The sequence below is a fragment of the Pelodiscus sinensis genome, chromosome 8, assembly GCF_052426305.1.
Source record: "Pelodiscus sinensis isolate ZL-2025 chromosome 8, ASM5242630v1, whole genome shotgun sequence".
NCBI lineage: Eukaryota > Metazoa > Chordata > Testudines > Trionychidae > Pelodiscus > Pelodiscus sinensis.
In genome coordinates, this window is record NC_143059.1 from 28,537,578 (window position 1) to 28,825,935 (window position 288,358).

At 43.6% G+C, this 288,358-nt stretch overlaps 3 protein-coding genes across 5 annotated transcripts; 2 read left to right on the top strand and 1 right to left on the bottom strand.

Annotated features, from left to right (window-relative positions):
- Positions 1-27,954: 27,954 nt before the first annotated feature.
- COL13A1 (collagen type XIII alpha 1 chain) lies at positions 27,955-146,704 on the top strand. The gene is made up of 40 exons (XM_075934944.2): positions 27,955-27,975; positions 35,097-35,132; positions 38,701-38,727; positions 44,961-45,011; positions 48,916-48,951; positions 50,852-50,878; positions 52,018-52,044; positions 53,556-53,582; positions 53,692-53,718; positions 54,676-54,702; positions 60,690-60,755; positions 68,680-68,796; positions 69,237-69,278; positions 72,757-72,783; positions 73,833-73,868; positions 76,199-76,270; positions 77,112-77,138; positions 89,400-89,444; positions 92,088-92,120; positions 94,528-94,590; positions 98,961-99,014; positions 100,931-101,017; positions 101,727-101,780; positions 109,555-109,599; positions 110,984-111,052; positions 112,216-112,269; positions 112,808-112,852; positions 117,107-117,259; positions 117,925-118,023; positions 118,882-118,935; positions 119,349-119,390; positions 120,095-120,121; positions 122,397-122,477; positions 125,532-125,567; positions 129,981-130,034; positions 130,832-130,885; positions 131,635-131,670; positions 137,841-137,918; positions 144,127-144,165; positions 146,567-146,704. The coding sequence occupies exons 4-40, from the start codon at positions 44,982-44,984 to the stop codon at positions 146,567-146,569; spliced, it is 1,893 nt and encodes a 630-aa protein (XP_075791059.1). The 5' UTR covers positions 27,955-27,975; positions 35,097-35,132; positions 38,701-38,727; positions 44,961-44,981; the 3' UTR covers positions 146,570-146,704.
- A 31,516-nt stretch (positions 146,705-178,220) lies between these two features.
- Positions 178,221-223,892, top strand: MACROH2A2 (macroH2A.2 histone). 2 transcript variants are annotated; one of them, XM_075934945.2, is made up of 9 exons: positions 178,221-178,379; positions 191,729-191,965; positions 201,185-201,291; positions 201,977-202,174; positions 206,510-206,620; positions 209,143-209,242; positions 216,143-216,232; positions 218,418-218,592; positions 223,215-223,892. In XM_075934945.2, exons 2-9 carry the CDS (start codon positions 191,794-191,796, stop codon positions 223,378-223,380), a joined length of 1,119 nt encoding a protein of 372 aa, XP_075791060.1. In that variant the 5' UTR covers positions 178,221-178,379; positions 191,729-191,793; the 3' UTR covers positions 223,381-223,892. The 2 variants fall into 2 exon arrangements, with proteins under 2 accessions (XP_075791060.1, XP_075791061.1); XM_075934946.2 differs by lacking the exon at positions 178,221-178,379 and adding an exon at positions 178,776-178,918.
- Positions 223,893-225,531: 1,639 nt separating this feature from the next.
- Positions 225,532-247,419, bottom strand: AIFM2 (AIF family member 2, ferroptosis suppressor). Of its 2 annotated transcripts, none has more exons than XM_006121502.5 (9): positions 247,257-247,419; positions 244,210-244,404; positions 241,965-242,080; positions 238,176-238,295; positions 234,843-234,935; positions 234,308-234,416; positions 230,266-230,418; positions 227,324-227,524; positions 225,532-225,967 (listed from the first exon to the last, which is right to left on the bottom strand). In XM_006121502.5, exons 2-9 carry the CDS (start codon positions 244,382-244,384, stop codon positions 225,813-225,815), a joined length of 1,122 nt encoding a protein of 373 aa, XP_006121564.1. In that variant the 5' UTR covers positions 244,385-244,404; positions 247,257-247,419; the 3' UTR covers positions 225,532-225,812. The 2 variants fall into 2 exon arrangements, with proteins under 2 accessions (XP_006121564.1, XP_006121565.1); XM_006121503.5 differs by having other exon boundaries at positions 247,222-247,359.
- Between the last annotated feature and the right edge of the window lie 40,939 nt (positions 247,420-288,358).

Here is a 288,358-nt window from a genome sequence, read left to right on the forward strand (position 1 = left end):
ATACTGTAAAAACAATTTCATGTGTGCAAGAGAGAAGGTGAAGCCAAGAGGGAATTTTAAAAACCAGCTAAGCAGAAATACTGCAAAAACAAACAGAGAGAGAGAGAGAGAGAGAGAGAGAGAGAGAGAGAGAGAGAGAGAGAGAGAAAATGTGCTTGAAAGTATATGATGTTACCAGCTGCTTCATATTAGCAGACTAATATTTCACAATTTATTATCAGTTAATATGAACTTCCTTGTTCACTTAAATCTGTGTGTAGCAACCTATTGCTCAGAAACAATCTTTGTTGTTATATTGAACATAATGAAGGAGACAGTGAAGAGGTGGGTGTATGGGGTATTCCCTTTCTGACTTCCCATCCCCAATTTTCAAAGTGAATTCTGGATTCTTTTTCCATGCCCTTTGTGTCCATGTACTTAGCTTACTGCCAATCCATCAAGATTTCTTGGTTTCTTGATGAGCTCTGATCTTAATTTTCAGACAATAGTGGGAACTGGTTCTCCATTCTGTTCAGAAGTGAAGCCAACAGTGTCAGACGCCTTAAATGAAGTGTGGTCACAGGCTCTGAGTATTAGGACTGTTCCCTTGTTAGTGTGTGTATTTAACCACAAGCTCTTTTACCACAGGAGTTTCCTCATGCTTTTTCTGCATAGAAATAAAATACCCAACAAATTTCCTCAGATCCTCTACCTCCTTCCCTTTTCCTATTTTTTTTAATGGCTAGTTAGGAATTGGATTTTATTTTCCAGGAAAAAATTTAATGACAGCAAAGAATGTTTATTTTCTGCAAAACTTTTCCACATTTTCATTTTTTAAAATTGTCATCAAAGAATTGGAAATTGAAAAGTTTTCTGCTTTTGTTCATTGAAAATGGAAACATTCAGTTTTCAAATTTCTGAAAAAAATTGGACAAAAATGGAAATTTTCAACAGAAAGTTTCCTTTTGGTCAAAAGGGCATTTTAAATAAAAAATGTTAGCTTATTATTTTTTATCGGCTCTACTTCTCCACTTTTGTCCTCACTTCCATCTGCGCTGTGACTGCATCTGCAGTTATCATACCAAACTGTGGTACCACAACATGGCCTGCAAATAGTGTCTAACAGGTGTGGGAACATCCAGGGCTTGTAGTTGTGACAGCAGATGATGATCTGAGATGTAGTGCTGGATGTCTGGGAACTGCATTAGCATTGAGGAGATGTAGGGTGAAAGGGTGGGGAAAAATATGAAGAGTGGGAGGAAAATAAGAGCAGGGATGTAGGGGACATGGTTGTTTTACATGAAGTACTTCTATATCACCGTCTCACCCTTTTCAGTAGTTATGTTGGTGCTGGTGCATAGTTTATTGTGGTCTAGGGTAGGATGTGAACGAGCAGTTGACTAGTCGATTAACTGATAAACCTAGGTTTCCCCCAGTGTTTGTTCTGTGGTGTCACCTCCTGCCACATGAGGCATGGGAGCCAGGGGAGGCTGCCATGAAGCAGCCTCTGTCCATGGGGGGTGGGGGGGTAAGGGGCAGGGTCCAAGAATGTATGCCAGAATCAGTCTTCCTCTCCTCCCATGAAAGGCTCCTGTCACATATACTCTTCCCATATTCCTCCTATTTTAAAAAGAGCCAATGACTTACTGTCTTCTAGGTGTTTATATGGCCCTCATCACCATAATCTCTGGGCACGTCATAATCAGTAATGGGTTTTTCATCACAGTACACCTGTGAGGAAGGCAAGTACTAACTCTATGTACAAACTGGGATCTGATTAGATTAAGGGACTTGCTCCAAGTTACAGAGAAAGTTTGCTAAGCTGAGAAGTAAACCCAGGTCTTTTGAGTCCTACACCTGTGCCTTATCCATTAGACCACCCTTGCTACCAGCATTCCTAGTTTGGGTTTCAGCTAGTGAGGAAGTGATGTGCTCAGCACAGTCCTCATGTCTTTAAGGATTTTTTTTCACTTTCTTTAACTAGAAAAACAAAAGAACAGTCTTAGAATTTATGTATGACTCCTAATAGAAATGAAATTGCACTGCCATTTAATGTTAGCTACTGCTGCTGTTACCTGCTTGCTGAGGAATGTAGGATGAGTTACTGATTCACCAGCATGTTACCTTTCAAATCTGTAATCCCCTCCCCTTCAATCTGTGCGTTGATTAGATTCTGTTTCTGCCTTCTGCTGGCATCACCAGTTGGACCAGTTCTTCCCACACGTTCTGGGTCCACTACTGAGCCATAAGAATGTTAAAAAAGAGCACGCAGGGCATGTCCAGTGCCCTCACACAGGGAGCATCACCAAGGGTAGGTCTTTGCTACAGCAGAGATAGAAGCTGCCACTGTCGATCTTCCAGGGTTTGAATTAGCAGGTCTAGTGAAGAAACAGCAATTTGAACTCAGAGGGGCTCTCTGGTCGATGCCGGTGGTCCTGCTTCCGCGAGGGGTAAGGGAAGTCGAAGGGAAAGTGTTCTTCCATCACTGTCCTGCAGTGTGGACAGCGCCAAAAGTTGAGTTAAGGTACTTGGACTTCAGCTATGCAATTAACGTATCTTAATTTGACCTTGTCCTGTAGTGTAGCTGCACCCTAGGGGTATGTCTAGACTACATGCCTCTGCTGACAGAGGCATGTAAATTAGACATACCGACATAGTCAATGAAGTGGGGATTTAAATATCCCCCGCTTCATTAGAATAAAATGGCTGCCGCGTTGTGCCGGCTCAGCTGTTTGTCGGCACAAAGCGGCAGTCAAGACGGGGATCGGTTGCCAAGGAAAGCCTTTTTCGACCAATCCCTTATGCCTCATGAATCGAGGTTTAAAGGATCGGTCGACAAAGGCTTTCCTTGTTGACCGATCCCCGTCTTGACTGCCACTTTGTGCCGACAAACAGCTGAGCCGGCACAACGCAGCGGCCATTTTTATTCCAATGAAGCGGGGGATATTTAAATCCCTGCTTCATTGACTATGTCGGTATGTCTAATTTGCATGCCTCTGTCAGCAGAGGCGTGTAGTCTAGACATACCCAATGTGTCCAGCATCTTGTGCAAGACATCACTTGAAAATCTCCTGATTTATCATTTTTATTTGTGCTGTTTCTTAGATTTATTGAACAAATGTGCCCAATGCCCCAATGGTGCATGAGGCAAGGAGTAAGGAATAACCTCTGCACCAAGGGTCTTATCCCCTTATGCCATGTAAAATGTCAGTTAGCCTGCTCAACGTTCATGCTCAGAATAAGGTGCAAAAGTTTGTCTGCGTGCTGGATTATCACTTCCTTTCAGGAGTGCTCCCCCTACCCCCAGTAGAGAAGTGCACAAACATAATAGTACATTTGACACATTTAATACATTTTCCACCCCAAATCTGGAATCTTTGCTAAAGAGCCTATGAGCTAAAAACTAATGTCTCCCCCTATCACCTTTCCAGCTATTGTAGAGCTCTCTATAGAATGTTACACTGTATCATGACAGAGCACTCTCATTTTCTTGGCGAGACACTCCCTTTGTCTCTGTTGTTGTTTTCATTTGTAAAAGCCAGAGGTCTTAGAAGTAAGGTTTAATGGGAATTTTTCATGGCATCCTTTTAGTGTGTGTCTGTTGGGGGATTGCTCAGATTTACACTTATTTTTTTCCTTATGACTTTGGAGAAGTTTTCTTTTAATGTTATTGTCCCTCCCTCTCCTCCTCTGGGAACTCTTACACATTTGTTTTGTTGTGTATGAAATCAGGGGAGTAGCTCTCTGTTTTGATTTTCCCCTAAATTTCCCAAGAAAGAAAGAAAGAAAGAAAGAAAGAAAGAAAGAAAGAAAGAAAGAAAGAAAGAAAGAAAGAAAGAAAGAAAGAAAGAAAGAAAGATCCCTTTTACATCTTCATAGGTCTCTCTTATTTCTTAGATTAACAAGGAACTTCTTGGATCTTAGTTAAAAAATACTCTTTAGCCTGACACAGCCAAGGCCTTGACAGATTTGCCTAGCTTCCTGGCTATTAAGAAAATGGATAAATCTTGAAAACTTTAATGGAGCTTAGCTAATACCATGGATCTGTTCAAAGATGCAACAGTGTGACTGAGGCAAGGAGGAAAGGATGGTGTTTCTCAGGCCTAGTTAAATGTAGAAATGGCTGTTACTTTAATTTTGTTTTTGCCTTTCACTGGGCACATGTGTAACACCTGGAGAGTCTGGTATGGGAGTTGTAGTGTTCAAGCAGAGTATTCAGTGAATGTTCACAGTTTGATCTAGGTAAAGAAAACTACAAATCCCTCTTTTCCACTTGGTCACTTCCAGGGTTTGTTACCGTATGCATAGGCCAGGCCAGGCCAGCAGTTCTTGAATAAAGGACCTGCACAGATGCAGCAAAGACTTGCCAAAGTAACAGGACAACAAAATCCAGAGGTAGAGGTTCAAAACTGATTAATGAATTATTTATGTTTAGAATAATTAAATCAGTACTATGCTCTTCATCTTTCAAATAGTTCGGTAGAACTTGAAAGACTAACAAAACATGTAGATGTTTTGTTAATCTTTAAAGTGCTACCAGACTATTTGTTGTTTTTTAAGTTTGTCTTGTACAGACTAACTCAGCTACCCTCCGAAGCTCTTAATCTTTCAGTCAGATTTGTTAGACAGGCATCCTAAAGTGTCTTCAAGAAACTGAGGCATATGGCCAATAAACGGAGAGAAGGTAAAACGCTTCTGATGAGCAGGGAGCTAGTAGAGACAGGTCAAGGAGGAAACCTAGAAACCATAACAAGTGTAATGATTGTGAGGGACCAGACAGTACTTCTGCCCCAATAGGAAGTCCCAAGATCACATTTTTAAGCTTTTATTGTATACAATGAGGGCCAGAAACCAACTGTTTGAAAATGAAACCTAAGATACTGATTTCATCATGTGATACCAGGAGCTAGCACCTAAGAAATAAGGGAGACCAATGAGGATGTAAAAGAGATCTATCTTCCTTCCTTCCTTCCTTCCTTCCTTCCTTCCAGACTGCAGAGCTTTTCCGAGATACCTCTGGTATCCCGGAAAAGTTCTGTGGCATCCAAGGAATGCATCCGCTTTTCTGAAAAAAATATGTCAGAAAAGTGGACACGTTTTTTCAGCATCCCTGTAAACCTAGTTTTACAAGGAAGAAGAGATGTTCCGAAAGAGGGTTTTTCTTCAAAATTTGGCCCCATCTACGCGGGCCAAATTTCAGAAAAGCCTCTTTCGGAAGTAAATCGGAACCACAAATTGCATTTCTTTTTCTGATTTATCTTTGTAGTGTAGACATAGCCAACGATGGGTTTCTAGGAGATTTCCAGCAGCCAATCTGTGCTGTCCTTTATACAGAGGATGACAAGCAACAGGGATATGTTACTGGTCTTTACTGGACCAGATCTATGACTAAGCTGGAGTCCCAATTCCTCCTATAATTAGAGGAGGTATTAGTCTTCTTGGGGGACTCAGTTAAAGGAAAGACCACTCCATACATTTTAATATGTGAAAGGGGTGTGAGACAGGGTTTGAGAGACAACTGAATAACTAGTGATGTGAGAGGAAAGACTCTAAAAAGACAAGGGAGACACAACTCTCATTTGCTCCTCCCTGACTAGGTGATAAGATCTTCAGTTAGAAAAATAAAATACAAAATATATTGGGAAGGAAGAAAAGAAGGCAGTGTGCAAATTAAAAAGTGAGATAAGAAAGCAACAAGAATTGGAAAAGAAAGTGACTGAAAAATGAACATGTGAAAGTAACTATGTAAAGAGTTACACATTTGTAATTAAGATAATGGAAGACAAAAAAGCAGGACTGAATTTATGTAACTTGGCACGTGAGCAAAAGTTCACTAGAACATTGTAAATTTAGATAATTGGACTTATCATCAGACTTTTTACATAATTATTAACTACAGTAGTCTCTAGCCATCCATTGCACCTGGACAACTGCCCCACAAGAGAAATATATCATAGCTTGCAGCTGTAGAGAAGTATAATTTTTTTTAGTTCAGCTGGCCATAATTTACTTGTGTGTGTTGGGCCAGTTCCCTATAGTTTTTTTTCTGATTCTGTGAAGTTGTGCAATGCACGGCTGGAGGTTAAGGAAATATCCAGATCCCCCAAAGAAACATTTCATGGATTTTCTAAGTAAATGGGCACATGCAGTTCCAGAATTTTGAATGAGCATTAGCTAAATTCCTGAAACAGAATATGCTATGATTAGGGTTGCCAGATGGTTTAACCAAAAATACCAAACATCCTCCCCCCCCCCCCCCAAAAAAAACCCACCAGGGAAAAAATTCTGTTGAGGGGGGAAAAAAGGGGGGGAGACCAAAGTTGTTGAGAAAATAAATACATACATAAATAAAACAGCATGGTCCTTTCAGTGGCATGTCTAGACTGGCATGATTTTCTGGAAATGCTTTTAACGGAAAAGTTTTCCGTTAAAAGCATTTTCGGAACAGAGCGTCTAGACTGGCACAGACGCTTTTCCGCAAAAGCACTTTTTGCGGAAAAGCGTCCGTGCCAATCTAGAAGCGCTTTTCCAAAAAGGTTTTTTAAGGGAAATTTTTCCATTAAAAGCATTTCTGGAAAATCATGCCAGTCTAGACGTAGCCAGCCAGTGAGTGCAGAGTCAGAATAGGGATAGGAACAGGGTAGCAGTTGAGCACTAAGACCCAGGGAAGGCATTACTTCCCCTTGGTCTTTAGGCTTTTTGCCGGTGGCCATTTTGTTTTCTTGATCAAGCCAGAATGCAGCTTCCCTGAGGAACCAAGTAAGCAGGAGGCCTAGGGGGAGGCTGGCTCCGGGGGGGAGGCCGGGGGCTGGGCCCAGTTGCCGAGTGCATTGTAGGGTTGCCACGTGTCTGATATTTTCACCTCCTCACAGGGAAAAATAACAGAAAATCCTGGACATTTTAGGTGTCCAGTATTTTCTGAATTTTTTTACCAGACAGGAGGAGAAAATACCATACTGTCCGGGTCAATACCGGACACCTGGCAACCCTAGCTATGATAGATAAACTACAGTGTGAAGCTTAATAGATACAATCCAACACTATCTGTAGAATCTGCTCCTTTGATAGGTTTCTTGCTTGAACGACAGCTTGTTATTTTATGTTAGGGACAACATAAGAGGAAGTAAAGGATTCAGGCTGGCATTTTCATAGGCCTATGGGAGTTAGGTGCCCAAGTCCCTTTGAAATTCAATATGATTGAGTTTTAAATTCTTTTGAGCCTTCATGAGTATAAATTCTAAATCACCAACTCCTATATTTAACCATTCCTAGTTCACATGTTGGACATTCTGTAAGAACTTGAATAATATTTGTTCAGGTTGCAATTTGTTCATTAATGAAAGCAAGACATTTATGCCTGCGCTTTAAATCTTTTTGTAGTGAATCATCTACCAGTCCAGGCAGGACCAAGTTTGCCGTCAGCATATTTAGCCCCTGCCTGCTCCAAACTTAAAGCACTCCCTTCTTCTGCCACCTTGAGTTTGGGTTTTGGTTTGTTATTTCAGGTAGCCATAACTTGAAGGCACTTAAATAAACACAAGACAAGGCAGAGATTTAAACAGAGCTTTATATGCCAGCAAATATCAACATAGATTTAAGTCAATGGTCTGTAAGTACAAGGAATTACCGCATTCTGGTGTTAGACCTAACGCTGTGCCAGTCATTCAGTTAATATATACAAGGGAGATGTTTGGGGCCTTTCTTTCCTTGGCCTTCTCCCTCCCCAGAGTACAAAAAAGGAGGGTGCCACTCCTGCCCCAGACCACAGAGAGCTGGCAGCATATGGCCCCAGCCTTGGTGGGGCTGTAGCCTAGATAGCCCCAAGACACTGGAATAGCCATGCTGAATGTAGGGGCAGGAATGGAGCGTGGGCGGGGCCAGCCGGGCAGTTTGGCAAGGCACTTCCTTACTCTGCCCTTTATACCCACCACCGATGCACAACTCATTTTTAAGTCTCTCTTATTCAGTAACAAAGATAGTTCAGCAATGTCAGAAGGGAATGGAAGTATAAATGAATACAAGAGTCTTGGGAAAAGGCTGCATCTTCCATGATCAGCAAAAGAAGAAAACAATACTTATTTATTCAATGACTTTCTCCCACCCCACCACAAACACACATTCTCTTATACTAGGTGGAGTCTGAGTCTCTGCTCAGAGCTCAGCAGCGGGAGCTGGACTATGTAGGCACATGACTGCTTTGTGTTGTGAATCTCTTGTGGAAATTGCAAGAGGCTGGGATTGTATGAATGGATCAGCCCTGAAATGAACATATGGGCATCCAGTCTTATAATAACAGTGAAGCCTATTCAAGGAACCTATTGAATCAAGGAGTAAACCAAAACAACTCCACGGAACACATGCAAAAAGCAGATCAAAATGTTGCCTTACATTCCAAACTGAAATCATAGAATGCTAGAATTGGAAGGAACCTCAAGAGGTCATCAAGTCCAGTCCCTTGCCCTCACAGCAGGACAAAGCACAGTCTAGATCATCCCTGATAGATGTCTATCCAACCAACTCTTAAGTATCTCCAATGATGGAGATTCTACAACCTCCCTAGACAATTTTTTCCAGTGATTAACCACCCTGACAGGAAGCTTTTCCTAATAGCCAACCTAAACCTCCCTTGCTGCAATTTAAGCCCATTGCTTCTTGTCCTAGCACCAGAGGTTAAAGAGAACAATTTTTCTCCTTCCTCCTTGTAACACCCCTTTAGATACTTAAAATCACTATCATGTCCCCTCTCAGTCTTCACTTTTCTAAACTAAACAAGCTCAATTCTTTCTGTCTTCCCTCATAGGTCATGTTTTCTAGACCTTTAATAATTTTTGCTGCTCTTCTCTGGACCGTCTCCAATTTCTCCTCATCTTTCTTGAAATGTAGTGCCCAGAACTGGACACAATACTCCAATGGAGGCCTACTCAGTGCAGAGTAGAGTGTAAGAATGACTCCTCATGTCTTGCTAACAACACTGTTCATGCATCCCAGAATCATGTTTGCTTTTTTTGCAAGTGTCACACTGTTGACTCATATTTAGTTTGTGGTCCACTAAGACCCCTATCTAGATCCCTTTCTGCAGTACTTCTTCCTAAACAGTCACTTCCCATTCTGTATGTGTGAAAATGATTGCTCCTACTAAGAGGAGTACCTTGCATTGTACTACTCATTACACTTCATCTTATTTACCTCAGACCATTTCTCTAATTTGTTCAGATCATTTTGAATTTTGACCCTAACTGCCAAAGCACTTGCAACTCCTTGCAGCTTGGTATCATCCGCAAACTTAATAATCGTACTCTCTATGCCATCATCTAAATCACTGATGAAGATATTAAACAGAACCAGTCCCTAAACAGGGTCCTGCGGAACCCCACTTGTTATGCCATTCCAGCATGACTGTGAACTGTTATCCAGCCAGTTATGCACCCATCATATAGTAACCCCATCTAGGCTGTTTTTTCCTAATATATTGCTAAGAAGATCATGAGAGAGCATATCATCAAATGTCTTACTAAAGTGTAGATTTACCACATCCACCCTTTCTCCTTTATTCACAAGGCTTGATATCCTATCAAAGAAAGCTATCAGATTGGTTTGATATGATTTGTTCTTTACAAATCCATGCTGGCTGTTTCCTATCATCATATTATCTTCCAGATGCTTGCAGATGAATTCCTTAATTACTTGCTCCATTATCTTCCCTGGCACAGAAATTAAGCTGACTGGTCTGTTGTTTCCTGGGTTGTTCTTATTTCCCTTTTAATAGATGGGCACTATATTGAAATGTGAACTAGCCACTTCCTTTAACATAGGCCAAACCCAATTGGATCAAAAAATCCCTCAAACTCTGGAGTGTTTGAAATCCAGATATGGATCTGCATTCTGCATATTTAGCCTAGCTTTAATCTAAACTACTCCAAAGCAGCACACAAGCAGCTGCCTGCCATGTTGACTAAGGTCAGCTTTGGGCTGCTGACATTTTAATCAGCATTTCATTACTAATTGCCTTGCCACCGCTATCTTGTTATCAATTAACATAGACATGAATGTCAGGAAGTAATTGTATGTCTCTAACTTGCTAAGGCTGCTTTCTGGGTCTGTGAAATGGCTGGCTTTCCTCACAGGGATGTAGTTACACATTTAGTGCTCTCCTCTGTTTGAAGTGCTCATGAAGGCTGATCCAAAGGTGTGACTATATGTCCTATATGCTACCCATCCCAGCTATGTATTCTGAGTATGCCAAACAAGTCCCGAAAACATTTGAGAAATTTTTTAAAATGTATTCCCTTCCCCCATTTGTTGTGTGTGTGTCAAATAAGGCTAGTTTGCCTTAGTTCAACTCCTCCAGACCTCCGTGGGAGAAAAAAAGCTACAAGTGATTGCAGTTTAGACACTTTTAAGAATTTTCTTTTCTCCATACATCCGTGGGAACTCTTAAAAATTGCACTGGTTTAAAAGACTGTTTAAAAACAGTACAGGTGAACTTTCTAGTTCTAAAAAGAGGGAATATTTTGGTACCAGTAGAATGTTTCAGACCACTGGAATCCACTGTAATAATGCAAGTTTTAAGAACCGATTATCTTGGGATTTGGGGTTTTCCTGGCTAGAAAGAAGTGTGGTACTTGCATATCCTGTTATAAAATTAGGTTTTTTGTTCCCAGTGATGTGAAGCTCCTGTTTCTAGCTCTGATGCATCATAACCAGGCCTGCCAATGCTGGGGGGGAGGCACAGAAACAATTCAAAAGTGGTAGCAGTGGCAGTGGCTGGAACCCTGAGCCCTTTAAATCACTTCTGGAGCCCTGTGTGGCATGCTCCAGGCAGCTCTAAGGGCTGCCTGGGGTGGTGGGCATGGCATGGTCCAGCCTGCACTGAGGGCTGACTGACCCCAGTAATACCCCTTCCACCCGAGGCTCCGCTCCTTCCAGGAATATGGAGCTGCCCCCCACAAAGGGGCCCTGTAATTCGGTCAGTCCCATCTTCATAACATATCAGACCTTTGAGCATTCACTGGGCCAACGTTGACTATTGCCTGTCCTGATGCTGTAATTTTGCTATGAGACATTTTACTTTTTGGGAGGGCAGGAGGAGAAGCCAGAGCCATTTGTCTATTTTATTTAAAAGAGGTTGAGATGCTGTCTTTGAAAGTGCTGAGAATTTTGGAATGTTAGGAGTGGTCTCAGTGGAGACAGATTAGTGAGCACAGAGCAGGACAAGCAGCCAAAGATGCATGAGGAATTTGATATATTTTAAATATCATATGGCACTATATATGTGCATTGCACTGTAGAAAATCAGAACATTTTATGGCATGTTTTCTGCAGTTCAGCACATGGATGTCACCAACACATACAGAGAGAGAGAGAGAGAGAGAGAGAGCTCTTTGTTGAGAGGGGTACAAGCAAGTGGAGCAAGACACAGAAGGTAGCTTAGAAGACCATGGATAACTATAACAGGCTCATACGCAGGGTGGGGTGCGAAGGGTGAAAAAGCCCCCAAGTACCCCAATTAAGCATGCTTCGGCTGACTGTCCTGTCTCTGGAGCAGCATGGAGGGCTGCTGGCCACAGGGAAGTGCCCCTCACCACTACGCACCAAGCCACTCAGGGCTCAAACATCATTATAAAGTGATATTCAAATATAATACAAGCAAAGTATGAAATCATAGAAGGATTAGGGGTTGTAATAATGATAGGGCCCCTGCTATGAAGAGCGGGCAGCACATAAGCGTGGTGGTCCTCATCAGGGAACATTTTGCACTTTATCCTAGCCGGGTTTAATTGCTATTAATGTGGGATTGTCTGTTTGATCTCTCACCTTCACCTCTCACGCCTGCTGCTCGTGGATTTGCTCCTTTTTGCTATTTGTTTATAGGTACTGAATTTGTTTCCTGAAGCACCTTCTCTGGCTTTCACTAATAGCCCACTGTGAAAAATGTGAGATGGAAAAAATGATTGGCTTCATTTGCACCCACAGTGGTTGGAGGGTTTCATTAATGAGAGTTTTGTGCAGTCTGCTGTTGACTTTACTCCTGAAAAATCCAGGCCTACTGAGACATGGTCCATGAAGGAGTAATAGAACTTTTTTTTCTCAGCTAGTGGCTCAGTTACACCGGGACTGCACAAACCTAAAATACTGGTGAGAACACACTATAGATTTATGATCCATGACAAGTGTTATAAGATTGCCCTGATTTCTTAAAAATTCCAAGAAGTGTGCCCCATTGCATCGTATTCGGCTGTTGTGACATGGTAAAGTGGTGCATGTATTTGTCCTGCTAGACAAAGTGTTAATGGTGTCAGTTCTTACTTTGAACCTGTAGGTCATGCTCTCCTTCTCAGAAAACGTAATGAGGCACACTGGTTTCTCTGCCTATATATATTGTAGTTGTCAGTTCCTTACAACACAAAATGTTTTTCCCAGGCTCCTGTCCTCATGCTTTCAATTGATTTGGGCAAGTCTTATGCATCATGTCTAATCACACAAACTCAAACATCCCTGTCCTTCCGTCTGTCCTGAGACCACTCTCCTGTCCTGCCTGTTCTCCAAGGCTCCATCCCCAGCTCACTCCACTCCCTACTCTCACTCTCCTCTGCCAGGCTGGAGCGAGGGATTGGAGTGCAGGGTGGGGTGCAGGATCTGGGAGTGAGTTTGGGTGCAGGAAGGGGTTTGCAGCTAATAGGAACTGTGGCATCAGTGCTTAGGGCACAGGCAGAGTGCAGACACCCCTGGCTGCCTCTGCACCTTGGAGACACAGGGACATTCTGTGGCTTCCAGAAGCCATGCAAAGCCAGAACAGGTAGGGAGCAAGCCTCAGCCCTGCTGTGCCACCCCCACCAACTGGACTATTAAAATCTCCTGGATTGCTTTCAATAGCAAATGGGAGAATAAGACCGATTCCAGGACGGTTGGCAACCCCAATCATAAGTAGTGCAACTTCCTTCTTCACATTTAGATAAAAGAATGGCAGGAGAGAACTTGTCCCCAGAAAATGGCATCCAGTTAAAACCTTCAATGGGGAGAAAACAAACTTTCCAAACTTTTCTTCTTAGCAGCCCGCAGTGCATATCAGAGCGCTGACTGTGTGTGCCCCTCCTCCTCCTTCCCACCCTCAGAACCAGATATCTCTGTGACAGCCAGGCAGGTGACAATGTGGAGGCATGAGGGGGAGGCCCTCACAGTATTTCTAGTGTCCAGCAGAGAATGGCAGCCCTGGTGACAGTAACATGTTTCACTGTGGCCAGACCAATGAGCCTGCCTATGTCCCAACTTTTCAATGAATATCAAGTTAGTTACCTTTCTAAGGACTTGATCCAACAGCCTACAGAGGGCAGACTTGTTGGTGCCACTTAGCTCTGGGCCTGTGCTTTGCCCTGTCTTGAAGCAGCTCTCCTCCATTGCAAGATTCCCACAGAGCAGAGAGCCATCTTCAGGGTGCACCACCTTGCTCTGTAGAGCCTGCACACATGCCAGAAGACATAAAAGGATGCTTCTCCTCAGATTCCTAAGCACAACCCACTGAGCATTAAAGAGGCGGGTGGCAGACATTTTGGGGTAGTTTACTATTCCTGCTCATTGCCAGGACTAAACCCTGATTGCACAGTGTGGAGCAACAGGCTGTGAGGTATAGAACCATATCAACAATTCACCCTGCTGCTGCTCAGTGCATTCCCTTCCACGTCCCTGCTGGGTCAGGCCCCAGGTGATTATCCAGAAATGGCCTCTGTGTCCAGCATAGGTAGAATTTGTGTAGTCCAGCACCCTTGGGACCTGACCGGTACTGAACCAGAGAATTTGCTGGGCCACTGGAAGTTAATAGTGTCTAGCAACATTACCAACACTTCTACTGCTGACTGGGCTTATAGGAGACATTTAGGGGGTAAATTAGAGCTAAATAAGAGCACAGGACACGAAAGCCAGCATGGTGTCTGTAAACGAACTAGGGATGTAATAGTATAGTGGATTAACCAATAAGCAAAAACGTATAGGTTAATGCTATAGACTACACGCACCTCCCCCCCCCCCCCCCACCACCACCTTTGCCAGTAAATTTTTTAGCAGGCTGGCCAGCAGCCCAGCTCAGTCCTGGCTTGCACTGGGTCTGGGACCTACCCCTGCTGCAGCTCTGCATTTAAAGTGTTTTGGGAGCCAGGAGGGCAAGCAGCTCGGCTCAGTTCAGGCTCGTGTCAGATCCAGGAGCTCAGACCCTGCCCTCCCATGGACAGGGACTGTTGCCACCCGCTACTGCTGCCTCTGTATCAGCCTGGGGTGACAGGCAGCCAGTCTGTGAGGGGAGCTGGTTTTTAAACGAGCTCCCCTCACAGACCAGCTCCCACCTGTTACCACACACTGCTGCCTCTGATGCAAAGGCAGCAGTGTGGAGTGGCAGAGGACTAGAGAGCACTGGCTGCCGGCTCCACCCCTAGGGACTACAGAATAGTCGACTAACCGATAAGAATTCATGAGGTTAATCGACTATTCAATTAACTGATATTTAACATCCCTAAAACAAGCCTTATGGGACCACGGGAAACTTGGCCACACCGGTCGGTGGACATCCAGCTAAGTAAAATCATGCTGGACCATGGATATTACCAGACCAGAGAGTGCCAGACAAGAGAGGTTTCAGCCTGTATAGTTTTCATGTGGTTTACAGAGACAAACGCTATCTTTGTTGATAGTGCAAGTTTTTGTACCTCATTGAAGATTTCTTGTAAATGAAATTTTCAACCTGTAACATGGCTCTGCTAAGACAGACACTGCCAAAAACCAAAATGTAACAAACATTATGCAACTTGAAATGATAAATGTCTATGGATCAGGGTGAGTGAGGGCTTAAGGGGGCAGAGAGGTAAAAATAGACATCGAAAAGGGCAAAACAGATTTACCTGCACAAAGTCCTGAACCTGAGCATCAGCTGTAGCAGCAGCAGCGGGAATCACCTCAGGACAGTTTGTGGGGCCATGTTAGGGAACAGCATGAGAGGCGTGGCTGCAGAAATGATTTGAGCAGATCATACAACTGTTGCTGCTTTTTCAGGTGGGAAATTAGTGACGGGGCTAAGTCTGAAGAGGTTACCATGTGTCCAAAAACCTGAGAATTGGAATGTCATATCCATTTGCTTTTTATACTCCCCATGTGTTGCAAACACTTAAAGAAAGGACTGGAAAACATCTTGCTTTGGGTATTTCTGCAGTAGATGCCTCTATACCCTCTGCCAAATGACTGTTTTGCTATAGTAAAATCGTATAGCAGATCAAAATAGATAACCCTGGATTACATGGCTCCCATAGGCACTATTATCTGTTCTTTCTCCAACGGTGGGAGAAGGCAATGTTACAAAAGACTGCTGCATCTGTGGACTCTAGCTTTCTCTTTGCTTATATATAGAGGTCCTGCATTCAGAGCCAAACCCCAGAAGGCTTCCATAAGTAAAGTTATTGCAGGCTTAGCGTATTCTTACAAGAATGCTCAGCTCACTGGTTTATTTATATGTGACCATGTTGCTGCCTTTCTGTGACTTTTAATTTTATAGAAGGAGTATACAGAGGATGGACCTCAGCTAGTCTCCTGTCTTTGATCTGTTTGTGGTGCACGTACTAATGAGCAAAGAGCCACAGGCATTACTGGATTTTTACTGTGTTGTTCAGGATATAACAGCATTGCTGAGCTTATCTCTTGGAGCAGACAAAGGCTTATATATTCTTTCAGTGGAACTGCAAGATCATTGTATGATATCCCAATGTCAAGTCTCAATTGGTCTGGAAATGCAGGAATATTTAACTATTGTTTTAAGAAGTTTTTTTTGTTACAGTTGCAAAATTAAATAAATAATAAGCACATACATCAAAGATTATCCTATGGCTTTTTGATGTGGGAGGCACTAAAGTCTCTATCCCTTTGGCTGAGCTGTTAACTTAATGCAGCACAAGCAAGGTCAGGTGATTTCATCTTATTCAGAAAGGAAAGCCTGGTATTCCAGCACAAAGTTTAAAGATGTTTGGACTGATGTTCATAAGTTTAACTATGGTTTTAAAACATTGAATAGTTTGGAAATTTGTTGGTTAATTCTAGGTGAATGTTCCACTGTTTTTACTGAAACAGGGGGCTTACTGTGTAACATCTCCTTATACAATCTGGTTTCTCTATGACAGAAAGATTGTAGTATGTTGAGATCAGATAGCATCTGGATCCAGATTAGATTTAAGTTGAGGCTGCAGGTTCAAATGGATGGGGTCAAAATTTTGCAAGTTAATTTTTTGAGATGTTGGCTCAATACACTAGAAATCTAAAGAGAATAGCTGATCTTGTGAAATTTCCACTATTTGGAAACTGAATTTCGCAGAAATGTTGCTTTTGCCTTCAAGATTTCAGCTTAATCCGAACTGGAACCATTTTTCCTTCCAGTTTTGGATAAGAGCAGTGACCAAAATGACAGACATCGCTTGGGATTCATGAATGTGAATGGCACCTTCCCCACAAAAAAGCAAAAGAGTTTCTGAATGAAGTTTCTGATTTTGACTCATCTCTAGTTTATAATATCTAATATAATACAGATGCTTATAATGGAGTAAATAACTGGCTCATTGATTTAACTTCCACGTTCCCATTGAGCTAGAATCATGACATACTTGTTCATTATAGGTACTTGAGTACAGACAGGGGGAGAAATCCCATAGCTGAACCTTGATCAAAGGTCACCATAAGGTCAGCAGTCTCTTTTATTGGATTTTAACAGCTGAAGTGCCCCTTTGAGCAACAATCCTGAAAATTGATGCACTCATTCATTCACCGTGGTCTGATGATCACAGGAGAGGAATTAAATTTGACATTGCTATCATAGGTCACCAAAGTTCAAGAGTCAAATGATTTTTTAAAATTATCTTTATTTCTCCCATGAGGTAGCCCTGTTGCGTGTGAGACATGTAGTGTGGAAAAACTGAGATGATCTATGGTCCCCATTTCTAAATACTGGAGTTTACACAAGAACATTTTTTGTAGATGAATAAATACTCTACAATCATCAACAGAGTCACATCCAATACTAACGGGTGAACTTGCTGTCAGCTACTCCATCATATCAGTTAGCCTAGTTTCTGGGCACTTTCCTTGAAAATAAAAAGGCTACAGAATATGGAAAATACAGAAAATATTGACAGTTGTATTGAGTATCCCACTTTCCCCACTGAGAGGAAACCACAAAAAAATGAATCCAAATGTTTCTTTTCACAAGCAATATCCACAGAAGTTTTCAGGAAAATTTGGGAACCTGATGAAATAAACATGTCAGTTTATGCCCCAGATATTTACTAGTATTTAGTCAAAGTTTTATGTACATAGACTCTTCAGTTCTGAAAAATGGCATCTTACAAAGATTTTTCAAAAGAAAAGAAACCAAAGGTATTAAGAGAACATCTTCCTGGAGGATAGATAAGCTTCCGGGGCACAGAGAAAAATAAAATATGGAAATTAGCATATAGTAAAAGAAAAAGGGTACCCAATGTATTTGATAACTGTAATTTCTTCACTACCCGTTCGTTGCTATTTTATTCCCTCCAACAGGAAGGTCTCTGGTGCTCGTAATAAACCCATTATTGTACAAAGTTAGGAGTATTTTGCCACCGTTTATTCTAGTGGAGTATTTAAATGTCTAGAGATTTTACAGGGCATGAGGATTGTTATAAAATATATGTCCTGATCCTCAAACTTCACTTGAATAACTTTACTCACATAAGGAAACCCACTGAATTTAGTGGGGCTGTGTACTTATGTAGAATTACGTCTTAGTGATTAGGATTGGGACTGTGGTCTGTTTCTTTCGTGTATCCATTTGTTATTTAAATTCAGTTTGGTTTCAATACTAAAGACCAGATTTCTCACTCCTTGGCTTCCAGCAGCAATAGTGCTTGGTTGGGTGGAAATCTAATATCTGTGAGCAGGCTAATTTGGGAAGAAAGAGACAAACACAGTAGTTATTGCAATGCAGCAGTTATTATAGCCTCGCTCTTTCTTTACCCACAGCCACCGCTTTTTTTTTTCTGGTTGCTGTAAGCGTCAGCTTTGTCTGCACTGACACTCTCAGCTGCTGTTCTTTAGGAAGGAGGTTAAAGGGCAATTTGAAAGTTATTTTGGTTGAGCACACTCACACCAGGAGCATTTCTGAAGAAAGAGTGGGGGTGTGGAAGGATGTGGGTGCAGCAGAGAAAACAGAAAAGGGATGTTTTTTACATCTCCAAAGTTATGGTTACACCTTTTAAGGTCACCCACCTCATTAGGTAGAGAACATTCCTCATGTCCAACCCCCACAGTTCCCTTCTTTCACTGACTTGGAGAGTGCCACATCTGTCTCTTATTAGGTGGGCTGTTTTCACCAATGGTGTCTTCTCTGTCCCAAACCACTATGTATGTACCCCACACCCTGCAAGTGTCCATTGTTAGGTAGAGAACACCCCAGGATTCCCACCTTGACTTTATTATGAAAAAGTTGTTTCCTGAAATTTCATCCCCAGAGCAAGTTGCCTCCCCACTTCTAGTCAGAGATTTGCCTGACTTTTGCTTTTGTTTGCAGCGTGTATCTCTCTGCTGCTGTGCAGTCTGCCTTCTGTCCTAAGATGTGTAGATAACCTACAACACAACTTGCTGTGTAAAGTTAAACATTTGCTAATACCAACCATACCAAAACATTTTCTTTTGAAAAAGACACTTGAACTTGTTTGCCATATGGTATTGAATGGGTAGGGTGTGTGTATCCGTGTTTGGGGCAATCACTCAGCACAGGATTTATCAACAAAGGCTGTTGAAGTACCAGGTTAAAGGCAGTAGCATGGCAGAAGCCAATTCACCTGTTTGTAAATTAAAACTGTGAATAACAAACAAGTGGCTCCTCCTTAACCAAGCATCCAACTGCAAATTATTGCCCACCATAGAGTAGCGGGCAGTATGGCTTGTCAGATTGGGAAATGCAAGCATAGCATGTTAGTCATTTTGGGTGTGTCTACACTGTGCCGTTATTTTGAGATAATTAGCATAAGTTTGAAATACCAATGTGAGCATCTACACAGCCATTTTGTTATTTCAAAATAACTTTGAAATAACGGATGGCTTATTCCAATATCTGTAAGCCTCATTCTACAAGGAATAATGCCTATTCTGAAATAGCTTTTTCAAAATAAAGCATGTGTAGACACTCCGCTGCTGCTATTTTGAAATAACCCCTTATCAGGGCCATTCTAAGTTATTCCTCTCCAGTGTCTCCTGAGGCTCTAAATCAAGATAGCACATCTACACTAGGGAAGCCTGCCTCAGACTAATTTTGAGGCTTCCCGGCAGTGCAGACGTGCTATTTTGAAATAAGTTAGGGTATGTCTACACTAGCCCCCTAGTTCGAACTAGGGAGGCTAATGTAGGCATTGGAAGTTGCAAATGAAGCCCCGGATTTAAATATCCTGGGCTTCATTTGCATCTTCCCGGGCGCCGCCATTTTTAAATGTCCCTTAGTCCGAACTCCGTGACCGCGGCTACACGCGGCACGGAGTAGGTAGTTCGAATTAGGATCTCTAATCCTTGGGAGTACCGGTAGTTCGAATTAGAGATCCTAATTCGAACTACCTACTCCGTGCCGCCTGTAGCCACGGTCACGGAGTTCGGACTAAGGGACATTTAAAAATGGCGGCGCCCGGGAAGATGCAAATGAAGCCCGGGAAATTTAAATCCTGGGCTTCATTTGCAACTTCGAATGCCTACATTAGCCTCTCTAATGTTCGAACTAGGGGGCTAGTGTAGACATACCCTTATTTCGGAATAACTATTCCAGAATAGCTTATTTTGAAATAGCCATGCAGTATAAACGTACCCTTTGAAGTTTGCTACATACAGCTGAAGGGACTCTGTTGTAGTTTTGCCCCTGTTAATATAGACCTAGGGTGATCTGAAGGTTTGTTGGACCAGTGTAATTACCAAAACTCAATGTGACAATAACTGGTTTGGGCCCCAGTAGTCAAGGCCTTATGTACTCTGCTCAACAAAGGCTCCTTGGTTTCTGTGGCAGCTTCATTTCGAATAACAAGTGGAAGGTTCTGTTACATTACATTGAAAAGGAATGCTACCATTGGCACAGTAGCATTAGGTGGTGTTTATCTTGAAAATTCAGTGTCATTTTGGGGTGCTATACATGTTTACACTGACAACACTTGTAAATGTCGTGAGGAATGCTGAAATTTTGAAAATTAAGTGTGGGGATTTAGAGCTCTCAGGACAAATGAGACAAGGAAGGCAATTTAAGACTGCTTTGTGCTGGGTCTCATGTCATAAAGCAGACATAAGGCAAGCTTAAATGGTTAATGGAGATCTCTATGTCTAAGCAATACCATACCCAGCTGCCAGAATGGCCCCTCAAGGCCTCAACAGCTGTGTGTAAGAGCAGACTTAAGGCTGCTTTACCTTGCACCAAGAAGTAGCTTGGTCTTCAGCTGTCCCCTGTGCCACACGATTTTCATCACTCTGGTGAAACAAAGCAGCTGTAAACCTAGAGGATCTCATCCCCGAGACCTCCCCTGACACTGGGGAGTGTTGGAGAGAAAGAGGGTGTGGCTATGCCCTGATGCCCCAGTAGTTCCTGGCTGTTGCTGAATTAGTCTCTTGTCTCTGCAGACAGCCAAGTACCTGACAGAAGAATCAGAACTTCCTCTTGTGATATGGTCCCTTCCAGATAGAATCAGGGGGAAATAAGTGTGGTTTAAAACCACTTTTAATCCCTTTCTCCAGCTCTATACTGAACTCAGATAGCTTAGAATAAAGGATTGACTGCGTAAAGTGTCACATCCTCTTAAGACATATATTCACTGTGCCAGTTTCTGAAGGGGCATTCCTTATTGTAAGACAGAAAGAGGGAAGCGCCAGTTTTCAGAGCTATATGGCCCCGTGAGCTGTAATAAAAGACGGTGGGATGAAGCAGTGTGGGGGAGGGAATGAGGGAGCTGGTCAGAGTGCATGTTGTGAAATGCTGCTGCTGTTGACAGAGGTCTGGCATGCTTCACTGCAATCTGATCACATCAGCTTCCAAGGTGTCAAGCAGCCCCTGATTTCAGTAAGAGGTGCAGATGGGGTTGCTGAATGGCAGACTAAAATATTCTATGATATCATCCAAATAGTCATGGTAACAAGTGATGACATCAAGTGTACGTCTGTCTCCATTTTACTCACAAAAATAGAAAAGAAAAAAAAACACCAGTAGGTATCTAGGCCACAAACATCTTCAAAATACCAGTGGCTGACCTGAGAAGGAAACTTGAAAGAGAGACTGGATTTTTTCTATTGCATTTTGCAATAAACATACAAATTGCTTATAGTTTGTAGCAGAAATGGGGAGCAGAAATTAGGTGCAATTTCTAGATTGAGGACAGTTGCTATTTGATGGCATTTGCTGTGTGGTTGGATTTTTTTATTATTATTATTTTCTCAAATGCAACATGTTCCCGAAGGTCAGGCTATTGCCCGGAAAGACACAAAACTCATTAAAAGGGGGGTATATGCAGTAGTGAATCAGTGGTCTTAAATTCTGTCTGCCTGACGGTTTGCCCCTGTGGTTGAAAGGGTGCAGATGGTGTAAATTGTACTTAGATGAGGCATCCCACTAGAGTTAATTGCATGAGGGAGGACAAGCAACATGAGTGAGGGCTTCAGGATCAGTTCAATAGCTAAAAGCTGGCACAAGTTTATCATGATTAGCATCAGTAGTTTTTGCTGCTACCATCTATGCTGCAGCCATAATTTTAAAATATGGTATGGATAAGCTTGAGAGTTAGTCTATAGCATGTATTTTGGCAAGCATGCATCTAAATAAAACCCAAGCATCTTTGCAATACAGGATAGGGACAGCATTCAAGCCATAGTGTAAATCTGTAGGGACAAATGCTGCCATAGATTATGAGAGCGATGCTTGAGGACATCATTGGCAGCCGAGTGCATGTAACGAAAGGAAGAATTCAGCCCATATCAGATATACACCTGGAATTTAGGGGTGTGATCTAAGAAAGTTTAATGGGCATTTAAAAGTACATTTGTAATAAACGACAGGCCTTTCTCCATCTTCTCTCATCAGGTGAGATCCTCTCTTCTTAAGGTCACCCATGTATGTCCAATATTCCATGAAAAGGACATTTCTGTAGAGTACCTTGACTTTATCTTTTGATTTTAAACTTGACGGGCTGGACAAAAAGGAAGTATTAAATCTGAAATTCCTCCTTATAAAAGAAATTAAAAGAGACTGACAAGAGAAGACTGATGGCTACGGTGATGCATATTAAACTCATAACATTGAGAATCCCCTAAACCTTCTATTAATGTGCAAGGGACTCTATACAGATGTAATTTAAATGATGAAGACTCAGAAGGCATAGGTTAAAGCAGAAAGGCAGCTATTTTGGCTTACCCTTTCTTATATCTTCTTAAAGCTCTTTCTTGTAGAAGCTAAACAAATTTAGCCTCTCTCACATGTCAGTAGTCTGGGAGTAGGTTCCAAGGAGTTTACTGAGCATAAATTAGTGTGAGTTAGGTCCTCTCACACCACCTAACGTATAACCTCTGGATTTTACCCCCAGCCTGGATTAGTGATCAGCAAAACTAAAAGTAAGGATTATTTATTTAATTATGGTAAAAGCAGATACTGATTGTCTGACCAGAAGAGAGACTGACCAAATACTCTACACTTGCTACACTGCAAAGCTATTTCAGGATACCGCAGATATCCCCAAATAGCTACCCCACATTTACACAAGCTGCTCGTTATTTTGAAATATTTTTCGAAATAACTGGTGTGCTATTTCAGCATCCCGGTAAGCCTCATTCCACGAGGGTTAAGGGTTGTCTCGAAATAGCCTGTTATTTCAAAGTTTGGCGCTGTGTAAACATGCCAAATTTCAAAATAGCTTACTTTGAAATTCAGTGGAAATAAAATATGCAATTTGCATAGCGCAAATTGCATATCTTATTTAGAGTTTAGGATGGTGTGTAGATGCACAATCAGTGGGGTTTAAATCTATCTGTAAATAATGCAGCATCCTGATTTTATTTCATCGTATTTTCCCTTAGTGGGTTTAAAAATCAGATTTCATGAAGTTGTAATTCATTGTTCACTACAGCACATAATTTCAATTACCTGAAATGAAAATGGGTGAGAGACAGGCTGAAACCGGAGAAAAGGAAGGAAAGTTGGGATCTGATTCTGATCTTGTTTTCAGTGTTGTAAATCAGGATGAATTAACTGAAAACAACAGAATTACCTGGGTGCAGAACAAGAGTAAGTAAGATCAGAATCCAGTCCACAGAAAGAACAAAAAATAGCACAATATAAGGAGTGACCATTTACATTTCATCTTCAGGATTTATTATATAGCAACACTAATCACTGTTTATTTTCCTTTTTCTTTCTTTCAGGGCCTCCTGTAAGTACCAAAGCTCCAGTGCATTTACGAAGTGGGCATCTGATGGTAAAGGGGCAAAGGGGGCTTGAGCAGTAACAATTGTCTTCCATATGTTATGTCCAATGTGATACCCAAATTTGGTTTTGAAGTCTCCCAGAATCTCTCAAACAGCAAACATCCTTTGTACTCGGTCAGAGGGCCCAGATCCTTAGTGAGATTGCTCATATGCACCCATATAGGTTTGCACAGTTCTGAAAGCTCACAGGATCAGATTAAGAAAGCTCATAAGGTAGAAACAGTGAATATGAAGGGCTAGAAAAACTCTCAACTATTTTCACATACAAAAATGAGGATAACAGTGTGTAATGTGCATGCATAAGATGCCATATACTGAATTGGATGTATTTTTTTCCAAAATGGGTGCAAATATATGTTGTGTGAATTCCTATGCAACTTATTCTCTGCCACTCAATCAGTTGCCTAGATGTGCGTAATCATCAGTTCTGAAGAAAAACTGTGTAGACAGCTTTCTTTCAAAATGTTATCCAAATGCAAAAACTCAACTCAGACAACTTAGACTTCAGAAAAATGTCCCAGTTACTGCCAGACTGTTTGTCCTGTTACTTCATTATTGCTGCTAAAATACCTTGAAGGGCATCAATCAGAAAAAGCCTTGCAAAGACTGAAGGAATACCCCACAAACACTGCATTTTTTGTTATAACTTAAGCAATAAGGCTTTTACAGGTTTACAACAATTTACAGAAGACATTTTAAGAACTAGTTGCTATGGTACAGATTTGTATTCCCTTTCGGTACGTCTACACTAGCCCCCTAGTTCGACTAGGGAGGCTAATGAGGGCGACCGAAATTGCAAATAAATCCATGGAATGAGGTTTAACTGTTAATTTGAACTAAGGGGTTTATCTCGGAATCGCGCTTCTCTGCCATGTGTAGACGCGGGCAGTTATTCTAGGCTAGTTAGTTTCCAAAATGGTGACCACCCAGGAACATGCTAATGAAGTACAGGCAGTCCCGGGTTACATACAAGATAGGGACTGTAGGTTTGTTCTTAAGTTGAATTTGTGTGTAAGTCGGAACTGGTACATATTGTAGGGGAAACTCTAGCCAAACATTTCTCCAGAGCTCAGTTTTATTCTCCCAAACCTCACTTCCCTCAGTCCTTTATTCTCAAGCTGAGGTGCCTGCTGAGAAAAGCCGCTCCGCGTCTCCCTGATCTGCTGGGGGGGGCGCTAGCTTCGTGTCTCCATGGTCTGCTGGGGGGAAGCAGCTAGTATGGGGTTGCCTCACCCCATTTGTAAGTAGGGACCCGATGTAAGTCGGATCCATGTAACCCGGGGACTGCCTGTATAGGATATTTAAATCCCACGCTTCATTTGCAATTTCGGTCATCCTCATTAGCCTTCCTAGTTTGAACTAAGGGGCTAGTGTAGATGTACCCTTTGAGATATTGATCCTGAAAGCCCTCTAGTACAACACTTTCAGTGATTTCAGTAAGAGTTCTACCCAAAGGTGTGCAGGATTGGGTCCTATCATAAATCTATAAATATATTTAGGGATTAATTCTGGATGCAAAGTTCAGCAGATTTCAGTTCTGTGGTTTTGACTGAAGCCTATCCAGGGCACAATTTTGGGGATGGGTTTGGGTGCTACTGTACTCAAGCTCTGTCTACAAAGCGAGTGCACCTGTAAATTACTGCCAGATTACCCGGAATGAAATGATTAATAGTGCTAATATTGACATTATTATTGTTACACTAGAGCAGGGGTGGGCAATAATTTTTGACAGGGGAGGCACTCCAAGATTTTGGAAAGTGGTCAAGGGCCACACTTTTCCATGATATTAATGGAGATGCGGGGTCTGGGATGGAGGTTGGGTGCAGAAGGGAGCTTGGGGTAAGGGACGGGGGTGCAAGAGGGAGACTGGAATCTGGGAGGGAGTTGGGATGAAGTAGGTGGTTGTGACCTAGGGCAGGGGACTGGAGTGCAGGGGTTTGGGATGTGACCAATGGTAGGAGGGGATTGTGATCTGGGGCAGGAGATTGGGGTGCCAGATCTGGGAGAAGGTATAGGTGTAAGAAGGGGACAGAGGGTTTGGGTATGTTGAGGTGGTGGGGGAGGACCAGAGAGTTGGGGCAGGAAAGGACTGGGGTGCCAAAAGCAAGCTGTGGCCAAGAGATGTACTTGCCAGCTGCCAAACTAGCCTGCCTGCCTGCAGAGCTTAAAATGTTTGCCAGCCTGCCTGGCCATGTGCTTCATGAATAACTGAGCCCAGGAGAAGGGGCGAGATTGTTCGTAGATGCCTGTTATTCCAACAAACAGCTCCCATTGGCCGGTTTCTGCCAGAAATTGGCCAATGGGAATGTGCTAGGGGCAGGGTGGCTCCTAACCTCTCCCCCCCCCCTCCAGTTTTAAATCAGAAAGGGAGCCCTGCAGCGGTGTTTCTGCCCAGAGTGCAAGTCTGCGGGGAGCCTTCCTGGGGCTCCCTGCTGCCTCCACGGGCCAGATCCGGTGGCTTGGCAGGTCGGATCCGGCCCATGGGTTATATTTTGTCCAGGCCTGCACTAGAGTGAAATGAATGGATCAATTCAAAGTTTTCCCAGATTTATTTCTTCAAACAACTCCATTGGTAGACAAAGGCAGAATTGCATCAGTTCACAGTCACATTTTCTTTGCAACAAGAAGGGCAAGAAACTCAATATTTTAATGAAAGCTTAAATCCTGAAAAAACAAATGGGGCCACCAGAAAAGTGATGACACAGTGTGCTACTGTATACCAGCTTATTCTGACCCCTGAACCTGTCTGTATAAATGCAGGAAGTGAGAATTCTGTAGCCCATTGAAATAACAAGATGAAATTAGGTGGACTGAATTTAATTAACCAAAGTGGAACTTTTTGTGGCTAACCATAACCTATTGAATGCTATGGGAATTTAAGAGCCTTTATGTGATAGTAGTTCAAAAATCACAAGCATAAACTTCACTGTTTAATAAGTAAACAAAGCACTCGATGTTTACATGCTGAAGATTTTCCCCAATGTTTTTTTCTGAATAAAACGGATGGGAACTAGTTTATAATCTGTGGACCAGATTCCCACAGTGCTGGTTTCACATGTATCAGTCCAGCTAGCAACTCAGAAATGCTGATGTACCAAAATTCTGTTTATTATACATTTCATAGAACGTAAATGTGAAGTTTCAGCTTCTGAGCTAAACAAAATAGGGCCTACTCTGACCCTGTTTGATTTAGGGCCAGCTGAGGAACTATATTTTTGCAGAACCATTTCTGATACATGACAGTGGTCAACAGGATTGGCAAAGCTGCAGAAATGATGAAAACACTCCCTTGTATACTTGTTCTTGGGCATATACTGTTGAATCAACAGAAGAGATTTAAAACCACAGGTGGATTAGAATGGTCCTGATCTCATTGAATTTCCATTGAAAGAGTCTGTTATTTCTGAAACAATTTTGAGGTAGATATGGTAATCTGAAAGTCAGCAATCTGTAGAGAAAGAAAGAAAGAAAGAAAGAAAGAAAGAAAGAAAGAAAGAAAGAAAGAAAGAAAGAAAGAAAGAAAGAAAGAAAGAAAGAAAGAAAGAAAGAAAGAAAGAAAGAAAGAAAGAAAGAAAGAAAGAAAGGCTGTGTCCAGACTCCATGCCTCCGTCGACGGAGGCATGTAGATTAGCCAGATCGGAAGAGGGAAATGAAGCCGCGATTAAAATAATCGCGGCTTCATTTAAATTTAAATGGCTGCCCCGATCTGCCGATCAGCTGTTTGTCGGCAGATCGGGAGAGTCTGGACGCGATGCCCCGACAAAGAAGCCTTTCTTCATCGACACAGGTAAGCCTCGTGAAACCAGGCTTACCTGTGTCGATGAAGAAAGGCTTCTTTGTCGGGGCATCGCGTCCAGACTCTCCCGATCTGCCGACAAACAGCTGATCGGCAGATCGGGGCAGCCATTTAAATTTAAATGAAGCCGCGATTATTTTAATCGCGGCTTCATTTCCCTCTTCCGATCTGGTTAATCTACATGCCTCCGTCGACGGAGGCATGGAGTCTGGACACAGCCAAAGAAAGAAAGAAAGAAACATGTCGTCTGGAGGCTCTCAAACTTTTTCATAGTGTGAACTGCATCTCAGTTACCTCCCCTCACAGTCTTGATCATACAGTATCTCTATGGCAATTCTAGAAACTCTGTACATGAACAATTATTATTCATCGTCGGATAGGAACAAGGAAGAGACTCAGAATCACAGGACTAGCTAACTCTCCTTGTGCTAGCAGTTCCCAGTTTGGGAATCACTGAAAGACATATCAAATAGAAATAATGCTTTGAAGATGGGTTGGAAAAATGTAACAATAAAATCTGGCTAGTATGAAAGCTGTTCTGATGATTTAGTGGCTCTGTTTTCTCACTGTTTATTTCCTTTTTAATCATTGCTTCTTCTCTCTACCATTCCTCTCCCCCCCCCCCCCCCCCCCCCCCCCCGATTTTGTGCCAACTTTGCCTTTTCTGTGTTTTATTTCAGGGCCCTACAGGAAGACCAGGACTTCCGGTAAAAGCTTTCTATTACCATGTTGTTTCCCTTTTGTTCACTCTCTCTCTGGCACTAGTTTGAAAGGCAGGCCTCAAGGCTGTGTATACAGGGAGGTGGCAATGGTCTCCAGTGGTGGAACTAAATTAGATGAAGAACATGTTGTAAATGAGATATGGATCCCAATAGGATAGGAACAGCAGAACCTTGGCAGGACAGTGTTCCAAGAAACACATTCTTTATAAGACCCTTTTGTGTTTGGGAAACATGTGGCCTTTTAAGATCACCTTTCCAATATGAATCACCTTCCCTGTCTTAGAACCACATTTGTATTGCACTCTCACTGACAGGAATCTGAGCTTCTACAGGCTTTCCAGGAAAGATTGGAGGTTCTATTTCAAGCAGATACCAGGATGGGTTTTGCAGTGGTTTGGATTGTTTATTTTAACTCTGGAGGAGCTTGGAATACAGGAATACAAGAAGCATCTATTTAATCCATGCTGATACAGGAAGTGGAAGTGAGAGGGACATATAGAGGTCAGGCCAGGGTGAAGTGAAATTCAGACACCAAATGGAGCAAGCCATGCTTTTTTGTGGCTGCAGCAGAGCCAGTCACTCCGCTAGTTTCTTGAGAGATTTCTAGAGAAAGAGAAAGTGTGTTACAGTGTCAAACTGGTTTGGAGTTAGACTGAGGGCAACGTGCTTCACCTTTTGCAGGTGTTCTGGTCAGGGATGAGAACTCAAGAGTAGCTTTCCCCTTCTCCGCTTCTGTGCATAACCACACAGGGGCCAGCATTGATGACCTAGCATTTCATTGAGTATAAGGCAGGCAGCCTAGGTAATGTGCCCAGAGATGCTTCTTATTTCCAACTGTGCACAGAGAACATATAGGGTGTTATCCAGTCTTCAGCTCCCCTTTGCCTGCCTGTGGAAGCAGTAGTGCTCAATGGTCACAGCCACCCTCTTTCCTCTCAGCACCCCTGAAACAGAAAATCCAGTCTGCAACCTGACGTTCTCAGTTGGTTCTGTTAGCCCCAGAAGCTTATTTACGTGACTAGTTCCATTCTCACTAGTTTAAATTAAATCAACATGGTGTCTGCCAGCTTCTCAGGGAGTTGTAAATCCATAACTAACTCTAATCCAAATGAACATGAAGCCATGAGCAATGGTCTGTTGCTGAGATCAATCATGAATAAACCATAAGGATTTTAGAGAATAGAGTCAATGCATTTTCTCCACTGTGGCACCCTGAGCCATCTCCCAGGGAGAAATCAATAGATAGATGAAGAGTAGTTGGCTCAACCTCAAACACTGTGAAACAGAAGTATTATTAACGGAAAGAAGAATATAGCCTGTGGAAAGGCAAATACACTAATTTCACCGTCATTTGAGGGCAGCAGGCCTTGTATCGTCAAAGCAGTACAGATCCTTGAGACATGATGGACATCTCACTACTCGTGAGCGTACTAATTACCACAGTGACAAGGAATACCACAGAGGGGTCTGTTTAGTCTGCAGAAGAGAAGAGTGGGGGGGATTTGATAGCAGCCTTCAACTTCCTGAAGGAAGGTTCCAAAGAGGATGGAGAAAGGCTGTTCTCAGTAGTGACAGATGGCAGAACAAGGAGCAATGGTCTCAAGTTGTGGTAGGAGAGGTCCAGGTTGGATATTAGGAAAAACTATTTCACTAGGGCTATGTCTAGACTGCAAGCCTCTTTCGAAAGAGGCTCTTTCGAAAGATACTTTCAAAAGAGCCTCTTTCGAAAGAGAGCGTCTAGACTGCACGTTGAACTTTCGAAAAAGTGGCTTGCTTTTTCGAAAGAAATCATCCAGTGAGTCTGGATGCTCTCTTTCGAAGAAGCCCTATTTACATTGAAGAACGCCTTCTTTCGAAAGAGGAACTTTCGAAAGAAGGCGTTCTTCCTCGTGAAATGAGGTTTACCGCCATCGAAAGAAAAACCGCGTTCTTTCGATTTAATTTCGAAAGAATGTGGCTTGAGTCTGGACGCAGGGGAAGTTTTTTCGGAAAAAGGCTACTTTTCCCGAAAAAACCCCTGAGTCTGGACACAGCCTAGGAGAGTGGTGAAGCACTGGAATGGGTTACCTAGGGAAGTAGTGGAGTTTCCATCACTAGAGGTGTTTAAGTCTCTGCTTGACAAAGCCCTGGCCGGGTTGATTTAGTTGGGATTGGTCCTGCCTAGAGCAGTGGGCTGGACTTGATGACCTTCTGAGGTCTCTTCCAGCTCTATGGTCCTATGATTCTATGAATTCTTTTGTTCCACATTTGGTAGGCCAGGAGACTGTTCTCTCTCCTGTTAGGGTATGGCTACACACTGCAACACTATTTTGAAATAACTAGCGCTATTACAAAACAATTCAGTCCGCATCTACACAGCAGGCACTTATTTCAAAGTAGTGTCAAAATACTGTCAAGCTAGAGGACTTCTTACTCCAACTCCTGTAACTCTCAGGCTACGTCTACACTGGCCCCTTTTCCGGAAGGGGCATGTAAATTTCACCTATCGTAGTAGGGAAATCCGCGGGGGATTTAAATATCCCCCGCGGCATTTAAATAAAAATGTCCGCCGCTTTTTTCCGGCTTTTAAAAAAGCCGGAAAAGAGCGTCTACACTGGCCCCGATCCTCCGGAAAAAGCGCCCTTTTCCGGAGGCTCTTATTCCTACTTTGAAGTGCATAGGAATAAGAGCCTTTGAAGTAGGAATAAGAGCCTCCGGAAAAGGGCGCTTTTTCCGGAGGATCGGGGCCAGTGTAGACGCTCTTTTCCGGCTTTTTTAAAAGCCGGAAAAAAGCGGCGGACATTTTTATTTAAATGCCGCGGGGGATATTTAAATCCCCCGAGGATTTCCCTACTACGATAGGTGAAATTTACATGCCCCTTCCGGAAAAGGGGCCAGTGTAGACGTAGCCTCATTGTATGAGGAGTAAGGGAAGTCAGAGAAAGAGTGCTTTATTTTGAAATAACTGCTGTGTAGATGCTCCTTATTTTGAAATAAGATACTCAATTGATGTAGCTCAATTTGCATAGCTTATTTCAAGTTAAGTCCTTCAGTGTAGACACACCCTTAGACAAGGTTTTGACCCCTGATTTCATTGCCTTCGTGTTGGATTATTCTGTTTATGCTACCTGGGGCTGAATTCAGTGGTCATCTGAAGGGCCACAATGGGTGCAGTACAGTGTCTCACCTCAAAGTAGTAAAAGCTGATGCAAAGTGCTGTGTGAAACTGCTGCCTCCCCCTTCATCTAAGATCCACATTCATGGTTTGGTTCTAATTTACAAGGCTCTTACAATCCAGGCTTAGATTACTTCAGAGTAGAGTTACTGTCAGAGATTCTCCAAGCCAGAGAGGCTCCTGTACTTGAGAGAGACTCAGATTAAGTCTTTCATGTTCAGGGAATAGAACACTCTCAGCAATAGGACCTAGGTATGAAACTCTTTGCCAGAGGAGATCAGACCAAGCCACACTCTGCCCATCACCTGATCCCAACATACGCCACCTTTGGATGAAGTCTCCTCAGCAACGACTTCTGCAAAAAGAAAAAAAAATCCACCCACTGCCTGAGGGAAGGAGAAAGTAAAAAATCTTTTAAGACCACTCAAACCTTCTTCATAACTGTTGTTTGGTGCTTGGATACTAACACGATAGCCACTTCAGAAAAACAACAGGCTGGCAAGCAGTGGAGCTATGAATACAATGCTAGCATACAGTGCAGGACATAACTGTTATCCACGATACAGTGTATTTCCTGGCTTCACATCATAGACAAGTCTTTCTCATAAACATCTGGCATTTATTTGCTATACTACTGAGATGATTTCCCCCCTGCTAGTATTGTTTAGAAGATCCCAAATACTGTGTAGTTAAATACCAGACACAGTGGACTCATACATCATTTCATGATGAGGTACATGTCGTTTTGACATCACATATTGTATCAGTCTCACTGTGCAGACTAACACCAGACACAGCTCAGTCCTATACACTATCAGTCATTGTGTGGTCAAATACCAATCAGAGCACAGCCAGGAAGAGTTTCTCAACAGATCCAAAAATCTGAATCACGCTTTCACTACAGATCATGAGAGTTTGACCCTTGTCATCTTCATAACAAGTTGCCAAGCTCAGCTGTAGAGAAAAGCAATGTTCAAGTTAAAGAACAAGAAAACTCAGCAGTAAGCTCCCAATCAGAAGCCAAGAAATCAAAGACAATGAATTTCCTGTCCCTTATGGAAAAATTCCATTGTTTTCTGAATAAACAACGCACAGCACCTAGACACAGAGATAAAGAGATAGATCAAATAACATGTTGATGGGTGCAGTATAAAAAGCAGAAAGGGATAAAAAAGAATAGATCTTGTCTCCTTTTCCTTTGCAGTCATATACCATCTATGCACATTTAATCGAACTGCCAGTGTAAATCATGTGAAGTACAACTGTGGCCACAGAGATGTGACTTTTTGATTTATCAAAACTTACATGTGAAAGAAGTGCTCCTGGATCACAAAACAGTACTTATCTGTAACTATGGATTTGTTAAACCTCTAAATACTTTTTACCCCATTGCATTTAAATGTTGTGCATAGTGAAGTGTGTGTAGGCCATTAATCTAAAGCGGTGTTTCTGAAAGGGTACCACGAAAACACTTTCAGAAACACTTTAACTGGCTACTCTGGTTTGTTTATGTGCCATGGCTAAGGAGCCTCGTAGCTCCCATTGGCTCTGTTTCATCCTTTGCAGCCAGTGGGAGCCACAGGAAACGGTGGCCTGGCCCACGCTGCTTCCCATGGCTCCCCTTGGCTGCAAAGGATGAAACGGAGTCAATGAGAGCTGCAAGGCTCCGTGGCCACGGCTCCAGTACATGAACAAACTGGAGCAGCCAATTAAAGTGTTTCTGAAAGTGTTCCCACATTACACTTTCTGAAACACTGATCTGAAGCATTACTATGTGCCTCAGACAGGCAGCAAGGACAGGTTACGGAGCAACATTGGCAGCAAAGTGCATTCCTTGAAGGGAGAGATATCAATGGTTCACTCCCCAGATTTCAAGGCAGTTGTCTCCATTTTGCCTTTTTTTGGAACTGCTCTTTGCATCACTGGATAGCAGGGCGTGTAAGCAGGCTACAGAGCAAAGTACAGGTTGAACCTCCCTGGTCTGGTGCCCTTCGGATTTGACCAATCCCAAACCAGGGAATTTGCTAGAGCAGGGGAGGTCAATACTTGCCCCTCTATTCCTGGCTTCCAGCCACCGTGGGGCTCTGCTGCTCTGTCCCCATCAGGCTTTTCTGCTCTGGCCTGCTGGGAAGCAGGAGCTCCACTCTTGGGCTCTGTTCTTCCCTAGTCCACCAACACACCTGACCCTGGCCTGCCAGTTTTTCCCTGTCAATGCTCCAGCCCTCAAGTGCCCATGTGGTTGCCAATGATGTCAGACTAGGGGCATTGACAGAATAGGCTAGTCCAGATTAGAGAGGTTCAACCTGTATTGTTGTATATTCTCATTTGATTACAGACAGTGCTAGGGGAAAAAAGAGCATTTCTGAACATTTACCAACATCAAAGATTATTTTCCTCACCAGAATTCCCTGTCTATTAGTATAGTATATATCCCTAACTCCTACTGATCACTAATGGACACAGCTTTGAGGTTCTGGCCTATTGCCATGATTAAAGGGATAAAGACAGAAGAGGGTCAAATATTTCATGTAGGTGATACAGTTAGGGTTGTTTTCCAGCCTCCTACGTTGTCTATTTTTGTGGGGTGCTGTAGAAAACAGTATTACAGGGGAAAATATATGAGAAGGTACAAAAGAAACATTGATTATTTTTTCATAGTAAAAGCTAGAAAAAAAATCAAACTGATGATCAGAAACAATACTGAAGAGATTTTACAATGTCATTTTTGCAAAATGTGCAGATAAATTCACAAATAGTTAAGTAGATCTATAACTTCACGGCATCAGCATACTGACCTCTAAGTCTTTAGAGAATTCACTTTTTGTGACCAAGAACACAGAGGGTTTTTTTAAAAAATTCTATAGTCAAATTTAAATATACATTAAGACTCAAAACTAATAATATGCCAATTGCCTTGTGTCCATGTGTCTTTGCCATTCGGTTCAAGCATTGTCTCATATATTCTGAGGCATGCACATTCATGAAACCTCACTTAATGATTTTCACACCCTAAAGATGCATTAGGCAGCATTCTCAAAGGGTTAAGGGACATAGAACACAGTCATTAATATACATTATGCTAGACATGACATTTCCTGTGTTAGCTTATTATTCACATTAGTGTAACTTTCTCTTTTCTGAACTACTGGAAAATGTGGACCTGTTCATGGTCTCTGAGGGTGCAGTTACACAGCACCGTAAATCAAAATAAGATATGCAATTTGAGCTACTCAAATTACGTATCTTATTTCGATGCTATTTCAAAATGGCTCATTTTGTCATTTGGCACTGTCTACACAGCGTCAAATTTCAAAATAAAGTGCTACTCTGAAACATCCCTTCCTCCTCGTAGAATGAGGTTTACAGGGATATTGGGAATAGCGAGCCCAAAATAACGGGCTTGCTGTGAAGACGTGGGATAGCTATATCCTGAAATAACATTGCAGTGTAGACATACCCCGAGAGTTCTGTCTTAAGTGATACCAGCTTTGTAAATAAATGGCTACAATTGAAATTTCCTTGGAAAGGAAGAAAAGTGTGGTAATTTTGTACTGAAGTGAGCAGTTTCCCATAAAATGGATGATGGAAAGTGTTAACAAATTGTGATTAGACGAGTAGTTGGATCACAGATTTTTACCTTTTTTTCTTCCTCTCTGACTTGAGTGTGCTTTGTTGGTTCCTTTACCTATATAGCAAAGAGTTATACTGATTGCTAACAGACACATACACACCCACATACTTACACATAAGTCCAAGGATACATACAAACACGTGAGCATGCTTTAAATATATGTTTATGCCATGTGTCAACATATGTGCACCTACCATACCTCTCAGTCAAATAATAATTAAAGGTGCACACATGTCTACATCTGACATCTAATTTGTGTCATTTTGTAGCCTTGTTTATGGTCAGTTTCCAACTGCCGTCTGATTTTGCATTAATTGTTAGGGAGACAAAGGCGCCTTGGGAATCCCTGGAAGACCGGTGAGTTACAACCTCTTGCATCTGCCTGACCTGACTGACACATGTTTTTCCAAAAGCTCGGGTGTCTGTGGATTGTTTAGGGTGATACTTTCATTATTTCAGGAAATGGAGCTCCTTGCTCCATTTTAGGGTTTGGTTTGGGTACAACTAGAGAAGAAGCAGCAGCTTCGCTCATGAATGAAGCTGAGTGAACTGCTACTCAGATCTGCTTCCAGGTTTAGAAATTCTAGGCTGCAGATTCTATCATTTTCAGGCTCCATTCTGAAAATGGAAGCACCAATCATTGGTAAGTCTATTGGGGGATTTTATCTGAGACATTTCCATTCAGAAACCAAATCCCAACAGGACTTCTGAGAAGGAGCCCTGGCTATATTCTGAGAATGCTTCCTGCAGCACCATGCATTTTAGTGGTGCCAAGCAGTGGGCTGCCAGTGGTTTCTTGCTGCCTGCAATGCACTTGCCGTTGTGCCTCAGAAGATAGAGGAGAGACAAGTTCCCCCTTCAGATCTATCTGCTCAAAGTGATTGTAGTTCAAATGACATTGGTAACTTTTTTTCGGCCTATGAATGTACAATGTCTGTTTAGCACATTGGCTCCAATTTGGTCCTCCTGCCATACAGTGCATATTTAAAACAACAGTGAAACTTTGAAGAAGAGCTGGGCAGTGCATGTCAAACAGCATCACATCAGCACCGCAAACACTTTGCTTTTGGTTCCCTGTGCTCTCTCTTCATCGAGTTGTTCTCTTTACTCCCCATACATATTGATGTCTTTCCCAAGAGAGTAACATAACAGCCTTGGGGAGATGACATGTCATTCCACTAAGTTCACACTGAAATTCTTATGCTTTTCTCTGGCTGAGAAACCTGCTGTATGGCAACCCTACATTTCAAAGGGTATGGCTAGACTGTGGGGAGGAGGGGGGAGGGTTGAGGATGCTGAAGGTATCCCGAAAAAGCTCCGCCACGTCCAGGGAATGTATTTGCTCTTCTGCTTTTTTTTGAGTAAGAGCGAACACACTCTTTCGAAAGTCCCTGTATTCCTTGTTCTACAAGGAAGAAGGGGGCTTTTGAAAGAGGGTTTTTTTCTGACATTTGGCCCAATCTAGATGGGCCAAATGTCAGAAAAGCCTCTTCCAACAAAAGAATCGGAAAAAGGTACGCAAAATACAAAGCACATTTTTCATACCTTTTTCCGACAAAAACTTGTAGTTTAGCCATACCCAGCGAGAAAAACTGTTGCCAGCTGCCTTCGCTCCTTGCCAGTTTCCAACAGTTCAGCTGGCCACAGCTAAGTTCTTCTGAGTTCCCGCTTGCATACCTTCTCCCAAACATTTTGCATCTTTAAACATCTTTCAGAGGTCTGTGTGTGGATGAGTGAGACATGTCTGGGTTTGATGCCTGCAACTTCACAGGGAGCTGTAATATAGAGTGGCTAAAGTGATCATAATAAGAGATTACACACCCTGGGCCAAATCTTCCTTTAGGGTAAATCAGTGCAAGTTCATTGAAAGTAATGGAGCTACACCAATTTACACCAGGATCTGACTCACAGTGTTTGTCATGGAAGCTGATTAGCAAGAAGGTTTTCTTTTTACATACAAATACCAGCATGTCTTATTAACAGTTAGCAATTCTTGGCATTAGACGACTCTTTTGAAGCACTTACAAATATTGGTAACATAGTCAGCCACTCACTGCTATCAGCAATGATGGAAACAATATAGAAAAAGTGTTAGTAAATTCTACAGGTAGGGTGAGCAGAACTTTGGGCGGTGTGATTTTTATAAAACTTATGAGGCAGTGTAGTTCAGATTAGAGTCCAGTTAAGCTCACAGTGTGAGAGGGTTTTATGGCTCCATTTTACATGTTATGTGCTACGTTTTAGGGATATCTTTAGGTGACTTTTTCTCTCCAGTATCACAGAGGTCTCCCCCCAATGCCTCATTGATACTGAAGCCTGCTATGCATGAGAGGGATAGTCACTTTCAGTATCATTGTATTACCATACTCAGGATGATTCAAGCAATGCTAGTACTTGTTCATGATGCCCTTCAGGTTTGATAGTGTGTCACTCTGACAACATTATTTGGGAAGTAACTGCTGCTTTCACTAATGTGACACAACAGACTATAACACAGAGTATTACAGTCCATGGTGATAACTGCTTTAGCCACAGATGGAAGGCAGACAGAAATCTATATGGTGTCTTTCTCATTTTCTGCTTATTTATATGTGCTAGAAGAAGAGGACTGAGTAAAACGGCCCTTAGACCCTGCTAGGAGGCCAGAGTAACTGTCACAAATCAGTGAGGCAATCCCTCCTCTCTGAGAGGCGGAGGAAGCTGGCTCTGAAGAAAAACCATAGCACCCAAGGCTGTTATATTTTTCTCTCTGAAGTTAAAGACAAGCTAGTAATCAAACCTCAGACTTTTGGTGGGAACTTATATCACTAACCACAGGACTTCCAGATGAACCCTCTTTAAAGTCTACACTCTCTTTTAATTAAAGACTCGGCTTTTCTGTTCTTATTCTAAGTGAAGCCTTACTTTGTGAGTAGTTGCACTGAAATCAGTGAGACTGCACATGTAATAGGCCAATCCACAGTGTGAATAAGGGTGGGAGAAAAGGGGCCTACCATAAAAAATGCCTGTTTTAATTATAATTAACCTAGGTGGAGCAATTTAATAAATTAAACATATTTGAATATGTAAGACTTAAATTTATCTTGCACATTTAACCTACATATCTCACATAGCCAGATAGAAGAGAAAAAAAATCAATTATAGCTAATTACATCTAATCCCCCTGTTTGAGTCAGATAGAAGAGAAAGAGGAGAGAAAAAAATCAATATTTTACTATTGTTTCAGTAATGAAGACTTTCAATTAAGCGTATTTTCCCTAACCCACCCTCCCATTCAGTGAGATACCTTCTTCCCAGCACATTCATCCATTTATCCTCCTCCGCTCCTCCTTAATGACCCTCCTGTCTCAAACACTGAACGGCTGACCAGGAACTCCAGCCACTTGGCCAGTGTGGATGGACAGTTGGCTAAATCCATCTTCAACTACTCTTCTGACCATGACGGCTAATCCCACGTGGGACTATAATCTCTGGTGGCAGCTGTGCCAGAGTTCCTTGTCAGGTCTGTTCTTGCTGCCTCACTTACTTGTGAGTTGATGTCTCTGAGCTCTGAGCCAGCCTTGCTAACTATGGCGAGCTTACCACTAACACAGCCTCAGTACCCCCACCACTTGTTAAAATCAAGAATTGATTTTCTCACACTGGGTGAAAACCCAATTTCATCTGCCACTTGTCTCAGCTGCCATTCCTCTTAGACATCACCCAGGCAGCTGATCCCAAGGGCAGTGGAAGACTGGGAAACAAAGGTCTTTGTGCTTGTGTGTGAAGCTTAAACAGAGCATGTGTCAGTGTCTGTGACCTGTTTTTTGTTGCATTGTTTTGTGTTTGGATTTAGTGTGCCATTAACACTGATCCTGTGTTTGTGTCTCTTTCTCTCCCCCCTTCACCCTTTTGCATGCGGCTGCGACTGGTGTAAATGACCCAGGGACTAAAGGGGCAACCCGGAGAGAAGGTGAGTCAGTTCTTTCTAGCTCATCATACATACCCTGACCTCCGTCAGCTACCTCTAAAGCCACCTGAAACCCCTTCCCCTCAGATCACAACTGAAGAGCTGTGCCTTTAAAGCGTTCATTGTGTTTGCTCTGAACTGCCCCACCCATCTCCTCTCACAATGTGAACTCATCTCTTGAATTCCTGCCAGCCCGCACAGCCTCTGAGGATGTTGACATTTGTGTTTACTATAATTTACTAACATTGTAAGGGCTGCCTTCCAGGAGTGGATGGGCACACTCATTATTTCCAGCTGGGCCCTCGTGGTTTTTAACCATTAGCTTCTTCACCGCTGATAGCTGAGCCTGGTAAATCCAGGAAGTGTGCATATGAAAATTTGGTAAGATATAACAGTTATGTCCTAATGGTCCATCCAATTCCTATGTGTTCTCCTATTCACCATTCCTCCTATCACACACCGTGGCTCAACACCTCCATTCCAGCGTTAACTGCATAGTGAAAAAACACTCAGGGAAACAGAAGGGAGATTACTATCCCCATCCACCCACACTTTTTTACTTCAATTATATCACCTCCATTTAAAGAAAAATGACCCTGAAGTACTTTGTTTTACTCAGGGCTCAGGTAAATTATATTTATCTAAACAATTTGAAAAGTATTAAATGAGGGCTTTTTGTCCCTACAAAGATCTGGTGGTTTACAAAGCCACTAATATGATATATTGATAACATAACTGTCATGAAACACTTTGTGTCTTCAGATGCCTTTACATCATACACTCAAAAGGGAAAGATAGGGGAGAGACAGAAGTTCCTTGGATTCATTCAGGCAGCATCTAACTAATTGGAAAACTACAGTGAACAGCAAAATGCGCAGAAACTATGAAATGTCTACATGTTCACTCCATTGTTTGAGGAAACATCTGTAAAGAATGCAGTATAGGAAAACCTGTTAAGAACAGTGACATACCAGAAGAAGGGAGGGCAAGGCAAAATGAAAACTTGTTTCTGGTTCTTCTCCTTTTTCTTTGCCTTCTCTCTTTTTTTTCTTCTTCAGGACACTTCCTCTTCTACCCTCTTTGTGTTCTTCTTGTAGCCAACCAGCATTATCAAAACATCCAAGATTCCAAAGTCCCCTTGACAGATGATGTAGTCGTATCACATAATAACACTCTTTCCATTCCACTAGTAGTACCTCAGGAGGACGTTTAACAGAAGCTACAAAAGATTAACATTTTTAAATAAGCAAATCCAGATAACTTCCATCCAAGAGTTGACAAGATCATTGGACCATTAATATTGATTTTTCAATAAGTTTTAGAAGATGGGGTGGGATGGTTGTAGAAGACTGGAAGAAAGCTGATGGTGGGACAATATTTAACAAGAGTAAACGGGACGACCAATGTAATCATAGACCTGTCAATCACACATCAATTCTTGGGAAGATTATGGAGCAGTTGATACAAGACTTGATTAATAAGGGTAATATAATTAGTGCCAATAAGCTTCATGGAAAATAGATCCTGTCAAGCTCTCATTTTAGTGAGATAATAAGTTGGCTGATAAAGGTAGCAGCACTGACATAATATACTTGACTTCTGTAAGGCATTTGATTTGTTACCACATGACATTTTGATTAAAAAACTAGAGCAATATAAAATTAACAGAGCACTCATTAGTATGTTTCAAAATGTAACTGTAAATAGCAAATCATCACTGAATTGATGTATTGATAGTGAGGTCCCGTGGGGATTACTTCTTGGCCCAGACCTATTTAACATTTGTATTAATTAGCTGAAAGAAAACTTCACCTCATCAGTGATAAAGTTTGCAGATAATACATAAATTGGGGAAGTGGTAAACAACCACACTTACATGGTGGGGAACTTTATGCCAGGGAACATTGCTTCTGAAAAAGATTTGGGGGTTGTGCTGAATAATCAATTTAACATGAACTCCCAATGTGATGCAGTGGCTAAAAAAGCTAATCCCAATCTTTGGATGCATATACATGTGAAGCTCAAGTAGGAGTAGAAAGGGTATTTTACCGCTTCATTTTATACTAACACAACAGCAACTGGAAGGCTGTGTCTACCCTGGCAAGTTATTCCAGAACATCAGCTGCTTTTCCGGAAAAACTTGCCAGCTGTCTACACTGGCCGCTTGAATTTCCGGAAAAGCAATGATGATCTAACGTAAAATCATCACTGCTTTTCCGGAAAAACTATGCTGCTCCCATTCAGGCAAAAGTCTTTTTCCAGAAAACTTTTCCGGAAAAGGACCAGTGTAGACAGCACAGTAGTGTTTTCTGCAAAAAAGCCCCGATCGTGAAAATGACGATTGGGGCTTTTTTGCGGAAAAATGCGTCTAGATTGGCCATGGACGCTTTTCCGGAAAAAGTGCTTTTCCGGAAAAGCGTCCTGCCAATTTAGATGCGCTTTTCCGAAAATGCTTTTAACGGAAAACTTTTCCGTTAAAAGCATTTCCAGAAAATCATGCCAGTATAGACGTAGCCGAATAGTGTACCCAGTTCTGGGGTTCACATTTCAAGAAAGATGTTGATCAAATGCAGAGGGTTCAGTTGTAGAGCCATGGGGGTGATTAAAGCATTAGAAAATCTGCCTATCATGATGGACTGAAGGAGATTGACTACTAAGCTTCAAAAAAAGAGGTTATGTGATGATTTGATTGCTGTCTATACATACCCACATGAGGAACAAATATTCAATAATGAGCTCTTCAGTCTAGTTGTGAAAGCTATAACGTTCTAACGTTGAAGCCAGACAAATTAAGACTGGAAATAAGGCATACATTTTTAACAACGAGAAATTAACCATTGGAACAACTAACCAAAGGCCATGAGGGATTCCCCATCTCTAGGTAAATCAAGATTGGACATTTTTCTAAAGCATCTGCTGCAGGAAGTATTTAGGGGAAGTTCTAGGAGTTGTGTTATACAGGAGGTGAGAATAGATAATCACAATGGTCACTTCTGAGCATGGAATCTATCATCTGTACCTATCAATCATGTATTATGTCCTATAAAGCACATTGAGATAGTCTGCCAATCACATGACTTTACCATGAATCTTTGATGGTTTTTATTTTTCCAGGAAGAACTTTACTGTTTTTTTTTTCCTTAATTCAAAATGAATTCCTTTTGTAAATAGCTACAAACAGGGATTTTCCAATCCCTGGTCTCTGGCAGATCATAGATGCCTCTAAACTGCCCAAAGTTCCCTATTTTTTATTCTTGATTTCTTCACTCAGTTTCTCTCATTTTCTTTATGGATTGGTAGTTACAATATTCTTCCCCAAAACACTCAGTTAACCCATTTCTTTTGCTTTTAACTGAGGAAAACTGAGGGGCCTATTCCTGCTTTTGACCACAGAAAGTATCTTGTGTTAAGGAAAAGTTTCCATAGCAGCACATCCTTCATCTGTAGTGAGTGCATTAGAAAGAAGGAAAGGTGAAGATATTTTAAAGGGGTGGGAGTAGGGAAATGACTAGATTGCACAGCATTCCAGTGATCTTTGGCTGGCAGATCTGTCCCAATAGCAGGTGCAAGCTAGAGAAACTCTATGGCAGCTTTAAATTGCACTGGAGGCCAATTCAACTACACACACCTCTTCCCAAGCCAGTGCCAGTACTTAGGGTGTGTCTAGACTACATGCCTCCTTCGACGGAGGCATGTAGATTAGCCAGATCGGAAGAGGGAAATGAAGCCGCGATTAAAATAATCGCGGCTTCATTTAAATTTAAATGGCTGCCCCGATCTGCCGATCAGCTGTTTGTCGGCAGATCGGGGGAGTCTGGACGCGATGCCCCGACAAAGAAGCCTTTCTTCATCGACACAGGTAAGCCTCGTGAAACCAGGCTTACCTGTGTCGATGAAGAAAGGCTTCTTTGTCGGGGCATCGCGTCCAGACTCCCCCGATCTGCCGACAAACAGCTGATCGGCAGATCGGGGCAGCCATTTAAATTTAAATGAAGCCGCGATTATTTTAATCGCGGCTTCATTTCCCTCTTCCGATCTGGCTAATCTACATGCCTCCGTCGAAGGAGGCATGTAGTCTAGACACACCCTTAGAGTCGTGTGTTTTTGGTACAGCACCTGTATCCCTCTGACATTTGTGCAATAGTGCACAAAAATTGTACAATCAAATGATTTGCATGTGCAAGGTTGTGTGCACATAAAATGGAGGCTGGATTCAGACTCCTTTGAGAATTTGACCAAAAGGTGTATCTGCACTGCTATAAAACACCTCCAGTTGGCCTGGGGCCGCTGACCCAGATTTGCAGCGCTCAAGCTGTGGGGCTATAAAATTGCAGTGGAGATATTCAGGTTCACGTTGGAGCCTGGGATCCGAGAGCCCATGAGTGGAGAAGGTCTCAGATCCTGGGCTCCTGGCTGAACCACAAATGTCGATAGTTGCATACAATAAATGATTAAACATAACATTTTGTCTCAGTTCCTAATTATTTTAGAAATCGTGTTTGACCATGACACTTATTTCTGTGCACAGTACATCAAGCACCTTCTACAGGGAATTACCTAGTTTTCTGTGGGCCTAACCTTTCAAATTCCAATCTGGTCACTAAATCTCATTTGATCCATTCATAAAATCAAAGTTTTGAAAAAGACCTTGTGGCTTATGCAGTCTCTCTCTTTCTCCTTGCCCTGCCCAATAATATACAGTATAGTCTCCAATGTATATGCAGAGCTATGTTAACCAGCCAATATTTTAATATTTCCAGTGATGGTGCTTTCCCAACTGACCTCAAGAGACTATTCTTATGTCTGTTACACTGTACCTTTCACTCCAAAGGCTCCCTGAGCTCTTCATAAACTTGATACAGACGTGTTTGGGGGGTATATAGTTGCCATTGAAATGCAGATACATCTGGGGTGAGATGTAAAAGATGTCTAAAAAGCACACAGCAATAGACTGAAAAAGGAAGTGAACATCACTATCCTCAATTCAATTTCACAAAGGAAATTTAAGGAAGCAGAATGTCATGATCTGAATTAGAGTTTACCAAGGATTTCAGGGATAATACCACAGCTCTTACTTAAAGTGTCACAGGATCACAAGAGATCAGCAAGCCACTATATTGTATATTACCCAAAAGTATTTTATATTTTATGTGTCTATAATTTTCCTTGCTGAGCATCACAATGTTCCCTTATACAAATGCATAGTTTTACTCCTGGTTTATGTCTCCTTGAGTCGCTTATGCCTTCAGTCGCTAGACTAGTGCAGGAGATGCTTCAAGCTGAACAAGAGTGATCAAATAGAGGGGAGGCAAATGCATACTTCCAGGGCACGGGGAATATGCAGGAATGAGATGAGGTCTCATATTCCTCTTCCAAAGGTCTCTTAGGGTGTGTCTAAACTACATCCCTTTTCTTGAAAAAGGGATGTAAATTAGACACTTCAAAATTGCAAATGAAGCCGGTATTTAAACTTCCCATACTACATTTGCATAATGGTGGCCGCGGTTTTTTTCGGCGCACAGTTTTTCAATAGAAAAACTGCTGTTTAGACAGGGATGTTTCGAAAATAAAACCGTTTTTTGAAAGATCCTGTAAACCTCATTTTTTGAAGGGTACAGGATCTTTCAAAAAAGGGTTTTATTTTTGAAAGATCCTCGTCTAAACTGCCATTTTTCTATCGAAAAGCCCCATGTCGAAAAAAACCGCGGCCTCCGTTATGCAAATGAAGCACGGGAAATTTAAATCTCGGCTTCATTTGCAATTTTGAAGTGTCGAATTTACATCCCTTTTTCGAGAAAGGGATGTAGTCTAGACACAGCCTTAGCGATACACATAAGGAAGACAGGACTCTTTAAAATGGCCTCTTCTCATAATCAAGAAAGGACACGGATGTTTCTTATCTGGGGCTTTGAGCAATCACAATTTAAATATGTATCTACAGAGAATGTGAATATTGATTATTTTGATCTCCTTTCCTTAACTGTCTTTCTTCCTCCTCCTCATTATCTCATGACTCTTTTCTACCCTCTACTGATTCATTATCCACCCTTGTTCTTGCCTTCCTCTCACTTTTTCCTCTGTCTTTTGTTTTCGCACTAATTCTTACACATCTCTCTCTCTTTCTTTGTCTTCCTCTTTCTCTTTCCTTCTTTTGCTTCTTTGCCTTCCAGTTGTTTTCCTTTTAAACCTGCCTTTTCTCACACCTTTTCTGTCTCTCTCCTTCTCTGTTTCTGCAGGGAGCCCCAGGAGAAGCAGGCATGTCCATCATCGGTCCCCGAGGCCCTCCTGTAAGTGATTTTCTCTCTATTTTTGTATGATGCAGGGTGTGGGTGAATTACCAAAAATGACTCAGGGAGAGGTACCAAGTCAGCAACAGCATTTCCAGAGGAGCAGTAACACTATATGACGTGGTTTTCCTGTTTGGCCAGGCTTGTTTTCATACAAATATTGTTTACTATATATAATGAAATTACAGCCCCTATTGCTAGAACTAATGAGCATCTAGTTCCTAGCAAGGAAACCATGTAGGTTTTTCCAGTCATTTTTTTCTCCTGTGTTTAAAAAGGAAGAGAAATAATTCCACCTCTTAGCAGCAGGACTGCTGCCTTACTGTGAGTACGTCCTGCACTTTGGGCTGAGTGTTCTTTGCAATCCGTCTAATAGGCAGATGACATTGCTCCATCTTTACAGAACAACATGTCTAGGATTAAGGTAGGACAAATCGGGCTGCTGGAGATAACAAAAATGGGCAATTTAGGAACTTGCTTGAAAAATTGAATTTCTTATCCTCAGATCTAAAGTGTTCTGCTCAGCCAGTTCATCAATAACAAGTGTACTACTGTCAATTAACAGAGAGCTGAGGCTTCTCTCTGAAGAGTTCAGAGAACAGATGGCTTGTTTTAATAAAGACTTGTTCTAATTAGGGAGTAGAGAAGAGGCCTTAGAGAGGTATGTTGGGCTGGGGAGTATCAGGTCATGATCCTGCAAAGAGTTGTATGCAGGTGCAGAGTCCATCCACATGAAGTTCCTAGAAGAACCGGGGACTTAGTGTCCTAGAACAAGTCCAGATTTAGAACTTTCATGCATCCCAAATTCTAGGTTAACCTCAAATTGAAGCTCATACTTCTAGCTTTCCCTAGCACCGCAAATGTACAATGTTATCCAAAAAGCTGTCAGTTCTTTGCATCGCTTTAGAAACTCCAGTTTTCCAACAAAAAACAACATGGATCCTCTTTTACCACAAGATTCCTTGTCTCTTTCCTCAAAGCTGGATTGAACTTTATGTAGGGGTAACCCTCAGAAAAATGCATTTCAAAAGGGGGAATGGACTATAAAAGCGAGGGGCAAAAACACATTAGGTTCTCTCCCCCCCCTCCCCCCAGTGATCCATGCCCAATGCTGCAGAGGAAGGTAGCATTTTTGTAACTTGAAGTCTTTAAACCATGGTTTGCAGACCAGTAGCTCAGGCAGAGGTTATGGGTCTATTACAGGAGTGGGTGGGTGAGATTCTGTGGTCTGTAATGTGCAGATCAGACTAGAGAGTCATCATGATGCCTACTGACCTTACAGTTAATAAGTCTATGAGAGAGCCCCTTACTGGTGCAGATTGTACCCCAGAACTTCACAAGCTAGTCTTGGCAAAATTCACTTCTTTCACCCCTGAAGTCTGTTGAAAAGATTATTTCAGGGAGCATTAAGGTATTACCTGAAGCCAAAGATAAATAAGCAAATGCTGGACTTTGAGGCCACTTTGGAAAGAGGTGCAATGACAAATTGTTTCCAGATTTTCTTTTAGAGGAAAGAGGAGGTTCAAGTTTTCACTTCTAGAGTTTTCTGCTGTTTCACTTCTCTTCAGGCATTCTGGCCAGAAAGCAGCATTGTGCTAATAGTGGCAGAAACAGACAATCTCTATGATTTTCCAGTCCCAGAACTATATACTTGATATGAACAATATTTGAATAAGAGAAGGAAAAAAATGTTTCTTGGAATCTTTAGTTGGTCAACTTTTGCTTTGGCCTGTTACCGTGCACACAACACTTTTGCCGAGGAATAAAAAGAAGCAGTTTACAGTGTACATTAAGGATAACCAAGGTCAGGTTGCACCATTTCCGGGTTTCCTCCTTGATTCTTTTCTTAGCACATCTTGTCTACGAGAGTGGTCCAAATGGGAATAAAATTAATGATTTATTAGAGGGATCCTCTCAGTTCTTGCCATTTTGGAAATCAGCATTGGCTGGATCTTTACATTTATAGCATATCTTCTCCCCTGATCACAAGCCAACGGATCCAGGTGGTTTTATATGCATCCTGCAAAACAAGTATGACCAAATTCAACTTAGCAACGCTTAAAAAAACAATGTGAATGAGTCAGTCATGCTAGCATTCTGAATAGCAACATTACTGTTTGGTGCAATTTGAAACATTTTATAGCCAATGCAATACTCTAGGGCTCTGCAAAAAAGATTTTGGACCCAACTCTATATTGTGTCAAGGCCCCATTATGTCACTCCAGAGGTGAAAGGGGCTGTAAAGAGGTGACAGTGTTCTGTGTGGAATACCCCGGGTAAAGGCTCCTTCTACTGCCAAAGGGGCTCGAATCTGGCTCTTTTCCTAGTCCCCAGCACGTCAGGGTGAGCCAAAGGAGGAAAGAGACAAGGCTGGGCACTGAAGTGTTGTGGCTATTCCCTGCTTCCTACAGTCTATAGGGCTTAATTCCACAGTACTGCACAGTGTCTGGTGAGCAAATCCCTTGCTACTACACAAGACTGTTAAATACAGTGGTGGATAAATTCAGAGACCACTCAGGTTCACAGTTTCAGAAGAGCCCCATCAAAATCATGAACTTTCTTTCCCTTATCCAAGACTCCCTGCGCCTCTGCTTTCCCTTTTTCTTCCTACCCTACCAGATCCTTTGCCTGACCTCCCAACTTTTCCCCTCCCATTCTGAACTTTCACCCAGCTCCCAAGTTATTTGTCTCAGCTGCTGAACAGCCCTGAACTTTCACCGATATTCCACTGTGAGGGTCAAAAGTCTGGTCATAATATATATGCAGCCCCAACATATGCTTAGGGACTTCCCCAAGTTAAAACTGCCCCAGAAGGTATTTCCCTTTCCCAACCCACCCATATCAGACCCTTGGGAAGCCCCAGAAAGCACAAGGTCTGAACAGAATAGTTAGCTCAGCAGAGAGAACTAGACCTAGTGACACTGCAAAATGGATTTCAGGGGGTCAGAGAAAAAGAAGGTGTCACAGAATTGACTTCACCCTACTATTTTCACCTATATGGCTTAATTTCAGGGTCAGGCTGAAATTTGTTTTCCTTTCCAAGATGTCCCACACATTGCTAACTAAATCTGGAGTAAGATATCCTTAAATAAATAGGACTCGTAGGAGATCTGTGCTCTGGCACTTAGTGTTTTGCAAACAAGCAGCCATGAGCCTTTCACCCTCTAATTGTCTGCATGTGGTTGAGTCTCTGACAAGTAGTCTGACAGACACGCCATTGTATGCTCTGCCAATACTTGCCGCATTTCGTTTGAATCAGATCTTGCCCTGACAGTCAAAAACTGACTACTGGAAGAAGACAGGGGAAGGGCTTACTTACCTCACCCATTCACTTTACACGGAATTCCTTTTTATTTTGGAGAATCTCTGCTAGAAAATTTTCTTTGTGGGTAAAATTAACGGACTGGAGCCATAGCTTGGAGTTGGTGTTGATGCTGTAGACTTGGTGAGCTGTGAGGGTTTGCACATTGCACTACACATCACTTAGTATTAAACACCTCATTTTATGGCTGTGCATGTGACTATGCGAGGAATTTTCATAAAGAGAGCTTAGACGCTGGAAAATGCTCCAGAAGGCCAGTGTGGGAGCTAGGAACGCCCATTTAATTACTTTAGAAACTTCAGACAAAGTACTCAGAGTCCAAACTGGACCATCTCCAACACTGTCCTGGCTCTGTACAAAATGAAGTTGTGATTGGAGACTTCCTCTGGCTCCCCAGTAGCCTGCTTTCTTAAAACACACCAGAGTCTTGGGTGACCATATTGAGAACTGCAGTGATATTACATAGAGAACAGGTTGGAGAAAATAACAGACCCTGAGGCCCTACTGAGCAATTTTAGGAAGACATGTTGCACTGCTCTCAAATTTCTTTAAACTGCTCTGTCTCCATTTTATTCTTCTCAGGGACAGCCTGGAACGAGAGGTTTTCCTGGATTTCCGGTAAGTGGAACTGTTAATCTATGAGGTACAAGTGTATAATATTGCTAGCTTATGTCACTAAAGCTAAGTGCCTTTTAGCATTTCCATCCCAAACCATGGACCCAATATAATATAATTGGATTTTTTTTCCTGTTTCATTACTATTTTCTTTTCTTTTTAATGATGCCATGAAAACAAAGATAAAGTGGTAAAGGAAATTAAAATTTTAAAAAACCCTAAGTTAAAATATTATGGTTCAAGCCAGGTCCATGCTGTAAAAAAACACCCCAAAACAAGCAAAATAAAGAAAATAAACCCCAGGTAAGTGAAATTCCAGCCTTAATGAACTCCAATATGAGCCCCTGAGATTCAGCCGACCCTGTGCAGCATGGCTCAGCTATAGGCCTTGTTAGACTGGAAGCCCAGGCAATAGGAGGGTAGACAGCAAAAGCATGGCTGGAATTTCTTTTGCAGTGCTGTAAATTACAGATATAGCTGAGGTGAAAACCAGATTTGGAAGATGGAGAAATTCCCATTTTAGCCCATTTGCTGGCAAGTTGGTCCTATAGCACAATCCCCACCATCTATTCTGTTCCAAAACTCAGTATTTGTTGTGCCGTTTCTGTTATTCTCATAACTGAACTACCTTTATCATAACTTTTAAACACAATGAGTAGCACCTTAGGCTATGTCTACATGGCAGCATTATTTCAGAATAACTGATGTCATTCCAAAATAACAAAGAGCATGTCTACACAGCAAGCCATTATTTCAAAATAATGGCGAGCTGGAGGACTTCTTATTCTGACTCCTGTAACCCTCATTTCATGAGGAGTAAGGAAAGTCGAAGGAATGGTGTTCTTCCTTTGACTTCCTGCTGTGTAGACAGCGCCAAAAGCTGAATTAAGCTACTTCAATTTCAGATACACAATTGACATAGCTGAAGTTGCGTCGCTTAACTTGACTTTTGCCCTGCTGTGTAGACGTGCCCTTAGAGACCAATAGAAATACACATATAGTATCATGAGCTTTCGTAGTCAAAACCCACTTCTTCAGATGAGATGACACCTTCCACCAGCCTGCTCAATTCAGCTGAGGGCTTGGTACTTTTCCTTCAAGGATTTGCTGAGTATAAACACAGTTCTGTGGGCAAATACATTGGACAGGGCAGGGGGAACTTGAGGAATCTGCAGTCTCCATGCTCAGTCAGTCCTGAATACTCTGCCCTGTCTCTCTGAAAGATGATCCATGACTTCATACTGCCTTCACTTTAGGAAGGATGAGCATGTCTCTCCACATGATGGCCAAGTGTAAGGAGAGCAAATAAAACCCAAATCAAGTTAAAAAACATGAAACCTGGACCCAGACTCTCTGGGATGTTTTAGTGGGTGACTCACATCTTTCCATTTGATCCTTTCCTTTCCTCTCCTCTCCACGAATTCTCAGTAATCCTGCCAGTGTCGTGAGGTCTCCTCATGTTTCGTACACAGCCACCCCTCCCGCCCCCACACACACACACATACACTTGAGCCCTTGCATTACAGCCAGCATCCTTCCAGCCAACGAGAACTGAAAGGTCCATTCAGAGCCCATTATGATAGATCCTTAATTCCAGAGGCCACTAGTGACAGAGGCAAGAAATTCCTCCATGGAACTGAATGATGGACACATTGGCTCTGCAGCCAGTGAGAGACCTGATAAGAAATCTCTCACATAGCAGCGCTCTACTGGGTCAGTCAATTTGCTTTCTTTCTCCTGTGTTCTGCATCTCCCATCTAACAAAGTTTCTTGTTTATAGTCCCAGCCACATCATTCTGTGTGATCTATCTGCTTCTTATTCAGTCTCCTCCCAGTTTTATGGGACAACTGGATAAACCACCAATGAACTAGTTTCCCATCAGCTCTCCCTTTTTTCTTTCAGGGCCCAATTGGTTTGGACGGGAAACCAGTAAGTAAAACTTTTCCTTCATGGCTTCTCTCTCCCTGTTCCTTGATCTAAAACTTCCCCTGTCCTTTAAGCCCAGCTGCTAATAGGTTAATTTGGATAGAATTATTTTGCAAAGTGTGTGCATGCCCTTAGGCATATGAAAAGTTGTGGGCAGGAGAAGACCATCACCAAATTCATCTGGGTACGCTTCAGAGCATCAGTAAATCATAGAAGGTGCCCTTCCGCTACTGATGTTGATCAATTACCTTATTGGTTCACCTATGAACTAGCACTTATCCCTGAAGCCACCCTTTAAACCTGAGCAACTGACTTCCCACCTCCAGCAGTGACAGTTAAGAGACAAATGGAATGAGTTTCCTAAGCTTCAGATATCTCACTGCAGCAGACTGCCCTTAATTGAACAGTATAGTTTATTCCTCCCCCACATGGCGACAGGTCAGCCAGCACAGCAAATATTCTGAAGGCCCTGGGGGTGCTCAAACCCCTTTTGTGGTGAGCTTTGTTGTAAACAGACAAATATAAATAATGCCCTGCCCCTTTAAAGGGCACACACAGATACTATAGAGTTTCTGCCAGCCAGAGTAAAGAAACAAGGCATGAGTTGTTTCAGGCAAATCCAAAAGAAAAATCTAAATTATAGCTCACTGCAACCAAGTTACAGAAAGGAAGAGAAGTCAAATTTCTCCACCCAGAGCTCCTCTTAGCACAAGACCTCATACTAAGGATCCTATATTTCACTGCCAGAAACATCCCTCAGCAGCTCATAGAACTCTAGTCGGGGGATTAATCAGTCAGAGCACTGCTACCCTTCACACCCCTGCACTGAGGACAGACAGCTGTGCTCTTTCCTCTAGTCAGAGGGAGAGCAGTAACCCCTTCCCACCAAGCTTGAGGGAAAGGTCTAAATACCTCACCACATGTCTATGTCAGTCACCAGCAAAACTTTATTTTCTGTGCTTTACACCTGAATAACCAGGAAGGAGGATCCACTTGCTGTGAGGCTACTGGATACATCCTTATGTCTTCATAGGTACTAAGAACAGGCAAAATGAAAGGATCAGCCATAGCAAGGGGATGTGTGAATGAAGGGCTTAGACCTGATTCTATAGTGACAACACACACTCTTTTTTCCTTTTCAGGGCCATCCAGGACAGAAGGGGGAGATGGTAAAAACTACATGTGTATCTCCAGGGAGCAGTGGGTTGGTTTGAGGCTGTGTTGGTTCTCAGGGGCATTAGCTGAAGTTTGACTCAAACGAAATGAGCTACTCTGTGCATACTAACCACTCAAATTCCTACTAACATTCTAACTTCCTAGCTAATATAGTAAAACCATGATAGCAGAAGCTAGGAGGCTTATCTATAAGTTTTATGACAATGAGTAGCTCTCTAACAAGTCACTATAGCATCTCAGTAGTTATGCATAGGGATGTCATTTTAATTCTTACGCTCTATGTTCAGTTACTAATTATATTCTTTAAAAATACTTGGGGAAATGAAATGTTTCATGGTTGGACTCCTCTCAGAAGTGAATGTTTATGGAAAGTTTTTCATAATCACCCATTTAGCTGATTTGGAGTTTTCTGAAGAACAAAAACCATATTTGTCACCAGTTGGGATGATTTTTCAGAGGCCTTATTTTATTCTTGAATTCTTGGTAAATCCAAAATGACTTAATTGTAATGCTACCATCTTGGCATGTGCTTTATGGAGTCCTAAATGAGGTCTTATGCCTTTGAGTTATCTGAAGAATTTTGGTTGTGAAATCACAATGATAAAGACTTATAAAGCTAATGTACAGAGCATGTGTAGCTGAGGGTACATCTAGACTGCAGAGTTTTTCCAAGGAACACATCTGCTCTTCTGAATTTTTTTTCCAGAACAGCAGACACATTTTTTCGGCATCTCTGTAAACCTCGTTTTATGAGGAAGAAGGGATGTCCTGAAAAAGGGTTTTTTCCTGACATTTGGTCCAGTGTAGATGGGCCAAATGTTGGAAAAGCCTCTTCTGAAAAAAGAAGTGGAAAAAGATACATAAATTGTGATTCACAATTTGCGTATCTTTTTCTGGAAGAACTTTGTAGACTAGACACAGCCTGAGCTAGTTTCCTTCATTTCATCAGAATTTTAACTTTTGAATTTTTTTGGCCAGCTCTAATTTTCAGAGTTTTCACATGGGTCAGAGTGTTCATTATTCACAAGGTTATTCAAATGAGTAATTTAGAAAGCCAGCAATTAGTAATTTCCCTACAGCCAGCATCCTTGCCAGGCAGGTATTTGGACATACTTTGGGTGACTTCGCTTTGACTGTTTGACTGTTTTTGCTCTTACGAAAAATCCATTTGAATATAAGTTGGTTCAGAGCTGGGGCTCTACCAGCTCTGGATTTTTAGCTCCAGGTGTTCCTGCTTCAGTCCCCAGACAGCAGTCATATAGCTACATAATTTTTCACTTTCCTGTAGGTATCTCCCCCTCAGTAAAGCTATAGAACTTGTGCATCTTTGTTTCTGTAGTGTAAGAAACACTAGAAAGGCAACTGAGATCTACCATAGGAATTTTTTGGCTAAAGACTTTTTAAAGGCCACATTTTCACCAAAGTACATGCCATGTGCTATTTAATATTCCTGTCATTGAATATACAAGCATAAATGTAACTCACAACACTGTATTTTTTAAAGGGTGTTGCTGGTCCCAAGGGACAACCGGTAAGTGCTGTACTTCATACACTCTCTTGTAAATCTACCTTCTTTTGGCACTTTCCCCCTAATATGCACAGTTCTCTTTAATTCATTTTTAATTGTTTTTCTTTCTTAGGGACCTCCAGGACAAAAAGGAGAGAAGGTAATTTGGATGGGAGTTGGGTTTATAATGACATTTAAAGGGCAGGGAAATGAATGAGTGCTTCCTTTTAGTACTCCATATTCTTCAGCTATGGCTTTCAGAGCAAATTAGGTCAGTTGACAAAAACTGACAATATTTTTCTAGTTGTGGGTTCATCCTGTGGACATCTGAAAATTAAGCTGTGCTCATCAACTCCTGTCATGACCTATGCTAAAGATTATGGACTGAAAACTCATCTGGAAATGTTGTTATTAATATCGCCTGCTCTTCTATAGCTAGAGAGTCCACAGTATAAACATTTCTTCACTAAATTATGCTGCTATGACTCAGAATATAGATAGGAAGCCAATGTGACCCTAACGTTAATAACAGAAAACTGTGATTCCAAAACTTAGAAGCCAGAAGCATGTCTCCTAAATCCATATGTACAGTCTAAATAAGAGGTCTGATTTTCAAAATCACCGAGTGAGGCTGGTTCAAATTTTTGAAAATCACCATTTATTTAGGTGCCTAAATATGAAGTTAGGACCCTGGTTTTTTGGGGGTTTTTTTGTTTGTTTTTTTTTAATAATTTCCAAACTGTGAAGACCCAGCAGTTACACTGAAAATTGGATGGGCTAAATGTTGAAAACCCCTATAAAATGGTAGTTTGGGCACATTTCAAAATGGGGGAGGGTGGAGAGAGAGAAAAAAAACCTTCTGTTGTGAGATTGTTCTGAAAGAAACTCTCTCTTGCTTTCTGTGCATCTCTGACTAAAAGAAAAATGACATTGGGGAGGAAAGGGATATCAGATAATTTGCAGGATGCTCAGTGGGCCTAAATGGGCATAGCTGATCCACTGAGGTTAGCGTGGCCATGTCAGTATTTACCTGCTGCAGCTCTGACCCTATATGCCTATTTTAGTTCACTACATTCACAATTTAAACTATTTTCTTTTTACTCTCCTCCTTTCACAGGGCCAGTGTGGTGATTACCCACACAGGGTAAGCAGTATTTGTTATTAACTGCAGCATGACTTCCTGCACATTAATCCTAATCTGTTTGGGTGGCTTTTATATGGGAATGTAAGAGCTTTCGTTAGTGAGGTCCTTGCGTGTGTCCCATAAGAGCTCTTTTTCTGACCGACATGTTTTCTTGGAAGGTATTATATAGAATTTTTCAGCTGGGATTTACAACTTTATTTCATTTCCTTTAAATTAGGACAGACCTCTAGATATACACCCTTATCGTCCCCTCACAAAGAACTGCCCAGCATCATGCTGTCAGGAAGTGGGGCTTGCCTCAAAGGGAAAAGGCTATAGGCTACACCCCAAAATTTTGTGGATCCCTGGGGATCTGTAGGAATACAGAGACATTTAGAGGCTTTGTGCCTCCATACCATCTCTGTACCCTTCTTAGTTCCCTCGCTGGCTGTATGACTAGGAATTCTGGAGGCCCTTGGGGGAAAGAACAATGAAGCTATGGCCTCTGTTATCTTTTTCACCCAATTTGTTTAAGGCCAGGTCCAGGGACAATGTGCGTCTCCCATCCTGATTCTGCATTGTCCTGGCCACTTCTCCCTTCCCAGTCCCTGTGCTCTCTATCTTCTCTTCCAGCATGTGGAACGCCTTTCTCTAAAGCCCAAAGGAAGGGAGGGAACTGCAGAGTTGGCTGAGCTAAAGCTGGGCAAAACTTGCATGGGTGGCCCCCTCCACATACAGATCCAAAGGGCACAATCTAGCCCATACAGGGTTGCAGAAAAATAGGCTTCATGAGCAAACCAGTAAAAGATGGTGGGTAATACCGGCAATGTGCCTTGAAAGCCTATGTATTTATAGTTAGAACACTTAAACTCCATGTATTCACTGAGGGACGGGAAGTTTTTTGAGGGAGGAGGGGTAAAAATTCTTCACCCAGCAAATAATGCCTATGGTCTACATTTACAGTATCCAGTTCTGTCACAGTTCCCAATGAATTCCCTGTAATCTTGTAGATGCCACCTGGCTTTTTGCACACCACTGTCTGGAAGAGGGAAGGGACACTTTTATTTATTTGAATAATAATTTCATTAAGCCCAGGAAATAGCCCCACTTGTTTCCCCATCCTGCCCTGTCCGGCATGTACCCCTGTCAAGAGAGAAGGGAGTATATCATGGTGTTTAGAGGATTATAGGGATAGAATTTAACCAGGCATAAACAAAACTAAAAACAACTGTGGCTCTGAAAAGCCATTGGAAATGCACTGGAAGGACATCATATGAGAGGATTGAAACTTGTAACCACTGTACACAGGGAGACAGGCTTAAAAGCTTTCTATTTATTTTTTGAAAAGTCTCTGGACAATTAAATCGGGCTCTGGCCTCAGGCCCAGAGAGAAGTAGGGATGAGGTGGTCCAAGACTCTGGTATGAAGGCTGCATGTACATAGCAGACCTGTCAGTGGCATCTGGATGCTGGGGGGAGAAGGATGGTCGTGTGTTCCGGCCCCGATACAATAATAGAAGGTCAGCTGTGTTTATTTAGATAAGCTGTCTCACTAGATTGTTATGTTAGAAAAAAAAAAAAGCTAACAACAGCGTTCACTTAAGCAGTGTCCTGGGTTCCATTACAGCCCTTGGCTCCAGACTGCCCACATCGTTCAAGGTGAAAAGCAGGGGCTGGGACCCAACAAAATTAGGAAATGCAGAAATTGATTACCTCACTTAATACCTGTCTGAGGTCACAAGTTGTCTCAGTTTATAGTTATTGCTGGATGTTGGTCCACATTTCAGTACTACCACCACCCAATCAATAGCTGGCAGACTTCATTTCAAAAAGGTTCAGGCCTGTAACACAGGAGGTGCTGCAGGTTAGGGTTATGGTGTACAGTGTGAATCTCTGCCTTGCTTGGCTCTAACTAAGTCTAGAAGAGCACCATATCCAGTCTTTAAGAAAGCGGTGTGGAGGTATTTAAGCTGCAGTCAGAGCTTCCAATGTGACAACTTCCCAAAGCCCAGTTTCCTGTGCTGAATATATCTGTGAGCCAGAAAGATCTAGGGGAAAGGGAATAGTAAATATGCACTAGCCTATGCACGGATATCCTTCTTTTCCTCATTATAAGAAAAAAAAGGAGGGAACATTAAGAAAAGTCCCTTTTTAAATAGTGTTGTGCACTTTTTTAGTTAACTTACAATTTGTCTTTCTTGGGAGACCTGGTTCATACAAGCAGCAGTGATTATCCTCAGATGCCATGGGTAAGACAATGAATTTCAAATATGATAAAAACAGGGAAAGATTTTTTTTAAGAGAGGAAATTTAAGGTCAGGGATCCTTCTTTGCTTTGGCCCTCTTAAAAGCATCAGTCTATTGTGTAACCCATGAGCAAACAGGACATATGTTCCAATGGGTAAAGAGATCACACTAGCAGGTTATATGGTTTACTGCTTAAGGACAGACTGGGTTGTCAGAGCATGGTACAAAATCACAATGGCAAGTGGAGGGTTGGAAATGGAAGCTGGTCTGAGAAGAGTCAAGCTGGTAAAGTTCTTTCTTCTCCTGATGATGTGGAATATCTAACTGATCGAGTTCTGTGTCACTGTATCTTCACTATCCCCTAGGAATACCTAAGTACAACACTTGCAGCCCTGCGCTCTAATCAGATTCTTACACTGAAGGTTTGTGGGTAATGGTTTAACAAGACCCAGTTCTGATGCAAAAGGAACCAGGATGTAAATCCAATATTGCATGCTGCATGTTGCAAAGAACTTGCCATTGGAACATTGGGAATGCAATTCTGGGGACAGGAGAAGGAGGCTTGAAATGCATTTTTCACACACTTTTCATATTCTTACTCTCTGTGTACTTGAATTCACAGCCAGGTCCCTGCCCACACATACTCAGTTTTGAAGAAGAGAAACTAAATAAGCTGCTGATGTTCAATGCCATTTTTCTCCCCACCCATTTTGAATAGCCCCTCCCACTCCCTTCCTACATGCCAGTACATTGCAGCCATACTCCCTCCAGAGAGTCAGATTACACAAATTACTGCATGGTTCCTCCCACAGATCCCCTCTTGGTGGCTCCCAGATCATTCACCTGAGTTACCACAAGTAGAAGCTAAATGCACTCTTTGCCCAAGCAGAAGATAACAGTTTTCCCAGCTCCCAGAATGCCCCACTGAACCACCAGGCTGGCCTCTTATATTACTTTGCTTTCTAATCTTCTCTTGCTAATTTCCAATAGGAAATAACCATTCATCAAACCAAGCTGAAGATAATTCTAGAATATCTCTGTATTTTCCAGTCTCAGAGGGAAATACAAATATCTCTGTATTTTTCAGTCTCAGAGTTACAGACTATGTTAGTCTGTAACTAAAAAAACATTAAAAACTACAGGACCATTCATTGGGGGAGGGCGGGTGTTTCTGTATTTTCCAGCCATTTAGATATTGCATTGGCCATATTCCGTACAACGTACGCATGGCACTAAACACCCTAATTAATACCATGAGAGTTCTGGTCAAAATCCTCCTGCCCTACCCCAGGCCTTCCTTTCTCTATTCCTCACCCCACTCTTCACAAAAGTTTGCTTTTTGGCAGAGGAGAACCTGTTCCTGTCAAAGGTGGCCTGGTTGAGTTTCAAATGCCATTTTGCATTTCTTGATAGCTTATGAGTTCCTGTGTTAGATTAGAGAACAGGATAACCTTAAAAATTATGTGAAATCTTAAGGCAGTCAACACAGACAGCCACTTAGAGATTGACTGGACTTCAGAGCCTTGACAACATGGCTGCTTCCTCCCTCCCAGATGCCACGTATACTGATAGCATGGGTGCTGCAAGTCTTCAAATGCTCTGTTGACCATATAGCGTGACCTAAAAAGATGAAATGATCATGTTTATTTCTTCTGAGGTTCAGTGCAGACTGCACCCTAATGTGGTCTGTGAATCTGCTTTTAATTGTGGCGCTTTGCGTCAGAGTTTCTCTCCACTGGTTTACCTCAAATATGCATTTACTGTTTATATAAGGGCTGTAAGGCTGCAATATTGTGATGACATTTCATTTTGCAACAAGACTGGGTCTGAGCTTTCAGTAAAACACAAACACCCGTGTTTGGGGGAGCAGAACGTGCTGCTTAAATGCACATCATCACTGTCATGGGAGACCTGCAGGCAACACCTCTCAGCCTCAGCTACACCACTAACACAAGGTAAACCCACGGAGAGGAGTGCTGAGTGTGCACACGGAGGACCCTTTTCTCCCTTCACTCACACTGCTGTAAATCAACAGTGCCTTCAGTGGAGTTAGGAAAACTGAGTTAGTGTGAAACTGAGGTAAACAGGAAAGTTAATTAGGCCTAATACGAATATTCCTAGAGTTTGAATTGGTGCTGTCAACACCAGTGTTCTGTGGTTTTGAGCAGCCTCTTGAGTGCACAGGAACATGTTGGGAAGTGGAAATTAGATCCAGCAGAAAGATGAACAGAAGACTCTGAGCTTTAGTATGTGGTTTTGATTTGTGAGGGTCAGCTTTGTGATGTTGAGAGGATTGCTGTCCAAAATGGGTCACAAGCCATGGTTACTTTTAAACCAGAAAACGCTAAGCACACACTCAGCATATTGTGAGGCAGAAGTTTATCTTCTGGGCTAGGTCTACACTGCAAAGAAAAGTTGGAAAAAGATACGCAAATTGCAAACTGCAATTTGCGTTTCTTTTTCCACTTTTTTTCCAAAAGAGACTTTTCTGAAATTTGGCCGGTATATACGGGGCCAAATTTCAGAAAATCCTCCTATTTTGGCACATCCCTTATTCCTCAACAATGAGGAATATAGGGATGGTGAAAGAATGCATCTGCTTTTTTGGAAACTGTTCCAAAAAAGCAGACGCGTTCCTTGGACACAGCATTGCTTTTCCGGGATGCCTCCGGTATCCCAGAAAAGTTCTGCAGTGTAGACATAGCCCTGGTGATCAGCAGACATCTAAGTTCTTTCTGGAATTGGGTCATGGTGATAGTGAGCATCTCAGCAAAGCAAAAAAAATTAAGAGTCTTGAACAAGTGAGGCAGCCCCTGGTAGAACTCTGCTTACCTTTGCAATCTGGTCCAGTTCTCTCACTGCTGTCCCTGGCAGGAAATGGGAGGTTAATGAATATATGATGAACTTTGCTTCTGCTTGGGAGGAACTTCTTCACTGTTGTGCACTGACCCTTCCAACTAGTTAAATGGTGGAATCCCACAATACCTTGAAAGAGCAGATCTAACAAAGAGGAAAAATGGCAGAATCATTAGGAAGTTTAAAGAGACATGGGGAACAATCTTGGAGTAAGAGAAAAAAGGGGATAACTGTAAGCTGTATCCTCTTTGTAATTTGTAGAGAACTGATAGCAGAATAATTTACTCACAAGATGACTGCCAGAGAAAAAAATATTTCTTTAATGAGGGGCACAGAAATAGGGAGCTGCCATTGTCAGAGAGCTCAGGTGACAAAAGGAGCTTTAAAACCAGAGAGCAAACTTCTATCTTAATAACTGAGAGAAACAACTGAGAGAACAGCAGTGTCCCCAGGAAACTCTGGGAATTGGGCAGAAGAATATTTATTTTTGTTTCAATAAAGATGATCTGAAGAGCGCAGTATAAGCTGGCATAAATCCCTTGGTAAGTTTTCTTTCTGGGGACAGGCTGAAAGCAAGAAAGAACTGATAGATTGGGTGGCTGTGAAAAACCAAGGGGGAGCAAAATTTGTACCCCTTGCCAGAAAAACCTGTGCCTCCATTCTTTCCTGTGGTTAGAGTACAATACAGCAGAGCTCAGAGGTTTGCCAGGCAGTACCCGTTGACAAGTATCCCGCCATGTGCCATTCCTAACTATTTCTCAGCTGTGGTTTATTCTCATTACCGTCTTTCTTTTTCCCTATCTTTTCATTTTCTTTATTGGCTGCTCTCTGACTCTTGATGCCCTACTGACTCCTTTGCCTTGTGACCTTTGCCCTGTGACCTTTGGGTTCGGTCTTCTTCTTCAGCTGTTGCCTCTCCTCAATTCAGTGCGGCTGGCTCCACCCCCGGTCATAAAGAGACGCACTTTCCAGGTAGACACTTTTTTTTCTCCTTGCCTGCTTTAAGCCAACTCTGAATTGTAAGATTAATCTGCTTCTTTCCTTCATTTGAGAAGGGGTTTCAAAAACACTCTGGTGGAACCAGGGGTCTCTCTTTAGAGTGGAGCATATATTTTGTGAGAAAATCTGTCTAAACAGAAACAGAGCAAATCCGGATATTTTAAATTAAAAAAATGGAATATGAAACATAATTCCTGAAGGATAATGTGGTTTAAAAAAAGGCATGGATAAGCCTGACATCTACCTTAAACCAGATCTACACTGGCAGAGAAAATTGATATGAATTGCATATAGCTGGAGTCAACATACCTTGCATTGATTTTCTGGGGCAGCCCCATAGCGGGAGGTCAACAAGAGAAACTCTCCTGTTGACTTCCCTTAACAGTGACAGCAAGAAATACCGTGGTTTACATGGGCACCCTCAGCTTTCGATTTAGTGGGTCTCTTTATTAGACCCTCTAAATCAAACCCGGAAGATCGATCACCAGAGCATCGATCCTCCAGTCAGTGGAGACATGGCCTTAAGAAGCAAGTTTCTGCATGCACAACAACATCAGTAACTGATCAGAGGGTTTTTTTTAATTTTAGTAAGTACTGTAAAATTGGTGCTAGATGCCATGCTTACTAGGCAAATCCTTGTCTTAAAATATATTTATCTACCTCACATTACCAGCTGATTTTTGTCATTCCCTTGTTTAGTCACTTCAAACAGTTTTCATTGTGTATGAGATGTAGAAAGCAGGATCACTCAAGAGATGTGTAATCCCTATAGAGCTTTTCACCTGTAGGCTACTGATCCATGCCCAGGACAGTTTACTGCTTACCTAAAGTTATCTTTACCCAGGTGAAATGAACTGATGATCCCAGTCCATTTTTTACTGGACAGGTGTTTACATCATACAAACCACTAAAGCTGGCATTGGCTGCCCCCTAGTTGGTAGTCTCAAGAGAGAAAAAAAGGACTGCACAGATAGAAAGATTTTTAAAGCCAACATTTATTTCCAGGGCCAGGTAGGGAAGCTTGCACTGCTACTCTCCATTCTATACCTGTTCTGTGAGCATCATTCTCCAGGACTGTAAATCTCATAAGCATTTAAAAAAATCATGTGAATTTGAAGTACAGTAAAACTCCATTAGTCCGGCATCCAATGCTCCGGGACTCCTGATGGTCCGGCACCATCAGGAACCCGGAAGTGCTGGGGCAGCCGGACAGGCTTCCCCCATTCAGCTGCTGCTGAAACTGACCAGCAGCTGAATTGGGGAAGCCGGGAGCAGAGCAGCTAGGGTGCTGCCAGGTTGGTCTCGTAGCGCTGTCCCTCGGGGCTATGGGACCAACCCGGCAGCACCCCAGCTGCTTTGCCCCAGGCATCGGGATTCAGCCGGCAGCACTCCAGCTGCTCTGCCCCAGGCGTCCCCAAGAGCAGCTGGGGTGCTTCCAGGTTGGTCCCGCAGCCCCGAGGGGCAGTGCTACGGGACCAACCGGGCAGTACCCTAGCTGCTCTGTCCCAGGTGTCCCCAAGATTAGCTGGAGTGCTGCTGGGTTGGTGCTGTAGCGCTGCCCCTCGGCGCTGCGGGACCAACCCGGCAGCACCCCAGCTGCTCTATTGTAGGCTTCCCCGATTCAGCTGCTGCTGAAACTGACCAGCAGCGGCTGAATCAGGGACGCCTGGGGCACAGCCAGACTATCATAAGGGGGGCTATGAGGGGTCTGGGGTGGCATCCCCTCCCACCCCACTCCAGACCCCTCATAGCCCCCCCTTCTGATAGTCCGGCATATCTGATAATCTGGAACCCCCTGGGTCCTAAAGGTGCCGGATTATCGGAAGTTTACTGTATATGATTCATTTAGCAAGTGTGACATTCACTCCTCAAGCAGCAGAAAATATAAGCCCACCCTGACAAATCCTGCTTCCCCACAGCAGAACAGTAAGTCCTATGAACCCTTGGAGCCAAATGTTTGGAATGCTAGAAAGAGCTGAAGCTGTAAAACAAATCTGACCGTTAGTAGTTGAAAATAAAAATGCTACTGCTTTACACTATGCCAACAAGAGTGCTATAACAGAGAACTTGTTGGAGGGAACAGTGAGTTAGCCATGAGCTTTGTTAGAGGGAGAATAGAACATTTAATCCACAAGAAATATCTAGGCAACTAATTGGTGTTTAACAAAACTGAAAAATAGCACCAATTAATGGCTAAAAATATTAAATGACATCTGATAAGTATGATATCTGATCTCCAACTTACCCCATCTACCGAGTTACATTCCAGTTAAATCCTATAATTATGTAGTAACTAAGCTTTATATGTCTAGGAGTCTAGCTATATGAAGCTCATGCTTACACAAAGTATACTCAGTCCACTGCAAAAAAGCAAGGACACCACAGTGACAGCGTATGGTTTTTGCAGGTCTTCTACCAAAAAAGGTTGCCTGGGTCTTGCTGAACGCTTGCCAACTGCCAGTGTGAATTTCCATCATGGCAACTGGGTTTAATGTATATACACACATTAGCACCATCAGTGCTCCTGTCATTCCAAGAAGTGGATAGTCACATCCAACAGAGTGCCCATTCCAGTTATTGATAGTCCGAGTAGTGGGAGACAGAGCAGGCAAATGGGATTCTACTTTGCTTTAGTAAAACATAGGGTTAGCAATGGAAAGAACCAACGAGAGCTTAAGCACAAAGAGGTGAACTTTATCAACTTACTATGCAACTAATAGTTTATTTTCATATTCATAAGGTTTTAAAATGTGTTTTTCTAGTTATGCCAAATCCAAAGGCTTTATAATGCAGCAGTTTAATGTATTCCCTGTCTGCCTGGCATAACTTCAGCTCCTTTTGGGATCAACAGTGAAATTAAATGAAGTCTCTTCCTTGTTTGTTTGTTTTTTATAGAATCATAGAACACTAGAACTGGAAGGGACCTCGAGAGGTCATCAAGTCCAGTCCCCTGCCCTCATGGCAGGACCAAACACCATTTAGATCATACTGATAGGTGACTGTCTAACCTGCTCTTAAATGTCTCCAGTGATGGAGATTCCACCACCTTTCTAGGCAATTTATTATAGAATCATAGATTTGTGTTTCTCACTGTTTGGATCGGTGAGTAGGCTGTGGCCAGAAAATGAGTGTCAGGGCTAGTAGTGTAAATCAGGAATGAGAGGCATTAGCAAGGAGGTCTTGGGGAAATTTGTAGTTGCCTGACTCTATCAAGGCTATTTACCTTGCGTTCTTATTTAAACCATTCACCCAAAAATGTAAAAGCTAAAATATATGTAAAGGTAGATGGCTGATAGTTCTTGAATGATATTGGCTATATAGAACACACACTCAGCTCAAGGAGTCTAATGTGTCTATATGGAAGGACCCCTGGATGTGCTAGAAACAGCATACAGAAAGCAGGGACAATAAAGCTCTTTTTTTCCTATGCTGTAGTGGGCAGGATGAACAACTAGCTATTTTGATTGGATTGGGAAGGGTTTTCCAGAGAGGAGGTTGGGTCACTTATGGGTTTGTCTCGCAGGTGGAAAAGTCTGCCTTTACATTTAGCTGGTCACAAAATTGCTGAACATTTCAGCTCATTCTTTCTATTTATCATTGTAAATTACATGGGATATTTTTTTCCAAATCAAAGGAACCACCACTCCCTTTAAAAGTGCTCTTAGGCAAGTCTCAATCTGTGCTGAGTCCCATCACGGCATTGCCCCACTGAGTCAAGGTGTGAAGTCTCTGCCTCTCTGGGGGTATGTCTACACTACCCCCCAGTTCGAACTAGGGGGGGTAATATAGTCATACGGAGTTGCAAATGAAGCCCGGGATTTGAATTTCCTGGGCTTCATTTGCATAAAGCCGGCCGGCGCCATTTTTAAATGCCGGCTAGTTTGGACTGCGTGCCGCGCGGCTACACGTGGCATGGACTAGCTAGTTCGGATTAGGCTTCCTAATCCGAACTAGCTGTACGCCTCATGGAACTACTGTATGCCTCAGGGTCTAGCAGCAAGTTCCCTCCCTTGCCAATCCTGCCTTACAGACATCAGTGCTAAGCAACCCTAATCCAACTCCCCTCCCACAAAATAGCCAGTCCTCCCACACTCTCTAATGCCAAACACCTTTCTCCTTCCCAACTATAAAACACTCTAGAACCCTGCAGAGAAGCAAGTGGCCCAGTCACAAACCTTTGCATAGTCCAGTAACAAACATAGGTCACATCTCCACTTGCTATGTGAGCTCGATCTTCTGGTGTTTAATTTAGCTGGTCTAGTAAGGACCCGCTAAATCGAATGGTGAGGGTGCTCACAGTCGTTGCTGATGCTCCTTGATTTGTGAGGAATAGGGAGGAAGCCAACAGGACCTTTTGTTCCCATCTACCTCCTGCTGTGAAGACAGTGACAAGCTCTGCTTACAATATTTTGTAGCTGAAGTTGCATACCGTAAGCCAGCCTTCTGGGTCTAGTATAGACCTGGCCATAGCAAACTAAGCCTCTTCCTCCTAATGCCAACAGTTCCTACAGCTTCCAGTGATGTGTCCCCAATCCAGCAACCTCCCAGCTGCAAACTAGAGCTAAGTGGAAAACAGAATTTCCAGTCCACAGGAAACTTTGACGTTTTGAATTTTGTCTGTTCCACATAGGAATAAAACCCCACAATTGTGAAATTTCTTGTGGCACAAAAAAGCTGTACAGTTTTGATTAGGAACCACTGAAATGTTTTGTTTTGATAATGGAGAAGGTAAAAATGTTCCATTTCAATTTTCTCATTTTGATTCATATAATTTCAACTTTTGTTTTATATACAATATTATAGATTATATATAAATAATAATATACTGCACCATATTTAATATAAAATAAACATGAACATTATCAAAATGAAGTTGAAACTTTTTTTGACATTATTAAAGCAAAATGAAATTCAGAACAATTTGTTTCACCTTTTTCCCTTAAAAATTATGGTGGAAAAAATTATGTTAATTCTGAGTAAATTATGGAAAATTGCAGTGGAATACTGTTTTGTTGAAATTTTTTTTGACCTTGTCTGCTGCTAATGTGACAGGTGCCCTCCAATGGCAGTGCCACCAGCTACCAAACTCTCCTTCCTTTAGGTTAAATTCCTATCCATTACTGTGTTAGTGTCTCCATTATTATAAAACTGCCCAACTGCCCTCCTCTGCTAGAGTTGTCAACTCTCTGAGTTTTGCCAGGAGTCTCCCAGAATTTGGCTCCTGAAACCAAACTAAGAAATCAGCTGCTAAAAGTTCAATAGCACAGGAGTGTTAAGGCAGGCTCCCTGCCTGTGCTGATCCTCTGCTGCTCTCAGAAATGGCCAGAAAGTCCTTGCTTGTGGCTTCCGGTGGGGACAGGGAGCCTCTGTGTGCTGCCTTCACCTGCAGATACCACCCACACAACTCCCATTAGCTAGAAATTGTGGTCATTGGGAGCTGTGAAGGTGGTGCCTGCAGGCAGGAGCAGCATATGGAGTCCCCTGCCCCCCACGCCACATTGCACCACTGACTGAACACTGCCTGAGGTAAACACTGCCCAGCTGGAATTTGCACCCCTCATACCCTCCAGGACCCTACTCCCACCCCAGCCCTGAGCTCTTTCCTGGTTCCTACAGTCTGAACCTCCTTCCACATCCCAGCTCTCTGTTCCAACCCTGACCCTCACACATATCCAAACTCCCTTGCAGAGCCTTACCTCTCACCCCCTCCTGCATCCCTGCCCCAGCTCTGAACCCCCTCCCATACCCAACTTCCTCCCAGAGCCCGCACCCCAAGGCCCCTGCCCTAGGCTCAGCACAGAGCTCCCTCCCATACTGAAAACCCATCAGGTCCTGCCCAGAACCTGCTCCCCTTTCTACACCCCAACCCCTTGCTCCATCCTTGTGTAATTGAGTGAGGATTGGGGACAGTGAGCAATGGAGGGAGGGGCTATAGAGAGAGCAGGGGCAAGGCCTCAGAGAAGGGGCAGGCCAGGAATGGGACCAGGTGTTTGGGTTTGTCTCGTTAGATAGTGGCCATCCTTTCCTCTGCTGGTCAGTGTTGTTCCTTACTAGTTCTAGGGGAAGTCATTGTGCAAATTCAGTAAATAGTTGTGGCCATTCCTTGGGCACCCTGGACAAACCTGTTTTTATTTAATGCTTGTTCTAATCTTAGAAACCTAAGAGTTCTGAAGGCAGAAAGAGACACCACATAAATGACTTACAAGAATACATACCTATAGCATAGATGTAGTGTTGGCACTTCATGCATGGGATATGCATTCCATGCCTTTTACACACGTGGATACATGACTTCCTGTGAGTGGAACTTCAATGCATCCAACAACATCATCTGCACTGGACAACTTCAGCAGAGACAATGCTCTTTTTGCCCATGATGTAGTCTGAATCCGAAGCTCATACAATTTTGAATAAATGACTACATTTTATTTTAGGCCTTCCAAGGAGATCTCAAAGAGGAGTTTTTTTAACTTAAATCCTGCCACTGGTATTAGAGCTTTGTGAGACTGTATCTAAGGCAAGGGAGTGATAAAAAGAGAAAGCAGAGTGCTAAACAGCTTAACTTGAGTGTCAAGGTGCCCTAGGGATTTATTGTATTAGCCATTTATAGATCAGCAGTCTTAAAGGGGATCCTTTAAAATCATTACCCTCCTCACCATCTGCCAGCTATGATTCTTGATTCTCCACCCTATAACAACAGAGGCAAAAGGCATGTATGAATGCTTTAGATTGTTGGGGAATCCAAGGGTATGTCTAGACTACATGGCTCTGTCGATGAAGCCTCGTAGATTAGGTTTCTAGACATAGGAAAATGAAGCGACGATTTAAATAATTGCTGCTTCATTTGCATAAAAATGGCTGCCACGCTGAATTATGCCTCGTAGAATGAGGTTTACCGGGGCGGTCAACAAGGGCTTTCCTTGTCGATCACGGAGCATCCAGACTATCACACTGTGCCGCCAAACAGCTGCAGAGCGCAGCAGCCATTTTGATGTAAATGAAGGGGCGATTATTTAAATCACTGCTTCATTTTCCTATGTCTTGTAAACTAATCTACATGGCTCCATCGACGGAGCCATGTAGTTTAGACATACCCCAAGAGACTGGCTGTTGAGGGGGCGTATGATGGGCCAGCTACAAAAGGCTTAGTTCAGCTAAGCACCCAAACATTTCTTTTTGTGCACCTTATCCAAATCAACTGGATTTTAAGTTTCACGGGAATAGGCTTCCTCATGAGAATCCTAAATCTTCCTGTTTCTATCCGGCTTCAAATTATCATGAGAATAGTGTTTTTGTTGGTATCTCAGCATTTCTGCTTATGATTCCCGCTGCAGTTAGAAAAAGCAGACTCGTGCCAAAATTAAGGGTTAAGAGTTAAAGTGAGGAAAAAATTAGACTGAGGACTTGTGGTTCTGCCAGCAAGTGACAGAGGGACCCTGGCTTGATTTCTCTGCCTGTAAAATGGGAACGAGAGTAGTGCCTGATTTCAGGAGGCACGGTAAGGTTTCAGTAACCGCTGACTGTGCAGTGCTCACAGCTTCTCACGTGAAAAATTAATCACACTTTTTTAAGTGTAGAAAAACAGTTTACTTTGCATTTGGGTTGCTCCTGGGACTATTTTAGTATCTGATCCAGTTTTCACATCTCCTTTAAGTAAGCTCTGACAATGAGCTTTAAAATGTACTTGCAAACTACAAAGAAATGGCTTCCCCCCAGAAAGACCACCAGACCAGGACCTTTGCCTGAGTTTTGGAAACCTTTGCTGCCACTAACTGTAACTTGCTTGGCTTGTCTCTTTTTCATTTGCTCTGGCTGAGCTGCCATACATCACACACCCTGGATGCTGGGCTGTGATTTCTCACTGCCTGATGGTAACCCTTATTTTAATGAACCTCAGGGTGAACAAGGACAGGCGGGGATCCAAGGGCCACCAGGGCCACCTGGTCCACCAGGGCCAACTGGACCATCTGGACCAGCAGGAAATCCAGGACAACCTGGCCCAATTGGGCCACCTGTAAGTTTAACAGAAATCAAACACCCAGCATTTATCCTTCCTGTCCCCTGACGCCATGCAATTTCCTTTGCTTTTTATAGTCTCCTCTGAGCCTAGTGTACTGATCACACGCAATTTCCCAGGGCATGGAGGGAGGAAAGCTGGTACATGGCTGAAGGAAAGAGTTCCCAAGCAGGGAGGGAGGAGTTATTCTCCCAAGCTATGCTATCTGTACACATGTGTGAGAGGGTGACACCAGTGCCATTTCCTTCTCTCCAACAGATGCCATGGGGAGGAAGTAACACTTTGGCTGTAATTAGCCTGCTCTCAGCAGAAATGGGACTAAAAAAAGCCCCTGAAATCTCTTTGATGTTCTGCTCTAGTTCTATTCCCAAGCCGAGATCAAGCAGCCGAGGAAGGTGAAAATACTGTCACTGATGTTCCTTTCCCTCTCACAACAGGGCACAGCAGGGGAGCCTGGAAAGGCAGGCAAGGATGGAAAGGTAGGTACGGTTGAGTTGCCTCGCTCCTCTTGCTTGTGCATGCAGCCTCCGTTGCATGAATGCAGTCAGCTCCCTACTGCCTGGGGATGTGGAGATGCCTGCAGGGCTGAACCAAGCATTCAGCAAAGTAGGCAGCTGCACTTAATGTCTCCATGGCTGTTTCATTCACCCAGGGTCACTTCAGCTGGCTGTGCTCTCTGAGTGCATCTGAACTCCTGGCACAGGGACAGAGTAGAGGAATCTTGGCATATTCTCCATGGTAAATGTGATCAGAAGCACTTCACATGCTGGGGCACCTGGCATTGGCCACTGCCAAAAGACAGGATGTTGGGCTAAATGGCCTTTTGGTCTAACCCAGTGTGGCCAGTCTTATGTTTTAATGTACATTGAAGTCTTCTGTGACTGTCCAGAAAACAATGTATACAGCCTGGCTAGTGACAGTGTGAGCTTTCCCCAAACTGACCCACTAACTAATAAGCCGCAAACCTCACCTGGACTCTCGTGGGGGTCAGTGTTCCCTGTAAGATGTACATTTGTGTGGCCACGCAGGAGACATTCAAATACCGCCCATCTGATTAGCAGAGCACCCACACCTAGGTTTTTTGTTTCTACTGGGATACACATTCACTCATGCCTCAGTGCACATTGAAATGTATTCTGAGCATGAATGGAAAAAAATCTGCATTTGGATGGAAAAGATTAGAGGGAACATTACTGGAGGTGACAGGTGATTTAATCTGCACAGGCTTACAGTCCCTGGCGCCTCTGCCTAAGAAAGGACCAGTTACAAGGTTTTACAACTGCAGACATCTATCCACTAGGAACCAAGTGAAACCACCAAGTCATTTCATATTGGCCACAAACAGCTATCCATTAGGCATGGTCTTTGGTCTTTGCCAAGCTAAAATGGATTGGAACCAGGCCTGCTGATGGTTGGAGAGGGGGGGAAGGGAGCAATTGCCCCAAGGCCTGATGATTCAAAAGGGCCACCAGAGCACCTCTGCAGCACACTCTAGGTGCTGTGAGGATTTTCTGCGGGGTGGGGTGATCCAGGCAGCTTTGAGGACTGGCTTCCACAACCCTCTAGGCAACCTTCCTGGCTTCCCCAACCTTCTGCCCAAGGCTTTGCCCCTTCCTGGAGCATGGAGCTGGGCCCCACCCAGTGGCCCACTGAGGCTGTCGGACCCGCTGATTGAAACTAATAAACTAAATAAAAATCACCAGGACAAGAACAGCAGATTTAGAGCTTGCGTATGCTGATGTTTATCTCTTGGTTAGTTGCTGTTTGCATGTATCTGAATGAAGGAAGCCTCTATACTCAACAAAGATGTACAGGCTACCATCTGCTATTTCCCTAGTAGCACACAAAACACACACTCAATTCCCATGTCTAACAACAAGGAGCATGGCATGCCGGGTATGCCAGACACCTGGTTATTAGGGAAATAATGATACTTTCATCCTCGTATTTTTATATCAGCTGTTTCAAATCAAGGAAGGAGAACTCTCCATGTGAATGTTATCTGCAGACAGGAGACTCAAAACTTTCACCCTGAAGTAGCCATTTGACTTCTCATAAGCAGGCAAACATCCTAATGCTACGTCTACACTGGCAGCTTCTTGTGCAAGAACTCTTTTGCGGAAGAGTTCTTCTGCAAGAACTCTTCCAGAAGAGAGCATCTACACTGACATGTGCTTTTGTGCAAGAGATGTGCTTTTGTGCAAGAGCACCTATGCCAGTGTAGATGCTCTCTTGCGCAAGAAAGCTCTGATGGCCATTTTAACCATAGGGCTTTTCTTGCACAAGAAATTCATGTTGCCTGTCTACGCTGGCCTCTTCTGGAAGAGCTCTTGCACAAGAGGGCTCATTCCTCGTGGGGAGAGGAATATCTCTTCCAGAAGAAGCCCTGTTTTACAATGCTATACTGTAAATTTACTTCTGGAAGAACACTCGTGGGCTACGTCTAGACTGGCCACATAAGACGGAATAGGCATGCAAAGCAGGCAAGTCAGAATAGGGAAATCCGCGGGGGATTTAAATATCCCCCTCAGGATTTAAATAAACATGGCCACCGCTTTTTTTCCGGCTTGGGGAAAAGCCGGAAAAGAGCGTCTAGACTGGCGCGATCCTCCGGAATAAAGTAGGAATAAGAGATCCTCCAGAAAAGGGCTTTATTCCGGAGGATCGCGCCAGTCTAGACGCTCTTTTCCGGCTTTTCCCCACGCTGGAAAAAAAGCGGCGGCCATGTTTATTTAAATCCCGCGGGGGATATTTAAATCCCCCGTGGATTTCCCTATTCTGACTTGCCTGCTTTGCATGCCTATTCCGTCTTATGTGGCCAGTCTAGACGTAGCCGTGCAGTGTAGACAGCCGGCAAGTTTTTGCAGAAGAGCACCTGTTCTTCTGCAAGAAGCTGCCAGTGTAGACGTAGCCCCTGAAAATGCAGGTTGTAGAACGTATTTGGGATATCTGTTCCATCTTTCTTATTGGAACTGTTTACATCACAAAGGCATCTGCAACATGAATATTTTAGATATTCATATTTATATGGTATATGTAAATCCAAAAATGTGCAGATTGCATGGCTATTTCTAATTTAGCATAACTGCTGACATCCTTCCTTTCTGAAAGTCTTATTAACATATTCCTATGACTAAGAAAGTCAAAGAAAACCATGTTCAGTAAAAGTCGGGCTTTCTGCCCTTGAAGAGTACTTTCAGATGTGTACGTGCCACACAGGTAGCTTTCCTTTTTAAAGAAGAAAAGTTCACCTCTGTTTGAAATCTGATAGTAGCACATTCTTCCATGAGAAAAGGATCTTTCTGTTATTCCACAGTGTATTTTAAAACACAGGTAGTTCATAAAAACCCTATCCATTCCTTAACTCCTTTGAGATCACCTGGTTGGGTAAGGAAGTGACTCCCCATTTCCTGAATTCTACCAGTTTCCAGTTTTGATGGTGTTGTTTCTCCATTGTGTACACAGACAGTGACTGTCTTTAGACAGTCTAAAAAAAATAAACCAGATCTTATTTTGGAACCATAACAAGTTGGGCAAAGTAGCTTGGTTTTCAAATTTACTGAGATGAAACTTAGTGGCTGAATTGGGGAAGTGTAGAATTTATCTACTCCCCAATGAGAATAATTTTTGCACTGATATTCTAGAGTGATGAACTCTTTAAAAATGAAGTAAGCCGTGACTGATGTCCCAGTATGAAAAAAAAATTACTCCCACACAATTTTCCCTCTTATCTTTTCCATCCATAATATTTTAATGTGCACCAAGGCGCATGCAAATGTGCACCATCATAAGAAACAGAAAACCTAGCTGTGAGTACTCTGTTAATCAGCTGGGCGGCATTTGAATTTCTCCTGAGAGGCCACACAAGCACACACCTTAATGGGAACACTGCTCTCACCCTAGTTCTCTAGATATTTTAAGATTTCCCTACCTGAAAATGTGTTATTTTAACTACAGGGTTTACCTGGACCCCCTGGACCAAAGGTGAGCATTTTTTTATCATCTATAAGTAAAAATGAGGATAAGAAATGTAATCCCCTTAGCATGGATGTAAGCGAACCTGGGCATGATCCTTGTCTGGGTGCAGTGGGTTGGGAGTGGGAAGAAGGCTGCTTCATGATGTTTCTGGAAAAGTCCATGACCAGGCTGAACCATCTCACTAAGGCTATGTCTAGACAGCGGGGCTATTTCAAGATATTGGAAGCATCCTGAAATAGCAATTCTGTGTCTTTAAACGTGCCCATTATTTCAAAATAACAGGCACGCTATTCCAGCATCCCTGTAAGCCTTGTTCCACGAGCGTACCACGAGGGTTAAGGGACTTGTCAGGATGGCACTGTATTTCAAAATAAGATTGAAATAAGCTACGCAATTTGCATAGCACAAATTGTGTAGCTCACTTTGAAGTAAGGGTGCTAGGTAGACACACCCGAAGGGCTCTGGCTTATTTTTTCAGTGGAAGCTTTGCCTGAGTGAGGAGGTCATAATCAGGACATACTGAGGAGAAAAAATGGCAACCTGGTCTTTGCTGCATTTCACCATAGAACATTTACCATGTTTTGTGAACCACTTTGTTAATCTTGCCAAATTTCCCATTTTTACTCTTGCCAACCTTGTGAAATGTCACCAACAGAGTTCAATTGCTTTTGCCTGCAAAAATCCCCAACTTGCTTTCCTTGACGTACTTCAGATAATGCTCTAAGATTAAGCAGTGTTAGGACAGATTAACTATGTAAATGGAAGCAAAACCAAATGGTGTGCCTTGTCATGTATGCTACAGCTTTCCTATTATGTTGTAATTCACACAGGATAAAAGTCACTCCTGGGCATTGGACTCAGAAAGGACATAAGCTGTGTTTTGAAAACTCCAGGGAGATTTAAATGTTATTAAGGCCTCATTATGGTTCTCTGCCCAGGGGTGAATTTCACCCTCAGTATCCTATTTTTCTTTCTGTATCAGCACAAAGGAAAGGACAGGGATTTTTCCTTTTCAGTCTAGCATCACTGGCTTGTCTTCATTTTGGTTGTTGCAGGGGGACCCTGGAATTCAAGGATACCCTGGGAGGAAGGTAAGAAGGGCAAGTAAACTTCTGAGATGCGCAGAACACATAGATAATCAAGTAGCTTAAAGTGTATCATGGTGAACCAGAACCTGGTGGGAACGTAGTAACAGAGAAGTGCCATCCTTGTCACACACATTCACAGCCAACTCTTCCATCATTTTCTTCAGTGAGTGACTTGCTGGCAGAGGCTGGGGATGGGTCATGGAGGAAGTCTGACCTCCCCCATAGCCAGAATTCTTCTACCATTCCCTGCAGTGACTTGTGTTAGGAGAACAGATTTTTAAATTAGTTTCTCCTCCCCAGTAGCCACTACACTTACATGCTTCCCTGCAGAGGTTTCTTCTGGGAGAGGATGAGGCAGGGAAAACTGTAAGCTCCCCTATAGATTCACTCCTTCGGGCTCCCTCCCCTCCTACCCATCTGCCCAGTCTGAATGGGAGTTGAAATGAGATATGGTATTTTCATTCCCCTGGTTAAGTATCATTCTCCAGCCTAAATGGTAGAAAGCTTGATTCAGCTGCAGGTTACCAGACAGGGCTGTGAATCTCTAGCACTGAAAGGTCTACCCAGAGGATAGCTGTCCCAGTGCAAGACACTTGCATTCCCTATGTGTTATGGGGCACAGAGGTGGCCGGAGCAGCCTTAATTATGCTGGTCACATATGGGCATAGCCAGGGAGTCAGGGGGCAAGGGGAATGTGCTCATTCAACTGATTTCCAGGCAGCCGGATTCCAGTGAAGCTCCAACAGTGCATTAAATATATTCTCCTGGCCTTCCCTGGTATCCCCTATAGGGCGTGGCTAGTTCTGCCCCAGCAGCACTGAATCTGTTTGGTGGAGGGAGGATGAAAGATGATAAAGGGGGAGAAATACTGAAATGGAGAATAAAGGAGTGAGAAAAGGGAAGTGAGTATTCCCAACTGCCGGCAGTTGTACATATTCTGTTATCTATACCATGTTTTATGAGTGCACTGTGGGTGAAATGGCAAGTCCTGAAAGCTTTTTAATTAGTTCTGCATAAACTGAGAAGTTTTTGTTATGTCAGGAAATGAAAATTATAGCCCCCCTGGACCACAGTCCGTTCCTACAGACACACACAAAATTTACTGTTGCTTCCTTCAGCAAACTGTCGGTTTTCTCATTAGCCATCCATCCTTCTCTTTGCAATGTTCAAAAGTGCTTAGGATGTCACTGAAATGGCATATTAGTGTGTATTTGTACCAGCATCTTTTCCTATGGAGGGCAGTTAATCTGGGTGATTTATTTATCAAGCAAGGGGTCTGAATTCCTTTCATGATAAGATAAGGATGATCCCAGGGTTGGGACCTATTAATGGGGAAGTACACAGGAAATACAGGATTGAATGAACACAGAAGACGAAGTCTTCCCCACTGAGACAGCATGAAAGGAAAGAGAAACTTCCATCTGCCCTTACCAAATGGGCAGACTCAGGATTTGGAGAACTCTCCCTCTGCTTTGATTTTTTTGTGCTGACGGTAGCCTTGTGATACCAGCGATGTGGTGACCGTATTTTCAAATTTAAAAATCAGGATACTTTTGTGGCAACACGTTTTAGGGTCACACAATATCCAGGTGAAAGGCCAAAAACGTGGGGCTTTCTCAAGTTGTTCTGATATCATTACTGTTATCTTCTGACTCAACAGCACCACAGGTGTATTTCTCAGAATGGAGGATTTATTCCAGTAACAGCATTCTGAATGAGTTTATTGTTGAACATCAAACCAGTGTAATTAAATCTGAGCAAAAAGAACAGCTGTGATACTGTCTACACTCATGCCGTCATTATTTTCACTCCAGACACTTAGAATACTTGCACCACTAGATTGTTCCTGGAAAACACATGAGAAATTCTACTCAGTGTAGCAATATAACATGAACAAATATTTTCTAGTTATTAAAAAGCAGCAATCCAAGATATTGCCTGATGAAATGAAAAACCAGGACTTTTCAGGCAACCCAAAAGAAGTTCCTGGGACACTAATTGTGCACTAGCATGGACACATGGATAGATAATCACTTCAGCCATGGATAAAATACATTGTATGAGGGATTGGAATATGTGCTCATAGCACCTAAACCCTGATGGGATCCGGCTTTTTATGAGAAACTTCTCTTCAGTGTTCCATCTCTCTTTGCTTACTGCTGGGCAGCATTGCTTTCAGGGCAGGGTCAGAAAGCTAGGCTGTCATATATGCTATGGGATTGTTCTCTGTCCTCCCCCCCACATCTTTGTTAGTATGTTTGTGAAATACTAAAGGCCCCTTTTCTTCCTTCTGACTGTGTGCCTCTCCATCCATTTCTTGCTTCTCTACTTAGGGTGAGGTGGGTGAGGCAGGTGAGGCTGGCCTACCAGGAGTACCTGGCCTTCCTGGATCTATTGGCTCCAAGGTAACCATTAAACTAACAATTCGTAGTTAGTCAGTACCTCCATCTGCTTAGGGCAACTTATTGCCACCCAGACATGTGCTCCTGTTACAGAAACGCAAATATACATGCGTCATGTGATACAGTCTCAGATAAATGTGGTAAGCAATGTGATATAAATGTCTAGATAGACTCAGTAGTTTCTTTGCACACAATGACATACAAGATCCAGACTTACTTTTTTAGATGGGGCCTGGACAATTGTCAGCCACTGGACTCAAGGCAAGAATGATTCCCTGATCTCTGGAACCAGGGCTCAGTCACTTGTAGCTGTTCTAATGTAATGACTTGTATGTGCATTACCTTCTGCTGGAATATAATACATTTGGCAGCAGTTATGTAAAAGAGCTGCTCCTTTGGATACTGGCAGACTTTGAGTGCTGATGCCTTGGATTTTCAAAGGGGCCTCAGGCAGCAAGGTGCCCAACTCCCCTTAAAAGTTAGTTGGATGTCAGCTCCTAACTCCCTTAAATTCTTTGAAAAGCTCAGTCAATGCCTCCTATGGATACTGATGAATGTCATAGATACAGGTTACCTAAGGGTGTATAAAACAATTTCATGCACCCATTTCTCCGCTACACGTTGTCTTGCATTGGTGCAGAATGCAAGGATGACGTGAAGTCAGCACTAGAGATGCTATGATTGTTGTGCTATGTCCTTCATTCATTTCTCTGCAGGTCCAGCATGCATGTCTCATGAACTAAGCTCTTTCAATTACTTTCTATTGTCATTGCTATACTGTTTTTCTCTTTTTGTTCACTACATCTACCTGCGTTTCCTTTCTATCTCTGTTTTCCTTGCACAGGGTGAAAAGGGGGACACTGGCATAAAGGTAGGCATGGGAAACATGACTTTCTACCACACTTTAAGAGACAAGTAGCTATTCAGAAAACTGTATTGATATAGGGAGCTGGGCCTGAGAGAGATCTGTGGGATATTTAATGGAATACACATATGTGTGGTGATTAACCACAAGCAGACACTCCATGTGCTGGCTGTTTTATGCACATTCAATAAAAATTGACTATAGCCACTTAGTGGAATCTGATTCTTACTAAAGAATTTCTCTGACTATGAAGTTCACTAATGATTTGTTACATTTTTGTATTTGAAAGGGTGGGCTGTGCTTTCCTCATAAAGTCTGGTTAGCTGACACATCACATCTATTCAAACTCTGCAACTTTGAGGCTAAGGTTTGGCATCATTCTTCCAGTCTCCCTCTGTTTCTAGGCTGGACAGCTCTTTTTACAAGATAATATGGTTTTATGCCCATATGTTATCTATTTTATTACAATTTTTTGCACTTACATATTTAAAATATATTACTCAATACAGACTGTTTAAAACTTTACAATGTTAGCTGTTTTCATAAGTCATAGCATATTGTGTCATACCATAGGTTTAAAATATCATTAGAAAGGCCTGTTTTGTAATATTTTACATACATTAACTCTGACATACGTATTTAAAATATTTATTATGTGGATTATATGTTATTAATTATAAAATGAATGCACATTTTCCCTTTTGGGGATTATCATTTTAAAACACTAAAAGGTTCTTTAAACTATACTCTCGTCTGTTTGAATGTGTTTGGAGAGATCTTCTTGAGGGATCTGGGGTCTCAATTTAATAGTTACAGCAACAAATGACCTTCCTTTTAAAATCAACAAGAGACAAGGTGAATAGATCTTACAAATCATTGCTTTATGCAAATCCTACTCATATACGTCTACATGTAATCCAAGATCCTTCCACAAATCCATTCTCACACTGGTGTAATTTCATTGACTTTGATGGACTTAGTCCTGATTTTAGGCCTGTAGGAATTCTGCAATTGTTGCATTTGGAGACATAGTAAAATTGTACAATTCCCCCAGGATTATGGTTTGCACTCCATGAGAGCAGGATCAGACTCATAGTAGATGGGTTTGAAGATCTGTGAAATTACTGGGTGCTTTCTCTTTAAACTGATAGGGAGAATAAGTTGTGGACAACTCAGGGCAGTATATGGACCTAAGTGAGGAAAAGTGCTATAAGTAGAATCCAAGTCCTAACCCTGTTTTTATTTGCTTGTGTCACTGCTGTCAGGCACCTGTTCAGCGTGCGCTCTAAGTACATGGATTAATAGGCCTTTGATTCAGTTTCTGGAACCAAAACCAAAATTGCCTGGTTCCAACTCCAGACTAAAATAACCCTTAATAACAGATGACAAACCTGAGATGGCCTCTCAACCATTCTAATCCCTTTGTCAACTTTAATTGCATTGATCACTTGCCTGTCTTGTATTGTGATCCTGGGAGCTTATCACAAACTCTCCTTCCCATTTCCTTGATGTCTCTTGGCAATAGAGACAAGGAGCGGGGCCGGGAATGGTAGCTGCTAGTTCATGGAATGGACACAGGAATGTGGCAGTCTTTCCCCCAGCCATTTACATTTTACAGCAAGCCAATATGTCATTTTCTTTTGTGCCATAAAAAGGAGTTTCTTCAAACCTGTGTAATGATCTCTTTTGCTCAGTTGCTCACACACACATTCACAGATGCAAACCTCCACATTTTACATTGGAAAGCAATGAATAATTGTGACCCCGAAAATGTATCTTTGATATTATGATCCTTATGATCCTAGGTTCCTGAAGTTTGAGCAACATCTCTCCCTCCCTTCTTCCGCTTCCCTCTTCCCCCTCCCCAAGAAAACATTTTGGAGTGGGATCATCAATACGTGTTCTTAAGGGCCACTTTCCCATCCCAAGTGCAATTTATTCCTGGTTATTAAGACACCTCCATTTGTTGCTGCCATTCTCACTTTGTTCTGGGTTCTCTTATTTCCCTGCTCAGAGGAATAAGAATAACAGCAGAGCATGAGACCCCAAACTAGACGTAAATCAGCAACCAACAGCGGCTCCTGTAAGTTCAGACAGTGCACGTGTTTGTCTTCCCTGGAGTGGCTTCTCTAGGTATTTTCTTCACAAAAGAAGATGACCTGGGAATTGGGGAGGCCCTTGATGGTTTTATTCCCTTTCAAGCCAAATTTTGCTCCCAGTTAAATGTGTGCAACCTCATTAAAGGTGACAGGATTGTGCAGAAGTAGTTGGCTCATAGTTGCCCTGGATATTATTAATTGGTCGTCTCTTTAAAAATGACCATTTAAGCTTCCTTCCTGTTGCTGGTGTAGCTGATTGCATACTGAGGATTTGTTCCTTATTCAATTTTACCTTCTCTCACTTTGCATTCCCAGAGCCTTCAATGCTTTTTGCAAAATCTGGATGTCTCACTTTGCTTCTTCCCCCTCTGGGCTCCATAGCATTGGACTAAATCTTAGCCCTATTAAAGTCAAAACAAGTTTTATCAGTGGTATTGATAAGTCCAGAATTTGGCCCTTTGCATATATATTTTTTCTGTCAAATTCTTTTTAACTTAAATGATCTATTTTAGACAGTTCCTTGTGATTATATTTTAATTGGTGGTTCATTATTACTGCCTACCTCTGCCAGAGAACTAATCAGAATGTGGCACTGTTGGTTATTAGAGATATCCTCCGTGTGTGTTATACTGGTAACATGAAAGGCCAGGGAAGGAAGGTCAGATCTGCCAAAAAAGGCAAACTGGCAAGTGCTTTCTGTGCACTTGAAGAAAGCTGCTCCATTTCTTTAAACTCTGGCTATGAAGAATGACCTGGCTTTCATGTCACATAATGCCACATTTATATGAGCCAAGTGACATTTGAGGAATTGCAAAATGGTATCATGGGCTTCCATATTTGTCACATCCCAGTGACTTCCAGATTAAGTGTGTTCAATTTTTAAAAAATGAAGTTATTTTTCTAACTTGTAGACTTGCAAACCTGGGATTTGAAAGAGAACTGGGTTATTTCTGACTTGGATGGCATTCCCAGTCATAAAGATTTTGCAGGCCAATAATGCTCTTAGCTGCATCAGTATAGCTTTATTCATCTCTAAGTAGACCCTTAGCTACACCTGCATGACCCTATTACCTTCAGGAATAACAGGGTACGTCTAGACTACATGCCTCTTAGGACAGAGGCATGTAGATTAGACTACCTGGCATAGGAAAATGAAGCAGCGATTTAAATAATTGCTGCTTCATTTAAATTTAAATGGCCGATCAGCTGTTTGTCGGCCCAGCGCGGTAGTCTGGACGCTCCGCAGTCGACATCAAAGGCATTTGTCGACCTCCCAGGTATGCCTCATCCTACGTATGCCTCATCCCAGGTATGCCTCATCCCAGGAGGCATACCTGGGAGGTCGATAAATGCCTTTGATGTCAACCGTGGAGTGTCCAGACTACCGCGCTGAGCCGACAAACAGCTGATCAGCTCAGCGTGGCAGCCATTTAAATTTAAATGAAGCGGTGATTATTTAAATGGCCGCTTCATTTTCCTATGCCGGGTAGTCTAATCTACATGCCTCTGTCGCCAGAGGCATATAGTTTAGACATACCCTGTACAGAGGACATAATCTGAAGACAGGGGGTTTGCCTAGCTAGCCTGCAGTTGGACCACAATTAACAATTTTGTTGGCATTGGGCAGGCCAGAAAAGAACTCCGTTCACTCTCCCAGAGCTGGGTTGGTTTTATGGCGCTGACAGCAGGAAAAAAAATCTTGGTTTTGCCCCATCACTTGACAGATCTGCCTGAATATGCAAAGGGAACAGATGTGCAGAATAAGAAGGAGATCATTTTCACCCTAGAGACCTTTCAGAGTAGAACTATACTATAGGCCAGATACTGTGAGATACCAAAACACCTGTGAAGATCAGCACCTTAAAGTAAAGGCCATGTCATTTCTCGCTCTATTTTAAAATGAAATTGAGGCCCTTGTATGGGAGGAAACTGGGCACAGGTGAATGCAATGTCAGTTTACACAGTAAATTTTTTTTTTAATCCAGGAAATACAAGTGTTAAGGTTCTTGCCAGTGTGTAATGTCTGCCATGTTGGACATCCTATATATGTTATAGAATATATTGTATGACAGGGCTAATCAACATGTGACCTGTGAGCCGCATGCAGTCCATGGCCCATTTGTTTGTAGCCCGTGGGTGGGAACCAAAACAAAAAAGTGGTTAATATAATGGTCTTTTATTGATACGTGTTTTAGTAGTTAATTTCTTGGGCTGTTATTGCTCATTAAAAGTACAATCATATGAGTGGAAATCGGGTAAATATTGCATTTTATTAATATCAGCAGAACTGACTTAAATGGGGCCTGTGTGTTGTGTAGTCTTGCCTTAATTTTTGTATTCATGCCCGTCAGTGTGAAAGAAGCGTTTTGCATATATATTTGCATGAATATGCAGCCACCCTTAAGTTGTGGCCCACAGTATTATTGTGGCCCCTGGGGCTTCCAAAGTTGAGTAGCCCTATTGTATGACATAAAGATTGTAGGGAGGCAGTATTGCTCAGTAAACAGAGCATGGGCTTTTGCATTAAGAGGCCTGTTCTCTGTTCCAGCACTACCACTTATCTGCTTTGTGACCTTTGGCACCTCACCTCTCTGCTGTAGTTTCTCCATCCCAAAATGGGGGTAATGAAACTTAATTTCCTTTATGAAGTACTTTGAGCTCTATGGATAAAAAGCACCCCATAAGAGCTAACTGTTATTACTAGATGTCTTATTTAGCCAAAAAAAACAGGAATAGAAAATATTTCTGAGAGAAAGGTGGCCATATTAGTGTTGCTGTAGAAATTTAAACTTTTACATTTCCTGACTAATTCTAATTTAACTGTGCATCCTTATTATTGCATCAGTAAAGTTTCTTGTTTTAATGCATATTACCATTCCTATGTATCGCACTTTAGAGGTTTAGTAGTTATTTCCACTGTGATCTCTCTGTTTCAGAAGAGTGGGTGTGGAGGGTCTAGTGTATAACAGAGTATTTTATTCACACTGAACACCCACTGCTTTGTACTTTTCTGGAACTTGGCCCCATATCACACTAGTTTCTTGTGGTGGCTTAATTAAATAACAAGTGTTGAATCTGGAAACTAAAACAGCAGATGACCAGTTAGGAAATGAAAAGATGATGGTAAAAAAATTATTTTTCTGCTTTTATGAATTTCCTCTTTCCTTGATTTTATAGCTGTCTTCAGTTTACCAGAGTCCCTTTGTGAGTTAATATGCAGAAGTTTGCGGTTAATATGCTCAAGAATGGACTGTGACCTACTTAAAGAGGCTCATTTAGATAGTGGGGTACAGCCAATACAGCACCAACATATTGCGGGTGTCTACTCTGCAATTAGACATTCAGGGCCGGTTCATGCCAGCTGACTCTGGCTTGCAGGGCTTTGGCTAAGGGACCAGACATTAACATTTTACAGCAACCCAGTATGTCATATTCATTTGTGCTATAAAAGGGAGTTTCTTTAAACCTGTGCAATGATCTCTTGCTCAGGGTAGTTAAACACTGGAATAAATTGACTAGGTTGTGGAATCTCCATCACTGGAAATATTTAAGAACAAGTTAGATCGACATCTGCCAGGGATGATACCACGAGGGCAGGGGACTGGACTTGATGACCTCTCAAGGTCCGCTGCAGTTCTAGGATTCTATGATTCTATGACTGTTTAACTGAACTGCAGATGTTTGGGGTCCTGCTGCAGCCCCTGCTCTGGAATCCTCCCACCTCATGAGATCTGAGAGCCTGGGCTTCAGGCAGTGCCCAAACAGCTACACCATAATTAGACCACCCCTATGGGCCTGAGTCAATTGGGATGGGCCAGCCGTGGGTTTCTAATGCTGTGACATACCCATAGCTGCACACAATTCTAACACTGCTCAGCATATTGTAAACACTGGGGCCCACCCCTTTGTACTTTGAGGAAGATACTGAGAGAGTTAAATAAGAGCTTCACAGGCTGTTTGTGAATGTGGTCAGCTCATTAAACACCAGAAATAGGCAGCTTCCTAATCTGGGATTTCCAACCCACTACTGATTTGAAGGAGGTTTCAGATTTCACCATTAGAAACATCAAAGCTCAAAACTTGGAGCCCAAAGATGGGTGAATAGTGATAGAAATGTAGCCGTGTTAGTCTGGGGTAGTTGAAGCAAAATGCAGGACAATGTAGCACTTTAAAGACTAACAAGATGGTTTATTAGATGATGAGCTTTCGTGGGCCAGACCCACTTCCTCAGATCAAAAGATGGGTGAGACCAGCAGGAGAAGGTATTGCTAGTATGTAGCACTAAAACACATTATTGGTCCTTAGACTAAGGTCTTGTACTGCCCTCTGCTGGGGTGTTAAGAGAAGTCTGGTGTCAGTGACACATTTCAAATCAAGGCTACAGCTGAAGAAACAATAACTATTCCAAGTTTAGCTTTGAAACAAATCTGCCTCCCCTCCATTTTGCTCAGCATGCCGTTCCAAAAGCTTATGTCGGGAGAGATGGTTTTTTCCTGCGTTAACTGTTAGTGGTATATGAAAATGGCACTGCTTTAATTAAGCATCAATTTCCTGAGCATTCTGCTCTCTGTGGACACTTTGCTACATCACTTGTGACTCATAGATAAGGCATGAATCCTGTATGGGAGAGTGCAAACTCACTTCTTATCCATATCCAGTGGGTACTACTATCCATATCCAGTTAGTGTGTTGTGTATCACAAACAATATCAGTTATATAGTCAATATTAACACTATATAGACTGTCTTGATGTCTGGGATGTGTAAGTATGGGTTGAATTTCACAATTCCCAACCAAACTATAAAGAGGCAGTATGAGCTAGTGGATAGGGCACTGAAGTATGACTGAAAAGACAAGGCTCTCCCCATAACCAGCTGTGTGATTTTAGGCAAGATACTTTACCTCTCTGTGCAAGTTTTCTCTCCCATACTGTGTCTTTCTTACCTTTTTAGGCTGAGACCTCTTCAAAGCTGGGGGGAGCAACCTGTCTTTTGTTGTTGGATCTCACTCTTGCCTAAGGCAGGTGGAGGTTAATTGCCTGAAACAGCTGTGTTGCAGATTAGGATGCTGGCACTCACCAAGTAGTGAAAATTCTAACATGTATGTGGGAGCATGAGTGTCAGGCTGAGGCCCAGAGTTTTGAAAGTGTTTAAGCATTGCTCCACTCAGTACTGCAAGGCCTAAATGACTTGGGAACCTATTTCTCATTTTCAGAAGTGAATAATAGGCTTTCAAGGGCCATATTTTTAAATGTAAACTGGTGCCTTGTTCTCTCAGAAATCCATGGGAGTTGGGTGCCTAAAGGCGGCTCCTACAAGCCTAAGTCTTACTGAAAGTCATTGACATTTAGTCTCCTAAGTGCCTAAGTCATTTCTGAAAAAGAGACCCAGGCTATGTCTATACTAGAGACTTTCAGATACTGATACAGCTGCAGCACTGTGAGATTGCTTGTGTGGCCACTCTGTGCCAATTGGAGAGAGCTCTGCCATCGACATAACCCCCTCCCCTCTCATGAGCTGCGGTAGCTGTGTCAGAGAGGGAAGCCACCTGCTGACATCGCACTATGCACGCTATCGCTCATGCCGGCGGCACTTACGTCACTCGGGAGTGTTTTGCCAATGTAAGTGGGAGTGTAGACATGGCATTTGGCTCCTAAGTCACGTACATTGTGCAGCACTCAGGGTATATCTACACTGCCCATGTTAGAGCACTACCATGGCAGTGCTGCCATCACAGTGCTGTGACATGGGCAGTGTAGGCACTCTGTCTCTGGGGGTATGTATAAACTACATGGCTCCATCGACGGAGCCATGTAGATTTGTTGTTCTGGCAAAGGCAAATGAAGCCGCGATTTAAATGATCATGGCTTCATTTACATTTACATGGCTGCCGCGCTGACCCGACAAACAGCTGATCAGCTGTTTGTCCGCTCAGCGCGCTAGTCTGGACGCTCCCCTGCCGACATCAAAGCCCTTTGTCGGCAGCCCTGGTAAACCTCGTGGGATGAGGTTTACCGGGGCTGCTGACAAAGGGCTTTGATGTTGGCAGGGGAGCGTCCAGACTAGCGCGCTGAGCGGACAAACAGCTGATCAGCTGTTTGTCGGCTCAGCGCGGCAGCCATGTAAATGTAAATGAAGTCGTGATCATTTAAATCGCAGCTTCATTTGCCTTTGCCTATGTGTCTAATCTACATGCCTCTGACAACAGAGGCATGTAGTCTAGACACAGCCTGGGGGACAGCTCTCCCAGTGGTAAAAAAACCCCTCCTCAAAAGAAGGGGGTAGCTCTTCCGGCAATAAAGCACTGTCTATACTGGCACTTTTCAGTGCTAAAACTTTTGTTGTTGGGGGTGTTTTTTCACTCCCCCGAATGGCTAAAGTTTTGAGGATAAAAGTGGCACTGTAAACACAGCCTGGGGACTTGTCTTCACATATAGAGTGTGTCTAGACTACAGGTTTTTTTAAAAAAAGTGGCCTTTTTTTGAAAAAATGTCCCCTGCATCTAGACTGCTGCCAGGTTCTTTCAAAATTAAATCGAAAGAACGCGGTGGTTTTTTCAACCACAGTAACTCTCATTTTAAGAGGTAGAACGCCTTTTTTTGAAATTGCTCTTTAAAAAAAGGCATTCTTGAATGCAAACAGGGCTTTTTCGAAAGAGAGCATCCAGACTGCCTGCCAGCTTGCTTTTTCGAAAGAAGTAGTTGCAGTCTAAATGCTCTCTTTCGAAAGAGGCTTGTAGTTTAGATGTACCCATAGTGGTGCAGCTGTGCCATTGTAGTGTTGTAGTAAAGACACTGCTTTGGTAAGGGAGAGCATCTCCTGTTGGCATAATTAATTTACCTCCCCAAGAGGCTGTAGCTGTGACAATCGATGAAGCTCTCCCACTGACACAGCGCTCTCTATACCAGGAGTCAGGCTGGTATAACTACGTCACTCAGTGGGGTGCATTTTTCACACCCCCGAGCAACGCAGTCATGCAATAGAAGTCTCTAGTGCATACCTGGCCTGAGCAGAGCAACATGTAGATACCATTCAAAATCTCGGCCTGAGGATCGTGAACTACTTGTTATCCCGGAGAATCCACCTCAGATAGAGCTGACCTGCCGATTCTGTCTAGTTAGTACTGAGATATAGAGCTTGTCTGTATGAACATTTAGTTAATGGCAAGCAGGGCTATGAATATGTCCTGCACTATGCCACACACTAAGGCTATGTCTACACTACCAGGTTATTTCAAAGTAAGTTATTTCTAAATAATAACTCCCGAAATAACAATTTAAAAAAGCATTATTCCTTTTCACAAGCAGGAATTATTATTTTGAAGCAACAAGCCCATTATTTCGAAATAGCAGGCTTGGTAGTGTGGATGCTTGCCCTATTATTTTGAAATAAGGGGATTTATTTTGAAATAACTCCCCACTATAGACATGCCCTAATTGTCCCTGTGGAGCATGTGGAACCACAATAAGGGTACGTCTAGACTACAGGCTTTTGTCGACAGAAGTTTTGTCGACATATACTGTCGACAAAGCTTCTGTTGACAAAGAGCTCCAGTTCTGTCGAGAAAGCAGCTTGCTTTGTCGACATGACAGTGTAGATGCAAAGGACAGTGTAGATGCAATAACACTTTCTGTTGACAGAACTCTGTCGACAAAAGGTGTTATTCCTCATAGAATGAGGTTTACAGCCATTGACAAAACTGCTGAGTTCTATTGACGTTATGTCAACAGAACTTAGCGGCAGTGTAGGTATAGTTTTGTCGACAAAAATCCACTTTTGTCGACAAAACCCTGCAGTCTAGACACACCTTAAGAGTTTGTTAATGTGCTTTGATCTTGTCCCATTTAAAAAATTGTATCCGCAAAGTTCACAAAGGCAATTAGTCTGTGGCAGACTACGGGTGCATCTACACAGCAGGGCTTAACTTGAAATAAGCTACGCAAATTGAGCTATGTCATTTGTGTATCTTATTTCAAAATAGCTTATTTTGAAATTGGGACTGTCTATACAGCATTTATTTTGAAATAGAGCACTCTTCTTCTGACTTCCTTTACTCCTCATACAATGAGGGTTACAGGAGTCAGAGTATGAAGTCCTCCAGTTTGACAGTTTTTTGACATTATTTTGAAATAACTGCCTGCTGCGTAGTTATTTTGAAATAACGCCCTAAATCGAATTAGCTGGTAAATTGCAGGAGGAATAACAGCTAATTAGAGTTAGAGCTTTAATTCGGAATCCCGTTTCACTGCCGCATGTAGCCACGGGCAGTTACTTTGGGCTAGTCAATTTCTAAAATGGCAACCGGCCGGGAACATGCTAATGAAGCGTGGGATATTTAAATCCCACGCTTCATTTGCAATTTCGGTCGCCCTCATTAGCCTCCGTAGATTGAACTAGGGTGCTAGTGTAGACATTTAGCATCTGGTCCACTATGACCCCTACATCCCTTTCTGCAGTACTCCTTCCTAGACAGTCACTTCCCATTCTGTGTGTGTGAGACTGATTGTTCCTTCCTAAATGGAGTACTTTGCATGTGTCCTTGTTAAACTTCATCCTATTTACTTCAGACCATTATAGCTGTTAATATCAGGACTTCATCAGGATTCAAGAAAGGACTAGATAAATTCATGGAGGTTAGGTCCATCAATGGCTATTAGCCAAGATGGATAGGAATGATGCCCCTAGCCTCTGTCAGAGGCTGGAAATGGATGACAGGAGAGGGATTACTTGAAGATTCCCTGTTCTGTTTACTCTCTCTGGGGCATCTGGCGTTGACCACTATAGGAAGACAGGATACTGGGCTAGATGGACCTTTGGTCTGATCCAGTATGGCCGTTCTTATGTTCTTATGTACACAGCCATGTTGCTAACAGTTGGGCAGTATAGCTGCTGTTTGTCAGTTTTTTTGCTGACTAAATACTTCCACCCCCAACAAGTGCCATCTGCATCGTTAGCAGGCGAACACTCCTGCTGACAATGTGCTGTTCACACTGGCAATTTGCATCCCTTTTTCCAATAAAACATTGTAGTCTAGATGTAGCCTGAATGGCAAAAGTTTTGTCATTCAAGTGCCAGTGTATACTTAATCTTGTGAATGGTAGACTGACATCCCAGCTTGCTGCAAACTAAATGTTCACAGTAGATAAGCCTGTACTTTTAAAAACAGATTTACAACCTCAGCAACTCCTGAAGAAGTCCCTTGACTGCTTTGCCTGCATGGGTATCATGTAATGTAACCCCAACCTCTCAGCAATTAATTTGACAGAGTTACATAAATAAATTATGGACATGGTAGGCCACAAAGAGGCATTTACAGAAGGTAGTGTGCCAGTTGGACAGAATAAACTAAGGATCTAGGAAAAATCAAAAGACAGGAGCATACTCTCTTCCTTTATTTTAGGGTTTTTAGTACAGGATTGACAACAACAACATGAAGAGCAAAAATTCACACTTGGAGAATGTTGAAAGAAGCAGCCATTAACACATTTTGATCTGACATGGCTCAAGTCTATTGACCTTCAAAGTATGGGCACGGAGTTTTTGCCTGCCTCAGCTTTTGCCTGAGCTAGTGATTACAGGCTTTAAAAATCTTTCTCCTGGGGTAAATCTACGTAATTATAGGGATACCGATCCATGTATTTTGTATTCTGCATTCTGAATTTTCTGCCCAGAGATAACTGTGATGTGTACACAGTGACAGTTGTACAGTGGAAATAAATAAATGGTTTCCATACCCATGGGATGCTTAGGAGTTAGCACTGGGTGTTGGAAAGCTCTTTAAGGCAGCAGATGTAAGGGTTAAGCATAAAGCTCTCATTGTTCTGTTTTCATTTGTATCACTAATGTAACAAAATAATTTGGCTCACATTGTTCTACCACAGCAAGGAGAGAAACATTCTGAGACAGAACATGGCAATGTAGTGGTTCTATCCAGGTGCTAGGAGGTACCCAAGAGGAGAAGCTATGACTAAGAGAAATCACCTTGTAGTAAATAGAAGCAGGAGTGGGGGGGGGGGGGGGGATCAGAGGTCTGGTCTCCCTGACAAGAACTTATTGACATCCTGTGCAAAAATAATATCCACTTGTGCTTTCACGATCACCAACACAGGCCTTCCTGAAGACTCATCTGATGCTTGTCCTCTCAACTTTGTTTCTTATTCCATTTCCAGGGGGAGAGGGGCATGCCAGGGCTGCCAGGAAAACATGGAGCTAAGGTATCCTGCAAGGAATGGAGTGAGATTTGTCCACCTGCATTTACCCATACCTCTCAACTGTCCCTGGCTTTCAGGGATGGCCCCAATTTGGGTTCTACAATGATTCTCCTCACTTTCTCTATCATTTTCTTTCTGCTTCTAAAATGCAAAGCATAGGGCCTAATTTATCAAAGGGATGACAGGGGAGAAAAGTTTTACTGAAGAAATGACATGTCTATTCCCAACGCTACGTCTCATTTTGGGGTGTGATCCTGCAAGATGCTGAATGTCCCTTATTCCATTGAGATCAGCACCTGCCAGGATCAAACCTGTCATACTTAATTCTAGTGAGAATTACCACTAATTAGTATTTGTAGGTAATCAGCAATTTATAAATTTTGGACATGTGTCTAGTGAGCCTGACTTACACTGCCAACTCCAGTTTTAGTATGCGTTATTTCATGGAAATCCATGGAATTTACACCAGTATAAAAAGGGATGGTGCAGTGGTGAATCAGAGCCAGTGTGTGCATGGGTTACAGATTTAAAATTAATATTGGAAAAATCACTGGACTTACTCATTACAATTTTAAAGTAGAAAAATAAGGAACAGGGGATAGCATGAGTTCAGTAAAATCTAATTCCCAAAACATGATCTGTACATAATCCCTTTCATGACTCGGGCCCATATTTACTAAAAACTACTCACTTCTGATACATTTCTGAATGCTTTTCCCCCTTTTATTACATAAAATCCCTGATTTCCATCTTCTGTCCTTGTGTTTTTTAGCTTTGTCCCTGATTTCTGTTTCAGAAAGTTGAGAGGTATGATTCTGCCCCTCCCCTGCTTCACACTTTGCCTTGTTTGAATTTTTACAAGCTCTTTCCAATGATGAACTCATTCTCTTCCTTCTTTTTGCCTCATGTGCTACATTAAGTTCCCTATACCTTCCTGTTACCCACCTTCTAACCCTGCTTCATCTCATTCTCCCCCCAGCTCCTTTCCTACACTGTCATTACTCCTCATGTTTGCTTTCCTAACTGGATATTTGCAGAACGATCTAACTAGTACTAACACTTAGACTGCAAAAATATCGAGTCTGAGCAAGGGAGTGATGCTGAAGTTTTGCTTTTGCACCATTGCCACGGAAGGAAATATAATCGTACCCACAGGAGCACCTGCCCTGAGAGCCAATAAACAACCATCTCAGTTTCCACTGGGGATTAGAGTCCCATAATTTGCTGGTGGTGTATTGCTGTGTTGTGCAGAATGACGCAAGACTCTGCGTGCTTGAGAGTCTTTTTGCCAGTGATAGCTGGCTTCAAAGATTTCCTCTGCAAATCTGATACTCAAGTTTATGTCATCTGTGGTAAAACAGAATGATGCTGATTAACAAGACCAAGAACATTTTCTCTTTCTGTGGTGATTGGACATTTTTCAGGGACTCATTTTTACTAAGATTCTGGATTCAAACATTTAACGAGATATTTGATCCTCATATTACTGTATCTCCATCAGTTTCACAGTGATCCACACTGCTCTTATGAAGTCATGGGGTCAACTTCACTAGACCCTGGTCTATATGAGGGCCTTATTCCAAAATAACCCCTCCAAGTTTGAATTTATAAGTGGTGCATCCACACTACCAAGCCTGTTCTTTTGAAATAACGGGCCACGAAATTCAAACTCTATGCCTGCTTTTCATGAGGATTAACGCTAATTCCAAAATGGTAATTTTGAAATAACAATGTGGACGTTTCAGTGCTGCTAATTCAAATTTATTGGCCTCCGGGAGGCCTCCCACAGCTCCCCAGAGTGCTTCCTGGGGCTCTAAGTAGGAGGTAGCACATCCACATTAACAGAGCTTGCCTCGGATTAATTTTGATGCTTCCCCATAGTGAGAATGTGCTAGTTCAAATGTATTACAGCAGGAGTTTTTAAGTCAAAATTAATCATTTTCAAAATAGTTTTCTAGTGTAAACATGGCCTAGATGTAGCACACCTAAATCTGGGAGAAAGGATAAACTTTTTCTTCTGTGATCTTTGCAACAAAGCTATTCTTTGGTGGCACAGCCTCCTTTTATTCTGGATAATATGGGCACTACCAGAGGGAAGGTAATTTTAATGACTCTCCCATTTTGGGGAACCAGGATGGAAAAGTGTGGTAACTACTATGTTAAAATGTCTTCTGAGCTTTGGAAAAGGAAAGGCATAGATTATTTGAATTTCTGACTTGGCTGGTTTCTTTAAAAAGGAATATATATTTATATAATAAAACTCCAATAGTCCGGCATCCAATTGTATGGCACTCCCGATAGTCCGGCATCAAAATGGCAAGAGCCTAGTGAGTGAGCTTTGGCAAAAAACGAGTCACAACGCAGCAGTGGCAGGAGCTGAACCGAGCGAAACCGGACGGGACCAAGTCAGTCTGCCACTGGCATTGTGTGACGCTGGATAGTGTTTGTGCTACAATAAAAAGGGTTTAAACACTTTATATATAGTATATACTGCATATATATATAACCAATTTATAGTACCTCCTGATAGTCCTGAATATCCGATAATCCGGCACCACCTAGGTCCCAAAGGTTCGGATTATCGGAAGTCTACTGTATTTACTTTTCAAACCAAGTGTTCTCATCTTTCCTCTTTCTTTCTGCCAGGGGGTTCCTGGAATGGCTGCTGCAGGGATAAAGGTCAGTTTTACATTAAATTACAGCTTCTTAGGATAGATCATGGATAAGAATTGGGACAAGGGCCATGAGAGGAAATAAAACTTCCAGCCTTAGACTGATGGCCATTAGCTCATGGTAGGAAACCCACGGATTAAAAGAAAATGGAGGCATACATTCATTCTGCTGCCAATTTGGAAAGGCAATTGATTGACTGATGGGAAAGAAGAAAGCTCAAACTAAAACAGATACAGAAAATGGCCATCCCTTTCCTCAGAGAAAGGCTAGGGCCTGTCTGTGTTGTAGCCAAATGCTGACTCCAGTAGGAAAATGACTGATCCTTTCCTGGATTGGTCAGCTAAACTATACTTGTTCCAGCCCTGAGACTATAAGAAAACTCAATTCTCTTAGTCACTCAGTTCACTTTCTGTGAGACAACAGCCCTCTTTTGATTTCAGCTCCTCTCAAACTCCATTCTTAACTGTACTTGAATCTCTCTATTTTCATAGCTTCTGTTTATTTCCTAAACTCAAAATTATTATTATATCCTATCTTTTCAACCAGTATCTCCGTTTCTCCACTACCTTGCAATCAGATAGATTTCTTCATTAGCATATGCTCAGTGCTCAGGTTCCAGGTGATGGATGACCTTATAAAAAGATAGGGATAGGCAGATTAGCTGGCTCTCAACAACCCAGATGAGTTCCAAAACCCACTGACTGTAACCAAGCAACAATGGAATGCCAATCCTTGGGCCTGTGAAAATCTTTGCGGATGACGAGCACTGCCCTCAGCTGCTGGCGAAGGCTCTCTCTCCCATGCCTGTTGGCTGGTATAACTATGCCACCACCAAAATTCCATGACTGGCCAAGGCCCAGCACAGTAGGACACTGGTTGAGACTGACCCCTCTGGATGATACACTGATGCAAACAATTAGTAATGACAAACATCAGCTGCAGAGTCTCCTCAAGCCAGCAACAACTGTAAAAGTATCAGCTCGGGAACATAACTCACCACAAGAATCTCTGAAATTGTGAGAGGCCTTGTGGGACTATTCCACACTTCTTGCTAGGACCCCGTTGGACACAACCTTTAAACAAGCAGGTCTGGGAAACCATTTCTTAGGAAACAACTCAAAATGGTCACTTACCACCCTTTTATTATTGGTACTTTCAGCCTATGGGCTGTATTGTGTGTCTTCAAAATTAGGATAGAAACAACAATATCCATACACAAGAATAACCAAGAGAAAAGAAAAACCAAGTATGTCATGCACTTTTAAATTTGACTTCATGCCCCTATTTCCACAAATCTAAATTCAAATTGAAATCAAACTAACACACGGTTTTGGCTCCATGCCTTTTTAAATGACAACCCCTAGCTTTTTTTTTTAATTGAGAAGTGGGTTGCCCACCCTCTCTCTCCTCTTTCTTTTATGTACTTTTCCATCTTTCTTCATGCAGGGCAAGTGAGGGAATTCAGAAGAAAATAATTGCCCTTCAAGGAATAGTTATTGCAAATTTGCATTTCCTGTATTTTGTTTATAAAGGGTTTCCTGGTGTCATCTGTAGAATGCCATCTCTGGTTCAGAAAAGCTGAGTTACATTTCTCCATAACAGAAGAGAGGCATGTTTGTGAGAGATTTCCCTATTGTAATTAGACTTTTATCCCCTTCCTTCCCTTGCCACTCAGTCCTCCTGTCTGAGGGGGATATTTCCCTTCTAGTCTCTGTCTTTTCCTCCTTCGCCCTTAAGCTATGTGACAACATGCCATTCTCTCCCTGTTCCCCTTGCCTGCCTCTTCCCCCCAGCACTTGTGCCTCCTTCCAGAGACTTGCCTTTTTTTGAGTCGTGGGCCACTGTCCCACAGAAAAATTAGGGACCACACACAAGTGGGGAGAAACCCCCTCCCCCTCCAAAAAACCAAATCCTCATTGACGTAGCCTGTGACTGAGAAGGAGAAAGACACTCAGCACAGTTCCTTCACGCACCAGAGCCTGGGGGGCTCAGACTAGTAGATTTTGTGTGCTCCAGCCCTACAGGTTGGTGGCAGGAGGGCTGGAGCACCAGTGCAGGCTTTCTAATGCTAGGGGGGAGTTCTGAGCCTTGTGAGTCAGATCCAGGCAAGCTGGGTGCTGCATCCGGCCCCTGGGCTTTATGTTCCCCATCCCTGCTGTAGGGAATCTGATCACTGTACAGATGCTGTATAAGTTGGTTCACGTTTCTTACCCCTCCTAATCAGTATGTGCAAAATAATTAAAAAAATGGTACAAAAATACCCCTGAGTTTCTATAACGAGGCAACAAATTCAGACACTGAGCAACTGACTCCTCTTGCTTTAGCTGTGACCATGTTTGCAGTGTTATGTTGCAGCGTGAAAACCACCAGCCCTAGAACAGATGTATTCTCTGTCTCTTTTCTTACCACAAAGGGAGAACCTGGCGTTGCAGGGATGATGGGCCCCCCAGGTTTGCCAGGGAAAAGGGGACAGAGGGTAGGACATTGTGTGTTTGGGTGCGGTTTCTTAACACTGCTGTACTGGCATGTGCCTCCCTATAGCCATGGCTAACCTGGGCCTGCTTTGCACTACCATTCCATGCGTGTAGTGGAATGCTCTTACCCTGGTGTGGATGCTCTCATCTCATTGAGGAAGTGTGCTTTGCCTGTACCTGCTGGCAAGGAACAGGAAAACCAACACAAAGGGGGGATAAGTGCATTCTGGGAAGGGAATGAAGTACTGAGCATTAACATTCTCCTGAGAAAGGTTTTGTACCTTCTGATTGTTACAGTGGAATCAACATGTCTCAAGGAACATGTAGGCACCTCAGAATGTTCTCTGTATGTCCCTCTCTGTCTGGAAGTGTGTCCCTGATGTAGAAAGGGACCAACAAAGTGCTCTTTCATTTTTCAGTGTGGGTGCTCTATGCGGCATGCTCAGTTTTTAAAAATTATTGACTCCTGTTGTCTGCTGTTTAGGGTCTCAGTGAACTCTTCACCACAGGAGAGAGTGTGTCAGCACCCATAAGAGCAGCTTCCCTTTACTGGGATATTTTACTTTGACTCAGTGGATTAATAAGAATAGTGATATGGTTGGTGATTGTAAGAGTTTGACAGCCTAGAGATGGCCAATAGTTCCTTAGGAAACAAGACCCAACATAATGGGCCTTCTCGCTTTTCCAGGGAGAAAATCGTTAGATTCTCATTGCAAGGTACATGTCTAACAAGGATGAAAGGATATAGAGCACTTTCACTGAGCTGAAGGTCAGAGAACCTTATAAAACAGGTCCAGTAATTCCTCATTTAACACGTGCCCGCTTAACACGTTTTCGCGATAGCGCGATTTTTTTTTTTTTTTTTAGAGAATGTTTTTTGAATTACACGACCGTCCCCAGAATAACATGATTTCCCCAGCCAGCCCTTTGCTGGAGGCTGCGCAGGGCTTCCCCCGCCTCCCTGCAAAGCAACAGAGGGTTTGCCGCTCGCCGTGCCATTCCCAGCTGACTCCCCTCGCCGGACGCCTTGCCCCCTCTCCTCCATCCCCGCTTGCAGGCCGGCAGCTGGGTTTTCCCAGCCAGCCCGTTGCCGGCAGCTGCATGGGGCTTCCCCCACCTCCCTGCAAAACAGCAGAGGCTTTGCTGCTCGCCATGCTGTTCCCCAGCGACCCACCCTCGCCGGATGCAGTGCGGGTCCCAGCAGACCTGTCACAGGGGCATACTCCCAACCCAATCCCCCTCCCTTCTCCTCCCCTTCCCTTCCCCAGAGCCAAACACCTCCCCTCCTTGCTGTAAATCCAGTCCCCTTTCTCCTCCAACCTTATGTCCCTGTCCCAACAGACACCACCACTTGAAATGCAACCCCCACCTTTTTCATTATTTTCAATGGGAAAATTGACCCCGCATAACACGTTTTCATTTAACACGATCATTTTCTGAAACATATCTATAGTGTTAAATGAGGAATTACTGTAATTGTGCTCTCTTAAGCTATATCTATACTGCAAGGCTTTTCCGCAAGAGGAAATGCAAATGGAATGCTCATTTGCATATGTCGCGCTTGTATTTGCATTTCCTCTTAGGATTTCTTTTGTGCACGAGGTTTTTGCACAAAAAAGAGCTGTGTAGACAGCCCTTTTGCGCAAGAGCCATTCTTTCTCATTTTTTCAGGAAGAATAGCTCTTGCGCAAAAACCTCTTGTGCAAAAATGGCTCCTAATGAATTATGCAAATGAAGCATGGCAATATGCTAATCTGCACTTCATTTGCATAGGCTTTTGCGGAAGAGGGAACCTGTGTAGACGTAGCCATAATGTGGACATGCTACCTCAACTTAGAGCCCCAGGAAGTCCTAGGGAGTAATTACTTTTAATGACTCTGTGGAGTATTTATTTTGAAATAGCAGCATTGGAGCTATTTTGAAATAAGTGTTATTCCTCATGGAAAGCAGGAGTTATTATTTCAAAATAACCAGCCCATTATTAAAAAATAATGGGCTTGATGGTGTGGATACACCCTTTGTTATTTCAAAATAAGGGGTGTTATTTTGAAATAACTCCCTAGTGTAGACCAGAGCTTAGGTAGAATGCAAAGCTCTTTAGAACACGGGTTTGTAATTAATTAATTTTAATTAATTTCTGCAGTGCCACACAATGCACACCCCTTCTCAGAGCACTTATGCAGGCACCTTGCATGTTGTATGTCAGTCCTTGAACTTTGTTGAAATTCATGTACTTGTCTTTCTAAGAGATTAAAATCTTTTAGCCATGCATGCAATGAAAAATAAATTATTTCTCTCTAATTATTTTTCTTTTGAGTCTGTTGTTGTAATAGAGCTATAGTTATGGGCTAAGGCCATGCAGAAATACTTTAGAATGTTCTATAGACCACACTTCTGAGTTAACCCACCTGAAAAGAGTTTTAATGTACCTGTAGGCTATTGAGAAATACAGCCAAGTAACTGCTCATGTGTGACAAATTAAAGAGTTGAAATAAATCTAAAACCAAATATTATCCAGTGCTATTGGGGAAGAGGGATGGGAAAATGGGAACTAATAATAGGGGAAATACTCATAGTAACAATTATAGTAATGATCATCACCTATAAAAATTACTAACTTTGGAGAATTAACAATTACAGGAAAGAAAATCTCTTTTCTCTAGTGGTGTTAGCGTACTAGAGACAGTCACTTTGAGACTAAAATGTCTATGCATTACAACAACCAAAACCCTGTCAGCTGTTTAAAAAGAACCTGTTGTATAGTTCATTGTATATGGAAATGCTGGTGATAGGGGTTTGGTTTACAGATGGCGCCCTGTGGCTAGACAAGAAAGAATCTTAATCAGAACTCATAAGGCTGTAAATGAGCCAGTAGGGGCACAAAAATTCGAAAGGATGTGCCTCCTAACGGAGACTTCAGGCACACAAGATCTGACTGAAAGTTAAACAAAATCACTTTACAAAAATGGCCACAGGGTGGCATATGTCGGTCCTTTATTCATTTCCTCATGGAATTTATCCATAGTCTGACTGTACCTCTCACAACTCATTTCAGTCAGACTACTCCTCTTGCTGGGCTCTCAGCTGCTTAGGGGTCACATCAAGGGTGGCCTATCTGACCTTGTAATTTTCCCTGTTCCTGTTTTCACTTCTCTCCATTACCACTGAGCACTTGAGAGCTGGGTGGCTACAGGGGGATGATGCACTAAATGTTTAGAACCTGGTGACTGAGAAAAGGATTTGTTATTATCAATGTAGTAGAAGATGAACAAACAGAAAATATCTAAGGGTCCTACAAAGGGTATGTGAGCATATCTGAGAGGCTCTTACAGTACAGTGAGTGATTCCTTTGGAGGAATGCTGTCACCGGGATGCCCTTCAAGCGTGTCAGCTGTGATCAGAGGAGTTACATGGCTTACAGCAGGAGCAGGAATGTTTTTCAGGACTGGTGGGAATAGAGTTATTTCAGTACATGCCCCTCAGAAAAGCATTATTGCATTATCAAGCAGTGCTGTGCAATGCTATTCAGTCATGAAGTTCTTGAAGTTTTATACACGATTTGACCTGATATTTGGCTTGCTCAGAGGGCCCAGTTTTATATTCCCTGCACCTCATTACACTCAGACTCCTGGCAAAGTCATGGATCAGGCCCTAAGGTGACTTCAGTCATTATCCTTAATTGGGCAATTCCTCAGTGGGTGTGAATGTCTTAGTTCCATGTACTTATATGAGCTCTGACAACTGACACCAGCCACGGAGTTACCCCAATAGCATCTTGTGTGAAAAAGTCTCTTTTGATTCCACATGGCCATTTGTATCTTGCATTCACTTTCAAACATTCATTTACTACATGAAAAGGATGAATAACAACCCAGGTGGTCTATAGAAGGAGCATGTGTGCAGGTGGCAAAGGACTAACAATACCTTGCACTGCCCATCTGCAATGAGTTTTGGCTGTTAGAACAAAGTGGAAAATACATAATCAAAGTGCAGGTTTTAAAGTTCAAAATGACCTTTAACTTGGTAGGGTATCATTTTACAGTGGTCTTTTAATGCTAAGAGTCTCAGGGAAAGGAGCAGACAGTGGCACATACCTACTTTCTAAAACACAAGGTGAAAAGATATCACAGATAAGAGACAATGATGAAAAATCAGTTGAGCAAATCCTGAAGGCAGGGAAAAGAGACATGTACTGCTTTGAAAGTCTTGGCTGCCTCTTAAAATTATGTCCTAGAGGTAAAAGATGAGTTTTAGGAATGTTTGTTGTGTTGTAGCAAATGAACTCTATGGATTCAGTAGCACTTTCACTGATCCCACAAGCAATGAAAGCCCTGAAAGACAGTCCCTGACCATCTCTGCCTTTCATCAACAGGGGGAGAAGGGAAGAGCTGGTGATCCCGGACTTCCTGGAATCCTAGGACAGAAGGTTTGTAATGTTCTCTGACTTTTCATCCCATTTTTCATCCCATTTCCCTTCCAAAAATGAAGAAGTTTACACTCACATGTATACAACTACATAAACTATATGCACTCTTACACCAACACACATATATGCACACACACATACACTTGAATTCCATCGCCACCTGTATTCGACCGTAGAAGTGGGAGTGGGGCAAGCTATGCAGATAATACAAACAAGATTCCACAACCAGTTCCATTAAGAAGGGGGAATTAATACATTTATGGTACCTCCCTTTTCAGTCCCTACAAATGGACAGTCTCAAGACTAGCTGGATCCCATTTGTCTTAGATTAATAGCCTTATTTTCATTTTGTTATATATCTTTTTTAAAAGATACATCACTGCCTAGAAGGAAAATTTGATTTACTAAAGACCAAACAAAACACTGGGATCCAACTAGAAATAAAATGTTTGGGGTCAAACATATTGCTGGCCTAAGTGGGTGCAGCTCCATTGATAGCACTGGTGACACAGGTGCCCCAGGATAATGGCAAAGGGACTAACAGGTGAATACAAAGTCTTTCATCTTTAGGATACTGGGTCAGAAATCCTATTCAGATCAGTGATGACTAAAATGCTCCTTTTCATCCAGTGGCTATTTGATGCTGTAGATAAAACGAGAAAGCTGCCTCTGTGCAGCTTCCAGTGAATGTCTCACTCACACGTGCGTGCGCACACGTACACACACACACACACACACACACACACACACACACACACACACACACACACACACACATCCAAATCCCAATTGGCACTAACTCTTATCCTTTATGGATGATTCAGCAGACAGCCAATGGACTGAATGGGTCAATCTAGTGCACTATTGGAATGGTCGCTTTAGAAAAGGACTGAGACACAGTGGCAGAGCAATGTGGGGAAGCTAGTACTGGTACTGCCAAGGCTGTATCTGTTTTGTGAGCACAGAAAGGAATTCAGTCTCCAAAGCTGTCCAATGAGTTGATGGAGAGAGGCCCAAAAAGGGAAGGGGCTGAAAGGACTGGTGGACTGGAGCTGGGGAAAGAGTATGGAATGGATGGATGTTGTGTGTGATGGTGGGGAGGTGGGGAGAGGGGGAGTTTAAGTCATGTGGCATGCATCACTGGCTGAGGAAGAGAATTTTTGAGAGATCCCCTTGTTTAACTATTACCAACATACTGTTGACTGGGGGTATCTCTGCACTTGGAGCTGGGGGTTCGATTCCCAGCTTGAGGAGGTACTCACACAGCTCTCATTAATCTAGGATGCTAAATATAGAGTGTTGCCATGGCAGCACAAGTGCTGGGATGAGCTAGCCACCCTGAGTGTGTGCCTCTCAGATAATAGGTATGTAGGTTAACCCCTCCCACCATAGGTAGCACTCAGGAGGTGCATCACCCACAGTGCCCCTGCCACAATCTTAATTGCTAAATGGGATCCTCCTCATGCCTCCTCCCTGTTCCTCTAGGAGGCCTTTATTGTACCCCATCACTATGCAGGCACCAGGCACCTATGCCTCCCACTGCTGGTGCTGCCATGGCTACCTTCTACATGGATGGGAGCCTGTGTGAGTATATCTCCTCACATAGGCAGTCAGGCATGAACTGCATGGGCAGAACTGTGTACAGGCCCAGAAGTCTAGTAACAGGAGGGGTCGCAGCTCCAGAGAGAGATGCCTGGAGAGAACCCCACTCTAGCCAGTTTTATCAGTCTCCAGTATTCAACTTTAAAATTCACCAGTAAACAACTAAATACAATGCAGCCAGGTTCTTCAGGATCAGCCAGCAGCCAGACCTTGTCCTGCTTCTCCCATACAACCCCAAAACCACAACCGATTGGTGAAGTTGCCGGATGAGAAATGGATTTAATTGACAGTGGATTATTTCTCCTTGCCACCAGGGAGAGAAGGGAGATGCTGGCAATGCACTAGGGGGAGGTAAAGGAGAACTCGGGCCCCCGGGACTACCTGGGCCTCCAGGACCAAAGGTGCGTCTCTTTCCTGCAGTAGATTCTGTGTTTCCTTTTTGCAGAGCATATACTAGGGTATTTAGGAAGGGATTGAAGTTTACATTCATCTGCACCTGGTTTTAATTATGTACTGAGGGGAAGGGTTCATAAGCTAGCCAGCTCCTGCAGAGTTCTGTAGTTTGTTATTTAAATTCTGAAGGTCAGAAAACTTATGAACTGCATTTCCTGGGGGGGAAATCCTACTTGTGTTCAAAAGATTTATTGTAGGGAAACAGCATACAATCCCTCAGATTCACTGCCAGTGTCTGGTGCCATAGATGCCAGCTGAGACGGCATTAACATTATGTATCAGGACTGGGGACCTCCTCTCTTGTTATGTTCCTACCTAGAAACCAGCATTCCTCAAACCACACCTCATAGCAGAGGATATTTAGCATTTCTAGGACTAGTTCTCTTCACAGCACAGTTAAGAGATGACCCATTGGTCCCAGTTCATACCACCCATTCACTTTGTTGCACCTTACAAACTCAACAAGACCTTAGCCCGTGGGAAATGTAGAAATGGGACTCGGCCCAGTACTCTGAAAATCTTGTAAGATTTGAGCTTGTGGATTGCGTCCTGTCTGAAATGCGGCAGGTCTAACAGCTGACCTCCAGCACATCCATTGTTGGAATTGCTTCTTTCTGCACATTTATATTAATCTGTTGCTTTTCTCTTTTTTCTTAGGGGGAAGCTGGTGACATTGGCCAGAGCGGCAATGCAGGACCGCCCGGGGAAAAGGTACAGAGGAAGAGGGCACAACAGGGGGCTTATGGTTTAGCAGAGGATTTCAGGCCAGGGAGTTCAGTTACAGACAGTAGAGCAACAGGAAAATTGTTTCACAATACAATTTCCCCTCAAACAATACCTGATGGCTCCAGTCAGTCATTAAAAGAAACAAAAATTTTCTCTAGTACATATAACATTTTCTGCAGAGTCTGCACATCCAAAGCAATCAGAGCAGTATTAATCAACAAGCCTTGGTCGGGAGTGCAACAGTATTTGCAGGAAGAAGGCAAACAAGCAGCAGAGGAAAGCCCAAGCATGCAGGGAGACTCTGAGGATTGATCAACCAGCCCACAGCTCGCAATTGCAGTTACGTAGTACAGGAGCTATGGCATCATGCTGGCTGTCCAGAGTTGCAGATTGGTGGGATGGTGGGAAGGGACTAAGGAAACAAGCTGAGAATAAGAAGTGTGGAGCTAGACAAGGAGAAAGCTCTGGGAAAAGAAAGGGTTGCTCTGGGAAAAGAAAGAGTCAGACTGACTCTGCAGTATGTCAGGGAGACTCCCATTTGTACCAAACTCCCAACTCCTGCTTGAATAGTGTTATCACCCTCATAAAACGACATCACCAAGAATCTTGTGCATTAGCCACACGTGCACATCACTTTCCGTGTGAGTCAGCAAGAGAGGCTGATGCACATGTGCACCTGGCACACAAGATTCTGGGTAATATACCTGACCTCTGCTCTGCTTCTGCCAGTGGAAGGCTGAAAAGGATGTGTGTCTGATGGTGATGCAGAGCTGAAGCAGTGCAAAGTGGTGGCTGGACAATATATCAGAGAGGAGTTCATGCCCCATTTCCCCCAGGCCTTCCCTGCAGCAGGGTGTAGGTGAATAAGGGATTTAGAGAGGAGAACTTTCCTACTCATCTTCAGTACTCAGCTTAGCAGGGGTTGTACATCAGGTGGGGGGATCATACCCTATTCTCCCAGGCTTTTGGGTACAAGAGGCGGGCTAAGACACCCTCCTCTTTCAGGACTTGTCATAGCAGAGAAGTGGGGGGTTGCACAGGTCTGTTTTTTCTTTGAGTGCTTTCTCATGTCCATTCTGATTAGGAGTGTGCGCACCACCTGCACGAATTCCAGAGCTTTTTTCCCTTAGCAGTATCCATAGGGCCAGCAGGGAGCCCCTGGAGTGGCGCCGGTATACCCCTGCTGGCCTCTCCACCCCCTCAGTTCCTTTTTTCTGCCAGTGATGGTAGTTGGAGTGTGGGCTTAGGGCTGTTAGCCTACCCATAGCAGTGGTATCTCTCTCTTTCATTGTAATACAGTTAGATTTAGTGTAAATACTGTTAAGTAGCCATTAAGTAGTGTAAATAGTTAGCTCTGAAGAGCTCAGCGGGACTCTTCCGGACAGGGGAGGGGATTCCAGGGCCCCAGGGCTTCAAACCCTGTGGTTCCTGCTCGAAGCCTATGCCCTGTGGAGACCCACACTCCTCCTGCTTACAGTGCCTCCGGGAGGCCCACCGAGCGGAAAGCTGCTCCATCTGCAGGGGGTTTAAGCCCAGAACTAAGAGAGAAAGAGACTCTTGTTTAAAACTTTTGTTAATGGAGGTAGCACTACAGCCTCAGAGTGAGGAACGGCCCCAGTCCATCTGCAGCGCACCGTCAAAGACAGCCGCAACACTGGACAAGCGCCAGACAGCTACCCCTAAGGTGCCCAGGCACAGATCGCAGTCGCCGGCACTGAGGAGCTCCAAAGGCTCAAGGGGCCGTTTGACAGAGAGGCATGGTCACAAAGTGCGCCCTAAGGAGGGGCACTTGACCTCTAAAGTGCCGAGAAGGAGGAGCAGCCGGAGTAAGACCTGGGGCCTGGAGCAGGAATTGAGCATGGGGGATGTGCAGCGCCCATCTACCCCAGAAACCTTCGATGTAGTGAGGGAGCTCATTGAACTGATAACAACAGAACTGGAGGGCCGGGTGCCGCAAGTGCGGGCTGCACCTCCCCATGGTACGGGGACCCCCCTTCCGGCACCTTCAGTGGGGCAGTGGAACCCTCAGGGGCCGGCGCACACTTTGCAGCAGCCATTCCAAGCACTGGTGCAGGCACTGGCGTCACCACCGGCACCGGTAACAGTGCAGACAATGGCACCGACGACGGGGCAGACACCAGCACCGTGGCAGCCAGCACAGGCACCAGCGGCACCAGTACTTTCCTACCCCGGAACTCTCACAGCACCGGGTCTAAGGGCACTGGAACCAACGGTGCAGCCAAAGGCAGCCCAGGCGGCACCAGGGGCGGTACACCAATATACCGCATATGTGTTGGCACCATTCACAAGGCCACAGGAGGGGCTGGCGCCGGTACTGAGTCATCCACTGGCAGTACTGGCACTGAAATAGACGGTGTCTTACGCAGCACTGACGATAACGCCTATCCCGGCACCGATCGCGGCACCGGGCCAGTTCCAGATGGCCTCCCCCGGCGCAGCACCCTCCAGTACCGCTGATACCCACGGTACAGCAGGGATATCTCCCAGCGTACCAGCTGCCAGTGGACTCTAGATAAGCCCAGCAGATGCTTCCTCCGGCATAGTGCCCAGTGCATAGGGGCAAACCATCGGCCATGGCTGCGCACTGAAAAGAACAAAGCTCAATGGCCCCACCTTGGTTGGTGTCGGACAATTCGTCAGAGTCTGAGGCTGAATCGGTGAGGTCTGTTAGGTCATCCTACAGCTCTCAGTGTCAGCACCGGTCACAGTCAAGCATTAGGTCAGAGTCTACTGAGGCAGCTGATCAGCAGCAGTGGCAGACGCAGTGGCAGTGCCAACCACAGTGGCGCTTCTGGACGCTGCGGGCATACCACCAGGCGCAGAGCCCACCCCCAATGATGTCAGTGCCAGGGTCATCTCGGAGGAGTAGTGTCCCTTCTGCCACACCGCTGAGAGCCCCTCCATCAGAGGCGATGACTTCGGCCAGGCCACCAGTGGTTGGTCAAGTACAAGGTGACCCAGTCACACCGATGGGCTCAGTGCAAGTGGACCCTCTACCCCTCAAGGTTACAGGGGCACCAACAGGAGGAGAAGACCTAGAACCACCCAGAGAGTCTTCCTCCTCATCGCCTGATGAGGCGCTGGCGGATCTAGCACCCCAACTCCCCTCCATGGACACCGGGGCTCACCAGGCCCTGTTAAGGAGACTGGCCTCCAACCTGGTGGTGCAGATGGAGGAGGCACAAAAGGACCTGGACCCCATAGTGGATATTCTATCGGTGTCGGGCCCGAGTCGAGTTGCACTGCCACTGAATAAGACGGTGGATAGGCTGTCCAAGATGCTGTGACAGATGCCGGCGTCAATACCACCGATGCAGAAGAGGGTGGAGAGACGATACTTTGTACCCTAAGCGGGGCATGAACATCTTTTCACCCACCCTGTCCCGGGATCCATAGTGGTGCAGGCGGCAGGGCAAAAAGAGCGACAAGGCCTCCCGGGTCCAACACCAAAGGCCAAGGACCCGAAAAAGCTGGACCTCCTGGGCAGAAAGACCTATGCTATGCCATGGGAGGCCTGCAGCTCCATATTGCGAATCAGCAGGCAATGCTAGGGTGCTACGCCTTTAACACCTGGGCGTCGGTTCAGAAGTTTGGGGAGCGCCAAGAATTTGGGGCACTCACAGAGGAAGGGAAGGCTGTGGCGAGCACAACCCTGCAAGCGGCCCTGGATGCAGCGGACTCTGCGGCTCGGACCTTGGCCACAGCGATGGTTATGAGGCGTAGTGCGTGGTTACAAGTGTCTGGCATTCCAACAGAGGTGCAAGCCACCATACAAGACCTCCCATTTGAAGGGCCGGGCCTGTTCTCTGAGCAGACCGACTCGAGACTCTATGGCTTGAAGGACTCAAAGGCAACTTTGAGATCCCTAGGAATTCATACCCCGGAACCCCTGAGACGGCCCTTCAACCATAGGCCATACCAGTGGCCTTTCCAACGGGGGTTTGGGCCAGACAGAGGGTGATGCAGGGGTTGTAATAGTGTGTCAAAGTTAGACAGGACTCTCAGATTTGTCAGACCTCTCTGTTTATTCAGCAAAGCTGCTCAACTAAATTAACCCAGAAAATGTGAGTACCATACAAGGTTCAAACCCCTTGATTTATACAGTCAAAAGAAAGTCAAGTTAACAGGATTAAAAGGAGGGGCAAAACTTCACATGATTAGTGTGAGACTTAGTCAAGTATCTTCATTTCAACATCAAGCACACAGCAATCTCCGGTCCATATCTCCCTGGTTATTTTAATTGCTTTCTGCTTAACACTTAATGTTCCTTTTCTTGTTAACTCAGGCCCACCTGGCTAGCACATTGATCTGCATACCTACAAACAACATTAACATACTTTTCTTCTTCCTGTTCAGAGACAAACAATATTCCTTCAACTTATTCAATTATTACAGCACAATTCATCTTTCTCTTACATTATAATTCTTTCTACTTTCACAAGTGGCAGCCCTGATCAGTTCAGGGGCAGGTGCAGAGGCCCCAGGGTTGATTCAGAGAGAGGGCCCACCCCATTGCTTACTCAACAACCAAGTTGTCCTTTTGAGGGTATGCTCAAGAGTGGAGTACCAGTAGACCCTCCCATCCCCCCTTTTGGTTGCTGCCTGTCCCTGTACTATCAGGCTTGGTCTCAAATTCCATCGGACCGCTGGGTGCTCGACCTGGTGGCGAAGGGATACGCCCTACCCTTCCTCTCTTCACCCCCCTCCCACCCCACCTCCCTGTCTCACAAGACACTTCTAAGGCAGGAGGCCTCCAGCCTCCTGTCGCTGGGAGCCATAGAACAGGTTCCTCCAGGGTTCAGGGGAAGGGGATTCTACTCCTGTTATTTTCTCATCCCCAAGGCGAAGGGAGACCTGCGTATACGTATACGGTATTCTTTAAAGATAAGGTGAGGATGCGTCCTCACCCAGGGTTCCTACCCAAGGTGGTGTCACACTTTCACCTTTCCCAGGACATTTATGTAGCAGTACTTTACCCCAAACCGCACTCCACACCCAGGGAACAGGCCCTGCACTGTTTGGATGTTGGGAGGGCACTGGCCTTTTACATAGAGAGGACTCGGGAGTTCCGTAAGCCACCTCAGTTGTTTATTTCTGTGGCAGAAAGAATGAAAAATTTGCCTGTCTCAGCTCAGCGTTTGTCCTCGTGGATTACTTCTTGCATCCGGGAGTGCTACGATGGTGCGGGCAAGCATCCACCACTGCTGACGGTCCATTCCATGAGGGCCCAGGTGACCTCAGCGGCATTTCTAGCGCGTGTGCCGATCCTGGAGATTTGTAAGGCAGCCACATGGTCATCAGTACACACATTCGCGGAACATTACTCTGTCACGCAGTTGGCCAGGGAGGATGCCGCGGTTGGGGCGGCAGTTCTGAGGTCTGCTAAAGTATAATCAGGAGTCACCTTCCAACCCCGCTCCAACGGAATGGCTAGGGAGTCACCTAATCAGAATGGACATGAGCAAGCACTTGAAGAAGAAGAGGTTACTTACCTCGTAACTGTTGTTCTTCGAGATGTGTTGCTCATGTCCATTCTACATCCTACCCACCTCCCCTTGTCGGAAGTAGGCTCCCTGCTGACCCTATGGATACTGCTAAGGGAAAAAAAGCTCCGGAATCTGTGCACGTAGCATGCACACACCTAATCAGAATGGACATGAGCAACACATCTCAAAGAACAACAGTTACGAAGTAAGTAACCTCTTCTTTTTCTGCAAAAACCCTGCCAAGAGTCAGTGTTTTATCTCTGCTTTCCTAGATGTAAGTGTGGGCCTGTCTCCCCAAAGGCTGCCTATGGGTGAGCTCATTATTGTCTGGCCAGAGCAGTTCTGTAATTCTTTTTGCCCCACTGTGTGTATTCTAGCATACAAGGTTCTGGGTGGGCAGGAGTACAAGAGTACAGGGGATGGCAGTGGGGGTGTTGGTGGCACTGAAGCAGGGGCAATGAGGCAAGCGGGATATGGTGAGAGGGAGGGAGAATGCAGTGTGGGTATTTCCTGGGACAGGGGTGGGATGCTCCCTGAAATTAGTTTGAAAATGTCGATCAGTGTCCTAGTGAGACAGGGAGGGCTGAAAATCAGGAATTCTGTGATCTGGAAGGAACAGGGAGGGGCTCTAGTGGGTCAGAGTAGAGGGGACCTTGATGGGGCTAGTGGAGGTAGGGGGATGCTCCTTGAAATCAATTTGAACATGTTGATCAGTGCTACTGCGGTACAGTGGAAGTGCTTCTTTCAAAAATGTTGTATCAAGAACTGGGTCTAAAGGGTTAGGAAAATAGGAGGAGAGGACAATGTTTTAAGGCCTGCAGGTTCTCCCTTGGCTGAACAATATTTTTAAACAAACAGCTTATGAATAAAGAATATACTAGATAGTGTTGTGGAATGGTGATAGTGGGGCATAAACTAGGTTCAAAACTATGTTTTTTCTAGATTCTTCTAGTATGCTGAAATAGCAACTACTTCTTTAAAAAGTATCAGCGGGGTAGCCGTGTTAGTCTGTAACTTTAAAAACAACAAGTAGTCCTGGACTTCTCATTGCTTCTTAAAAGTCGCTCCAGGTTCTACACTGCAAGTAGAAACAGCCGCTGTAATTACAACAATAAGTGATTTTAGCTGAACACCCTGAAATAAGAAAAAGAAATGTGGGTTACATGTATACAAATGCAGTTTCTAGAGAGAGCATGGTCTCCTCCATTGGAAAGCAATAGTTTCCGTATTTGGTTCTTTGTTTGCTTTACTTTGTAATATAAAGATGCAGCACTTGGGACTGCATTTAATGGTCAATGCTGAAATGTGAGCTTTCCTGTCTCATTTGAAGTCCAAACAAGATGTCAGCTTATCAGGCACTTATATGCAGTGTCTGCATCAGTGTTTCTTAAACTGTGTTCCATAGCACACTGGTGTGCCGCTAGGCAGTCGGAGGTGTGCCACGGAGAACAACAGAATTCAAAATGGCCACCCTTAAAGGGGCAGGCAACTTTTTTTTTTTTTGCTCAATAACTTCCCCCAACCCTTTTTTTCTCAATAACTTCCCTCCCAACCCTTCCCCCCACACAAACACCTTTTTTTTCTGCTTAACAAAAAATCCTTGGTGTTCCTCATAAAAAAAAATTATTCTTTGGTGTTCCTCAAAGGAGAGACATAGGGAACAGAGATTTGGCTCTGTCATTTTTGAGTGCACTGGCTAGCACAGTGGGCCAGCATGAGGTGTGGGAGTAGTAATTTGCTACTGGTATAGGTCTGTAGCAAATTATAATTCCCCACTGGGTCCAGGAGGATACGTCTACACAGCAGCGTTATTTCGAAATAACATAGCCAGCGTCTACACTACAAGCAGTTATTTCGACCTAATGTCAAAATAATGTTGAGCTGGAGGACTTCTTACTCCGATCCTGTAACCCTTGTTTTATGAAGAATAAAGGAAGTTGGAGGAAGAGTGCTGTTTCTTGGATTTCCTGCTGGGTAGACAATGCCACAAGACGAATTAAGCTATTTAGACTTGAGCTATGCAATTGGTGTAGCTGAAGTTGTGGAGCTTATTCTGACTTTAGCCCTGCTGTGTAGATGTACCCAGAGAGAACAGGGAAGAATAAATCCTTCTGCAGGGTGATTCTGGGGTGACACAGCTACCCACTGGCCCTTACACAGAGTTGGTGTTTTGCACAATCTAACCCTAAATCAGTTCATAGTCGCAGCAAAATACTCCAAGCCTTGATAATGCAATGTCTGTATCATTACAGGGAGAACCTGGAGCACCCGGAGAACAAGGGCCTGTTGGTCCCAGAGTAGGTGCTACCCTAATAAAGGGACTTTATTCATGAAAATTTAAGAAAATTTTAAGAGAAGATAACTTGCCCTATTTCAGTGGTTCTTAAAGTGTGGTCCGCAGACCACTAGAGGTCCGTGACAGTCTTGAGGGTGGGCCACAGGCTCGGGGCTCCCAACCCCCCAAAATGGGAAGCCTGCACTGGCTCTCCAACCCTCCCCCGAGAGGTTGGAGTGCCAGCGCTGGCTTCCCACCGAGGGAGAAGGGGGGCAAAGTGAGCCTCACAGCCTAGATATCGGTTGCAGGGGAAGAAAGAGGCTCCACACACTCTAACCCCTTCCCCCGCCTGGGGGAACAGCAGCGCAGAAAACTGCTCACCTGGAGGCTTTCCCTGCTGCTCCCATTGGCCAGAATCAATGCCAGTGGGAGCAGTGGGGGGCACGGAGCCAGGTAAGCACCTCCCATCCCCCTCATGCTCAGACCCTGCACTCCCATTCCCCTCATGCACCCCCATTCCTCCACCCAGATCCCCTCTCTCAGCTAGACCCCCATCTCCAGCCTGTTTCTGCATCCAACCTCTCAGCCAGACCCTCACCCTAGCCTGCTCCTGCACCCAACTTCCTGGCCAGATCCCCCTACCTCCAGCCTGCTCCTGTGCCCAAACTCCAGCCAGACCTTTCCACCTCTATTTGTACCCAGTCTGTCACCATAGGTATGTCTACACTACCCTGCTAGTTCGAACTAGCAGGGTAATGTAGGCATACCGCAATTGCAAATGAAGCCCGGGATTTGAATTTCACGGGCTTCATTTGCATAAGCGGGGCGCCGCCATTTTTAAATCCCCGCTCGTTCGAACCCCGTGCCGCGCGGCTACACGCGGCACGGGGTTCGAACGAGCGGGGATTTAAAAATGGGGGCGCCCCGCTTATGCAAATGAAGCCCGGGAAATTCAAATCCCGGGCTTCATTTGCAATTGCGGTATGCCTACATTACCCCGCTAGTTTGAACTAGCGGGGTAGTGTAGACATACCCCATGAATGGTTGGTTGGTGGTCCCCTGAAAGGTCTGTTTGAGAACAACTGCCCTATTTAAATGGCTTCCAGACTATTTTCCAAGTGTTTCACCAAACCCCTTCACCACAATTCATGGGTTTATAGCTTGTTTGTATTGCCATAGTTGGGTAAGGTTACTGTAGCTTACTGGTGAATCTGACCCATACAATCTAAGAGCAACAAGTTTAGCAACACTCATAATACTACATGTTGGAGTCTTCCTGCCATAAGCACTTCCCCGCAGTTGCATTTATCAATTGTTCCTTGAAAGCTGTAACTTAGAAGAATTAACACAACTCCATTCTGTGTGGGAGTACCAAGTTCTGACTGGAGATCTGGGTCCTTTTACAGGGTCCCAAAGGTGAGCCAGGAAAGAATGAACTGGTGGATTATGACGGTAACCTCAATGAAGCTCTGCGGGTGAGAACTTAGCAGTCTTATCTAGTATAGTAATAAAGCGGGGGGGGGGGGCACAAATACTGTATTCAGCAATGATTTAATTCCCAAATGGGAACTTTATTTATTTATATTAATTTTTAGGACATATAAACCTTAGTGCTCATGATGCATTCTTATTCTTCACTCTGCATTTTGGGGGGTTTTGAACAAATAACTGGGTCTTCATAACAGCTAAAGTGGGCAGTGATATAGACTGGTCATCTGTTAATTCCATAACACTAGAATTTCTGGCCTTTGAGATTATGTGCTGACACTTAAAAGCAGCATTGACAGTTAAGAAGGACCAAGATAAGGAAAGTCCAGGTTAAGAAATGGCTAAGTTGTGCTGTTTCCAAGGCCCATGAAAGTCTTTTCTCTTAAGCATGTCCTTTCCTAATACCAGGGATGTATGATAGCCCAGCACTGTTTCTGCTGGGAGATAGCCATCAATATTAATCCCACTTAAGAGGGCAATTTAAAATGAGATGAAGAATTAGGTCCATCATCAGACTGTGATCTTTAATGTAATACATTGCAAACAGATGATGATGTGCACATCATTACAACTGTATATCAGCAAATGCTTTCAAAAGTGGCTTTTTTATTTTGAGTGCTCCCATTTTTGAATGCCCATCTTTATGACAACATGCATGTCTTAAGCTACATACCCCCAAATTGAGGCACTTTTGAAAATGTTGGCCATAGATTTTTTTATCAATAAATCATTTCTATACATTGCAAAATGTGTGATACTTAGTCACTTAATTAAATTTCACCTGCACTGGGGAACTCAGATAGGAAATTTTTCTTATTATCTATGTTTTCTACTTGGGTACCAGATAGAAGTAGAATATATTTATTATCAAGAGCAAATAATTATTTAAATTCACTTCATTATTGAAAGCAGATAATCAGAAATGCCATTTTCATAGCGTTTTTTATTTTCATTCATCAAGTAAAGAAATAATACGTGGTCATACTTGACTTTGAATTGCTACTGTTGGTTATTCAGTAGCCCTCTATTAGCTATTCATTTTCCAAATTAATATATTTCAGGATTGCCAGTGCAAAAATGTAAAGAAAATATAATTCTGACTTCCCTCCAATTTAAAAAAAATACTATTTTGAACATTTTTCTTATTTAGGGGCCTCCTGGACTCCCAGGAGTAGCTGGGCCTCCAGGGCCACCGGGACAGAAGGTAACACTCTCCTTTTGTCATTCTTGAAAAAAATAACTAGACATGCATGAGAATCAAAGGCTGGAACTCTGATGCTATTATGATCCTTGTCCACCTACCCCACCCATTGTGCAGTCCTTCTTCTCCTTGCAGTCTGTACATGATTGGGTATCATTTCTTCGCCTTCTCCCTATCTCACTTCCTGGAATCCTTTCCTCCCACAATGACCAGGCATGGTCCTGGCTCAGGGAAGAAAAATGCTTTCTTACTCCCACTCTCCTTCAGACACCTACATATTGGACTTAATCTCAATGCATGGTCATAGAGTAGTTCAGACCATGAACTGTCAATCAGCATGAACAACTAAGGTTATTCAACCTTAAAAGTCTGACAGTTTTGAGCCCTGTCTCTTAAGCATTTACACCCTTTCAGCCCCCCAGAGTCACTGCTGTTGACTGTTTCCATAGCACAAGCCCCAGCTTCCAGTTTCCCAGCCCCATGAAAAAGAAGCAGAATAATATTATTTTAAAATATGACCTGTGATGATTATGCTCTTTAGGGTGAAATTGGTTTGCCGGGTCCTCCTGGACTTGATGGAGAGAAGGTAAGATGAGAGATGCTCTGTGTATGTGTATGGGAGAGTTATGACTCTTCTGTGTTGCTGGATTTGAAAATATAATGGCCAATAATAACTGAAGCTAGTCAAAAATGGGAATTTTTTATGACCATTTTTCTAACCATTTTTCTTTTCCACTGAAATTCAAAATTTTACCACAAGTTTTCATCAACCTGTTAAAAATCTGCAATACAGGCAGTCCCCGAGTTACGCGGATCAGACTTATGTCGGATCCGTACTTACAAACGGGCCTTTTCTCGCCCAGGAGGATGCGGGCGGCGGGACCACCCAGATGCACCGCGGTTCCGCTGCCCACATCCTCCAGAGCGAGAAAAGCTGCTCCGCGTCTCCCTGGTCTGCTGGGGGGGGGAGGGAGTCCCCAGCAGACCAGGGAGACGCGTAGCAAAGCCGCGGAGGACGTGGGCAGCGGGACCGCCCAGATGCGCCGCGGTCCCGCCGCCCGGGTCCTCCGCGGCTTTGCTCCGCATCTTGCTGGTCTGCTGCCCCCCCCCCTCCCCCAGCAGACCAGCGAGACGTGGAGCAAAGTCGCGGGACCGCGGTGCGTCTGGGCAGTCCCGCTGCCCGTGTCCTCCGCGGCTTTGCTCCGCGTCTCCCTAGTCTGCTGGGGACTCCCCCCCCCCCCAGCAGACCAGGGAGACGCGGAGCAGCTTTTCTCACTCCGGAGGACGTGGGCGGCGGGACCGCAGCGCGTCTCAGTCCCACCACCCACGTCTCCATTGTCTGCTGGGGAGGGGGCGCAGCTAGTGTGCCCCCCCCCCAGCAGACCAGGCTTTTCTCGGGGACGCCTGTGGTAGAGCAGCTGGGGCGCTGCTGGTTGGTCCTGTAGCACCGCTCCTCGGCGCTACTGGACCAACCCGGCAGCACCCCAGCTGCTCTACCCCAGGTGTCCCCAAGTCAGCTGCTGCTGAAACTGATCAGGGGCTGATTCCAGTAAGCCCGGGGCAGAGCAACTCTGCCTCGGGCTTCCTGTAGTCAGCCGCTGGTCAGTTTCAGCAGCGGCTGACTTGGGGATGCCTGTGGTAGAGCAGGTGGGGCGCTGCCAGTTAGTCCCACAGCGCCGCTCCTCGGCGCTACTGGACCAACCCGGCAGCGCCCCAGCTGCTCTATCCCAGGCGTCCAGATTCAGCTGCTGTTGAAACTGATCAGAGGCAGAGCAACTCTGCCTCGGGCTTCCTGTAGTCAGCCGCTGGTCAGTTTCAGCAGCGGCTGAATCTTGACGCCAGTTCCGACTTAAGTACAAATTCAACTTAAGTACAAACCTACAGTCCCTATCTTGTATGTAACCCGGGGACTGCCTGTATTCCTGAGCAGCACTGTGGTTGCTCAAGGACAGGATTCATCTGCATAAGCATTTTTGAAAAAAGATCATCCATGGTTTTGGGAGGATAAAGAGATGGCAAATTGAATTTGGAAAATTTCGACCTGTTCTAAATAAGCATACATGAACCAGTCAGCCACATCCTTTTTCACATTTTATTTTGTATACATGAAAGATGTGCACTCTAATACATCTCTCAATTATGTCACATTTACAGCAATGTAAGAACAATGGTGTTACACTAGTTTACATGAAAGCAGAATTGGACACATTAAGGTTTGATCCAGCTAGCTTCTGCTTATTCCGACCCTGAACCAGCAAAACACTTAACAATTTGCTTAACCCATAGGGTCTGATTCAGAAAAGTGCTTATGCACATGCTTAACTTTAAGCTTATGAATAGCACCACTGAAACCAATGAGACTGCTTATGTACTTAAAGTTGAATACATGCTTAAGAACTTTGCTGAACTTGGGCATTAGGACCCAGTCCAGTGTCCACTAATGTTAATTGGAATCTTTCTATTGACCTTAAAGGGCATTGGATCAGACCCCTTAGGGTACATCTACACAGCAGCGTTATTTCAGACAGTGTTATTTCAGAATAACATCAACATAGTCCATGTCTACACTACAAGCAATTATTTCAACATAATGTCAAAATAATAGCGAGCTGGAGGACTTCTTATTCCGACTCCTGTAACCCACTGGCTGTGTCTAGACTGGCCAGTTTTTCCGGAAAATCAGCTGCTTTTCCGGAAAAACTTGCCAGCTGTCTACACTGGCTGCTTGAATTTCCGCAAAAGCACTGACTTCCTACTGTAAGAAATACTACGGAAATACTATTCTGCTCCTGTTCAGGCAAAAGTCCCTTTTGCGCAAAGCTTTTGCGCAAAAGGGCCAGTGTAGACAGCTCGGATTTGTTTTCCGCAAAAAAGCGTCTAGATAGGCACAGACGCTTTTCCGCAAAAAGTGCTTTTGCGGAAAAGCGTCCGTGCCAATCTAGACGCTCTAGTCCGAAAATGCTTTTAATGGAAAACTTTTCCGTTAAAAGCATTTCCGGAAAATCATGCCAATCTAGACGCAGCCTCACTGTATGAGGAATAAGAGAAGTCGGAGGAAGAGTGCTCTTTCTCGGACTTCCTGCTGTGTAGACAGCACCAAAAGCCAAAATAAGCTATTTTGACTTAAGCTATACAATTGATGTTGCTCAAGTTGTGTAGCTTATTTTGGCATTAGCCCAGCTGTGTAGACACACCCTTACTGCTTTGCTGCACTGCGGATGCAGTAACTATATAGTCTCCCTTCTTTTCAGTTTCACGCACATAACTGTGGATCTATTTGCTCTGGCTCTGCCATAAACTTGACACCCAAATCTTCCTCCATTCATCCATGGAGAAAAATTGCACAGAGCAGAGCTTTGTGATGTAGAGTCTCCATGAACAAATTCTATGAACTGCATGAAAAAATGCCAGATAGGAAAACTACAGCAGGTCCAGTGCTTTTCTAATGAGCCTTAGGGAAAGGTGGTGCATTCGCACATGTATTTCTTTTTTACAGGTGACATTTCACATATATTTTTCCAATGGTTGGTTAGGTGTTTATACTAAAAACCAACAACAAAAATCATTTTTCACTTTGCAAAAATGAAAATTAAAAAAGAAAAATGTCAGGAATATGACAGCAAAATTCATCAGATGGTTGTAGGATGGCCATGCAATACCCAACATTAAAACAAAACCAGCAGATTTGAAGATATTGATAGGGGAGCTGACATGATTGCTGGGCTCCTGGGCAATGTGTGTGGGGGGGGGGGTCTGGCTCCTGGAACAGGTTGGGCCTCAGCCGAAAAGGGGGAGCTGGAGCAACTAGCCCTCAGCACTGCCGGATCGACACATTGCCTCCTTGCTCCTGCCAGCCTTATGGTGATGATTCTGAAGGTCGTGAGGCTCTGGCCACCACCGCTAACTGGGAGCCTTGGACCTTTTAGAATCGCTGGGCCACAGGGCAATTGCCTCCCCCACATCAGCAGACCTGATATAATTTTGGGCCTTCATTCACTAATTCATAAATTTTTCATCTTTCACCCCAAAACTGTTGATGAAGGAAAACTGCAAATTTCACATTACTTGTCCAAGGACAAGAGACGAGTATTGTCTAATGACGTCTACTGATATGCTAGGCACTATCTAAGGCTGTGTCTAGACTACATGGCTCCGACGATGGAGCCATGTAGATTAGGATTATAGGCAAAGGCAAATGAAGCCGCGATTTAAATGATCGCGGCTTCATTTACATTTACATGGCTGCCGCGCTGAGCCGACAAACAGCTGATCAGCTGTTTGTCCGCTCAGCGCGCTAGTCTGGACACTCCCCTGCCGACATCAAAGCCCTTTGTCGGCAGCCCCATTATTCCTCGTGGGATGAGGTTTACCGGCGCTGCCGACAAAGGGCTTTGATGTCGGCAGGGGAGCGTCCAGACTAGCGCGCTGAGTGGACAAACAGCTGATCAGCTGTTTGTCGGCTCAGCGCGGCAGCTATGTAAATGTAAATGAAGCCGTGATCATTTAAATCGCGGCTTCATTTGCCTTTGCCAAAACAACAAATCTACATGGCTCCGTCGACGGAGCCATGTAGTTTAGACGTACCCTAAATGTTAACCCCATGCAGTATCCTGTAATAAAGAGAGACAGACTAAACTTCATTTACAGTGAGCCTCCCTCCCTGAATTACATTTGATTACACTCACTGGAAGGCTACGTTACGCTGCCTGAACTGAGTGTAAAGGAGCTTTATTGGAAATGCGAGTCAGGCCCAGAGATTCCAGTGCACTGAGCCCCATATTTTGATTTCTCTCCGTAACTGCAGAAGTATTGTTTATAAAATGCATAAATATCTTTTTAGGGGCCACGAGGTAAATCAGGAGAGATGGGGCCTCCTGGTCCCCAAGGGCCTCCAGGAAAGGAAGGGCCTGCAGGAGTGAAGGGAGAGACTGGACTTACTGGGACCCCAGGAGCAAAGGGGGGAAAGGGAGAGACAGGAGAAGCTGGCTCTCCGGTGAGTAAGTGCAAAGAGTGGTGTTTGCTAATGGTCATGGCGGAGAGGGACATGAACCAAAAGCCTGGGTGCAAACACTCCTAGATTTTGAGGGCTTTGACTGTGATCTTTAGGGACAGGGACCTTCCTTAGTCTATGATGCATGAACATGTAGAAGTAATCACATCAGTCTGTCAGTGTTGCAATCTCTGGCTGCTCTCTGAGAGACGCATCCAATTCGTTTCTCTAAGTAAAGTAATAGTGGATTAATAATGCTTTACAGAATAAAAGAGACTGTGTCTCCTACGTATTTCCACATGGTTATTAATAATTGATTATTATTGTCAGTCTCATAAGAATTAGTTATTAGGATGAGATCTTGGCACTAATTCAGGAAACCATTTAAGCATGAGCATAACTTTAAACGTGGGTATTCCCATTGACTTCACATGGAGCAATGAAGCACTTCACAATGGTAAAACCAGGCAGCAAAACATTTATATAAGTGCGTGTTTTCACGCACAAGTAACCCACTGATTTCAAGTGGTGTGAAATGGAGAACATTAACATCATGCACGCCACTCAGGGAACTAAATAAGCTTTTCACACTGCAGTTTAATGTTACGTCTGGCTTTTATTTGCATGGTTTAGTATTGCAAAAAACAAAAGTCTTTCTTGATCTCTAGGGTCTTGATGGCCCAACTGGGGAGAAAGGAGAAAGAGGTGACCAAGGGCTACCAGGACCTTCAGGATTACCGGGTCCAATTGGACTTCCAGGATTTACAGTAAGAGTGCAAAAGAAAGAATGAATTTTCAAATTAAATTAAGCAGAGGACAAAGCAAGTACCAAAACTCTGACGGTAACATGTTCAAAAGTGCTTACATGGCGTAGGAGCCTTAGATCCAATTTCAAAAGTGACTTAAAGATCTAGGATCTTTACTCCTAAATTACTATTTATTCTTTCACATAACACAAGAACTAGGGATAACAGAGAGCAGTTAGTAGACAGAATTTTAAAACAAACAAAAGGAAGCATTTCTTATCACAACTCACAATCAACCTGTGGAACTCTTTGCCAGAGGATGGTGTGGAGGCCAAGACTACATCAGTATTCAAAAAAGAACTAAATAAATTCACGGAGGTTAGGTTCATCAATGGCTGTTAGCCAGAATGGGCAGAGCTGGTGTCCATAGCCTCTATTTGCCAGAAGCATTTGATGATTTACCTGCTCTGTTAATTTCCTCTGGGGAACCTGGCATTGGGCACTGTCAGAAGACAGGATACTGGGTGAGGTGGGCCTTTGGTCTGATCCAGTATGGCCATTCTTATGCTTTGCACTTTTGAAAAATGTACCCTGAATGCTGATGAAATAATAGCAGATCCTAACTATACTCTCCATACCCCAATACCCCATACCCTAGAACCCAATACCTGAACCTTCACATGCCATATAATATTGATGCACATGTTCAGGGGAGCAGAAAGGGATGAAAATGAACCATGTTTGTAAATAAGTGCTACGTTCTCTTTCCTTCTTGAAGGGATTATTATTTCTAAATATTTGGCTGTTTCAGAGATGGCTGTTGGTGGAGCTAGACTCTCACTGGTGCTTCTGGTTATAGTTATATTGTCGTGTTTACAGGGAGAGAAAGGAGAACCTGGAGAAGTTGGGGGAAAAGGAGACCGAGGGGACTCAGTAAGTGTCTCTCTTCATGTTTTCTATACTATTAGAAAATGTACAGGTGAATCTTGTCACCCGAGCTTATTGAAACTCTCCAGTTCCCACACCAGCCACCTTATCTCTGACAAAACAGATCATCATATCTTTTGTGGGCTTCTTGAAATGGCAAATTTCATTTTCCATAACTTTCAGAGGGGTAGCTGAGTTAGTCTGTAACTGGAAAAACTTAAAAAACAACAAATAGTCTAGCAGCACCTTAAAGATTAACAAAACTTTTAGATGGTATCATGAGTTTTTGTGGGAACAGCCCACTTCTTCAGATGAACGGCCACCCACACTTCCCAAATACATAGTTTTCTATAGACTGTGCTTTGTACTTTCACAGATGCATTTATTATGACAATGACATTTTTTACCTTGGTTTTTAGGTATCTGGGCCACCTGGACCCCAAGGCCCGCCAGGTGCTGCAGTAAGTTCTGATTGATTACTTTGGGGAAGGAGGCTTGAGGAGAGATTTGAATGAAGTTAGTGTAATTGCTGTGCAGATTTTTGATGGGGCTTTTCTCACATATGAGAAGTGGTGTGGGAGACAGAGATATCTCAGAGTGAAACTCACAGATAGGCAGCAAAGGTTGGAAGTACTGGCAGAGTAAAGAGAGGAACTGACATAGCAAAAGGTTGTTAATTTAGCTAGGCAGGGTAAGACCATATTGTGATGGGCCTTACAGGTGAAGGAAAGCAGCTTGTTTTTCATGCGAAGGTGAATAGGGAGCCGTAGAGACATGTGATCAGAGTGATGAACCAGGAAAATGATCTTAGCAACATGCCCCGATGCCAGATTGTTCTAGGATACACTCTCTTCATTATCAAACTAGAAGGGTACTAGAAGTATGTCCTAATATGACAAAAACATTATATATGTATGCATGTATATAACTGACAATGTGACATCAGGTTAAGCATATATGTGCTCAGTATGACAGAAGAGAAAAGTTGTATGCAATGTTGTTTTAACCATATTGACCCCATTATTAGACAAGGTGAATGAGATAATATTTTGTATTAGAACCTCATCTACCTTGTCAGAGAAGAAAGGTATAACACTGCACATTTATCCAGGATATGGGGTTTAAAATCATAACAACACATTACCGTTTCTTATCCTAACTGTAGGGTCTTCAAGGCCTTCCAGGACCGAAGGTAAGGCTATAAGCCCTTACTTATCGATATTTTACTTGAGTTGGCTGGAGAATGATGATTCCATGTCATGACAAATTTTGAGGTTACAGAATTGGAATGAAGATAAAACATTTAGACATTTTTGCAAAAGAGAATTATGTCAGGCCCATTTAAGGATTGAAAAGGTCAAGTTTTCAATTCAGGTCTTTCACTGTGACTTGAGAGTTCACCCTGTACCTCAGAAACCTTCCTGATGAAAATATCGCCAAAGGAGATACATTTCTGCAGTATATTTTGGCTTTGCCAAAAGCGCATTTCAACTAAAAACATTTTATCAAAAATGTTCTGCCCAGCTCTACATTTTAGCTTTGATCCAGCGAGGTGGTTTAAAAGATCTCTTGGTGTTGGTTGTAAGATGTTGATCTAAACATGGAACTACCCATACCGCTCCTGAGTAGCCTGGGTATTTGGCTACCTGAGCTTACCTCAGTCCTAACATATTCATGGTGCCAACCAGAATGGCACCTTTAAGGAAGGCAGTACTTTTGGGACAGATACCAGTTGGCTTTGGGAACTGGTACACTCTGTAAAAACCAGATATATTCATTCCTATTTTGCCTGCGTTTTGGTACACATACAAATACAGAAACGTCATTTGCTGGCTAAACCACTAATCACTACCACTTGTGTGAAAAACCTTTGCAAGACTCAGACCTGGTAGTTTGTGTATATACCAAAAAGATCAGATCAAACAATTCCTGAAGTTTTGGTTACAGGAGAAAGGGGAAGACCACACATGAACTTTTTTGAATTGCCTTAAATCTATTGGTCATATAGGCCTGGTCGCAAAAGATGCAAGTTCAGAAAAATTTAAGCTCCCAGGTTCCTTAGAGCATCTTCAGTCCTGTGGCTATGACAAGTTTGTAGTGGCCTGGAAGAGAACTGGATACCCTTTGGAAGCACGTTAGATGTGAAGTACATACACTAAGCCAAATAGATTTGTTTGTGGGACAATGGTCAATTAGATCAATTTTCACCAAAAAAAAAATGCTTTTTCATATCACAATTAAAGGAAAGGTGGCAAAAATGAGTTTTATATACATTCTAGACTTGTGAGAGAACTGGAATTTTCAATTCTATGGGAGTTTTGCAACTTGAAATTTCTTCCACTCTAGAATGGAATGCAAATAACAATTTCAAAATTCCCTGTGTATTGAAATTCAAGCCAAAAATGTTTCTAGGTGATCAAAACATTTTGTTACATCATTGAAACATTTCACTCTGATTATAACATTGTTTATTTTATATTTGATAGTATGAAATTTTAAAATGAACAGTCATTTAGAAGCAGAAAGTCAAAAAGTTCCTTTCCAAAAACTTCAAGATGGAGCATCTCTTTATTTTAATTTTCATTTCAAGATCAAGCTTCATCAAAGGCAACACATTTCCATGGAACACATCACTTTTCACAAATCAACATTTTGCAAAAGAAATATTTTCTGCCCAAAACTTTCTGACCAGCTCTGTTATATACACTTCATTTCCACCTAGTCATCATAGATCTACTTTCTCACTAGGGCATTTATACACTACATGGCTATTCCAAAATAAGCTATTCTGGAATAGTTATTCCAAAATAGCTTATTTCAAAATAGCACGTCTGCACTGCAGGGAAGCCTCAAAATTAGTCGGAGCCAGGCTTCCCTAATGTAGACATGCTGTCTCAAGTTAGAGCCCCAAGAGGCACTGGGAAGGAATAACTTAGAAAGGCCCTGGTGAGGGGCTATTTTGAAATAGCAGAAATGGAGCATCTACAGATGTCTTATTTCAAAATAACTATTTGGAATAGGCGTTATTCCTCATAGAATGAGGTTTACAGATTTCAGACTAAGCCAAAATTACTTTGAATAACGAAATGGCTGAGTAAATGCTCTCATTGTTATTTCAAAATAACACTAGTTATCTCAAAATAATGGTGAAGTGTCGACGCACCCTAATTTCTGAACACCAGAGGGAGGGTAATATATGAACTCTGTTCTCTGTGAGTTCTGTTAGGAGATACTGGCCATGATTCTTTTCTTTCCTGTGCTGAGGTAAATCAGGACTAACCCTACTGAAGTCATTTGAGCTACAATGTTGTTCTCCAGTATGAAAAGAGAACCTGGTCCACAGTATCTAAAATGTCTTTGGTCTCTACTACACTATCTTTGGTACTGCCTTGCCTTTGGAATGGAGAAATGCTTGTTTTAATAGTGATGCCATGATGGGTTTATTTTCTGATCCATTCTTCCTTCAGGGGGAAGCGGGGCTTGATGGAATGAAAGGAGAGAAAGGTGTCCAGGGTGAGAAAGGAGACCGAGGTCCACTGGGATTGCCCGTAAGTCTCTGGGAAGAAAGGAGAACTTGGGAAGCTGTACATAGACCAGTCTTAGAAAGATCCCAAAAAAGAAAGACAGCTAAAGATTTGATTATCTAAAATCAAATTTAGGGACAAAAAGCTGGCCTATGAGCAGCAGTGCCTATTGGCTTTTTAGTGATGGAGAAACCTCAACTGTTTTGGGCAGATGGTTGGGATCAGTATCTGAAACTGGAGAAGAGTATCCCTTAGATCCGTAAAACTGAACTAGGAATCTCAGCAGAACAGGTTCCCTCAAGTTCCTTCTGCTTTCCTGGATAAAAATACTATATGAACATCTTTTCTTATGGACTTATGGCTCATCTCATTTTGGTCCTGCCCTTGAAATGCTAAGATGTGCAAAAATGAAAAGAGAATAATTTACTGAGTTACTTGTAACCTGAAAAAAAGGTTTTGTTCAAGCTTTGGAGTACTTTTTAGTTTATCCAACCAAGTTAACTTATCCCTGTAATTTTTGTAATTAAACCTGATGCCTTCCCAGAAGCAGTAAATGTCCAATTAAGTTTAATTCTTTTCTTGTATATGTAGTAAGGATATGCCATTTCAATTTATTCATGGTTTAAACAGGTACTACTTTGCTGCTCAGTTATATGTTATCAAGAAAGCACCTATGAATTTCAGTAGAGTTAAGCATCAGTGTGGATGCTTTATACCAAAACCAAAGTGCTTTGTGAAGGAAAGGCACAGAGTTTTACCCATTCAGAAAACAAACAGCACTGTAAAAGTAAAAGCACCAAAGTACACTTATGCTGAACCTCACTCTGCCTGGAAACATACACTGCAAAGAGCTTGTTGTGCACAGCTGTGTGATTTGTTGTTATTGGTCTTTGTGTTATCACCTAGGTCCCTTGTCCCGACAGTTTTGGATGAAAAACTGCATGTCTTTGTTTATAACAATGGTGCCAAGATATTTCAAGCAGTGACATGCTAAGTGACTTCAAAAATGAGGATGTGACACATGAAATTTGGTTGGGAAACACGTTACATTTCTTTTCAGCCCTTTTCATCTACAGTTCCTTGTAATATTCTGCAAGTGGCACTAATCAAGAAACAAACTTGCTCTCAGGGGTTCATAATAAAGGTGAAAGCAGAAACTCTTCCAATATCACATTCACCCTCAAAACGATAACTGGGTAATAGATGTAGAAGGAAAGTTTTGTTTAGCATTTGTAACCAAAGGCTCTCTTTTGGTCTGCATGACAACAGAAATGTGGCCGAAAAGGTTACTGAGAAAACCTGAGCAGAAGACACAGGAACATATTGTCTACCCAAAGCAGAGGGAATTAACCCAGCAGGTCTTAGCTGTGTTTATTGAAGGCCTGTGGCTGATTCTCCAAATGAAATGGTCCTTCTCAGAGAATATAGCCCTATTGTGATCTCATGGTTTTTGGTTTGATCCCCCATTCAACATTTCTGAAGTCACTTGGCTGTTAAAGACCTAGCTCCACTCTTTTTCTAGATTTTAAACCTGATGTCTTCTCAACTCCACTTTTAATGTTTAATACTTAACGTTACGAAATGTTTAATGCTTGGTGGTTTAACAAAAGTCAGCCACATTAAACACAATTATTGAGTTAGGGCAGCCATTGACAGTTGTTAGCAAAATATTTAGTGAGATGTAGATGGATTTTTTTTGTCATCTTCAGTGGAAATGAACTACTTAGTCAGGACATATAAATACTCTCTTGCTAAGATATAAAGGGTCTGATCCTGCATGTTTTCAGAATGTAGATCCCTGTATGTGGTTAAAATATTCTTCACAGAGATACATTGTAGATAATGTGTTAGAAATAAATGTTTAAAGCAGTACAATCCCACTGAGCTTAACTAAGGGCAAAACATTGGACCAGAAGTTGGCATATCGACTTTAAACCATTTTGGCCCGGACCCACAGAGGGATCCAGAGAGAGAGAGACTGAGAGACTATCAGGTGTCTAAGGATCACCTGAGAGATGGGACACTGAGGCCCTAGGCCGCCTATTCTAATAACCCCTTAATTATTTATTCACAGAGGAACAGGTTCAACAAGAGAGACTGCGGGAGCCCCACATTAAAGTATCTCTTAGTTCAGTGACTGATTGGCACACTCTCCCAAGGATGGGAGACCACTGGTCAAATCCTTTCTCCCCCTTAGGCAGAAGGAGAAATTGAACTTGGATCTCCCACAGCCCAGGGGGCTCTGGCTACCGGGCTAAATATTATAAAGTCATCACCACCATTAATAGTAATCATAGTAATCATTCTGAAGAGGATCCAATTTGGTAGGCAGTCGCTGAGCACCCTGAGTATACTTCAGTGTAAGACTCAGGAAGACATAGAAAGCAATAATTCAAATTAAGGATCAACAGTGACCCTCCCCTAGTTGAAGTTGAATCAAGATTCCCAATGTAAGTCTGATTTTCAACCACTCCTAACAGCTGCCTTAGCCCTTATCAGATGGCTAGACTATGCAGCTTCTCTCTGTGTGAAGCAAGGGCAGTTTTGAAAATGTAAATGTGGACATCTCTACCCAACAGACATGTCCAGCTGGGAGCTCCCTGAGGAGTGGATGGCTCTTCAGATCCTATCGACATATGGCTGGATTCCAGGCACTGCGATTCCACTCTAGTACCTGTCACAGATAATCCAATGCTGTGCTGGCCAGCCTGGCACTGTCATTGCAAGAGTCATAGGCTCCACTGTCACAATGCCCTTCTCCTGGCCAGAGCAGCTTCTCTTGCGAGTGGCCACCGAGCTGTACTTTGATACAGTGTCAGAGGGAATGTTGCATTTTCAAAGGTAGCTTTGAAGGCAGTAGCCAGTATGACATGCATTCAGTGTCTCTGTGTTTTCACTGGTTTCCTTGTAAGTGGCATCACCTGTCCTTGAGATCTGAGTTTTTGTTTTTGTTTATTAGGAGCATATGTTTGTCTCAAGTCACTGCTTCACTCACGTCTTCCCTCCCCCTTTCCTTTTTCTCCCCTCACCTCCCATTCCTTCCTTGCCTTTTTTGTTAACCCTCTCCCATCTGTTCAGGGTGCTTCAGGTTTAGACGGCAGGCCTGGACCACCGGTGAGTTCCATTTCTCCATTACCCTACACACCTCTTCCCTGAAACTGTGATGTGTCTTGTCCATCCCGCCGTGCCCTCATTTACATTATGAGTAACTTTATTTTCCCTGAAGATGGCTAGGATGCCAAAATGCTAAATTAAGATATTGTCACTGAGAGGTGAAAGACTGCTTTCTTGTCACTCTCAGTATTGTAGGTTCATTTGGGACCAGGGTTTTAGATTTAATCACGTCAACATTATTTTTACTTTTTTATTTTATTATTACTACCAGGATTATATTAAATGAAGTCTCTGCATGAAACCATTATGAAATGTACTTCTGTCCTCATATTGTGAACTGTCTGCGTCTTGTCTTTCTCTGTGGTAGCCTTGTTTACAGCCTTGTGCAACAGCATCTCCTCAGACTTGTCTTTGACATAGTAACACCTTGTGCTTTTTTATATGGCCAAAAGGCTTTGTTGTGTACTGTTTTCACACACACCATTTAGGACTGCATTGCAATGGGTTGCCTGTGCAGCTCTTAGTATAACTTTAAATGCACCTCTCCACAAGGAGGAGATGCATGTGAGAAACCGTCTACAAACAGCATTAGCTATTCCTTTGTGAACCCCCACTCACCACACAATTTCCTGAGCTGCAGCAACTTCATAAATGCTTTTTCCAAGTCTTAAAAATAATTGGTGGAATTTTTAACTTTAATTCTATTCATCTGGGATGCAGAGATGTCTAATGGCTGAGCATCAGGCTGAGATCCAGGACTGCAAGGTTCTATCCCTCATGCCATCATTAATTCACTTTGAGACCTGGGGCAAGTCAGATAATTTCTCTGTGCTTAAGTTTCTTAAGTTTTAAAGGGGGGGGGGAGGAATTATGATGTGAACCCAATTTTAAAAAGCACTTTTGATCCTTGATGAAAATTGTGCAAGGGCAAAGAATTAATATTTCTTCACAGGATATTATACCACCTCCAAATATAGGCAGGTCTAACTTTTTCAGAGGTACTTTGATTTCTCCTTTTTCAGTGGCACAGGAATTGATTTAATTGTCCCATAACTCCCACCAAACAGAAACTGAATGGCAACTTCTAATTTGCATATTTGTTTCCAGAAGTTGTATTTTTAATTTTGCAAATCTTCTAGATATTCCCTTTGGATCTTTAGGGACACAAAGCCTTAAATTATCTTAAAATGCAGAAAATATTTAAGTAGTTAACATTTCCATGGTCCACTCATGCTCCCTTGCATGAATTCAGGGAGTGATTTTTGTATCTTGTTTACACTGAAGTGGCATAAGTGTCATGATGAATTAAAGAATCATAGAGCTGGAAGAGACCTCAGGAGGTCATCAAGTCCAGCCCCCTGCCCAAAGCAGGACCAACCCCTATTAAATCAAATCAGCCAGGGCATTGTCAAGCTGAGACTTAAAAACCTCTAGGGATGAAGATTCCACCACCTCCCTAGGTAACCCATTCCAGTGCTTCACCGCCCTTCTAGTGAAATAGTTTTTCCTAATATCCAACCTAGACCTCCCCCACTGTAACTTGAGACCATTGCTCCTTGTTCTGCCATCCGTCACTACTGAGAACAGCCTCTCTCCATCCTCTTTGGAACCTCCCTTCAGGAAGCTGAAGGCTGCTATCAAATCCCCCCTCACTCTTCTCTTCTGCAGACTAAACAAACCCAAATCCCTCAGCCTCTCCTCCTAGGTCATGTGCTCCATCCCCTTAATCATTTTGGTCACCCTCCGCTGGACCCTCTCCAATGTGTCCACATCCTTTCTAGGGTGGGGGGCCCAGAATTGGACACAATACTCCAGATGTGGCCTCACCAGAGCTGAATAAAGGGGAATAATCACTTTTCTAGATATGCTGGCAATGCTCCTCCTAATGCAACCTAATATGCCATTAGTCTTCTTGGCTACAAGGGCACACTGTTGACTCATATCCAGCTTTGTATCCATTGTAATTCCCAGGTCCTTTTCTGCAGAACTGCTACTTAGCCATTCGGTCCCCAGCCTGTAACAATGCTTGGGATTCTTCCGTCCCAAGGGCAGGACTCTACACTTGTCCTTGTTGAACCTCATCAGATTTCTTTTGGCCCAATCCTCTAATCTGTCTAGGTCACCCTAGACCCTATCCCTGGCCTCCAGCGTATCTATCTCTCCCCCTAGCTTAATGTTATCCGCAAATTTGCTGAGGGGACAATCCATCCCCTCATCCAGGTCATTAATAAAGATGTTGAACAAAACCAGCCCTAGAATCGATCTTTGGGGCACTCCTCTAGAAACCGATCGCCAACCTGACATCAAGTCCTTAATCACTACCTGTTGGACCCAACAGTCTAGCCATCTTTCTGACCATCTTACAGTCCATTAATCCAATCCATATTTCCTTAACTTGCTATCAAGAATATTGTGGGAGACCATATCAAAATCTTTGCTAAAGTCGAGGTATATCACATCCACTGACTTTCCCATATCCACAGAACCAGTTACCTCATCATAGAATCCTATCAGATTGGTCAGGCATGACTTGCCCTTCATGAATCCATGTTGACTATTCCTGATCAATTTCCCCTCTTCCAAGTGCTTCAAAATGGATTCCTTGAGGATCCCCTCCATGATTTTTATGGGGCCTGAGGTAAAGCTGACTGGTCTGTAGTTCCCTGGGTTGTCCTTCTTCCCTTTTTTAAAGATGGGCACTACATTTGCCTTTTTCCAATCATCTGGGATCTCTCCTGATTTCCACAAGTTTTCAAAGATAATGGCCAAAGGCTCTGCAATGACATTTGCCAACTCCCTCAGTACCGTCGGATGCATTAAATCCTTTTGTCAGGATCCTGAAATCTACCCTCTCATGATCACTGCGTCCCAGGTTGTCACCCACCTCTACTTCCCCTACTAGTTCCTCCCTGTTTGAGAGCACCAGGTCAAGCTGTGCATAGCCCCTGGTCGGTTCCTTCAGCACTTGTACCAAGAAGTTATCCCCAACATTCTTAACAGATTCTGTAAATTCTTATAGGTACAAATAGTCCTCCATACTCACAAGAGTCAGTGGGAGTTTTGTGAGTAAGGATTGCAGGATTCAACCTCTCAAGATTAAAGCTCCATTTTCTTTTCCTTCAGTCAAAAGACTAAGCTACTGTAAAAGGTCCAAAAATTTTCCTGTTCAATGGCTCAATGAGAGGTAATTTTCACTTTTAGCAGTTCATGGAAGAATTACCAATTGGAACTTGTGTGGTTACCTAGTTTTTCACTAGTTCAACAGGATATGATCTGATTTTACATAGAATTAAAATGGAAAATGCATAAATACGTTCTGTTTAGGCAGGTACTTTCAAATCTCCTAATCCTTGATTTAGATTAAAAATTGACAGCCTGGATTTTGTGGCTCAGAACACACACATGATCTATGGTTGCCAATCCTCCAGAATTGTCCAGGGAATATGGATTAATCTTTAATTAAAGATTATGGCATGTGGTGAAACCTCCAGGAATGTGTCCAATCAGAATTGGCAACACTAATATATTCTGTGGTTTAGGGGAAGGCTGAATCCAGATTCACATGAGTGTAAATTATAAGAATTTTCAGAGGAAAATCTGAATTAGTTATCTCATCTTCAAGCATGATAACACTTTTCATGTCCAAAAGGGCTATTGGCTATTTTCTGCAGTATTAATGCAAAAGATAAGAATTGATTGTGTTGAGTAATTAACATACCAATGTCCAAGCAAGTCAGTGTGGCTAAACATTTTTGTATGAAAAGGGGAGCTTGCTCCTGGGCCAAAGGCTGAGCACAGAGACTGGATTTTCCCTTTACCATGACTTACAGCTTGGTAGAGTGATCCAAACGGTGAAAGGGTGGGCAGAGGATTTAGGATTGAATGGGTACTCTCTCATGTTTGCCTCTGTGTATGCGTGCATCTGCATTAGTCCATGCGGCATGGTGACCTTTCAAACTGCATGATGATCTGCCTACCAAAAAATAATGCAAATTCTATTTCATTTTTGCTCAACTGAACTCATTTGAAAAAAAGCTTTAAATATGCCTTTATTCTGCTACGGTTTTCAGTTTTGCTGGGGATGCAAACTCACGGGGAAAATTTCAGTCACCTAGATAATAAAGGGGTGTCTGCCAAAGTTATTTAGCCATCCCCTCAAAATAAAAGCTTTGTAAAATTATTCTGGGCTGATCTAGTATGGCAATTTCAATGATCCTATAATTGCATGGGAGAGTTGTTGAGAGAATCTGTCCTCATCAACCCTGAAAGCTGTAGTAATTCAAATGACTTCTTACATAATAGGAATCTCCTTCTCAGCTCTGCTTTTTCCTCAAGGACCATGCTGTCTTGTAGCTGTAAAGAAGCCTGGTTATGAAGAAAATGGTTTGTGTGTTTTTCTCTCTCAAATTGCAGGGTACTCCAGGACCAATTGGAGTTCCAGGACCAGCAGGACCAAAAGGGGAAAGGGTAAGTTAGCATTTTGTATTTTGGCTCCCCTTGTATAGCAACTATAGACCCCGAAACAGGTGTCCTCTGCATTATTTTCAGAAGCGTTCATTTATTCCTCTGTGCACAGCCTCTCAGTGGGTATGTCTATGCTTCAAGCTTGAAGTATGAATTCCATAATGGGGAGACAGACCCTTGCTGACTCTGATTGAGCTAGCCCCTAAAAATAAAGTGTAGATACTGTGGCAAACATGGCGGGGGGGGGGGGGGGGGTTAGCCACTCTAAGCACTTACCCTTCAAGGTGCTATATGCATACTAGCACCTTCTGCTCTCATGCCACCACAGCTACACTCATGTGAGTTGAACCTCCAGATCAAAGTGTAGAACTTTCCCATAGGCTATGTCTAGACTGTAAGCCTCTTTCGAAAGAGGCTTTTTCGAAAGATACTTTCGAAAAAGCCTCTTTCGAAAGAGAGAGTCTAGACTGCACGCGGAACTTTCGAAAAAGCAAGCCGCTTTTTCGAAAGAAAGCAGCAAGTGAGTCTGGATGCTCTCTTTCTAAAAAGCCCTGTTTGCTTTCAAGAACGCCTTTTTTCGAAAGAGCACTTTCAAAAAAAGGTGTTCTTCCTCGTGGAATTAGGTTTACCGCCGTCGAAAGAAAAGCCGCGTTCTTTCGATTTAATTTCGAAAGAACGCAACTGCAGTCTAGACGCAGGTGAAGTTTTTTCAGAAAAAGGCTACTTTTTTCGAAAAAACCCCTAAGTCTGGACACAGACAGAGTGTACAAAACAACACCTCTCTTTTGTCTCTGTTTTAGGGCAGTAAAGGAGATCCTGGAACTTCAGGACCAATGGGGACAGCAGGGCTTCCTGTAAGTACTGGGATCTCTACATTGTCTACTATCCATGAAGCTTTCACCTTCCAGCACTAGCACATGCTGCTGTAACAGGATAAAATGTTCTCTCTCTGCCATATTAACACCACTGTGAAGCTGAGGAATTTGTAAAAATGATGCTAAATTGAAACCCCGATTTTAATTTTCAAAGCAAAAGACTTTTCTCACAGTTTCAATGCCCTCTTAGTGATATTATTTAATTCAACTTAAAATTAAATATTTTAGAATAAATAATAGAAAAATAATTAGTCTATCCACCAAAAAATATATATTTTAAAGTGAAGAGAATAAAATATGTAGACCCTGAAATTACTGGGATAAAAAGTAAACCATGCTAATTATTCACACATTATAGTAAGATGCAGTTATTGAACAAATCCATTCCGAGTGATTACTTTTCTGAACTAAATACCTACCTTCCAAATGCTGACAAGGCAGAATTGAGGCCCAGTTTTATAACCATAATCACACAAGCAGACCTTCAATGGGACTGCTTCTATGAGCAAGGTTTTATTCACATATATAATGGGTGTAGGAGTGGAGCTGTAGCTTTAGAATAGATAATCCCAAACTATCTTTATTTTAAAGTAGAAATGAAGAGGCTAGTTTATTTGCTGAGTTTTTGTCTGAAGAATTGTTTTGACTGAGTAAATAAAGGGACCTGTTTTGCTGACATTGATTTAAAATAGTTTATATATATAGTTCTTCTTACTGATGTATTTTAGGGTTTACAAGGCCCACCTGGTGACAAAGGAAACCGGGTAAGTCATGAACCAAGCTTCCTGTATTTGATTACTAATGTCTTTATGTAGAGGTGGAATGATTAATTACTGAAGTACCTGAAAAAACTCAGGTAAATTCCTACCTGATAAGCCCTTATAAAGCAATTTATAGATGTATAATTTACGATGCCATGGCTGTAGTTTTTACAATGCACCATAACCAAAGACATCATCATTCAAACACTAAAGCATGCCAGTCGTATTTTCAGAAGTGCTCAGTGGTGCTTTCTTCCTGTTCTCACTAAATAAGGCCAATAATAAGTGCTTTTGAAAATCCTACTTTAACATGCTGAATGAGGGATGCAAACTAGACAATTCCCCCTAATGTTAATAATGGTGGTATAGCTAAATCTTGTCACATGCTACTCAAATTCCCTTTAAATGCTGAAAAAGAATGTCAGCCACTTTACTGCAGCAAACTGGTTCCAAAGTTTTCCAGAATTACATCTTTTTTTCAACCAAACAAAAATTGGAAAAAGATTAATTAAATACGACTATATTAAAGAGCCTTATCATGCAGTCGTAGACTCCTTATTCAGGCGTTAACGTGCATTGATATAAGAACTGCAGAGCCAGCAACAGATTATGCTAACTGCTGACAATTTTTTTTACATCTTTTACTTGTGTTATAAAGAAATAAACTGTACCAAACTGTATATATTTATAAAAAAAATTATATTAGGCATATTAGTGATCTAAATCCTTTGATAACAACAATAAAGAGATAAGTAGTTGAGAATAGTTTATACACTTCGTATATCTAAATTCTCATTATAAGGCTCTGATGGCATATGCAAGCATTTTGGAAAGAGATTAAATTTGTGATAGAAAAAGTGCCAAAGCAGTAAGTGTATGAGATGGATATATTTGCTGATTACATTTGGCAAGTCCTGTCTCTCCTTCCTTATCATCTGGAGTTCTCCTCTGATTCTATGTTAAACAGATTAACAAACTTGAAAAAGTGCCCTGCTCAGCAGGTTGTTAAACAAGGAAAGACTATTCTTTCTTTCTTTCTTTCTTTTTTTAATTCATGGGAACTCCAAGGTGCTGCTATATTTTAATCATTCCACTTCTGGTTTTGCTCTTTAACCTACATTTAATTTTATTAAGGTTTTTTTCTGAATAAGATATAAGTTTAACAGGATCTTTAGACTTTTTCAGTTGGCTTTAAATCTGGAAATCGTATTTAGAAGATGGGACTTTTGTTGGCCGCAATAAGAATCAGTTTGGGCTAACGTGGCTTCATTATTCTCCCTCAAATAAAAAATAACTAAAGAGTGGGACAAACAGCAACTTTCACAGATGAGAGGGGAGTGTCACAGTCCCCTTGAAAGGAATATTTGGCTAAAATGCAACAAATGCTTTAAACAAAAATGTTTGAGAAAATTAAGTTTGTGAATGGGCATATAATGTAACTTTTCAGGTCTGATCCAGCAAATACATATTTATTTGTTACTAACAATTTAATTAAGGGCTCCTCCTCAGCCCACAGTCCATCTAACAAATTATTAAGTGGGTAGGGTGACCAGATGTCCCAATTTTATAGAGCTAGTCCTGATATTTGGGGCTTTCCCTTGTACAGGCACCTACCTCCATTCTTATTTTTCACACTACTGTCCGGTCAGTCTATAAGTGGGCCACTTATTAGAGCAACTCTGAGTTAATGTTATTTAAAAAATTTAAGCATCCTATGGCAAACTGCTTTGTCCGATATCCCATTTTAATTGACATTGCTACAGATATCTCACAAGCTCCATTTCACAGAAATCTGGAGGGTTCTATGTGCTCAAATTCATTGTCAGGCAACCAAATAGTGTCTCTTTTTGGCCAAATTGTTTAGCCACCAGGAGTTTGTTCTCCTTTCCCATAGCCTAGGGTTGATCATTGTCTATGGGACTTTCATGTCCATTTATGGAAGATATGTCACAGTAATCACATGACATGGACTTCTTCGAGCATGATTTTATTTTGATCCTCTGAGATTGACTCTCTCTGACAGGAGATCTGGAACAGAAAGCTTTAGAACATAAGAACAGCCATACTGGATTGGATCAAAGGTCCATCTAGTCCAGTATCCTGTCTTCTGACAGTGGCCAATGCCAGGTGCCCCAGAGGGAATGAACAGAACAGGTAATCATCAAGTGATCCCTTCCCTGTTGTCCATTCCCAGCTTCTGACAGAGACTAGAGACACCATTCCTGCCCATCCTGACTAACAGTCATTGACAGACCTCTCCTCCGTGAATTTATCTAGGTCTTTTTTGAATCCTATTAAAGTCTTGGCCTTTACAACATCCTCTGGCAAGGAGTTCCACAGGTTGCCTCTGTGTTATGTGAAGAAATACTTCCTTTTATTTCTTTTTAAAATGCTACCTATTAATTTCATTTGGTGACCCCTAGTACTTGTGTAATGGGAACAAATAAATAACTTTTCTTTATTTACTTTCTCCATACCAACCATGATTTTAAAGACCTCTGTCTTATCCCCCTTAGTCTTCTCTTTTCTAAGATGAAAAGTCCCAGTCTAATTAGTCTCTCCTCATATGGCAGTTATTCCAAACCCCTAATCATTTTTGTTGCCTTTTTCATGCCAAGCTATCTTTTTTGAGATGAGGTGTCCTCATCTGCACATAGTATTCAAGATGTGGGCGTATCATGGATTTGAATAGATGCAATAAGATATTATCTGTCTTATTCTCTATCCCTTTTTTAAATGACTCCTAACATTCTGTTTGCTTTTTAAAATGCTGCTGCACATTGAGTGGGTGTTTTCAGAGAACTAGCCACAGTGACTCCACGATCTCTCTCTTGAGTGGTAACAGCTAATTTAGTCACATTAATTTTATAAATATATTAGGGATTATGTTTTCCAATATGCATCACTTTGCATTTCTCAACATTAAAATTCATCTGCCATTTTGTTGCCCCATCACCTAGTTTTTTGAGATCCTTTAACAACGGAATGCAAACACCTGCCTTATGCTTGATAACTAACTTATTTTCTAGCAAGAAAATATGCTATTTAAAAATGGTTTTAATAGTAGATACTAGTAACAGAGATGGACTGTTAATAAGATTTACACACACACATTGTGATTAACACAATGAAAGTAGGTCTTGAAGTGCCCACCCCTTTCCCTGCAGTAATTTGGCAAAAATCCTCTTCACAGGCCTCCCAGTTGCAAAAGACAGCTGTGCCTTTTTATGCTATGGATCTTTTCTGTTGAGCAGAGCCCTTTGTTCTTATGTCACTGTAGGATGTGTAATAATAGCCTTCAAGATCCAGTGCAGTCATGAAAGTAGCGTGCGATATAACAACTGAAATGTTGCTGGAACATGACAGCCGTGTGAATAACCCAACTGAAAAAGTATGAATGCTGAATTTGTGCATTAAAGCTGAACTCTTCACATTTTATAACATCTGGTTTTTTCTTCTCCTGTCTGTGTGTACGTGTGTATTCCTTGCTTCTACAGGTCCACCTTTGTCCCCTTTATCCCTTCCTCCTCTTCTGCCTTTTTTCCTGGGTCCTTCCTCCTCCCTCCACTACAACCCATTCCACGTTTTCTCCTGGATTATCCTCTTTGTTCCAGTGTTTGATCCCGGGTGATTTCTCCTCATTACTTCTCCTATCCCATCCATTTCTTTTGTCAGCTTTTAGCTCAGTTGGTCTAAAACCTTTTATTTTCCTTTTAAAATATATATATATATTTATACCTGTGCTGCCTGATTTTATTGCACCTTCTAATCATTACCATCTAAACACTAAATAAAATTCCCTCTTCAGCCATCCCAACTCTATCGTATCCTCAGCAGCTTTAAAAAGTTCCTCATATCTGCAGCTGTTCCGTTTAAAAATATAAAAGATATATATTTTCTTATAAATATCAAGGATTATCCTAATGTTGACCTGCACTTAGAATTTCCATTTAATTCAGAGTGAGTTGAGAGTGAAATTTCCCCTGTGCAGAGGATCAGCAGGAGATCTGTTCACTATTTTAAGATCCACTTAGCCCTTTTTCATCACAGGCTTTGTACTGGATTTCTGCATAAGGGTGTGTTTCAGTCTCTGGATTTGATTCTTTTGTCACTTGCTCCAATCTAAATCAGGAGTGAGTAACACTAGTATAAAATTGATTTAAGTCAGAGAAAACTCAGATCTTCTCTGCACAAAACACTGGCAGTATCAGGCTAATTCATTTGCTAGAATTAAACCTGTGGCAGATACAATACCTATCTTAGTCGAGAAAGAGAGACATCATATCTTTTAAAAGTGCAACGCTTAAACAAAGTAATGGAAAATGCATACATAAAACATACAGAATTTTAAAAATCATTTGAGAGAATGCATTTAAAATAATTTGTTATATTATTATAAACAAAAATTCTTTTGGGGGAAGGATAAGGAGAAGTGAAAAGGAAAAGAGATGTAAAATTAATGAATTGGTAATCAGGTCCAAGTCTGTGACAGCAACATAACAGGTAATCCAGACTTGCAATCAAGCAGCCAGTCTTTTGTTCCTTTGTCAGTGAAGCTCATAAGACTCAAAGAAGTGACACTCTTGCCCTCCTAAGCAAGGCTGAGGACCACTCGGTTCAAACTTCTCCTCCCAGCCAGTCTGTAGAGTGGCACTGGTAGGTGTCATTCTCCTGGCAGTAGAACACGTGCCCAGTGAAATCCCATCTACAAAGTTCAGGGGGCTGCCCGTTCATTTAATGTAACGATGGGAGACAGAATCCTTATCAGGGTGGGATTTCAACAATTAGTAAAGTGCAATACATGTAAATAAAATATACCACTAAATCCATAAAAAGCTTTCCTGTAAGAGCAACTTAACTGAAGGAATCTCCTTTTTAAAAATATTTTTCTAGTCGTGTTTATTTCTTTTTTAACTATCTCTGACATTTATTTGAAATGGATGATCCTAAAGCTTTTGTGTATTTTTTTTCTTGGACTAAACTATTATTTACAGGGGGAGAGGGGCAAGAAAGGCTCTAGAGGGCCTAAAGGGGATAAGGGAGACCAAGGAGCGCCTGGATTAGATGCACCCTGTCCATTGGTATGTTCTGTTTTATAAAATGTTTTATTTTAAGATTTGCCAATGAGGAAGAAAGAAGGAAAACAAAGAAAATGACTGCTAGAAAAATCGCATTGCTTAATAAAGGGCCTGTGCTGCTCCCACTGGAGTCTATGGCACAGCTGTTGTCTTCAGTGTGATGCAGAAACAAAGAGCAATTGGGCTATAGAGTAACTTTAGTTCTGGCCCTTTCTTTTCCAGAGCTCAAAAAGGAATGAGTGAAATGAGAGGAGAGGGTGAACAAAGGAGTTTTACTATGAAAGTAGAGCTCTGGAACTCTCCCACTTATGGATTGTTCTTTGGCAATGTTTAATACCATCGTATTTATGCAGTAATAATATCTAAAATGCCTTCTTTTTGCCTCTGAATGATGTCCGACTGATATGTTTATAACGGAGTCTCTACTTGATAATGACACAGGGCACTCAGGTTTGGATACCCAGTGGGGAAACAAATTGGTGTGAAATCTAATAGGAGAGTTAGAAAATGATCAAGAAGGCTATGACATTATCTCACTTCATTGGAAGCCTCTACATTTAAAAAGTAGCAACATTTAGCCAAATGGAAAACATAATGCTATAGGAATTGAATATGTATAATACACAAGGAAGCTCTATATGTCTAAAATATTATCATTATTCTTTTTAGTTCATCCCCAGGTCTATTATTTGATCAAGCTGAAGAGTCACTTGCATACTACAATGATAAGTGCAGTGTATGTGCCCAGATAGGGCCTACAGAGAAGTTATTCTCTTTTGTTTCAAAGTGAGGACAGCAACCGAAGACAATTTCTAAAAAGCAGAGATCTTCTTCCCACTCCCCTTCTTCACCAGTAGAATCCTCCCAGATTTACCAAAATTAGAAAATCACCTTCTGATTCACAGAATATAGGGCCAACAAGACAACCTTTCCTACCAATTATGCACTAGAGATTCAAACACTGATTATTTCATGTACTGGGTATGTAACTTGAGTGCTCTTTGATTATACCAGTGTGGGACTGGGCCTCTCCTCCCATCACATGGAGGGGATGGCATTGACTGGAATAATTATAGTGGTTGATTTCATGAACAGGGACTCCGAGGTTTTAAAGGCGAGAAGGGTGAGCCGGGGTTACCTGGGCTGGACGGGCTGGATGCCCCTTGCCCATTGGTATGGTGTTACCTTCCCTTTCCTGCATGCTTCTGTTTGCTTTTTATTCTTGATTTTTATTTTCTGATACCCCCAAATAGTGGCATGAACTGTAATCCTACAGCAATGGTGCCATCCTTACCAATCTCCATCCTGCCTCCCCTCACACAACTTGCTTCACAATATGACCCATAACATCCTTTGCAGTGAATCACGGTTGCTACTGCCATACGTTTGTGGTACAGGGACAAATGAAGCAGTAGTCTGGATGTTCTACTACATTACAAAGCTTTGTTCATAACTACTTCTTCTCTTCCTTTAAGTTTTCCTTCAGAATCCCTGCTGAACCAGTGTTTCAAAAGCTGACCCTCAGAGGAAATGCTTACATTTCCCACTAATTCTGCTAGCCAAGTGTAAATACTTAAAAGTAAAGTCTGACACTCTTCCAATCCCCTTATGCATCTTACACATTTTTTAAAAAATCCCCACCAGAATGCAAATATAACTTTCAAACAATCCCTGAGAAATGTACTGGTACAGTATTTCGAATCATCAACTTTCCAACAATTCATGTCTAATGGCAAGAGTGTCCTAAAAAGACAAGCACTCCACCCTTATGTCATGCTTTAACTAAAAGACCTCATCCAAGTCATTTTTCAGTTGCTCATGAGCTCCATAAACATATAGAGGGAATTTATGGATTTTATAGCGCATAAAGAATGTAAACAAATTTGGCTGTAATGGAAGAATCTTTCAGAATTGAGGGATCTTCATGGAAAGCCCCGTGCCAATAGCTTCTTCTGTCTTGTGATAAGGCAGTGCCTGCTCAAATTCCTCTTCTGGCCTCAGCTCTGGCACCCAGACCAATGTTTTTCCTTTCTGTTTTTCTTTAGCATCTCAGAGAAACTTACACTTGACTCCAAGACTGCCTAGTAAATTACTTGACCTCCTTCTTACTTGGTTATTAAAAGGATATTTTAATGCCCCTTCCTAAATACTGTACTGTATTTCCTAACCCAAATATGACAAAGTTGCTCTCACCATCACACTAAAAAGCATCATATTATTCATTTACTCAAAGACTCTCAGTTCAAATGCAGTATCTGTTTCTTTGGGTCTGTCTGCATTGAAACTGGCAGCTGTGGTTCTCAGCAAGGGTAATAAGCTTATGAGAGCATGGATTGAGATAGCATGTTGAAAATAGCAGTGTGGACACACAGGAGCCAGCTCAGGCTAGCCACCTAAGTCTAAGCCATCTGGGTTTGAATATGGGTGGCTAGCCCAAGCTACTGCCTGGGCCATAATGTCCACAATACTATTTTTATCCTGCTATCTCAAGGGTGGGCAATAGGATAGCAGTGGTTTGCTAGGGTTAGCCTCTGGAGGGCCACTGCTGCTCTGCAGATACGGGAGCTTGCAGTTCCCATTGGCTGCAGATCGCCGTTTCCTGCCAATGGAAGCTCCGGGAAGTGGAAAGATGGGGACACCACTTCTTGAAGCTCCAACTGGCGGGGAACTATGATCAATGGCCAACGGGAGCTGCACGCACTTGTATCTGTGGAGGTGCATGCAAACACAGCAGTGGCAACCCGCCAGGGGCTAACCCTGGCAAATCAGATCCGGCCTGAGGGCCATTATTTGTCCACGGCTGTGCTAGCTTATGCAGAACTACTGAAAGCTTGAAAGGTCAAAAGTTTACTAAAGTGGATTCAAACGTATGATCATCCTAGTTTCTGTTGTACAAGCCCAACTGTGATGCTGGGTGTGGATTTGAGCTGTTAATCTCTGTTGCCTTGGCTTTACTGGTGTTACTTGGCGCTCGTTAGACCAAAGCTAGCTCCACTACACAGGCTTCCGTCACACCTTTGATTGCAGGAGGTAGAAATACCCTTAGAATGTGTCAAGTCCTACTCTGTTACAAATACACACCCACATTTCCAAGAGGTCTGATCACAACCGACTCATGTGACTTCTTTGGGCCCTAGACAAACCAATGGAAAATTAGGGCAATAAAAGGAACTTTAGTGAGAAACAGTTGCTGCATCTGAACTGAGTTTTTCCTGAGTAAATAAATACAGTGGTTGGCATTAAGAGCTTTACAATTTTGCTTGCAAGTAGCTAACATTACTATCATTCCCAGCATTCCCTGCATTTTACACTTCAATTTTCTTTGGATAATGAATAATTGAATACATCTGTAATAACAGCTAAAAGGCCAAACTATAAAGATTTTAATGGCATTTTCTATCTGGCAATACTGGGTAAATAAACAAATAAACAAAGGCAAATTTACAAATATGCAATAACATATGATCCCAGAAGCTAAAAATGCAAAAAGAACTGTACAGTCAGCTGCAAGTCACCTCTGTACTGAACATTCCTAAATTGTACAAAGTGTTCAAGTCTGAGAGTATCTCTAAACACAAGGATTCTTCCACTATCTTTGGAAGACTAGTCTGTCTTCCCTGGCACTAATCCTTCCAACTGAAAATTGTGCTGCAGGGCAGCAGCATAATGCATGTCTATTTCATGACCATTTTTGTTATGGAGACACACCAGAAAATCTGGTGAAATGAAAGTGACACAATAGACAGTATTTTGGCATCAAAAGTAGTTTGAGACATTGCATGTGCATGTTTGTTGACCCAAAATTGTTAACATTTACCTCTGCCTGGCATTCTGCTGACACAACTTATTTCAATGCAGGATCTGTACAAATGCATGGAGTCTGTGACCTAATGCAAATCTGAAATATGGGAATCTAATTACTTGTTATTAATAAGCATGTCCCATTTCCCTCCCTCTGCAAACTAGCCTGCAACAAACACTTCCTTGTGACTCTGTTCTTCCTTCGATCCCTAAACCATAACTCTCCAGCTTCCTGTTCCTCTACACACCTAACTTTCCATTTCCTCCTGCAATGCATTACACAATTCATTCACCTCACCACCAGCGTACCAATGGGAACACCACTTCTTCCCTACTAAAGGATCCATAATCATTTATTGCCACAGTTCTGCAGTCTGTGGGAAAGAGCATTGCTGGGAGGCTGCTTTAAGAGAAAAGAACTATGTAATGTCACCCAGTGATATTTTTTTCCATCAAACTCGCTCATCAGTGTACTTCAGTTAACTAGTTTCTCTCTCGTTATAACACTATGCATTTTCTTCTCTTTGGTTTTTCTTTTGTTTTTTAACGTGAGATGTTAAGCTGTGGAGATGTCTCCTGCAAAAGTTAAGGAGCTAAGAATAAACTAATTTGATTGAAGAAAATGGGTTCAAATCATCCTTTGTATAATTTCACTGACTGTGGTAGAGTTACCTCAGAGGTGTATCTGACCCAATAGCTTGAATGAGAAGAGCAGTTGTAGGCATCGTCTAGAAGGATTTGATTGAACTTTCTCACTATCAATAGCTTTGAACTTGTTAGGTTAGGTTTTTCACCTGTTTATTATTTCAATCCCAGTAGTTCCTCCCCACCATCTTCAATTATCTGTCTCACAAGGCTGGTTAGTGCTGATCTGAGTAGAATTAAATTCTAACATTTCACAAAAACTCACCTTCCAGTTGCCAATGTAATGGTCACACTGTTGGTTTCCTTTTAACCTGCAAATTTTTACAGGATACAAAACTTTTTTGAATAAAAACATTCTAAACTTATATAGGGATTTTTGATCCTGCAGTCCTTTAGGCCTTGTCAACACTTACTAGGAGATTGGCAATGTGGGGATTGATCTCTCAAGGATCGATTTAGCGGGTCTTTTTTAGAAAACCCACTAAATTGACTTTTGATCATGCTCCTGTTGACTCTGGTACTCCATCGGATCAGGAAGAGTAAGGGAAGTCGATGGGAGAGTTTCTGCAGTCAACCCCCCACAGTGGAGATGATGTGGTAACTCGATCTAAGATACTTTAACTCCAGCTAAGGAGTTTCATACCTTAGTTCAATGTTGCCCCTTAGTGTAAACCTGCCCTTAGTTCAGGATCCCACTGGAATTCTGCAACAAGAAAGGCTTGAAGGTTTGGGTCCTGTGAGAACACAGACCTAATCCCATCCATTTTGTTGAGACAAAAGGCCTATTTACCCAGCAATTCAGGATGGCACAAAGGGATCGTAAAGCTGAAGATTCCTTCACTGTATAGGAAGCAGACTGCTCCAGCCACACTCTTCTTGCCCAGACATGTTCCTACACTGGGAAGTGGAGGAACAGAGATGAGGATTTAATATGTTCTCAGAGCCTCCATCTGGATTACATTGATTCTAAACTTCATCACTACACTAAGGGCTCATCCAGCAGCACCCAGGGAAAAAACAAAACTTTGCATCCATCCTTGTTTCAAACCAGCACTGAGACAAGGCCTCAGATCACCCTTCACTCCCCACAAAAAGCACAGGACAAATATTTTTTAAATGGGCCTATGGAGCAAATATTAACATCTATCCTGTTGCTGTGGTTAAAAAAAACAGTTATATTATGGTGGTGCCCAAATATCTCATCACACTATGCCCAAGCACTGATAAAAAGGCAGTCCTCGCTGTGAACATCTCGCAATCAGGACTCCTTAAAACTGTTTACAATGCCAAATCATATCCCAAACTGGTGTTCTAACATATTTGTGATTGCTACACCTTTTTTATTTTGTGTTCTATATGCTGCATAGGATTTGCCATAGTGCTCCTATTGGGATCTCATTTCTTGCTTAGGTTTGCCAGGTGTCCGGTGTTGACCCGGACAGTCTGGTATTGTTGCCTCCTGTCTAGTAAAAATATTCAGAAAAATACCAGATACCTAAAATGTCTGGTATTTTCTGATTTTTTTCCCTTCCAGGAGGCGAAAATACCGGACACCTGGCAACCCTACAGACACACTCAGCAACTTGGCCCAGCCCCTGGATCCACTCCTAGGTCCCCCGCACTCCTCTGCTTACCTGGTTCCGCAGGGGAGCTGTCTTGTGGCTGGAGCAGAAAAACAAGATGCCACTGGCAAAAAAGCCTCTTTCTCCTCCCCCCCCCAACAGAATTTTTTTCCTGGGCTACATCTACACTGGCCCCTTTTCCGGAAGGGGCATGTAAATTTCACCAGTCGTCGTAGGGAAATCCGCGGGGGATTTAAATATCCCCCGCGGCATTTAAATAAAAATGTCCGCCGCTTTTTTCCGGCTTTTTAAAAAAGCCAGAAAAGAGCGTCTACACTGGCCCCGATCCTCCGGAAAAAGTGCCCTTTGAAGTAGGAATAAGACCCTCCGGAAAAGGGCACTTTTTCCGGAGGATCGGGGCCAGTGTAGACGCTCTTTTCCAGCTTTTTTAAAAGCCGGAAAAAAGCGGCGGACATTTTTATTTAAATGCCGCGGGGGATATTTAAATCCCCCGCGGATTTCCCTATGACGACTGGTGAAATTTACATGCCCCTTCCGGAAAAGGGGCCAGTGTAGACGAGCCCCTGGTGTTTTTTTGGGGGGGCAGTGTGTTCAGTATTTTTGGTTAAACCATCTGGCAACCCTACTTGCCACTGAAGAATATGTAAAAAAGAATTAAAGTAAATCTCATGCAATGCAGAGATTTCTGATGTCTCAGCAAATCTGACACAAGGAATTTCTTGACATTTAGAAATAAAGACCGTACAACCATGACATAAGAAAATGTAACTTCCATAATTTTGACAAGACAAAGTCCCTCACTCAATACTAACGCCAGCCCAGATAAATGAAATGAATATATTTTCTAGCCATTCCTACAAGTCCGAATGCTAGTGTAGTGTTTGGGATCCACTTTGTTGTATGTTGTCAGGAATAGCACATCATCTCTGAATTATGACATGGAGTCATAAATGACAATACAATCAGCCAGTTCATGTCTCACACTCCAACATCCTGATACATTTTACTTCTGAATAGGAACATTTATGTTTCCCTCTTCAGGAAAGCAGGGCCAAACACATTTTTCAGAGCAGAACTAGAGCATAATACCCATCAGCAGGAAGCCTCTGTGTGCACAACACAGAGACAAATTTCCCTCGAGTCTCTGGTTTCAGATTGAACCCTGACCATATCTTTCATCCAGAAAAATGGGTCACACAAAACAGAGGGACGGAAATTATATATATTAAGACATTCATCCCAGCCCTACTCTGATTTTAAATGTTTGTTGCAGCCATACTAGTTAACCCTTTCCTTCCTTCCACGTGGCCGTTTCCTGTATCCTTAACTGTCTGTTTCTTTCTGGGTTGTAGGGGGAAGATGGCTTACCAGTTCAAGGCTGCTGGAATAAGGTAAAAGAATGCTGGAACTTCTATGACTGTGATGAATTAAAGATGCTGATGCATTTTGCAGATGCTTCTCTGTGAGTTTTAACAATGACAAAGGTGTGTAAAGCACGCAGTGTATTTTCAGTGCCAGGGCTCCTGACAAGCAAGGACCAAAACTGTCCATGTGATTTATCCAATGCTACACAAATAAAAAGAGTTAAAAATGATGGAATTGTATTAGTAGCTCTGGATATTCCAGGCTTGAAAATATCTCATAAATTGCACAGAATCAGAACTCAATAGATGTGTTATATCCTTATGTATCAATATATTATTAGTAAATCATACATTTTATCCATCAATCTCAAAGGACTTCACAAAGATGGGTAAGCACTGTTATCCCCATTGTGGAGAAACTGAAACTGAGGCACATAAGAAACCAAAAATGTCAAAGTGGAGTGCTTACTCTTCAGCACCTGAATCAGTTTTTAGGCACCAAATAGAAGTAATTGATCTGATTTTCAGAGGTTCAAAACACTGCAGATCTGATAGACTTAAACTGAGTTAATCTGGCATTAACTGGTATGAATGAGATAAGATTAAGGAAGGTGTGGGCAATAATTTTAGAGTGGGGGGTAGCCCACTTAAGAAATTTTTTAATTGGCCCTGGGCTGTCCGGAAGGGGCGGGGCCAGGACACTTTCGTGCTTCCCCGCCCACAGTTGCTGATTGGCCTGAGGGTGGGGGAGCACGTGAAGTCTTTGTCTATGCCCCCCCAAAAAGAAACACTAGCTGTTCAGAAAAGCTGATGGTTCCCTCTAGGCACCCACACTCTGGCGGCAGGAGGAGACTTTGCGCTCTCACCCCCAGACCTCAGGTCAATCAGGACCTGGGGGCGGAGGAAGCGTGGTAAGTCTCTTGCTCCCTGCTCCTACCCTGCAAGGAGCATGTGGCCATTAGAGTCAACTCTGGCAGGGGGAGACTTTGCACGCTCCCCCATCCTTAGGCCCTGATTAGCCTGCAGGCGGGGAGGTGGCAGGGCATCCACGGGCTGGAGCAATCCGTGTGATGGGCCGCATCTGGCCCACGGAGGCCCTTTTGCCCACACCTGGATTAAGGGCTGCCTTTGAAACAGAAATAGCTCATGTGTGTGTGGGCTTTTGTTTCTATGTTGATTCCAATCTGACCAAGCCAACACATTAAGTTAACAAAAGACAAGATAAGTAAACTAAAGCTCCAAATATCCTTCTGACTCTGTGTGGATTGTAATTAGCATGTTTTACAATTTAGGATGTTTTTAAAGCTCTGAAGGGAACATTACAACTGGGATTTTCAGAGAGACTAAAGGAGTCGGGCATAAAACTCCCATTGACTTTCAGCAGGAATTGGTTACCTAACTCCTTTAGTTCCCTTTGGCAATCCCAATCTAAAGATAATGCAAGTTTTAGTGCTGTGGTCAACTCTAATGCTATTTATAATATTGACCAGGATTCAGTGTTTCAGGTTTTAGTCATGGCTGTATAAAGTGTAACATGATCCAGTGGCTGGACGTTGAAATTAGACACATTCAGACTGAAAAAAAGCACCCTTTTTAGCTTATTTAGGCCTTAACCTCTTTGTGCCTCAGGGTGTTCATCTTCCAGGAGGATGTATTATCCACCTCACAGAGCACTGTGAAGATAGAGTAATTGTTTGTAAAGTGCTATGAGATCTCTGGGTGAAGGATGTTGTACTATGACAAATCCTGGCCCAACTGTATTCAGGAAGGAGAGCAGTCAGGAATCCTGTCGTCTGCCTGAGCTTTGCAGTCATGACAGTTTGTACTAATTCTGAAAGGACACATTACCTGAGGCAAGTCAGAGCCCTTACAAGGCTGCCAAACCTACCATCCCAGAGGTACTCAGAAACTGAAATGGAAATATCAGATGGAAATATAGGAGCCCATTGGCCTGAAGGTTGCAATCAATGATATATGCACAGACATGCACTTACACAAACCTTATAACAACATGTACAGCAGAGAAACCTGTTCAAGTCCCTTCTTTTCTCTTCATTCTGTGCAGTTCAACTGCTTAGGAGTTTGGCCATTTTAGGCCTATGAATCCATCAGGACCTCTCTTCAGGTTCTGGCTCATTATTTAGTATTACCTATTACTTGCATTAGTGCAGAAAGCAGCTTCACAAGCAGCTATTTCAGTAGATATGGTGGGGCTGCTACGGGGGTAGAGTCATACAACATTGCACTCCCACCTTCCTACCCAGACAAACAAAAATGATTGTTCCTGAGGTTCTCAGTTTCCTCTGCTGTAGTGTATCCTGGAGCATGCTCACATAACAATGTCTGCCCCAGTTGTGTTTCCTTCCATTACAAAATCCTTCCTGCTGTTTGAATTGTGGAACTAACACAGGTTTGTTTTCTTTTGCAGTGATGGTTCTAACAATGGACTGGCCTGTGTGTGTTTTGTACATAGAATATTTATTTTTATACAAGGTTCTTTTGTGAAATGCCAAGAAGTTATACATTTTCAAATTATCAAAAGCTGCATATATTTTGTACAGAAAATACTAAATTTCTCTTTTGCTGTTTGTCAATCCTTTATATAATTCTGTGTCTTTATTATGCTTATATTGTTGTGGAATACAGCTGTCATATTTGCATGATATTTGTGCACACTTGATAAATATTGGAACTTAATAAATTATTGCATTCAGGTGCCAAAAGGAACTGCCCTATATAGATCTGAAGGTCATTTTTCTTTGCCAAACCAGGAGAATTCAAGAATATTTAGAGTGTTATGGATTTTATTATTAAAATGAAATATGACAATGTTATCTTTTTGTGAATAAATACGGTGTTGCTGTGGAAAGCCTGGGGCAGCCAGCAATACTAATAAAATGAGGGACTTCTATCTTCTATTTATTACATGAATGTAGTGCTTAAGAGCTTTCTTACTTTAATTTGCCATAACCTAGTGCAACCAAACCACCACTAGAGGACACTAATGGTGCTATTTTAACAAATGTACCCATTCATCAGGGAAGATGTTTAAGCAGCAAAACATGTACACACGTACAGAATCTGTCTTAAACTCTTGTAACTAGTTAAGACAGTATGTCTCACATTACCAGTTAGCCACACAAAGAACCAACATTTGCAATTGTGACACCAGGTCAGCAAGCCACTCAAGCACCTATCTAATTTTAAATACCAATAATCCCAGTAAAGCCAATAGGACTACACACATACTTAACATTAACTTGATACTTGAATACTTTGAAGAACAGCAACCTATATTAACATATACATATGAATACACAGTCAGTGTCAATCATAGGATTACATGTACATTTGCAGAAAAAAATAATCATAATTTGCATATGCAGATCTTATATATTCTTCTTCTTTTAGCTACATTAATATCTCAATTCCCACATGCCCACTCAGATAAAACTGTGTTAACAGGTTAAAGAAATATATGTTACAGATGAAGTAAAAGAACACAATGGGTGCTACATTATTGTTGCAACTGGCTTCTATATAGAAAGACCACTTGAAAGAGATTGTTAACTCATTCATCTCAATTTGAGGTAATGTATGCACAAGCCAAACTGTGATTCTAGTAACACAGAAATTTCATTCATGCTTGTGCATTTCATATTGCACACAACAGACAAAATTCAATCATGACATACATGACATGCAATTTCCACTGAAATAAATCCATTATGCCTTGGTTGAATTTTGCTTACGGTGCGTATTATGTATTAGTAAGAAAGGGATAATGGGTAATTCCTAAAACTTGTGCATCTTTTGTAGCCCATGTTTGAAAGGTGAAATGCTAGGAATAAAGATTGCAATCTGGAATTCTCAGGGGATAGAAGGGAAGCTAAGAGTGTCAAGAACTCACAGCAGATATGCACAAAGTGTACTCCATCAACAAAACTAAACAGAAGCACTAAAATCAAGCTGCTTAATGCAATACTGCAGGTCTCTTTGCAATTTTGCTATATATATTCCCTACCCTCTAAGTACCTGTAGTATTGTATGTCTCTGTCTTACATAAAAAGAAGCACATATCTAAGCAGTGTAAGGAGAGTGAACCCCTGGTTTGACAAACTGCAAGTTAAAAATGCCTCAATATACAGTTATGTATCGTATCCAGAGGACTCCCATTTGGTTCACTTAACTAAGACTCCTCCAGCTCCTTTGTTGCCATATGGAATTACAATACAGAACTGACCTGTGTCAAGAGCACTTTGTCTGAAACGGTGTTGCGTGAGAACTAACCACAGTATAAGCAATATTTTTTCATAAAAAACATTGATATGAAAACCAGCTTCCTGTTACAAGGTTGTGGGGCTGTGGAATGTAGCTGGCATAGACAGCTGTTATCCAAACACTAACTGATACTATGCAATTCCAGTTTTATAACTGGATCAGACACAAAAAAGTCAGTCAGAAAAAAAGTCAAAATAAAACTCTGTCTTAGTAACAACGTCTAACTGAAACAAAAGACAGGACTATGCAGCACTTTAAAGATTATTCTGTTTCTTGTATAAGATACTAATCAGGTGGTTCCTTAATTTCTTGGATAGTGTGTAGCAGAGTCTCTCACTGTAGTCAGTACAGTATGATGATCTTAACAGGTTGTTCACTTTCAGTCCTTTGGGTACGATGTCCATCTTTTTGCACTTGGATAGAAAGATGATGTCTGTCTGGATCTGTGCAAGTTTTTTCATATGGTTGACGGATTTCCATTCCAAACGGCTAAATGTAGTGCCTTGCGTGTAGAATAGTAATAGAGATGTAACCGTATTAGTCTGATCTTTCTGCATAGTCCTATCTTTTGTTTCAGCAAGACCAGACTAACACGGCTACATCTATTCTAACCTCTAACTGAGTCTCTGTAGGGTTATTACAGTGTGAAAGGGGTATAATGGTACCAAGAAGCAACCAAGATGAACTAGTCTCATCTTTTCTAAAAATGATGGCTGTATTTAAAAAGCAGGCATTGACAAACTCCTAAAAGAATTCACGACTGTCAGCTTTTTGTCCACGTCCGCCCCTTCCTGTTTTTTAAATGTGTTCTTCTTGTTGCATTGCATGGATTTGTCACTGTAAGAATTTGTCTAAAGGAAAACAGAACTTACAACTGAAATATTGTTTTACATGACAACTGAAAGTTAGTGCATGCTCTCAGAGGAATATGCTATTAGTTTGTTATTTCTCAGACTCTTTTCAGCTGATAAATTTATATGGACAGAAGCCATTGACATCGGGGACTTTGAAAGGGACTGAGCTCTTGAAAGCAACTGAATCATAATAGTAAAAAGAGAGAGGCTTGGGGAACACCAGACAAAATGGGCCTGATGGTCCTGTCAATTACTCCTTTATTGTAATGAGGAAACTCCAGTGGCATCAAAGTTGTTGCTGCTTTATGAAAGGAGAGCCAAAGGCCAGTCATAGCTAGAACACACTTCCTTTTAGACAGCAACCTGCAAGTTTACACAGCCAGCAAGTATCAGCTTATGCTGCTTCTCTCCCCACTTCTTCATTCACTTTTACTTTGAACAATTCCATTCAAGCTTTGCTTGCCCTGTTTGCTAAATAATTTCAAAGATCTCACTGGGCTGTGAATTGCTGAGTCTGGATATCAGACCTTACACCTTTCAGGGATTTAACATTCCCTCTGTGATTTCCTAAAAAAGTCACTGCACACTTTAAAAATGTCACAGAAGTTTTTGTGTTACAATTGGACCCACACCATCTTCAGTGGCAGTGTAAAATGTCAAAGAGATGAGCACATTCAGGTCCTTTGCATTGAAGAGATCTCCCCAAATAATTATCTTCCAGTAACAGCAATTAGTCTCTCCCAAAACATTTTTAAAAATTGTGCTTCCTAGTAATGCCTCTAGCCCTACGCACAGAGCGATTTGGGGTTTCTGGTTGTTGTTTTTTGGGGGGGGGGTTCACTTTCACTGATCTGTATCACCATTAGCCTTCCTCCTTCCCTTCCCACTTGGAAATTAATGTTGTATGATCCTCCGTATCAGAAATTCCTTCTGGTTCAGTCCCCTACTCCCTCGTATAGTTCCGTTTTCCTTCTTCCCCACAATGTTCCCCCTGCAAAACATAAATACCCTTTAAAAGCTTAAGTTCAGGCACAAGCATTTTAAATAAAAAAGCATGTACTTTTCAAGACTGACTGTAGGTCTCTATTTTAAACACTGCTGCAACACAGATGTACCTAGCAGCTCATCTCCACAGCACTTTAGTGAAGGTGCTCTACACTGAAGGGAAAATTCTCCCACCAAAAGTGCTGTCTACACTGGTGCTTACATTGGTATAACTATGTCACTCAGGAGTAGGGATTTTTCACACCCCGAGCAATGTATTTATACCAAAATAATTCCGTAGTGTAGACCAGGCCAGGTTTTGCTCTGAGTACATTTTACCAACTTTAAAAATTAGTTTTATTTTTATCTTTACCTGAAAAATAAAAATTCCAGACATAGGATTTAGTAGACTTTAATTTAAAAGAAAAGTTAGCTTTTAAATACTACATATTTATTTTGAGAGAGTTTGGCACATAACTCACTTAGGTTATTTGAGAAACCATAACACCTTTGAAAATCTGTCCCTGAGAGTATGACAGAGTAATAACAGCAGAGAAGCTACAGAAAAAGTACAAGAAAGTTAGTAGGTAGACATAAATCTGAGACTGTGAGAAGTGAATGTTCTTTTCAAGAGGTGGGGGCAATGATACTTAGGTAGTAGGCAGTTCACAAAGTTAAAAAGGAGAATGGGGGTGTGTGAATTTGCTCTTTTGGTTACCTTAGAAAAATTGTGGTTCATCAACAAAAAATTAAGAATTCTATTGCGACTTCACATGATAAAGCTATGCTGGTGATGAGGAGAAGATTCAAGGAGCCACATTGCACTATTGGAAGTTCCTGAACACACTTTCAGTTTCTATGCCTGCTTCCTCTTGGATGGCTAGTCTCTGATGGACGGGCACAGGGCATGGCCTTACTCCATTCAGAGTACTTCACATTGCTGGCAGCACTAACACTCCTGCTGCCTTTGCATTCAGGAATTGCAGAGACTGGGATTGTGGTCCACCCCCCTGTGCTCTCTTACCCTCCTTGTGCACCAAGTCAGGGCTAGCTACAATCTAGTCCTGCTTTATTAGTGCTGCATGAGCTATTAGATACATGAAATTTCCACAATCTTAATCTACAATTTTGGTTGAACAGCTAGTCTCACAATATTTCAGATGCTTACAGTTTTGGACTGGAATTTGATCCACTCTGAAATTTGAAGTCTTGGATTCAAAGTTCAGATTTTGGACCATTTTTACTAAATCCAGAGCAATAAAAAGCCATGCTAGTGTTAGGTATTACCTTTGATAGGCCATTTTTATATTAAATCCTTTGTCTACTACTTCAAGGGTCAAACTCCTTGGTTGATAGCCAAAAAGTGAGACAAGCTTGGGGGATGACTGCAACAATGAAAGGAGAAGAATATCCTGTCTGAAGATTTGCAGAAGATGTTTGCAAATTAGCGTCCAGGAGTTTGAAGGAATGCTTCAGTCACGCACACCAGAATATTATCCTTGACCAACATGCGTGGTGTGGCTACTGGAGATGGGCATGCCAACAGTTTTTTGCTTTGCTGTTATTGTTGGGTTTTTTGTCCTCTCCTTCAAGAGACCAACAACAGAACTAGAAAAAAAACCCACCATTTTTCTTTTCTTTTTGTCATTTTACCAAATTCTATTTTCGTCATCAGACTCTTCGCATGAAGAAATAGTGCTTGTTTTCCAAAACCAATATGTAAAGTAAGTGTAAAGTATATGTAGAAAATAATTCTATGAGACTCTTTCAGTACAAGGACATTTTCTCTCTTGAACAACCATCTCTTTAAACAAAATCTTGTATATTCATTTTGGAGAGCAGCTCCAAGAGGACATCTTAAAAGCATTGCTACCTTTCCTGCTTATAAGATGATAAACTTCCATCTATTACCTTTGATGATTCCATCTTTAATCCTTTCATAGCCTTTATTCTCCCCACAAGCTATACATTAATGAACCTTCTGCTCACACACAAACAAAAGTTATATCAAATTTGTACAGTCACATTATATCCTGGCATAATGGAGAAAAATTCTGATATTTGATGAAAGTCTGTTTTCATTAAGCACATGCTTTGGACACTGGAGTTCTATTCACTTTCAGTCTTTCATTTTGCAAATTGTATTAATTGGCACTACACAGAACAACAAAATCGTATTTATTATGTCTTTAGATTTCCAGAAATGTTTCTGATGTCCTGATTTAGTGCTTATGAACACTCTTCTATGGGTACTTTTCAACAGTATTCTAAGATTGAAAGAAAGGATTACAGTGCAATTTCTAACCATTACCAGATCTTAAGGGAGTTTACTATATTTATTTAAGGGAAGAAAAGTATAAGTAAGAAGTTAAATATCACAGAGTACATTTCCCCCTTCATCTGAAAGTCCCAGTGTAAAACAGCAAAACCTCAGATGCCTCATAAAGGGTACTAACAAACATGGCATCTCTTGTTTTATTTCTATTATTCAGAGTGAAAGAAACTCTAATCATATATATATACTTTTATAGAGTATCTCTGCTATAGTGTACTTGCAATAAAACAACACAGCTACAATTTATAAAATAAGTACAAATATTGAGTGCACTAATGCCCCAATTCAGTAAAACATTAGGAATGAGTAGTCCAATTAAAGTCAATGGGATTACTTGTATGAGTAAAGTTAAATATGCTTAAATGCTTTGGTGAATGCATTATTCTTTTAATCTATAGAAATCTAGTTGATTTGGATAATGTTCATGTTGTAGTTCAACTGGGAGGGCTTATCCAAAGGGATACATGTTTTAATCAGAACAAAACTCAGAAATAAGATATTTTTATATGTATACATATCATACAATCTCTTCAGCTGGCACTACCGTACCTACTTGGGGGTTTGTTTGGAATTCTTTTCAGTGATTTACTAACTACTTTTCAGCAACTTTTCTTATCTATCTCAATGAACAAGCTTGTGATTGACTGCTAAGATCTGAAGTTGAGAGAAGAGGTAGACTGTAGTTCACCAGGAAAGTCAATGATCCCATTAGACAGGCTTAGGAACCATGACTAGTGTTAAAAAGCCCACTTCTGAGTTACATAACCAATGATCTAATGGCATTATTTTTACAAACTAGGCAGTACAGCATTTTGGAGCTGAGACTCAACTTATTAAATGATCCAGGATATTTTGAAAGCAACGTTCCAGTGCTTTTTCAACAATGGGAATATAGAACAGTTATTTGTAATTTGAAAGGTAGAAGACATCACTTTGGTGCTAATTTTAACTGCTGTATATCAGGGTCCCTTCATAAAGGGATGTACCAAGTATGGAAATATGAGTACAAGCCCTGTAATACCGGTAACTAATGAGAGGTCAAACCTGTCTAAGTTTGACCTTCTAGGAGAAATGGCATGGGATACTGGTATGCCCACAGGTAAGGCACACTTGTGATTATCCAGATTTGCCTCTGGGCACACCCAATGCCTTAAATTCATCTTGATGAAGAGCCTTTATCAGGCAGCAAAAGCTTTAACCAGAAGACAGGTCAAACTGACAATGAGACCGCACATCATCTCTACCATGTCTCATCCTTTCAGAGAACATTTACTTCTAGAATATTCAAGGATGAACTATCTCCTTTTAAAGAATATGTACTGCAAAATTTCCTTAAGAGTATATCAGCCACACAGATAATGCAGTAAATGTATTAGCAAAGGGGAGAAACATCTCCAGGTTAATGAAGGGGTTAATTTATTTTGTGTGTAGTTTTTACTTTTCGGGGTGTGACAACCTGACCAGAACTGCAGGCGGTGTGCCTTTTGTTTTTTAATGAATTAAGTTAATATCACTTTTTTTCTGTTATTAATGTAATACATTTGCTTTTTTAAATTTCATTGTTTTCTTTTAGGAGTACTTTATGTGGGATTTTGGTATATGATTATAAATACTCCCCACCCCAGAGTTCCTAAGGACATTTTTGCCCTTTTTTTCTCCCAGTTCATTAGCAAGCTGGTGCTTTTCACTGACATGTTATTTTTCATTTCAAATAAATATATCCACACAGGCCACCCATGGGGACCAGGTACCAGTGACCTCTCATAGAAATGGTCTCTCTAAAACACTGTATTTACATTTGCAAAAATAAAAACAAGGATATATTAGGGTCCAGATGACAAAAAGTGGTCTCCTCTAATATCAGGTGGTCTATTTTAAAGAAAGTGGTCTTGAAAGTTTTGCTGTGTTATTTTTGCTAATGATTTATGTAAACTGGGAATCTCTGAAATGCTGATTTAAAAAAACAAATTTTCAGTTATGACTTGAAAACTGTATGATGGTGGTTACTTACTAAAATATCCTGTTTTCTCCCTGTCTCCAATATAGCAAAGCACTTACATTCATGCTTCACTTTAAACATGTGAGTAGATTAAAGTCAAGCACATGGTTATATGCTTTGCTGGATCAGGGACTTTGTCTTTTTTCTATTTCTTTGTTCTCTGAATAGTTTTTCTATATTGTACCTTCCTGTTTCCTTCTAGTTTTGTCTCATGGTTTTCTTCCTTTGCTTCTTCCCTTTCATCTTTCATACCATCTTTTCTTGCAACATTTTTGTTAATTGTTTTATTTTGCCCACTCTTATTACTTTATCCTTTCTGCTACATTGTTTTCCAACCTTTACCTCTCTATAATCAGATATTTTGATCTGATAAAAATATCAAACCAAATCATCAATAAAGATGGTACACTTTTTTATAGCTTTTTTATTTAGTGTCTAAAATACTAGAAAATAAAGACCAGTTTAGTTTTACAGCTAGTTTAGGATTTTTGTTGTTGTTGTCACAATTAAATAATTGTATGTATAAATTTGGTTCTTTGTGAAATATACTTGCTTAGAATCATTTAAAATATCATTTGAAAAATACTGTCACTACAGAACATTTTATTTTGTGTCACTGTGATTTCAAGAGGTCAAATGTTAATGGTACATGGCTTGGTGGTGAAACTTCTACAGGTTATCTTGGGTTTTGTAATAATTATTTTTATTTTTGCATGGCTCTGTGTATAAATACCATGTACCTGGACTGGGGCATGCTGGGGAGGGTGGAATTCTACTTTGCGTTAATTCCATTGTTTTCTCACAGCAATTGCTTCAGTAAATCCTCCCCGCCACTCTCCTGCAAGTACCCATGTATTCCCTGCTGTTGCACATAATGGACAGAGCAATAACTGAGCAGTACATCTTTCTCATGTGATGAGACTTTCAAAACAAGTACATTTTTATTTAAAAGCCATAACCCTTACTACTACTGCTAGTTTATCTCTTGCCTACCTATCTTCCTCCTGCCTTAGCCCCATCCCAGCCCATACGTAGGCCAAGGCTTGTGCAAGAGTCTTCACAAGACAGTTTGCCAGGCTTTTAGAACTCTCTCTGGACCATTTTATCCCATACAAAGGTGCTGGATGGGGAGAGGGTGAGAATTTCACCCATTGTGTCTCAGTCACTTTTGTGTCCGTGTGGAGTACATCCCTGCATGAAAATCCTAAGAAAATTTTGAGCTTAATGCTTGAGTGTTCTGGCCACACTCCAGCAAAGAACTAAGTACATGCTTAAAGACAAACTTTCAGCCCCGGAGTGCTCAAAATTTTACGTGTTATATGGGACTTAATCTTGTATTACAGACTTACAGATTCTGTCCGTCATTCTTCTTATTTGTGGAGCCAAATGGGATTTACACTGATGTTATTTCATTTTGTCTCACCATCCACTTTTAATTTTAATTGCCATATTTAGACAAATCTTTGTCTTATGCACAAAGAAATCATGAAGACATCTCTGGGCATGTCTACAGTAGGAAATTATTTTGAAGTAACTAAATTTGAAATAATAACTCCCGAAGTAACAAAATTGAAATAGCATGTCCCCTCTATGGGAAATCCTCAAAATTACTCCAAGGCAAGCTCTGTTATTGTGGACAAGCTACCTCTACTTAGAGCCCCTGGGAGCACTGGGGAGTAATTACTTTGAATTACTCTGTGGAATGGTTATTTTGAAATAGCAGCAGTGGAGCATCCACACTAATATTATTTCAAAATAACTATTTTGAAATACGTGTTATTCTCTGAAGAAAGCAGGAATAAAGATTTTGAAATAAACCGCCCTTTATTTTGAAATATTGAGTTTGGTAGTGTGGACGCGCCACTTATTATTTCAAAATAAGGGGGTTATTTCAAAATACTTCCTTAATATAGACCAGGGCTCTGTGATGGAGCATGAGAACCAGTGGCCCAACTCAGCAAAGTTCTCCTTTACTTTAATAGTGCAGGATAACCCTATAGATTGGCAACTGGTAGAACAGATTCTGCACAAGAGTGTAAGGAGGGGTATTTTGACCATCGAAAATCGGAAAGAATCAAATGATGTGGAATCTTTAATGTCCAAGTAGAGCTGACAAGGCCTTTAAGGGCTCATCCATCTGTAAAGACATACTTTAATCTTTACAGTCCCAGAAGCAATTGAAAAAAATATCATAATTGTATTTTTCAGTACTATAAATTATATTCACATCATTCGTATTGCTACAGTTTATTATTTCTACATCTTTTCAGCTCCAAATTAATCTAATTTGGGTATCCTGCAGTTAAAACTCAGCGATTGCCTTTTCAACCTACTAATACCAGTCAAATATTAATTATGAAATTAGTCTGTGCGGGAGAACTATTTGCTGAAGCACTTTGTTGTTATATATCTGATTTTCTTGACTCTTATAAGAAGTTTCACCTTTTTTAAATGGAATGTACAATATTTAAATGTACCTGTATTAAAATGCTTAATTATGGATATGATGTGATGGGGCATTGTTTCTACACATTTCTTGTAGACATCAATTGATTTCTAAGACATTATATACTTTTTACATTGGTATGCTGAAATTTTCAGCTTGTATGTTAGATGTTCAATATGATTACTTGGCATACACTGGCATTGTAAGTGCTGTAATATACTTTTTATTAATAATCTTTATTATAATTATGATTATTTAGAGAGGATTTTTACTCCTTTTGAATTAGTTCAGATAGCTAGAAATGTCTAAGCTTTACTACAGGTTCTTTACTTAAATACTAGCTAGTGGGAGGAGAGCAACATTTGTTTTTTCTATCTCTTTTACCACCTTATTATGTGCTTTTTTCAGCCAAATCAAGCCTGTTTTTCTTCTTGATGATGTAAGAGCATTGATTTGTGTTTTGCTTTTGATCTCAATAATTCAGAGCATTATTCAGAATTATTATTATGTCAGTCAGAACATTTTAAGAGGGCTTTCTAGTCTAGAACAGATGACATTATGAAGGACTAAACACTGAACTATATCTCTAAGAGTTTGCAATGGCCATGGAATTTGAAAAATTGTATTTTTTTTAAATCTTCCAGTATATTTTAGTGTTGATATGTCCAATAAGGCTTTGTTTTGCTTTTTAAATAAATAGATACATTTCTTACTTATTTGGATTTAACAAATTCAGTAACCTAGAGGAAAAGAACCTCAAGTCACAGTTCAGTGCCCTATCTAATTGACAATGTATTGAAATATTAGAGACTAAAGGGTTAAATATTCAGCATGTCAGCAGGTATAGAGATTTAGTCAAAGGACTTCCATCCAATAAGTGAGAATAATACTTACTTCATTGTAAGATGCAATGAGATCTATAAATGAAAAGCACTACATAAGAGCTAGATGTTATCATTATAAATGGCTTTGCCATTTCACTTAATTTTAAGAATAAAGATGCGAATTTCCTGGACAAAGGAGATTTTTTTTAAAAAAAATGTTGGTGCAAAGTATTAAAACAGGACTTATAATGAATTGTTGATCACTTCCTTAAATATGAAGCATGGCCCTGACTTCATAACCAGAGAAGTCCAATTAATTCCCATGGATCATGCTGAAACTTTACTCCACACCATGAGAGCAGCAGTGCGGATTTCGTTTTCAATTAGTGCACTGTATCTGTGTTCCTGTATTATTTGTATTTGTTACAATATGTTGTAAATACTTTCCTTTTTCCTTTTGTAAAATAAATGTTTATTTATATTTTCTCCTGTCATTTGTAAATGGCAGATGATCTAACTAATAAATCATAAAACCATTTACATGACTTGTTTCAATTTTGGGATGAATTTTTCTTTTTAATTATTTATTAAATTATCTCAGAGGGGTAACTGTGTTAGTTTAAAATTTTAAAAACAATGAGTAGCCCTGTGACATCTTAGAGACTAACAAAAATATATAGGATCATGAGCTTTCATGGATAGAAGTGGGTTTTACCCATGAAAATTCATGAGTCTATATATTTTTGTTAGTCTCAAAGGCCAGGTCTACACTAGAGGGGAAAATTGACTTAAGATTCACAACTTCAGCTATGTTAATTATATAGCTGGAGCTGACGTATTTTAAATCGTGTTTTCATACCATCCACACTGCAGGACATTGACAGGAACAAATGCTCCAATCGGCTTCCCTTACTCCTCGTGAGGTGCAGGTCTATAGGCACCGATGGGGGGCCCTCTAAGTTCAAATTAGTGTGTCTTCACTAGACCCACTAATTTGAACTCTGCAGAAGCGTCGATCTTCCCCATAGTGTAGACATGGCCTAAGGTACCACAGGACTAGTCGTTATTAAATTATGCAATTGTTATGTGTTGTTTAAAGGACTGTCAAGTAGAATAGGTCCCAAATTTCACTGGCATACTTTACAAATGTTATGAAATTATGGAAAATTATCTCTATATTGTAAACAATAACTTCAGTTTTTTTAAATAAATTATCACTCCATGATATGTTTTAAAATGAACCATTTTGCAAGAAACAAATGAATCACAATTGTCTACTGCTGTCTAATCAGCAGAAATTCAGGTAATTAACATGTGCCCAAGTTATGCTTATATCATTGGTAAAGCTTTTGCAGAAATAGAAAGTAAACAAACCTAAACTCTAAATCATGGGGTGTTCCTATCCTGCTCAAAAATAAAAGCAGCACACACTGTCCAGAGTCAAAACTCATCTCTTCCTGAACACTGGCTTTAATAAAGAGATATTAAAATAAACTTTTGTTCAAGGCTTTTTGGATTATTTAGATTATTTATATTAAATTAATACCTAAAGACTCTGCCTGACATCAGGACTTAATTTGGTTACATATTTATACAAACACATAGCAAGAGACAATATCTGCCCTGAACAGTTTACAATCTAGATTGATCAGACAAAGAATGGCAGGGGAGATGTAGTGACCTGACAAGATCACAAAACAAGCCAGTGACCTAGTCAGGAAAAGAACCTTGACTTTCAGTGCAGTGCTCTATATACTAGACAATTTTGTCTTCCTTTGGGTATTCCTAGGATTCTTCCCCTTTCATCTATCTGCTCAAGATCCTACATTCTGTTCACTGTTCTATTCAGGATGAAGTTTAACAAGCCTCCCCTAGCCCTGTGAAGCAACAGGACTTGATTAGTATCTCAACAGAGTTCCAATACATGGATGTTTCCACAGAAGATCTAGTCCACCTAAAGACCAGCTACTTACCCTACAAAAGTGACAAGGAGTCTGGTGGCACCTTATAGTCTAACAGATGTACTGGAGCATACGCTTTTGTGGGCAAAGACCCAAAGATACATCTGACGAAAGCGTATGCTCCAATACATCTGTTAGTCTATAAGGTGCCACAGGACTCCTTGTCGTTTTGCAGATCCAGACTAACACGGCTACCCCTCTGATGCTTACCCTACAGTAACTGGTTCTTTGAGATGTGTTATTCACATGAATTCTACCCTTGGTGCACAGGTTCCCTGTGCGTGAAAGATCAGATTATTTTCACACTTGTGCCCTAGCTGTCCTCCTGTCCCCCATTTCTGGGGGTATAAAGGGCAAAGTGGGCCCAACTGTCCCTCAGTTCCTTCATCAATACAGAACTCCAGCAGGGTAGAACATGGTAGTAACAGAGAAGGAGGGTGGAGCATGGAATCCATGTGGACAACACATCTCAAAGAACCACAACTACTTCAGGGTAAGTGACCATTCCCTCTTCTTCACGTGATTGTCCATGTGAGCTTCACTCTAGCCTGTAGTTCCTTATTTGCTTGGAAGAAGGCATAAGGCATGGGAAAGTCAGTGGATGTTGTGTACCTTGACTTTAGCAAGGCTTTTGATACGGTCTCCCACGATATTCTTGCCAGCAAGTTAAGGGAATGCGGATTGGATAAATGGACGGTAAGATGGATAGACAGATGGCTAGAAGGCCGGGCCCAGCGGGTAGTGATCAACGGTTCGATGTCAGGATGGCGGTCGGTTTCTAGTGGAGTGCCCCAAGGTTCTGTTCTAGGACCGGTTTTGTTCAATATCTTTATTAATGACCTGGATGAGGGGATAGATTGCACCCTCAGCAAGTTTGCAGATGACACTAAGCTAGGGGGAGAGGTAGATACGCTTAAGGGCAGAGATAGGGTCCAGAGTGACTTAGACAAATTGGAGGATTGGGCCACTAGAAATCTCATGAGATTCAACAAAGACAAGTGTAGAGTCCTGCACTTGGGACGGAAGAATCCCAAGCATAGTTACAGGCTGGGGACCAACCAGTTAAGTAGTAGTTCTGCAGAAAAGGACCTGGGGGTTACAGTGGATGAGAAGCTAGATATGAGTCAACAGTGTGCCCTTGTAGCCAAGAAGGCTAATGGCATATTAGGATGCATTAAGAGGAGCATTGCCAGCAGATCCAGAGATGTCATTATCCCCCTTTATTCGGCTTTGGTGAGGCCACATCTGGAGTACTGTGTCCAGTTCTGGGCCCCCCACTACAAAAAGGATGCGGACGCATTGGAGAGGGTCCAGCGGAGGGCAACCAAAATGATTAGGGGTCTGGAGCATATGACCTACGAGGAGAGGCTGAGGGACTTGGGTCTGTTTAGTCTGCAGAAGCGAAGAGTGAGGGGGGACTTGATAGCAGCCTTCAACTTCCTGAAGGGAGGTTCCAAAGAGGATGGAGAGAGGCTGTTCTCAGTAGTGACAGATGGCAGAACAAGGAGCAATGGTCTCAAGTTGTGGTGGGAGAGGTCCAGATTGGATATTAGGAAAAACTATTTTACTAGGAGGGTAGTGAAGCATTGGAATGGGTTACCTAGGGAAGTAGTGGAGTCTCCATCCCTAGAGGTGTTTAAGTCTCGGCTTGACAAAGCCCTGGCCGGGTTGATTTAGATGGGATTGGTCCTGCCTAGAGCGGAGGGCTGGACTTGACGACCTTCTGAGGTCTCTTCCAGTTCTGAAGGGGATGGTTGGATGAAATAACATGATCTTGGTAACTAATTGACCATTCATTTCCAGTTGGAAATAGGTCAATGGAGGGATGATAGGAGTTGCTATAGGGAACTTTCTGGGTGTCTGGCTGGTGAGTCTTGCCCACATGCTCAGGGTTTAGCTGATCGCCATATTTGGGGTCAGGAAGGAATTTTCCTCCAGGGTAGATTGGCAGAGGCCCTGTTTTTCGCCTTCCTCTGTAGCATTGGGCACAGATCACAGCTGAAGGACTCTCTGCATGTTGGGGCCTTCAAAGTATTGGAAGGCTTCAATATCTGAGACATAGGTGAGAGGATTATTCTAAGAGGGGTGGGCGAGATTCTGTGGCCTGCACTGTGCAGGGGGTCAGACTAGATGATCATAATGGTCCCTTCTGACCTTAAAGTCTATGAGTCTATGAGTCTATGAGGCATTCTGTGTGACAGGTTGGGTCCCAGAGATCCCCCTGAGACTGTCACCTGATGAGCTGACCATACTACTGAGCCTAACTATCTGCCTCTAGGGTGCTCCTCCACCCTGTTCTGCTGAGCCAGAACCTCTGGTCTTCCCCAGCAAAGGCACAGAGTTGGGTAACAGGCTCCAGCAGAGCAACACAGACACTAAGAGCAGCTCAACTCTGGGAAGGCTCAGTCACAGGGGGATGTCTACGCTGCAGAGTTTTTCCAGAAAAGTGGTTGTTTTCCCGGAAAAGCTACACTTATGTCCACACTGCTATTGTGTTCTTTTAACAGAAAATCCAAAGAACAGAGGGGTTTTTCCAACAGCGGTAAACCTCTTTCTACGAGGAAGAAGCCTTTTTCCGAAAAAGCTTTTTTGGAAAAAGGCATATGTGGACGCAGAAGAGAGTGTATTTTTGAAAGAAGAGACCTCCAAGAAAAAGCACAGGTGCCCTGGTGGCCACTCCGGCGGGAGTAATCACAACTGAAATGCGAGATAGCGTCCAATGAATGTGGAGGCTAGCTTTTGAAAAAGCAGATTGCCTTTTCATTGCACTTTTGCTGTGTAGATGCTCTCTTTCAAAAAAAGATTTCTGGAAGATCTCTTCCAGAAAATCTTCTTTTGAAAGAAGCCTACAGTTTAGACATAGCCAGGGACTTGACACAACACCCAGGAGCACAGACCCAATGGGATCAAAACCCCAGATATATCTGTCTTACTCTGCATAAAAATTTTACACAGAGCAAGCTCATCTATTGTTTTCACCTTTTATGGAAAGAGAGAGATGAACTGCTGTTGCCCCTCACCTCACATAACAATTATTAAACTGAGTCATAGTTGAATGACTTATGATGTGACTAGATGATTCTAACTTGTCTAACTCATACAGTTGGAGACCTGCTTAGATAACCTCTGTGAGGATATGACTTGCCCCTTATCTCTGTCAGCAAAGGTCACAAATAGCCTGGGCATGTTCTTGAATACGTGTTTCCTGTTGATGTAACCTTAACACAAACCCTTACTACAATAAGGCTACGTCTAGACTGGCATGATTTTCCAGAAATGCTTTTAACGGAAAAGTTTTCCGTTAAAAGCATTTTCGGAAAAGAGCGTCTAGATTGGCAGGACGCTTTTCCACAAAAGCACTTTTTGCAGAAAAGCGTCCGTGGCCAATCTAGACGCGCTTTTCTGCAAAAAAGCCCCGATTGCCATTTTCGTGATCGGGGCTTTTTTGCGGAAAACAAATCTCTGCTGTCTACACTGGCCCTTTTGCGCAAAAGTCTTTCGGAAAAAGACTTTTGCCTGAACGGGAGCAGCATAGTATTTCTGCAAAAAGCACTGATTTCTTACAGTAAGAAGTCAGTGCTTTTGCGGAAATTCAAGCGGCCAGTGTAGACACAGTTGCACACAGTATTCAAGATGTGGGCTTACCATGTATTTATAAGAAGCAATAAGATATTCTCTGTCTAAATAAATAAACTCAATAAAAAGAGATTATCCTATTAGATTCTATTATTTGACCATAAACACTTAAACTTAAGTTTGACAATTTGAGTATTAGATTTTGACTTTAAAATCTAACTGGCATCTCAGCAGATTCATAAAAATTGACCTACTTTCATGCTTAAACCAGGGAGAAAGCTGGTGCTGAGTTGCCCAAGTAGGAAACCTCTTCAGTGTAATCTTTTAAATCAATCTGGCTGAAGATTTCCATTCAGAACAGAATATCTGAATCTCAAGTGAATGCTTTGCTTGGTGTACATCATGCAGGCAGTTGCATGTAACAACTTGGCCTAGGCGTTGAATCTCACTATTTTTCTGTGAGACTATGTCAGGCAGGGCCAGTAGGGTTATGGGGGGGCTGAGCGATCCATCTGATTGGAATACCGAAACCATCTGGCCCATGCTAGGGCTATCATAATTACCAGTCCTACATTTTATCTTAGTTTCCTCAGTATCAAGGGAATTGATGGAAAGACATACATCAGTCCCAGTGTTCAGGAAAGAAGGAAGACATCTGTCAGGGACCAAAATATCCAGCACCCCTTATTCTAGTCTATGACAGGTCTAATTATGGGAATTCCTACTTGCAATAAGGACTGAGTTTTTGACAGACCATTTTATGATTGTCTGAAAACTGCCTACTACTGAGTTGTTCTCAATTTTGTCAACCGAAAGTAAGAGGAGTCTCTCTAGGTACCAGCTGAAACTGGAGCCAGAAACTGGCCCTGACCATTTCTATTGAAATTGCACCAATGTGGTGGTGCCCTACACAACTGCAGATGCTGCGTATGCCTAAGGATGGTCCTGGAAATAGTACATAGTACCAAATGGAATTAGTTAAAGTATTTACATGTACTATGGTATCTTGAAAGAGCAGAAATACAAAGGGATACTACCCAGAAGTAGTATCTAGAGTCTATTATCTGCAATAATGCTTCTATCAAGAACTTTCTACAGGCATAAGAAATTATATATACAGTATCCCACAAAATCACATATAAAGGAATGTTTCTGCATACTGAAAAAAGCAGTCACTGTCTAGCAGGAAAGAAAATAGATGGTCTGGTATTCAGAAGCACCCTGCTCTTCACACCTATCCTGTCTTTCATTTCCTTTCTTACTGAGCAGCAGTCATAGCATCTGCTTTGAACAGAAATATGTTTCCAACAGTTCTTAAGCAAATTCTTAATTGTGCCACTTTGCTCTAGCTAACTCTATTATCCTTCTTATGCATCTTGCCATGAATAATGGAAGCCATTGTTCCAATAGTAATCACAAAGATGAACAGAAAATGGTCCATAAGGCATTATGTATCATCCATGAATAGATTAGAAATGATCCCATATAGGTATACAAATAAATTAACTGTAAGTGATTTTTTCACCCCCTGTAGCGCCTTTACACTGGATAAAAGGGCTGAAGCTGCATAAAAGGGCTCTAAAACTTCCTAATCCAGCCAAGAGAGAATTAGTCCAGTACAATAACTGACAACAGCCACAGGCTGCCTTCCAAAGGCCTCCTTGCATATACTGTGTACTGAGATGTGGCTGAAAGTGGCAGGCATGTTGAGGGAGGGGTTAGTGCTGGCTACAGGTTGGACCTCCATGGTCCAGCACGCTCAGGAGCTAACCAATCCAGGATATTGCTGAATCAGAGGAGGTCATTTCTAGTCCCCCTGCCACCACCACCCCAGTCCTGGGCTGGCCCGCTGGCCTCTTGGCTGGCTCTCCACCTACTGCCAGCCCCACTGCCCTGCCGACCCCACTGGGCAGCTGCACATCAGGGATCCTGTCCCCACTGGGACAGCTATGCAAAGTGGCTTCAGGCCCCATGAGACACCCGTGCTGCATGGCTCCTGGCCCCACACGGCAGCTTCCAGCTCTGCCAGGCAGTCACACACTGGATCTCCCAGCCCCGCTGGTCAGCCCTGCTCATGCACACTGGATGGCCCCACTTGGCAGCTCTCTGCGGGCAGCCTGCTGCCCTGCGGGCCGTGCAGGGCTTCCTGCTACTGGCCCTCCACCGGGACTCTCTGATCTTGCAACATCTATGCCGGACCATACATGTTACTGGATCAGAGAGTCGTAGTTTAGAGTTTCAAGCTGTACAAATATAGACAACTCAAGGCTGCCCTATAACACCACAGGCTTGAGCAACCCACATTTGTGAGGAGGCAAAAGTTGCTTAAACCCATCTTAGGGTGTGTCTAGACTACATGCCTCCTTCGACGGAGGCATGTAGATTAGCCAGATCGGAAGAGGGAAATGAAGCCGCGATTAAAATAACCGCGGCTTCATTTAAATTTAAATGGCTGCCCCGATCTGCCGATCAGCTGTTTGTCGGCAGATCGGGGGAGTCTGGACGCGATGCCCCGACAAAGAAGCCTTTCTTCATCGACACAGGTAAGCCTGGTTTCACGAGGCTTACCTGTGTCGATGAAGAAAGGCTTCTTTGTCGGGGCATCGCGTCCAGACTCCCCCGATCTGCCGACAAACAGCTGATCGGCAGATCGGGGCAGCCATTTAAATTTAAATGAAGCCGCGATTATTTTAATCGCGGCTTCATTTCCCTCTTCCAATCTGGCTAATCTACATGCCTCCGTCGAAGGAGGCATGTAGTCTAGACACACCCTTAGTTAGCACCTACACTCTCCTGGGCTGTGTCCAGACTCCATGCCTCCGTCGACGGAGGCATGTAGATTAGCCAGCTCGGAAGAGGGAAATGAAGCCGCGATTAAAATAATCGCGGCTTCATTTAAATTTAAATGGCTGCCCCGATCTGCCGATCAGCTGTTTGTCGGCAGATCGGGAGAGTCTGGACGCGATGCCCCGACAAAGAAGCCTTTCTTCATCGACACAGGTAAACCTGGTTTCACGAGGCTTACCTGTGTCGATGAAGAAAGGCTTCTTTGTCGGGGCATCGCGTCCAGACTCTCCCGATCTGCCGACAAACAGCTGATCGGCAGATCGGGGCAGCCATTTAAATTTAAATGAAGCCGCGATTATTTTAATCGCGGCTTCATTTCCCTCTTCCGATCTGGCTAATCTACATGCCTCCGTCGACGGAGGCATGGAGTCTGGACACAGCCCTGGGCTGTGAGTTGTGTGTGAGATGACTCTTTGGTATGTCTATACTGAACCGGAAGTGCATCTCAGAGAGACACACATTAGCTCTGCTTCAACCAGTGCACTAAACATAGTGTAGCTCAGGGAAGCATAGGGAGTGACTCGGGCTAGTGGCCTGCGCATGTACATAGTGGGTGAGAGCAGGTTTTTACTCAGGCACCTCGCATGAGCCACTGCGAGTGCTACTCCCAGCTACTCTGCTATTTTTAGTGTGCTAGTATAAGCACAGCTAACACATCTATCTACTAGGGATGCCAACATGTAGATGACTATATAATTTACTGATAAACCTGAGGGTATCGGGAGGGGTCAACAAATTATGGAAAATCCTACTCGCCAGACAAAAAAGGGACTCGCCACCCTCCCCCACAAAGTGTTTTTTAATGGCATAAATTCCTAATAAGAATAAGAACAGTAATTACTAATAAGTTATTAATAAATATCACCCAAGTTATTAATAAATATCTTATAAACCTCTACCTTTCCCCTCTGCTGCCCTGTCTCCTCCCCTTGCTCCATCAGCTCCCCTGGTGCCTGCTGCCCCCAACCCCTCACCCTCCTCTGCTGTCCTGACTCCTGCCCTTCTCACTGCCCTCAGCCTTCCTGAGACCTGCCCCTCTGCCAGCCCTTCTCTCCGCCTTGCGCCCACTCCTCCAGTAGCCCCACTCTGATCATGTGAGCTACCCCTCCTCATCCCCTCTTCTAACACCTCCCTCTACACACCTTCCCTGCCTCTCTACTCTGGTGCTGGTCCCTTCTCTGCAGGTGTCTGCCCTTCTGCTTCACCCCCAGAATCCCTTGTCATTTGCACCCTCCTGGTGTCTCCCCCTTCCCTCACTGCCCCTACCCCCTTTGCTCTCTTTTTCCCTAATACCCACGCCCTCACCACCCTCTGCCCCCGTTCCCCTCATGCCCCTGTGCCCTCACAGATGCCTTGCTCCATCCCCGCTTTCCTCATGCCCACTCCTTCTTTCAAGCCTTCTCCCAGCACCTTCCCCTTCCCCTCTAGCCCACAGTGCCCTTACCCTCTCCTCTCCCAGCATCACCCTGTCCCCCCTTCCACTGACACCTCCCCTCCTGCCCTTTTCCTCATTGTCTGCACTTGGCTCCCTGGCATTTGTCTCTTCTGCACCCCTGTCCCTTGCTGCCTTCCCCTTTCTTCTTCTTATTCTTCTCCTGACCTCCTCCCCTCAGCACAAGCCCCTTCCCCATATTTTTCCCCTCCTCTCCCCACAGCCCAGCCCAGCCCCTTCCCCTCCCCAGAGGCCAGCTCTAGGTTTTTTGCTGCCCCAAGCAAAATATTCCCCGCCCCCTCTGTTGTTGTCTTTTACACGTTTGCATTTTTCAATGGGTTTTTTGTTTGTTTCTTTTCTTTTTTGCCCCAGCATTTTAGCCCTATAAATAACAAATAGCATTTTCATTTGTTTTTTTTCCATAAAGGGAAAGGCGCTTCAAGTGAACTCCCCCTTTCACTGGCTGCTGGGTCACAGCAGTCTTTTCCCTGCCCTGTCCAGCCCCTCCCTATGGGAAAGCACCCTTCACTCCCAACCCACAGGGGGAGCAAGGTGCAGGGACAGCACAGAGCCAGAGGGGTGCAGGGAACAGTGGGGGAGTACGGAGATGGCGCGGGGAACGGGAGGCACAGAACCAGAGGGATGCAGGGATCGGGGGTAGCAGGGTGCGGTGGAGGCACGGGGAATGGGACGTGGAAAACGGGAGGGACAGAGAGATCGGGGTCTAGGGGCAGTGCAGGGAACAGGCAGCACCGGAGCCAGTTCCCAGGGATACGCAGCCAGAGCCGAGCTGCTGCGGCCCTTTAAAATCAACAGGGCCAAGTCACACCATCTTCACCTCCTACTCTCCACACTGCAGCCTCTCCCCTTGCAGACCAGCTCCCACCTGCCATTCAGCAGTCCTGGCTCTGATAGAGTGTGGGGTGGCAGGGCACTCCCCAGGATTGGGGCCTGGAGCATACTGACTGCCAGCCTCACCCCTGGAATAGTTGTGTAACTGCTAAAATGTCATGCAGTTACATGAATATTCGTACAGTTACACGCTATCCAACATCCCAACTATCTACCTGAGCTGAGAAGCATACACACAGCTAAATGTACCCTGAGAGGTGCAGCACAGTCTTCTCTTTATCTTGAAATGTTATGGGGAACACTTTAGATTTTGTGATAGGTTAGTTTAATCTGCCCTCAATTGAAACTTGATAAAGAGCAGAATTAACGTCAAGAATGAATTGTATAAACCCATTATCTTCAAAAGCAAACTGAGACCTTGTAAACATTGTGGAGAAGTGAAAGAGTGACAATGATATATAGTTATACTGATGTAGATGCATCACTGCAAACCCCTCACATAAACACATTGTGCCTTCATAAACCATGACTTGCAGATGTGCTGCTGATTCAAGTGTTGGCAAGGCCTCAAAGGGCTTCACATTGATATTTCCAATCAACACCCAAGCCTGCAAAAGTGTGGTCATAATTAGACAAAGTACAGATACTCGGGGAGGTGGCGTGGGGGAGAGCATGAAAAAGGTAAAAAGATGCAGATGGATTGGGAAACAACTCTTATGATATACCTTCAAGGAACATTTTCAGGTATGGAATTTTTACAGTGAATGACTTTAATAAAAGCATGTAAAACAGATTATTGTGACCCTCTTCCAAAAATGCTTGGGGATGCTTAGGAATATCAAAGAAGCATGGAAGTATAATCATGCCCTAATTTGAGGGGAGAGGGATAATACAAACTGAAAGGTGTGTCTCTTATATGCTTAGTGCTAAAAGTATCAGGGAAGACCAGGATTAAAATTCAAACTGATAATAGAAAGAGGTTATTCACCTTTAGCTGTAACGGATGTTCTTTGAGATGAGCATCCCTGTGGGAGCTCCACGGCAGGTGTCAGTGTGTCCCAGTGCTGGAGACTGGAATTTTCAAAACAGTGCCCAGGAGCACCGCACATGTACAGCAGCAGGGCACATGAGAGCCACGTGGTGCAACCGCACATGTGCAGCCACCGTCCCCTCAGTTCCTTCTCTACCCAGAAACCTGTGGAAAACGGCCTCCGAAGTAGAGGGGAGGAAAGAAGGGTAGCGGAGCACCCACAGGGATACTCATCTCGAAGAATGTCAGTTACTGCTAAAGATAAATAACCTCCTCTTCTTCTGAGAGACATCCCTGTGGGTGCTCCACAGCAGGTGACTACAAAGCAGTATGTTTTAAGAAGGCAGGGACTTCGGCTCTGGCAGGTAAGCTGTCGACACCATTGCCTTGGCTACCCTCATTCAAGAGAAAGGTGCTTTACAAAAGACATAGTGCTTTACAAAAGTTTAGTCAGAAGTCCATGTGGCTATACCACATATGTCCTCGAGGAGGACCTTGTGGAGGTAAGTTAGATGTTGCCACAGCTCTGGTGAAGTGGGCTCGGATGGAGGTAGGTGGAATGAGCTGATTGTGACGGTAGCATAAGGATATGCATCAGAAATCTAGTCTTTGGGAGGATATCTATTGTCCTTTTTTGTATTCTGCAATGGATATGAAAAAACTGGGTGAAGCCCCTAAAGGGCCTCATTCTGTGAATGTAAAATGAAAGATCCCTGCGGACATCTAGCATATGCATCCTTGCTTCAAAAATATTAGTATGAGGTTTAGGGAAAAATATAGGTAAATGAATAGTCTGGTTATTGTGGAAGGAAGAGCATACCTTGGGGAGGAATTTGGAGTGGGTATGTAGCATGACTTTGTCTTTAAAAAGGATCTGCCATCAGGGCTGCCATTTCTCTCACCTGATTGGCAGATTTAATTGCAATCAAAAATGCAGCCTTCATAAAAAGCTAAAGAAGGGTACAGGTGGCCAGAGGCTCAAATGGAGGATTGGTTAGTGCATTGAGGCTGAGATGAAGGTCCCACGGCTCCATTGCTGGAATTACAACAGGGTATAATGAATGTAGGCCCTTCACAAAGCATTTTGTCACTGGATGGGCAAAAATTGTACAATCCTCTGTTTTTTAATGGAATGTGGTTATAGTAGCTAGGTGCACCCTAATGGAGCTGATGGAAAGGTTGGACTGCTTTAGGTACAAGAGGTAGGCAAGGATGATACATAATGGGGCAGTCTCAGGAGAGATGTTACATGGAATGACCCAATGTGCAAAATGTGTCCACTCGTTGGAATATGTTTTCCTAGTCAAGGCAGTGCAACTGTGTAGAAGTACGTTGCGTACTTGTTCAGAGCACTGTAACTCTATGCCTGAGAACCATCCTTGTACCAAGCCTTCAGGCAGAGTCTGAGGAAACAATACTGTTGGGTCTGTACGCCTGGCTGAAATAACAGCCCAGAGTTGCGTGGCAGAGAGATCGGCAGAAACAGTATCATTCTGCTAAGAAAAGGGAACCAAGGTTGTTTGGGCCAGCATGGAGCTATTAGAATGACTCTGGCCTTGTCCCTTCTAATCCTAAGTATCATGCAAAAAAGGAGTGAAATGAGAGGGAAGGCGTAGAAGATGCAATGGTTCCATTTTATGGTGAGAGCCTCTACAAGGGAGCCTTTGCCTATGTCCACTGTGGGTATATCTAGACTGCATCCCTCTGTCGGCAGAGGGATGCAGATTAGGCAGGTCAACATTGCAAATGAGGCAGGGATTTAAATATCCCATGCCTAATTTGCATAAAAATGGCCACCACATTTTGTTGAGTCAGCATTTTGTCAGCAAAAAGCGACAGTCTATAGGGGGATATGCCGAGAAAGAAAGCCTTTTTTGACAGAACCTGTAAACCGCCTTGCAGGAGGCATAAGGGATCTTTCGAAAAAGGCTTTCTTTCTCGACAGATCCCCTTCTAGACTGCCGCTTTTTGCTGACAAAGTGCTGAGTCGGCAAAACGCGGCAGCCATTTTTATGCAAATTAGGCACGGGATATTTAAATCCCTACCTCATTTGCAATGTTGACCTGCCTAATCTGCATCCCTATGGCTATGTCTACACTCGTGGCTTCTTGCGCAAGAACATCTTGTGCAAGAAGTCTTACACAAGATAATGTCCACACTGCCACGTGCAAGCTGTGCTTTTGCACAAGAGCACCCATGGCTGCGTGGATGCTCTCTTGCACAAGCAAGCTCTGGTGGCCATTTTAGCCATAGGGCTTTCTTGCGGAAGAAATCCTTGCCGAGTGTCCACATTGCCCACTTGTGCAAGAGCTCCTGCGCAAGAGGGCTTACACCTGTTAAAAAAGAGCATAGCTCTTGCGCAAGAAGACCTCTCTTACCACGCCATAATGTAAATTAACTTGCACAAGAGCGGGCGGGCAGTGTGGATGCTCTGCAGATTCTTGCACAAGAACAGCCGTTCTTGCGCAAGAAGCTGCGAGTGTAGACATAGCCTATGTGTCTTTATCAACCCTGTCTGTCTAACCTGCTTTAAGCCCATTGCTTCTTATCCTATTACCAGAGGCCAAGGAGAAAAATTTCCCCCCCTCCTCTCTGTGACACCCTTTTAGATACAGGCAGTCCCCAGGTTACGTACAAGATAGGGACTGTAGGTTTGTTCTTAAGTTGAATTTGTATGTAAGTCGTAACTGGTACATATTGTAGGGGAAACTCTAGCCAAACATTTCTCCAGAGCTCAGTTTTATTCTCCCACACCTCACTTCCCTCAGTCCTTTATTCTCAAGCTGAGGTGTCTGCTGAGAAAAGCTGCTCCGTGTCTCCCTGGTCTGCTGGGCGGGGCTCTAGCTTTGCATTGCCCTGGTCTGCTGGGGAGAAGCAGCTGGTGCGGGGTTGCCTCACCCCGTTTGTAAGTAGGGATCCAATGTAAGTCAGATCCATGTAACCCGGGGACTGCCTGTACTTGAAAACCGCTATCATGTTCCCTCTCAGTCATCTCTTTTCCAAACTAAACAAGCCCAATTCTTTCAGCCTTGCCTCATAGCTCATATCTTCTAGATCTTTAATAATTTGTGTTGCTCTCTTCTACTTTTCCACATATTTCTTGAAATATGGTGCCCAGAACTGGACACAATAATCCAATTGAGGCCTAATCAGTGCAGAGAAGAACAGAAGAATGACTTCTTGTGTCTTGCTCACAACACTCCTGTTAATGCATCCCAGAATCATGTTTGCTTTTTCTGCAACTGTGTCATACTGTTGACTCATATGTAGCTTGTGGTCCACTATGACCCCCTAGTGATATTATATGATTCATCCAGTTTTTATTGATTTATGGATTGATTATAATGAATTAGTGAGGTAAGAATGAATGAGAATAAGTGTGGATATGGTATGATTGTAGAAGCAGAAAAAAGAGACCGAAGACAAAGAGGCAAAACATCAGAAGACCCGATTGCTCAAATTGACAAACAACATGAGGAACATGTGATTAAGAACACAAGAAAAGCACAACTAAGGAGAGTGACTGTTTGTGTGATACCCAGGGGAAAGGCGTATACAGTCGTTTCTGAGTGAATCATCGACACAGTTACTAATTAGAAGTGTATAAGGGTCCCTCTCTACGGGGCACCAGTGGGGATGAATCAACAGATGCCAAGGCAGTGCATACACCATCAGCTATCCAGCCTCTTCCAGCTACTATCAGGGTTGGCTACCTGATAAGTACGTGTGAGTATGCTTGAAAAGGGTAATAGAATATATTGCAATTACATATAAGCGATCTTAACATCTTTGTCTGTTGATATATACATATAGGCTGTGTCTACACTGGCAAGTTATTCCAGAAAATCAGCCGCTTTTCCGGAAAAACTTGCCAGCCATCTACACTGGCCACTTGAATTTCCGGAAAAGCACTGACGATCTAATGTAAAATCATCAGTGCTTTACCGGAAAAACTATGCTGCTCCCGTTTGGGCAAAAGTCTTTTTCCAGAAAACTGTTCCAGAAAAGGGCCAGTGTAGACAGCAGTGTTTTCCGCAAAAAAGCCCCGATCGCGAAAATGACGATCGGAGCTTTTTTCCGGAAAAGCGCGTCTAGATTGGCCATGGACGCTTTTCCAGAAAAGCGTCCTGCCCATCTAGACACACTTTTCCGAAAATGCTTTTAACAGAAAACTTTTCCGTTAAAAGCATTTCCGGAAAATCATGCCAGTGTAGACGTAGCCATATAGAATAAAATTAATATAAGGATACTACTCTTGTTGTGCCCTCAGTCCTTTGGCTCTCCTCTAGAAGATCCCCCAAGTAGTATAATCACCCACGCCCAAAGGGACAGACTTGTAACACTATCCTCTTCTGCAGTACTCCTTCCTAGACAGTCACTTCCCCTTCTGTATGTGTGAAATGGATTGTTCCTTTCTAAGTGGAGTACTTTGCATTTGTCCTTATTAAACTTCATCCTATTTACCTCAAACCATTTCTCCAGATCATTTTGAATTATGACCCCTATCCTCCAAAGCAGTTGCAACCCCTCCCAGTTTGGTATCATCTGCAAATATAATAAGAGTACCCTCTATGCCATCATCTAAATTGTTGATGAAGTTATTGAACAGAACCAGTCCCAAAACAGACCCCTCCAGAACAGCAATTGACGTAGCTGAAGTTGTGTAGCTTAATTCAGATTTATCCATGATATGTAGACGTACCCATAGAGTTTTGTTCACAGTGAAATATACAAAAACCAGCAAGGCACACAGTATGGCATAGATGTACCACCCCATTCCAGTTTCCCTTTATAATATCTATTGTTGCCATAAATATAGAAAAAAAACAAACTTCAGGTGAGATCTCCAAAGTAGTCTGATTGTTACCCTGACTGTATTTGAGTATTCTTTTTTGGTGAGCTATATTTTATTTGCCTTTTTTATTCTTTACCTTATAAGGTCAAGCATGAAGTTCACCTATCATTTTGGCTGAGAAAGGCAACAAAACTCCCTCAGGAGACCAATAACAGTAAGCTTGGAACATCTGAGAAGTGTCACTCAAGTCACGTAGGATGCTCCCTCCCACATAAAGAAGAAAGGTCCAGATCCTCAATGATATTTAAGCCATTTCAATGGGAGACAGGCATCCACAATACCTTTGAGGATCTGGGCCTAATCACCAAGCTCACATCCCAATTTGCATTTCTTGCAGAACAGTGTAGCGAGTTATCATAAATCCACTGCGATGGTCAAAATTGTAGTTAGACCTTCAACTATTATTTGAAAGCCTATAAATAACTATATTTGATTTAAAATGAAAAATGCATTATAATAAAGAAGAAAAATTAATAGTATTAATAAGCTTCTGAAGTTATGAAACAGTCGTAATTCTTTAGGAGTAAGTTTGTATCCACCAGTAAATATTCCATATATGAACACTGTGACTCCAACAGTTTAAGGAGCAGCCAATCAGCAATTCATAAATCACCCTTTAATAAATGTTATTTATTTTTATAAAGAAACAAATCTGTTTTGCACTAGGAACTCAACTGGCAGATGGTCTTTGTAGAAACAAACAGGGACAGACATCATTTGTGTGAATAAGAGAAATTTATCCTATTATCCAAAATTTAGCAATCTCTTAAGATAAAAATTTATGAACCGAAATACCATCTTTCACTAAAATAGAATTAACTGAGAAGAAACATTTGTTTGGGTGGAGAGCCAAATGTTGTGGTTTTGTCTGTCTCTCTTCCTTGTACTATAGCGGATGTGTCATGAAAACCCTGGATGCTTGATAACACTTTGCATAATAGCTGACGTGAAGATGTCTGCCAAGACTCCAGGATCATTGCCTAGAGCAATTCATTACCAAATAATACTAATAAGCCATCAAATGTCATTTTTCACTATTGCTGACATATGGCATGCAGTTTGCTTTCAACTCAGTGAAAACACATTGTTTATCCACTAAAATATTTTCTAGTCAATCTATTCTGTTATACCACACTCTTCACCTTAGTAATTTGAGTGCTTCTTGGTAGTTTAAACACTAAAAATGCATGAATTTTCAATTAAGATTCCCACACCTAGGGCAACACCAAGAATACCAGGAACACACTATAAAGCTCTGCAATTTCATACCTTTATTCCTATACTGTGGTAGGGTTTGCATTATCCCTTCTCTAGAAGGACAAGAGCCAGGCTTCCCAGAAAAGTTGCCAGTTCTTCTCTAAAGACATTAGCAAATATTATATACTACAGAGGAGCTTGGAAACTTCTTCTAGATGTGTAACATTCATAAATGCCTAATGCAAACTAATCTCTGCTATCCACAACTCACAAAAAGGAGATAACCTTTTAGGTGCAATTGTGTCCCCTACTGAAGTTAATAGCAGTCTTATTTATTTCAATAGGACCATAATTTCACCATTACTTATGTGATGCTTTATACGTTCACACTGTTGTACAAACATTAATTAAAAATTAATGTCAATTTAATAAAGTCAATAAAATGTGTCCTGTGTCCTTTTCTCATGGAGTTTGTGGCAGAACAAGCAGTTTCTTGAGTTGAAAGAAGCATTGTTTTCCACAACCCTTTAACTCAAAAATACAGGTTGAATCTCTCTAGTCTGGCACTCTCTGGTGGTCCACTATGGCTATGTCTACACTGCAGGCTTCTTGCACAAGAGTTCTTGTGATTTTGTGCAAGAGCGTCCATGGCAGCGTGGACGCGCTCTTTGCAAGAAAGCTCTGATGGCCATTTTAGCCATAGGGGTTTCTTGCACAAGAAGTTTATTTACAGCTACCAGTCCTAGCTTTGTGTTCTGTGCTGTTATTTTGCTCTAATTTACCCTAAATGTCCTCTAAGAGCCCAGTAAACAGTGGAAGTATCGGTAGTGCTTCTAGAGACAATATTGACCTCCTATGGGTTCAGCAAATTATCTGGTTCAGCACGAGTCAGGTTCTGAAGATGCTGCACTAGGAGAAGTTAACCTGTAGTTTGTTCACCTATCCCTAAACTTCATCCTTTGGGCCCCATTTGGAGGGGACAAAGGGGATAAGAGCATAGCAGAAAAAGTTTTGAATTAAGAGAGTATGAAAAACAGGAGTTACAATAAGAACGTGCCTTTAAACATGATATATGAAGATACTACCATGACTCAATATTCATGAAAACACAAACACTAATATTGTAACTGCAATCCAGCATGCTTTTTAAAATATAATCCATCCGAATGGCATTTTAGTGATAAGATACACTGTATCTATAGTTTGTATATAATTCAAAATAGAAAAAAAGTCTAAAAATATATATATATATAAATAAGGTGGAGAAAATTATTTGATACAAATATAATGATTCAGCCTAATGCTAGAAGTTTTTGGTGCTATATAAGAGACCTAGATTTATTTTTTCTGTTCCAGTCTCTCTCTTTTTTTGCATTGTTACCACATAGTACCTGCCAGGTGTTAACCTGATGTTGTTAAATTTTGTTTCAAAATAGTATTTTATAAGCCTGCTTGTTTAGTTAGAAAAGGTGTGTATTATATTACAGTTACAAACAACACTGGACTTGTGAAACTAATTTGTACATGCAAAGAAACAGGATGTAAAAAAAAGATTAAGGAATGTTCTTTTTGAATATGGGGTTTACAATTTATACTCAGCATGAGAAAAAGATACACAACCTTGTGACGATGAAATAATAAATTCTAACTAATCAATAGGTAACACTGCTTTCCCTGCATCCAAAGCAGTAACAAACCAGCAAGAAATAATAATTATGAGGCCACCCCACCTCAAGTAAATACTTAAGTTACACAGTGATCTGTCTACAGATCTCAAACCATTTTTAAAAAGTAGGTAAGTATTACTATCTCCATGGAGTAAAACTGGTGAAGTGACTTGCCCATGGTCACTCAGCAGGTTAGTGCCAAAGCAGGGAATCCCATGTTATGTTTGTGATCACCATGTTGCCAGCTCTTGTGTCTGCATCACAAGTTTCACAATATTTGATTATTCAAACCCTCAGCTCCTCAACTAATGACTGAAGAGCTCAGCTCCACTGTGGGGAAAGACAAGTTCCTAGCTTTTGTGGTTATGGAAACAAGCTCAAAAATCCTAAAACCTAAACATTTCCAACACCATTTGACAACCCCCTCCAAGATGTTATTTTTAAAAGCTCATGATTTTAAAACCAATTTTGTGTATCTGAACATTTGGTGTTGATCATACTGCATACCGACCTCATTCAATGCCCAAAATACTACATGGGCTAGCAGATCAGCTCCCTCACATTTCGGGATGAATGGCTCTCTTAATACCAATTGGGGTATCAAATCTAGCCCTGGATCCGGGTGCTAAGAACCAGCTCTGGCTATTATTTAATGGCCCACCAAACATGTTGTCATTTAAAGGGCTCCTAAACATCACAATGGCGCAAGCCCCCTCCTCTCCCAACTGGTAGGCCAAACTGCTCCTGCATTCAGGAAAGCCGGCTTGTACGTATGCGCTGACCCACTGCCATCCCGCAGCCAAGGCCGGGGAGCCCTTTGATCATCGGCGGGTCGGTTGGTTTCGGAAGACTAGAGCCACCAGGCCCGGCCAGGGTGAGGCAGCGCGCTGTGTGCGGGCGGCAGGGGCTGTTGCAGGCAAGCTGCAGTGACTCCTCCTAGAGGCGGTATGTGGAGAAGAAGGAGCCCCCCCTCCAGAGCTGCCGCCGCCATTGAAACATACAATACAAGAGAAAGCTAGCGGCAGGCGAGAGCTGCCCAGGGGACTCTGCGGCAGCAGGAGCCTCCCGAGGCGGGGAAGGCGGCGGCGACCTGCGGGCAGGTGAGGAGAGCGGCCGGGCGGCCTCGGAGCATTGCGAGGGCGGGGGAGATGCGCACGGGAGCCAGGCGAACGAGCCGGCGCTGTGCGCGGAGGCAAGGCAGGGGCACCAGCCCTCTAGCCAGGGAAGGAAGGGCTCCTCCGAGGAATGGGGGCCGGCACGAGGCGGGCGCTGGCCGGAGGGAAAGGCCTGGCAGGGGGCACGGAAGGCTGAGGCGGGCCCCGGCTGTGGGAGGCCTGGGATGAGTGTGGTGGCCGGACCCAAGGGACGCGGAGCCGATGCCCTGCAGGCTGCGCTGTGCGGTGCCCCGAGCGATTCCCAGCGGCGCGGTCCAGAGGGGGAGTGATCTCCCTGTGCGACTCCCCGGGGGAGTGGGGCGAAGCGAGGGCACTCCCCCTACGCTTCCCTTTCCGGGACGCCCTTTCGGTCGGAGCCCGGTTAATGGCAGCCTCCATGGAGCTAAGCCCACAGTCCCTGCTGGAGCCGCGCTGTGAGGGGCGGAGCTGGCAGCCGAGTGGCGCCGGAGACTCCAGCTTTGGAGGTTTGCGCGGGAAGATTCCTTCCTTCCAGCTGGTGGGCGCGCGCCTTTTACAGCCCCTTGTCCTCGGGCGCGCGCGCAAGCGAGCCGCTCCTACAGCCCCAAGCCGTGCGGAGCGCGCCTGATACCTAGGGGCCCCTCACGTCCTAGTCGGCGCGCGCCTTTCCCCACCCACGTCAGAAGTCTCCTTCGCATGTCCGCGGCTCTGCCCCTCCGACCAATCACTTCACGCCTCAATCCCTAGTTCTCCTGCGGTGCGTGTTCACCGGCGCTTTAATCTTCGGGCTTGGCCAATGAGCGCGCGCACCGAGAGTGTTGGGTGGGGAGGCGAGGGGGGCGGATCTCTTGTCTGGCGCGTAAAGCAGACAGCGAGCCGCGCGCGAGGCGAAGGGCCTTGGCAGTTTGCGTTTGAAAAAAAAGGCGGGTGGATTTGACAAAGGGCTGCTGTTGGGCTGGAAGCTCGGCCCCTTAAAGAGACACGCGGCGCTTATTGCGGAGGCTGCCGCGGGGGAAACGATTTCAGCCCCGGCACTTGTGTGGGGAGGCAGCAGAGCCGGCTGCTCTCGTTCCCGGAGCCGGAGCGCCGCCTTCCGCCCCGGTTCCTGAATCGTTGGGTCCCCGCCTGCGCTGAGCGCGGACCCTGCCCTGCGGGGGCTGAGCGTAGGGGGCAGCTAAACGGAACATGTGCAGAGACTGGCACGTTCGGCGCCCGCCCGTAGGGAGCCGCCGGTGCCGGACTGCTCTTTCCACCAAGCCTGCGTGTGCTGCACGTGACCCGTAGTGCAGACTCAGTTTCCCTTTGTGGAAAGGCTGAGGTGCCTGGCGGCGGCTCTCTTGTGTTTGCACTAGCGTGTGTCACGTGCCATCGGGCATGCTTGTGCTGCAAACTGCTGCCAGCCTCCTAAAACTGCACCTGTGGAAAGGGCGGCCACATTGCTGGCTGGTGATCATCTATCTGGGATCAACCACATTCCTCAGTCCCACTTCTCTTGTACAACACGTTTGCCTTCAACTCCCTACTCTCAGAGGGGCCAGAAATTTGCCTGCCACCAACTTGAGACCTCTCCAACGTTCAGTGACCTCAGCTGTGCTAAAGCTCCTACTCTGTATTTTCTAATGACTACTGGCATGTTTGGCCAGTGGCCTGCTTATAGGGCTACTGTCAACATGAAATCCAGAGACAAGGTGGATGAGATTATATCTTCTATTGGACCCAACTTCTGCTCAAAAAAAATCTCCCGCTTGACTGACATAAGTTTCACCAACAAAAGGTTGGTGTGGAAAGTGCTGTATGAGCAGGAGAGGTGTGGAGGTAGCTAAGACTGCTTAGTGGGGCTGGTTTAATTATGCTGACAGAAGAGGTCTCAAAGGCTATGTCTACACTACAAGGTTTTTGTGCAAAAATGGCTGGTTTTGCGCAAAAACCCACGGAGCATCCACACCTCAACTGCATTTTTGCACGAGAAAATCTACAGTCAATCGACAGAGCAAAGAGCTTTTTGTGGTGTAGATATACCTCTCTACGATGCATAATTCCTTTTTGTGCTATAGCTCTTGCGCAAAAAGGCACGTGTGGACAGTCCGCAGGGGTTTCTTGCGCAAAAAGAGCCTATCCAAAAAAGCACAGGCCATTCTATGAATGGCCATCAAAGCTTTCTTGCACAAGAGCATCCATGTAGTGTAGACGCTCTCTTGTGCAAAAGCACATTGCTCGCACAAAAGTGGACATGCTTTTGTGCAAGAAGTTTTTGCACAAGAACTCTTATGCAAAAACCCTGCAGTGTAGATGTAGCCAAAGAACAGCTGGAGAGACCTTACAGCGGCATACCTCTACCAGTACTACACCCTTGGAAGTTTGCAAGGTTCCTCGTATAGACACAGCCAGAAACAAATTTTTGAATTTACAGAGAGCTCTTCAGATCTGTGAAATATACAGCATATATTTCAAGGGACCATCCAAGGTGAACTGACCAGTTCAAGGTGATGTCCCTTGAAATATGTAGTAACTACTTACCCTAAACAATCTGTTCAGGTCTCTTATTTAACACTGAATATATTTCTCAGACCTGGAAAAGAGCTCTGACTAAGCTCAGCAACATCAGTTTTAGCAACAGAAATTGATCCAATAAAAGCTATTACCTCACCCACCTTCCCTGTCTAATATCCAGGGACCAACACAGCTAAAACATAGCATGCGACTTGAAATCCACTTTGTTTTTGAAATTGAGTTAGAAATAATTGCAGTTACTGTTCCTGCCTGTGTGTACCACTGTTGATTTGTTGTGGATTTATAAGCTTGAGCGTTTACAAGTTTCTGTCACTGTTACTGCTGTGTGAAAAGCACCACACATACACAATAAAGGAAAATAACTGAGTAGGATAAAAACAAACAATATATTGCCAAGCACACAAATTAACCAAAATGGAAACAATATTTTGAATCACTTTTAGATAATGGTAATCTTGATTTAAGTTGTCCTAGCTTTCCAAGTCAATGTCTACATGGAATAACGTTTTTCCATACTGATACCTATAAAAAGCAACATATCTTCCCTTTCTGTTACATTTTTGCAGGTTTTTTTGTCTGTTGTAGAATCCACTATAAAATCTCCCTCCTATTCAAGGTACACTTTGAACTTTTCCCCTTTTTCACTCTACTCCTTCCTATCCTCCAGTCAAATTTCTATGCTATTCCAGATCTCTTTTTGTTCTACTTCATCATTTTTAGAGTTGGCAGTACAGTGTACAAAGGAACCTAGGTACAGTATTGCAATGCACACTGTTGTGTTCATTGTCGCCATGCTTGACTTTTAGGCACATAGGTTTCTTATACAGTGAATGGAGAGAAAGGCGACGAAGAATAATACACAAAAGCTATCAGAGTAACTAAGCTAGCTAATGTGAGATGTTGAGGAGAAGGATGTGTCCTAAGCACCTCACATATCATGGAGATGAGCACCTGATTCTGTGCTTCAGGGAGGCACCTAAGTCATTTGCTGTGAGAATGAGTAAGACTAAGGCAGGGCTACTCAACATGTGACCCATGAGCCACATGGGTCTTGTAGCCCGTTTGTTTGCGGCCCGCGGTGTGGTTTGGGTTTACGCGGGGCTCAGCACACAGCCTGCGGGTGGGATCCTTTGAACATGGTCTCCACTGGAAACATACTCCACAACAGCGAGGCATCTCCCAGGTGGGATGAGCACTGAAAGACACAAGTGGACAGGCTGGCTTGAACTGATGGGTACAGGGTGTCGGCATTTCTAGCCCCCAGGGAGGAGGTGCTGGGAGTGCCAGGGCATTGTGGGAAATGCTTTGTATTCATGCCTTTCAGTGTGAAAAGCTATTTGCATATATATTGTTGTGTGTGTGCAACCACACTTAAGTTGCAGCCCTCGGCATGTGCTGTGAGTATCATTGTGGCCCCTGGGGCTTCCCAAGTTGAGTAGTCCTGCTGTAAGGCATCTTCCTCATGCCATAGAAAATGGCCAGAGGAGATGATGGTCACTGTTGCCACCATTAGGAATGTAAAATCTCATTTAATCAATTAACCGGATAAAGTGGCCTTTCACCTGTGAGCGGATGAGGCTGCTTTCCTGCTGTGTGGAGGGGCCACTCAAGTGAGTGCTGTAACCACTGAAATAAAAGTACTAAGGGGCTGCGCCCTCTGATCACTACATTTGTCTACCCCCTCTCTCTGGCTGCTTTCATTTCACTGAGAGAGCCTGTTGATGCTGATGACGTGATGACATTATTCTGTTGCCTGGCAGGAACATTCTGTCATCCAGTAGGAAAAACTTTATATAGAGAGAGAGAGGTAATGGGGGTGGCAGTAGCCACTACCAGCACATTTTAAATGGGACCAAATCTTCTGAGCATACCTACTGAACTGGGCCCTCCATGTAAATTAGGTGGATGAACCCATCTTCCTAAATTCAGGGATTGGTCTGGGGATTAGGTGGAAAATAAATGTCCAGAGGACCAGAGTGAGGTAGTCTGCATGCTCAGAGGCAGAAACTTAGGTGTCAAAGGAATTTTTATCCTGAAAAATACACATAGGCTACGTCTAGACTGGCATGATTTTCCGGAAATGCTTTTAACGGAAAAGTTTTCCGTTAAAAGCACTTTCGGAAAAGCACATCTAGATTGGCACGGACGCTTTTCCGGAAAAGCGTCCGTGGCTAATCTAGACACGCTTTTGTGTAAAAAAGCCACGATTGCCATTTTCGCGATCGGGGCTTTTTTGCGCAAAACAAATCTCAGCTGTCTACACTGGCCCTTTTGCGCAAAAGTTTTGCGCAAAAGGGACTTTTTCCCGAACAGGAGCAGCATAGTATTTCCGCAAAAAGCACTGATTTCTTACAGTAGGAAGTCAGTGCTTTTGCGGAAATTCAAGCGGCCAGTGTAGACAGCTGGCAAGTTTTTCCAGAAAAGCGGCTGATTTTCCGGAAAAACTGGCCAGTCTAGACACAGCCATACTGTGCTAGTTTAGGAACCTACAGGTTTTAGTACTTATTTTGTAGATTGCAGTGGAGACTACGGTTATGTCTACATTACACACCTTCCAGCAATACCACTGCCAGGTCTTCTTTGTAGTCAATTTATGCCAACAGGAGAGACTTTTCCTATTGGCATAATTAAACCACTCACAATGAGTGGTGATAGCTATGTGAGCAGGAAAGCGTTTCCTGGCAATGTAGAACTGCCACACTGGCACTTTTGTTGATGAAACTTATGTCAGTTGGAGGATGTTTTTAACATCCTGACCAACAGAAGTTTTTACTGACAAAAGTAATAGTGTAGACATAGCCCCTAAGTCGGGGTGGGCAATAATTTTTGATTGGAGACCACTTCACAAATTCTAAAGTGACTCTGGGCCACCCTGCAAGGGGCAGGTCAAGGACACTTTCCATGGTCCCCTGCCCACAGACCCTGATTGGCCTGCGGGTGGGGAGCATGTGAAGTCTTTGCCCTCCCCCTGGCGCCTAGAGGGAACTGCTAGTTGTTTTAAACAGCAGGTGGTTCCCACACAGTGGCAGAACAACCGCTGGCTGGATCAACCTGCTTGACAGGCTGGATCCGGCCTGCAGAGGCTTGCTTGCCCACCCTTGCCCTAAGTCATAGATGTAGGAACCTAAGTTCCTTTCCTGACTGGTGCCTACATCTTCTTTTGATGCTGTAATCACTGTATGAAACAATATTTCTACACTCAGTTTGACTTATTTTGTTTTCATATCCATCTCTAAATATATGTAATACGACAATACATTCTTAGAGGGAACTTTTGGTTATGATGTTGGTGCTGTAGTGCATCAATAGCGTATGTAGAGAGAGGAATGCAATAGAAAAATGTATCTTTGGAATAAAGTGGGTAAAAGTCCTATAAACTCAGTTAATGCTGGCAAAACAGCTTGAGTAACAGCAACTCAGAAAGGCTTCCTTAAATTAACATACTCTGATTGGGACAGGATGATATAAAGGGAAGATCTACTTTCGTAACTGAAGCTTTGCTGCCACACATATAAATGCACACAAATGCTAATATGATTGATTTGTTTTAGTGATCATGCTGTTAAGGGATAACATTACAGCTGGTCCCCGAGTTGCGAATGGTCGAGTTATGCCACGGTACTGTGGCAGTGTATGAATGCTTTCTGAATACAGGTATATTGTTTATCACAGTAGTGTATCCATCATCATGATATCCCTAATGCAATGCATCCTTTGCTGTCAGTGTTAAATTCACTCTGTAGTCTCACTAGTGACATTTTAGTGCAAATATTTATCAGATAATTAGATTTGAAATCAAATAGTAATTTTATTAGATCCCATACTATACCACTTTATTAAAAATTGGAAATTATTTAGGAACTCATAATGAGGTCATGTGTACCTTTAATTATTAATGTGTCTGTCTACCAGCCTATTAGATTATTCTCCCTTAGGCTATGTCTAGACTGCAGGCTTCTTTCAAAAGAAGCTTTTCTGGAAGGGATCTTCCGGAAAAACTTCTTTAGAAAGAGAGCATCTACACAGCAAAAGCACAACAAAAAAGCAATGTGCTTTTTTGAAAGATAACGTCTACATTCGTTGGATGCTACTTCACAGTTAAGTTCTGATTGCTGTGGATGGAGTGTCTACCGGGGCACTTGTGCTTTTTCCTAGAGGCCTCTTCTTTCGGAAAAAAACCCTCTTCCCCATCCACACATGCCTTTTTCCGAAAAAGCTCTTTCGGAAAAAGGCTTCTTCCTCGTAGAAAGAAGTTTACCACTGTCGGAAAACCCCGTGTTCTTTTGACTTTCTGAACGCAAATTCAGTGTGGACATAAGTGTAGTTTTTCCAGAAAAATGTCTGTTTTTCTGGGAAAACTCTGAAGTGTAGACTTACCCGTTGCTTTAGTTATTTCAGATGGTGTTAGACTGCCTCCTTTGGTGGCTTGACCAAGACCAAGTTTGCTCTGGCGTACTCTTCATGGCCCCACAGCCCTCACTAAACCTTGCGATGGACGCATCAGACTTCAGATGGGGAGCTCATCTAGGAGACCTCAAAACTCAAGGTCTGTGGTCTCCAGACGACATGACTGCACATGAATATCAGGGAGCTCAGAGTGGTCTGGATGGCATGCCACAGATTCAGATTTCACCTGTCAGGTCATTGTGTCCTGGTTCAAACAGACAATACAACAACAATGTTTTATATCAACAAACCGAGTCATGCACGTTCCTCTACCCTCTGTCACGAAGCTGTTAGTTTGGGAACTTCTGTGTAGACCAGTCAATACACTTACAGGCTGAGTATCTTCCAGGGGTGCAAAACAGCTTGGTAGACAGCCTCCGTTGCTCCTTTCAATCCTATGAGTGATCCCTTCATCTGGACATTCCCCAGTCAATCTTCCAGAGGAGGGGTACCCCCAGATAGAGCTCTTTGCGACACAACACAATCAGAAGTGTTGCGTCTTCTGTTCGTTCTAGAGCCACAGTCCAATCTCTTGTAGGAACACATTCCTCCTCCTCCGTTGGGGGAGTCAGCTATTATATGCTTTCCCTCCCATTCCTCTGGTTCACAAGGTACTCCTAAAAATCATACAGGCCTGGGCCAAAGTCATCCTCATAGCCCTGGCCTGGGTCCATCAGCATTGGTACCGCACCCTGTTGCATATGTCAGTGGAGCCTCCAATTCTACTGATTTCAGGGCAGGGGACTGAACTTAATGACCTCTCAAGGTCCCTTCCAGTTCTAGTATTCTGTGATTCTACCCTCTTATTCCAGACCTTCTGTCTCTGGACTAAGGCCATCTCCTACACCCAAATCTTGAGTTTCTCCACTTCACAGCCTGGAACCTGTATGGCTGAATCCTATGGAGCTCTTTTGCTCAGAGCAAATGAGACAAGTCCTTTTGAGTAGTAGGAAGCTCTCTACAAGAGCCACCTATATTGATAAGTGGAAAAGATTCTCCATTTGGTCTGTTCAACATGATTTGTTCACCATCCATGCATCAGGAACACCAAGCAATAATTTATTTTATGAGGAACACCAAGGATTTTTTGTTGAGCAAAAGAAAAATGTCGGGGGGAAAACAGGTCGGGGGGAAATTATTGAGCAAAAAAAAGGTCGCCATTCTGAATTCTGTTGTTTTCCGCGGCACACCTCCAACTTTCTCGTGGCACATCGGTGTGCCACTGTACACAGTTTAAAGAAACACCGTGTCAGGGATTGCAAAAGCTGTTGAGGCAACACATTTAGCTCCTGCAATAAGTGAACAACAAATGTCACATCTTTGGATGTATGAAGGGCTTTGGCTTTCTAAAGAACTAAGCAGTTCAGGATATATACCCAGCTTTTTGTAATGGTAGTGGACAGAGTGAAGGGCCAATGTGTTCTGGCCCAATATATTTCTTCATGGATTGTGTCATAGAATCATAGAACACTAGAAGTGAAAGGGACTGAGAGGTCATCAAGTCCAGTTCCCTGCTCTCACGGCAGGACCCAGTACCGTCTAGACCTGTGGTCACCAACCAGTAGATCGCGATCTACCGGTAGATCTCAGGGGTTCTAAGAGTAGCTCTTGAGCCCTCTCTGAACTGCGCACCTGCGCAGTACATTTACATTAGATTTCCTCATGTAATGTAGGCAGAGCTTCAAGGAAGGGGCAGGGCAGTAGATCTTCGCCTGTTCTGAGACTTAAAAAGTGATCTTGGGTGTAAAAAGGTTGGAGACCACTGGTAGACCATCCCTGATAGATATCTAACCTGCTCTTAAATATCTCCAGAGATGGAGATTCCACAACCTCCCTAGGCAACGTATTCCAGTGTTTAACTGCTCTGACGGTAAGGGAAAACCTGCATGTAATGCCTGCGGAGGAAGGCTGCCACCACCTCTGTGCACTTTGTGAAAACCTGGGGTGCTGAGAATAGGCCAAAAGGGAGAACTGTGAACTAATAGTGCTGGTTGCCTATCATGAATTTTAGTGGGGGGAACTGGATGTGAGACAGCTGATTCCCAGCTTGCACTCAGACCCCACTGCTGCTTCCCCTGCTCCCCTCCCTTCCACCCTGGATGGTGCTGGGGGTAACCAGCTTTTAAGCCAGCTCCCCCCCGCATCAGCTGCTGCCCCCTTCCCCTGCTCACTGCCTCTCTCTGATAGAGGCAGCAAGGAGTGAGGGGAATGACTAGTTGAGTGACTACTCACATGCTCATATACTACGCATCTGCTTATCGGGTAGTCGACGAGTTGCTTATATCCCTAGTCTGGAGGCAGTGATGGACTGGATAAGGTTGAATAAGCTGAAGCTGAATCCAGATGATACTGAGGTCATGTGGATCAGGATGCCATCTGTCCAGGAATGTAGTGTATTACCTGTTCTGGACAGGGTCATACTTCCCCTGAAAGAACAGGTAGACAGCTTGGGAGTTCTCCTGGAACCATTCCTGACATTTGAGAACCAGATTTCCTCGGAGGCCAGGAGTGCTTTTGTGCAGCTTCGGCTGATCCACCAGCTACGACCTTTCCTAAATAAGAATGACCTGGCTACAGTGATTCATGCTCTTGTCACATCCCGATTGGACTACTGCAATGTGCTGTACGTGGGACTGCCTTTGAAGAGTCTTTGGAAACTTCAACTGGTCCACAGTATGCGGATGCTCGAGTTTTAACACTCGTTATACAGAGCACATTATGCACTGGTTTCCCGTATCTTTCTGGGCACAATTCAAGGTCCTAGTTATGATCTATAAATCCTTAAGCAGCTTGGGACCGGGGTATTTGAAGGACCATCTCCTCCCATATGAACCTGCCCAGGAATTGAGGTCAGCTGGGGAGTCTCTGCTCCGTGTTCCTCCACTTATAAAGATAAGGTTAACATCTACACGGACAAGGGCCTTCTCAGTCTTTGCCCCCAGGCTATAGAATTCTCTCCTCTGAACATTCACCTGGTGCCAACGCTGACAATGTTTTGGTGCCAGGCTAAAGCCACCTTTTTTATCCATGCTTTTATTGGTGTTTGAGTTTGTGTGTGTGTATGTGTGTCCCTCCTCTCGAGGTGTCTTAGCAGGTTTTATGCCCTCCTTTTGGATCTTGCATTGTGTGAGAGAGAGAAGAGTTTTTAAAATTTTGTAAGCCACCTTGAATATTTTAAATAGAGAGGTGGCGTACAAATATTTTTAAATAAATAAATTGAGGTAGATCATCCGGTGGCCAGTTAAGAGCAACCAGACTCTGTGGCAATAAGAAGATAAAGTTGAGGCACACTGCGGATCAGAAGGCTTTGAAAATCAGTTGTATGAATGACCAGAAAATGATGAGACAGTTAGGTATGTTGTTCATTACCAAGCTGTCCCCTGTTGTACATGTACTACCCTATAAACAACTCTTCCCTGCCCCCCCACCCGCCACAATTGGCACAGTGACTAAATATCCAATTATTTTGAAATCATGTACTTTTATTTAGGCTAAGAAACAGTGAATATAGGCACCACCAAATAGTAAAGGAAACTCAGGTGTAATAAGGGTGTGATACTACAGTGCGGGGGGAGCTCAAATGGCTTATTAGAATCAGGACTTTGTAGTCTGGCTGCCTTTCCTGCACCTTTGCTAGATGTCTCATTGGGTCTGTTTGCTCCCCATAAGCCTCAACATCTCATCCTGCATATTACACTCATGTTCCCTGTGGGGATGTGAACGACTAGTCAACTATCCGATAAGCAAATGCTTATTGGATAGTAAAACACACTAGTCGACTAGTTGCTTCTTGCCCCCTTGCTGCCTCTATCAGAAAGAGGCATAAAGGGCGGGGGGAAGAGGATGGGGTGCTTCAAAGCCCAGGGTGTGTCGCTTTGAAATGCCGCATGCAGCCTGGGGCCAGTTGATTCCGGGCTGCATGCAGCATTTCAAAGCGGCAGGGTCACATGGAGCCTGAAGTCAGTGGGGGACTTCCACTGACCCCAGGCTCCATGCAGCACTGCTGCTTTGAAACGCTGTGGAGAGCATGGAGTCAGCAGGGGACTGCTTGAGTCCCCCTCTGGCCCCGTGCTCCCCATAGCACTTTCACCTTTGAAGTGTAGCAACAGCCTTAAGGCTGTTGCTACACTTAAACGTCGAAGGTGCCCTTATTGACTACCGGTAATCGAATAGTCAATGCAAATTACATTGACTGTTCAATTACCCAATTAATCTACATTTAACATCCCTAGTTCTTTGTATACTTTCCTGGCTTCCTGCTCACTGCATACCACCTCTAACAGCATTCACTGCTATGCATTGAGTTGTGCCCTATCAATGCAAGAAGACTGCATGAGTTCATTAAACACCTTGTCATGTATATGTTTTTTTCACCTTTTAAACTGTGATGGCCTCACAGCTAGAATGAGGGCAGGTTTCACAGACAAGCTTGCAGCTGCATGGGGAAAAAGGAACAAGAATAGACTTTACGGAAGATACATTATTAAAAATAGAAGGTTAATTCTTTTACAGTGAATGAAGCTCTTCACAGCAGAAAGCACATATGTTAGTACAAGGTCACATTTTACTTTTCATATTGAGTGCTTACCACTAAGTAACAGATATGGCAGCGCTCTGGACAGCAGAATCTGGTTTGCAGGCAGACATGATAGGCAAAAGGTTAGAAGGGTCTTATGCTGTAGCTTTGAAAATGTGGGAAAGGGAGATTTCAAATTATAGCATTCCTTTCCCATAGCAACCTGGGTGCTGCTTGACTGTTTGCCATGTGTTTGCATTTGCAAAGGAGGGGCTGCGGGTTTGGAGTGGAGGGGCACAGAATGTGAAGTCAGCATGTGACCTCCTGCACAACATGGTTGGAAACTACAGCCCTCCCTTCCCACAGCAACCTGGATGTTGCTTTACTATTTACTATGTGTTTGCATTTGCAAAGGAAACTCAGCAGATTTGAGTGGAGAGGCAAAGAATGTGTACAGTCAGCATGGGACCACGCTTCTCCCACACAGAATAGCTGTTCTCTGGGATCATTCTTTCAAGCCAATCAAAAACAGGACAGCACTTGTAGTTATAATTTGTTGGAGATCGGCAAACCGAAGCAAATTACCTCAGAATTATCACTTACAAAACTTACCCCATTTCACCCAGGTAACCATGAGTGATATCAGCCTCCTGGCGCTAAGAAAGTAGGAAAGGGGGTGCTTACTGCAGGAATCTGGGCAGAGAGCATGATCTTTTGCTATCAACATTTCTTCTGCTGGTTCAGCATTCTGCCTGCACTAATTCTTCTCCCCACACAGCAATCAGATCCAGTGTCTCCTGCATGCTCCATGTTGGAGCTCATTTGCGACCGGGCATTCATAGTCAGGTTTGCTGCTGGGCTCACCATGCTGACCAAACAGGAAATGAAATTCAGAAGTTCCCAGGGCTTTTCCTGTGAATCTGGGAGTGAAGCAGAGTTGAAAGTGTTGGCCAGAGCGGTCACATTACAGCACTGCTGGACACCTTCTGGACGCCAAAACCATCAAATTGAAGAGAGCTGTGTCGACACTACCCTAAATTCAACCCAGAAAGATCAAATTTAGTACTATGCCTCTCATCTAGATAGAGTATAGCAGTCAGTTTTTAAAGCCCTTTAGATTGGCAGAAAGGGCTTAGAGGAGCAGACATACTCATAAAAACAACCTAAACCTGAAATCATAGTGGAGACCATGCCTAAAGAACGCACTCACATAAGGCAGCCGCATTAAGGTTGCATAGGCAATCTAATTTCTGGTATTCTCTCATTTTTGAGCATTTTACTTTGCAACTGTAACATTCTTTTAATGTAGTTTATTTTACGTAGTTTTATTTACCGTAGCAAACAGAGCCAAATGCAACTTTTTAAAATAATGAGTGTTAGATACCTATCTCTCACCAGGGTATGCTGAAAATATCCCTCACTTTGTAAATTGATTTTCAGAGGTTTAGCAAGAATTACATCTCTCCACTCCAAATGCATCATCACCTACTATACACAATAAAGAGATGTTTACAGATATTGTAAATAGCAGTTTTTTTTCTATATTATAATCAGTTAATGTGGATTCAGTTTTCTTGTATTTCTCAAACTGCTCTTTCTGATCCATTTCTGTCTTAATACAGTATATATCTTCAACCCTACTCCCCTACCCCACAGATTATAATGTTTTGAGTGCTCAGATTGTATGTTGTTTGATAATCCTTCTGCTTTAATATCTATATTTATTGTGGCCAGAACAATGTCTCTGTAATCTTGGACTTTTTCTTTAGGAGAAGGCACAAGCAAGTGCCTGTTCTGTAGAATTTTCTGCTACACTCACCAATCCATCTCTTTTCCCTTGCAGCTTTTGTGTAGGTGCAAGTATATAAAAACTTTCTGTCAGCAAATTGAAAGGAACATAGCAGCAAGATGTCTGCCCGAAGTGGGAAAAAGAAAATGTCCAAAATGTCACGCTCAAGCAGGGCAGGTGTTATTTTCCCTGTGGGCAGGATGATGCGCTACTTGAGGAAAGGAACATACAAGTACCGGATAGGTGTTGGAGCACCAGTCTACATGGCAGCTGTCATAGAATACCTAGCAGGTAAATTAAGACGCTCATTTTGAGACTTGCTGATAATGTACAGAGACAAAGTGAAGCCCATGGGCTATGCAGGTGTGCAGCTCTTTGGTTGGTGTAGCTCTGAAAGTATATAAAATATATCAAAATGCATTTAATGGCTTGAGGTAGATTTTTTCACATATCGGAGCAGCAGGGGCAGCATGCTTGACTTCTATGTAGAAGGACTGTGTTACTGTTCTGTAATGATCTCTTTGCCTGATTTAAAAGTGTGATGGACTATAAAGAGAATTGCATCAGTACTTTTTTGACAAGAGAGGCCAGTGTTATGATGTAGAACTTTGAGAGAGTTGGATGTGCATATCAGAAGAGAAAAAAAGTAGAATTTGCATGTTACTCTAATAACATGTTCTAGTTAAACTACATTCTCTTTAACACCCATCTATTCTTACAAAAAAAAATACCACAAACAAAAACAAAATCCCAAAACTTGTTAAAGTGGTTGCAAAATGTGGTTGTGGTTCATCTTTGTTATGAAACTGTTTCTGCTTGCTTACATGGCCAGAAAACAAAACAAAAACCCAACCATTGCATTCTTCTCTCTCTCTCACACACACACACACACTTACTTTTAATGATGTTAGAGAATGTGTTTTAACCTTAGTAAATAAATACATAAGCTTTATGTTGTGCTATGAAATTGAACATAATGTGCCAAGGGCAGGGGTGGAGGAGGTGATACAGGTTGTTGTTGCTGCACTAGGTTTTTCCCTATGAAGACATTCAAGTTCATATTCTTATTAAGAACTAGAACTACTTAGCCTCAGATTCACCATAATATGAATTTGTCGACATCACAAAATAGCCCCTCAGCATAATGTAACTGTACCTCTTAGGGGGAGAGCCCAGGCTAGAATTACAGGGATGTCACAGATGAAGACTGAAGTGTATTAAGAGAACTGTGAGGAGTCTGAGGCTTGGACTAGTTGAGTGTGCTGCAATTAACAATTACAGTTTATTTCGGGAGCTACATGGAGGCAACTTGCATGGAGCTTGCCTGCTCACATAACAGCATATGAGTCTAGCCACTCTATTTAGTCTCTTTTACACATATTTGATGCACTGTCTGTTACAACCCCTCTCCTTGCCAAAAAAAAATCATAAGGAATGTTTCCTTTTCAAATGCATAATACCGAAGGATTATTTTGAGACATTGGAGAAATAAGCAACTTTAGATTTCAGGGTTTTGATTATATTGTAACAGCCGGGAGCAAGTGCACTTACACATTTGCCTTATAGTAATTCTGGAATCAGAATCTACCTTTATCTAAAACACTTTTTGAAGTTAGAAGGAAAAGTACCGTATATTCCGGCGTATAAGACGACTTTTGATGTTAAAAAACATCCCCCAAAAATCGGGGGTCGTCTTATACGCCGGGTATACAGCTTTGCAAAGCCGCGGAGGGGCTCCGGCGGCGGGGCAGCCCAGACGCGCCTGGGATGCCCCGCCGCCGGCTTCCCCCGAGGCTTTGCAAAGCCGCGGAGGGGCTCCGGCGGCGGGGCAGCCCAGGCGCGCCGGGGCTGTCCGCTGCCGGGGCGTCCTCAGAGGCTTTGCTCCCGGTGTCCCTGGTCTGCTGGGGACCGTCTCCAGCAGACCAGGGACACCGGGAGCAAAGCCGGGGAGGCGGAGGGGCGCTGGGGTATAAGACGAAACCCTATCTTTTAACTAAAAAATTAGGGGGTCGTCTTATACGCCCAGTAGCCTTATACGCCGGAAAATACGGTATTGTTTGCATGATGCAAATACAATCAAGCATTTCTGTTCACCTACAGCTCATCCAACTACAAGAAATAATAAATCCAGACAAATAAGAATGAAATGCCATGGATAGAAGAGCCAACCTCCAGAGAAACAGACTCAGAGTCTGAAATAATGGTTGTGCTTTTGTCTCTTTCATTTTCTAATATATTATCAATTCCGTTGTTTGCTCCAAAATCTTTTTAGTGTAGACTTTTGAGTGAGCATACAAAATAAACCCATATTTTCACAGTCCTATTTTCTATATTAAGGGAACAGCATTTCCTTTCTCATTGTAGGTACCAAAGTACCTCTTACGGTGGTGCAGTTATGCTACATGAGGGCACGGACATGATTTAGGAAGACCTTGCAGAGCGTGCTTAGTCCGCTGTGGCATGAAGCATAGGTCTACTCTAAGGGGATACTTGCCTGGATGAGAAGGGAATTGGGAAGAGTGAGATCAAGAAGATCCACTATTACATGAATCCTTCAACCCACCCCCATTGCATAGCAGCTGCCTTGGGCCTTCTGAGGTTGATGTAGTCGTTAGGCTGCAATCAATACTGCACAATGGCTCTGCTGACTCAATGCTGCCTGGGGAGGATTTCTTCACTAACCACTTCTTAAGAGAGATCCCAAATCTCAGATGAGTTTTTTGGGCTTGGCACTTGGGGATTTTCTCCTAAAGATTTAATCCTGCCCTTATCTGTGGCCGCCATCACAAGGAAATAGGAGTATATTGCTAGCAACATACCTTGCACAAGGGGCTTCTAGCTTTGCAAGGCAGAGTGGCTTAGAGCAGTGTTTCTCAACCAGTGGTACGAGTACCCTTAGGAGTACTCAAGAGAAGTCTAGGGGGTACATCAGCACAACTGAAATTTGGAGAAAACTGAATTTTTGTTTTAAGTTTTACAGCGTTGTATTATTTTTGCCCTTTTTACACTCAAAAATTTCATCACCCGCCTGGCTACGATTAAGTTGTTTTAAACAAATGTGTTGTAATGGTAGACAAAATATTTGTGTGTCTGAAAACTGTAGGTACTAGGGGTACTTAATTTTTTTAAAGGGGTACTTTATAAAAAAAAAAAGGTTGAGAAACACTGGCTTAGAGTGAGCTGTGATAATGTACTACTAGATACTTGTCCTGTGAGCTAGAGCAATTGACATATTGGCTCTTTTGACAACTAGTCAATTCAAGATAGTTAAAAATACTCTCTTGAGAGCAGTTGATATACATGGGTCTATCGCATTTTAGAAAACAATTATAATCAGCTAGTCAACTAAATAGATAGATTATAATTCATTTGGTAACCAAAAATAAACAAAGGAACATTTTAAGAAGGCTGATTAGACTGAGATTAAATAAATAATAATTGAGAGATAATGCATCTATCCAACAGAGAGGAATACCATTTCAGCTTTTTGTTTAAGACATTAAACAAACATCTACTCTTTATTGATACTGGCGTTTCCAAACCTAAATTCCTGTGCATTGTGCAAGGGAGGTTTTTAGACAGCTTTATGAAGAGAGAATACTATCATTTCTACTGCTGTTACTGTGGTAATTCCCAATACTCATATATGAATCCTATCGATGTTTTCAGGATGTCTTTGGAAACTAGATACTTCTCCATGAACCTGTCACAAAATAAGTAATTCTAGATGGGGCTGATATTATTATTAAGACTGCCTGATACTTTTTAAAGCTATAAGCAAATGAAAAAAGACTTATAACAGAAAACTCACTGTTTAGGCTGAAGTTTTCCATGCTGTCGGTCTGTCTCTGGCTAATTTTTTTTTCCAGCCAAAATAATGCATCCATTTCCAAGGGGAGAGGAATGTGCCTATTTTAAAAATCATGAGACTTTTTTTTTTTACATACTCCAGTGCTTTGGAGCAGATACTTGAGATTTGGCAGAAGAAGACCTTTATGTCAGGAATGTGCCTTTTGTTGTCCCTGTGAAAATCTATCCAAATTCGGCCGAGTTGTAAGCCTTTGGGGGAAAAAAAACCCAACAGTTTGTATATGATCAGTAGAAAGGTCTTTGATTTTTAACAGCTAAAATCCTTGAAGAGTCTATCCTCACTGAGCCTGCTACTGCCCAGAGCTACTGGGGTTCAGAAGGACTTTTCCTGTAATCGCTGCTCCTGGCCAGGGTGAAGTTGTGTAGTGAAACTAAGAACAAGGAGCCTGTCTCTCCTGTACCCAGGCTTCATGGAGGAGGAAGTGATCTGAGCTGAATACAGAAGAAACAAAAGATGGACTGAGGGAAGAAGGGGGAAGAAGTACAGCAGAAATCTGTTTATCTGATCTAATTGGTACCAGGATCAGATCACATAACCTAATATTCAGATAATTAAGAGAATGGGAAAGTATCAGGCTGTAGCACCATCTAGCAGCTACACAAGAGATTGCCCACTTCTGGACCTGGGTGCGCTGGTTCTTCAGTTAATAAGGGGCGACAGGTAATAGAACGTCAGAGAAATAGAGTTCTACTGTATACTGGGACAAGCAATCTGGTGAGACTCGGATTGGAAGGGTAGGAGGAGATTAGGACTAGTTAGGATAGGAGACTAGGAGCTGGAGGGAACGAAGGCAGGCTGGGAATAGCTGGGCAAAAAGATTGGGAATGGAAGTTGGGAGGAGATTCAGACTGGTTGAGCCAGGAAATGAACTGGAAATAATGGGGAGGGGCAGTTTGGTACTAGGAGCCTTTTGGCAGGGGAGGAAAGAGCTCTGAGAGCAGACAGAAGAAGTGGAGAAACTGGAACTGGCTGAATGAGACTGGGGTGAGGAACTAGTCAGGAAAGAGAGACAGCTCTGAAATGAAGATGCAGTGTTGGTGAGGGTGAAATAAGAATGGTTGGGCAAAGGCAGTGGGACAAGAATCCAGGGGAGATTGGGATTGGATGAAGAGCTCAATGAGAGAGACTGGCAACCAGTGAGTGACGGGGAATGGAGGAAAAGAGACAGTGAAAGGGAACTAGGAGGGAGGAACTAAGAATGGCTGGAAAGGAGATTGGAACTATGAATCTAAGTAGTGGAGATTTGGATGACAAAGACAATAGCATGGGGCAAAGAGCCAGGGATAAGAATGAGACAGGACTATAACAGTGACAGAAGAAGTATAAGCACCTGTGCACTGGAATGGAAGCTAAAATTATAGCATCTGACCCCATTGCTCTGCTGTCTATCTACTTTGAAACCCACTGGCTAAGTGTATCTCCTCTCCCTCTAATATGCTGGTCCACATGAAAGATGACAACCTATTACTCATTAGCTCATGTGTCTATCTGAAGGACTGAAGGGTTCCAACCGTGCTGATGACCCATGTGGTGTCAGTACGATGTCACATGGAAAAATATACAGAGGTTTTTAGTTTGCTTTAACTAACAGACAAGGAAATCAGACATTGAAAAGCTGCATCAAAAGAACATTATTACATTTGCAAATTCAAGCAGTCAGAAGTTAGGAAATGCCAGAAAGAAGGTTGACTTTGCCTGTGCAGACTAAATGTTCAATAGCTCTTCTGTCTCCTTCATTGCACAGGATATAACTGCTCTGGGATGAATATCTATGCACAAGGGGGACAGATTAAGATCTCACAGGTAGTCTTAATTCTAGCATCTAATTACTGAGTGCTTGATTTTACAACTTTATTAATGTTCTTTTAATATAGGTTGTGTTTAATAGTTTATATTATTAAGTAGCTACTAATAATTGTTTACATAACTTATTACTAATCATTCCAAACAACTCTTGCAGCTTTAACATTCATATTTTTCTGCGTAAGTTTATTTTGTGCACTAAGTAGTAGCAAAAACTGGAGGACAGGGTTACAGTATTAACTGTTAAATCTCCTATTAAGGTGCTGAAAAAAAAATTATATTAGGGGTGCTGAGAAACTTTCAACAAAACAATTAACCCTGTATATGATGGAAATAATGTCAAAGGAGGAGAAGTGGCAGCATCCCTACTTGCAGCACCTGTGCTTTCTACTATTGTCCCTGGATTATAGCTAAGTAGTTTTCTATAGATTTCCAGTAAGTTTTCCATGAGAACAAAAAAACAATGTTAACCAGTGAAGGACTTATACAGTTGTGACTTGGACCCCAGTTACAAAAGAAAAAAGCAAGAGAAGAAAGGGACATTGAACATTCTTAAAATATTCCAATATTATTTTAATGCTTGCTTAATGCAAAAAGATACCCAACAAGGCAACTTCCACCCCCATTAACATACTAGTAAAGATATCTGTCCAAGGTATAGTCACTATATACAAAGTTAAATCTGAGAAGTTAATGAATCACACTGATTGAATTTAAAATAATTAAAAACTTTATAGCAAATAAAGAAAAATCACATCTGCCTGTTAGGGATGTAAAATTTCGATTAATTGGCTAATCGAATAGTCGCTGCAATTTGTATCGACTATTTGATTAGTACATAACGGTGCCTCTGCCTTTGAGTCCCCAGTGGAGACTCAGCTGACCCTGGGCTTCATGCAGTGCTGCTGCCTTGAAACACTGCAAGGAGCCCAGCATCAGGCTCTACACGGCATTTCAAAGTGGCAGTGCACTTGGAGCCTGGCCCCAGGTTCCATATGGCGCTGCTGCTTCGCCACGTGCAGCCTTTCAAATTGGCAGCACTGCATAGCGCCGGAGGTCTGGCCCCGGGCTCCATGCAGTGCTGCCACTTTGAAGCACCCTGTCCTCTCCCCACCTCCCACCCCCCACTTGCTGCCTCTTTCTGATAGAGGCAGTTAGTGGGGGGAAGCAACTTGTTGACCAGTTCACATCCCTACTGCCTGTATGTTTCCTATAGATAGGTCACAAAAAAGGTAACTGATATTGTTGGTCACACCTAAAACCTTATTGTAAATCTAGTGCAGTGTTTCCCAAATGGTGTTCCGGGGAACCCTGGGGTTCCGCGAAGTGAAAATAAGGGTTCTGCGAGAAAATTCCATTACAATAACATGTTGTTATTAAAATAATAATAAATATTAAGCATTTATGAATTTTATTGAAACTAGTTTTCATTTGTGTTGATCTCATGACCTTGCTTAGCATTTGTTTATTATTATCCTTACTTATTTGTGGTCTACTTTTTCAGCTCCATATATAAGACTGTTATTAGGGGTTCCACAAAATTCTTTTGAGTTTAAAAGGGTTCTGTGGCCAAATAAAATTGGGAAACACTGATCTAGTGAAACTACTTTTCACATTAATTGTGAATGACCATCAATCCTTGGAGTTTCTGGAAGGGATTTGCAAACCAACAGTCAGAATCTCTGAAGTTACCTACTTGTATCCAAACCAAAATTCTTCCTTGTGTAAAATGAATCTTCACACTGATTGGTCATAGAATCATAGGGCTGGAAGAGACCTCAGGAAGTCATCTAGTCCAGCCCCCTGCCCAAAGCAGGACCAATCCCAACTAAATCAACCCAACCAGGGCTTTGTCAAGCTGAGGCTTAAAAACCTCGAGGGATGGAGATTGTACCACCTCCCTAGGTAACCCATTCCAGTGCTTCACCATCCTCCTAGTAAAATCGTTTTTCCTAATATCCAACCTAGACCTCCCCCACTATAACTTGAGACCATTGCTCCTTGTTCTGCCATCTGTCACTACTGAGAACAGCCTCTCTCCATCCTCTCTGGAAACTCCCTTCAGGAAGTTGAAGGCTGCTATCAAATCCCCCCCTCACTCTTCTCTTCTGCAGACTAACTAAGCCCAAATCCCTCAGCCTCTCCTTGTAGGTCATGTGCTCCAGCCCCCTAATCATTTTGGTTGCCCTCCGCTGGACCCTCTCCATTGTGTCCACATCCTTTCTAGGGTGGGGGGCCCAGAACTAGACACAGTACTCCAGATGTGGCCTCACCAGAGCTGAATAAAGGGGAATAATCACTTCTCTAGTTCTGCTGTAAGATGGATAGAAAGATTGCTAGAAGGCCAGGCCCAGCAGATAGTGATCAACAACTCAATGTCAGGTTGGCGGTCGGTTTCTAGCGCAGTGCCCCATGGTTCAGTTCTAGGACCGGTTTTGTTCAATATCTTTATTAATGACCTGGATGTGGGGATGGATTGCACCCTCAGCAAGTTTGCGGATGATACTAAGCTAGGGGGTGAGGTAGATACGCTTGAGGGCAGAGCCCCTCATCCAGGTCATTAATAAAGATGTTGCATAAAGCCAGCCCTAGAACTGATCCTTGGGGCACTCCGCTAGAAACCGACCGCCATCCTGACATCGAGCCTTTGATCACTACCCGTTGGGCCCAACAGTCTAGCCAGCTTTCTGTCTACCTTACAGTACATTTATCCAATCCATACTTCCTTAACTTGCTGGCAAGAATATAGTGGGAGACCATAATATTGTCAGTGCCCCTCAATCTAGATCCTTAGTGTTTCCTTTCTGTTCTGCTCTACTGGCTTTCAGCTAATTCTTTCAATACAGTTCAGTCTTTGCCAGCAGCACTATTACTTGTCTAGTCTTAAGAATCCTCACCATCAGAACTCTCTTTATTAGATTTTTGTTTTTTCTGTTGAATGCCCACACTCCTTTATTGTTGTAGGGGTGTTTGTAAATTTTGAGCTACTGACATTTATTGAAAGAACTTTTTTTTAACTTGAGATTTGAAGAAAGCAATATAGAATTATATGAACCAATTTTTAGCATCCTAGCTTTCACAGTGTCCATTTAGAGAAGTAGGAAAGGATCACAAACAACGTTTTCTAAATTTACATAAACATTGACTTGTTTTGTTTTATGTTTTCAGTTAGAAGTGGCAGATTTGCAATAAAAAGATTTTTAGTCCAATTTTCCTTTACACGTCATTGTTCACGTAAAGTAGCTTTAGTGTAAATGAAAGTCAGGCAGTTTCTTTTTCTGAGAACATTTGCTACCATAAAAGCATAATTTCTAAGTAGACCAAAACTGGGGTTTCAGTTATTTGTTACTGTCTCTTTAAAGCAAAAACAAACAAACAAAAAATCATAATAACCCACATCTGGAAGCAATACCTTACAGCAGGGGTGAGAAAATACCAGCCCATGGACCTCATCTGGTCTACCAGGATTAGCCCCTGGGAATCCCCGCACTGCCCTATATATCTGCACCTCTGCAGGTATAGGGGATCACAGTTCCTGTTGGCAACAGATAGCTATTTCCAGCCAATGGGAACTGCAATTGCCCATACCTGTGGAGGCGCGGATAAATATAGTGTCAGTGGCCCACAAGGGGATAACCCTGGTGAACTACCCCCTTTTTATTGCCTTCCCTGCCTTCCAGGATTACGGGAGAAGTTGATCAGAAAGGTGTTGTTATACATCAGTTTCTGGGTTGGGGAACATGATGCTTGATTATTCCCTGACGAAAGCTTGCATTGTAATTTTGCTAGATTTCTAGTTTTTCTATAGCTGATTTTTGCCCCCAATGTGTTTGCAGCTGAAATATTAGAGCTAGCAGGGAATGCAGCAAGAGACAACAAAAAGGGAAGAATTGCTCCCAGACACATCCTCCTGGCAGTTGCTAATGATGAGGAACTGAACCAGGTATGCTTTCGGTATTTTAGTGTATGGTTGTCTGTACACTGTAGCTCAAGTACAGCTGCCATACTTAAAGTTTAGAAACAGTCCAGTGTGGTATTCAGTTGAGTATAATATGGTTCCCACTACAGAAAATGAAACAAGCTAATATAAGAACAAAAATTACTTTTATGCCATAGACTCTGAGAGTAATCCCTTGTTCTTTATGTCTTAAATGGCCACCAGCGTGTTCTGTCAAATGCTTTGCCAGTAATATATGACTGTGTAGTTGATTTGTGTGAGAGATTTTATTGGGCGTACCTCAGGACTTCAAGGGCCCTATAATTAGTTCCAGAATCTATCCTTGTCACTTTCAGTTTCAGCAATACTCTATTTGTAGTTTATTAATCAGATTCATAACTGATTATTTTTCCTGTTTGCCAGCTGAGAATGCCTTAATTGCTTTTTTGTCTGGAATTCTGAATCCCTACTCAGCAGTGTTTACCTTTGCTATTAAATAATTATTGTGAAGTACACTGTTATTTTTGTATAAGCATTATAGTACAATTACAACAAATAGAATAAAATGAGTTTTAAGTATTGTATACTTTACTTGATTACATTGCACTATGCACTAAGAGGACAGTTCTAGTCAAGAGTGAGGGCTTTTAAACAGATAGGTTATGCTTCTTTACATTGCCTCTCCCTGCAGTTGCTAAAAGGAGTGACCATTGCAAGTGGAGGGGTCCTGCCCAGAATTCAACCTGAACTTCTTGCCAAAAAACGAGGTGCCAAGGGCAAATCTGAAACTATTCTTTCCCCATCTCCTGAGAAGAGAGGGAGGAAATCCTTGGTGAGCAAGAAGAGTGGAAAGAAAGCAAAGGCTACCAAAGCCCGGGCACCCAAAAAGGTAAGCAGGAACTAGGTTTGGTATTCTGGAAGGTTAGGAGAGACTGGATGAATAAAGAATGATACATGGAAATAGGAGAAATTAGATAGGTGTCTTCCAATTGCTTATTGGTTTATTGGTATCTTGTTTGTGACATTTGGAAATGGGAGGTATGTAGGGTTTGATAATGAGTGAGAAGTACATGATCCAGGATTTTCTCTCAAAATAGTAGGAGTGGAGAAATAAGCTGTCAGATTTTTAATAAGCTTCCTGAATCGTGGCAGACAATGTTTAAAGGAGACTTTTCAGCTACATTCATATTTCCTTTTAGAATACCTGCACAAAAATCAAAACAGTCACTAGAACCCTGCTACAGCTTTGTGGTTAGGATGTTCTAGAACAGGTAGGCAATCAGATGGTGGCGGTTTGCCAGAGTTAGTGGTGGGAAGCAGCACAGACTGCCCGCTGCTGCTCTAACATGTAAAATACACCTCCTCAGGGAAGATGACAAAAATGCTGGTTCTAAAGGAAGGTAGGGGGAGGTGGCTCTGTACTCCCAGCAAGGACGGGATGGGGGGTAGCCAGCCCTCAGCGCCTCATGGTCTTCCCTCCACCCCTCCACCAGCCCTTAGTGCCACTATGAGCACACTGCGCAGAGCTCTGGCAGCAATTTAAAAGCTGGGCCCCAAGGCAGAGGTCCCCTTTGTCGCCTCAGGTCTGTGGGCTTGCACCTCCTCATCCCCTACCCTTTTTTACCCTCCTTCCAAAAAAGCCAAATAACAAAGTAGCAGGCCATCACCACTGTCTAGCTGACAACTGTAGTTTTCAGCCATACTATCATGACAAGATTTCTGGTTAAGATTTTCAGTGCTTAAGAGGATGCATTATATCAGCCCTTTGTAATTCTCTTAGACTAAAGTCTCTGCATATTCACATCAGTTTCCATTTTCTCTTCTTACCTTTTGGTCTCTTGCTGAAGACATGATTTCAATGCTTTTAGAAAAAAATAGTTGTAATTGCAGTTCCATCTATGAGAACAGTTAATGGGTTGAAGATTCTGATTGCTAAACTTTCCTTCATTGTAGGTCATCTGGTATCCCCACCCAAAGTTTTTATCAGAAGCAGTAAACGTACCCATGTGTTAGAGTGCAGTGCTGCCAGAGATCCTTATTTTTAGCACTCCTTGCAGACTACTGGTCTTTGCTCACCAATCACTTCTAGGGTTTGCTTTGGCTTGGTCCTTTTGGTCAAGTCACTTAGACTACGTCTACACTGCGGAGCTATTTCGGGATACCAGAAGTATCCCGAAATAGCTATTCCATGTCTTTAAAGCAGCCTGCGCTATTCCAGTGTTCCTATAGCCCTCAAAGGTTAAGGGATGTTTCAGAATAGAGCTTTATTTCAAATTTCGAAATAAGCTATTTCGAAATTACCTTGAAATAAGCTATGCAATTTGCGTAGCTTATTTCCAGATTACAGTGCAGTGTAGATGCACCCTTAGAAGTTCAGAATCCAGTCCAGGGTAGCAAAAGGATGCAACAAAGGCCTTCCATTCACACTTCCTGGAGACTCTAGTAGCTTCCTCTACAATGGTATCAGTTCATGCATATGTAATGTTTTCTTCATAGAAAATTATTAGAGCTTCTCCCTGGAGTTCTGGTCACACGTTTATGCAGCATTGTTTTCTTGACTTGACACTTAGGCTAGGTCTACACTATCGGGGTTTTTTTTGGAAAAAGCTACACAAATTATGCTCCTCAATTTGCGTAGCTTTTTCCAATTGCTTTTCTGGGAGAGGCTTTTCCGCCATTTGGCCCCATCTAAACGGGGCCAAATGGCAAAAAAGCCTCCTCTTTTGAGGGGCCCTTATTCCTCTTAGAAAAAGGTATATAGGGCTCCCCGAAAGAGCGCATTTGCTCTTCCGCAAAAATAGCAGAAGAACAAATGCGTTCCCTGGACATGGCGAAGTTTTTCAACTCACCAGTCTAGACATACCCTTAGATCCAAGGCTTATTTTGCAATCCTTGTTTAGTTTTACTTAGCAAAGTTAGATGTCTTCAAGTCACCAGGACCTGATGAAATGCATCCTAGAATACTCAAGGAGCTGATAGAGGAGGCATCTGAGCCTTTAGGTATCATCTTTGAAAAGTCATGGAAATCAAGAGAGATTCCAGAAGACTGGAAAGGGGCAAATATAGTGCACATCTATAAAAAGTAAATAAGAACAATCCAGGAAATTACAGACCAGTCATCTTAACTTCTATGCTAGGGAAAATAATGGTGCAAATAATTAAGGAATTCATCTGCAAACATCTGGAAGATAATAGGTAACAGCCAACATGGATTTGTAAAGAACAAATCATGTCCAACCCATCTGATAGCTTTCTTTGATAGGATAAAAAATCTTGTGGATAAGAAAGAAGCCATAGATGTGGTATACCTAGACTTTAGTAAAGCATTTGATCTTTTTATCAATAAACTAGGGAAATACAATCTAGAAGGGGCTATTATAAGGTGGGTGCATAACTGGCTAGATAACCGTTCTCAGAGAGTAGTTATTAATAATTCACAGTTGTGCTGGAAGGGCATAAGAAGTGGGGTTCTGCAGGATTCTGTTTTAGGATCGGTTCTGTTCAATATCTTCATCAACCATTTAGGTGATGGCATAGAGAGTACAATTATTAAGTTTGCAGATGATACCAAGCTGGGAGGGGTTGCAACTACTTTGGCAGATAGGGTAAAAATTCAGTATTATCGGGACAAACTGAAGAAATGGTCTGAGGTAAACAAGATGAAGTTTAATAAGGACAAATGCAAAGTACTCCACTTACGAAGGAACAATCCATTTCACACATACAGAATGGGAAGCAACTGCCTAGGAAGGAGTACTGCAGAAAGGACTCATAGTGGACTACAACCTAAATATGAGTCAACAGTGTAACACTGTTACAAAAAAAGTAAACAAGATTCTGGGATGCATCAATATGAATGTTGTGAACAAGACATGAGAAGTCATTCTTCTGCTCTACTCTGCACTGAGTAGACCACAGCTGGAGTATTATGTCCAGTTCTGGGTACCACATTTCAAGAAAGATGTGGAGAAATTGGAGAAGGTCCAGAGAAGAGCAACAAAAGTGATTACAAGTCTAGAAAACATGACCTAATGAGGGAAAACTGAAAGAATTGGGTTTGTTTAGTTTACAAAGGGGAGGCTGAGACTGAGAAGGGACATGATAGCAGTTTTCAAGTATCTAAAAATTGTTCTCCTTGGCCTCTGATAGGACAAGAAACAATGGTCTTATTTCAGCAAAGGAGGTTTAGGTTGTACATTAGAAAAATCTTTCTGTCAGGGTGGTTAAACAGTGGAATAAATTGCTTAGGGAGTTTGTGGAATCTCCATCACTGGAGATATTTAAGAGCAGGTTGGATTATCATCTATCAGGAATGATAGAAGATGCTTAATCCTTCCATGAGGGGAAGGGATTAGACTTGATAACCTCTTGAGGTCCTTTTCAGGTCTAGTAGTCTATGATTCTGTGAATTAGGACTGTTCAGCCCATTCCTGGGTTTGTTCTGCTTGACATACCGCCAGAGCTGGGAACATTCAGAGATCACTTCTAAAAAGAAAGTAAAATTACCTAATAATAATTGTAGGTCTCTCAGAATATTACCTCTACATAGTCACATCACTCTTACTTCGAATTCTACGTTCTCAAAACTCTGGGATTTAGCAGGAGAGGTTGGTTTCTTTACATCCTTGGATCTGAATGTTCTGAGCTGTGAGGCGCATTCATGCAGTCCCAATGGGACTTTTTGCAGTCTTTTTTCCTAGAAGACTTCTGAAGCTAGGTTGCACCAAGGGGTAAATCCCATGGGTGTGAATTCGCAGGTGTAACACTCTTGAAAAACTACAATTACTGGTGAGTAACTTTTCATTTAGGTTATCCAAGTGGTTGTGAGGTAAATAATTATGTGATATAGGTGCCATTGGAGTATGATTTATTTTCAAGGACTAGTGTCTGCTAGCAGTTTGTTTTTCCAAGTAAATTAGAGCATTTAGCTGTGTTATTAGTTTGAATACTTTAATGCAGCATAAATAAAATAAAAACAAAAATCCTCACACTTCGGATATATGTACATACTACTAACCTCCACTGTGCTCTACCTTTACTTTGTTTAGTAAATAGTAGCGAACTGTTCTACTACATAACTTTTGGCTAGTAGAAAGCTATGGTATGGTCTTCAGCCTATAAAGTTGAGATGAAAAATTACTTTTAACTTTTGTAAGATTGTAATCAGACTCCTTTTTCCTGAATGTTATTGCTTCATTTGCCTTCCCTTCCCTTCCCCCAATAGAGCAAGCAGAAGGAAAATGAAAAAGACGGGGCCTCAAATTCAACATCTGAGGATGGACCTGGGGATGGATTCACAATTCTGTCTTCTAAGAGCCTTGTTCCAGGACAGAAGGTAATAGAAGTCAGAGAACAGATGTTATATAGTAAGATATGATCGCACCATGGAGCCGAACATCAGCAAAAGTATATTTCCCATCCTGCATGAACACAAGCACTCCCCCATCTTTCTGGCTCAGTTGTTTGGGATGTAAAGCTGGATCCAAACCCCATTGAAGTCAGTCAGTTTTGGATCAGTCCCTTCTAAGATTTGTCTGCAGACCGAAGGTTTACGAGATCAAGACTGGATATTCTTTCTTCCTGGTGAGAGTGAAATGATGATTTGGGTCTCCCAGTACAGCTATGGGGGTGGGGGGAAGGTGGCTGTGTTTTGTTATGGCCTGGCTATTCCGTTTCTCATTATGTTAACAAACCATGTTTAATCAGCTAAAATTATTGCTAAGTATTTGGGCTGGCCAGAATAAGATTTTGCCACATCCACTTTGTCCAGCTAAGCTGTCTAAGAAAATTCTCTCCTTTCTCTTTTTTCACATGGTGGTCAGGATTTTTTTTAAGCTATTATCATTGTATTTGGAAGATACTACATAATTTCTTACAGACTTAACGATGGAGATAATCTTCAAGCTATTTCATTTTAAAGGATGGGATCTTTCAAAGAAAAATGTATTTCATGAAACTTCTGCAAATCCCATAGAATTTGCATGCTCTGCCTTATGAGAATCTCAGAACCATTTAAAAGCACTAAATCATTGGAGCTATAGGTATGCTTTGTCAGTCCTTCTTTGGCACTGGCTCTATTTGAGATCAACACCTAGGCTGTTGGCCTCAACCCCCTTAGGCACAGGAATCATATACAACAAGGCTTGTGCATTGGCACCAAGCTGCCAGCACCTCCGCCAAGTTTCAGGGCTCCAGTGTCAGTTTGATCTACCACAAACTGGACGTGTTGGCCCCCACTCCCCCTGGTTCTTCAGCTCCTGCTAAGCCAGTGCTTTAGCATATGAAGGAGAAGCCCAATTTATAAATTGCATACCACAGCACATAAATCTGGCAGATTCTTTTGTAGCAATAGCGAAGCTAAATGGATACACCTTGAATCTTCTGTATTTGAGATTTGGTCCTGTTCCCAGTAACTACAAGATGTAACTTTGTACAGCCTCCCTGTAAAATGGGAAGGGCCGATAATTTACCCTGCTCCTAGAGTAGAGTTATTAAGCCTTGTTTAATAATAACAGTTGTGTAGTGTACAACATTGTTTACATCACTTAGTAGAATTGGTAAAATTCATTGTTTTCTGGCTACTAGCCCAGCATATGTTCCACAGATCAAAGGGCATTTGCAACAGCAGAAGAATCCATTATGTATCATCCAGAAGTTAAGGTCTGTGTTTCTGCTTCAGAATGAAGTAGAGACTCAGTGAGGTTAGGAAGCTTGCTCTCTGCAAATGAAGTACTCGCAGAATTTAACAGCAAGTCTTCAGCAAACATTACTTAACAATTTTCCGAAGATTATCATTTTGTGTGATAATCTTAATATACAGGCAGTCCCCGAGTTACGCGGATCTGACTTACGTCGGATCCGCAGTTACGAACGGGGCCCTCCCTCTCCCTGGTCTCCAGCAGACCAGGGAGAGGAAGCAAAGCGGCGGAACACACGGGCAGCGGACAGCCCAGATGCATCTGGGCTGTCAGCTGGCCACGTGCTCCGCGGCTTTGCTCTGTTCTGCTCCCCATCCCCCTGGTCTGCAGACCAGGGGGATGGGGAGCAAAGCAGAGCAAAGCCACGGAGCCCGAGGGCAGCAGGATAGCCACGGCGCGTCTGGGCTGTCCCGCTGCCCCCGTGCTCCATGGCTTTGCTCCGGACACCTGTGGTACAGCAGCTGGGGCGCTGCTGGTTGGTCCCGTAGCGCAGCTCTGGGCGCCACTGGACCAACCCAGCAGCACCCCAGCTGCTCTGCCCCAGGTGTCCCCCAGTCAGCAGCTGCTGAAACTGACCAGTGGCTGACTACAGGAAGCCCCTGCCCTGGGCTTCCTGGAATCAGCCGCTGATCAGTTTCAGCAGCAGCTGACTTGGGGATGCCTGGGGTTCTTAAGTTGAATCTGTATGTAAGTCAGAACTGGCCTCCAGATTCAGCCGCTGTTGAAACTGATCAGTTTCAGCAGCAGCTGAATCTGGACCAGTTCCGACTTACATACAGATTCAACTTAAGAACAAACCTACAGTCCCTATCTTGTACGTAACCTGGGGACTGCCTGTATCTGTCTTTTTTATTGATGAGCAAGAACAGAGAGAGAAATGAGACTGTAGAGTCTGTAGAATAGATTTTTTTTGAACTCTCATTAAGGCTTTGGTTATTGGTTGTTTCCAATTTTGAGATTTATGTGTGGGTGGGGAATTAGGCTTGAGTCACACTAAGAACATGTAATAGTAAAGTTTAAAAGTTGGAATCAGACAACTTAATAATAATAAAATGAATGACTTGTGAAAGTGGGGTCCATCTGCCTTCTCCTGTAGTAATTAGGTATGAACATTTAACAATTAAAATTATTAAATTCTTTCTATATTGTCATCTTGCAGCTTTCTCTGACACAAAGTGATGTCAGCCATATTGGCTCCATGAAAGTAGAAGGCATTGTTCACCCAACAACTGCTGAAATAGACCTCAAGGAGGAAATAGGTAAGGCTCTGTTGGAAGTAGCAAAGGCAAATTTAGCATTGTACAGATATCTGGTCTGCTGGCTGACTACTGAAATTGAATACTCTCATTTCTGTCCTGAACACTAGTCTGGAACTGAGCAGGGATGGCAACTCCAGAAATTTGCCAAGACAAGGCTTGTTAAATATTTTATGTACAGTGCTGTAGTACATCTGGTGAAGATGCTCTGTGCTGATGAGAGCACTCCTGTTGGCATAAAGCCCCACCCTGTGAGAGTGGCATAAGCTACATTGGTAGTAGAAGCTTTTTTGTTGGCATAGTGCTAACTTATGATGCTTGAGGAGGTGGACCTAATTGGTCCTTTTTTACTGCCTTTCTTTCTCCTTTATTACTACCCTTTCAAAGTTTACGTCATTTTAGAATCCATGGGTACTAATGCAGTTAAATAATCGATTGTTGTTCAAATATTTTCCCTATGGGCGGTCCACTTCAGGTGGGCATGCACCTCTATAGCCCTTTATCAGAGATTTTCAGTTAACAGGGTCCATTTGGCCCATGCACCCTATGTCTTGTGCTGACACAGAGGCTATAAAGTACTTATAAACTGCTATTAGTTTCTTCTCAGCTGCCTTGGACTGAGATGGAGCATTGCTGTGTCCCCCTTACCTCAGCTTTATCTTTCTTAGAATACTTAGTGTAGTTAGTTGTTAATTTTAGTGTTATTATAGTTAGTATATAGTTATGTAGGGAGAGGATCATTTCTCCTCTCTTTCCCTCTAGAGCACTTGTTTCTTCCTGGCAGGGCTTCTCCAGCCTTCAAACACTACCTCTCCTGCTCAGAGACCATACTGGTGAGCAACAGCCCATCAAAATACTTATGTTGTTTGGGGGAATCCTACATTGCCAAGAAGTGCAACTTCTGTCTAGCCTCAAGCCCAGTGTGAGGAAGAATGGAGAGATTAAGATCAGACTGTTTATGATGAAGTGATCCATTCAGCCACCATCCGAGCCAGGTCAGGAGACTTACAGACCTCCTCGCCATCCACCCACACATGTTCATCTATTTCTGGATAGATCCAGCACCACTTCTGTTTTGGAACCGCCTTCCCCTAACAAAGGGAGAAAGTGGTAGTGTCGGGGGAGATTTCCAAAAACAGAACCACTGGACTCTCACCTTTATTAGCCAGCTCCAAAAAAGACTAGGTCGCTGGAGATATCTACAGTCTCTGAAGCCTGAGCTTCTCGGCTTGGTACTCTTGTGTTGAAGGACTTCTCCTCTGGCCCAGATGGATCCATGGAGTCCTGGAGCACCAAGAACAAGTACACTGTTCTTATAAGACCTCTTTACCATCTTCAGGCGAGGAGGGCAAGCATAGACACTCAAAATGGGAACCACTGGGTTTAGCCCAGCCATTGGTACCTTTGCATTCATCCAAACTGTTGCCTGTGTATTCTACCTAGCCATTGGTACCTATGCATTTGGCACCGTTGGCATCAACTTTGGTACAACCACCAATGGTCCCATCAGCAACTGTGCTAATGAAGGGACTGTATCAGTACCAGTCTCTTACTCAATACCACAAGAGTTTAGTTATACAAGGGACCACTCAATAATGGATGAGTGAGAATCCCCATTCCTTATGGGTATCAACCATCTGTAGGTGCTGAGACCCTGATCTCCGGATTACTACATCCAATATTACAAGACTTTCCTCCTTTTTCTGTGGGTGTTTCCCCACTGAGTGAGATGGAGGATGATAAGTGAGTGTTTCAGTTGGTCTTGTCTATTTCTGTCCAAGATTCTCAGACATACCCCTTCAGGAACACTTTGTTTGGTAACTACGAGAAGGATCATGCTTGCTATCATGGGTACATGCCACCCCACAATGGGCAGATTGGGCTGCCTATTGACTGTGATTTGCCAGACCACTAGTACTATCTCATAGGGAGGCCAGAGTTTCTCAACCCTCCTCTCCCCAAACTGTCTGCACCTCTCACCCCAGGAAGAGACAATTGAAGAACAGGAGGCTGAGATGAATAAAGATGTTTACCCTTCAAAATCCTCATTTTTAGTCAAGGACTATTGAGATGGATTTCCAAATTTATTATCACTTGTTATAAGACTGCAGATGTTCATCCCCCCAGAGGGTTATAGCATATTCAACCAGACCACAAGCAACTTCTATAGCACTACAGAAAAATATACCAATATCTGAACTATGTAGAGCCACGACACAGGCTAATAATACATACATTATTTTAAAATAACGTATACATAAAATAATACATACATTATTTTAAACAATAGGCCCTGATCCAGTCTGTCAGATCCGATGTAGCACTTGGTTCTGCAGTACTGACTTAATTTCTCATCTCTATTCTTAAGTTTCCTCCTCCATTTGTGCTTGAAGCACTAACAGGGACTTACTTGAGGAAGAGGTTATTCAACTTATACAGTAACTGTGGTACTTCAAGGTGTGTCCTGCCTTCTTCCCCCTCTGCTTCAGACTGTTTCTTCAGGAATGTTTGTGTGGAGAAGGAACTGAGGGTGGTTTGCCCACCCTCCCCTGTAGTTTTGCTGATCAGCACAAGGAGGCATAGATGCATGTGCATGCTGAATGGATGCTGCTAATTAAAAATCTCCAAGGGCTTGAGAGGCACATGTGCACCTGAAGGGGACCACCCATAGGAACACACATCTTGAAGAATCACAGTTACTGCACAAAGTGAATCACCTCTACATAGATCCCTTTCCATATTATAATTCTTTGTTTGCTTTTGAAAACATATCAGAAGGAAATGAAATGTATTTATAATATTTCTTATGTTTTTCATCATAGGATCTCACATTGCTTTGTAAACATCAGAGTCTTTAGCATACTACCACTCCTGTGAGATAAGGAAGTACCATTATCTCCAGTGGCGGCTCGTCAATACAGGCGAACTAGGCAGTCGTCTAGGGCGCCAAGATAAATGACCATTGAGGGCTTTGGAGGCAGGGGCGCCGATCACGTGTTTCATCTAGGGCGCCAGTTGCCGGCAGCTTGTCTAGCGCCACTCCTGATTATCTCCATTTCATAAATGGGGAATCTGAGGCACAGGACAGTGAAGTTACTTGCCTGAGATCAGTTGCAGTCAGGATCCCAGGAGTAGGCTTAGGGTCAGGCAGGCATACACTCGTTCAGCAAGGATTTCATCTCCACTGATATCTCAGCTGTTTATTTTATAAATCATAGAATAATAGGACTGGAAGGGACCTCGAGAGGTCATCGAGTCCAGTCCCCCGCCCTCAAGGCAGGAACAAGCTCCATCTACACCATCCCTGACAGATGTCTATCTAACCTGTTCTTAAATATCTCCAGAGAGGGAGATTCCACCACCTCCCTTGGCAATTTATTCCAATATTTGACCACCCTGACAGTTAGGAATTTTTTCCTAATGTCCAATCTAAACCTCCCCTGCTGCACTTTAAGCCCATTACTCCTTGTCCTGTCCTCAGTAACCAAGAGGAACAAATTTTCTCCTTCCTCCTTGTGACACCCTTTTAGATATTTGAAAACCGCTATCATGTCCCCCCTTAATCTTCTTTTTTCCAAACTAAACAAGCCCAGTTCATGAAGCCTGGCTTCATAGGTCATGTTCTCTAAACCTTTAATCATTCTTGTCGCTCTTCTCTGTACCCTTTCCAATTTCTCCACATCTTTCTTGAAATGTGGCGCCCAGAACTGGACACAGTACTCCAGCTGAGGCCTAACTAGTGCAGAGTAGAGCGGCAGAATGACTTCACGAGTTTTGCTTACAACACACCTGTTGATACAACCTAGAATCATATTTGCTTTTTTTGCAACAGCATCACACTGTTGACTCATATTCAACTTGTGGTCCACTATGACCCCTAGATCCCTTTCCGCCATGCTCCTTCCTAGACAGTCGCTTTCCATCTTGTATGTATGGAACTGATTGTTCCTTCCTAAGTGGAGCACTTTGCATTTCTCTTTATTAAACCTCATCCTGTTTACCTCTGACCATTTCTCTAACTTGCTAAGATCATTTTGAATTATGTCCCTATCCTCCAAAGAAGTTGCAACCTCACCCAGTTTGGTATCATCTGCAAACTTAATAAGCGTACTCTCTATCCCAATATCTACATCATTGATGAAGATATTGAACAGTACGGGTCCCAAAACAGACGCTTGCGGAACTCCACTTGTTATCCCTTTCCAGCAGGATTTAGCACTATTAACAACAAGTCTCTGACTATGGTTATCCAGCCAATTATGCACCCACCTTATCGTGGCCCTATCTAAGTTATATTTGCCTAGTTTATCAATAAGAATATCATGCGAGACCGTATCAAATGCCTTACTAAAGTCTAGGTATATGACATCCACCGCTTCCCCCTTATCCACAAGGCTCGTTATCCTATCAAAGAAAGCTATCAGATTAGTTTGGCATGACTTGTTCTTCACAAACCCATGCTGGCTATTCCCTATCACTTTATTACCTTCCAAGTGTTTGCATATGATTTCCTTAATTACCTGCTCCATTATCTTCCCTGGGACAGACGTTAAACTGACCGGTCTGTAGTTTCCTGGGTTGTTCTTATTCCCCTTTTTATAGATGGGCACAATATTTGCCCTTTTCCAGTCTTCTGGAATCTCCCCTGTCTGCCATGATTTTTCAAAAATCATAGCTAAAGGCTCAGATACCTCCTCTATCAGCTCCTTGAGTATCCTGGGATGTATTTCATCAGGACCTGGTGACTTACTGACATCTAACTTTCCTAAGTGATTTTTAACTTGTTCTTTGTGTATCCTATCTTCTAAACTTACCCTCCCTCTGCTTGTATTCACTACGTTAGGCACACCTCCAGACTTCTCGGTGAAGACCGAAACAAAGAAGTCATTGAGCATCTCTTCTCCCTCCTCACTAAGCAGTGGGCCTACCCTGTCCTTGGTCTTCCTCTTGCTTTTAATGTATTTATAAAAGGTCTTCTTGTTTCCCTTTATGCCTGTAGCTAGTTTGATCTCATTTTGTGCCTTTGCCTTTCTAATCTTGCCCCTGCATTCCCGCGTTGCTTGCCTATATTCATCCTTTGTTATTTGTCCTAGTTTCCATTTTTTATATGACTCCTTTTTTATTTTGAGATCATGCAAGATCTCCTTGTTAAGCCAAGCTAGTCTTTTGCCATATTTTCTATCTTTCCTACACAGCGGAATTGTTTGCTTTTGGGCCCTTAACAACGTCTCTTTGAAATACTTCCAACTCTCCTCAGTTATTTTTCTCTTCAGTCTTGCTTCCCATGGGACCTTACCTACAAGTACTCTGAGCTTATCAAAATCTGCCTTCCTGAAATCCATTACCTCAATTGTGCTGGTCTCCCTTCTACCTTTCCTTAAGATCATGAACTCTATTATTTCATGATCACTGTCCCCTATACTGTCTTCCACTTTCAAGTTCTCAACTAGTTCCTCCCTATTTGTTAAAACCAAATCCAGAACAGCTTCTCCTCTGGTAGCTTTTTCAACCTTCTGAAACAGAAAGTTGTCTCCAATGCAGTCCAGAAACTTATTGGATAGCCTGTGCCCCGCTGTGTTAGTTTCCCAACATATGTCTGGATAGTTGAAGTCCCCCATCATCACCAAATCTTGGGCTTTGGATAGTTTTGTTAATTGTTTAAAAAAGGCCTCATCCACCTCTTCCACCTGGCTAGGTGGCCTGTAGTAGACTCCTAGCATGATATCACCCTCGTTTTTTACCCAGAAAAGTAATTGGATCAGTTACCACAGCTGATTCTGGAAGGCTGACAAATACATTTGTGCTAGCACAATTTTCCTGATTGCCCACTTTCTCCTCCAAGGAACTGAAGTGAAGTTGCAGAGAAGAGATATCTCTCTATCAATAAGCACTGTATCATCTTCTAAATTGCTAAACCTGACTTTTACAGTTAGCATTTTTGGGGTATTATTATGAAATTCTTGCAAGGCACATTTTGTATTTTGATTAGGATTTTTCAACATACTGTGCACATCTTTCTTATTATTGTTTCTAGTATGAGAGATCTGGTTCCCATGCTTTCATCCTTCTCAGATTTATTTGAGGAGAAAGTATTGAAAACCCTAATATACAATTTTCTTTAAAATTATGTTGCAAAAAGATGGTATGTTAAAGAGAACTAAATTTCACATACTTCAGATAATGAAATACTAACTCATTGTACTAAAACCAGTAAAAAAGAGCTACAGGTTGTTATCTTCAAGAACTCAAATAAAAAGCAGCCAAGGTGGACAGTCCCAAAAAAGCATATCTTATCTTCAAGATTTTAACAATAAGGTCATTCTGCTGGCATCTCATGGTATTGGGAGATGACTTAATTTAATTATCATATTAAGAAGAATGATGGTCAAATGTAACTGGCATTTAAAAAAAAAATTAGCACTTTCAAACTTTTTAAATTTCCCATTCAAATATGTCCTCTCGCTTATATCTTGAGAATTGAACAGGCTTCACATACAAACATGTATTTAAAAAAAAAACAGAACATAATTTCTTGGATTGTTTAAATACTAACTAAGCTTTTTGCTGGGCAGAATAGGAGAGACGAAACTTTTTAGTTTGTTTAACATGAAGAATATGTGGTCATTTCACATGGAATGTTTATTTCATACTTATTTAGTATACATTTTAAACATTTATTCATTTGGCTCTTGTAAAATAAATAAATGTTAATAAAAATAAGCATTAATAAAAAAGGCAATTTAGCATTGATAAATAAATCCTGGTTATTAAGAATAAATGAAGATAATACAGTACGTGTATAATTTTTATTCTTGAAATAATTTGCAATTGTATTTTCTTTTTTAAAAATATCATTTCTTTTCTTTGTTTCAAATAAAAGCCTTTTGCTTTGTTTCTTTGCAGGCAAGGCCTTGGAAAAGGCTGGAGGGAAAGAATTTTTAGAAACAGTAAAGGAACTCCGCAAATCACAAGGACCTTTGGAAGTTGCTGAAGGTAAAAGGGATACTATATTATCTTTTTGAATATACCAGCTTTTCCTCCTTCCAAATATCTTTCCTTTTTCCTGCCACTCTGATCTGTTCTTGGGTTAATCTAGGACTTTGTCTTCACTAGGAGATATTGTTATAAAATTCCCTCTCTTAACTAGTGCTGATATAGGGGACATACCTGAATGAAAAGGAGGGGTCTTAGATGCCCCCTTGTTATGGTCTGTGGCAGTAGTTAATTGCCTTTACTTAGATTAAGGGACCATTTCTGCCTATGGCAGTCCCAACATTGGGGAAATGAAAAGGTGAGCTTTATGATCTCCCACTCCTAGACTTGAATATTGTGTTTTCCTCAGCGATAGCTTAGAACTTGCTGGGGCACAGGGTTGAAACTGAAGCCCAAGCCACACCATCCCTGGCAGCCGCATTACAATGTGGTTGTGTGACCCACTCTGTGTTGACAGTTTGAGCAGTTTGAGCTTGTCTGATCTCCTTTCGTAACACAGACCATAGAACTTCCCCAAAATAATTTCATGACTATAAAGATTTAGAAAAACTTCCAATCAAGGTTTAAAAATTGTCAGTGATGGAGAATCCACCAAGTGTCTCAAGTTAGACATTCAAAACTATTGAATATTTTTGACACTTTTGGCCTTAATCTCTTTGTGCCTTTATTTCCCAGATATAAAATGAGGCAATAAATCTACCTAACCCCCCAGGGAAGCTGTGAAGAGAAATTATTTTAAAAATCTGTGAAGCACTCAGATATAATTGAGACAGCACCTAAGACATGCCCATCAGAAAATTGATAATACTGTATGCAGTACAGAGTATTGAATGATGTATGTTAAATCAGGCCTGAGATCACACTCTAAAAGAGAATAAAGACAAATTATAAATAACTAGCCATTCACTGAAAGATCCTGTGGGAAAATAATTTGATTATGTAATTAACAACTGTATCTTAGTGCAGTGTTTCCCAAATACTGGGCCTCAGCGTGGCTGCCGGGAGGGGATAAGGACAGGCTGGGACGAGGGGGGCGGGGGGAGGAACCGGCCGCTGGGAAGCAGGGCAACGGGGCTGTCCGGCAGAGATTGCGGGGGGGAGGGGGAGAAGGCGACAGAAGCAGGTCTGGACGGGGCGGGGGAGGCTGGCCTGTGGAGATTGGGAGGAGGAGGACTGGAGAACCAACCTCTGGAAGCAGGGCTGGACGGGGGCAGCAGGGTTGGATGGGGGAGATCGGGAGGAGAAGCGGGGGTGGAGGGTGCGAATCGGCCGGCAGGAAGCGGGACTGAGCCGGGTACATGCAGACCCGGGCACACGAATGATACACCTCATAATAATAACACTTACCTAATTAGAAAATACCGGACATTTTATTTGTCTGGTATTTTCTCAATTTGTTTCCCGGACAGAATCCTCAAATACCGGACTGTTCAGTACAAAACTGGACACCTGGCAATCCTACGCTTCCTTGCACCCTACTCCTAGAAAGATACTGCCCCCTTCCCAATCTGATCCTGCTCCCGCCTCCTGGAGTGCCTATGCGGCACTGGGTCCCCCAAGCCCTGGCCCAGGCTGGGCGGAGGATGCAGCCGGGTGAAACACTGAAAATTTATTCATTTTTAATTATTTTTTTATATGTGTTTATATTTTTGGGCTGCAAAAAACAGTACTGAAAAAAATGGGTTTCAACTAAAGTAAAAAGTTTGGGAAACACTGGTCTAGCCAGCTTTCTATCCATCTTACAGTCCATTTATCCAATCCATATTCCCTTAACTTTCTGGTAAGAATATTGTGGGTGACGATATCAAAAGCTTTGCTAATGCTGGCACTGAGGGCTTTGGGAGGACCAGAAACAACGTATCTGAATATTCATAATTTGCTTAATGAATATGCAAATGAATGTTACCGGTCCCCCAAAAGCTTGTGAATGGATTTACTGGTCCCCGTGTCAAAAAGTTTGGGATCCCCTGTCTTAGTGGAGGCAATTAAGGTTACAAGTGCAACCTTAGTTCTGGAACATATCCTAACTTTTAGGGGGTTAATTTTGCAGCCTTAATGTTCTTGTAACAGTTTTTGGGAGTGAATAATAATTAGTGCTATGAGTGAAGTGTTATGGGATGGAAAGCATGATGATTGTAAAATTATTGTATTAGAAACTAATCACCACCTTTTCTTTATGTATTAGCTGCCCTCAGCCAGTCCAGTGGTTTAGCAGCAAAGTTTGTGATCCATTGTCACATCCCACAGTGGGGTTCAGACAAATGTGAAGAGCAACTTGAGGAGACTATTAAAAACTGTTTAACAGCTGCAGAGGACAAGAAGTTAAAGTCTGTGGCTTTTCCCCCCCTCCCCAGTGGCAGGTATGAATCTTTATCCAAAAGCGGCTAATATATTATTGTAAGGGGCAGCTGTGGCAGGTAGGGGGTTTATCATAGAGGTTAGATTCTATTTCCATTGAAGTCAGTGGTGAAACTCCAGTTTGGCTTCAGTGGTGCAGGGGCGTGGGTGTAAAGTGTTTCTTCATACCATTTTACTCCAGAAGCATCATTTTAGCATGAAGTTATTAAAAAAACCCTTTATAATACATTATGTAGAACATAATCTAATAAAAAGGAGACTCAAATTGGGTAGTTAAAAAATAGGGCATACAAGCTATGTTTTATGTTGTTGGTGAATACTTCTCTTTGGGTCTGATTTACAGCTGCATTACTTCAGTTTTATGCTCCCTAATGTCACAGTGGTTTTACCCACAAAAGCTCATGATACCGTCTACATGTTTTGTTAGTCTTTAAAGTACTACTAGACTATTTGTTGTTTTTAAGTTTTTCTTGTTACAGACTGAGCTACCCCTCTGAAGCTACCCAAAATAACTACCCTGCACCTTTGAAACACACCCGTTATTTTGAAATAACAGGCACACTATTTCAGCATTCCCTGTAACCCTCATTCCACGAGGGTTAAGGGATGTGTTGAAATAGCGCATTACGTCAAAATTTGGCACGGTGTAGAGGAGCCAAATTTCAAAATAAGCTATTCCAAAATACAATCGAAATAAGATACACAATTAGCGCAAATTGTGTATCTTATTTCAAGTTTAGGGCGCTGTGTAGACATGCCCTTAGTGTCAATGCCAGCATAAAATTGGACATAAACAATAGTGAATCTACTTGACCATTCCAATGCCTGAGCAGTGTGATAGAAGCAGGTAAATATTGCTTTGTTATAGGTTTTCCCCAAGAGAATCTATTAAACAAAACATTACAAAATATTTTCTTTTAGATAAAAATTGTTTTGTTTTTAAAGTGTGACTCTGCTCTGAAAAAACTGTAAAAATCATTGTGGGATTGCAGGTCTGTCTCCCAATAATTTGCATATCAAATGTGCTTGGTTGACAAGTATAAAACAGTGTTTTGTTATTTTAACTACCTGCTCACTAACCTACTTTGGACTGTCAATAACAAAGCTTATGCAAGCCAAATTAAGCCTAAATTTACACTTATGTAACCCTGATGTCTGCAGCAGATACCCTTATACTTGCACAACCTGTTATGATTAAGTTTGTAGAGTTTTAAATGATTGGACTGAAGTACACAATTTCACTGGTTTCTTTCAAGAGTAGATGCTATCCTACTCTCTCACCGTGTTGACTTGTGTTAATAGGAATAAAAAAAAGGTTAAAAATAATTTTATAATTGTAACCTTTACATTTGAAAAAACATTTATAGTTTTCAAAATAGTGTAATGTCCATTGTGACCCTAGTCTTTTCTTTAGAGAGCTTGTTCATATATTGCCTATGCTTGGACCACACCCCTCAAGTACTCAGGACTGCAGTTTTTGCCCAGTAGTGTCCATTGGGCAGCATATGTAGCAACTGTCCTTGTGCTTCTGGCCTAAAGATATAAGGGGTGGAAGGGCCCAACTGCCATTTCTTTCAGTCCATGGCTGAGCCAGAGGCCCCATGTCAACCTCTCAATGTATCATTTCTTTCACAAACGCTAAATGTAATAGGTATTTATTAGAATTCATTAGGTTAGTTAGTGTTAGTTAGATAATTACCTATTGAACATTCTGAATAGGCTATCTTCTGTTGATAGTTTTTATGTTCCTTTATTGTTTTCCTGAGATCTTTTCTCTGTTAACAGACTTAGAGATGTCACATTCCTAAATCACATGCTTTTAAATATTGCCTCTCTTGTGAGACAGCATCTCCTCTCTCTCTCCTGATCTCTTTTTTTATTTGGGGTAATCCCATATCTCCACTAAATGGTTGGTATACAAACCCTTTTCTAAAAGGACTTTAAAATCTAGAGAGGCAAATCTCAAAATGATTTTTATTAGGCTGCTTCATGGGACTGGACTCTGATCTAAGCATAGTTGGACAAGTTCCATCATAATCCAGAAATGCCCCAGTGAATTATAGATTCACTAGATTCAAGGCTCCATCTTCAGATTCTGGTAGGATGATTATTAAGTCCTCAGAAGAAAAGGAGCATCGCTGCTCTGCTAAAGCGAAAGGAACATCTGCTGTGGGAACTTCTAAGAAAAAGTCTAAGTCTATATATTGCTCCCAGTCAGAAGAGGCTCCATGGCCCAATTTGAGTACTGTGGGAGCTCAGAGGGAGAATGGTGTGAGACTTTGGTATTGTGTCACAAACCGAAGTCAGCTGCCTCAGTACTAGGGCATCGGAGATTATTTGGGCACTCACCACGGCTTTCTCCAAGTGAAAAGGACCCAAAATCCCTTGATGTATTTGGTCATGAGTGATTCTCTACCATCTTACAGTTCAGACTTTTGCATTATCAAGCATTGTTGGTGGTTGTTTTTTGAACTAAAACCAATTTTTGGATTTTACCAATAAACTACGTCAGGAAAGCAGAGAGAGAAATTTAAATCTTTAATTACAAAAGGAAACAATATATAGAGCATCCTTAGAGGTGCTTCTAACTCATCTTTGCAATCCACAGAATCACTAGAAATTATGGGATGGCACCCTGGGCTCAGGGTTTTGACAGACAACTGGGGAGGGTCTTCTTTTTGAGAGCTTGAACCTTCTTAGCTTTAGGACTGCTGACATGCTCCACACATGGAAAGATTCCCAAATCACACTTAGGCTATGTCTAGACTGCAAGCCTCTTTCGAAAGAGAGCATCTAGACTGCACGTTGAACTTTCGAAAAAGCGGCTTGCTTTTTCGAAAGAAAGCATCCAGTGAGTCTGGATGCTCTCTTTCGAAGAAGCCCTATTTACATTGAAGAACGCCTTCTTTCGAAAGAGGAACTTTCGAAAGAAGGCGTTCTTCCTCGTGAAATGAGGTTTACCGCCATCGAAAGAAAAGCCGCGTTCTTTCGATTTAATTTCGAAAGAACGCGGCTTGAGTCTGGACGCAGGGGAAGTTTTTTCAGAAAAAGGCTACTTTTCCTGAAAAAAACCCTGAGTCTGGACACAGCCCTACTGTTTTAGGGTTCATACACCTGCTGCCAAGAGAAAACAAGTCCCTGAGTTCTCATTCAGTATCATTTCAGACTTCCATTTGAATTAAATTGATCTGCCTACTAGTATTCTTTCCCAAACCACATTCTAATCAAGGAGCCTCTGGGTCGCACACTTTACACGTTTGCCTCAGCATTTTGCTTTCGTGTTAGCTGACAGAATGAAAATGTTAACTGATTTCAGGCCAGTGTACAGGTTCAGGGTGCATTAACTAATTTAGGATCCCCAGGTACATAAGAGCCTGTTCTATGGTGGGCACTGCCACCATCTGCTGCTTCCATGCAAAATAGTCTCACTTTGGACATCTTTAAGGCATCTATAGGATTTAGTACATACTTTTACCAAGCATTACTCCATAGTGGAAGCATTGAGGTCTGATTCTTCCTTTGGAAGAGCTGTACTTCAATCTTTATTTAAAGTGGACTCTGAGCACCCACCTCCACACATCGGATCACTACTTGGAAGTGAACAAGAACAGAATATATATGACAAGGATTTGAAGAAGAAAAGTTTCTTACCTTTACAGGTAACTGGAGTTCAAGATATATTAGTCATATGTATGTTGCCTGACCTACCTACCTTTTCCACTGCTCTGGAGTCTTTTATTGCACTGGGATTCAGCAGTGGTGAAGGAACTGAATGACAGTTAGGCCCACACCATCCTTTGTCTTCCATATGGGAGCATAAGAATATGCAGGGCATACGTGCAGATCCCACAGACACTGCTAGCCAAGATACCAATCTAACTGCATAGGGAACATGCACACCAAGAGTGGAATATATATGGACAAACCATCTCAAATAAAAAAAAATAAGATAAATACTTTTACTTTCACTTACTATTAAATTTGAGAATGCATCCTGCTAAAGCAAAGGAACTAATCCTGAGAATTCTAGCCATACCAAGTTTCAAACATTTTTCCTATAGTTTTGTTCAAAAGAATGTTAGGGATTTTTACTGGCTTTTTTTTTTTTTTTTTTTTTTTTTTTTTTTTAAGAGGATAGCGGTGATGTTGCGGTTTGTTTTTTTATAGTGAGAAAGTATTTTTTTCCACTTCCTTTTGAGTAGGGGAGAAAAGTTCTTTGAACTTCTATGCTTAAAAAAAAAAGTAGGCCTAGACCAGTGATGGAAAAAGTCAACCCTAAAAATGAACATTTCAGAAAGATGTGTGAAAACAAATTATAAAACTATTTTGCAACATTATACTCACCAGCAAAAGTTATTATAATACAGTGTTATTGAGTTCATGTTGCTATGAAAACCTAGAGTTTTATTTCTTGTGTGTTTTATTCTTGCAACTAGCATTGCATTAATTCAGGATTTGTATTTGTGTGTGTGTGTATGCACACATACATATACACACTCATTTTGCAAATGCATTTTATTCTTTTTTGTTCTTTTCAGTGTTATGAGTAGTGCTTCCATGCACTATTATAATGACTGAATTTGAGACTAACTTCCGTCTTTTCCTTTTCTTCTTCTTTACATAGAAACTGTTTCCCAAAACAGACTGCAGCCCAGGTGACTCTCAAAGCCATTTCTACCCATTTTGATGACACTAGTTCTTCCTCCTTGAAGAATATTTACTTTCTGCTCTTTGACAGTGAGAGCATCGGAATCTACGTGCAAGAAATGGCCAAGCTAGACACCAAGTAGCTATGGCAGCCAAATGAAACTTTCTTTTTCAGCATAAATTTGAGTAGCATTAAAAGAATTAGAGGTGGGTTTTATTTTTAAAATGTGGCAAAGAGGGGGAATGTTAGTAGTTTGATGTTTTGTGAGTTAATGGAGACCTTTGCTATGGAGGAGAGGGTTTAGTCTGTGATTAATTCTTGCTATACACACCCTCTACCATTTTATATCACCTTAACGAAATCTTGAGTAGTTAATTTGCCAGCTCTCTTCAAGTTTGTTTAAATGTGTCTTGCTTTTTTAGTTTAGGACTCATTTTAGATTTGTAGCTTTGAATTTTACACACAAATTCTTTGTCCCCTTTATTTTTTGAGGGTGAATGGCAAATTCTTTTTGGGGGGTCTACATTCCATGTTGGAGAGAGAATTTTAAAGGTGTACTTGGACCTTCTATTTTGTTTTATCCCATAATAACTTCTGTAATTACTGAGAATATTTCATCTTGTTTTTTGTTTTATAAGAAAAAAAAAGAAAATGTGTCAAGTGTACTTATTATCAACCATACCCTATTGCAGACACTTTTGCCATAAAATCAAAGTCAGCACTATCCCTGAGGGGTGGAAATATTTGATATGTGAAGCTTTGGCATACAGATAGTACCAAATTTGTGGCCACAAAATACTTCCATATAAGAGACATTGAATTAGACCAGTGGTCACCAACTAATAGATCAGGATCTACCCATAGATCTTAGAGCCTGTGACAGATGATCCTGATTGGTTTGGCTGGGAAGCAAGCTATCAACTTCTGGCACTTCAGTTGCCCCTCCATCCACTGTGCTCCCCCAGGCAAACGGCCTATCCCTTAAGCCACTCCAGAACCCAGCCCACCTTCCTACCTGCCCCTTATCCTGCTTTCCTAATGCAGGAGTCAAGTCCAACCCTGGGGCAGCCTTTGTTGGCTGTTCAGCTGCTGCCTGGGTGGATGGAGATGGGTTGAGCTCATCACCCTGTGCTCCAGCAGTTGATGCCCTATCCCCAAGTACACTGGAGATCCCCCTCCACCTGTTCCCTTATCCTGTTTTACAGATGTGGGAGCCAGCTCCATCCCTGGAACAGTCTGTATTGGCTGTTGGGTTGCTGCCTGGGAGGGGGGGGGGGGGTGGAGTGAGGGCCGGGAGGATTCTAGTCTACCACCCTGTGTTCCAGATGCTGATGCCCTATCCCCTAGGCCACTCCAGAACCCAGCCCACCTCCCTACCTTTGGGACATCCCTTATCTTGCTTTCCTAATGCAGGAGCCAGCTCCATCCTTAGGACAACTGGTGTTGGCTGCCAGGGCACTGCCTTAATGGGTGGGGGTAGGGCTGGTGGGGACTCCAGTCCATCTCCCTGTGCTCCAGCCACTGATGCCCTATCTATCCCCTACTCCATTCCAGAACCCACCCCCTCCCTGTCTTCAGCAGGTCCCTTATCTTGCTTTCCTAATGCAGGAGCCAGCTTCATCCCTGGGGCAACCTGTGGTGGCTGTCCAGCTGCTCCCAGGGTGGGTGGAGGAAAGGACTCAAGCCCCCAACTTTGCACTCGCCAAGCAAAATGCCCAATCCCCCCTACTCCACTCCAGAACCCTCCCCACCTTCAGGGTGTCCCCTCCCACATTCTGAACCCTTTGGCCCAAGACCAGAGCCTGCACCCCAATCCCATACCCCAGCCTGGTGAAAGTGAATGAGATTTGGGGAGGAAGGAGTGAGCAGGATGAGGCCTCAGAGAAGGGGGAGGAGGAAACCAGGCCAGGGTATTTGGGTTTAAGGTAAATCTTACATTGCACTTAAATTAAAAAAGTGATCCTGTGATTAAAAGGTTAGAGACCACTAAATTAGACCCTGTGTGGAGTTCTGCCAGGTACCGGTAATAGGGTGCAAGCCTATGCACCGCTTCAACATAGCAGCCCTGTGTTCTGAATGTGTCTCAAGGCCAGACTCAGAGTATTATTGTCTTGAAGACTTAGGCAATCCAAGGCCTTCCCTTGGGCTATACATTCTGCAAAAGCAGATCTATGTTGTGAAGAGATAGGATTTGGTGTTGGTGTGAACCAAACTAAGGAAAAATAGCAAATGAACTTGCAGAGATAAAGTGTCACATTTCATTCCAAAAAGAGGGCTGACGGACAAAAGTGAATGGACTTTTAAAAACAGCATGTTCTGCTACTTAATTTTAAATCTATTTAAATTGAATTCCTCTGATACATCGTAGCACATGAACTGAGTGTTAAAGTTTCAACAAGAAATACAGTTTGTGTTGATCTACTTCAAAAAGAGTGTGCTTTGGCATTTATGATACATGATTTGGTGCAGTATTGGTATCAGTCAAATAGCCGTGTAGCTTGTGTCATTTTCCAGCTTTGTTAATGCCAGTTGATAACAGCTGTTCCCTTGCCACTTCATCACTGTTCTTTCTATCTAGCAAGGCATAGTCTGTCCCATAGTCTTCCAGCTCTTAGAAACAAAAAGGTCCCGACTCTTGGCAATAGTCACCAGGAGATGTCCCACATAGCATCCACTAATTTGGCCAACCCCATCATTCCGGCCCATTGACAACAGGAAAGTTAGTGACCCTAGAAATGAGAAATATAGACAGCAGTCAAAAAAGTTGCAAATAAAATTAAACAGCATGATGATCAGCACCCATGTACTTCACAGTATAATGGGACCAAGTTACATGGTAAGAAATACAAGAGATTTTTTGTCTGATACTCTAGAATGCCCAGGACTATGGGATTCAGTCATAGTGTTTTCTAGGCAGCCGGTCTTAGAATCTCTTCCCCCGTGTATGCCAAGGAAGTGGGAAGCTTATCAATTTCAGCAGTTCATCTTTTCATCTCCAGGGACCTCAACCACTTCAGTTCTGTTCTCTGGGTAGTCTAGCTGTTTAATCTAGCCACTTCTGGTTCCCAGATCGCACATAGACTAATTCTACATAACAAAGAAAACATTATTTCTACCTCATACAGGGAAGAAGGACTTCCAAACAGGTCCTTCAGGGCCAGGAGAAGAAACAAAATGTTTGGTACAAGGCTGTAGTATCTTGGACAAATGCTTAATTCCACAGCTGTGGAACCACTCCCTGAACTAAATCGATCAATTCACAAATCATATTCAAATGCTCCTTGCAGGCTTAGATGGGCATCAGCTGCACTCAATTCACATTTTTAACATCTTTCCACAACCATAGGGGGTAGATGCTATTTTTATTATTATGAAAGCTGAGATTCTGGAACACAGTTTGCCAACAGAGGGAAAATTTGGCCAATGTCAAGGAACCACAGAATACACAGGACTGACTGATGATGATTTTGCAGTGTTATATCCTTTAACCTTATAATTTGGAAAAAGCGTGGAAGGTGAAACAAGATAAGCTTGTTATCGCCCTCTCTTTAAAACCAGTTATCCTTCAGGCAACAGATGTTTCCATTTATAGATGACTGATTCGTATCTTTTACATGGAGTTACACCAATGAATTCAATGGAATTATTCCTGATTTAGAGTTACATAAAATCAGAGGAAAAATTAGGCACTGGTAAACATTCACACAAGAAATGCATGATAAAAGACTATTCATGATTTTGCAGGCTCAGGTCATAAGAGTTTTAAGTCATGATATTTTGTTGTTCCAATAATTTAATATCAGTTTGATAAACAAATCATTAAAATAATGGCTTCCTTTATAAACTGTAACCACCATGTCCTCCCACCAATGCAACAATAAATCAGTCAGAAGCAAAGGGGAAGAATATTTCTAAGTACTGAATAAACAAATAGTGTGCTTATTTTGTCAGTGAAATAATATTCAAATCCAAATTCTTTCATCTCTAAATACAGTTCTGTACAAGTTATAGAATTACTTTGTAAGAAATCATATAGAGATGAAGAAAGGATCTCCTCAGTTAAGACTTGTTATGCACAGTTTTACCTGGCTGGTAGGTTTTAAGCGGTTTCTGTGTCAGACTGTTAATGATGTTTGTCACCACAATATTGGCATGGAGCCCAGCATGGTATGCCATCTTTGGTTCCTTCACATCAGCACAATCGCCGATAGCATAGATGTTATCATACCCTTCCACCTGTAGGTACTGGTTGACTTTTAAAGCACCATTACTCGCCAGCTTCTCCCCTGTTTAAAAAAAAACAAAAAAAGTGCATCACCTCTGAACAACAATGCATATCCAGTGACACAGAGTACTCAGGTGAATCACTACTAAATAGTTAATGATATAGCTATTGATAGAGTAGTTGTGTAACTTATGTTTGCCACTGCAAGAGAATGACACTTGCCTTATAAGTCACTCCTATGTGATGCATAATAAATCCTATTTGATGCTTCAGCTGGTACTATCACCGGAGAGCCAACAACGTATGCAAACCAGGAAAAGCCTGGAACCAAGTCTTCAGCCTAGTGTAAAGAGGCACAGCTCAGTTGAAGTCAGTGGAGCTATGACAACTTACACAAGTCAAAAACCTGACATGAAAATGCTGACTTTTGTTTTCAGCTAGGTTCTCTAAATTGACTTTCAGGGCTAGAATGAAAGGGTGGCCTGAATAGATTTGATTGTTGAAGAATAATTACCACTCCTAGCTTTGTCAAATGGTATCTAGTCATTCTAGTGAGACTCACAGAATTTCAGATCTGCATTATAGCACATTAATGCTAACCTATTCTCATCCCTGCTCCTATTTTCAGGCACCTATATAGTTCTGGGTGATGAGTTATACTTTGCACTGAATTTTTTTATTGAAATTTCTCAACTAAATGGTAAGCTTGGGGGAAACTTTAAATAAAACCTCTGAACTTTTCTCCTCCTGAATGACTCAATTACCCTTTTAAAGCAGTAGATAAAGAATGGGGTTCATCCTGTGAAGACAAGTGCCTTTCAGATGCTTGAAGGAATTTCTTTTGAAAGTTGTTCATTGTATGTGTACAGCATACTAGTTTCTATTTTAGCCACACAGGATACATAGTTCTCCAGATACACAACTGAAACACAGTTGGAGCCAGACTATAGATCTTCCTTGAATAGGCAGCAGTTGCTCCCCTCAATCCCTGTTGCATATTCAAATACCGTAATTAAGTTCTGCCAGAAATTGTAACTGGTACAATATAAACATTTCTATTGCTATCTAAAGGAACAATGGATTGAGGGCATGCAAAATTTGAACTGCATGCTTGTTAAAAATCACACATGTAAGAAAATGTATAATCACACATGCACTGCACTAATTCTCTCATTTTAGGTCTTCCCCTTGAAAACATGGAAGGCAGACAAGTAATATTTAGTATATGACAACTGGCTTTTCATTTTAAAATGTAAAATACTTTAATTGAAACATAATACCCTTAGAATTATTCTGTTGCATAGGTTTTTAAATAATTCACCAAGTAGGATTAGCTGATCACCGGGGCGCAGATTCTGAAATGGCATAAAGTCTCATAAGTCCACTGACTTCACTAATAGCTAATGATCTGCACTCAGGCACTTTACTCAAGTGGAGAGTTCTACAAGTGTTACAGGCCTACTGCTAAGTGCACCAGCTACTAAAGTTCCTTCCCCCCCCCCCCCCCCCCCCCCCGTCACCTCCAACCACCATGTTTCTGCAGCACAGTATTATCAGCACATTCATCCATCAGACTTTGGCTCTGCTCCCAGCTAGGCCCCTGGCTGGGTCCCAGACCCTCCAGCCTCCCTGCTCCTGGCTTCCCTCCTCCCCCCAATCTGGCCAGGCTCCAGCTGTGGCTCTGCTCCAAGTCCCCCCAGCCAAGTTCCAGCTCTGCTCTCAGCCGCTGCCCCTGCCAGGCTCCAGCTCTGGTTCCGTTTCCAGCTCTGCTCCTCGGCCTGGCTCTGGTCCCAGCTGGGCTCCAATACCAGGCCACCAGCTCCACACCAGGCTCCAGCTTCACTCCCAGCCTCCCAGCATGGCTTCCAGGCTGCCCCCACAGCTCTCTGGTCCAGCAACATCTGTGGTCCTACTGGATCACAGATGTTGCCAGACCAGAGTCCCAGATCAGAGAGGTTCAACCTGTGCAAACCACTAGGTGTACACCCTCTTGAACAAACTTCCAAAGGGTCACTTTCTTTTTTGAAGTGTAAGCTTTAACCACAGAGATTAATTAAATGTGCTCTAACTATTTTACTTGGTATATCAATACTACTTGCATACAATCTCTAAAATACTGAACTGGGATAAAGTTAGAACATAAGAACGGCCATACTGGGTCAGACCAAAGGTCATCTAGCCCAGTATCCTGTCTACCGACAGTGGCCAGCACCTGGTGCCCCAGAGAGGGTGGACCGAAGACAATGATCAAGCGATTTGTCTCCTGCCATCTCTCTCCAGCCTCTGACAAACAGAGGCCAAGGACACCATTTTATCCCCTGGCTAATAGCCTTTTATGGACCTAACCTCCATGAAATTATCTAGCTTCTCTTTAAACTCTGTTATAGTCCTAGCCTTCACAGCCTCCTGCAGCAAGGAGTTCCACAGGCTGACTACAGGCTGTGTGAAGAAGAACTTTTATTAGTGTTTTAAACCTGCTACCCATTAATTTCATTTGGTGTCCCCTAGTTCTTCTATTTAGGGAACTAATAAATAACTTTTCTTTATCGGCCCTCTCCACACCACTCATGATTTTATAGACCTCTATCATATCCCCCCTCAGTCTCCTCTTTTCTAAACTGAAAAGTCCCAGTCGCTTTAACCTCTCCTCATAGGGGACCCGTTCCAAACCCCTAATCATTTTAGTTGCCCTTTTCTGAACCCTTTCCAAGGGCGAAATATCTTTTTTGATATTTACGTTTAAAACATTTTATAACCTGTGCTGAACAATCTTAGCCCCACTGTGCCGGGATTTTAACTTACCAAATGCACTACTGTATGCTGATGAATTGATCTTGATTCCAGTGCAGAGAATCACCATGTCAGCAGCAACCTCCCTGCCCTTGTCTGTCTTCACTGCCATATTCTCTTGGAACTGGTTTAAAGTCAGCGTATGCATGTTCTGGACTCTCTCACCTGTCACAAGAAGCACAGAGGTCTTTTCTGATCACTAGTGCAGCAGCATCCCTGCTGCTCTTTGTCCCCGTGACTTTCATACTTTCCAGACTACTACACCCCTTTCAGGAGTCTGATTTGTCATGCATGGCACAAGTTTCTTAAAAACTACAAAATCAGACCTAAAAATACAAACATTTTGCAGCAGAGTATTACTGAAAAATTGCTTACTTTCTCATTTATACCATATAAAAGTATTCAATTGATTGATTTATAAATATTGTACTTACCTTTCAGTGTATAGTATATAGAGCAGCATAAGCAAGTCATTGTATGAATTTTTGTTTTTATTGACTTAGCAAGTGCTTTTATGCAGGGCCAGCCCAAGCCCTTTTGGCGTCCCAGGCCCAGGTGTGTGGCGCTGCCCCCGGGCACACAGCATATGCACTGGCCCGCCCCCGGGGCGCGGGCCCGCCCCCAAGGTGCATGGTGCATGCGCTGCCCAGCCTGGCCTGGCCACAGGGCCCCGCGGCTGTGGGGGGAAGGGCGCTGGTTGCCGGCGCTGCGGGAGCCGGGCGCGCGGCACCTGATGGCAGCTGTAAGGGACACCGCGCACCCCTTATAGCTGCCATCAGGCGCCCCCCATTGGTTGGCGCCCCGGGCAGCTGCCCAGCTCGCCCATGCCTCAGTCCGGCCCTGCTTTTATGTATCCTACTGTAAAACTAGGCAAATATCTAGATGAGTTGATATACCCCTGCTTGAGAACCCCTGGTTGAGTAGCAGCATAAGCTACTTCCTTGGACACCAAAGCCTAAGGAGTGCAAAGTGGGTCATTTTAAATAAAAATACTTTTATAAAGATTGTATAGGTAGAACACCAATTACAATATCTGTTCTATGCAAGATATACCAAAATATCTCCCAAAGTTCCATTTCAGAGACTGTTTCCTCCATTTTTTCCTTTCCTGGAGCTTATCACATTTTTCATACTGAATTCCTACTTTTCCTTTTATCTTCTGTGAAGTACCTTCACATCTAATGTCCAAGCCTCTTGTCTCTGCAGATAATGCCGTCATTTTTCCATTATGCAGAAAGGCTTGACCCTGTCACATGCGGAGTACCTCTTGGGTGATGCTGAATGCCTTTCCTTTGCACTGAAGTCAATGAAAGCTGCCAGTGCTCAAGCACCTTTAAAAAGTCACTTTGGTTTTGAAATGTGAATTTTAGAACCTAAATTTAGAAGCTAAAGTTTGAAAAATGTTGACCGCTATATACGATTATGTTGATAGCTTGACACATTTTTAAGACCCTCTTTTCAACTGCTTATATACAGTTTTGACAAACTGTTTAGGCTGGAATTTTCCATGCCTCCATCAAACGGATTTTTCCCCCTTCCCAAAGCTTCAACTAAAATCATTCATGTAATTTCAGAAAATAAAACTGGAGGGGGGGGAGGGGAGGAAGCATTGTTTTATCACTGTTAAAAACAAAATCTTCATTCTGTTTTGTTGACACTCTAGTGCAGGCATGTCAAACTCGAAGCCTACTGAGAGCCACACAAACGAAAACTGATAGCTTTCAGGGCCACCTAGGGTTCCCAGATCGTTTGTCAAGCAAAAAAAGCATTTTAGGTGCCAGGCAAAAGGCACCAATACCAGACACCTGGCAATCCTAGGGCCACCAAAGAAAATGTACTGCGTTGGAAAGTCGTAGTTTATTATTATTATAGATTATGTTTTAGATATATTTTATAATATTACAATAACTCGATGTGTAAAATTGTTATTTGCTCATATTGAATAATTTTTAAATTAATTTTACATATTTTTAATTTATATATAAATTTAAGGTACTTTTAAATTTTGTATATGATACATAACTGGTTTTGTTGAAATAAAGACAAGTATAGACAGTGGCTAATCAAATAGAACAGGCTTCTGTGAAAATTTCAGATACTTTGTAAGTTTGAGATTTTGCATAAAGATATAATTATTCATGCAATTGCAAAAAATTGACATTTATTTATATAAAATTAATATACATTTTGTGATTTTATTTTAGAATGAATAAATAAAAAAAATATTAACAAAATAACTCCTCTCTCCCCCAGAGCCAGGAACTCCCATATTCTCGTTCTAACCCTTTTCTCCTCCACTCCCCCAGAGCCAGCCCCCCCAACCTAATGCCTCTTCCCTCCCCCAGAACCAGGCCACCCCAACCTAAGGGCCTCCCCCCAGAGCCAAGCACCTCCAGCTCTCCCTCCACCTAATGCCTCCCCCTTTCCACAGAGCCAGGCTCTCCCAGCCCCCCCAACCTAATACCTGGGTCCCAGAGCTGACGTTGCCACCTGAGGCGCTGGGGCGGTGCGAGCAGAGCGGCCAGCTGTGAGCACCTGCTGGAGAGTCCAGCACAGAGTGCCCAGCCAGCCATGAGCAATTGCTGCAACACAGAGCAGCCCGGTCGGCCGTGAGCAGGCATTCGGCCATGTGCTCTGAGTGGCCAGTGGGCCACACTTCATTCTTTTATAAAAATGTTCTGGCGGGCCGCAAAAAATTTCGATCGGGCTGCATGCAGCCATCCAAACGCCAGTTTGACATGCCTGCAATAGAGCCTTAAGCGTGTCAACTAAATTCTTTGAAGACGTATCTGCTCTGGCCATGCTCCATTTCAGGCCTGCAGAGGCTCTCCTATAATTGCTCCTTCCAGTTGTCATGGGCCCACTTCTGCTCTAGAAAGGCATTTTATGCTGGTTTACTTAATGCAGCTCCAGGAAAGCTATCAAAAGGAATGGGTATTGTACCCCATTACAGGAGCAATGCATGGATCTTAACTTATCAGCCACTAGCAGATCTGGGTGAACAGGTATTGAAGGGAACCTTGTTCTGTCTTTCTTGCCAAAAATAATCATCAGAGATAAAGGTTCCTTCTAGTCCTGTGGCACCTTAGAGACTAACCAAAATATATAATCACGAGCTTTCATGGGAAAAACTTCATCGGATAAACTGGAGTGGATATAACAAACCAATTATATATAAAACAACAGAAGTACCACCCATCAATTGTAGGACCCATGCTAATGAAGCTAATTAAGTGGGCTGGATGTATTCCATACATATCTTTTGATATGGAAATGCAGATGTTAAAGGCAGGATAAATGGATTTTGTAATGCTCCAACCATTTCATGTCTTTGTTCAAACCCAGGGTAAAAGTGTCAAATCTGTAGATGAATTCCAGTTCTACAGACTCTCTCTGGCCGTGTCCAGACTCAGGGGTTTTTTCGGGAAAAGTAGCCTTTTCCCGAAAAAACTTCCCCTGCGTCCAGACTCAAGCCGCGTTCTTTCGAAATTATTTCGAAAGAACGCGGCTTTTCTTCGATGGCGGTAAACCTCAATTTACGAGGAAGAACGCCTTCTTTCGAAAGTTCCTCTTCGAAAGAAGGCGTTCTTCAATGTAAAGAGGCTGTCTTTGAAAGAGAGCATCCAGACTCGCTGGGTGCTCTCTTTCGAAAAAGCGGATTTCTCTTTCGAAAGATCCGCCTGCAGTCTAGACGCGATCTTTCGAAAGAGGCTCTTTCGAAAGATGCTTTCGAAAGAGCCTCTTTCGAAAGAAGCCTGCAGTCTAGACATAGCCTCTGTAACTGGTTAGTAAAATTCATTTGTAGAAGAACAGCTACTTTTACATTCATAATTAAGTGACCAGGCAGTTTAAAATGTTCCTGTACAGGTTTGTGTGTGTTGCTATTTCTAATGTCTGATTTGTGTCCATTTATCCTTTGGCATAGAGACTATCCGGTTTGGCCAACGTACATGGCAGAGGGGTAGATGGAGGAGTGGGGCAAGAAGCTTTGCGGATTTTTAGATACCTCAGTCCAAGTTTGGGAAATACTGCATGAACTTGATTAAGAACCTACTTAACAAGAGATGCACTTGTTTCCTGAGAAGAATCTCCTTCACCTCCTGCCGGACGCTTGGTAGGAGCTCCACATCAGCCAATGCGGTTTTGGAGTGAATGAGAGTCACCTGTGAACAAATGCGAAATGACAGCTAACTGGGAAAAAACAATAAACCTGAGTCAGCTAGAAACAAATACTTTTTAAACAGGAGTGTGTCTGACTGCTGTCCCAGTAAGCAGGCAAAGAAATCAACAGACAAGCCTTAGGTAGACTGCTCGCTTTCAGCATGCACTTCTTGGCTACAAAGGCAGAGCAGGATGGACAGGTGTGTGTGTGTGTGGGGGGGGAGATCACTGAAAAGAGACTAAGCTATTCTATTCCCAGGAGACAGTGCAAGAACACTGGCTGCAAGGAAAGTCAGGTTGTGAGGAAGTTCATAGTTACCATAATCCAAACTGGTCTAGAAGGAGGCAATGTGGAAGAACACATCAAAATCACCAGATGAAGGAAGCAGTGTGTGGAACATTAAATTATTGTATGTTGTTTCTCATACCTCTTTCGCTGGGTATTCTGTTTTGATCTCCGCAGCCATTTCAACACCAGCAGCACCACCGCCTACTATCACAATACGTGGAGATTTCTGGAGCTTGAAAAGTCAAGAAGCCAACAAAATCAGATCTCCAGTTGCATTGTTTCAGACATAAAGTAACCTAGAGTGAGGTACTCAGACCGAAGATTCATTCTGGCACCACCAGTTGTGCACCTTCCTGATTTGTAGGAAACCCTTCTTACTATAGCTGAGTTCACACAGTCTCTGGAACAAGAGGTGTTGGACCAGCTTGTTCACAGCGGCCAGAGCTGGCTGCGGTCAGGGCCTACTCAGGCAGCAGCCCCCTGTCCGTGGCCAGCCCTGGCTGCCATGAACAGAGGCTGCTTAGTAGCAACAGCCACTGTCTGGGGGAGGGCAGTGTCCCCAATCTCCCTGCTCCTGCCCCACTGCTTCTGATAGAGACAGCAGGGGCGAGGGGGGCAGATGGCACCCTGGAGATGGTGCTGGAGGGAACTGGCTTTTAAGCCAGCTCCCTCCAGCACCAGCTCCTGTTCCCCCATCCCTTGCTGCCTCTGAGGGGGCGCCACAGAAAGCATGGGGCGAGGGCTCTTGTACATTTCAAAAGCAGAAGTGTCTGCAGTGGGAACAGCGTGAGCAGGGACTGAAGCAGTCCCCGCTCGTGCTGTTTCCCTGCTGTGCCTCTGCTTCCCCTGCCCTGCCCCCATCCTGGAGATGGTGCTGGGGGAACTGGCTTAAAGCCGGTTCTCCCCAGCACTGGCTCCTGCTCCCCGCCTACACCTTGTTGCCTCTCTCTGATAGAGGCAGCAAGGTGGGGAGAGGGGGAGGGAAGTGACTAGTCAAGTTGCTTCTCCACTATCCGTTAAGCATTTGTTTATCAGATAGTTGACTAGTTGCTAACATCCGTATGTGGGCCAAAAAGTTTGAGAACCACTGCTCTATATCCCACAGTCTTCTAGCAATGTCTACTCTATTTGTGGCGGGGGTGAGCCCCAGGCCCGCAGCCCGCCTGCGAGATGGTTGTGGGCCACACTTTGAGAACTACTGGTTTACTGGATGACGAAAGACTCTGGTATAGGAAAGAGATTGTGTATTTAGTTGCAGCACTGCTGGTGAGACTAGCAGATGATGGAACCTCTTATGTCTAAACTAGGCCCTGAAACAAAATGGTAAAGTCAGTCACTAGGGGTATGTCTACACTACCCCGCTAGTTCGAACTAGCGGGGTAATGTATGCATACCGAACTTGCTAATGAAGCCCAGGATTTGAATTTCCCGGGCTTCATTAGCATAAAGCCGGCGCCGCCATTTTTAAAAGCTGGCTAGTGCGAACCCCGTGCCGCGCGGCTACACGCGGCACGGGCTAGATGGTTCGAACTACGTAGCCATTCCGAACTATCTGTACTCCTCGTTCCACGTTCCACGAGGAGTACAGATAGTTCGAACTACGTAGTTCCGAACTATCTGTACTCCTCGTGGAACGTGGAACGAGGAGTACAGATAGTTCGGAATGGCTACGTAGTTCGAACCATCTAGCCCGTGCCGCGTGTAGCCGCGCGGCACGGGGTTCGCACTAGCCAGCTTTTAAAAATGGCGGCGCCAGCTTTATGCTAATGAAGCCCGGGAAATTCAAATCCCGGGCTTCATTAGCAAGTTCGGTATGCATACATTACACCGCTAGTTCGAACTAGCGGGGTAGTGTAGACATACCCTAAGACTGAGATCTCTCCTACTGCAATTGTTTGACCCACTGTTTAAATGATTTATTCTAAACTTAAATGAGGATTTTCTGTCTCTTTAAACCCTTAGCTCTAGCAACATGAAACAGCTTGAGTTGAAATGTTTAAGTTAAAAATGCCTACTAAATCTTTAAACAGGTGGAGTTAAACTTGGATATAGAATTATACTGTGCAATGAGAGATCATTTCAGAAGTCCAGCAGTAACAGCAGCAGTGAAATTGATATACTCCCACAAAAAGTGAGCATACCAATTATATTTTGAAAGCAAATATTTTGAAAATCATAAGTAGTCCACTCAAAAGACAATCTTATGGCCATCAAACGTGTTTACTAGCACAGTAAGTCATGGCGGGCAGCCCATAAGAATGGGGCAAAAATGAAGTTTACTAACCAGTTGATCCAGACTCTAGACATGTCTGAACAACATCACTGTCTTCTGAAGAGTATTTGTTCATAGTATCTCATTCTGACAATCTGGCCTTGCAGCCATACTGCAGTTCTGCCTTTGGCACATATTCCTTTTTACTCAGAGCTACAAGAATTTCATGAAAATATTCCCAGATAGGGTGTGTCTACAATCCACAGCCATGGGGCTTTCTCCTTCCTCCCCAGCCCACAGTTTCCAGGTGTTTGAAATCAAATCCTAAAGGCTGCACTCTGAAGAATTCTATCCTCTCCCCACCCCTCCCTCCTGTTGCTCTTTCTGCTTGCACACTCTGCTCCTTCTCCCTTTTTAAAGAGATCCCCTTGACACTCCAGACCTGTGAGGGGTTGTGTCACCACCCTTTCTCTACAAACCTGCTCTGCTGCCATAGCTCCCACCTGAGCTGCTCACAAACAGCTTTCTAGCCTGCAGGTAAGACTCTGACTATCTGTGTATAGCTGAAGCCTACCAGTCACTCACTAGATTCCACCGTTATTGATTCCCACTTGCAGAGTGGCCCCGACACAATTCCAGTCCTGGATTTCCCCCCAAAATGTATACTCTGCTCTGTCCATTGCTCTCCTGAACAGCCCACATACTAGATCTGTTGCCCCCCAAATTGACCAATACACAACAGTTTGCTATCATAAATGGAGTTACCCAGACAGTTCAGATTAGACAACACTGGATTAAATTTATTTAAAGAATAAAACCGGTTTAATTACAAGGAGATAGGTTTGAACACAAGCATAAGGGATCAAACTCAAATGGTTAGAAGATGAAATACTTCCTAGTTCTTACTATAGGTTGGTTCAAGGTGAAGTCCCTTGCAACATGTTTAAAAGTTTTGAGATCAGTGCAAAATGTATTAAGGTCTAAAATTATTCAAATTTCATTTTTAAAGGAAAAAATTCAATCCAATTTCAGTAAAATGTACCCATTTTGCTAGCCCCGTCTCTGATCCAAGCACCACTGCGTTATAAAACCCCACTCACCTCTCAACTCCTAATCTGGATGTTGCCAGCACTCTTGTTAGTTTCATCCTCCCTCATTTGGATACTGATATGAGCTCTCACCATAATTATAATTTCTTACATCTTTCTCAAAAGGAGAAAGTCACCCACCACTTTTTCCCCTGGTAGCCTTCAATCTCACCTCCTGGACCAGGTCTTCATAAGTTCGAATGGCAGCTTCCATGTCAATGATCTGGTTCAACTTCCCAGGAAAAGGCCCATCACTGCCTGTAGCAAGGATGAGGTGAGAGTAGAAGAGCTCCTATAAGGGGAGACAGTGCAATCAGACATCACTTGAGAAGGCCAAGGTAAAAGACATCAAACTTTGGAGTTGCCTTCCAGCTGGTGCTTCAACACCTCCCTTCCTCCGGGAACTAAACAACTGAGCTCGGAAACAGACATCTTTGGCTGAACTAAATGATTCACATAATCGCCAATCAGAAGATATTAATGGGGACTGGGTGAGTCTGATGGACTATCACAGCCTCTTTTCTAGGTGCGAGCACTATACAAAATGGGTGTCATGGCTTCAGTCCATGTTGCAACAGACAAATAGGCACATGATAAGTTATGATCAGAGCTGGTGTTCTTACTGGCCATCTCTACAGAGTCTAGAGATTGAATGGAAATGGTGGAAACACAGCTACATTCTCCAGGCAGTCCTTCACCTTCGATAAAACATATCCATTTTGCTAGTCCCATCTCTGATCCAAGCATTCTGTTATTAACTGGGTTAAAAAGCATCGGCAGGACAGTCCTGAGAAGCTCACACTGGTACTGTCCATACATTGATCCTGGGATTGAGACCTCTGGACTGTTTATTTTACATTTCTTACCAGCAATAACGAGGAGAACAGCTTGTCTGAGAGCCTGATTGGACGTGTGTGCAGCATTCAGTCCTGCCTTAGTGCCGAATTGCTGTGCTCTGCTTCCCTATGCCCAGTTCAACCCTATGCCCAGTCACTTCGCAAGTAGGAAGCTGGCACAAGGCGTGTTTTGGGAACGAAGAACTCAGAGATCTCCCTGGGAGACACGACAATTGAAGCTGGGTAAATATTCCAGGTTCTTCTGTACTCATGGGCTTGAGCTTCGAAGTGAGTTTGCATGGGGCATGCCCTGTCCTTTTTATTTTTATGGTCACTTTGCACAGCAAGTGAGTTATTTGCACAGAGACTCACAGAGCTTGTGGCTTGACCATCTGGGCATGCGTAGGCACCAACTACACGGGTGCTCTAGAGCTGAAGCGCTTACTGGAAAAAAAAATAAAGTCCCACAGGCTGGGACTCCTGACCCTGGCTTAGTGTCCATCTGCCCAACCATGTCCCCTTCCTGCCTGTGCTACACACCACTGCCCAGGTCTCTGGCTGCAATGTCTAGAATGTGCCTCAGGAGGGAGTGTCTGGGAAAGGCGAGCACAGTGGCCAGAGACCAAGGCAGCAGCACCACATGGCACCAGTAAGAGAGGGACATGGTCAGGCATTGCAAAGCTCTAGCTTTGGTGGTGCTCCCCTGCACCCCACGGGCATGCCCTGCAGCCTCTATGCCCCGGGCAGCCTCATTTCTGGGTGCCTGCTGAGTGGTAAAGACAGCACCGCAGGCAGAGGCTGTTTCCCCCCCTGCCTCTGTAGGAGAGGCTTCATAACAGCCTCCCCTATCTGCACCCTCTCCCGCTGCCTCTGATAGCGGCAGCGTGGGGGGCAGGCAGCACCACGGAGACGGTGCTGGGGGAAATCAGCTTTTAAGCTCACTCCAGTTTACTCCTGCCGCCTCTCATACAGACACAGCAAGGGTGGAGGGAGAAGCAAGTAGTCAAGTACTCCACAAGTCGATCATTGTAGGGTTGCCAGGTGTCCAGTTATCACCCAGACAGGCCGGTATTTGTGGGCTCCGTCTGGTTAAAAAACACCGGACATGTGCAATGTCCAGTATTTCCTATTTCTCTGGGACGGAAGTCTGGGCAGGGACAATTTTCCCCTGCCACATCTGGCAGGGGCGGGGGAGTTAGGAGTGCAGCAAATGAAGGGGGGCAGGAGGGAGCACTGGCCGGGCACCTCACTGAGGGGGGGGCCCCAGGCTGGGATGGGAGCAGAGCGCACGCTGCTCTGGCCCATGTGACCAGCAGAGACTGGGAACTGGCCGCGTGATGCCTTCCTCTATACGCTGCAAACTGAGGCAGCCGGGCCAGGCAGCAGGAGCAGCCACTTTAAAAGTCAGATTGTTCTCCCATGTCTGGCTCTGCAGGAGGGGAGGGGGACGATTTGATTGGAGTGGGGGCTCCCGACATTGGCGATGCCTGCCTCAGCTTGCACTGAGATGGGGGGGGGGACACTAGGGGGACCTGGATCTGAGGCAGGGGTGAGTGCATTAGGATGGGGAGACTGGGGGGCCTGGCTCAGGGGGAAACATGGGTGCATTAGTGGTTAGCACGTAGTCCTAAACTGGACGGAGTGGTGCAACTTTTGCTTAACAACTTTTGTCTCCCCCTCTTTTTTTCCCTCTGCCCCGACAGAATTTTTTCCCGATGTGTTTTTTTGGGGGGGGGGGGGGGGGGCGGGAGGTGGGAGAAGGAGTGTTCGGTATTTTTTTGTTAAACCATCTGGCAACCCTAACTACTCGATTACATCCCCAGCTGAACCCTCTGTACATAATCACGTGCTCAGATGGTGCTGTACATTGTGACAGATTTCAGTTAAGCTTGCACAGCATTGTGCTAAAATGTGGCCATCTGTATGTTAATCCATTTGCTAGGACATTGGCTTTGTCTCCATTTACAGGGAGATTCATGCTGCAGAGACTGATCTCCAGAGGGTCAATCTAGTGAATCGAGGACTCACTAAATTGACGGCCGACGGTGCTCCTGTTGACTTCAATACTCCACCGGGTCGCAAGGAGTAAGGGAAAAATCAACAGGAGAGTTTCTCCTGTCAACCCCCTTACGTCAGGTGTGGCCAACCCGCGGCTCATGAGCCGCATGTGGCTCTTCTCCCCGAAAAGCGCAGCGCTCACGAAGCCGCCCCTGTGTCTGCTCCTCCCCCCGCCCCCTGAACAGCCCCCAGCTCCTCTGTGCTCACCAGGGCAGCTATTCAAAATGGTACCCAAGATGGCGGCCGTCGATAGGAGACTGATATGGCCAAAAAGCCTAAGCTTGTTTCTTAAAGGGGCAGCCTCCTTTTTTGTTTTTGCTTGACAATTCTGTTGCGGTTCTTCACATTTTTCCCACTATTGTTTCAGCTCTCTTTGTTAAATGGGCTGGCCACCCTGCCCTACATGTAGCCGTAGTTGTGTATGTTAGTTCAACTTCGTCCCCAAGTGTAGACCTAGCCAAAGTGCGCACAACTGTAAGCATTCATCAAAATTGTAGTTTTACTTTTACTCTTATTACAATGGATCACTGGCTCGGTTTGAATCAATGCCTTACTGTTTTTAATGTTAAATGAGAGTTGCATGTTGATTTTGTTTTAAATCAGCATGTGTTCTTGTATGGAAGGTGCATAAACTACTATGGACACAAATAAGCTGGAAAGCAACTGCAGTACTGTACTTTTTCCAGGAACCATGCCTGAAGGCAAGCTCTGTATGGTCCAGAAATAAAAAAATCTAATACTCTAAAATTTCTTCATCCTTCTTATTTGCTACCACTGCAAGATTCAGAGCCCAGACAGTTGTTTTACACCCACCTGATTCTGAGTTCCTTATCCAATTAGACAACAGATGACTACCACATGATCAATCACAAATAATCACCACCACTTGGACTACCTCAAATTCTTCAGTTAATAGTTTGTGGTCAGTCCAAAGAAAGAAACCATGTAAAGAAACAGAGGATATCTGAACAGGACAGTGAGAAGAAATCAACCCCTCGCTCTTGTATTTGTAGAGTAAAATTATTCATCAGAAGTCATTTAGTTAACTTTGTCCCCAGTGCACTCACTTCATCATCATTCAGCAAGACTTTCTGCCTCAGTGGGTCTATTCCAACCACCTTGGCTTGTCGGAAGCTCCCCTCAAAGGTCACAGAGTAAGAGATGAAGGTTTTCTTGGCAAATCCTGCAATGAGGGGAGGTTAATGACACTTACATACTGACTAAGAAAAAAAAATGTTGGAGGACTAGAAAGTCTATTTTCTGCTGTTTCCAGACATCTTATTCAACTAGCTCTCCTTTAAGAATCTGTTTTTTTTTTAAACACACAGAATAGAGACCTGTCCCACAGCACTAGTGTCTTGACACCTAGTCTCTGCCACACAGTAAGATCCAGAAAGTTTTTGCTTCAGTTGAAAAGAACTAAAAGCAGAAGGTATACAATTAATGGTGTCTCTAAACAGGGGCATCCAGGAAAAATAATCAAATTAAGAAAAGTGTGAATTTGAAGTGGAAATAAATCCCTGTGTGGATGCTATTATTAAAGGAGCTTTAATTTAGTTTAATTCACTTTGAAGGAAAATTAAATTGAAAGAAATTAAGGCCACTTTAATTCATAGGGCTTGTTTTCATTAAGCAGTGCAGTTCAGCTAGCTTCTCCCATCGGCACAGCTAATCCTCCTCTTTGAGAAATGGTAGTTATGTTCACAGGAGAATCTCTCCCATCGATAGACTGCCATCTATACGGGAGGTTTGGTGGGTATAACTATGATGCTCAGGTGTGTGGGTTTTTCATCCATTTTATAATTAATGTAGATTTATAGAATAGACCTGGCCTCAATGACATGCTTGCACATAAGTTTAATGATGATCCACTTCAAGGAAAATTAATCCAAATTAATTTGACATCCTCCTGTAGACAAGCCAGAAATCCCATTTGGAATCAAGTAAGAAGGGAGAAGTGTTTCATAAGAAAACCATAACTCAAGCCAAAAAGGCAAAGTCATCTTGACTTTAAGGATTTGTCAGCAATTTTTAGGTTATGGTCCATGGACTTCTAGTAGAGCCCTGTCTAGCAAATCACAGGATGAAACAGACAGCTGAAGAGGAGGTAGGTCCCTGAAAAGACTGTCAGTCTGTCCCTCTCTCTCTCCTCCTCCTACCCCTCCCTCCCGTGTGGTTTAGAAAGAAAGAGTTGGAGAATAACCATGCTATTCCTTGCAGGCCCATGGGCCACAAGAGGAGCTATTTTCCCTTAAATTGTCTCAGCAGCAGAGTAATGTATTAAAGATATTAGATGTTGGTTAGATTTTAATGTACATCTAAATTTGGTCTCATGCTATTTGACAGCATTTCTTTTATGACTTTTTACATAAAGTTCAGGAACAGCATATGTAATGGAACACAGAGGCAGGCTGAAAGGAAGGCAGGGTTTTTTTTAAGCTAGCTGATCGCTATTGAGAAGAAAGGCAGTAAGTTACAGGTCATATTTTACACTATTGCAGCATAACTTCAGTAGGGGATTCAAATGACTTAGCTACAGGAGCCCCAAGCATTCATGCGCATACACATTATACAAAAAGCTACACAAGTCAAGTATCTAAAGAAGTCAAGTCAAGTTACAAGGAGGAGGGAGAAGAATTGTTCTCCATAGCCTCTGATGACAGGACAAGAAGCAATGGGCTTAAATTACAGCAAGGGAGGTTTAGGTTGGACATTAGGAAAAACTTCCTGTCAGGGTGGTTAAACACTAGAATAAATTGCTTAGGGAGGTTGTGAGATCTCCATCACTGGAGATATTTAAGAGCCTCCTGAGGAATCTTAGCTGCAAGGCTCATGCCCCCACTGTTGGAGTAATATTTGAAGAATCAGAGAGGATAAAGATATCAATTCAGAGTACCAGTCATGTTTCAAATTCTTGTTCATGATAGAGCGATCATTAAATCTTCACAAATACCTGGCACGGTGTTCCCCATGCTTTGGGAAACTTACAGCTGGCATAACTTTACAAATTTGCTTTTGCAGATAACCATTAGTAGGAACAAGTGCATTTGTGCTGTCACTGTGCCCATGAATCAGAAGTCTGCAGCTCAGGTTTCTCAGAAATCAGTAGTGACCTCAAGTTTTATCAGAATACAGAAACAGTTTGGTTTAACCGCAACTAGAGACATTTTTCTATTTTGGAATTTTACAAGAGTTTTTTTTAAACTTGTGCAGTTCATCTTTCAGAAATGACCTCCATATCTTCCAATGGAGTCAATAGATCACAAGGGACCAGAAATGGTCCACAAACTTTAGAAAAAGCAAATAACTTACCGCTCTCTACAGAGGCCCGAAGAGCACCCACATTATGATGGAATGCATCTCTCATATCCACAAGAACAAATGGGATTCCCCAGGACTTCAGTTGTCTGGCAGCTGCGATTCCCCCAAAACCTCCTCCAACGATCACAACGCACACCGAGTCATCCACTGAGAGCTTGGATCCCATCTTAGATAGCAGTGCTCCTTCTTCAGGGAAAAAAAAAAGGTTTAAAAAAAAAAGACTAAACAAAAAGGTTGTAACAGGAACCCCTTATCTGTGGAAAGTAAGGACTTGATTCTGCAAAGACTTAATAGTCCCATTGTAGTTATGGTGACAAATCATGTACCAAAAGCCAAGTCTTTGTAGGCTTGGGGCCTGCATAAATGGTAAGATTTAGTAATGCCAAGAGCTTGTAGACCAGCTGTAATGACCATATGCCAGTCACTGGGTTAGTTCTTTATGGCATTGCTACTTGCCTTCACTCAGGGCAGCAACTCTTACATGTTTAACACAGTACACGTAGTGTACAGCATTACATAAGGTGCTGGCAGCACTATACAATAGACATAAACCTCTATGTAGGCGCTTAACACCACAATGGGGAGAGATCCTGCAGTCCTTAGCATACTTGCCAACTGTCCTGCTCTGGGTTTTTCAAAGCAGCCCGAGTTTAGTAGGGATGTGAATGGTTAACCAGTTAACAGGCATGCCTCAACCTTACCAGTTCTAGTTAACTGGTGGTGGTGAAAGCAGCTCTCCGCCCACTGCAGCCAGGGGCCTGCTCCAGCCTCACAGGGCCTTCCACAAGCAGGGGACACTCCAGTCCACCCAGAGCAGCCCCTGTCAATAGCAGCACAGCCCGGATGCACTGCAAGCATGGTCTATAACTGGGGGGGAGGCTGCTCCAGCCCGACACCTCCCAGCCATTGTCCCTTTAATCAGTTAACAGGTTAAACAATATGTTTAACCAGTTAACCAATTAAAATGGGATTTTACATCCCCAGAGTTTAGAGAACAAGATTGCCTCCAGACAGGGACCATGGTGTAGAACAGTGAGCTCCCTGCACTGCCTCAGCTCTCTGTGGGAGTCTCAGCCGGTAAGAGAAGGCAGCAGAGGCAGTAGAAGTGGCCAATAGTCACCACAAGGCCTCCTCTGATGTTGCTTCATATGTTCTGCATAGTAACAGTCCCCCTTCTCTTAGGCTACGCCTACACTGCATGCACATTCTTACACAAGTAAATTTACAGTACAGCATCGGAAAACAGGGCTTCTTCCGGAAGAGTTATTCCTCTCCCCATGAGGAATAAGCCCTTTTGCACAAGAGCTCTTCCACAAGAAGGCAGTGTAGGCGGGCAACATGAATTTATTGCGCAAGAAAGCCCTATGGCTAAAAAGGCCATCAGAGCTTCCTTGCGCAAGAGAGTGTCCACACTGCCATGGACGCTCTTGCGCAAAAGCAAATCTCTTCCGCAAAAGCACATGGCAGTGGGGAGTCACAAGGAGGGAAGGGGGAGGCTGAAATAGCCTATTCCTTCCTCCCTTCACATCCCATGTCACGCCAATATCTGAGGGGGAGGAAAGCAATGTAGCAAACCAAAATTCCCCAAAATAAAAAAAAAAGAGCCCAACCTCAAAGCAAGACAGAAGAGAAGTGATCTGAACCCCCAAAAATAGTGCATAGAATTAAATGTCCTTTTCCAGGGACAAGAATAGCCTTGGTAGCATGTTAGTACCACGAGGGATTCCAGTAGTCTGTTTAAACATCCTGAAACTAGAGCATTTCTAGAGCTAATTAAAAACTAACCAGCTGATCACACTGACCCTCCTGCCATGGTGAGACCAGCAGAGTTCCTTTCAAAAAAGACAATGAGCCACATAATGCGGGTGCTCATGCTATTTATGTTTACCCATTTCCACACCCCAGTTACTGGTCATGCATCATGGTAAGTGAGCAGTTATTTTGCATCATGAGACACAGCAAGGGAACAAGGAAATCAACCCCTAAGAAGAATCAGGTTTGTGTTTTTTTTAAATGTTTTAACAGTAGCAGATTTCTGCTCCAGGTTGTGCAGTCTCCGTTCAAATGTGGTCTTCTAAAAACAAACACTAATAAGGAGTAAAATAGAAGCCAGAATAGGTATGGTCTAAACTCTAAAGCATAGGTTCCCAAATTGGGGGGGGCATAAAGAGATTTTTGGGAGGGGGTGCAAGGTTACCCAGGCCCCCCAAACTCTCCCCCCAAAAAAGAGCCCAGTCCATCCAATAAAAAAAAGTTAGAAAATACCATGTGAAATGTCAGATCTTTTCTGTTTTTCTTAGCATGGGTGTCCGCCAGAACATGCACCTGGAGTACCTGCACCTTTAACACACACACACACACACACCCCACCCCCACCCCCGGGAATTAAAGGGGCTGTGACTGTTTTTTGGCCCAGTCAGGGTTTTATTTATTAATTTATTTATCTCAACAAGGTTTTTTGGGAGGGGGGCGGGCATGAGGGTTTCTCAAAAATCAAAAAGGGGGCGTGATGCCCAAAAGTTTGGGAACTACTGGTCTAAAGTCTAGTTTCAGAACAGTTGGAAGCAGGCAAGTAATAAACAGGCTCTCCTGCCTCCCAGACAGCTGCCAGGAGTGCCGCAAGGAACATGCCGATGGAAACAGCAACGCCAAAAGGTTCCGCATTCTGGAGGGCACGGGAATCGCTGCTGAGATACTGAATGACTCTTCCTCCAAAAGTCATCACTTTGCACCCTGGGAAGAGGCAGGGGGGGGGGAGATCGGGCCCCGCCTTGTCCTCAAAAAAATCTGCCTTGGGAGGGCTCCAATGTTTCTAAAGCAAACACTGGACTCGTGTGTTGACTGCACCGATATCTCCCACCTCGGGGGTTCTCCGCCCTTTTCTGGACTCCCCTCCCCAGCCTGCTATGGAAACCCCACGAGTCAGTCGCCTCTCGCTTCCCCAGAGTTGTGTAACCCGCTGCTCGACGAACACGGCGGTCAATGGGCCCCGAGCTCACTCACGCAGCGCCCGGGGTCGCAGCACCACGCGGACTTGCCTTCCCCGCTTTTCCTGCGAGCAGCGCCGCGCCGCGCCTGCCGGACACCGGGTGGGCCCCCAGAGCTCCGCGGCGGAGCCTAGCTGCACTGGAGGGCGACGGGGAACACTAGCCCCGCCTATCGGCTCTGCTAGCAGCGCAGCCGAGGAGAAAGCAGGAACAGCTGCACGCCCACGCGGCTGCCACGGGACTGGTGGGGGCTGGGACCGGGACCTGGCTTCTCTCACGGTGACTCCCTTCCCCGCAGAGCCGACTCCTGCCGCCCTCTACTGGAGCCCGGCAGGGCCTCAGGGGACAGCTCGAGAGGCCGCAGATCTCAGTCCCTCCGGAGAGAGGCCCTAAGGGAGCCGCCCCCTTACGCCAAAAGAATCAGAATTGAATTGAGCTGTTCTGATGTGAGACGTATGGTCTCACCCAGGAATGGTTGTGGGCTGCTCAGTTAGGTGTCCTGATTTCATAGAGTTCCCAGGGATAGCTGTGTTAGTCTGTAACTTTAAAAACAACAGGTAGTTCTGTGGCACCTTAGAGACTAACACCTATATATAGTATCATTTCCTGGGCACAACCCACTGACAGTCCCAGTCTTTGGGACTTTTTCTTATAGAGGCACCTATTACCCATGTCCTGAGTGTTCACATTTACTATCCTAGTCTAAGCTAGCTGGTTACTTTCCTGGGGATGAGATAGCAAATAACAGCTGCTAAATTATGGCTGTGTAGGACCAGGCTGGTGGTTTGTCACACAGCAGTGTGGTTGGGCTATGGAGGCTGTATGCTGTTTGAGTTTAAGGGGGAAGTCACAAAACTCATAACACAGGTGCAGCATGGCTCCTGAGGGAGGAACACTGAAGCAAAAGCACTGAGGTTCTCTCCTGTTGCCCCCGCTACATTGCTCCTGGAAGCTAAATCCACTGGCACCAATCTGAACTGATTTCACACTTAACTGGATGCCACTACATAGCTTATGCTCTTTCATTGCAAATAAAGGACATTTTCAATTAAATAATTCAGTGACTAATGGTAATGTACTCTCAATGTACTGCCTATTCCCATGCCCAAGTTTAGTTTTGTCCTGAGAAACCACACACCAAAACTGAAGAGTTCAGAATTTCCACAGGTTAAACTCCCTGTGTGCAGAAAGCATTTGGCCCAACCACTGAGAGGTATCCAGTGTCCTTTTGGATCATACTAATAGCACTTCTTGTAGGAAAAAGTTCAAGAAGAATATATTGGAATATTTTAAGAACCATAATAAACATTTCAAAACACAAGCAGCTGCCTTTTTAATAGATCTTAGTGAGGAGATGGAGAGTAAACTGCTGTTTGCTGCATTGTGAGTTGTAAAACTGGTACTACCAAGCTGAATTGGGTCCCTACATTTCCTTTGACAGAGGAAGAATACCAAGGCCATTTATGTAGTTAGTAGTTGAATTTAAGTGCAGATAATTTTGGCTTCAGCAACATAAGTTCTTACAGAAGAGTAATTGTTACACGGCACATACAGTCTTGTAAATGGCATCCAGTCTATCATCAGGTATGTAGGGAGAGCTCCGGGCCTGCTTAGGGATGAAGCAGGTCCAATAGCAAGCCAACTCATGGTCTTGCCTCCACAGCTGTGTACAGATTAATTTATTTGATTGGATTGTTGGTTTTTATTTCCTTTGTTGTATTTTACTATTTGTTATGCTACTGTCCCACTTCTAGTGCTAGCTGGCTGGCAAAGCAGTTCTTTTACAATGCTAAAGGCTAGAGCAGACTAAATTCTCCAACTATAAGATTGACCTTAAAAGAAAAACTGAACTCTCTCAAACACAGTATAACCTGAGATAAGGAACATAAACAGATGCATTTCTCTTGCTTTCAGTGAATACTGAAATCTGGTGTAGTAAGTATTTTTCCAGACAATCTGGCCTTTCCTGAGTCACCTGTGGAAAGGACTAGGCATAATGGAAAGTGAATAGGCTGCCCCCATATAATGGCTAAACTTAAAAAACAACAAATAATCTAGCAGCACCTTAGAGACTAACAAAACATGTAGATGGTATCATGAGCTTTCGTGAGCACAATGAAGTGGGTTGTGCCCATGAAAGCTCATGATACCATCTACGTCTGCGTCTACACTGCACTTGCGTTCTTGCGCAAGTAAATTTACAGTAAAGCGTAGTAACAGAGGGCTTCTTGCGCAAGAGTTATTCCTCTCCCCACGAGGAATAAGCCCTCATGCGCAAGAGCTCTTTGATAGCAACCTTCAACTTCCTGAAGGGAGGTTCCAAAGAGGATGGAGAAAGGCTGTTCTCAGTAGTGACGGATGGTAGAACAAGGAGCAATGGTCTCAAGTTGTGGTGGGAGAGGTCCAGGTTGGATATTAGGAAAAACTATTTCACTAGGAGAGTGGTGAAGCAGTGGAATGGGTTACCTAGGAAGGTAGTGGAGTCTCCATCCCTAGAGGTGTTTAAGTCTCGGCTTGACAAAGCCCTGGCTGGGTTGATTTAGTTGGGATTGGTCCTGCCTAGAGCAGGGAGCTGGACTTGATGACCTTCTGAGATCTCCTCCAGCTCTATATTTCTATGATTCTATGATAAGAAGGCAGTGTGGACAGGCAGCAGGGGTTTCTTGCGCAAGAAACCCCTATGGCTAAAATGACCATCACAGCTTTCTTGCACAAGAGAGCATCCACACGGCAAAAGCACATCTCTTGCACAAAAGTAAATGGCAGTGTGGACATGCTCTTGCACAAGACCTTTTGTGCAAGAACTCTTGTGCAAAACAGTTCTTGCGCAAGAAGCCTGCAGTGTAGATGTAGCCGTATACATGTTTTGTTAGTCTCCAAGGTGCTTCTAGAGTGACTATTCATTATTTTTTGAAGTTCTTCCAGTTACAGACTAACACAGCTACCCCTCTTAATCCACGTAATGGCTGCTCACAGCTTCTGCATTTTAAAATACTTGCATGTTAAAGAGGCCAAACCATACAGCTGTGGGCTCTGTCGTCTTCTCAAAAGTAGAGTCCTCATGCTATTTGAATACCTTAAAATAACCTAAAGAGGTAAGTTTGGGCTTGTGACCTTTTTTGCTTAAATATAGACAGCCAAGTAGGAGCAGCTCTGTTTCAGCAGTCCTTGTAGCTGCACTAGTTCCACTGCCTTAGTTTAACCAGGAGCATGGGGAGGGGTATATCAGCTAAGCTAATTAACTAGAATTAGCTCAATTATTGCCAGTCGAGACATTCCCTTTTCTATGTTTAGGATCAGCACCAGAACAGTGGCACAAAGGAGACCTGAAGGCTACGTCTACACTGGCAGCTTCTTGCGCAAGAACTCTTTTGCGGAAGAGATCTTGTGCAAAAACTCTTCCAGAAGAGAGCGTCTTCACTGGTATGTGCTTTTGCGCAAGAGCATCCATGCCAGTGTTGATGCTCTTTTGCGCAAGAAAGCTCTGATGGCCATTTTAACCATAGGGCTTTCTTGCGCAAGAAATTCATGTTGCCTGTCTACACTGGCCTCTTGCACAAGAACAGTTGCGCAAAAGGGCTTATTCCTGAGTGGAAGCGTCAGAGTTCTGGCGCAAGAAGCCCTGATTTCATACATTAGAACGTCAGTTTTCCTATGCAAGAACACGCAACCAGTGTAGACAGGCAGCAAGTTTTTGCGCAAGAGCGGCCACTTTTGCGCAAGATTGCGCCAGTGTAGACATAGCCGAAGATTTTTTTTCTCCAAAAGGTAAGATTCCCTTCACCTCAGAAAAGTCAAGACATACATCTCCCTGGAGTGCAAGAGGCTTTCTCAGAGGACCTAGAGTAGTCGCCTGGGAGTCCTCTCAACTTTTAACTGGAGCCAGATCTGGCTGCTGAAACTTTAATAGAATAACTCTCCTTCCATCTGTTCACTCAAGTCTTCGAATTAAAAGCAAACCCAAAACAAAGAGGATTAGCCTAACAATCTTTTCCCCTCAGTTAATCAGGGTTCACTTCCATGAGATCTGTGGGATCTTAAACCTGCTAATTCTCTAATCATGCATAAGACTTTGTCTACATATGCAACAGAAATTAGTATGGGTACCACTGCACCTGTGTAACAAAGCTGTGACTGTTAATATAGACAGGGCTCGGATGTTTTTTCTACCAGGTAATGAAAACCAACAGATTGTTAGATTCTTTCCTACAGTAGCATCTTTATGCTGCTGATGCTATATCATTGCCAATTCTTGTGTAAGATGGATTCTGACTTTACTAGTGTAGCTGCCTCCATAGAGTCTTTCAAGAAAGACAGCATAGCTAAGATCTGAACTTCTGATAAAAGAGACAAGCCAGAAATGTTGAGGCCTTCGAGGTTTTCTTTATGCATCATAAATAAACCAAAAGGGCAAACAGTTTCTGTACTTTTCCAAACTATCTTTAATACAATGTCCCACAGTTGGGACATTCAAATCAGCATTTAGGTGGGGAAGTGCCCACCTTACATAAGTGACTGTGAATATCCAAAAACAGCACTGTAATGCACCAGTGTGCTCCTTGTTTACCTAGAGCGCTGGGAGGAATCTCTCCCAGTGTTGATGCAGTGAACATACTTCAATGTTTCAAGTGTAGGCATAGCCTGAGTAATCCACAGTTAAAAACTAAGCATTGTAGTTAAGAGACAATTGGGAAATGCCAGTAGTAGTCCCCAAATGCTGCTGACATGGACGTTTTCTGCATTGTAATTGCCCAGCAAGAGAGAGTGCTGACTCAACATAGTTGCTAAACGGGGCAGTCTTTGTTTTCCTGTCTTGCTATACAATGGACAGCTACTTCACTTTCTGCTCATTGCAGAAGTGGGGGAAGAGACACAGGCTTCATTAGTACCTGAGTTATGTAATCAGTATTGCCAACTTCAGGCATTCAAAATTCATGGGGTGGGGGTGTTCATTTTTAAGTTGGACTCCTATTGTTTGCTTCCTGGTTTTTGAGCCTGTAGGGAGTACTCACTTCCTACTTTCAGGCTCTTCTCCACAATCATTAGGATTAAACATGTGTTTTTAAACAAGTAAATATCCCAAGACTTGTGACAAAAAATAGGAGAGTTGGCAGCAGTATTCAATGGATTGCTAAGGATTCATGAAGATTAATACTTTAGGAAAACTACGAGGAGGAGGTGTTGCAGTAATTCATGCACCTGGGAGGGACAAGCCTTTCTGCAGAAGGTAGAGTACACAAATACATTCCTGATGCGTCTGAATCAGGCTTCGCACCTGCAAATCATGTGTACCTTGAGAAGGATATTCTAAACTCCTGGGGAAATTCTCATTTCAACCATCACCAAAGACTTTTCCAGAGACCACTGCAGGCAACAAGAAACACAAAATTCCAATGCCAGATTGATCTGAGAAAGCTATTTAGCTGGGGGCGGTATTCCAGTGGAAGGAACAAACTGTCAGAGAGCTGACTCTGGCATAGACTTCTGTTCTGAAGTTGTGAATCTCTTGTTAGTGAAGCCCGACCAGTCCCAGTGCTGTTATTTTATTGTATTATTTAGGTTGTGCCAAACATATAGGCTGCGTCTAGACTGGCAAGTTTTGTGGAAAAACTTGCCAGCTGTCTACACTGGCCACTTGAATTTCCGCAAGAACACTGACGATCTCATGTAAGATTGTCAGTGTTCTTGCAGAAATACTATGCTGCTCCCATTCGGGCAAAAGTCCTTTTGTGCAAAAAATGCTTTTGCTGAAAAGCGTCTGTGCCAATCTAGATGCTCTTTTCCGAAAATGCTTTTAACGGAAAATTTTTCCATTAAAAGCATTTGCAGAAAATCATGCCAGTCTAGACACAGCCAGTAAGTACAGGGAGGCTCATGTTGTCTGGAGAGCTGTAGGAGCATGGCCACCAGGGGGCATAATTGACTAATCTACAGCAGTCTCTGCAGGCTGACCCTGGGAAGGAGAATTCAGGTCAGCACCTGTTTTAGCCACCAGATTTTGATTTTTGACTATTTGGTGTGTGGTCTTAGTGGAGGGGTTTTAAATACAAAGATGCAAAATTGGAGGCAATGCCTGAAAGCCTTTTAATTCAATTTCCCAAGTATCCTTGTTAGCCTCAGGCCCTCCCCACTAACCCTCTCCTTATCTTTTCCCCTCATTCTTCCTCCCCCTCTCAGATCACCCCACCCACACTTTGATTAAGTGCAAGGTCTTGGTTTACCATTGACACTCCTGAATCATCAAGAGCAGGCTTTATAGGAACAAGGTTGCTTTGGAAAAATTCCACTCTCCACCCACCTCTTTCCCACCACCTAGCCCTTGGGGCAGCATGCTCCCATAAGGGAGGGAAATGGGTTGTGCTTTCTGTGAGCAAAGATATTTGAATGAGAGGGGTGTGCCACCTTGGGTGTGGGAAAGAGTCCATTCCTGGTGTGAGCTCCCAGGTCTAGCAATGTGGCCACTTAGGTATGTCTACACTACGCAGCTTTTAGTGATAAGGCTGTGTTGATCAACACAGCCCTGTCTCTAAAAGTCAGTGTGTGTGAATGCTTCCATCCCCTACGAGGCGGTTTTGCTTTGTCGGTTTAGCTTTGTCATCAGGAGAGTACTCCTGCTGACAAAGGTGCGTTCACACTTTCACTTGCCCCAGGAAAGCTGTGGTTCGAGAGGGTCAGCGGATTAAGCACACATGAAATACAAGTTTTGTTGATCAAGTCCATGTTTAGACAAACCCTTCATGGGTGCTCCCCTGGGCTAAGGGTCACGTGACAGGTATCCTGCCCTTGATAGCTCACTTCTCTTGGTCATCTGAAGAAGTGGGTTGTGCTCAAGATACCATCTTCATGTTTTGTTAGTCTTTAAGGTGCTACTAGATTATTTGTTGTTTTTTAAGTTTTTTCTCTTAAGCAGTCCATACAGTCTAGTAACTCACAGCACTTCATGCTGGAGCTAGTTTAATCTATTATATATTTCAAAGAGTTTGTCTGTCTGTTCAAGAACTCTTCCTAAGCGGTAAGAGCTAGGATCACCACACTTGGTATGCAGCTTCCTCTTATAATTTAAAGCAAGGCCAGCGTTTGGTTGTGCCAGGAAAATGGGATGTGCCTGGAATGGGATGGCTTCTCATAAAACCATACAGAAAAGAGACAGACCAATAGGCAGGTGAAAGGGGTTGGCTGCAGGGCATGTCCCCCTGTTTCCCACCCATGACTGCCCCAAACCCCCACATTCACATGGGAAAATTGCTGGCTGTTCCTCTTCATCAGGGAGTGAGGGGAAAGTCCAGTTTGCTGTACTCCTCATTCTGGCTGGGGAGCACGGGGACAGACGAACCTGGACCTACCCCAGCTGGGGGACATGCACCCTTTTCCTGGCTGTGACGCAGAAGTTCAGCAATACCATCACCTGCCACCCTTAGTTATGCTCTGCTGCTGGTAGCAGTGCTGCCTTTTGAGTTAGATGCCTGCCCAGAGGCTGCTGTTCTGTGGCCTCCCAGTTTGGAATTCAGTGCTGCCATCATTGGTGGTATAGAAGAAAGGGAGGCAACACCATACCATGCCACCCTTCCTTCTCCACTGCTTCTGGTGATAGTGCTGCCTTTCTGGCTGCCCACTTGAAAGGTAGACCCACCACCAGGAATAGTGCAAAGAAAGGATAGCAATAAAATTCAATGACAGCCTTCCTTTTGGGCTCCTGCTGGTGGTGGCACTGCCTTCTTAGGTAGGCACCTGACCAGTGGCACCTGCTTTCTAGCCACTCAGTTTGTGGGGCAATTCTGCCACCAGCTGTGGTGCAAAAGGAAGCGTTGCAATACCATATTATGCTGCATTTCTTTCTGCACTGCTGTTGGTAGTAGCCAAAACATGCGCACGGGGTGTGCCGGGTGTGCACAGGCACACCCTAATGTTTCAAAGGGCCGCCCGTGGTGCGGGGGGCGTGAGCCCTTGCACTAGGAGCGCTGCTTTGGCGCTCTGGGGAACAGGCGCTGGGTTTGCCATGCATGCGCGGCTGCGCGGTCAAAATCGGCGGGTCTTAGGACCCCGCAGAAAGAGGCAGCAGGGACACAGCAACATCACCCCACCGCCCCATCAAGCACAATGAATTTAAACCCAGGGCGGAGGATGGGGGAGGAAAGAGTAGGAGAGGTGGGAGGTACCCCGGTCAGGGGATCGGGTGCAGCGCTGGGTTGGGAGCGAATGTGCTCCTGGGTTCGCATGTGGCCTTTAGTGGCCAGGATGGCAGCTATCCTGCCACAGACAGCCACGTTCCTCTGTCTAGTGTGGAGTTCATAGACATTGGGGGCATCCCCCACAAACCTGAATAAGGTCCATGATTTCCACCTTGGACCAGGAAGGTGCCTGCCTCCTCCAAGCCCTGTCACGCTCCTGGGAGCTGGCAGACTGCTCCTGGGGAGCGGTGGAGGGCTGGCTGCCAGTGGCTTGCTGGCTCATGTTTTGGGACCACTGGGTCAGGCAGGAGTAGTGACTGCTGGCTCTGGGCTGGCAGGCTTGGAGCTGGCACAGGCAGTGTGGCCAGGATCTACCCCTTTAAGGGCTCCAGGGAGGGGAGAGGGAGAGGAGTGTTCTTGGTTGAGGCTGGAGTAGCCACCAGGGCACCCTGGGAAGCTGGAGGTCACCTATTTCAATATAAGTGTCTACACAGCACTTATTTCGAAATAGCTATTTTGAATTTGGCTTTATTCCTTGTAGAATGAGGTTTACCAAATTTTAAATAAGCGCTCCACTATTTTGAATTAATTTTGAAATAGCGGTTTGGTTGTGTAGACACTAGTAAAGTTATTTCAAAATAACAGCTGTTATTTCGAAATAACTTTGCTGTGTAGACAATACCCTAAGTGACTGGGCAACAAAATGGCAAATGAAATTTAATATTGATAAATGTAAAGTAATGCACATTGGAAAAAATAATCCCAACTATACATACAATATGATGGGGAGTAATTTGGCTACAACTACTCAAGAGATAGAAAAACATCCACTCAGTGTGCAGCAGCAGTCAAAAAAGCAAATAGAAATTTAGGAGTCATTAAAAAAAGGGATAGAGAATATGACAGAAAATTTCTTATTGCCTCTATATAAAACGATGGCATACCCACATCTTGAATATTGTGTACAGATGTGGTCGCCTCATCTCAAAAAAGATATATTGGCATTGGAAAGGGTTCAGAAAAGGGCAACAAAAATGATTAGGGGTTTGAAACAGGTCCTTTATGAAGAGAGATTAAAAACACTTGAACTTTTCAGCTTAGAAAAGAGGAGACAAAGGGGGGGGGATATGATTGAGGTCTATAAAATCATGACTGGTGTGGAAAAAGTGAATAAGGAAAAGTTATTTACTTATTCCCACAATATAAGAACTAGGGGTCACCAAATGAAATTAATAGGCAGTAGGTTTAAAACAAACAAAAGGAAGTTTTTCTTTATTCAGCACACAGTCAACCTCTGGAACTCCTTGCCATAGGATGTGGTGAAGGCTAGGACATTAACAAGGTTCAAAAAGAGCTAGATAGATTCGTGGAGGTTAGGTCCATCAAAGGCTATTCCCCAGGATGGGTAGGAATGGTGTCCCTAGCCTCTAGTCCCTATGTTTCTCGGGAGGTGGGTGACAGGGATTATCTGTTGTGATCCCTCCCTCTGGGGCATCTGATATTGGCCACTGTCAGCAGACAGGATACTGGGCTGGATGGACCTTTGGTCTGACCCAGTATGCTGTTCTTATGTTAAGTTCTGCAGTTTGGAGAACTGTGCTGAGTTCTAATGGGAGGGAAGGAGAGGGGGCTCCATCAGTATTCCACTGTCAGCTCCCACTTTCCCCTGGGCCAGGAATCTTTCTCCCCCAAGTCCCTTTGCTGGAGACACTAGGGGAGACGAGCTAAAGCTAGACCCTCAGCTCCATCTGTCCCCCTCTCAGGGATCCTGGGGGAAAGGGATATGGGCAGGGTCCTCCACGGGGACTTGCACCCCCAGCTGCTCCAGGAGGACAAGAAGGGACCCAAGGCCTGGCATGAACTTGGCTGGAGCAGGGGCTGGAACATGGTCCCCTTAAAGTCCCAGGCTCTCCACTGAACCAGGAGACGATGAATTTGACTCGTCTATCTCATTCCCTGCTCTGACTCTGCCTGCCTAAGGGGAACACTCCCAACCCACAGCCCCTGCAGCTGCAGGTCCTACAGCTTATCAGAGCCAGCCTGCCTATGCCTGGCATCAGGAAGCCAGGGTCACAGGTCATTTATGTCAAATTCAGCGAGGGGGATGGAGAATCAGAATGGGGCTCTGCTGCTCCTTATGGCATTGAATCTATTTGGAACACTCTGGACCTGATGCAGAAGGTGACAAGCTGGGGGGAAGGATGCAGATGAGGATCAATAGACCAGTGCACATGCTGTGAAAACATGCCCAGTCCCATCCCTGGAACTGAGCCTTTGTGTTCAGGGTGGAAGATCTGACTCATTGGTCATGGCGCTTGAGATGGGGATTGTCGCAATTTGTCTTTGTCTCTCTAGACTGAGACAAGGTTCAGTGTCTGAACCCATCCTTTCTGAACTCCTGATTCATGAACATCATCAGAGTGGAGACAGACCCCTTGCCCCTCACTGGCTTGAAAGCCCTTGGTCAGAGGAAGGCCGTGACTGTGAGGAGAATTTCCCTCCTGCTCCTGGATCTCAGTGCTGTAGGAGAGAAAAGCTGATTCCCTTTGGGCCCATCTGGTGCTCTAGGAAGGCATCTGTGACTCTTCAGTGAGCACCATCTCCTGGATCTCAGGCGGGGAGAGGGGGAAGTTGGGCAGGGGTAAGGGATTTGAGGCTCTCACTGCCAAAGCCAGTCAGGGCCCTGACTTGCAGTTCCATCTCCTCCACATGTCCCTGAAGGAGGAAGGGCCCAACATAGCATGCCTGGACCAAGGATGCAGTGGGGTGCAAGCTAGGAAGACAAACTGGACGTTGGATTTCCAGTTTCTTCTTTCCACTTCTCCGCAGAGTTAAGGTAAAACTGTTCTCTTCCTCTCCTGACCATGCTCACCTGAAAAATGTATTGGCGCTTGTCTGGGGACTCTGCCAGCACATTCCCCAGCATAACATGCCTGAAGTCAGACAAGACCTTGTGCAGAGCATGCATAAGAAGGGACTGCCATGGGTCAGAGATGGAAAATTGGGGAAACTGATCCCTATCAATAGCCCTCTGCTTAGCCAATCACCATCAAGACTCTGAGAAGTAGGTGGCTGAGAAGTAGGTCACCACCAGAGGGATCAGTCTCAGAGTAATTCCATCCCCACTTCTTTGTAAAGGCCTCCTACAAAGCCATACATGGGTGAAGGGAGTCTCTGAGGTTGCCTCAGGCTTGCACCTCTGTCCTGCCTGGATGATGTCAGGGTCTCTCTGTGAGGTCACCATCTCCCCACCACTGTCCTCTAATAGATTGAGGGCCTGCAACAGGCCTTTGTGATGTCACTGCCACACCCCTCACTCCTCTGCAAGGCTGATGTCCTGCCCCTAGCCAAGCCCTTGAAACACATTCACTAAGCAGAATAAAGTGCTCTCAAATCAGCTAGGGTATGTCTACACTACAGCACTAATTCGAACTAACTTAATTCGAATTAGTTAATTCGAAATAAGCTAATTTGAATTAGTGCATCTAGATCTAAAAACTAATTCGAAATAGCGTTTTGCTAATTCGAAATAGCAGGTCCACATTGAGTGGACCCTCAACTGAAGTTAAGGCTGGCCAGAAGCAGTGCCAGCAGGGCATCAGGTTAGGACTTAGAGTGTGGAGCTGTTGCCTCAGGCTAGCCAAGGGCTGTGCTTAAAGGGACCCGACCCCCACCCTGGACAGACAGTTCTCAGGGTTCCCCGCTTGCATGTCTACCTCGATGAGGGACAGCAAAGCAGTCCTGGCTTGGAGTGCTCTGAGTGCCCACACTCAGCACATCACAGCACTCGGCCATCAGCCCGGCTGCACTTGCCGCAGGCTGCCATCCGGGGGGGGGGGCTGCAGGAGAGCTTCCACCCCGAGGAGCCCGCAGAGCCACCCTAGTCCTCCCTATTAGGGGCTCGTACCCCATTCCTCCCTCACTTCCTTCCACTTACCCCTCCCTAGCCCCCCTTCCTGATGTAAAAAATAAAGGACACTTATGTTCAAAAATAGAAACTCTCTTTATTTAACAAAACTGGGGAGGGGGAGGATTAACCTCTGGGGAGACTGGGAAAAGGAGGTGGGAGAGGGGAAGAGAGAGGGTGAAAGAGGGGAGGGGGAAACCTGGGAGGAGGGAGCTGGAAGGGGGAAGCCAGGGGAAGAAGGAGGAGGGGAAGTATAAAACTATGGTATGCCATATTTTCAGTACTGTGTACAGATGTGGTCTCCTCACCTCAAAAAAGATATTTTGGCCTTGGAAAGGGTTCAGAAAAGGGCTACTGAAATGATTAGGGGTTTGGAACAGGTCCCATATGAAGAGAGGCTAAAGAGACTGGGACTTTTCAGCTTAGAAAAGAGGAGACTGAGGGGGGATATGATAGAAGTCTATAAAAGCATGAGTGGTGTGGAGAGGGTGAAGAAAGAAAAGTTCTTCATTAGTTTCCAAAATAGAAGGACTAGAGGACACCAAATGAAATGAATGGACAGCAGGTTTAAAACTAATAAGCGAAAGTTCTTCTTCACACAGCACATAGTCGACCTGTGGAACTCCTTGCCAGAGGAGGCTGTTAAGGCTAGGACTATAACAGAGTTTAAAGAGAAGTTAGATACATTCATGGAGGTTGGGTCCATGGAGTGCTATTAGCCAGGGGGTAGGAACGGTGTCCCTGGCCTCTGTTTGTGGAAAGCTGGAGATGGATGGCACAAGACAAATCGCTTGGTCATTGTCGTCGGTCCATCCCCTCCGGGGTACCTGGTGCTGGCCGCTGTCGGCAGACAGGCTACTGGGCTAGATGGTCCTTTGGTCTGACCCAGTACGGCCATTCTTATGTTCTTATGTTCTAAGCTCAGGGCTCAGTGTCGGGGGTCTCACTGGACCAACTTGATTTTCATACAAACCTCCTCCTGGGTTCACATGTGGCCTTTGGTGGCCAGGCTGGCAGCTATCCTGCCCTAGACGGCCGCATTCCTGTGCCTAGTGCGGAGGTTGTGGACAATGGAGGACTCCCCCCAAACCTCGATGAGGTCCACGATCTCTGCATTAGATCAGGCAGGCGCCCGCCTCTTGCGGCCCCGGGCAGGCTCCTGTGAGCTGCCAGCCTGGTCCTGGGAAGAGGCGGAGGGCTGGGTGGCAGCAGGTGGCTGGCTCATGCCGTGCCAGGTACAGGGTCTGCTGGCTGGGTGCTGGCAGGCTTGCAACTGGCATGAGCACTGTAGCCAGACTGTGCCCCTTTAAGGGCTCTGGGGCCAGGAGGGGGGCAGAAAAGTTTCCCTGGTTTGACCCAGAGTGGCCGGGCACCAGGGCAAGCTGGGGAGGGCTAGCCTCCAACTAGTTCGAATTAAGTGGCTACACAGCCCTTAATTCAAACTACTTACTTTGAACTAGGCGTTAGTCCTTGTAGAATGAGGTTTACCTAGTTCGAATTAAGCGCTCCGCTAGTTCGATTTAAATTCGAACTAGCGGTTTGTATGTATAGCCACTATTAAAGTTAGTTCAAATTAACTTTGTAGTGTAGACATACCCAGAGGCTCTTATCTTCTAAACAGGGACTACAAAATCAGTAGTGGGGAAAGGGAAAACTCTGACGAGGTTCCTCCTCATGCTCATGTACGTTAATCCTAATACTCTCTTTTCCCAAGGAGATACCTTGAGAAGGAGCCTTTCTGCTGCAGAGCTGCAGGAGCCTCTGACGTTGCCTCTGGATTACACCTCTGTTCCGCCTGGCTAATGTCAGTGTCTCTCTGTGAGATCACCACCATCCTCCAATAGGCTGAGGTCCTGTAACAGGCCTTTGTGATGTCACTGCCACACCCACCCTTGAAGTCTGGTGTCTTTTTTGCACGTTTTGATGGTTTCCCCTTGATCATTCCACTTAATGCATTTGAGTCTGGGAATCAAGCTGCTTTGCACTTCTCAATGTTGAATTTCCTCTGCCATTTTGTTGCCCAGCCACCCAGGTTTGTGAGTTTTTTTGTAGCTCTTCACAGTCTGCTTTGGAATTAATATTCTTTCATATCTTTGTGTCCTCTGCAAACTGTGCCACTTCCCTCCTTTCCTAGATTATTAATGGATATCTTTTAAGAGCACAAGTTCCAGTACCAGAGCTGTCCCAACCATAGGATGGTTTGGGGCAGCCACTCCAGGTCCCGTACTTTGGGGGGCCCCATGGCAGCTGCCCCAATTGTCCTATGGGCAAGACAGTCCCTTATATGGAGGTTATCCCGAACAGACTAGTGTGACCTGGGGGAATACCAGGCCTGGAGCCAGCAGCAGGTATTGGGCTTCCATGCACTCACTGCAGTGGAGTGACACATGAAGCAACCTGCTCCACACCATATCCCAGCTGAGTCACTCTGCTTCACTGCAGCAACGGGAAGTGGAGCAACTAGGCCCCACTTCCCTGAGGGTATGTCTGCACTACAGCGCTATTTCAAATTAATTTATTTTGAATTAGTTAATTAGAAATAAGCTAATTCAAAATAACACATCTAGACACAAAAACTAATTCGAAATAGCGTTTTGCTACTTCAAAATAGCGCGTCCACACTGATTGGACGCTGGATCGCATTTAAGGGCAGCTGAAACCGGTTCCAGCACGGCATCAGGTCAGTAGTTGCTTTGTGTGGCTGCTGTCTGAGGCTATCTGAGGCTCATGCTTAAAGGGACCCCCCCGGACAGCCAGTTCTCAGCTTCCCCGCTTGCTTGCCTACCTCGCCGAGGGACAGCAAAGCGTTTTCCTCTCCACCTGATTTGGTCATTCTCCTTTGGGACACCACAGCACTCGTTCCACGAGGAGTAACGGTAGTTTGAATTAGAGATCCTAATTCGAACCACCTACTCCGTGCTGTGTGTAGCTGCGGGCACAGAGTTCGGACTAAGGGGGATTTAAAAATGGCGGCGCCCGGGAAGATGCAAATGAAGCCTGGGATATTTAAATCCCGGGCTTCATTTGCAACTCCGGTTGCCCTCATTTGCCTACCTAGCTCGAACTACCGAGCTAGTGTAGACATACCCTCACTGGGTTATGTCGCTCAGGGGAGGAGGCTTTGGGGAAGGGGTGTAATGAGTGTGGGAGAGGGTAGAGCAGGGGCAGGGTTTGGGGGCAAGGGTGCACCAGGGGTGAAGCAAAGGCACTGTGAGGTCATGGGAAGAGCCTAAGGTAGAGAGGGGGTTGTCCCATGCCCCACTCCCCCCTAGGGATAGCCCTGCCCAGTATATTTCCTTAGGAGAATCCACTCATCACTGCCTTCATTTGTGAGCTCCTGTGAGCCATTGTCCACCTGCTCTCTGTCTATTCCAGTGCTGGGGGTCTTTAAAGAGGACATGGATGACTTAAGCAGCAAGCTTAAATTGCAGCAAGGGAGGTGTAGGTTGAACATTAGGAAAAAAATCCTGTCAGGGTGGTTAAACACTGGACTAAGTTGCCTAGGGAGGTTGTGGAATCTCCATCACTGGAGATATTTAAGAGCAGGTTAGACAGACATCTATCAGGGATGATCTAGACAGAGCCTGGTCCTGCTGTGAAGGCGACTCGATGGCTTCTTGCAGTCCCTTTCAGTTCTAGTGTTCTATGATATTCAGAGCAGGTAGATAGAAATTCTGGAGCAACAGAACTTGGGCTCACTAATTTTCTATATGATCAGCCATTTTCCTGTAGGTCAGCATTACAGCAAAACTTGGCTCTTAAATCTCCCCCTCGTGCAGCTGTTTTGTACCCTCCACCTTCTTTGGAACCCCACAAATCCCACAAGAAAATCGCCCATCCAAGCCGTTGTTCTGAAGGGCTCATCTCCCAGTGCCACAGGGTGATGCTTTTGCACCAGCAGGCTCCGAAATCAGACGTTATCTTGCAAACAGGCAGGTGATGGCGCGTGGACACAAACCGCAGAAGGAAAGAGGACACAATGCTGGTGTTTTCATTTGGAAATTCAGGTCCAAAGTCAACTTGGCCTCATCATCTGCTTGGGAAAGGTCCCCTTCCTGTTCTGCCATGAGGAAAGCTACTCACAAGGCCTAGACAGCCCTGAATGAGCCCTAGTCTTGTGGAATTGGGCAGGTGATCTGGTAATTTCCCACAAGCCGAGCAGCGCTGGAGGAGGGAAAACCAAGGTGCTGATCAGTGCTCCCGCTAAGATTTTCCATTCACGAGTGGAGTGAGTTTTGTCTTGTGCACCAATGTTGAGGTCACGTGCGCTTGTTTGGATGTTGTGCCACTTGAGTACCCAAGTTATTAACAAATATCTTCTAAATATTTTTAAAATGTTCTGGAAGAAAGAACACTAAAGCAAGGGATAATTAACAAGGTGCATGACTTTAAATGTTTATTTAATATTGAGCCACATAAAAAGAAAATTAATACTGAAAAATTTTCAGTAGCCAACATCCTCTGTAACTCACCAATACACTTTGCTTCTCACTTCGGGCTCCTTCCCAGAGCACACTTGCCTTTCCAGCTGGAGCTTTCCCAGCAGCATGGGTACACACGGCCTGCCCCCAGAACAGCTGGGCAGGCACCATGTGGCCCTGGCCACAACTTCAGACCTGGGGAAGGGCTGAAGCTGGGGCCAGGGCCACATGGTGGCTGCCCAACTGCTCCTGGGGTGGGGTTGTGTGGCAGGAGACTGGCCCATGTGCTGGGCTGGAGCCAGGGCCGCAGTGCTCTCTTTAGTACCATGATCACTGGCCCCTACAGCCACCACACTGACCCAACTGCTATTTTTAATGCCACAGTCCAGTCCCCACTGCCTTGACTTAGCAGCCCATTGGTTTACTTTTACACCCCCATCCAAACCTTCAGTGCCCTGCCCCTCCTAGTGAGCCCAGCCCAAACATACTGTCTGTGCCCTGCAGCAGGGGCTGGGCTGGGGGAGGGAAGGGAAGGTGCTGGCTGTGGGGTTTGCCTGGCTGGCAGGTGGTGTCATGGAGTCGGCTGGCATGGAGAGTCCCAGCTGTGCCCCTGGGGCAGAGCTGCCCAACCAGTGTGTGGGGGGCCAGCACTGACCTGCTCTTAGCACCAAACCAGTCACGCATGGCCCCAAAGCTACGGAGATTCCCTGGGGCCTGCCCCCTTCCCCCTTCCCTGGCTCCTGCCCCTTCCTTACTTTTCCCTCACACCTGGCTCCTGCCTCTATTCTTCCCCCTCCCCTGTGGCCCTTCCCACTCTTACCCCCTTTCTGCTCTCGTGGGTCCTGCCTCTGTCCCCCCTTTGCCTCCTTGACTCATGTCCCTGCCCTCCACCCACCTCTGCCCCCTGGAAGTCTCCTTCTTGAGTCTTTGCCCTCCTGACACCTGTCCCTCCCAACACTCTCTGCACCCTGGAGCCTACCCTCCATTTCATCCCCCTTCTGCTGCTTGGCGGCACCGATCTCTTCCTTTTCCCCTCTGCTGCCATGTCTCCCACCCTCCCCTCACCCCATCTGCTCCCCTGGTGCCTGCTGCTGCCTCCCACCCCTCACCCTCCTCTGCTGTCCTGGCTCTTGCCCTTCTCACTCCCCTCAGCCCTCCTGGGATCTGCCTCCATCCCCACCCTCTCTGACCCGTGCACCTGCCCTTCCCTTCCTCCCTGTGTCCACCCCTCCTCTAGTTCTTCCCATCTCTGTCCTAACATCTCCTTCTACCCACCTGCCCTGCCTCTCCCTTCTGTGCTACTATGGTGCCCGTCCCTCCCCTCCACATGTCTGCCCTTCTGCTTCACCCTCACAATCCCCCTGGTCACCCTATTTATCACAAAATTCTACCAGTCTTCAATGCATCCTCCATATAAAGTCCAAAATCATAATTCAACAGTTCATAGGTAGCGCCAGTTCTTCTGCCACTTCCAGAACTCTTTCTGCACCAGTCAGCACCCCCTGAAGTAGAACCCCTTTCTGACTAGAGAGCTCAGCTGTCTGACCTTACTTCCTCCTCCTGTGTCCTCTAATTCCTGAGCTTCTATCAACCACACCCTTCCCAGTGTTTTCTGCAGCTTTTAGAAATACTTACTCATTGGGTAATTAGGGCTGGCTTTGCTGCAGGCTGACAATAGCAGATTCAGCATAAAATTTCCCCTGAGGGCTAATGTGATCAGGAAAACATCGCTAGGAATTCCTCTTTATCTGTCTTTCCGTTTAGTATGAGCCATGATTTCTGTGAAGGGAGGCTTTTGCAGTAGTCTGTTGGGGTATGTCTACACTACAAAGTTAATTTGAACTAACAGCCGTTAGTTCGAATTAACTTTCATAGCGTCTACACATGCAAACCGCTAGTTCAAACTTAATTCAAACTAGCGGAGCGCTTAATTTGAACTAGGTAAACCTCATTCTACAAGGACTAACGCCTAGTTCGAATTAAGTAGTTTGAATTAAGGGCTGTGTAGCCACTTAATTTGAACTAGTTGGAGGCTAGCCCTTCCCAGCTTGCCCTGGTGGCCACTCTGGGCACAACCAGGGAAACTCTTCTGCCCCCCTCCCAGCCCCAGAGCCCTTAAAGAGGCACGGTCTGGCTACAATGCTCATGCCAGTTGCAAGCCTGCCAGCACCCAGCCAGCAGACCCTGCACCTGGCACAGGATGAGCCAGCTGTCCACTGCCACCCAGCCCTCCGCTTCTTCCCAGGACCAGGCTGGTGGCTCACAGGAGTCTGCCCGGGGATGCAAGAGGCGGGTGCCCGCCTGGTCAAGTGCAGAGATCGTGGACCTCATCAAGGTTTGGGGGGAGTCCTCCAATGTCCACGATCTCCACACTAGCCACAGGAACGCAGCCGTCTACAGCCGCATGGCTGACAGCCTGGCCACCAGAGGCCACATGAGGACCCGGGAGCAGGCCCGCTGCAAAATTAAGGAACTGCGGCAGGCCTACTCCAGGGCCTCCCAGCCAGGGGCCAACCTGGAGGCATACACCCATTATGAGGCCCGGTGGTTGATGTACTGGGAGGCCTGGTGTTCCGGGGCACGGATGGGGATGTGCGTCCCATCGATGCCCCCCCCCCAGTTGAGGAAGCCGAGGGCGCCGAACCCCTGGATGACCGCATCCGGGTCAGTGAGGTGGACCACCCTGCGGAGCAGCACCCGGTTGATGGCCTTGACCACCTGCAGAGAGACACAGCAAACCGCGAATCACTGGGGCTCCCGGGTGGCTGGGAGTGTTCGTTCCCTGGCACTGCTCCACGCCCCACTCCCGGAAGCAATCCCCGTGGGCGGCACTCCCTATAACAATTCACACTAGCTAAGAGGATATAAATTGAATAAAAAGATGTAATCCCTGCCCCACTGAGTTTTCAAATGTAATTCAATTGTATCCCTGTAATCCTATTAACTAAGGCCATGGCAGACTTCTCCAACCTGGGAACACGTATGCAAGCCAATGATTAACTCTCAAAATGGCAAAAATGTGCTTGTGTATTGACAATGCTTTTTTCTTAATTTGCCTTTAAAGTCAATACAAGTGAGAAATAGATCGTTAGAACCCAGAGGACATTTCTCCAACTACATAATAAATATCTTAAAAGTAGATCAGACTTTTAACCCAAAACTAGTCAACAGTGCCCCCTTTCAGTATTTGGCAAAGGTCAACTTTTTCTGTGTCAAAACAACCTTATGAAGCTTGCACGCTGTAGGTCTGGAGCATAACCAACAAGGGAGACAGGGCCAATGTCAAAAAAATGAGCCCAAACACAACAGTTAATGTAAAAGGAGCCTTTATGGAAAAGGAATAGGAAACCCAGATTCTGAGGCAAAGCATCAAACTACAGGCAAATGGTAAGAAACTCAGAATGCAGAAAACAGTGTGGTTGGATTGGAGACTGTTTTGAGCACTGTGCAGGTGTGTTTCCATGCTTTTCAAATATTGTTGCATACCTCCTTGTTTTGAAGTTGTTTTTCCTATAGTCGGTAAACAAGACACCTTAAGTAATGGCCAGTCAGTTTCAGAGAGATTTTTGTCTTATTTCAATGGTCTGTAGTACTGAAAACATGCATTTTTGGACTTCTAGTGAGATCTTTGGGATCTAATGAAAAGTGTTCTATGAAAGCTACGTGTTACAGTAATTACTAATATCTAGCATAGTACCTACCTTTCTGAAAAGGGGGAACAAAATGGACATGGGGAATTATAGATGGGTCAGCCTAACTTCGATACTTGGAAAGATCCTGGAACAATTTTTAAACAATCGGTTTGTAAGCACCTGGAGGAGGACTGGGTGATAAGGAATAATCCCATAGATTTATCAAGAACAAATTGTGTCAAACCAATCCAATTTCCCTCTTTCATAGAGTTAGTGACCTAATTGATGAAGGAAGCAGTAGATGCAGGATTAAGGAAGGGATTTTAGGGGCTGTGGCCCAGGGCCTCAGGCTAAGGGGGGAGCCTAGAAAAAAAAGATCTTTGGGCCCCAAAAATGCCCAATAATTTTGCAGGCCCCCTTTGGCCCAGGGCGCTGGGCTCCAGCCACTAAAGCCCCTGAATTCTAGCCCTGTCTGGTGGGAGTGAGGGGGATGTAGCTCCACACGCTGCCATCATCCCTCTCTCCCCACTTGTGCCCAGCTGAAGTGCCACATGCCAGGAAGCTCCATCCACATGCTTCCCTTGCCTTCAGGCTCCACTCCTGCAGCTCCCATTGGCCAGGAATTGAGGCCAATAGGAACTGTGGAGGATGGTGACAGCAAGTAACCACAGGGCAATGCACACAGCCTCCTGCCCCCTCTCCTCCCTCGTTAGGGCCTCCTCCACCAAAAAAAGGGGAGTTGTCCCAGGTAAGTACCCTGTACCCCGACTCCCTGCTCCAGCCCTGAGCCCCTCCCACATCCTAACTCCTGCCCACATCCGGCACCCCCAGTCTCCTCCCCTGAGTCCCTTCCTGCACCATAAATCCAGCCCACACCTGGCATCCCCAACTTCTGCCCTGAGCCCCCTCCCATACTCCAAACCCTTTGGCTCCAGCCTGGAGCTCCCTCCTGCATCCCACATGTCTCATCCTCAGCTCCACCCCAGAACTCACACATCCACCACCCAACTCTCTGCCTCAACCTACAGCTCCTTCCCACACTCTGAACCCCTCATTTCTGGCCCCACAACAGTACCTACAGTCCCCCACAAAATCTAATAGCCCCAGGCACCCAGAAGAGTTAATCCGACCCCGAGTAGATGTAATATAGTTTGATATTAATAACACTTTTGACACAATTCCAGATGACAGTCTCATAAGCAAACTAGGGAAATGCAGCTTAAATGTAATTACAATAAAGGGGGTGCACAATGAGATATAAAACCATACCCAGAGTAGTTATCAGTGATTTTCTGTCAAACTGTGAGGATGTATCTTGTAGGATGCCACAGGGCTCTGTCCTGAGTCCATTACTTAAATAAATGACTGGGATAAAGGAGTGAAGAGTATATTTATAAAGTCTGCAGATGACACCTAGCTGGCCAGGGTTGCAAGCACTTTGGAGGCAGAGGCATAGCGAACGGGTGCGGGGGGGGGGGGGGGCAATTGCCCCCAGGTGCCACGCTAGGGAGGCGCCGAGCTGGGGTGAGAGCGAGCGGCATGGGCAGCGAGTTGTATGGCCGTTCCCACCCCCCCCAACCCCAGACCGGCCCTGCCGTGCGCAGCGTTCAGTCGGATCCCCCTTGCCTGCGCATGCTGCGCAGCATTCCCAGGTGACCAGGGAGATTCCTGGGAGTGATGTGACGTCACGGCCTGGGACTTTAAAAGTGGTCGGTGCCGCGTGGTGCTGGCCTAGCTTCCGGTTCGGAGTCCGGGGACTTTTGGGGCCCAAGTGCAGACTCCGGCCCCGCAAGTGGAAGGCAGAAGGGAAGGGAAGGGGAAAACTAGGTGGGAGAGGAAGGGGCTTGTGTGGAGGGGAGAGGAGAGGAGAGGAGAGGGGAGATACAAATGCCAGGGGGCCAAGTGCAGACAATGAGGAAAAGGGCAGGAGGGGAGGTGTCAGTGGGAGGGAGGACAGGATGATGCTGGGAGAGGAGAGGAGAGGAGAGGAGAGGAGAGGAGAGGAGAGGAGAGGAGAGGAGAGGAGGCCATTAGGGTCTGGAGGGGGGAGGGAGAGGTGCTGGGAGAAGGCTTGAAAGGAGGGGTGGGCATGAGAAAGGTGGGGATGGAGCAAGTCATGTATGAGGGCACAGAGGGGCATGAGGCGTATGGGGGCAGAGAGTGGTGAGAGGGTGGGCATCAGAGAAAAAGAGGGCAAAGGGGGTAGGGGCAGTGAGGGAAGGGGGAGACACCAGGAGGGTGCAGGGCTAAGGGAAGGTGCAGGTGCCAGAGGATTCTGGGGGTGAAGCAGAAGGGCAGACACCTGCAGGGGAGGGACCAGCACCAAAGGAGAGAGGCAGGGCAGGTGTGTAGAGGGAGGTGTTAGAAGAGGGGATAAGGAGGGGTAGCTCAGCTGATCAGAGTGGGGCTACCGGAGGAGTGGGCACAGGAGGGAGAGATGGGCTGGTGGAGGGGGGCAGGTCGCAGGAGGGCTGAGGGCAGTGAGACGGGCAGGAGTCAGGATAGCAGAGGAGGGTGAGTAGTTGGGGGGCAGCAGGCACCAGGGGAGATGATGGAGCAAGGAGAGGAGACATGGCAGCAGAGATAAAAGGTAAAGGTTTAAAAATATTTATTAATAACTTGGTATGCTGCCCACAGCCAGTTTATTTGCGCCCCACAGTGCAGTTTGGGTTAATGTGGGGATCATCACGTGGCCAGTGAGTGGGAGCCAAAACAAAAAAGTAGTCAATGTAATGATCTCCTGTTGATATGCGTTTTTGTAGTTAAATTCTTGGACTTTCACTGCTCATGAAAAGTGCTGTCAAATGGGTAGAAATCAGGTAAATGTTGCATTTTATTAATATCAGCAGAGCTGACTTAAATGGGGTCTGTGTGTTGTGTAGTCTTGCCTTAATCTTTGTATTCATGCCTGTCAGTGTGAGAGAAACTATTTGTATATATTTGCTTGCATATGCAACCACACTTAAGTTGAGGCCCTCAGCATGTTCTGTAAGTATCAGTGTGGCCCCTGGGGCTTCCAAAGTTGAGTTGCCCTAGCTCATCCCTGATAGGTGTCTGTCTAACCTGGTCTTAAATATCTCCAGTGATGGAGATCCCGCAATCTCACTAGGCAATTTATTCCAGTGTTTAACCACCCTGACAGGCAGGAAATGTTTCCTAATGTCCAACCTAAACCTCCCTTGCTGCAATTTAAGCCCATTGCTTCTCATCCTAACCTCAGAGGCCAAGGAGAACAATTTTTCTTCCTCTTCTTGTAGATACTTGAAAGCTGCTCTCATGTCCCTTTTCAGTCTTCTCTTTTCCAAGGTAAACAAGGCCAATTTCTTCAGCCTTGCCTCATATCTCATGTTCTCTAGAACGTTCATCATTTGTGTTGATCTCTGGACTTTCTCCAGTTTCTCCATGTTTTCTGAAATGTGGCACCCAGAACTGGACATGATACTCCAGCTGGGGCCTAATGTAGATGGCTCAGTCCCTGCCTAGGGGATGTGAAACTGGGCAGGTTAATTTCTAATCCTCCTGTTTATTCTTTTCCTAAGCCAGGAGGGCACAGTAGTTCTGATGGGGCGCTCTGCAGGAAGGCAGCCCACACTGCTCCCTGCCTGAAACCTTGTGCAGATGTTAAACAGCTGTCCAGTCCACCCTAGAGGTGACTGCATTTCAGCGTGCCTGAAGCAACACAGCACCAGCAATGGACAGGAGAATGGCTCCCGGGCATGGCTTGCTCATGACTGCTTCAGTCCCATTGGATGGGCCTCCGCCTCTTTTCTTCCCCTCCCCCGCTTTGCAAAGGGGCTGTAGACTCTGGGGGGAGAGGGGTGGAGGCAGGCAGAGGTGTCTCCCTGCAGCAGATGTAGACACGTCTCTGTATTAATCATTCTCTCATTGAAGTTTTTAGCTTTGTATTGAGTCCTTTTACATGGAAACTTTGTATTAAGTCTGGGTAGAATTGTCCCTAGGACAAGTGAGGCAGAGACTGTCCCTGTGGGGGAGAATAAGGTGGGAATGTATAAGGCGGAAGGTGAGCACCTCTGGGCAGTTGCAAAGGTTGGAGAGGGGATGGAAGCCAGACCAAAGATCAATGAACCCTGGGAAATGGGCCCATTGAAAGGAGACTGGACCTGTGGTTGCTTTGGGGGTCAGCAGCAAGGGCCTGCTTTGGGAAGCCCCCTCTTTGGAGGTGAATGTGGCAGCATTGAGACACCACCCAGAAGCTGGCGCCACGGACACTAACTGCAGATTCATGGGATGGCTCTCACAGATCTTGCATATGGATAAGATGATAGATCTGCAGGAGGGGGGGCAGTGGTGTAGCGAGGGGGCCGGAGGGGTCAGTTACCCCTGGGCACCACGCTAGGGAGGCTCCAATTTAATCCCATTCTGCTCCCTCCATTATCCCTTCAGCTCACGTGCTCCTACTCCGCCTGCCACCGGCAGCTGGAGTCTCTTCCCTGCCTCTCTGCTCTGAGCCGGACCCTGCTCCAAGCCTGACCCTCCTCCATCTCCACTGGAGGGTTAGTGCATGCGGGAGCCCGGCCCCAAACTGTGGGGGAAGATGCAATACAAGTTCCCCTCAGCTGTGCACCAGGTTCGGGGCCGTGCCACATGGCGGCAGGGGGTGCAAATTTTTCCTTTGCCCTGGGCGCATAGCACCCTCGCTACGTCTCTGTTTGGAGGTCAGGATTAGAATTCAAAATGGCTTTAATAAATTGGAGAATTGGTCTGAATTCAACAAGATAGAATTCAATAATGAGAAATGTGAAATAGGTTCAGGAAGAAAAAAACCAAATGTATAGCTACAAAATAGGGAATAACTGGGTAGGCAGAAGTACTTCAGAAAAGGAACTGGATTCCAAAGTGCTTCTCAGTCAACAACGTGATGCAATTGCAAAAAAGGCTAATATTCGTTTGGAGGGCATTTACAAAAGTGTTGCTTATAAGAGTGTTGCCACGTCCAGTTTTGGGTGCCATGCTTTAGGAAAGATGGGAAGAAAATGCGGAGAGTCCAGAGAATAGCAAAAATGACTGAAGGTTTAGAAAACGTGACTGAAGTGGAAAGGTGGTTGTTGTTGTTGTTTAAGGGTAAGTTTAGTTTTAAGAAGACTGAGAGGGGACCTGATAACAGTCTTCATAAATGTTAAGGGCTGTTATAATGAGGCCGGTGATCAATTGTTTTTCATGTCCACTGGAGGCTGCTGATTACGTCTTATCCTCAGGGAGAAGCAAAGGGAGATTTAGGTTACACAACAGAAAATATTTCTAAATATTGGAATAGGTTACTTAGGGACTTGTAGGGCACGTCTACACAGCAGGGTAAATGTCGAATTAAGCTATGCAACTTGAGCTATGTCAGTTGCGTAGCTGAAGTCGAAATACCTTAATTTTGCTTTTGGCGCTGTCTACATGGCAGGAAGTCGAAGGAAGAACACTCGTCCTTCGACTTCCCTTACTCCTCATAAAATGAGGGTTACCATGGGTCAAAATAAGAAGTGCACCAGCTCGACATTATTTCGAAATAATGGCTTGCAATGTAGTAGACACATGTTTTGTTATTTCGGAATAACAACAGTTATTCTGAAATAACACTGGGTACGTCTACACTAGCTCATTAGTTTGAGCTAGGTAGGGTAATGAGGGCAAGCGGAGTTGCAAATTTAAATCCCGGGCTTCATTTGCAACTCCGCTTGCCCTCATTACCCTACCTAGCTCGAACTAACAAGCTAGTGTAGACGTACACACTGTTGTGTAGACATAGCTGTAGAATCCTCATTATTGGAGGGTTTTAAGAACATTTTTGACAAATACTTATCAGGGATGATGTTTGGGCTTATTTGGTCCTACCTCAGTTCAGGATGATGCTCTAGATGGTGTCTCAAGGTCCCTTCCAGCCCTATGTTTCCATGGGTACGTCTACACTGCAAGCTTCTTTCGGAATAAGCTTTTCTGGAAGATATCTTCTGGATATCTACAGGGAAGCCTCAAAATTAGTCTGTGGCAGGCTCCCCTAATGAGAACACACTATCTTGATTTAGACCCCCAGGAGGCACTGGGGAGGAATAACTTTAGAATAGCCCTGGTGAGGAGCTATTTCGACATAGCAGCAGTGGAGCATCTACACACACCCTCTCCCGAAAAAGCTTTTTCAGAAAAGGGCTTATTCCTTGTGGAATGAGGTTTACTGCCATCAGAAAAAGCCATCCGTTATTTCGACTTTCTGTCGAAATAACGCAGTTGCAGTGTTGGTGCTCGTATTGTTTTTCCAAAATAATGGTCATTATTCTGGAAAAATGGTGCAGTGTAGATGCACACTATGATTCTTTTCCTAGTGTTGAAATGAGCTACCATTTTTTATGGCATTTTTAACAATATTTAAGGGATTGGGCTGCCTCACAGCCTGCATGCCTGTAATGCTACTTCCTAAGATTGTCTAAGACTGGACTGTTAGAATCAATGCTTGGTGACATATCGACCCAATTGCAGCAAAAACACAAGGGTCTTCTTCAAATGTACATTATTTCCTGTCTTGGAGAAGGAAGGGGGAGGGGGAAGCCCACTCACCAATATAGAGTTAAGAACATAAGAACGGCCATACTGGGTCAGATGAATGGTCCATCAAGCCCAAGAAATATAAGGATGGGAATGGCAAGGGGAATAGTCTCTATTCTAAAAATATCCAGCTACACTAATTAAATAACAGTGATAACTACAAACTCTATGTACTACCCAAAACAACTACAACACTAAGCTTATACAACAAGAAAAAATCAAATCATACATACCAACTTACACAGCACACGGAACATTTCAAAGATATCGGTTCAGTTGCGAAGGCCTTGGTTACGCCTGAGAGTCGGGGGAGGTGGCTGGTTGGTTGATCAGGCCAGCAGAGCTTTGAAGTATACGGGAAGGCACACGCATGGTGGTACATGTGTTGCGAAGACCTCCTCGAGTGAACTGTGCGATGGGTATTTATCCCCAAGGGTATGTCTACACTACAAAGCTAATTCGAACTAATGGACGTTAGTTCGAATTAACTTTGATAGGCGCTACACTAGCGCTCCGCTAGTTCGAACTTAATTCAAACTAGCGGAGCGCTTAGTTCGAACTAGGTAAACCTCATTGCACGAGGACTAAGCCTAGTTCGAACTTACTAGTTCAAATTAAGGGGTGTGTAGCCCCTTAATTTGAACTAGTGGGAGGCTAGTCCTCCCCAGCTTTCCCTGGTGGCCACTCTGGCCAACACCAGGGAAACTGTATTGCCCCCCTCCTGGCCCCGGACCCCTTAAAGGGGCACGGGCTGGATACGGTGCCTGTGCCAGGTGCAAGCCTGCCAGCACCCAGCACCTGGCACAGCTCGAGCCAGCCACCCGATGCCCCCCAACCCTCCCCCTCTTCCCAGGACCAGGCTGGCGGCTCCCGGGAGCTTGCCCAGGACCGCAAGAGGCGGGCACCCACCTGGTCTAGTGCGGACATCGTGGACCTCGTCCACAACCTCCGCACTAGGCACAGGAAAGTGGCCGTCTAGGGCAGGAGAGCTGCCAGCCTGGCCACCCAGGAGCAGGTTTGCATGAAAATCAAGGTGGTCCACTGAGACCCCCGACCCTGAGCCCTGAGCTTACAATGGCCGTACTGGGTCAGACCAAAGGTCCATCTAGCCCAGTAGCCTGTCTGCCGACAGCGGCCAACCCTAGGGACCCTGGAGGGGATGGACCGAAGACAGTGACCAAGCCATTTGTCTCGTGCCATCCCTCTTCCAGCCTTCCAGTTTGTGGAAGGCCATCCCTCTCCAGCCTTCCACAAACTTTAGGCAGGGACACCACTCCTACCCCCTGGCTAATACCACTCCATAGACCCAACCTCCATCACTTTATCTCACTTCTCTTTAAACTCTGTTCTAGTTCTAGCCTTCACAGCCTCCTGCAGCAAGGAGTTCCACAGGTTGACTCTTTGCTTTGTGAAGAACAACTTTCTGTTACTAGTTTGAAGCCTGCTACCCATTCCTTTCCTTTGGTGTCCTCTAAACTGAAAAGTCCCAGTCTCTTTAGCCTCTCTTCATATGGGACCTGTTCCAAACCTCTGATCATTTTAGTTGCCCTCTCCTCTCCCACCCTCTCTCTTCCCCTCTCCCACCTCCTTTTCCCAGTCTCCCCGAGTTTTGTTCAATAAAGAGAGATTCTATTTTTGACCACACGTTTTCTTTATTTTGTACATCAGGAAGGGGGGCTAGGGAAGGGTAAGTGGCAGGAGATGAGGGAGGAATGGGGTACGAGCCCCCGATGGGGAGGACTGGGCTGGCTCTGCGGGCTTCTGGGGGTGGAACCTCTCCTGCAGCCCCCCCGATTGCCCCCTCTCCCCAGATGGCAGCCTGCGGCAAGTGCAGCCGGGCTGATGGCCGAGTGGTGTGATGTGCCGAATGTGGGCACTCAGGGCACTCCAAGACAGGACTGCTTTGCAAGCGGGGCACCCCTGAGAACTGTCTGTCTGGGGTAGGGATCGGGTCCCTTTAAGCACAGCCCTTGGCTAGCCTGAGGCAGCAGCTCCACGCTCTAAGTCCTCATCTGATGCCCTGCCGGCACTGTTTCCGGCCATCCTTAACCCTGGTTCAGGGTCCACTTAATGTGGACATTCTAGTTCGAATTAGCAAAACGCTAATTCGAACTAGTTTTTTAGTCTGGATGCACTAGTTCGAATTATCTTAGTTCGAATTAACTAATTCGAACTAAGTTAGTTCGAATTAGCGCTGTAGTGTAGACATACCCTCAATCTGCACATCGCTTTCCCGCGCTTGCATATTACCATATACGGCCCAATGGTCACCAAGCGGGAGGTCTGTGTCCCAGGGGTTGGGCCGAAACTGAGCAGGTTTGATGCGACCAGGTAAGCCCCGCAGTTCTCACGCCAAGGTGACGGGTGGGAGAGTCCGAGGCTATTTTCCCCTTTTCACATCTTCCCTTTTTCTAAAGGCAGTGGTATGCAGGAAGGGTGCGGCCGGTTTCTCGGGAGGAGTACTGCAGCCCACTATAGCAAGAGCGGCCTGGCCAAACTTTTTACCGGGGGGGGGGGGGGGGGCAGTTTTTTTTCTAACACCCATATCCAGAGAAACAGAGGCTCCCAGGGACACCATTCCTACACATCCTGGCTAATAGCCATTGATGGACCTAACTTCCATGAATCTATCTAGCTCTTGTTTAAGCTCTGTTAAGGTTCTAGACTTCACCACATCGTCTGGTTCCAGAGGTTGACTGTGCACTGAATGAAGAAAAGTTTCCTTTTGTTTGTTTTAAACCTGCTGCCTAATAATTTCGTTTGGTGACCCCTAGTTCTTATGTTGTGAGAATAAATAAATAACTTTTCCTTATTAACTTTGATGTTCTTTGATGGGTATGTTTGACCCGTTTCTAGTCATTAGTTTGTTAATGAACTGCAGCTTCTGGTTCCTCACCACAACAGGTGAATGTGTGTCCGTCTATCTATGCATTTTGTGGCATGGAGATTCCTTTGGGGAAATGGAGCAAGGAGTGTTTGTGTTTTCTGGGGATGGAGATCAACCAAGTAGCGATTAATTTTGTTTAACTTACTGCATCATTTTTTCTTGGCCTGTTAGCTATGATCACAAATCCTGTCTGATACAACTGTCAAGAGACTATATCCTGATTATGCCTGGGACTAGACATGAAGATTTAATAGGTCTTGCCTAGCTCTGGCATCTGTGCTCATATTCTGGGGGATCAAGTCAGGTTAAAGCAGGAGAGAACATTTTAGCCTAGTTTCTGATTGTTCCCTCAGAATCCACACTGGCTATTTTTACTTTATAAATAAATCCCACTTTTAACAAAAAACCAACACACTTGCTTTATTTATTCTTTTCCCAAACAACTTGATTCTCATTTCCATTTTTTCTGTAACATAAGCCAAAAAGCCCTAGTCATAGGCTCATTTCCTCATCCCACACACCTAAACCAAAATTGTCCTGTGTGTCTTGGACAGGGTTAGGACAGGGACATCTATTTATTTAGAGGATATGTGTGTATGAGATCATACAGGGCTGCAGAAATCCTGCTGGAAAAAGAATTTTGACACAGAAAGCCCCCGAGGGTGAATCAGGCCCCCTTCAAGATATAGAACTAATCTTTGTGTCTAATATGCGGTGAAAAAAAATGAGTTGGGTTATTTGCCGAAGTGGGTCTGGGTTTATCCTTGGTGTACCACAAAACTATTCTCCCTGTTCCACTGCTATGAAAAAGGCTTTGTGCAGTACGGTGGATGTAGGGAAGAGCTCACTGTATGCTCTGTGACTGACCTAGACTGCTGAGACAGAATGGCTCTTAAGAAGTCCCTCCACTTTTCCTTCCCCTCCCCCTTCATATTGCAAAACACATGCTATAAAATCATCACACCCTCCCGACCCTCGCCTTTCAGCTCCTATTTTTTGTTCCTCTATCTACACAAAACAAGAGAACGCTTACAGCTATTCTGTGGATATTAGCTTCCCTTGTGCTGTGACTGAGCATCTGAGTTTCAATCCAATCAGTGTTACACATGTGATGAGTTTGCCAATCTCAGCTGACCCCTGCCTGGATGGCCACATGCATTAGAAACGGAATAGGACTGCCATCTTTGGTTCACATCCTGATATTAGCCTGAATCAAAGCAGATGCCTCATCCTTCCCAGCCTCTCCTTTCCTATTCCTTTTGTTAAGGAGCTGAGGCCCCTTCCTACCAACCACTGCTCAGACTTAAGGACAAAAGATAGTTTAAAAGTGGCTCATCTAGAAGTTGCAGGTAACACCCTTCATGTCTCTCATTCATACATTTGAAACTCACACAGTATTCCCCACTCCATGTGTCTAATTTTCCACACCCAAATGATACATACCACAGAGTAAGATAAACAGAGCTAGTAGATCATGACATGAAGATCGATGGGTTACCTGAAATAATTCACTCAAACCACCTTTGAGTTATGTACATTCATGTCCATGAGTCCATTTCCAAAAGAATTGGTGGGGGGGGGCGCGGTCCGTCACAAAAACCACAGAATAGAATTTTCCTCCCATGTATGAAAAGGCGCATCCTTTCTGGGAATGTTCCCAGAACTTGCCGCAGCAACATACAATATCACAGAATCATAAAAACATTGAGAAATCCTCCACTCTAGCCCCTGCACTGAGGCAGGATCAAGTAAACCAAGACCACCCCTGACAGGTATTTAGCCAACCTGTTGTTCCAAACCTCCAGAGATGGGGATTCCACAGCCTCTTGTGTAAGCGTATTCCAGAGCTTAGCTACCCTTCTAGTTAGAAAGATTTTTCTAATATCTGACCTATATTCCTTTGCTACAGATGAAGCCCAGCACTTCTTATGGCCTGACACTGCATGGTATGGAAGGGAGGAAATAAATTCTGGGGCCTGCAGACTGTGAGTAGGATGTTTGCATCTCCCCACACCCACTTCATGTGGTGCTCTATCTCCCTCTAGGGGTGCTGCTCAATTCATATATAAATTGATGAGCCTGCTAGAGCATTGGCAAACAGAGCTGGGTCTTTTAATTGAGGCAGGAGAAGCTCCTGCTTTAAGAGGCAGAAGTCCATGAGCTGGGGTGTGTGGTTGGAGTGGGATCCTTTCATCATATGAAGGAGGGAGAAGCCATTCAATCAAACCTCACTCCCCTCTTCATCCACCAGTTTTTCTGGTAGTTAGCTGCCATAGAAGTTTATCATGTTCCTGTTCCAGGTGTTTGTGAGCCACCGGAGGCTAGCCCTTCCCAGCTTGCCCTGGTGGCCACTCTGGGCCAAACCAGGGAAACTCATCTGCCCCCCTCCCGGCCCCGGAGCCCTTAAAGGGGCACGGGCTGGCTACGGTGCCTGTGCCAGGTGCAAGCCTGCCAGCACCCAGCCAGCAGACCGTGCACCTGGCACGGCACGAGCCAGCCACCCGCTGCCACCCAGCCCTCCGCCTCTTCCCGGGACCAGGCTGGCGGCTCCCAGGAGCCTGCCCGGTGCCGCAAAAGGCGGGCGCCCGCCTGGTCTAGTGCGGATATCGTGGACCTCATCGAGGTTTGGAGGGAAGCCTCCAAGGTCCACGACCTCCGCACTAGGCACAGGAAAGTGGCCATCTAGGGCAGGATAGCTGCCAGCCTGGCCACCCAGGAGCAGGTTTGCATGAAAATCAAGGTGGTCGAATGAGACCCCGACCCTGAGCCCTGAGCTTAGAACATAAGAACATAAGAATGGCAGTACTGGGTCAGACCAAAGGTCCATCTAGCCCAGTAGCCTGTCTGCCGACAGAGGCCAACACTAGGTACCCTGGAGGGGATGGACCGAAGACAATGACCAAAGCATTTGTCTCGTGCCATCCATCTCCAGCCTTCCACAAACAGAGGCCAGGGACACCAATTCTACCCCCTGGTGAATACCACTCCATGGACCCAACCTCCATGAATTTATCTAACTTCTCTTTAAACTCTGTTCTAGTTCTAGCCTTCACAGCCTCCTGCAGCAAGGAGTTCCACAGGCTGACTATTTGCTTTGTGAAGAAGAACTTTCTGTTATTAGTTTGAAGCCTGCTACCCATTCATTTCATGTAGTGTCCTCTAGTCCTTCTATTAGGAGAACTAATGAAAAACTTTTCTTTATTCACCCTCTTCACGCCACTCATGCTTTTATAGACCTCTATCATATCCCCCCTCAGTCTCCTCTTTTCTAAGCTGAGAAGTCCCAGTCTCTTTAGCCTCTCTTCAGGCTGTTCCAAACCCCTGATCATTTTAGTTGTCCTTTTCTGAACCCTTTCCAAGGCCAAAATATCTTTTCTGGGGTGAGGAGATCACATCTGTACACAGTACTGAAGATATGGCGTACCATAGTTTGATACTTCCCCTCCTCCTTCTTCCCCTGGCTTCCCCCTTCCAGCTCCCTCCTCCCAGGTTTCCTCCTCCCCTCTCCCACCCTGTCTCTTCCCCTCTCCCACCTCCTTTTCCCAGTCTCCCCGAGTTTTGTTCAATAAAGAGAGTTTCTATTTTTGAACACACATGTCCTTTATTTTGTACATCAAGAAGGGGGGTTAGGGTGGGATAAGTGGAAGGAGGTGAGGGAGGAATGGGGTACGAGCCCCCGATGGGGAGGACTGGGGTGGCTCTGTGGTCTCCTCGGGGTGGAAGCTCTCCTGCAGCCTCCTGATTGACACCCCCCCCTCCGCCGGATGGCAGCCTGCGGCAAGTGCAGCCGGGCTGATGGCCGTGCTGTGATGTGCCGAGTGTGGGCATTCAGGGCACTCCAAGCCAGGACTGCTTTGCTGTTCCTCATCGAGTTAGACAAGCGAGCGGGGAACCCCTGAGAACTGTCTGTCTGGGGTGGGGGTGGGGGTCCCTTTAAGCACAGCCCTTGGCTAGCCTGAGGCAGCAGCTCCACGCTCTAAGTCCTAATCTGATGCCCTGCTGGCACTGCTTCCGTCCAGCCTTAACTTCGGTTCAGGGTCCACTCAATGTGGACATGCTAGTTTGAATTAGCAAAGTGCTAATTGTTTAGGTCTAGATGCACTAATTCGAATTAGCTTAGTTAGAATTAACTAATTCGAATTAAGTTCGTTCGAATTAGTGCTGTAGTGTAGACATACCCTATGTGGGTGAGAGTTCAGGACTTCTCACCTCTGGGCCAGTAGTGGTCCTTGGGGCTAAGAAGGAGAATGAGTCAGAAAGTCTCTGGTTGAAATGTGTTTACAGAATCTTCTAAACAACCCTCTTTGTTTTTCACAGCTACTTGCTGGCTGGTGTTTAATCTTCTAGATCAGCAGTTCTCTCACTTTGGCAACCCAAGAACCCCCACTTGGATAATGTTTCACAGACTCCCCAATTTTCCCCAGGGGTGCTCAAGTCCCACCTCCACTCCAGCTCTTTCCCCATTGTCCTACCCCCTCTCCACCTCTTCCCACCCCCACTCCATTCTGGTCCCTCCTCTCCCCCACCTCTTTCAGCTCCCTCCCCCAAGCATTCCATCACTGCTCCTCCCCTGCCCTCCAAGAGCTTCCTGCATGCTCCTCCCCTGCCTTCCAAGAGGTGTTCCATGGCATGTGGGACACACCGGGGTGGGGGGAGTTGATTAGTGGGCCTGGTGGCAACAGACATGAATTGAAAATCGAAAGAACAGAGCGGTTTTTCCGACATTGGTAAACCTCTTTCTATGAGGAAGAAGCCTTTTTCTGAAAGAGCTCTTTCGGAAAGAGGCGTGTGTGGACAGGGAAGAAGGAGTTCTTTTGCAAGAAGAGGAAAGAGGAAAAAGCGCAGGTGCCCTGGTGGCCATTCCGCCCATAGTAATCACAGCTTACATGTGAGATAGCGTCCATTCAGTGTGGACACTAGCTATCAAAAAAGCAGATCTCTTTTTCAATGAGCTTTCGCAGCATCAACACACTATTTTGGAAGAAGTTTTTTCTTAAGATCTCTCCCAGAAAAGCGTCTTCCAAAAGAAGCCTGCAGTCTAGACATAGCCTAAGCAGTAGAGAACGGTAAGGTGCATCAGTGGGTGCCTTTCCCTAAGGTGTAGAGAAGTGGGAGGAGATGGGACTGAGGTACCTGCCGCTCTCTCTTCTCTGTATGTGGAAAGTTTTCAGTAAGAACAAGTTTTACCCACCAAATGAAGGGATCTCTTCTTTTTCAGCATTTCATTACAGTGAAGCCAGAGCATATAATAAAACTGTGTCCTTTAAAAAAAAAAAGTCAGCCTCACAGACAGATGGCCTTTGTCTGAAGGTGTAATTACAGGATAAATATGGGATACTGACCAAGAAACACGTCTGGCGAACACTGCAGTCTCTTTAAATAGGTACATTTGCCATTTAATTCTGCCATATTCCTGTATGCTGCCACCCCTAGTCCCCTTGGCCAAAGGTCCAATCTCTATCCCACAGGAGAAAGCAAAAGCCCAGTGAAGGTGACTGTTCTTATATAAATAAATGAACTTTAGTCAGGGTAAAGCACATTTGAAATGTTTGCTGCCTGGGAGTAGCTAAGCATTCCCAAGAGTGTGTGTGAGGCAGCTTATGCTCCCCTTTCAGACATTGCTTAGCATGCTCTTTATGTTTATAAACCAAAAGGAATGCAAAATAGAGCCCAGCAAGCCCATGACATGTCCCAAGTACCAATGTGCAATGGTTCTTCTCCTCCTTCCCATACTTGTTAGCAGGAAGAGGTGTTTTCTCTGTGGACTAGATGGAAAACAAAGAAATACTCCTGCCCAGATAGACCTTGACTTAGTACATGGAAGCAGAGCTGGTACTGAAGTTGGGCAGTTTTCTTTCTTGTCACATGGTGTTCGATATTCCTTACATTGTGTGCCCTCCAAGGTCACTTCCTGGGGTTGTCAAAGCAGAGTGAGTGTGGGGAATGAAAAGGCTCAAGCTATACCTCCATCTTCCTCTGGCCTCGTGCTGGCACTTGAACTGTCCTCTGCTTCAGGCAGATGCTAATACTGTAAATAAACTGCTTCTCAGAGGTGTTTATCACACTGCCCGATCCAGAAATGCACCTTGATAATATTGGGTTGGACCTGAGATGAAACTGCTCCATCCTTAATCAAGCAGGAATGAAGGGGCGGCGTGGGAAGTGGAGTCTATTTTCTAGGAAAGCTCTCTCACACAAGTTGGATGAAATCCCTCACTTGTCAAGATCAGCCTCTTTTTGCCCTTCCAGTATGGCAAATGCACACACAAATACTTATCTGTACTAATGCAGTTTAAAAGTTAAACTTCACCACACCTTCAATGAAACCATTTTCCTTGATATTTGCCATGCATCTCAGTTTACCTTTGGCATATGTGATCACTGCTGTATTTACAGACTCCTCCACGCTGTGAATAATGCTAAATCTCGCACTAATCTCTGTGAACCATCACATCTCTCCTTTTTGAAATACCATTAATGATCCAATATAATCAAGTCAACTAGCCATTTTAATCTACTCTTAGGCGCTGACTCTATGGGTGCTCCAGTCGCACATGAGAAAAATTGGTGGGTGCTGAGCACTCACCAGCAGCTCTCCTATCAGATCCCCCCCAGTGCCTCCCACCCACCAGTGGGCCCCATAAATCAGCGCCTCCCCCTCCCTTCTTGAGCCACCTGCACATGCTACATTGTTTGGGCAATATTTCTCTCTACCTTTTGACCGAGAGTAGCATTTTAGATGGTCCATGTAGGTCACTCATCTCACATAGTGTTGGTATCTTCTAATGTTTTCCCCCATGTGGTTGCATGCCTCCTGTATGCACAAATGCTGCCTTTGGCAGAATGCATCCCACACATTAATTGACCTGTGTCTAAAGAAGCTTCTCTTGAATTCCTTTCCTGATCACGGCTTACTTAGTTTTCACCTACGCTGTTTCGGTTCTGACCCTGGTTCCCTCTCTGAGGGTAAGTCTAAACTACATGGCTCCATCAACGGAGCCATGTAGATTAGCGTACTCGAAAAAGGGAAATGAAGCAGCGATTTAAATAAAATCGCCTCTTCATTTACATCAAAATGGCTGCTGCGCTGTGCCGATCAGTCGTTTGGCGGCACAGTGCGGTAGTCTGGACCACGAGGCATAACAGGGCACGAGGCATAACGGGGCAGTCGACAAGGGCTTCCCTTCATTTTCCTATGTCTAGAAACCTCATCTACATGGCTCCATCGACAGAGCCATGTAGTCTAGACAAACCCACACAGTTGTTCATCATCTACCTTCCCTATACAGCCCAGAATCTCTTTGACTTAACCGTTTCAGGGACTCTGTTCCAAAAAGACAGACAAACCTGATTATTTTCTAACTTCTCATCATGGCTATAGATCCAAAGCTCCTGTCTCATTACTCTGGACGTCTGTACCTTTTCAGTTCTCCAATATCCTTTCCTTGATAAGAATCTCCAAACTGTGCACTATATGCCTATCTCCATCTGTTTTTCTTTCTGTCCATTTCCTATTATATCTTTGTATACATTTATATTCTACATTCTTCTGTGTGCTTAGACAGTTTTGTTTGACTCGCTGTTAGCTAGCCGTTTCTCTCTGTCTGCGTATCTCCCTGCCTTGTGCTTACTTTACAGATTGTGTGTGTAAACTACAATCCTAGCTCATATTATTCATGTCAGACCTTGGTAGGAAAAAGGTCCAAACAATAAATAATATGAGAGAAAGAAATAGTCTGCTCATTTAAGGCCAGGAGGAAACAACTTGGATTTCAAAGGAAAGGAAAATGCTAACGTTCTCCAAGCTGCTTAGTCTTGTTAAGTTGTTTAATGTATTTTTATGGCTGTTGATATTTTTCCTGCAGGTGAGAGAGATCTGTGGGACTTTTTTCAGGGCCTGCTGCTGGGACCAACTTAAACAAGAATTGTCTACTTTATGGCCAACAGAGCAATGCCAGGACAACTCCTGAACAAACCCTGAGTGTTAGAAAAAGAGAGTGGGAAAAGGCAGGGCATATATGCTGGTCCAATGTCAAGTTTGAAGTAGACTTGTAAGGGGAAAACACCGTTAAACAGGTTACATTTAGGCTAGAACAAGGGTTTTTGCGAGCTCCCCTCAAGTAGCAATCCAACACCATCTCCTACAGCAACTCCTTCTGGAAAGGGAGGGCACTGGAATAATCGTGAGCATCATCACAGCCATCACTCAAACGCCAGTTGGAGCTGTTAGGACTTGTGTAGCTGCGTACAGCCTCCTAAATCATCTACAGCAGGGGTGGGCACAGGGCCTTGTGGGCTGGATCTGGCCCACGAAGTGGATTGATCCAGTCCACGGAGGTCCTGCCACTCCCCCCACCCCCAGGCCAATCAGGGCCTAGGGATGGGGGAGTGCATGGCACTTACAGTCAGCCCTGGCAGTTGACCCTAAGCATTGTGAGCCAGAGAGCAGGGAGCGAGAGACTTCGTGCTCCTCCTACCCCCAGGCCAATCAGGGTCTGGGGTTGGGGGGAAGTACACAAAGTGTCCTCCTGCCCTGCCCCTGCCCCTGCCCTGCAAGGTGCGAGTGGTTGCTCAGCTGGTGCACGACTCTAAGTGCAGTACTCCCTTGCAGGGCAGGGGCAGGGCGGGAGGAGACTTCGAGCGCTTCCCTTTGCACGCTTCAGGCCCTGATTGACCTGGGGGTGAAGGAGGGAGCGTGCGAAGTCTCCTCCCACCGCCAGGGACACAGGTGCCTAGAGGGAACTGCCAGCTGTTCAGAACAGCTGGCGGTTCTCTTTGAGGGTCAGGGGCAAAGATGTCACATGCTTTCCCACCCATAGTCTAATCAGGTTCTGTGGGGGGGAAGCACGGAAGTGTCCTGGCCCTACCCCATCTGTCGGAGGCCCCGCCCCTTCTGGGGTGGCCAAGAGCCACTTCAAAAATTTCTGAAGTGGCCCCTGGTTAAAAATTATTGCCCACCCCTGATCTACAGCTACGTTTCAGCCCATGCTCTTACACCTCCTCCAGGAAGGGTGATGAGAACATGGTTCTCTAGCTTCTCTGTATTGTTGAAGTCATGGCTGAAACACTCATCAGTTCTCACAACCATTCCCCCTCCCCCGCATATTTCTTTTCAGATAGCACATATGCCTGCTGCTTCCCCACCATCAATACTCTTGTACCATCCCACACAGCTCTTCGGCAATCACCACTATCCTTGATGTTTCTCCCAGAGCTTCTATATCCTTCTGGACAACTCCCCAGAACCCATCCTCTTAAAATATTCCCTACAGCTCTCCCATAGCCAGTACTCCTATACCATCATGTATAGCTCCCCCACAGTCAGCACTTCTCCATTATCCCTAACAATAAAAGCTAATGCATTATTGACATTAATAGTCTATTAGGCAAAGCTTTCTCTGTGGGTGGAACAGTGAGATAAATGATATCATGAAGATATGTCATTTGCATTCAGATGTTTAGAAAATTTATGTCCAGTATCTTAACTATCTGCTTCTATCTTATAGCCTAATTGTATCTCCTTCTAACATGTGCATCTGTTGCTGGGCCTGTAGACCCTGTCACTCTTTGGGGCAGAGCTTCGGGTCCCATGATTGCAATCAGCAGGGCTGCCTTTAGCCTCAGGGAATAGAGTCAATATGGCTTCGGTGAGTCACCACACCAAATACACTAGGTAGAGGCCTCAGCCTGTGGTCCAGGGAGAGCAGCAATCCATTTAGGGCAGTGGCTCTCAAAGTGTGGTCCATGGACTGATCATCTTGCAGGTGTTCATGGACTCAGGACTCCCCCGCACACTGCAACAGGGAGCCTACACTGGCACTCCAGTCCCATCCCCCTCAATGAGGTTGGAGCATCAGCGTCAGCTTTCCATTGTGGGCAGGGGGGGCCTCGCAGGCTGGATCCGGCTTGCAAGAGAAAGAAGCAGCTCTGTGCGCTACCACTCCCCCTCTCCACAGCTGCGGGAACAGCAGCGCAGGAAACCACTCGCCTCAAGGCTTTTCCTGCTGCTCCAATTGGCCAGAATCACAGCCAATGGGAGCAGCAGAGGGCTGTGCCTGGGAACGGCGAGGGGCATAGAGCCAAGTAAGCACACCCATCCCCTTCATGCCCAGACCCCACCTCCCTATCTCCCTCATGCACCCCCTCTCACCAGGATCCTGCACCCTCAACCCTGCTCCTGCATCTTCTCTACCTCCCACCCACCCTCCACCCCACTCCTGCAACCTCCATCCCACCCAGATCCCCCACCCTTCTCCAAAGCAGAGAAGACTTTGTTTCAGCCAATCATTGTTATGAAGAAGCAGACACCAAGTTTAGATGCCTGAGAGAGGGAACCATTATCCAGATGCCTCACAAAGCTAAAGGGCCACCAATACCAGGTCTCTCTGCAGTTTTCCAATTCCTCTGTCTCAGTGCAGTGTGTTTCAACAGATGAACTGAGCAGGATATAAAAGATGACACTCTAGGAGGCAGAATTAACAGAATTCTGGCCTGTTACAAAAAACTGGGAATAATTCTGACCACTGTCCTGAAAAGGGACTTCAGTGGCCAGGAAATATCCCAAACTTTCAACCAGTGGAATCATAGAATCATAGAATAATAGGACTGGAAGGGACCTCGAGAGGTCATCGAGTCCAGCCCCCCGCCCTCAAGGCAGGACCAAGCTCCACCTACACCATCCCTGACAGATGTCTATCTAACCTGTTCTTAAATATCTCCAGAGAGGGAGATTCCACCACCTCCCTTGGCAATTTATTCCAATATTTGACCACCCTGACAGTTAGGAATTTTTTCCTAATGTCCAATCTAAACCTCCCCTGCTGCACTTTAAGCCCATTACTCCTTGTCCTGTCCTCAGAAACCAAGAGGAACAAATTTTCGCCTTCCTCCTTGTGACACCCTTTTAGATATTTGAAAACCGCTATCATGTCCCCCCTTAATCTTCTTTTTTCCAAACTAAACAAGCCCAGTTCATGAAGCCTGGCTTCATAGGTCATGATCTCTAGACCTTTAATCATTCTTGTCGCTCTTCTCTGTACCCTTTCCAATTTCTCCACATCTTTCTTGAAATGTGGCGCCCAGAACTGGACACAGTACTCCAGCTGAGGCCTAACTAGTGCAGAGTAGAGCGGCAGAATGACTTCACGAGTTTTGCTTACAACACACCTGTTGATACAACCTAGAATCATATTTGCTTTTTTTGCAACAGCATCACACTGTTGACTCATATTCAACTTGTGGTCCACTATGACCCCTAGATCCCTTTCCGCCATGCTCCTTCCTAGACAGTCGCTTCCCATCTTGTATGTATGGAACTGATTGTTCCTTCCTAAGTGGAGCACTTTGCATTTCTCTTTATTAAACCTCATCCTGTTTACCTCTGACCATTTCTCTAACTTGCTAAGGTCATTTTGAATTATGTCCCTATCCTCCAAAGAAGTCGCAACCCCACCCAGTTTGGTATCATCTGCAAACTTAATAAGAGTACTCTCTATCCCAATATCTACATCATTGATGAAGATATTGAATAGTACGGGTCCCAAAACAGACCCTTGAGGAACTCCACTTGTTATCCCTTTCCAGCAGGATTTA

Excerpts from the sequence above, each read along its gene's own strand:
- AIFM2 (XM_006121502.5), bottom strand. The coding sequence starts at position 244,384 with ATGGGATCCAAGCTCTCAGTGGATGACTCGGTGTGCGTTGTGATCGTT. Across the intron at positions 227,525-230,265 it reads AGCATACAGTAGTGCATTTG|GGGAGAAGCTGGCGAGTAAT; the intron begins GTAAGTTAAAAT and ends TTTTTTAAACAG. Across the intron at positions 225,968-227,323 it reads GCTTAAAACCTACCAGCCAG|GGTCACTAACTTTCCTGTTG; the intron begins GTAAAACTGTGC and ends TCTCATTTCTAG.
- COL13A1 (XM_075934944.2), top strand. The coding sequence starts at position 44,982 with ATGTCCATCATCGGTCCCCGAGGCCCTCCT. Across the intron at positions 60,756-68,679 it reads TAAAGAGACGCACTTTCCAG|GGTGAACAAGGACAGGCGGG; the intron begins GTAGACACTTTT and ends AATGAACCTCAG. Across the intron at positions 77,139-89,399 it reads AGGGGGACACTGGCATAAAG|GGGGAGAGGGGCATGCCAGG; the intron begins GTAGGCATGGGA and ends TTCCATTTCCAG.
- MACROH2A2 (XM_075934945.2), top strand. The coding sequence starts at position 191,794 with ATGTCTGCCCGAAGTGGGAAAAAGAAAATGTCCAAAATGTCACGCTCA. Across the intron at positions 191,966-201,184 it reads TGTCATAGAATACCTAGCAG|CTGAAATATTAGAGCTAGCA; the intron begins GTAAATTAAGAC and ends ATGTGTTTGCAG. Across the intron at positions 209,243-216,142 it reads AGACCTCAAGGAGGAAATAG|GCAAGGCCTTGGAAAAGGCT; the intron begins GTAAGGCTCTGT and ends GTTTCTTTGCAG.